We start from the raw sequence: 288,358 nt of genomic DNA, 5'->3' as shown, positions 1-288,358 counted from the left end.
TTGAACTTTTTAAGAAATGATCCCGAATTTTTTGTGTGGATATCGAAACGTTTATACGAAGTATGAAAACAATTGGAGACAGCTAACGTTCTTATCGGAGAGTCGACTGGATTTTAATCACCGTGTACATAGATTTTTAGTAATATTTTAGTTTCTGTTATATTCATTTTACGCGATTCTTAGTAATATTTCGTTTGTTTCGATTTTATGCGATTCAAAAATGTTTTACGAAGCATCGAAACAAGTCAAAGGAATTGATGCTATTGTTTAGTGAGCACGCTGCATTTTGAACACCCTGTAAATCAATCTCTAAATTTCAATTGTTTTGACACTGGAATAAATGTTGAGATAATTAGAGACACCGAAGTAAAAATTCAAATTGAATTTCGTGCTAAGAATACAGGAAAAAGTTCGTATGTTTTAGTTGTTAAGTACAGGTCGTTTCAAAATTATCTTGCACACTAAACGTTTCGGAAATTGTATCCTACAAAATTGTTTTCCACTTGTTATACAGCTATAATCTTGAGGCTGTTACAATTTCAAGAAATCCTGGACATTCAGCGTTCAGTGGACAGGGCGTTCCAAAAATTCAACAATAAATCGAGTCAGTTAAAAATCCTCAACAATCTATAGTATCCAAATGATATTTTCATCAACGAGTCGTACAAAAATTGGATCACCCTATACATTGCCTCTTCGCAAAATTACCGCAATTATCATATACAGAAAGTAAGAAACTGTCGGCATTTAAATGAATTTTACACAACGCACGCGTTTTATTATTGCGTTTAAATCGCTAGACCATATATAGCGTGTTCCAAAACGAAACGCTAAATGTTTAGAATAATGGTTCACACAGGGAATCGTGGCAACTTGAAATTACGATATAGATGGAAGTAATAATTATGTTTATGAGTTACACGAAAATTGAACCACCCTGTATATCATCTCCTTACAAACCTGGCAACTTTTTCGTACGCAGAAAGCGGGCAACTGTCGAGATATCTTTAAATTTTACGCAATCTATATGTTTTATTATTTCGTATAAATCCCTAAACCATACATAGGGTGTTCCAAAACGAAACGCTAAATGTTTAGAATAATGGTTCACACACAGGGAATCGTGGCAACTTGAAATTACAATATAGATGGAAGTAATAATTATGTTCATGAGTTACACGAAAATTGAACCACCCTGTATATCATCTCCTTACAAACCTGGCAACTTTTTCGTACGCAGAAAGCGGGCAACTGTCGAGATATCTTTAAATTTTACGCAATGTATATGTTTTATTATTTCGTATAAATCGGTAGACCATACATAGGGTGTTCCAAAACGAAACGCTAAATGTTTAGAATAATGGTTCACGCAGGAAATCGTGGTAACTTGAAATTACGATATAGATGGAAATAATAATTATGTTCATGAGTTACACGAAAATTGAACCACCCTGTATATCATCTCCTTACAAACCTGGCAACTTTTTCGTACGCAGAAAGCGGGCAACTGTCGAGATATCTTTAAATTTTACGCAATGTATATGTTTTATTATTTCGTATAAATCCCTAAACCATACATAGGGTGTTCCAAAACGAAACGCTAAATGTTTAGAATAATGGTTCACACAGGAAATCGTGGTAACTTGAAATTACGATATAGATGGAAGTAATAATTATGTTCATGAGTTACACGAAAATTGAACCACCCTGTATATCATCTCCTTACAAACCTGGCAACTTTTTCGTACGCAGAAAGCGGGCAACTGCCGCGATATCTTTCAATTTTACGCAATGCGCATGTTTTACGATTTCGTATGAATCGGTAGTCGTATACAGGGTGTTCCAGAAGTGAATATTAAACGTTCGGAAAAACAATTGAAACGATCGCGTACGTGAAAATATTTTCGTTCGCAGGTCGTAACGACGTTGAATCAGTTCGTGCGGCATTTTCCGGCGAAATAAACGTGGTTTCGGCGTGGTTTCGTGAGAAACAGTCGCGAACGACGTGTTCGGTCCACCGGGGGGGATCATGATCGGCGCATTCGCTTTGAGTAATGCGCGGACCCGAGGCTCGGGCCGCTGTCGCGACGTTTTCGTCTTCTTTCCATGCCGTCACTCCATTATCTTTGCCCGTCTATCTGCCACGCCGGGCTCCACCTTTCTCCTCTCTTCTCCTAATCAGGCATCGCGGCTATATTTATACTGCCGAAGCATGGAAAGGTTCACGGAGGTTACGAGCCAACGGAGAGAGACGCAACAGATTACATATTCAATGATCCCTCTTTCCTCGCGAGTCCGAGCAACTGTTGGCTCAGGTGATTAAGGAGATTATCACGCTTTTCCACGTTTTCCCGTTTCACGTCGCGCGTCGGCCGTCTAAATATAATTCCTGCTTTCAGAATTTCCTCGAACAAAACTAATGGAACTGCCGGATGCGATCTTTTTTTGCTACATTCCAAGTACAGCTTTCAGACGTTTAAGAACATTTTTCTGTGCACTCGGTCGCGGGTTTTTTCCGAAGTTATGCTAATTTAAATGGTACGACTAAATGAGGAATTAAACAGACACCTAAATTACGGTACATTAGGACGGCTTGGGATTTTTTGTAACGTAACTAACGGAGTTGCGGAGGTAAAACTTTTTTGCTCTACTTATACATCTTTCAGGAATTTGAGGAAATTTTTGTGCGCGGATATCATGATTTTTTTCGAAGTTATGCTAATTTAAACGGACGATTAAATGAGAAATTAAACAGACGCCTAAATTACGGTACATTAGGACGGCTTGGGATTTTTTGTAACGAAACTGACGGAGTTGCGGAGGTAAAACTTTTTTGCTCTACTTATACATCTTTCAGGAATTTGAGGAAATTTTTGTGCGCAGATATCATGATTTTTTTCGAAGTTATGCTAATTTAAACGGACGATTAAATGAGAAATTAAACAGACGCCTAAATTACGGTACATTAGGACGGCTTGGGATTTTTTGTAACGAAACTAACGGAGTTGCGGAGGTAAAACTTTTTTGCTCTACTTATACATCTTTCAGGAATTTGAGAAAATTTTTGTACGCAGGTATCATAATTTTTTTTGAAGTTAGCTTAATTTAAACGGAACGATTAAATGAGAAATTAAACAGAAACCTAGCTTACGGTACATTAGGACGGCTTGGAATTTTTTGTAACGAAACTAAGTGAGTTGTCAGGGTCAAACTTTTTTTGCTGTATTTATACATCTTTGAGGAATCCAAGTAAATTTTTCTATGCAGATATCACGATTGCTTCCAAAGTTACGGCAGCTTAGGAAGTACATTTAACGAAAACTTAAATGGTCAGCTGTGATATCTGAGGACAATTTGGAATTTTTTCAGACGAAAATAATAAACGTATCGAGATCAAATTATTTCGATATATTTTTTAATCATTAGAGAACGTAAAAACGATTTCTGTAAGCAAGCATAGTGATTCTTTCCATAGTTATGACGCTTTGAACAGAACATGTTACGAAAGATAAAATAGACTTTAATAAAACTGATTTTTATAAACAAAAATTATACTATAATTAATCTCATCCCCATTCAAAATTAACTGTAATCTAAATTTATATTAAAAATCTGATAGGACTTAATTTTCTATTAAGAATTTATTACAATTCAAATTTATAATAAAAATCGATTACAATTCAAATTTATAATATAAATCTAAAACAATTCGAATTAATAACAAAAATCGATTACAATTCAAATTTATAATAATAATCGATTACAATTCAAGTTTATGATAAAAATCCATTAGAATTGAATATCATATTGAAAGTTTATTATAATTAATTTTTGTATTTTTACTCTCGTTTCAACAAAGCCCACAAATTTTTGTGCGAAAAAAAAGTAAGAATTCCATTTGTTGTATGCAATCGAGTACATTCGTGCGAAACCGGAGAGTTTTTATTCTTTAAAAAGAAGTTCGAATTATTTAAATTAATAGAGATGAAAGGTGAAGTTCATTTTTTCCGGTTTCGTGTGTGCGTAGCCGATACACCTGACGGAAGCAATAAAGTGGTTTGTGGATGCCGAAACAAGGCAGTTTCGATAGGAAAGTTTTCTACTAGTATAGGCCGACGCTGTCTGACCGCATGACCGCAGCCGTTGCATAGTTCGAAGGCCAATAGGGAAGTGGGAAGCGTGGACTACTCTCTGGAAACGCTTGTGAATCAATTTTAACACCTAAGAGATTCGACGAGAAATCCACTCGACATTGAAAAATATTTACAATTCCTACTTAAACGTTGACATATTTTTCAAACAAACGCGGCTTCCCGAAAATGTTTTACGCTCTGGCTTCGATAACCTCTGAAATATCAAAAAACGTAATGTATTCCCATCCCTCTTTTAAGGGCTGCTTTCATCCCTTCACGACTGCCAATAAAAATAGTGCCGCTTAAAATATTCTCCGACGTTCCAGAAACGTGGAAGAGATTTAAATGGGACGAAATTTTTGATGGAATACATTTTTAAACAATTATTTGTCTATGTAAATCGTGCAGTTACATGATAAATATTTTACAGTGAAGTTTGTTTAGTGAACGAGACAATTTTATAATGTTGCAATGTATTCAACGAACGAGACAATTTTAAAACCTTGCATTCGATTTAACAAATACAAAATTTCAGAAACACATGTTTGTTTAATGTCTGTCAACAAGCAAAAAGTTTCTGGGAACATGTTTCTTTAACGACAACATTTTATTTAACACAGAACGATCGTAAGAATATGTTTGTTAAAATTTCTACATTACGTTTTAAAAGTAAGGAAGCTTATAAATACATATTTTCGTAACGTCCACGTTGTATTTAACAAATAAGTTTTACAAACAGATACGCGTTTAATGTCTACAATTAATTTGACAAGTAAAAAATTACAACACCTGCGTTTGTGTAATGTCAACAATTTACTTACCAAAAAAGTTTATAACCACACGTTTGTTCTACATCAATGTCGCGTTAAATGCGCATTGCTTTATTAAGCAATTATTATATAAATACGTAATATAGTATATATTCAGGGTGTTTCAAAATCATGCTTCCTGAGGTCATCCGGTGTAACTTTTTCCTTTACGGAAATTTTCTCCGAGGCATCGTTCACGAGTTATTAACGGAAAACGGTGACCAATGAGAGACGAGCTCGGCTGGCGGGAGGCGGCCCAGCTAACGAGCGCACAAAGTCCAGTTCCGCTCATTGGCTCGGCCTTCTCGCGCCAGCAGATCTCGCCTCTCATTGGTCACTGTTTTTCGTTGATAACTCGTAAACGAAGCTGCGGATTGCACTTTCGCTAAGGAAAAAGTTATTTCAAATGACCTCAGGAACCCCTCATTTCCCAGAAATACCATAATTTTGGGGTATCATGTATAATAAAACCCTGCTTAAAATAATTATATAATTGTATATATTTTTTATACTTTATGTATTATATATTTTATATTTTGTATTGTATATTGTAATAATAAATTGTATATATATACAATTATATTATTATTAAGCAATTTAATCCACTTAAATATCGTTCGAACAACGCGTAGAAACGATCCCGGGCGAATCGTTGCAATAAAATTCACCGTTCGAATATTGAAAGTCAAAATAGCAACGATAACATGAAAGCGGCATAATCAAAGGCGAAAGAGGGTTGCGGACTGGGAGTAATGGTGGCTAGGCGAGAGAATCGCTGAATAATTTTCCAAGCTTTCGCTGGTGGATGACAATAAGTATGCGGACGTGTGGCTTGCAAGCACGTCGACAGTCGTACGTATTGATTTAGTCGGATTTGTATGCGTACGAGAAGAGAGAGAGAGAGAGAGAGAGAGAATGAGAGAGAGAGAGATGGTGGGAGAGAGAGGGAGGGAGAGCTTTGTGCGGAGACACCGCTCGATAACCACCCCTTTTACACTGGCTTTGGCCTTTGCCAGCCGACTTACATTCCTCTCGTCGTTTGCCGGCGTCGTTAAAGGATCCTCCCGGACTCCGTAAAACTGTCTTCCCCGTTACGGCCCCGTGAGCAATTAGAAGTTCAACGATGATCATGGCTCGAGCCAGTCTTCTCGAGAGGCTTACCATAACTTCGCTGAATAGCAGTTTGCTTCAACTCTGTTTTAAATATTTCTTTTTCTACTCGCGCTACGCGCCGTTCAATCCGTCCGCTTTATCCGGCCGACGTTCGATAAAATACCATCGAGGTACCTGAATTTACTATCGGGCTTCGTTGATGCAATTAAGACTTTTTTAAACGTATTTTTTCTGCTCGCATTATTAAGCATCCATTATCCATTCACTGCTGCTAACCGAGCAGAAGATTCATGAAAATTACTATCAAGGTGCCTGAATTTCGTATCTGGCTGCGTCGATGCGATCAAGACATTTTTTAAAAATATTTTTGTTTCTCAGAATACGAAGAATACAATTCGTTCACTATCAAGCAATGCATTTTTTTCAAATAACTATCAAGGTGCCTGAATTTAGTACCAGCCTTCGTCAATGCGATCAAGACATTTTTTAAAAATATTCTTGTTTCCCAGGTTACAAAGAAAACAATTTATTTTTTCACTTTCATGCAATGCATTTTTTCGAATAACTATCAAGGTGCCCGAATTTAGTACCTGGCTTCGTCAATGGGATCAAGACATTTTAAAAAAATATTTTTGTTACTCAAAATATAAAGGATACAGTTCGTTTACTATCAAGCAATACATTTTTTCAAATAACTATTAAGGTGCCTGGATATAGTACCTGGCTTTGTAAATGCAATCGAGACTTTTTAATTAGGTACGATTAAATCCAAGTACAGTTAAGATCAGGTACGATTAAATCCTCTGATACTATTAACATTAGGTACTATTAAATTTAGGTACCACAAGATTTATAATAGTTTTGCAACCTTGAAGCACCTAGGCTGATCGCTCGCCTGCCATTCAACTGTTGAGATACAATTTGGCTACCCTTGATTTAAATAATCGAGTATCACGCCTGGGGAATAATGCACGTAGACGCCACTCGGGTACCGTAAGCTCAGTTAATACTTCATGGTTGTTACGAACGCGTAATTAGATAACACTAGATGAGCCAGAATTTCGCGGTGTCTGTATCTGGCTCACCTTATCTACTCGCTTCAGTAACTACAGTACTAGCTCAGTCTTCCCGAACGCTGTAAAAGTAACTAGGCACTTCGAGATGTCTGATAATGGCTCGCCTATTCTACTTCCAGCATAGGAACATACAAACCCAATTAACTCGGAAACGAATCCCCGTAGAAGAAAGTTACGTTCCACGTGTTTCCTTCGCGATCCCTCAAGGAATCCGAATTCTATCGAGACTGTTTATTCAAATTCAACAATAATCGTAACGTTCAACAAATTCGTGGGAACTTAACCAAGACATCAGGCGGTCAACGATTATCGCCAATAATATTTCCTAAAATATGAAACATATTTACGTCAATTATAAAAAATAATATTAAATATAATATTAAAAATAATTCGTTTGAGAAACGATAATAAATAATTTCTAGAGTTTATTACTGGTGACACACTAATTTGTCACCAGTTCTCAAAATTCAGTTTTGTCGCAACATATTTGAACAAAGAAAATTTGACTACAATAATTATTTATACAAAATTATAGTAAAACAAAAATTGTGCACAAAAATTATTCCTTTATTTTCAGAGAAATTTCTCGTATCTGTTGAAAATAGGACATAAGTTTGTACGACGAGTATAATGGAAAAAAATTAACATGAGTTTATAATTATTTTATAATTGTATTAGCGACAGTTGTTAATGTCTCGAAAAGTTTCCCCGAAATTGTTAAATTTTAAAACATTTCCAGTAGAATTTGACGGTTCACTCGACGCTCCCTCGATCAATGTACACTCGATTTTGCGCAAATTTGTTGCACTGATCAATAAAAAAAATCGTCGAACGAATGGGAGTTCGGTGTTTGTTCCCGTTCGATCGTCGATGTTCCGGCGATCGGCGTTGCGCGAGCGTCGAAAATAGGTCTCGAACCGAAGGACGGGAGAGGTAAACAGAGTCCCTCTCCCGAGGTTCCCTCCGATGGAAACACGGCGAATCAAACGGGACCGCGTCGCGGCGCGGCGCGTCCCGTCGCGTCGCTTCGCGCGTAGCCGGGGCGAATTTGCAACGAGGTTGGTAAGCCCGGCCAGCTGTGGCCCAGCTTGCTTGCATCGGGTCGATCAATAAACGCGGCCGACGGTAGAGCAGTTGGCCGCGTCCTAGGCGTCGCGACGCCCCGCGGGCCCGGTCTAAATTTCGGCCACTGCACCGGTGCCACTGTGTCGCCAGTCGCTTTTGCTTCTCGCTCGCTTCTCCTGTCCCTTTCTGGCGCACGCCGCTACGAAACCCGGACGCGGCCGCTCTCGCTGCTCCACGACGCGACGCGGGGCGTCGCGACGCCACGCTCGACCGACTTTGCTACCGGGAATCCTGGAATCGCGACGCCGAATGTCATCGCGTCTCCCCGCTGCTGCGTTGCGTTCTCCCCTGATTCGACGCGATTTCTCGGAATTTTTTGGGAATTCCTTTTTTCGGACCAAAAACGATGGACACACGATTTTGGAAATCTTTTTGGCAGGCTCGTCGATCGTTTAGAAATACGATAGGAATTTTGTAATGTTTCGTGGAATGGTGCGTCGTTCGAATAATTTGGTGTCGCAGCAGAGAGCAATGAAAGTCGATGTCTGTAGATGGCTCACCTTTTCTACTTGCTGCAGAATATCGGTTAAGGCGTCGTCAATTTTGTGAAAACAATCTGGTACATCGTCGGATCGGGTACTATTCAGGTACTAGTCAGGTTTTATTCAGATATTATTCAGGCACTCAATGTATTATTCAGGTGCTATTCTCAGGTACTAATCAGACACCGGGTGTTTTATTTAGGCACTATTAATGTATCATTCAGGTACTGTTCGGGTACTATTTAGGCATTATTCAGGCACTATTCGGGTACTGATCAGGCACTATTCGGACATTATTCAGGTACTATTAAGGTATTGTTCAGATACTCATCATGTATTATCCTTATATTTACTTAAGAAGCCAGTCTCTGGGTGAAATAATCAGGTATTGAAGCAGAAAATAAGGGACAATAGTAAGCATCGAATGTAGTGACAGTATTCGGACAATGTCAGATAGAATGGTATTGTACCAGTGTCTGTCCATCACTCGCTCTTTCCACTTGCCCGAGGAATCAGTTCTACCTAAATGCTGCCCAAATCATTCTTGTCTTGGCAAGAGTGACACATTGGGGTTAAGGTTCATTTATTTTAACGATTGTCACAGTTATGCGACTATCGATGATGAGAATTATGAACAGAAAAATTTCAATATAAAGTTTGATATTTTTTGAAAACATGGAAATAATTGAGTGCGTTACTTCGAACGAAACATCCTGTATACATTAATAGTTTAATCTAAGTTGTATCGGTTAGAAAGTCAGGTTAATAAAGTAGATAAATTGCATGGAAAACAAATTAGAAACATTGATGACTTATCGGTACTTTGGTCACGATAGCTGGTACAAATAGCTTCTCCAAATATCGGTAATTAGAACATGCACAATCGTTTCTATTTTTCATTCATTTTGTATCGAATTTCATTGCTTCGTCGTTTTGAAAATATTGAATTGTATACTTGAACGACAACCACGATATGAAATGCAAGAAGAAGTTAATCTTCCATTTTAAACTTCAGCCGAAAATACATACACGGATGAGCGGAAAATGCTGCTCAATGCGTCGGTAAGTGGGACCCTTACCCTAGAACGTGTCAGGTGGAAATTTGACCTGCGTCGACCGTCGGTTCGTAGCGGCCGAGGGGTTAACATTGACCGAGGTCCTCTAAAAGGCGCGTCGACGCCACTGTCGGCGCTGTAGTCTGCGGCGCGGGGCGGGTCGGCCGCGCTGTCCTGGCGCCGGCCGATTGGCCGGGCCGCGCCGCGGCCGGCGGTGGGGGGCCGAGGGAAACTGGCGCGGAACGGTGGGGGTCGGGCTCGTTGGTGAGTGCAGGCCGGCGCGATAGCCCAGAGCGGGAACGAGGCAGGCTCTATCGATCGTTAAGTCTGTAGACCGTCTGCCTCTGGACAAGATCATAATATACGCCGATGGGGAAAGGACGGGGGCAGAAAAAAAGGGGACGCGACCGCCGCGACGGCGAAAGGGGCGGGGGTGGAACCGTGAACTCGTTCGTTCGCCGCCGAGTTGAAGGACGATCGCTGGCTGCGCCTCCCTTCCTCTCGCAGACGATCGCGGCTAATAGGAAGCCTCGGACCCTCGAACTTTCTGTCCTAATGCCATTCTTACTGGAAAGGTCAGCACTCGACGCCCTGCAACTTGTTTCCGAGCTACCGGGATTTACAGCCGCGGGGCCGACCACCGTCTACGCGCTTTCCTATTCGCTTTGAATCTCATTTCAAACTCGGGTAAAAAAGAAAAGGATAGCTCGGCTATCGATTCGAAAGTTTCTCCTCGGCCGACCGGCAATTTTCGATGCACACACACGCGCGCGCGCGCACACACACAGACCTCGTAAAATATTTCTTCATGCAAATACAAATTGATAAGGGTATCTGTTGTATGTTTTTCCGCCGCATGTCTCGCCTCCTTCTGCGGTGAATAATTAACGCGGCTAGAGCGATAACGACTTACGAAAATACGCGGATCTACGACGGGATCTGTGCAAACAAGTCTGTACGGTTTGGCGACGATAAGTCTTTTAATAGGATCGAAAAATATTCTCGGGTCGCGCTTCGACGAACCTCGATGAACTTTGCCGGTTAGTAATTATAATTTTAATCGTAACGGTGCACAAAAATACGTGAACGTACTTCGGATGTATAAGCGTAGGTCTGTCAAATTTCGTGTAGGTAAGTCGTGCTGTTCGGCATCAAACATTCCAGAATTAAACGGTCCCGCGTATGGACGATGCTAATTTTTAACTAGGTTTTTGAAATTCATTTTTATTGTAATATATTGAACAAATTGAATGTTGCTAGGATCTGTAGAATACAAAATAGCTGAACCTATATTTCCTATGGCAAATTTTCACTTTCTAGTATCGGTTTCATTAAATTAAATGACTTTGATATTCAGTGAATTTCTCGAGTTAATATTCGCCACTTAGCGTGTTAATAATTATTATTAGTTTAATCGTAATAATACACAAAAATACACGAATGTGCTTCAGATGTATGCAAACAAGCCTGCAAAGTGTCGTCAATGTACATCTTTTAATTCGACGAAAAAAAAAATGCTAATTGAGAACGGTACCGAACAGAGTGTTCCGTTTCAAACTTCGATGATAGTAAACTTTAACGATTTATTACAATTACAATTTTAGTGACATCAACGTACAAAAATTCACGAATCTACTTCAAATCCATGCAAACCAGTCTGTAAATTTTTGTAACGATAAGTCACGCCGTTCGTCCAGAAGAAATTCCCGAATCACGTGGTCCCATAACGAGCGTTCCATTTCAAGCTTCGATGACAATTAGTTTCATCGGTTCAGATTAATGAGAATATCAATGATATCGGTATAAGAATATACACGAATATACTTCAGGCGTATGCAAACAGGTCCGTAAAGTTTCATAAAGATACACCTTTCATTCCGTCCGAAAGAAATTGCTAAATTAAACGATTCCGAAACGAATGTCTCGTTTCGAACTTCCGAGACGATTACCCTCATTGCTTGACGATTACTTCAACTTTAGTAATAACAACGTACAAAAAGTATGCGACTATATTTCGAATCTATCCAACCAAGTTTGTAAAATTTCGTAAAGACGAGTCTGTTCATTGGACCAGAAAAGAAATCACCAAATTAAACGATCCTGTGGCAACGTGTTCCATTTCAAGCTTCGGTGAACTTCGTCGGTGAATAATAATTACGATCTACGCGACAGCAACGTAGAAAAATTCGCGGACACAGCCGGGACATGTGAAAACCAATTGATGAAGAAGTGTCAACGATTTCGCTGACCCGGTGTGCGAACGAGAAAATAATTCACGGAGCACGTTCTCGCGGAGAGAACTTCGGTTCGACGTGGTTCGGACGGGCGTTGTATTATGTTCGCCCCTGTAAGTGGACACTGGGAACGGCCGAAGATGCGTTCTGAGGCGAAATAAGAGCCCGGGACCCCACTGGACGCCGCGGGCATCGGCGGAAAGGTCGCGAACCGCGCGGTCGATCGCATATTTTTAAGAGCGTCCGTATCTTTCGGTACGCCGGGGGACACGTAAATACGCTTACGTCAGACGACAGCTTCTGGGTAAGCCGGCCCGTGATCGCGTGAATTGTTCAGCAACCCGTGAAACAGCGGATTTTTATTTTTGGCTTGTTAAAGGGACGCGCGAGCCGCCTGCATATTGACGGGAGATGACGTCAACCGTGGGAAGATCAAACGCCGGGCTCTCGCATTCAACAGCCTCGACGCTTATTCCCGCCGTTAAGCAGCTGTAACCAATTAGAACGCGAACACCCGGCCATTGTTCGGCGAATGTCCGAATCGCCGGCACAGAAATTCGGATTACCGACACGATTTACGTAGGCTTCTCATTTCTCGCGAATTAATCCGCCGTTCCCAAAATTTCCTGTTTTCGAACATTCTTTGCTATTTATAACAGTTGTTCGCTTTCGAAATATATTTTCGCGCGATACACCGGCTGGAAAGAAGCGGAACTCCGTCTCCAAAATATTGCAAGCTAACAATATTGCACAATTTTGTCACCGGTGCTACTAAGAAAATAATATTGAAAATTGACGTTCGCGAATCATAAATTGCAGCCAACGATTATATTTAATATGGGGAATGGAAAGAGTGTGTAAAGTGAGGTTTATTGCATTCACAATTAATTTTAACATTCACAATTACTTTTGGCATTTATGTAATTAATTTTAGTATTTATATCATTTATTTTAGCATTCGTAATCAATTTTAGGGCTTATATAATTAATTTTAGCATTTATATAATTAATTTTGGCATTTATATAATTAATTTTAATATTTATAAATTAATTTTACCATTTATATAATTCATTTTAGCATTCACAATTAACTTCAACATTCACAATTATTTTTGGCATATACACAATTAATTTTACTTCAAAATAATTTAATAGTTTCTTTTAATTAACTGCCATGTTCGTGAATCATTGCAGCAGTTCAATCGATATCGCGATCGTTTTCCAATTATACGAGAATTTTTCCAATTTTCCGTGGCCGGTTAAAAGTGTTCATTTCTCGCGGGTGTTGTCTGAATTATATTGGACGATTAGATCGGCGTCGTGACGTCACGAGAGGCACGGCCACGGTCGTAAAACGAGACAGGAGAATTCGTCGGTCGTAGTCCGGCGTGATTTTACGAGAACGTTTGATTCGCGGCGAGTGTTATCGACCGCGCGATAACAGCAGCCGCCGCACGATAAGGTGTCAATGTCACGATTCCGCGAATTCATCGGAGCGCTGTGCTTCCGTGACTGTGTGCTGCAGCGGAGCCGAGGATTTCCTCGAGTAACTTCGTGAATTCTCGAAAACGAAAACAGACAAAAAATCAACTAAAGAAATTAAATTAATCGATTGAAATATCGTAACTCGTAGTGATTTTAATTAGAACTTTGTTTAACTGGAATTTTTTAATGGATCTTTCAAAATCGTAGATCTGCGGTGGGAGATCCCTTAAAAAATTATTTAAAGCGATCCACACGAAACTAATTGGATTATTATAATGTAACAACTTCTTCTGAGATTGTTATTTAAGAGAAAATTTGGAAGCTCTTTTCGGATACGATTAATTTTAACATTAATACCTAATTTTAGCATATCTATAATCAGTTTTAGCATTTACAATTAATTTTAGCATTTATATAATTTATTTTACATTTATAGTTAATTTTAGTATTTATATAATTAATTTTAGCATTTACAATCAACTTTAGCATATATAATTAATTTTAGTATTTATATAATTTATTTTAGCATCCATAATCAATTTTAGCATTTATATAATTCATTTTTAACATATATATAATTAATTTTAATATTTATATAATTTATTTTAGCATTCATAATCAATTTTAGCATTTATATAATTAATTTTAGCATTCACGATTACTTTTAGCATTTACGTAATCAATTTTAACATTCGCAATTAATTGTAGCATATTTAAAAATAATTTAATAGCTTTTTTTAAATTAATTACCATGTTCGTGAATAATTGCAGTAGTTCAATCGTTATCTCGATCTTTCTCCAAATTTATGCTACACAAAAATAAATTACCAAACGGATATATAAACAGAATTTTATTATTTCGAACGATCCGAATTATCAATTTTTGCACACGTGCTGCCTCAGGTAGAAACGGACAACCGCGATCGGACACGTTTATAATATCTAGCACAGGCTCGGTTACTGTACAATGTTAAAATTAAATTTCGTTCCTTAGATCCTGAAACTAGAAAAAACTCATTTTAAATTCTTTTATTAAATTAATGTATTTTTAAACAATTCTGTCGATTGATAAATTGAACGTTAAGTGAAAATCAAGTGTAAAGCGAGCAACAATTTAATAGCACATTTCAGTTAAAGAATATATAAATCCTCTATTAATTTATTAATCTGATGTATGCCATAAACACAATTATATCATTTAATAAATTAAATGTTAAATAAAACCGAGGCCGCGAATGGAAAAATATTTAATAACTCGTTTCAATCGAATAATATGTTAATTTTCAATTAATTTGTTAAATCAACACGTGCTTTAAATAATTTCTTTGATTTATATATTTAATGTTAACTAAAAATCCAGCCTCGAATGAAAAGGAAAATGTAATAGCTCGTTTCAGTTGAACGATATATAAATTTCGATTATGTTTCATCGAATTGCCTGTTTTAAACAATTCTATCGCTAATTGAATTAAGCGTTAACCAAAAATCAAGCTTTCCTGGCGGTTGGTGTCTGTTGATCGATGTTAGATATATTTTCAACAGGTTTATCGAACCAATGTGTGTATTTTAAACAATTGTGTCGACGGAACGATCGGTAAAAATTGAAATCGGACGATGAGATAACGTACAGCGGTAGATACAGTCTCAGAGCATAACGAGATAAAGATAAAAAGAAGGTGGAGTGGTATTACATATTTCGTATCGTTCAAAGGAAAACGACACGATGGGTCGATGGCTCTCGATGCACGTGGTTGTTTACCGATTTATCCGGCCTCTCTCGACGCTGCTTCGACGGTAGAAATTTTTATTTCAGGCTTATTCCATTATTTTTCGAAATCGCCTTCGAAATCTAAAACAGTTTCCAATCTTATGGAAATGTTTTGAACACCCTATACAATTCTAAAAATAAATTATTTTATATATTTACATTCATATTTTATATTTTATATTTATATATTTATATATTATTTATATATTATATTTTATTATATTATTTATTATTATATTATATATTATTATATATTATTGTTATATTATATTTATATATTATTTACATTCATATTTTATATTTATATTTTATATTTATATTTTATATTTATATTTTATATCTAAATAATCATTTAACAAACAATTCTGCAAAGGATATCATCTAAAACAAATTGAAAAATTAGAATCTTCTATTTGGCAGTGTGTAATTACGTTAACATTAAGAATAATTATTTACATAGCACAAAATGGGTCGATAATTTCCGCCAAACAATTTACAATTTCATTGAACAAACTCCATCAGAATTTATTAGAAGAATGATTAATTTTTGGTATGGTTTACTTATCAATTACTTAATGTTACTTATTATTTATTAACAATTTCTTATCAATTGTTTGTAAACGGCAAATGATTTTTCTGAGAAGTAAACTGAGTTGTTAATTAATATTACGTAATTCGTATTACGTCAGATTAGGTTCGAATGCTTCGATCAAGCGTAAAAGTGAATCTTGAAGCAACTCTCGCAGCTAGACGCAAGGGTATCCGGGATCCCCGAAGGGCTTCGTTCGTCCAAACCTAATTATTCTCCTCCTCACCTCTTGCCCTTTGCGTAACTGCCATAAATATACATCTCGTCGAATCCATCAATGTTTGTGGAAGACACCTGTTATGTCATGACAAATAAGTGCACACGAACATTTGTTACATTACTCGAGCATATTTTCATTGTTACAACTTTGGACTTACGCATTCGTATCTATAATATTTATTATTATTCAAATCTTGCCCTAACTGCCGTGAACCTAATCTAAATAGAAAATTGTATTTAAAGACGCAATCGTTGCACAGGCATCATTACAAAATCTCAAGGGTGATCTATTTAATTACAATTTATTTAATTACGTCCGAAAGCAAGCCAGAGGCACAGCAATTGGTCACCTCTCAAAACTAAACAAAATAAAAGAATAAAAAATAAGCAATAAGAAAAAAAAACTAGAGGCACAGTAATTGGATCACTCCTTAGTAACCGGCTCCACTACCCTAGAACATATTAAATCTTTTTATCCAAAACTAGACAACAGAATACAAGAATGTAATATGTCCTACTCGATAAACATCAAATTAATTATGCCGGAAAGCAAACAAATCTAACCTCTCAGTAATCGGCTCCACTACCCAAGGACACATCAAATTTTATTATTAAAAAATAAACAAAATAAAAGAATCAAAAATATGTAATGTGTCACACTCGATAAATATCGAGCTAATTGTACCGATAAACAAACCAAAAAGGCATAGCGATTGGTCGCCCCACAGTAACTGGCTCCGTTATCTCAGGACGCATTAAATTTTATCATTAAAAAATAAACGAAATAAATGAATACAAAATATGTCTTACTCGATAAATATCGAGCTAATTGTACCGGAAAACAAACCAAAAAGGCACAGCAATCGGTCACCCCACAGTAACCGGCTCCACTACCCTATCAGCCGAACCAGCCCTCTTCCTTACACCGTGGGCCTCACTGCATTTCGAGAGCGACCCGAGGCTCGCGACTACGGAGCAACCATCGGGAGTTTTACTCCGAGATGGACACCCGCCTTAAAGGTGTCAGAGATCCCCGCCGGGGCTTCGTCCCGACGAAACCCGGCGACCCAGCCTCGGCACACACTCATACAGTCGCGGCCGTGACATTGACCCTGGCATTGATCTGAACGCGACACCACGCTCTTGCCTCCTGTGTCACAGTCTCTCTCTCTCTCTCTCTCTCTCTCTCTTGCTCTCTGTTAGCCTCTCGCTCTCTTTCGTTCTCTATTGCACTCTCGCGCGCTCTCTCGCTCTCTGTCAGCCTCTAACTCTCTCACTCTCGTTCTCTGTTGGTCTCGCGTTCTCTCTCGCTCTCTCGCGCTCTCTGTTAGTCTCTCTCTGTGCGTACGCAGTTGCGGTCCCGTTTCGAACCGTAGGCCCGACGCGACGCTCGGGTGACGAGGGAAGAGAGCACAACCTCGAGCGCGTGCAGTTGCGGAGAGGAGAGGAGAGGAGAGAGGAGCGGCGCGCGGAGCCGGCGACCTTGAAGCGACCCCAACCAAGGTCGCAGACGCAGACGCCCCTTCCTTCTCGCGTTCCTCGATTTCCCTCCACCAGCCTCTCCAGAAGACCGCGCCCTCTCGTCCTGTTTGCTGCCCCCCACCCACCCCCTCCCCCTGCCGCACGCTCCTACCGGCGATCCCTGTCGACCCCTGGCCCCTGGCCCTGCCATCGAGACCAGAAGCTCTCTTCCTTATCGTCCCCCTTTGCTCCACCCCCTCGGCCTCCCCCGACCAACGTTCCCGCGTTTTTCTCCGGGAACTTTCCTCCTGGCCAGCTGCGGCACGCTAGATTCTCCGGGCTCGTTCGCGGCGCGACCAGCTCGGATCGTCCTGCGAATCAGCTGGAGGCCTCCTATGCTGCCGTGCCCGCGGGTTGCCTAGCTTCGGGGTTGCGCGGGGTCCCCGCGGCTTCGGCTGGAAACCGAGCGACGTTCAAGAATATTGGTCGATTAACACGTTCCGTGCCGAGCTTTTTTTACTCGAATCTTCACACTTTGATATTTTACTAAAACTTGATGTATTACGTGCAATTATTAATTCTCGTACACATAACAACGTAACAAAAACTTATCAACGCCCATTCTTGCGGTGGACATTGATTCTCCGGTTCTAAATTTCTTGTAAACAATTTGTTCAGTTCACTAAGTAAACATGCAAGCGTGTACCATCGATGGTACACGTGGCACGGAACGTGTTAACCAGTCGGCTCGAATGCGATTGTTTTTAAGCAAGAATGTACTGTTCCACATTGTGTACTTGAATTTTTCCGTGGAACATGAGTAGAACATACACAGGCTAATATGGAACGTAATTTATTCCAGCTGTTTACTTTAGGTTATGTTCCATGTTAGGTATATGCTCGCGTTTTATGCTACTTTATTCGCGTTACATTTGATTCTGGTTAACCAGTTAGCTGTGTCTGACGAGTAGACTCGTCGTGGAAACGTACTTTGTGTGTCTCCATTGGCTGTTTGAATTGTAATTTTAGTGAAAACAAAAGTATATCGAATTCCAAGGTGTTCAGAATGTTTTGAGGCCAGGCCAGAATAGAACAAGCAAATAAAAAGTGTGAATAATTCTATGAATAATTCACGATATTGGTGTTCGATGTCGCACGAAATCTATCTTGCCCGAGTAAATCATCATGTTCTATTCCGATTTTCTATATTATGTTAATATATAATTAATATATATATTAAATATTATATTATATATTATATATTAATTATTAATAATAATATAATTAATATATATTAAATATTATATTATATATTATGTATTAATTATTAATAATAATATAATTAATATACATTAAATATTATATTATATATTATATATTAATTATTAATAATAATATAATTAATATATATTGAATATTATATTATATATTATATATTAATTATTGATAATAATATAATTAATATACATTAAATATTATATTATATATTATATATTATATGTTAATTATTAATAATAATATAATTACAATATAAATAATTTTCTATTACAAAACCGTATTTTGGCCAGCTAGATCGTCGAAACGTCCCATTGTGCGACGACGTTCGAGCGGCCATAAGTTTCGTTAATATTCGAATAGTCGGGCCCGATCATTGGCGCAGAATTTTTGTGAATGAAGCGCCGGTCCGCGGCGGAAATAACACACCCCCGCAGACCGCGGGGTATTTTTAGGTTCCCACGAAAAATTCGGTTATTTGCGCGTCTGTTTTCGCGGGGACCACGTGCCCGTTTCGCGTCTCGTTCCAGCTCACCGGCGGGCATCGTCGCGGCTCTATTCGCTTCCTTTCACGACGGTTCGTTTCTCGTTCTCCTTTCAGACGGCTCGCTCCTGTCACGCCCCGCATCCTTTCTCGCCCGAGGTTTTTTCCGTCGCGGCACGTTTCGCTCGGCCCGATGCCGGCGCATAGTTGGAACAGTTCGCGCCGCGAATAACAACATTAGGCTGCACCGGCTTCGCCGCATGCCGGAGAAAAATGGTGCACCGACCGGCCGATCGACCCAAATATCGCGGATATATTTCGGCAAATTTCATTTATGCTTTGCTCTTCCGCCGGCTCGTTTCGCGATTCAGGTGTTACTCTGCGCGTTGGTCGCCGGCCTAAACCTAAGAGCCCCCAGAATTCCACAGCGTTTCTATAGAATATTGAAAAATTTCTCTGAAGTCTGGCAGCATTTGCGGAATCCCGAGCTTCTTCGAAATTCCCTAGAATATCCCTAAGAAAAGTAACTTTTACGTTTTTACCGTCATTTAAACAAAAACGAAAAGAAATTGTATTTGCATATTTCTATTTTCTATTGTTTCCACTGTAAGAATATGCAATTACGATCTTTTGTTAAGCTTTTGTTTAAATATTACTAAAATATCAATCAATTAATATGTTACTTAAACATCGGTTAAGTAAAATTTATTTTGAGTTTACAGTTATCAAATTATGTAGTATATATTCTATGATTTGAATATGTCATACTTTATATATAATTTGAATATATTATATATTGTATAATTTTAATATATTGTATATTATATAACTTGAATATAGTATAGATTATATAATTTTAATATAGTATATATTATATATGTAATAATTAATTATATAGGTATTATGTAGTTTGAATATATTACATGTTGTATAATTTGAATAATTATAGACACAAAATAACTGAATAAAAATTGGACTATATTTGCATATTACTATAGTCGAAATAATATAAAATAGAAATACGTAAATATAATGTGTTATATATATATTGAGATTATTTATAAATATCGCTAAAATATCTCTCTCTCTCTCTCTCTCAGTCAGTTAAAATATCACCTAAATATAAATCTATAAAAACATCGCATAAACACAGATATACGAATATTGTTTTTTCCTTTGTTTTATTATTTTCTGGTTTCAAAATATCACTAAAAATGACAAGCTACTTGTACACAAGTCCACAATTATTTGCATCACTGTATTCTCGTCCTCCATCAGCTTTTCCTAACAGGGACACCAAAGTGGTCACGGTGGTTGCAAAAGGGTTGAACAAGAGATTTAAAGCGCCTGCGAGCTTCGTAGCTGTTCCGTCGAAAAGCATGCTTGCGTCACCGGAGCGAGAGGCCAATAAAATTCCAGGCCGAGTACCGTAAGAAAGAGACCGGGCAGGTGTGGGTGAGGGGCGCGAAGGGAACCGAAGGGCGTCGAAGGGAGTCGCCTGGAGAGGCACAGGAGGGAGTTGGAGGTCCTTAAGAGGAGACGGGGTTGTTAGCCGACGGCTTCGGACGTCGTCGTCGCCGTGGCGGCCCACGCGTCAGACCTCCCGCGAGGTTCTCAACGTTGTTTACATAAATCATCGGAAACGGTCTGGTTCGGCGCGGCACGCCGGTTCCACCAGAGCAACCAGTGCTTTTATCTGTCTGTCTCCGTCTCGCTATTTCTTTAAATCTCTCTCCTCTGGTCTTCTCTCTCTCTCTCTCTCTATTTCTCCGTCTCTCCTTATTTCTTTCTCCGTTTATTTCTTTCACTCTCTATTTGTCCGTCTCTCCTTACTTCTTTCTCTGTTTATTTCTTTCACTCTCTATTTATCCGTCTCTCCTTATTTCTTTCTCTCTTTATTTCTTTCACTCTCTATTTCTCTCTCTATCTCTGTCACTCTATTTCTCTCTCCCTACCCTCTCTCTTAATTTTTCCCTTTCTCTATTTCTCTCTGCCTCTCTCTCTCTCTCTTTCTATCTCTACTAATTTTTCTCTGTCTTAATTTCTCTCTCTCTCTCTCTCTCTCTCTCTTAATTTCTCTCTCTATCTTAACTTCTCTCTCTTTTAATTTCTCTCCCTCTTAATTTCTCTCTCTCTCTCCTCTTAATTTCTCTCTCTCTCTCTCTCTCTATTTCTCTTTTTAAATTTCTCTCTCCCTATCTTTCTCTCTTAATTTCTCTCTCTCTCTCTCTCTCTCTCTCTCTATTTCTCTTTTTAAATTTCTCTCTCCCTATCTTTCTCTCTTAATTTCTCTCTCTCTCTCTCTCTCTCTCCTCTTAATTTCTCTCTCTCTCTTTCTATTTCTCTTTCTAAATTTCTCTCTCCCTATCTTTCTCTCTTAATTTCTCTCTCTCTATCTCTCTCTATCTCTATTTCTGTCTTCCTCTCCCTTTCTCTTAATTTCTCTCTCTCTCTCTCTCTCTCTCTCTCTCTCTCTCTCTCTCTCTGTGTGTGTGTGTGTGTGTGTGTGTGTGTGTGTGTGTGTGTGTGTACATATCCCTCTGCATCTCCCTCTCAATGTCTCTCTTTCTATCTCTTCCTCTCTATTTGTCTCTCCCTATCTCTCTCTCTCTCTCTCTTTCTATCTCCCTCAACTTCTCTCTCTCTCTCTCTCTCTCTCTCTCTCTCGGCCGGCATCTCCGACCGTCCTACCGTCCTTCAGCCGATCCAACGACCCCGCCTCGAATAAACTCGACTGACTGCGAATAAAGCGCGCCGACGCTTCGCATGCACTGTTAAGGGTGGAACCCGGTTTCCAAACTTGAAATTTTCGATTTCTTTTGTTTGTTCGCATAAATCGATAATAGGCTAAGAGTGTATCAATTACTGTGCTCTCCCCCCTGGTTACTGTGCCCCCACAGTAATTTTACATATAATTAAAAACAACAGTATTAAACTAAGCAAACTAATAACTCGAGCAAAAACTGTTGCGTATATTTTGTTAAATATTTCGTGTAGTTTATACATTCCCCTTGTTTTAAGGGAGACGATTATAAGTGAACAAAAAATCTATTTACTTTGTCGTGAACTTCGGACGTCACTTTAATTGGCATAGTGATTGATACACTTACCCTAATACTGGTCAAAAATATGACTATGAAGCGTTTAAGCGAAATTCGAAGTATTTTGGTTGAGCTAGCTTAATATTTTTAGTTTTTTAGTTAGCTTAATATTTAAGCGCCGTCGACGAATTAAAACATTCATAAAAATATTAAATTGTATCGGTTTCTCCGTATAAATAAGTTGATTTAATACCGTGATTTTATACCACATTTTCCGTAATTTTGTTGGTTCAGCGTCGACAGAATTTCATGCAGAATCAGAAAAATTCTCGTTTTTCTGATTCAGAGAACAATTGAATCCGCTGGTTCGTACGCGAAATAACAGTTCCAGCAGCGCGGCGCTTTGAAGATGGACAATTATAACAACATTAGGAGATCTTATTGTTAATAAAAAAATTTCTTTGCACTGTTCAAACGTTCGATAACGTCTCCTGAAAATGTTGTAAAAGTTCAGTTTACAGTCGTCGAGAAAAGAATCCTTGAAATTCACTCAGATTTCGGCGTCCTGAACCAGGTTCCTCCCTTAACCCTTTCGCTACGGCGGTTCAGTCCGCCGTAGCGCCACTCCTGAACGGAACCACCCGCCGAAATTGTGCACATTGCGCGTGGATAGTGTATTTGGGAAGAAAAGGGATTTTTCTTTAAAACAATATAGTTATAATTTCTGCATAAGGTATAAAGTTATTTAATAGGTAAAAAAAGTTTCATTAACAATGGAAAAAGTGAAGAAATAATATATAATATACAGTAATAAAATAAAACATAATATTCATAATACAAAACATAATGCATAATAATTAGTCCTAAAGTTAGTACTTTCGATTTTCTATCCCTTTATGACATGTAACACAATAATAATGGGAAATGCAGGTAGAACAAATATAACTTGAATGGTGTGTCGTTTATTTCGGACTGTCGTTTGTTTGTTTCGTCAAAAGATTCACGCAATAGTAACAAGAGGCGATTTTACCAGCATGTCGGATATATCCGACGTTCGTCCCCAGAGGGCGATCATGTGTATGTCGGATATATCCGGCGTTCGGCTCCGCGAGTGTTCATATGGATGACGGATATATCCGTCGTTCGGAGCGAAAGGGTTAAGGACGCGCGCGCGTGCGCGCGCGCCACATATACAATGTGAGTACGCCGACACGCAGACCGGACGGACGACGCCCGGGTTAACGGGGCAACGCTAACTATGACACCGAAAATCGGAAAGGAACGGGCACATCGCTCGAGAAGGGGTGAACCTGGAGTTTTGAGTACTGGAGCGGACTGGCTGGGTCACGGGTGACCCAATTCGAAGTTTTGTTCAGGAAGCGGAGAACTTGTGTTTCGGCGTAGGAGTGCACAGTAGCGAATCGATTCGTTTGCTGTGCAAATCGCTTTCGGAAAAGAAAGATAAAAATTCTATTTTATTCATGTTTCTCGTAGTTGATTGTGCATTTTTGCACGTGTTTTTTTATTCAGGAAAGTGAATTAACATTTTAATGGAGAAGTTGAAAAATGTGCGAGTTACTGTAATCATACTGTATGTGTTCGACTTTCTTCGTATTTTGTTTAAATACGACAATTCTATGTAGTTTTTATAATTGTATATACTACATAATATATTTCGTATAAAAAATATATACTATATACTATATTTCGTATAAAAAATATATACTATGTAATATATTTCATATAAAAAATATATACTATGTAATATATTTCGTATAAAATATAGACTATACTTCGTATAAAAAATATATACTACATAATATATTTCGTATAACAAATATATACTATATAATATATTTCGTATAAAATATATGATTTAATAAAAAATATCAAAGTGTATACCCTGCTTAACCAGTTCGTCTTCGACGCTGTTTTGGACGAGTATACTCGTCATGAATAAACGTCAACGTTTTGCGTTATGACGAGTATACTCGTCAAGGTAAATGCATAAAAAATCTATAAAAAAAATGTCTGCTACATCAGAATCAAAAATTTGGATTTACATTGACGCGTATGATAAAAGCTGATGAAATCAAAAGATAGAATTTACTCTGACGCGTGATGAAAATGAACGAAATCAAAAGGCCAAATTACACCGACGACGACGCGTTCAGTAAAAGTTAAAAATCGCGAAATGCAACGTCCTCGATTGCACGGGAGAAAGCACGGAACAAGATACTTTCGCCGCATTGTCAGTGAAAATGAAATTCGATTAAAAACTATGATAAATTAGTACGCGAGTTCGAAGTTACGTCGAACATGAATACACTACTACAACGTGATAGTATCAACCAAATAGGATCAGAAATAGTAGGCAAACTAATAAAACGGACGTCGAAATTAGTCCAAGAAGTAATTAAAATACGCGGTGGATATATCGAGAAATAGAAAATTTAATTTTCTTTTATAAGATTTTCTGTTTATTTTTATTGTAATGTACAAAATGTACAGATATATGTACTTGTTACAATTTCGTACAATTAACTGTGAAATTAATTGAAGAGATTATAACAATTTTCAATCGGTTTCCCAAATTTATTTAATTGTCTGTGAGTGTCCTAATACTCTTGGAGGGGGGTGTACTTCTTTAAATATAGTATATGGGACATAAATACTACTACAACGTGTGTACAACCAAATAGGATCAAAAATAGTGACCAGACTGATAAAACGGACGTCGAAATTAGTTCAAGTTGTAATTAAAAAACGCGGTGGATACATCGAGGAAAAGAAAATTTAATTTTCTTTTATAAGATTTTCTGTTTATTTTTATTGCAATGTACAAAATGTACAGATATATGTACTTGTTACAATTTCGTACAATTAACTGTGAAATTAATTGAAGAGACTATAACAATTTCCTATCGGTTTCCCAAATTTATTTAATTTCCTGTGAGTGTCCTAATACTCCTGGAGGGGGGTGTACTCCTTTAAATATAGTATATGGAACATAAATACTACTACAACGTGTGTACAACCAAATAGGATCAAAAATAGTGACCAGACTGATAAAACGGACGTCGAAATTAGTCCAAGAAGTAATTAAAAAACGCGGTGGATACATCGAGGAAAAGAAAATTTAATTTTCTTTTATAAGATTCTGCTTTTATTTTTATTGCAATGTACAAAATATATAAATATATCTACTTGTTACGATTTCGTACAATTAACTGTGAAATTAATTGAAGAGATTATAACAATTTCCTATCGGTTTCCCAAATTTATTTAATTTCCTGTGAGTGTCCTAATACTCCTGGAGGGGAGTGTATTTCTTGCATTTAAGTATACAGTAATGGACGCTCGGATTATGCACAAAAATTTACAATTTGGGAAGAGAAAATACGATTATTCGAGCCTCGAGGCTCGTCTTTATAGTTGTTGACAATCGGTAACTATAAATAGCGGTTTAATGTCGCCTACACTTCACTTTTTAGGACACGTCGGATACGACCCGTCCCGCGATAATGTCGCAGGCTTTGAAAAATTCATATTCCCGATCAGTTTCGACGGATCAGTGTTATATCCAAGTTCGTAAGGGTGGGTATCTCCGAGGAAGGGTGTGTAGAGCGCGAGCTGTGCGGAAGGAACGCAAGGGCGGGCAAGTTTCGGGGTTTTGCGCGTCTGTTGTCATAGAAACGGGTGTGCCTGGCCCGTCGAGCAACTCGGCAACCATCCCCGAGCTCCATCGCTATGCCACGTGGACGTCGGAACGGGGAATCCTCTCGTACACCAGCGCAGAATCCCCTAGTATCGACACTCCGCCAAGGACCCGCAGTTGATCTAATCCTAGGGAACCTAAGGAGATCCGAAAATCATCTAGGAAACATTCAGGAGAAGTCTAGGAACGTTTTAGAAAAGGCTATGGGAATTCTAGGAACATATGGAGAAGTTAAGAAAATGGTGCTGGAGAGAAAAGAAAAAAGAGTGGAATTCCTGGGTATAATTATAGAGTTCAAGTAACTTTTATATTTTTTGTGATATTTGAACAGGAAGTTAACAAAATATCACGTTTGTCTATTTCTGTATATTAGAAGTAATATCATATTTGATTATCTCTATGATTTATTATTATTAATATAGAAATATAGAAATCTCTCTCTCTCTCTCTCTCTCTCTCTCTGAGATTTTGTTAAGTATATTTTTATATTATAAACAATGTCACATTTGTATTGTATTGTATTTGTAATACTTCGATATTAAAAATATGATATTTCTATATTAGAAGTAATATGATATTTATATACTTCTATATTAGAAATATATATATAATATTATGTGTGTTTGTATATTTCTATATTAGAAGTAATATCATATTTGTATACTTGTATATTACAAATAATATCACATTTGTATATTTCTATATTAGAAATAATATCATATTTGTACACTTTTATATTAGAAATAATATAATATTTGTATACTTCTATATTAGAAATAATATCATATTTGTATACTTCTATATTAGAAATAATATTATATTTGTATACTTCTATATTAGAAATAATACCATATATGAATATTTTGATATTAAAAATAATATCATGTTTGTATATTTCTATATTAGAAGTAATATCATATTTATATCCTTCTATATTAGAAATAATATCATATTTGTATATTTCTATATTAGAAATAATATCATATTTGTATACTTCTATATTAGAACTAATATCATATTTGTATATTTCTATATTAGAAATGATAAGAAATAGAAATATACAAATATGACATTACTTTTAATATAAAAATATATAAACATATATTATTTCTAATATAAAAATCTACAAATATGATGTTATTTTTAGAATACAAATATACAATAATGATATTATTTCTACTGTTGAAATATACAGATGCGATATTTTATTAAATTTTTGTTTATGTATCACTAAAAATTTAAAAATTACTTTCAGTCTGTAATTATTCACATCAGTGTAGAATAGGATAAATCAAAGTATGTTAGAAATAATAAAAGATAGAGAAGTATACAAATATGATGTTAGTTCTAGTATACAAAAACGACAAGTATATTATTTCTAATATAGAAATATACAGATATGATATTATTTCTAATATAGAAATATGCAGGTATGAGATTTTGTTAAGTTTCCATCTAAATATCAGTAATTTTGTTGAATTTTCGTTTAGATATCAATAACGATGTAAAAATTACTATTAATACATTTTTAAAAAATCCAGAAAACGCCAGCTAAAAACTAGTAAATCTTTCAGGTCCTGATACGAAAAGAAGGTATGGTAGGATTCCTAGGGAATTCTAGGAAGTTCTATAATTACACTGAAAAACCTCGATGCTCGCCTCGACGAAATCTATACATTGAATATTACTTGAAAACTGCACAATTTATTTGAACAAAGTCCGAAAATTTGTTCAACCGTGAAATGAAATTATTTCTAACAAGAAAGGATTTCCCAGCGAGAGCGAACTATTAATGACGAATGCTCGTGCATCGCAGGGTTCGTAATTCGTGAAAACGTTTTCTCGTTTAATCCAAGGAGCAGACGAATCTGGATTAAAGAAGATCGTTGCGTGAGACGCGTATGCGCCACGAAACGCATTCGGCTGGAAGCCGGCCGACGAACGGCGACGGTGCTGTTGTTTGCCGAAGCGAGCGAGCAAAATAACGATTTCTAATCTCTGTTGACTTTCCTCTCGAGACCCACGGCGACGCTCGCAGTGATAAGGCCTCGGCGCTTCTTCGCGCGACTCCAATTGTTCCGATGCTGTTCCCCGAGTTGCATTCGCTGTGAAAAAAATCTGGGAACGGTCGAAGGCTAGCATTCTCGGACCGTCGAAACTGGACTGGAGCGAATTGAAAGAAGAAACGACGCGTGATCACAGTGATCGAACTAGTGTTCCTTTTCGAAGAACGTGTCGAGAAATTTTTTTATTGATTTCTCTTCTTTTTTATAAGCTTTCAAGCCTCAGGCGAGGGCCAGATGAAATCATAAACTTTAAATAGTAATTCATTTCGAGTTATTTAAACATTTATGTTACATGTTTTTAAGAATGATAAGATACATGCACACGCATACATTGACGAGCTATACAGGGTGTCCCAAAAATGTCTCGCATTCCAGAAATGAGGGGTTCCTGAGGTCATTTGAAATAACTTTTTCCTTAGCGAAAATGCAATCCGCGGCTTTGTTTGCGAGTTATTAAAGAAAAACAGTGGCCAATGAGAGGCGCGATCGGCTGGCGCCAGACGGCCGAACCAATGAGCGGAACTGGGCTTCGCGCGCTCGTTGACTGCACCGCCCCGCGTCAACTGAGCTGGCCTCTTATTGGTCAGCGTTTTTCATTAATAACTCTTAAACGAAGCCGCGGATTGCATTTTCGCTAAGGGAAAAATTACTTCAAATGATCTCAGGAATCGCCCCTTTCCCAGTGTTAACATAATTATCGAACACCCTGTATTTGGAGCGAGAGGCACCCAAAAACGTTGGAAAGTCTCATTTCATTATCAAAAGAATCTATGCAGATAGTTAATTGAACGTTTCGATCACAATATGGTAGTCCAATTCTTTTTCATTTCAATAAATTATTAACACGGCTATGCGAATTCAAAGAGACAATACCATGTTATGAATTGATAGTATGAATAACATTTTTTAAATTGAACTGTTTGCAGTCGAAAATAAGTATACCAGACACGTATTTGAACTGTACATCTAATTTTGATAGTGACAATTTTCGTCGACCTATGCATACGTTATTCGCTATGTTTATATTCGCTCTGCGTTTTAAAGACATTACGAAGTGAATTTTTAATTAAATAACAAAATTAATTGTATTCGGTAAAGTTCGGTAATGTAATTGGTGACATTGTGCCACGGGAAATTCTTTACTTTAACATGCAAATAGAATTAGCCTGCCTATAATTATAGAATTAGCCTATTTATAATTATTGCCTTTCCTCAAAGAATGGACATTCGAAATTGACATTTTCCATGAGTTGCTGATTGATTTCACACTTGCACATTCGATATATCCACATTTCATAATTGTATGTCTGTTTAGAAATGCTTTCCAAAAATAGATTCTGCAACTGATTCCATGTTAATAACACCACAATGAACGTACAAAACGTTATTGTAAAAAATCAAATAAAAATGTTCGACATATAATATTAATACAATTTTCGTTCGCAAAATGTCTTCGACAGTTTCCGGATACTTTTTGCGCTACAGCGGGACGTTCGAAAATTCCGGGAAATGGGCGAAAATTTTAGCGAAAGTCGAAGCGAGACTGAGACGAGACGGAGAGGAGGCGAGGGAACAAGAGCCGCTGCGGCTACCTTGCCCGGTCGAGAAATAGATCGAGCTCTCCTTTACGAGCAGTGGAATCGATCTCGTTCGAGTCAATCTAGGAGAGCAAGGACACCGGCTTCGCTATCGATGCCACGGTGTACACGGTGTGCGCATCGGATCATCATCGTTTCTCCGCTCTCGATTATTCGCGTCGCGTCGGCTTAACCGGGAGACACGCTAACACAATTGCGCGCGGCTGCCGAGCTGCGTGCCGGCCGACCGTTCCGTGCGATTGTTCTGCAAAGAACCGTTCAGCATCGGCTAATTGATCTGCTCAAGTGCCGGCCGACCGATCTGTGACCCCAACTTTCGGTTTACGTAACCTCGGATCGCCGCGTAAACGTCGAAAGCGCGTTCAGCCGATTTTCGGGGATACGGATTTCCGTTCGCCGGGCGTTCCATTTCGGAATCCCCTGGGATCGTTTCAGAATCCTCTAGAATACCCTAGAATATCCTGGAATACCCTAGAATTTTGATAATATTCCTTAACATTCCCCAGACTTCATAAAAATTACATTCACTCTTCGACTTAGAATTCACTAACATCTCCTAGAATTCAGAAATCTCCTAGAAAATCACCAGAATTCCCTAGAATTGCCCAGAATTTTCAGGGGGCTTCCTAGGATTCCCTAGACTTACTGTAGGGTCACGTGGGTGCCGTTCTAAAATTCTTTAGGACTCGCTACAATTCCCTAAAATTTTCACGCATCTTCCCAGGATTCCCTGGACTTACATAAAATCACATGGAAATTTTTCTAAAGTCTTCTAGGACTTCTTAGAATCCCTTGAATTTTCAGGGGGCTTCCTAGGATTCCCTAGATTTACATAGAATGGCATGGAAAATTTTCCATAGTTCCCTAGAGCTCGCTAGAATTTCCTAACCTTTCAGGGGGCTTTCCAGGATTCCCTAGACTTGCATAGAATCGCACGGACATCTTTCTAAAATTCTCTAGGACTCGCTAGAATTCCCTAAAATTTTCACGCATCTTCCCAGGATTCCCTGGACTTACATAAAATCACATGGAAATTTTTCTAAAGTCTTCTAGGACTTCTTAGAATTCCCTAGAATTTTCAGGGGGCTTCCTAGGATTCCCTAGATTTACATAGAATGGTATGGAGAATTTTCCATAGTTCCCTAGAGCTCGCTAGAATTTCCTAGCCTTTCAGGGGGCTTTCCAGGATTCCCTAGACTTGCATAGAATCGCACGGACATCTTTCTAAAATTCTCTAGGACTCGCTAGAATTCCCTAAAATTTTCACGCATCTTCCCAGGATTCCCTGGACTTACATAAAATCACATGGAAATTTTTCTAAAGTCTTCTAGGACTTCTTAGAATTCCCTAGAATTTTCAGGGGGCTTCCTAGGATTCCCTACATTTACATAGAATGGCATGGAAAATTTTCCATAGTTCCCTAGAGCTCGCTAGAATTTCCTAGCCTTTCAGGGGGCTTTCCAGGATTCCCTAGACTTGCATAGAATCGCACGGACATCTTTCTAAAATTCTCTAGGACTCGCTAGAATTCCCTAAAATTTTCACGCATCTTCCCAGGATTCTCTGGACTTACATAAAATCACATGGAAATTTTTCTAAAGTCTTCTAGGACTTCTTAGAATTCCCTAGAATTTTCAGGGGGCTTCTTAGGATTCCCTAGATTTACATAGAATGGCATGGAAAATTTTCCATAGTTCCCTAGAGCTCGCTAGAATTTCCTAGCCTTTCAGGGGGCTTTCCAGGATTCCCTAGACTTGCATAGAATCGCACGGACATCTTTCTAAAATTCTCTAGGACTCGCTAGAATTCCCTAGAATTTTCGCGACCCTCGCGAGTCCTTCTCTGGAATCAGCAGACAATCCGAAAATCATTTTCTAAAATCTATATATTGCATATCTAATTTAAATATTTAAAATCTCCTTACGACTTCCTAGCATTCCTCAGATTTTCCCAGCATTTCCCATGCAGCCTATCATATTCCAAGTATTCCCGGAACGGACCGGACCGTTGAAAAATCGTCCGTCGGTTTCGATGTTCGTGTTGTTACGTCGGAAGGATCGTTCAGCGTTGTCTACGTTCCCCTAAAAATTTCAGAGAGGAACGAGCCGAAGCAATCCATTAGCGACCGTCCGGCAACTTTTCCAACGTTTCGTGTTCCCGGCAGCCGGCACGAGACGCGTCGCCTCCCTAGAAATTAGGAGAAAGCTGGAAACCCGTTCGGGACAATCGTTCGCGGCAGCTGGCCGCGCGCGCGGCTCGACGTTGCGGCTCGCGCCCCGGCGTATTTTTGGCGGCGACCGATTTCCGCGAATGGCGTGCATCACCTGGCGCGTATTTTCGCGCGGCACGGCACGGGCGCGGTGACATTGCGTCGTTTTTAGCGCGAGGACGTTAGACTCCGACGAGCGAGACCGGCCGGTGCGTGTTGTCCGCGTCCCGGCGCGCCGCGGCGGCACGCTATTGATAACGACGACCGGTACTCAAAGGTCGTCGAGAGTAACCCTCGAACGACGGACCCTCTTCACGTGTATGTAAATGTAACTTGATATGCTCAGGATCATTTATAATTTGATTCCGCAATTTTTGTGACACGTATTTTTTAATATACATTTAATATACATATTATATTATATTTTATTACATATATATCTATTTATTTATTTTACGTATGCATATATATACATATATATATTATAGCTGACGGACAATTCGAGAGAATCTACTGTATTTCCTTGAGGTTTTTTATATTCCTATAAAACGGTTAATATATTTTTCTATATTTCCATGCAATTTATGCAAAATTATATATATTAATATTATATATATAATGTCTCGTAATCCGGAAATGGCGGGTTCCTCGGATCATTTGAAGCAACTGTTTCCTTTACAAAAATTTTCTCCGAGGCACCGTTAACGGGTTATTAATGGAAAACAGTGACCAATAAGAATCGAGTACGGCTGACGCGAGGCGGCCCAGCCAACCAGCGCACGAAGCCTAGTTCCGCTCATTGGCTCGATCGCCTCGCGCCAGCCGAGCTCGCCTCTTATTGGTCACGGTTTTTCGTTAATAACTCGTTAACGGTGCCTCGGAGGAAATTTTTGTAAAAGAAAAAGTTGCTTCAAATGACGCAAGGAACCCGCCACTTTGTATATGTTATATATTATATTATATTGTATTGTATTGTATTATATTGTAATATATTATATTATAGATAGATAGATAGATAGATAGATCGTCGGAAGGGTCTGAAAAATGTATCTAAAAAACGTAACTATGAAATCAAATTGTAACTGTAAATAAAACTGTACGTAAAAACGTAATTATAAAAACGACTCGCGAGGCTCGAATAATCGTATCACCTATTCCGAAATTGTCCATTTTCGTTCCCAAGCTGACGGACAATTCGAGAGAATCTACTGTATTTCCTCGGGGATTTTTATATTCCTATAAAACGGTTTCACGATTTTCCGGATAACGTTTCGGCGAACTCTGCCAAGGAACACATTGTCCATCATACTTTTCAGCTCCGGGAGATTGTCCGCAGCCCAGCCGAGCAGCCAGCCAAAGGATGAAGATGCGTTGCGTTAAGTGGCCGGCGCATCGCGATATCCGCGTTAACCCCCGCAATCAGCCGGTGCCACGGTTTAACCCCTAGCCGACCAGCTTGGGACCCCGGGACCTGAAATTGTTACGTTGTTGCGTCGAAACACAACACGTGTCCGAGCCGGTTGCCCATTCGTGGTCGAAAAAGGCCGCGAGCCGGCCGGATTTTTCCACGGCCCCGGGTCTGATTATCGGTCCCCGAGATTTTCTTTTTTCCGTTTGATTCGATAAGCTGTGATTACGAAACGCGAGAGCCCGGCCACTCCGGGGCCGATTGAATTGTTAGACTTCTCTATCCCCGCTCGAACCTTGTTATTTCCTGGTTTTGAACCGGCGCGCGGTGCCTCCCTCGCAATTTCCTTTTTTAATTCCCTGTGTCCTTAATTGGCACGCCCGTTCCCCATTGTTCGATGGCGCTCGTTCATTTCGCGAGGGATAGGTCCGGGTTGGGTCCGTGGCCGGACCATCTCGGACGGCCGGCCGGCGCGGCGTGGCCGTCGATAAAGGATAGGTTGCTTTGGGTTAGCTTTCATCAACTCGGGTCGCTCCTAATTAAGCAATGGATGCTTGTCTTCGGTTGGCCGGCCTGCGCCGGTCCGGGGGACTTCCAATAGATTTGATCTAGATAAATGCTGGAAGAGAACAACGAGATTGTTCTGCCGCGGGATCCTCGGGGTCGGCTCGAAAATATAAATCTTCAACGGTTTTGATTTACAGTGTAATCGCCGGGCTAAACGCTTCCTCGAGGTCGGACCCCGGAGACGGCCTGAACACACCTTGAAGAGCATCTTGGTAAATACTCTGGAAAATATCTTGATGAATAGCTCGGTGAAAATATTGGATCGCATCATGAAGAACTCGCCGAAGTACACCTTGAAGAACACCTTCGAGGACACCCTGAAGAGCATCTTGAAGAGATCTATTGAGAACACTTCGAAGAACATCCTGAGAAACACGTCGACGAAAATCGTGAGAATCTTCTTGAAGAACGTCTTGAAGAACGCCTTGAAGAACACCATGGAGAACATCTTGAAGAACACCCTGAAAAAAACCCATCATCGAACAACACCTTGAAGAGCATTTTGAGAAACGCTCCGAAGTATACCTCGAATAATAACCATGAAGACTGTCTACGCTCGAGCTGTCCAATTGAACTAAACTAAAGAAACTAAGTTCATTTAGAAAGTTAGTTAGCTTTTAATCGCGTTCGTGGCTATAATCGAACGAATTTCGTGCGAGCAGCGGGCTCGGCGTGCGCCGTTGTTCCATGCACACTCGAACGCACGCTGAAATCGTTTACGAACAGGCGAACGAGCATGCGTGACCTTGCCGAGACATTGCACCGGCATAAACAGGCCGCGCGTGTGCACTCTCTCTCTCTCTCTCTCTCTCTCTCTCTCTCTCTCTCTCTCGTAGGCGTATTTTATAAATCCGCTCTATTGGTACCCTTTAAAGCAGCCCGGGGTCTCGTTAAATCAAACGTGACACGAGACGGGGACCGTAACGAGCCTGCGCAAACAATGAGCGGCCGCGGTTAAAAATACCGGGCGACCGCTAGTTTCTTGACTTGAATGGAAAGGAAGGGGTTTTATTTACGAGCGGCAACATTGTAGCCAGATGGCGGCCCCCTATGCGAGCACGCATACGAGAGAACACGGCGCACAATATCGCCGGGTACCACCAGAGGTCTTGTTGAACTTAATCTTTGACGTTTCTTGCTAGAGTCCGATTGGCTCCGGTTGGGGAAGGTCAGTGTTAGGTTAGCGTACAAGCATGCTCTTGGCAACTAAAACTAGTTTAAGTATAGAACCGTCTGTGCCGGGATTTGAAAAATATCTTCGCGATGATCTGGAATCTATTTAAAGGCTGTTTTTCGATTCATGGATGCTACGGATGCTGCGCGGTCGAGTATTTTTATTCAGAAGCTGACTGACCTAACCTGTCGAGGCTACCTCTGCGTGGCTCTCGCCTTGGAGAACACCCCGAAGAGCATCCTGATGACCATCCTGAAGAACATCCTGAAGAACATTCTGAAAAAGATTCTGAAGTATACAGTGAATAACACCCTCAAGATCACCCTGAAGAGCACTCTGAAGAGCACTCTGAAGAGCACCCTGAAGAACACCCAGAAGAACACTCTGAAGAGCATCCCGAAGAACAACCTAAAGAGCACCCTGAAGAACACCCTGAAGAGCACCCTGAAGAGTACCACGAACACCATCCTGAAGAACACCCGGAAGACTTTTTCCATTCGAGATATTTAATTAACTAGACCTCCAACAGAGTCTTTGATGAAGATTTTGTGAGTGCTCGTTTCTCAAGGTCTTCAGGATCCATGAAAATTGCTTTCGAGGATTGTCAACGAATAGATTTGATAAAATATAGCTACCCTGCTGAATACTTTGCCGAACCTGAAGAACACCTTAAAGGATACCCTGAAGAATGTTAGGTAAAATTTTTAAATCACGACCTAATCCGTGCAAAATTCAGACGCACGGTAAATTCTATTCATTGTCCCTCAGCTTGTGAACAAAATTGGACAATTTCGGTAACGAGTCGCGAGGCTCGAATAATCGTATCTGCTCTTCCAAAATCATCCACTTTTGTTTACAAGCTGAGGGACAATTAGAGAGAATTTACTGTAGTCAGCGATGTCCTAGTTCTGTGGAAAGTTTCTGTTCCACCCGTGATCAATAACGAAGATTCCGGTGCTCGAGTAACTCTGTGCAAACATTGAATTTACTCGGAACAGAGATCTGCGAGTGGATCACCATCTGACACGTGAGAATATCAGTGTCATCCGAGCCTCCGGCTACCGGCGATGTTAACGAGTCGTTGGTATCGGTTTTCCAAAAGGACAATCGCACCCGAATGCTTCAACAGTACGTCGATTTTTAAACATACACGTATGCTGCGATCTTCCTCTCCGCTTGTTACAATAAATGTTTACACGATAGAAATTCTTCGTGCCACTTGAGAGAGCCCAGTAGAATAGGACAGTCTCGGGCAGACTCTTCCTATCGAAGTTGTCTACGATGATGGCACCAGTTACCGTCGAGTACACAATTACTGCGTCTTTAGTTTATTTATAAGCACAATTAATTATATATTTATCTAATAAATCATATTAAATTCTTTCATTTAAAAAAAATTATATATTAATTATATTAATTAATTATATATTAAGAATACTATATTGTATTAATTGAGAAGTGAAAATATAAAATTTTATTATAGCAGTCGCCTCTGATGTGAACTATTAAACGACTCATTATAATAATTACATTTGTTTTATATAAAATAAAGTTGATCGAAGTGCGTTAAATATTAAATTTTTATTGTGCAATTATCGAGATTAAGTATTCGGGGAGGCACACACAGTAACTGGGTCACGGTAACTCATTTCTTTTACATCATTGGTACACAGTAACTGGCGCCAGAACATTTTTCTTTCTTTCTCCAAAATGTTGAAAGAAAGTTCGACGTTTGTTTCATGAGAGGATTTATGTCAGTAGAAGTGTCTTTACCGAGCCCTAAATGTGACCATCGTGTATTTTATAACAACGCCAAAACTGACCTTATTTATTTATTTTATCATTTATTTATTATTTATATCATAATATACGCTTTTATAAAGAAGCGTCCCTAAAAATTGCTGCTACAAATATTTACATAATAAAAAGAACTGTAAAAGCAAACTTTAATTTTATATAAAAAAGAATATAATATTATAATAAGTTATTTATAAGAGCTCGCATCGGAGATGACTGGTACAATAAAATTTAGTAATTCTAGTGTCAAAAATTGACATTTAAGTGCTTAAAAGCAAACTTTAATTTTACATAAAAAAGAATATAATATTATAATAAGTTATTTACAAAAGCTCGCATCGGAGATGACTGCCACAATAAAATCTGGTAATCCTAGTGTCAAAAATTGACATTTAAGTGCTTTAAAGCAAACTTTAATTTTACATAAAAAAGAATATAATATTATAATAAGTTATTTATAAAAGCTCGCATCGGAGATGACTGCCACAATAAAATCTGGTAATTCTAGTGTCAAAAATTGACATTTAAGTGCTTAAAAGCAAACTTTAATTTTACATAAAAAAGAATATAATATTATAATAAGTTATTTATAAAAGCTCGCATCGGAGATGACTGCCACAATAAAATCTGGTATTTCTAGTGTCAAAAATTGACATTTAAGTGCTTAAAAGCAAACTTTAATTTTACATAAAAAAGAATATAATATTATAATAAGTTATTTACAAAAGCTCGCATCGGAGATGACTGCCACAATAAAATCTGGTAATCCTAGTGTCAAAAATTGACATTTAAGTGCTTAAAAGCAAACTTTAATTTTACATAAAAAAGAATATAATATTATAATAAGTTATTTATAAAAGCTCGCATCGGAGATGACTGCCACAATAAAATCTGGTATTTCTAGTGTCAAAAATTGACATTTAAGTGCTTAAAAGCAAACTTTAATTTTACATAAAAAAGAATATAATATTATAATAAGTTATTTACAAAAGCTCGCATCGGAGATGACTGCCACAATAAAATCTGATAATCCTAGTGTCAAAAATTGACATTTATGTGCTTAAAAGAACGTCGATTAACTTGCTACAGTTTAGCGAGAACTCCCGGAGACTGGCAACGGGGCAACAATGATAGTATCCCTGCCCTAATCGCAGGAAATCCAGCTGCAAGAAAACCACCGTTTCGGCGGTTATCCCGAAGACGATCCGGGTCGTCCGTGGGCAGGACGAGAGCACTGGCGATCGAGTGTACAGGTAATGGCCGAGAGCGCGGCGCTCTGGCGAGCATCGTAAAGTGGGAGCAAGAGCACCGGGGTTCAAGAACACCCGCTACCACTCCTTGATCAATACCAGCGGGATGTTCCATGTCCTACCGCGAGTTCGAAACGCAGTGCGGCACACACGCACGCAGCCCGACGCCCGGCGTCGGACCATCCTGTGCCATGAAACACGAGCCTGCAACGAGCCACCTTGTCCTCGAATTAATTCGTACCTCGGGAAACGGAGCCCGCTGCGAGCCGCGCCGAGCTCCTCTAATGTATTCGCCGGGTCCTAGAAGTCCGCCCCGAAGATCCGCCACGGGACTTCTAACGTTCGTTCTCTTAATTGGCAAAGCCGAGCCTTCGATTCCTATCGAATCCGCAGATACCGATCTCCGATGGCTATCGGACATTCCTGGCCGGGCGTCTCCGCTTCATAGATTCTCAGGATACTTACCCGGCTCCTGAATACTTCCCCGCTGAGCTTAGCTGCACCCCCGAGAAACGTCTTGAAGAGCCCTTTTTTAGTCGGACTAGTTAATTAACGGAGATCCTGCCTGGTTGGCGCATGGAGATCGCGACGCTTCGTTAGGATCTTCGGGGTCCGAATATGAACCTCGAGAGATTTCGCGGAGGCGCGCGTTCTTTTAAGGAGACGACGAATGCTTTTGTTCTCGGATCTGGGACACCTTGAAGAACGCCTTGAAGAACATCTTGACGAATAGCTTGAAGACTTCAACTGTATTTTTCTCAGACTAAAACTTGACGAATGTCTCGAAGAATGACCTGAAGGAGGCCCTGAAGAATGCCTTGAAGACGGTCTACTTTCGAGCTGTTTCATTAGCATCCATCAGGATCTTCAGGGTCTGAATATGAACTTCGAGGAATTTCGCGGAGGCGCGTGTTCTTTTAGAGAGATGTCGAATACTTTTATTCTTGAATCTGGAACACCCTGAAGAATGTCTTGAAGAACATTACGAAGAACATCTTGACGAATAGCTTGAAGACTTTAATTGTATTTTTCTCAGACTAAAACTTGACGAATGTCTCGAAGAATAACCTGAAGGAGGCCCTGAAGAATACCTTGAAGACGGTCTACTTTCGAGCTGTTTCATTAGCACCCATCAGGATCTTCAGGGTCTGAATATGAACTTCGAGAAATTTTGCGGAGGCGCGTGTTCTTTTAGAGAGATGTCGAATACTTTTATTCTTGAATCTGGAACACCCTGAAGAATGTCTTGAAGAACATTACGAAGAACATCTTGACGAATGTCTCGAAGAATAACCTGAAGGAGGCCCTGAAGAATACCTTGAAGACGGTCTACTTTCGAGCTGTTTCATTAGCACTCATCAGGATCGTCAAGGTCTGAATATGAACTTCGAGATGTCGAATACTTTTATTCTTGAATCTGGAACACCCTGAAGAATGTCTTGTAGAACATTACGAAGAACATCTTGACGAATAGCTTGAAGATTTTAACTGTATTTTTCTAAGCCTAAAACTTGACAAGTGTCTCAAAAAATAACCTGAAGGAGACCCTGAAGAATAACTTGAAGACGGTCTACTTTCAAGCTGTTTGATTAGAGGAGCACCCATCAGGATCCCTCTTCATCGATCGACAGCTTGTTAAACATTTTCTTGAGTTTAGACTTTGAAGAACATGCTGAAGATATTCTCCATCCGGCTGTTTAATTAGTGGATTATCTGACAAAATCTCTTCTCGTCAATTAACAGCTATGTTTAGATTTTAAAGAACACCCTGAAAGAGACGCCTTGAAAAGTTCCTGAGAACATTCTCCATCGAGCTGTGTAATTAGCGAATCATCTAACAATAGCTCTCTTCGTGAATCAATAACTTTCCGAGTATCTTTCCTGAGTTTAAAGAACACGAAGAACACTACGAACGAACACTTTGAAGAGTTTCTGAAGATATGTTCCATGAAGCTACTTACTTGATGGAACACCTAACAAGATTCGTCATTCAATAGCTAAGCGTAGATCTTGAAGAACACCTTGAAGAGTCCCTGAAGACATTCTCCATCAAGCTATTTAATTAGTAGATCACCTAACAGTATCTCACTTGGTCGATTGATAGATCGCTGAATATTTTCCTTAGTTAAGACCCTGAAGAACGCCCTGAAGAACACTTCGAAGAGCGCGCCGAAGTCTTCTTCGTGCACTCGAGCAATTTAATTAGCGAAGCCTGTAACAGGGTCTTTGACGGAGGAAACTCCGCGAGAGTCTGCGGGGCCTGGTGAATATGGATCCCAGGTGATCCTCTCCGTCGATCAGCCAGTGGCGCAGAAGCACGACGAAACTCTTTGACGCTGGGATTTGCAATGCAGATTGCAGGCATAATCCTTTTCGATCCGCGCGGATGGGAACAGGAGGATCGGCGAGATCGTGGTTCGCTGATTGCGAGGCATAGAGCGATTCGCAGAAACGACGGGAGTTAGCATGTGCGGTTTGGCAAAAGGGAAACCGGAATTATTGTCCTGCTTGAGAATTCTAAACAGCTCGGGCCGCCACGGCGCGGTGCGGTGCGGAGCGCGGCGAACACAGGAACAGGTTCCTTTTGCGAATTTCGAGTGCCCGGGGCCCCTCTCGGTGACGCATGACGGTTCTTGACTGCGACGCTTCTCGACTGCCACCGAGTCATCAACTCTGCCCTGCTCGCGAGAGACACGCGAGCCATCTCAAAATACAGTTAAATTCTCCCGCGTTGTCCCTGTTAGAGGTCTACTCGCGTTGTCCCCTTGCTAGTCCTACGCCTATGCGAGTTATTCCCACGCCTATGCTAATATTCGTCGGAGCCAGTCAAGCGTATGACGATATTCTCAGAATAACAACTTATGATACAATGATACAACTTGTTTCATTTGGACACTTTTTTAACGTATTGCTAACAGTTTTCTGATTAAAATAAACAATTATATGATAATACGATGATAATACTTTTTTCATTTTAGCATTTTAAAACTGAATTTCTCTTTTAACATACTGCTGGCAATTTTCTGATTAAAATAAATAACTATATAATAATACAATAATAGAACTTTTTTAATTTTAACATTTTAAATCTGATTTTCTCTTTTAACATACTGCTGATGGTTTTCTGATTAAAATAAACAATTTTGTAATAATACAATAATAGAAATCTTTTAATTTTAACATTTTCAAACTGATTTTCTCTTTTAACATACTGCTGATGGTTTTCTGATTAAAATAAACAATTTTGTAATAATACAATAATAGAAATCTTTTAATTTTAACATTTTCAAACTGATTTTCTCTTTTAACATACTGATGACAGTTTTCTGATTAAAATAAACAATTATACGATAATACAATAATAGAACTTGTTTAATTTAAACATTTTAAAACTGAATTTCTTTTTAACATACTGCTGATAGTTTCCCGATTAAAATGAGTCCAAACGTGATATAGTTTGGAACAGATATAATTTCGATTACATTTATTTATTTAATACTTATTTAGTGTAATTCATTTAATTCCATTATGCTCGAATGTAAACAGTTCCTTCATTCTCTCCGTTGAACGTAGCCTCGTTTTCTCACATTGTCAGCCGAATGTGGGCTCGTTTCTCGCATTGTCCGTCAAACGTAGGTTGGTTCTCTCACATTGTCAGCCGAATGTAGGCTCGTTCTCTCACATTGTCCATCGAACGTAGGCTTGTTTTCTCGCATTTTCCCTCGAGTAGTATAACATCACTGATATTTTCTTTGACGTTGCCTTTATTATTTCATACATAATTAAGAATCGATTCTTCCAACGCGTTCTTTGTTATAATTGTTTGCGTAATGAAATAAAATAAGTTACTTGCATAATGAATGAATGTGCTCTGAAGCATGTCGTGTTTGGTCTCATTTTAATCGGCAGAATCTCGCCGATACGTTAAACAGAATTTCGTGCATAAAAAATTAGAAATGAAAGAGTTGAGGCAAACCTTTTTTATCCTAGCATTATTGTGAATTTTTATCGATGTACCAATGTTCCATGTTTCGTTCCCTCTCTCTCTCTCTCTCTCTCTCTCTCTCTCTCTCTCTCTCTCTCATAAGGAGTCAGTAACTAAAAAAATAAGGGGCACGAAGAATCGTGTCCAAGTGTCCGCAGATTTTCAATTTCGGGATTAGCCGCGAGGCTCGAAGAATAATGTCTGGTCTTTCCAAGTTGTTCATCTTCGATTCGAAGCTGGGGGACAATTTGAGAGAATTTACGGCATCCTCGACGCGTTCGGCTCAATGGGAGGAGAAATGAATTTCATTTGCAGCCCCCTTGTCTTGCAAACGACTGGTTGCAAATGACCGGGCCGGTCACCGTCCACGTAGCATATGGTGCCCGATGACTTGGCGGATGAGTGCACAGAATTCGCCGAACGGAAAAAGAAAATCAAATAAATCTACATGCGCGTCTGGCTCTTGACGTATTACGCTAATTGGATCCCCGCGTACGATAGCGTTCGTGCCGCGCGCGTACGCCGACCCAAGAATTATTGATGATGTGCTAAGGGACCTTCGCGATACATTAACGTTGATAAGTCCCGGGATTTGCTGGCCTTTCGCTAGTCCATTAATCACTATGAAAAGAAACAATGCGCCGACGAACGCGCCGCGAGATGCACAGACGACTGTGCCGGGCTCTCGGCCGACCCAGTGCGATATCGTTGCGCTCCGACCGATCGATGGACGATCGGAAAAGATCAACGCACAGCAGAAATCCTAGGAACACTCGACGAAGCCGGTGAACTCGGAACGCGGTCGCACGTTCCGTTCCACGCAACGTTATCTGTCGTCGGATACAATCGGTTCGTCGGTAAATAGAATTTTTCTGGGGAATCCGATGTTTTTTTTTTCCTTTAAACTTGTAGATAGAGCACTCGAAGGGGTAATCTTATCAACGGCTTATCTGGCTCGCGTCTTTCATTTGTCTCGCCCTATGAGCGTAGTCTGCGAGTAACCGTTTCTCGAATCATAATATTTCCTCGCTTCGATGACTAAGTCGAGATCATCGAACCAGTTACATAATCATTTACTTTCAATTGCTCAACAATTGATGCTTAAAAGTTTCATGTTAAATGTATGGTCAATTGAGTATGAAATGCATGGTTTACTCTGTAATTTTGCTATGATATTTGTGCTTACTTTATTCTATCATTTTACTACAAAATCTATACATATAATAATTTTTCTATAATTTTACTACAAAATCTATCCAGAATTTATTCTATAATTTTACTACAAGATCTATGCATACTTTATTCTATAATTTTTCTATAAAATCTATGTATATTTTATTGTATAATTTTACTATATAATTTATCCATATTTATTGTATAATTTTACTACAAAATCGTAGGAAGTTCAAATAAATCCAATCTTGTCATTGTTATAAAACAACATACATTAGTCGCGTTAATCAACATCTTTAAAACCCTCCGTTGGTGTAATTTTCATTTAAATTTTCACTACGATATTTATGTGCAAGGATTTTATTAAAATATTCATTTTTGGTCAAATGACCGATCAATCAATTTCCCTTATAATTTTTTCTAGAATACCTGGAATTCTCTATAGCCCTCTAGGATTCCCCGAACATTATGTCAAAAACATTGTGTTAGGTCTAGGACCTTTTCGTATTCCCTAGATTTCCCTACATCTGCTGAGACGTCGCCATATTTTCCTAACAGTCACTCGACTTCTCCAAAATCACTAGAATATTCTGGAGATTTTCATGACATTCCAAATCGTATAAGAATTTTCCTAGACTATTTTAAAATTTCCCTAGAGTCTTTCTGCATTCTTCATACATCCTCAATATTTCCTATGGACTGTTGACAACATCTGACATCTCCCAGCATTCCCTAGATTTTCCTACACATGCTGGGGCTTCCCCGTAATTCCCTAACTGTGTTTAGATCCCTCCAGAGACACTAGAATTTTCTAGTGATTTTCACGATAGTTCCTCGAACTTCCTAGTTCATTCTAAAATTTTCCTAGGATCTATCTGCATTCCCCAGATATTCCCAGTATTTCTTAAGAACCCCAGCATTTCTTGAGACGTATCGAAATCGTTCAAACTGTTGACAAATCATGTGACATTTCTGAGACCAGAATCTCCTTAACATCTCCTAACATTCCCTAGATTTCCCTACACATTCTGGGGCTTCCCTGTAATTCCCTAACTGTCCCTAGGTCCCTTCATAATCACTAGACTTTTCTGGTAATTTTCACGATAGTTCCACGAATTTCCTAGTTCATTCTAAAATTTTCCTAGGATCTATCTGCATTCCCTAGATATCCCCAATATATCTTAGGGACCCCAGCATTTCCTGAGTTGTACCCGAATCGTCCAAACAGCTGACAAATTATTTGACATTTCTCAGGCCAGAATCTCCTTAACATCTCCCAACATTCCCTAGATTTCCCTACACATTCTGGGGCTTCCCTGTAATTCCCTAACTGTCCCTAGGTCCCTTCATAATCACTAGACTTTTCTGGTAATTTTCACGATAGTTCCACGAATTTCCTAGTTCATTCTAAAATTTTCCTAGGATCTATCTGCATTCCCTAGATATCCCCAATATTTCTTAGGGACCCCAGCATTTCCTGAGTTGTACCCGAATCGTCCAAACAGCTGACAAATTATTTGACATTTCTCAGGCCAGAATTTCCCTTAACATCTTCCAGCATTCCCTAGATTTCCCTACACCTGCTGGGGCTTCCCCGTAATTCCCTAAATATCCCTAGATCCCTTCAGAGTCCCTAGACTTTTCTGATGATTTTCACGATAATTCCTAGAGCTTCCCTAGGAGCTAGGACCTATCTGCACTCCCTAGATATCCCCAATATTTCCTAGGGACGCTAGCATTTCCGGGGCCCCTTCTAGATCATTCGGTAACATCGAAAAATCTCCCGTCTCGCGGCGCATCCTTCGAATGTTTTAGCATTCTAGAATTTAGCGACGAGCAAGTCGCGACCATTTAAACACGTACCCGGCGCGGTTAGGGGATCTTGTCGCTGGTGTCCGGGGGACGCGGCGGGGCAGGGGAGGGCCCAACGTATAGGAGAGCGCGTGTATGTCAGAGGACCAAAGGTGGATGCACATTCCCCGAGCGTATTATAATTGCACTCGAGGCTGAGACTCGAATGCCATTAAACCAGTCACGATCGCTTGGCCTTGGACTGCAGTTGCACACATATTGTCCCCTCTCCTCCCGATCCTCTTTCACTCTCTTTCTCCGGCAGAGGCGGCCGGCGACGGCCGCGGCGTGGAATCGTTGCTCGTCCTCCTCCTCCTCCTCCTCCTTCTTCTTCTTCTTCGCCTCCTCCTCCTCCTCCTCCTCATCCTCCTCCTCCTCCACCTCGTCTTCATCTTCGTCCTCGTCTTGATCGCGCGGAATCGCGTCTTTCTCGTCGGCTGGGCCCCCCCTTATCCTTCAACGTCTCTTTTTCGTTGGCCCGCCGATTATAAATAAGTCCGTCGACGCCGTCGGAATCGGGGAAACGGACAGAAACGCGCGCACAAGAGGGAAAGAGAGAGAAAGAGAGAGAGAGAGAGCACGACCGGTTCGCGGCCGAATATTCGCCGCGGATCGATGTCGATCCTCGCGATACAATCCTCCTGCTCTGCGGTCGACCGGCCGTTGCGTAAAACCGTTCACCTTGCGGCGGTTCTTCTCTAACGCGAACGCCTCCGTCAACCAATCGCCGACAGGATAAACTGTCATCTCGCTCGCGAGTCTGATATTATTTCGACAAGGAGAATTTAAGGCTCGCATCGATAACCGGGTGTTTTACGGCGCATTCGTCTGAGAATATTTTTTTTCTCCTCGGTAAAATATTTCAGTGTCAGGCTGGATCGTTATTTGGCACATTTCCTATCAATGTCTTTCGCGAGTGTACAATCTTGTCGTCAGAGTTTTGTTGCGCGTTCGTTCGATAACCGGTGTACGCTTTTTCACATTTTCTCATGGAAATAGTTTACGCTCCCGGCAAAATATTCTGCTGGAAAAGGTTACAGCATAGAACAATTTTGGATACAAAATTGGTCAGCTTTGACCGATGATTACACCCGGAGAAATCATCGCAGGTCGATGACTTTTATTTTTAATTAAATCTTGAAAGCTCTATTTTATGATGATGTTTCTGGATTTTAAGTTCGACGCATTCAGTTCGGTAATTGCTTCGTTATTCGAGCTGCGTTCTTAATATTTTGTTATTTAAAAATTGTCCTAATAAAATATAATGATATAATCAGACATAATCGAAGAGAACTTTTAATTAACTTTTGTTCAACTCGTTTCACAATGGGGACTTTCATCTTTGCGGTGAGATGATATATTATCACGGTTAGAGTAAGAGAAATCGCTTGTCACTTGTTGATGACATATTTAAAAAATATGTAAATCAAAGTTTTCCTGGAAAGAATTAATTAAACGAATTTAAATAATTATTTCGCTCTTCTGTAATATATATATTTGATTTATATATTTTCTAAATATGTCATAAAACATTTCATATGTGTATAATTTATTTGTATTTATTATATATATATATAATAATAATAATATAATATAATAATTATATATATTATATAATTATATACATATGAAATGTTTTATGACATATTTAGAAAATATATATACATATATATATATATATAATATTGTGTGGAGACACAATTTAGTAGTAATTATTAATTTACGAGTAATATTCTTTACTAAGTAGTGTAGTAATAGTAATAATATATAGTGTAGTAATATATATATAAATTATATTTATATATATAATAATAAATATAGTAATATAGTAATAGTAATATATATAGTATAGTATTATTTAATATATTATATATTATATAATGTAATATTATTATAAATAATTATACTATAATAATATATATATATATATATATATATATATATATTTTATGTCTACATTTTATATATCCTGTTTTTTGTTAAACGGTTTTCTTTGGTACAGCCTAACACTCTTAGTATACTGCACATGAAAATCGTTACAGTGGTGTTTGAAATTAATCTGTGCAAATTCAAAGTGACGTCATGTGATCACGTTAGGTTTTAACAGGTAATAACAACGTGAAGTAAACATTTAACAATTTCCCAAGCGTCGTCATTGGCGTTGTCTTCCTCGCATGACGAAACGTTTCGTCATACCCGGTTAGCAGGTTAAGAATAGATCGCGATCTATTGAATTTTCAATAGCTAGAACTATTGGTACATGGTCGTCGGCATTTCAGAAAGCAGAGAACACTTTTGCTCTAAGTCTGAGATCGGTGCATAAGAAATGTCGGATTTTTTTCGCCACCCTGCTCACGTTATGTTGCTCTTCGCGACATAACCTCTTCGACAGTATTAACACGCATTGGCAGCGGCATATTTTGCCGTAAAATATTCTTCCAATATTCTGTATTCTTGTCATTTATTTTGAGTTTCGTGTGAGTATGAATTCGGCGGTTGTTCGTGTTAGTTTTTCTGTGTAAATTTGGAAATAAATAAGAAATAAATAAGAAATAATCTCTGCATTTTTAAAATACTTGGCAAATAAAGATAGCGTTAACCCTCGGATAGCGGACGCCGGGTCCGTTTGGACCCAGAGCTACAAATATTCTATCTAAATTCTAATTCCGTGGCAGTCGTATGTAATATTATTAATTATTAATATTCAAAATAATAAAAGGATTAACTTTGGTCTTAACAAAGAAACTTCAATAATATATAGTAATGAAAATTGAGCCTAAAGATTTGAATGGATCCTGCCGCGGCTGCAATAATTGCTCAAAAATGTTCAGTCGCCCAAATATTAAAATCTCCACCGCCGAAATTTATTTAACACTAGATTTGCGGAACCCGTCAAACTGACGGGACACTAATTTTTTAATTTACGATTATTCATATCGTAAAGATACATTTATGAGTTATTTATTCAATTTATATGTTACAAACGGTGTATTACATACAAATATTATTTTTGTGTATTATTTATTATTTATACATACATTATTTTATGTGTTACAAAGTGTTACAATAACACTTGTTCAAAATCAGAATAAATGTCTTTTTGTTACTTTTATAAACTAATATAAAAAAGAGCTGTTCTTTGTGCTCCGCAAATTTAAAAGACCGGAACTTCTTCAAAAAAGTGACATTTATACATTGAAAACTCGTTGGAAAGAGCGCATCGGAGCAAACGGTTCGTATTTCGACGAAATAAAAATCTCTGAAAAAGAGACGCGAAGTTTTTGCAATCCATATAAAAAAAAAACCCGACGTTTCGTATGCGCCGAGACCGATGATGGTCAACGAGAATGGAAAGCAGTTTCGAACTGCGTCAGAGAATCGAGCGAGCTCTCGAACCGAAGCGAGCCGATCTCAAAGAAAATTAAACAAAGCGTAGTAGGATGAAACCGAATGAAATGTAGGTTATGCCAACTTCGGTTCGGCCGTCGTACGCGATAATAACGTGAATAGGTCTGTCTTTGTGTGTGTGTGCGCGCGCGCGCGTGTGTCAGGTGGAATCGCAGCTCGAAATCGCCGGAAGAACTGTCGAACGGCGATTCGGAGCCGCTCGGATTCGCGACGATTTGCATAACTCTCCCATTCGTCCGGAGAAATGGTAATGCCGTCGGGAGCAATCGCGCCCTGCATAGAAAGAAAGTGAAATTTACGGTGCACTCGCGATCACCTTAACACCCACCTCCACGCGCGATACTCGCCGATGCACGCTCGCCGATTTCCTACGGCGGTCCCAGTCAATTTGCTCCCGTTCGCGTACGCCGTCGCGTCCGCGAATAAAGGATCTACTGGAAATCTAGGGGAATTGCCGGGCTTAGGCTAACATCGCACCGATGGACGCTGCCAAATGCTGGCCGATTACTGTCACGAGGGAACGGCGTCGCGGAGCTTCGCTGTTCCTTCCAATCCTGCGATTCAATTTAACGCTTTAATGGCTCCGTCAAAAACATGAGGACTTTCATAAAATTCAAGAATTTTATTCAATAGAATTTTATTCGGTTTAATTTTATTCGATTGAACTTTATTCAATTGAGTTTTACTCAGTTGAATTTTATTCGGCTGAATTTTATTCAGTTCAATTTTATTTCAGTTCAATTTTATTCAGTTCAATTTTACTCAGTTAAACTTTATTCAATTGAATTTTATTCAGTTCAATTTTATTTAGTTCAATTTTATTTCAGTTCAATTTTATTCAGTTCAATTTTAGTCAGTTAAACTTTATTCAATTGAATTTTATTCAGTTCAATTTTATTCAGTTCAATTTTATTTAGTTCAATTTTATTCAGTTGAACTTTATTCAATTGAATTTTATTCAGTTCAATTTTATTCAATTCAATTTTACTTAGTTGAACTTTATTCAATTGAATTTTATTCAGTTGAATTTTATTTAGTTCAATTTTATTTCAGTTCAATTTTATTCAGTTAAACTTTATTCAATTGAATTTTATTCAGTTCAATTTTATTTCAGTACAATTTTATTCAGTTCAATTTTATTCAGTTCAGTTTTATTTCAGTACAATTTTATTCAGTTCAATTTTACTCAGTTAAACTTTATTCAATTGAATTTTATTTCAGTTCAATTTTATTTAGTTCAATTTTACTCAGTTGAACTTTATTCAATTGAATTTTATTCAGTTCAATTTTATTCAATTAAATTTTATTCAGTTCAAGTTTATTTGATTAAATTTTATTCAATTGAATTTTATTCGGTTGAATCTTATCCGAAATCAAAATTCTGAAGAAAAGTTATTTGACAGCGAGTACTTTTCAACATTTCTATCACTTACGAATTACATCGTAATTCGTAATTTTTATTCAATTACATCATAATCCGTAATGAATACAATTCAATTGCCTCGTAAGTCATAATTAATGCAATCTAATTACATCGTAATTGGTAATGTTAATTATTTCATTGTAATTCATAATTTTAATTCGATTAGATCGTAATTCGTGATTAATGTTATAGAATTACTTAGTAGTTTGTGATTAATGAAATTGAATTATTTAGTAATTCGAAATTTCCATTCACTTACATCGTAATTAATGTAATTGAATTACTTAATAATTCGTAATTTTAATTCATTTACATCGAAATCCATAATTGATGTAATTGAATTACTTAGAAATTTGTTCCCCTATCGAATTACGAATCACACTATAATTTAATCGAACGGAGATCTGAATTCCTTGGGCAATTCAATTGGAATTCTGCAGAGCTTTGTCGAGAAGGATTCGTCCCATTCAAATATCGAGATGTACAGATGAAAAATTACGCTGGAAAGTGAAATTTTTGGAAGCTTGCGAACGGTGACGCGTAATTGCCGGTCCGCAGGTTGCTCGTCACTGATCTAAACGGGAAAACGTCGCACAAAGTGTCGGGCACAGGTTCTTTTTTCGCGGTCGGCTGGCCACCGCCGCGCCGCTCGAAGCGCGCGACTCGGCCGCTCGGAATAATGGAAGTGCATCGTTTTCGCGCGGCTCGACTGAGTCATCGGCGTGTAGGAAGTAAGGGCATCAGTTCGTTAGGATTCCTTACATGTCACTGGGTTACTATACTCGCATTCCGCGCATAGAACGGAAGTCCTCGCGTATGAAAGAAAACCGCTTCGGAATCTCGGACCGCGCCGCGCCGCACCGCGCGCCGAAGGGCTTCCATCGTTCTGAATTAATTCCCCGCCGCGTTACCATTCATCAGCATCGCCACGACCGCGGAAATAGCTACAGGTTCCGACCTGTCGACGTCGACAGTCAACAAGATATTTTATGGACCAGAATTAGAAACGTTAGCCAGCCGAGTTCGATCTTTCGTACGTCTTCGCTACGGCGGCCTGCCACGAACAACACATAATGGCCACGACGGAAATACTTGCGCCAATTAACGAGGCAGACTCCGCGCTTCGAAACGATATATCACGGAAGTATATTTGTGCAACCATCGATTCCGAAATGGCCGCCGAAGTTTGTGCTAACGAAATAGTCAGAAATATAGGAAATTCTCATTATCGTCGATCGTTTTTGCGAAAACCAAAACGAAACGAAATTTTCTCGAATAGCTAAATGATTCGTCTTGGTAAATATTGTATGAAAACGTCGCGATTTTTCGTTTTTCTTTATTGCACAAGGCGAGAAATATAATCGATGCACGAAGATCCGCTGGCTTCTCGTTGCACGTACTCGCTTTAGCAATTCTTTATGAACAATTTAAAGCAGTAACAACGAAACTGTCTAGACGAATCAATAGAGAGAAAGCTGCGCTTTAAAATGACATATCGCATAAGCATATTGAAACCACAGTTTCTTCGAAAATGGCCGCCCAGGTTCACCATAATGAATTGCTCTAAAACAAAGTTGATTTTTAATTTGATCAATTATTTCGCGAAAATCAAAACAAACGAAATTTTTCTTGACTGACTAAACGATTGTTATCGGTAAATATTGCACAAAAACGTCGCAATTTTTCGTTTATCTTTATTGCACAAGACGAGAAATGTAATCGATGCACAAAGATCCGCTGGCATCTCGTTATCGATCGCTTAACACACATCCGCTTCGGCAGATTTTTATAAACAATTTAAAACAATAGCAACGAAACTGTCTACACGCGTGAATAGAGAGGAAGTCGCGCTTTAAAATGACATATCGCATAAGCATATTCGAACTACAGTTTCTTCGAAAATGGCCGCCGAAGTTCACTATGTCGAACTGCTGTAAAACAATGTTGATCTTCAATTGGATCGATTATTTTGCAAGAACTATGTAGATCAGCGGTGCGATTTCGCCGCGACGGGTAGTGTTATGCAACAGGAGAGCTTCCCGTGATCGCTTCCCGGAAGTGGTAACGAGGATTCCCGGAGGATAATTGAGGAGCGACGGTGGCCAGATCGACCGCCAAGGTCGCTTTCCGTTGTTTTCTCGCCTAGTTTTCGGTGGAACAGGTGGACGACGGGCCGTGTGCGTAGCCAAGGTCTTGATAATAGGCTCCGAATGTCGGACTGATGCAGCAGATTTTTTCTGCGGGGCATCTGGAGTCCTCCGGGCAAGATATCCGGCACATCTTGCTCCCTTTTAATCAAGAACCGCTCGTTCCACCGTTGCTCTCGCAGCAGGCTCTTTTGAAATTTAGATCGGCCCGGTAAACTTGCGAATCTCGCCTTGAACGACAAACAAAGAGATGCTTGGATGCCCAACGATACTTGCATCATCGTAATTTTAACAGTCGCCAAACTTCTGCAATATTTCGTCGCGATTTTTAACATCGAAAACGTGAACTCGAGACTGCATCCATGGTAAAATGCGGTTTTTCATCTTTCTTTGAAATCTATTTTTCTGGTCAAACTGTAACGCGTTTTACAGTCACGTTTACTTGGTTCGTTTACATATGTTTAGATAACATTTAGAAATTATTTGGGTTCAATGGAATTAAAAATGGCGGCATTGGTTACTTGGAAACATACATATATGAATTTTAAGAAAATAGTCTAGATTTTAAGGAAATGGACAACGATTGCGGCCATGTTGTTTACCTGAAATGAAAAAGATTCTTAACGTTAATCGATTTTTTCAAAGATTTAAACTAGAATATTCACATTCTCAAATCGGATTGTTTCAATGATTTATTAAAAAAGTAACTAATAGAGACAACGAAACAAAGTGTACACCAGATTGTAGAGTATTTCTCGAGCATTCGTTGCAGTAATTTTTAAACATTTACGGCCATTGGATTTATTGCTGTATTGTGTAATATTCCGATGGTTTTATTTTTGCAACGAACGCTGCATGGATCCTTCATTTTTCTTTGCGAACATTTCCATAATTGGATCAGGCGATCTAAATCATTTTGCGCCATCAAAGCGATTAGTTTGTAAAATTGTGGCTGAAACGTTGTTTCCAAAAATTGCAATTGATTGAAATGATAAATAAATTAAAAACTGATGTGTACTCGACTCTTTTATCCGAGCCTGTAACGATGATTTCATCGAAAACTATTAACGTGTCAACCGATCAAAATATCAGTTTTCCGCGCGAAACATCATTTTTCAATTTTCCTCCCATCCCAACGGTTTCGGAGGCTGCACGGACACTTTTTACAGCAACTGTAGCGATTGCTCGTGATGAATGTAATAGTTCGAGAGCGTGCCTGCAAGCCTGTCGGAACTGCGCTTCGATATCTTGAGCGGACGATTTTTGATTATACAGTAGATTCTCCTTAATTGACGCTCAGATTGTGCACAAAAATGGACAATTCGGGAAAAGGAGATACGATTATTCGAGCCTCGCGACTCGTTCTTATAGTTGTTGACGATTGACAACTAGAAAAGCGAGCCGCGGGACTCGAATAATCGTATCTCCTCCTCCCAAGTTGTCCATTTTCGTTCCCAAGCCGAGGGACAATACGAGAGAAATTACTATAACGCAACCAGAAATCCTGTTGCATTCAATAAAATATGTTATTGTACTTAGAAACTGAAGCTGTATGTTATGGAACATCAAGAAGTCCCTAGCTGAAAGTTACTAGACAAGCTTTTATACGAAATAGTTGTTACCCAGAATTTATTTCGTATTCCATAAAATATGCCATTTTTACAGTTCGTTTTTGTAGTTGCCGATTGTCAACAATTATAAAAACGAGTCGCAAGGCTCGAATAATCGTATCTCCTCTTTCCAAATTGTCCAATTTTGTGCACAATCTAGGCGTCGATTAGAGAGAATTTATTGTACAACGTGATCGAATTGCAATATAAATGAACGGAGATCTAAATTACGAATTACAATGTGATCGAATTATAATATAATTGATTTACAGTAAATTCTTCCTAATTGATGCTCGGCTTGGAAACAAAAGTGGACAATTTGGGAAGAGAAGGTATGATTATTCCAACCTTGTGGCTTGTTTTTATAGTTTTTGACAATCGGTAACTGTAAAAACGTAGCTGCAAGGCTCGAATAATCGCTTCTCCGCTTTCCGAATTGTCCACTTTTGTGCACAATCTGAGCGTCAATTAGGAAGAATTTACTGTCTAGTATCACCGCAATCTAGATTTCCGATATAAAGCAGGCTCTTCACCTCTGCTGCGTAGAACTCGCGACTCTTATGGCAGACATAATTCTCGTCGCGAGTGTTCTCCAACGAATCAGAACTCTCGATGATCTACTTGAAAGGTTAATTGCTTCAAATCATGAAACCGAGGAATCAAAGATCGTGGAAAGAACAAGTGCAGTCCAGCATCATCGTTCCAAAGTGTCTTCTCGATCATTTTTCCATAGAAACATATACAGCGATCCATAATTGTTTTTTTATTATTCGAACCGTTGTTTGTTTCTTTAATTCGTAGTAAATACTAACAGTTCGTTCATATTTTAATTCCTTCGTAATTGTTTAAACGAAGCTTTTTATTCATCGTAGATATTGTTAGCATTTTACTTTATCTGTTTTCACACTTGTTTATCACGTCTTTCGTATTTCTCTTGTGAAGCAAGTACGATAACAGTCACGGCAGAAAAAAAACGACATTTAATATTTTAATTATAAACTATTCTTATTTGTACATTCGATATATTTATATTCATATTTTAATCATTCTTGCTTGATTTATACATTTAACACATTATCGACATTTAAGTTTTCGAGCTGGAATTTGTATTACCGCTTGTGTACAGAGTGTTGGAGCGAATTTGGTATGAAGTTTTCACTGCAATAATTGTTTCCTGGGAAAGAGAACATTCTTTTTTAAATTATCAACAAGATTAATTGGCACAGAACTCGAATCGGCGTGAAAAATACTATCGAAATGCGAATTTTCCGAATTCTATCTGAAAAATTACTGGCAGTTGATTCTTTTCTTTCATTCAGTTGTTCATTGCTCATAGCATTGTTTAAATTTTCGACGTAGATTCAGCTATTTGCAATTTCTCAGAACAATTTCTTCGTCACTGTCCGATAATCGAATCCACCTAACATCCCAAAAAAGTTCGGATCGCTTGTGCCAACTATAAAAAAGTTATTGCATGTTAAAAGATTTTACGAAAACCTGTCCGAGCCACCGTAGACGTTCGAATAAATATGTTCGCGTGCGTAGCAAGTTCTCATCGCGTCTTTCCTTTTAAAAAAATAACTTAACGAAGAACGATGGAAAGCAGCTTGCTTGAACTCCGCGGAGAATAAAATATCGCGTTTGTCTACGTCATCGCTAAAATAGAAGGTACGTAATAAGGTACCGAAGCTTCCAAATTATTACTTTTTCACTTTACTGCGAACGGAACGCGCTCGAGCCGCCGCGTTCGAGCTAGAGCGGGATAGAGGTTGTCAGTCAGCGGGACGGCGAGGGGGGGGGGGGTGTAGGAAGGGTTATGGAGAGGGGAGCGAGAGGACAGAGGGAGCTGGAGAGGCGAGTAGAACGCAACGGGCCGTGATGGCGGGAGCGGGGTGGGGCGAGACGCGGGCCGGGAAGAGAGGAGAAAGAGAGGAGAGCAAAAGGAGGGATCACGGAGGCGAACATGGAGATGCATACAACTGAGGACGAGCGTGCGGCGGCATCGGGGGGTCGGCGGGGAGGGGGACGGCTGGTAGCATAACGTCGTCCTTAGCTCTCGGACGGTCCGGCCTTGAGACGCAGCGACGCTCAATGCGGGTATAGCGTCGTCCCCTGCACCGGAAACTGCAATTCCATGAGTCTAGGCGAGAGAGATTACTAGCGCGACGCCTGCGAAACCGATTTTCTTCGGGCTTCGATCGGTCCTAGTGACATTTTTCTAGACCGTGAACCTTGCAGAAGGATTTTCGGGTGTCTTTCGAACGAGGCAGAGTCGCGAGCACCGTTATTTTCACGATGCAGAAGAATATTTCTAGGTTTGACACACGTGTTTTGAATTCCTCTGAGACATTTTGGGAAATATCTAGGGATTTTGTCGAGTTTCTGAGATATTTATCTAGATCCTAATAAGCCTGGTCATCATTTTAGTCGGATACGATAACGTATTATGGCTATGGGAAGATCTAGTAATACTTGCAAATTCTAGTGATATTTGAGAGTGTGAAATCATTAGTTTGGTGAGGTAGATGAACATTTTTATGTCTAACACTGTTTTTGGATTGTAGTGATGTTTTTGAAATATGTCGAGAGAAACTTTTAGAATGTCTATTTAGGGGATAGTTTTAGTCAAATGTCATTATTCACTATGTTACGACTCATAGTAATTTTTTAGAAGACCTGCCCCCGAACATGAGGATTTTTCAAAGTTTTAATAAAATGGGTGAACTTAGATTTTGTTAGTTTTGCGAAAGAAAAGAAAATTTTGACAAAGTTGCTGGCCTTAATGACTTTTTAGAAATCCGCCCCCCTCCTCTATATGAACATTTTAAAAAAATTTTACAAAATAAGAAACCAGAGGTTTTGTCGGTTCCGAGACGAAAAACAAAATGTTGACGAAGTTACAAGTCCTAGATTGACCCTTCGGACCATCAGCCCTCTGTATGGCGATTTTTTAAAGTTTTAAAAAAAATGTGGAAACCGAGGTATCGTTACTTCGATAACGAGAAAAAAAGTTTTGGCAATGTCGATCATCCTAGTGAGTTTTTAGGCGACCGACCCTCTATATACAGTAAATTCTCCCTAATTGATGCACAGATTGTGCACAAAAATGGACAATTTGGAAAGAGGAGATACGATTATTCGAGCCTTGCGACTCATTTTTATAATTACTGACAATCGGCAACTACAAAAACGAATTATAAAAATGGCATATTTTAATTCATATTTTGTATTTATATTTTGTAACAACTATTTTGAATAAAAGCGTGTCTAGTAACTTTCAGCTAGGGACTTCTTGACGATCCATAACATTCAGCTTCAATTTCTAAGTACAATAACATATTTTACTGAATGCAACAGAATTTCTGGTTGCAGTTATAGTAATTTCTCTCGTATTGTCCCTCGGCTTGGAAACGAAAATGGACAACTTGGGAGGAGGAGATACGATTATTCGAGTCCCGCGGCTCGCTTTTCTAATTGTCAATCGTCAACAACTATAAGAACGAGTCGCGAGGCTCGAATAATCGTATCTCCTCTTCCCGAATTGTCCATTTTTGTGCACAATCTGAGCGTCAATTAGGGAGAATCTACTGTATAATCAAAAATCGTCCGCTCAAGATATCGAAGCGCAGTTCCGACAGGCTTGCAGGCACGCTCTCGAACTATTACATTCATCACGAGCAATCGCTACAGTTGCTGTAAAAAGTGTCCGTATAGCCTTCGAAATCATTGGGATGGTAGAAAAATTGAAAAATGATGTTTCGCGCGAAAAACTGATATTTTGATCGGTTGACACGTTAACAGTGTTCGATGAAATCATCGTTACAGGCTCGGATAAAAGAGTCGAGCACACATCAGTTTTTAATTTATTTATCATTTCAATCAATTGCAATTTTTGGAAACAACGTTTCAGCCATAATTTTACAAACTAATCGCTTTGACGTCGCAAAACAATATAAATCGCCTGATCCAATTACGGAAAAGTTCGCAAAGAAAATTTAAAGGAACCATACGGCGTTCGTCGCAAAAATACGATATCTTTCACCGTCGGCTGAGCGATGTCGGACGGAAATTTCGGGATTGGAAATTAAAAATAGGTCTCGGCCGGTGCATCGACACATCCTGTGGCACTAGGCCAGCCGGATCCGATGGAACCTCGGCCGCGGCGGGCCCGTTTTCAAAGAGTTCCAGCCGTTTTTTGCGATTCAACGAGGGCGTCGTGTGTAACATCCACCGATGAATTTTTATTAAAGTCCCGTTTCGCGCGGCACCGCGCGGCGCGGCGCGGCGCGGCACGGCGATCGATCGAGCGGGCTCGCGGCACTTCTGTTTGCCGGCGGTCATGCTATTGCAGAGTTGAACGATTGATAAGGGTTTCGGGACAGATAAGCAATATCGCCGAGACGCATCTGCCATTCATTTTCCCAGGTATTCGGCGGCGAAAGCACTCGTCTCATTCATGAAATCCCGTTCAATTTGACCGTGCCGATCCGCCCCCGAATTCGTCCGTTTCAAACACCCTCTCGCGTTCAACCTAATCGAATAAAATCCACAGTTCGCGATTTCGCTCGACAAAGGGCCGCAGGTTAGGGTCGATACTCCGACCTGCCGCAACGAGGCTCGGAGCGGCGGCGGGAGCGCGTCGCGAACCGTCTCGCAAAATAATCGAACGGGGGAAAAAAACTGTTGTTTGCCGGTGCATCGCTCGAAACCTTCCGCGGTTGCGTCTCTCGGCGCGGCGAGCTATTTTCGCGTAGCTCGTAGGTAAATTTAGTGCGGGCAGACCAGTTTCTCGGCATAGTAACGCCGTGCGCCGTTGATTTTTCTTCTTTACGGCATGCGAACTCACACGTCAGGATGGCCGAGCGGTCTAAGGCGCTGCGTTCAGGTCGCAGTCCACTCTGTGGGCGTGGGTTCGAATCCCACTTCTGACAAACGTACTTTTTTTTTTCTGCCGTCCCCTCGCAATCTGCTATCTCGGGCCGCGACGCGTCACTGATCCAATCTGCATAGCTCGATCGATCTTGCTCAACGATAAACCACTTTTTTTCCCCTCCCCGGTGTCTGCACTCGCCAATGACCTAAATCAAGGTTATGTAACGCGGGAGACTATAGTCTCTTCCTCCGCGCGCCGAGCATCTCTTCGCAAAATACTGTTCTGCAGAAACATCGATCTGCGTTTCCACGAATTGTTTGTAACACGAGATCCTCGTGGTATTCTCGAATGTTTCACGATCGCGGAGATCGGGATAAATGATAATCGCGAGGAACGATGCATTTATTAATAAGTTGTTAATTATGATTGATTAATATTAATTTTGATTTAATTGTAATTAATAAGTTAATTAGTTGTGTCATGTATAATGAACGAATAAAATGTTGACATTTACATAGGTTACTTGCGGACTGTGAAGATGAAGTTAATTTATTCGCGTTGTTGTGTTTATTTATTACCGGCAGGAGGACCGACTGAAGAAGAGCAACTAAGAAATTCTAACAATTTTTGTTAAAACATTTACAAAAATATTTTCAATGAAATCTATGTAACAAGTCTTTATCGCAATTTAAATGTGTAATAAAAATTGAATCGAGATTAAAAAAAGATTCTATTATAATCAAAGTTTATTAACATTTTAATATCATGTGAAATAATCTCGTCGCTGTTCGACGTGTCTGATTGACAAAAGCATCGTTCGAATCTTGACCGGTGATGGATTCGGTTTAAGCGTTCGGCGAAAAATAGAAATTATTTTAATTTGACTTTCCGACCGATCGGTCATAACCTTGTCTCGTCCCACCTAACCTAACTTCTTGAAATCTGAAAATTTTTAGAAAGATCGCGAGAAGTGTACTTGGCAATTGTTGCCTTCGGAACGTTTATTTTCAAGAGCATGATAAATGAAACAGTCTCGCTACTGACTACTGATCGTTTATAACAATTATTGTTTCTGCGCTCATTGCCAATAAGAAACTGGCAATTAGAGTTTTTGACTAAATTTGTCGAATTTACTGCAGCGCATAATAAAAAATATAAAATGCTCCACAACTGCGTGGCTTATTTCTGCGATTATACGATATAATTTATTATCAATTATTATTATTTTAATTAGACATGTTACATATTCGAGTTATATTCATAGTCATCTTAAAATGCACACTCTGTTTCTATAATTATATTTATTCACTTTTCCATGAAATTTTGGTTATAGCACCATTTATACTTATGTATTATACAATTTTATGCTATTTGTTTGTTAACTTTGTATATACATATATGGTTTCTATGCACAGCAATGTGCACAAAGGCAATAACCCTGTAAGGGCTTCCTAGCTTAAGCTATTATATTTAAATAAAAATATATATTATATAAAAATGAAATTATTACATATTAAATAAAAATATATATTACATAAAAATAAAATTATTAAATATTACACATAAAAGTACATATTGTATAAAAATAAGATTATATAAAAATATGTATATTATATATTTAAATTAAAATAAAACAGAAAGTTTATTACAAAAGCTACGAAATTTTAGTTCCTATGTACACGCTAAAATCTCGTTCAACCAAACTAGACTCTCCTCGATCTTTATTATTTCGATCTCCGTTTATTCCAAGCGATAAAAATGAAGAGTGCCACGATTAAATAAATAAACCTTCGACTTATCACCTCAATTAATGACTTTATCATCAACAATTTCTCGAAAACAAAAAGAGAAACAAACTACCGATTCAAAATTCGGATAATCAAAGTTCTACCGTATTAAAAAAACAAAAACAAAAGAAAAGCGTGAAAAATCGAAAACAATAATCTTGCATCGATCCCGTCGATCACGAATTTATCGCGAGAATCGGTTTCCCACGAATCGACCGAACAAATCGACTGTTTAAAGAGCAACCTAGAACACGTCTCTATCCCCGGGGCCGGGTTGTCGGGACGGATTCGCGTAGTTCCGACGGCCAGCATCCGACGAATCTTCATTCCAGCGGTTCCCCCCGGTCGTAAATTCGGTCGTTCGGCGTTACGATTTTCGAGACGGAGAGGCTCGCGAGAAGAGGCGGCAGGCAAGTGTACCGATTCCGCGCGACGCGTTCGCGTTTTATGCTCGCGCATTCCTGTGCCATTTCTCACTGGACTTCACCGCGGTGTCCGACGTGTGCATGTGCATGTGCATGTGCACGCGGCTCTACATGCATGCACGTGTACGCGGGCGCAGCGGGGCTCCGAAGGATGAGGATGAGGTTGCCGGGCTGGCGGTGGTGGCGGTGTTGATGGCGATGGTGGTGGTGGTGGTAACCTTGGTTAGAGCGTAGATGAGAATAGGGGTAAAGTAAGGCGATAGGATAGGCGAAGCGCGAGAGCGTGTTGCCGTGCCGAGAGCCGCGATACAGTTTTATGCAACACCTTATCCGGCCGCCGTTCGGAGCGTGATCTTAACCCCGACACTGTTGCGTTAGGTCTGGCACAGCTGGCCATCTAGAATAAAATAGCCTGGACGGATCCATTGTTCGCGACCGATCGAAATCGTCGCGGAAAATTTCCATGAAAATCGTCCGGCGACCCCGCTAATTGCCGCAACCGGAAGCAATCGCGGCGGCAGGACCGCTCGGTTGTCAAAATAACTTAACGGGGTCCGCATTAAAGTTTAAAGGCAAACGCGGCTGGCACACATACACACCATGGCCGTTGATTCTCCGTGCTCTCCCCTATGCTGCGCGTAACCTTGAGAGTCGTTCAAGCGACGGCCATCTTGCCGAGATGCACTTTTGTTTTTCACTTGTCCAAGACTCGCCGGTCTCGCTGCTCTCTCTCTCTCTCCCTCTCCCTCTCTCTCTCTCTCTCTCTCTCTCTCTCTCTCTCTCTTTCGAGCGCTCGGCTCGCTCTCTTTCGATCCTCCTCGCCGCTCCACTGCTCGCCTCCTCGTCCCTCTTCCGGCCGATCCAGCGCGCGTCTCGCTCGCCATTCTTTCTGCCTCGCACACTTCTGCCCCCGCCCGCCCCGTCGCGCCGCTCATCGCTCGCTCGACTCCTCTTCCAGCGTGCTCGAACATCGCGGCGAGCTGCGCTGGTGTTCTCCATCCGTTCGTCCTACATGCCTCCTACCACAGATTGCCGAGAGAATGCAACCAACCTTCCACAGCTTCTCGCCCTCGTCTCCTCTTCCTCTCGTTCCCGTATCCTCCTTCTTCTTCGTCGTCGTCGTCGTCTCCTCTCGCAGCGCCGCTGCCCGAGCGCGCTTACCGCTTATTTATACCCTAACGACGACGCTGGTTCGCGAAAATTCTCGCGCGGCGATCGACGAAGAGGCGAAACGGGGGCCCCGGGCTCCGGTTTTCCGACGGGAAATCGCGTCGACCGACCGCCTTTTTAGACGGCCGCCACCGTCGAGCAGCCCCGCGCTGCTCCAGTGGCCCAATTTTCAAGGTAGGTCAGTCACGTGGGCCGCGCTACCAACAAGAATCACACGCGTCCGTCCCACCTGGCGACCAACGGCCGCCGCTTTCGATCGGGACACGACGCGCGACTCGCCTCGCTGCGACGGAAACGGGGCACAGCTTAGGCGAATTTTTGCCACGAGAAAGCACTCGCCGGGCGGCCGCATTCGAAACTTGTCGGATGTCGATGTGGCACTTGGTCCGACACGAAGATGAGTGCCGTTCGGACGACGTTTTGGAGTGAAATTTCATTCGGACGGAATTTTGTTCGAAGCGTTTGTTCGGATTTTTGGGTAACAAGGAGTTACATTCTGTTGGTTCCGTAGTAGGAATGATAGGAATGAATTAGTCTTCTTTCGATTTTCTGTCATTTGACACAATAAAACTGCGGCACTTGGTCCGATATGGAGACGTGTGCCGTTCGAGCCACGTTTTGGAGTGAAATTTCATTCGGACGGAATTTTGTTCGAAGCGTCTGTTCGGATTTTTGGGTAACAAGAAGTTACATTTTATTGGTTCCGTAATAGGAATGATAGGAATGAATTAGTCTTCTTTCGATTCTCTGTCATTTGACAGAATAAAACTGTGGCCCTTGGTCCGATTTGGAGACGTGTGCCATTCGAGCCATGTTTTGGAGTGAAATTTTATTCGGACGGAATTTTGTTGGAAGCGTCTGTTCGGATTTTTGGGTAACAAGGAGTTACATTCTGTTGGTTCTGTAGTAGGAATGATAGGAATGAATTAGTCTTCTTTCGATTTTCTGTCATTTGACAGAATAAAACTGTGGCACTTGGTCCGATTTGGAGACGTGTACCGTTCGAGCCACGTTTTGGAGTGAAATTTCATTCGGACGGAATTTTGTTGGAAGCGTCTGTTCGGATTTTTGGGTAACAAGGAGTTACATTTTGTTGGTTCCGTAGTAGAAATGATAGGAATGAATTAGTCTTCTTTCGATTCTCTGTCATTTGACAGAATAAAACTGTGGCCCTTGGTCCGATTTGGAGACGTGTGCCGTTCGAGCCACGTTTTGGAGTGAAATTTCATTCGGACGGAATTTTGTTGGAAGCGTCTGTTCGGATTTTTGGGTAACAAGGAGTTACATTTTGTTGGTTCCGTAGTAGGAATGATAGGAATGAATTAGTCTTCTTTTGATTCTCTGTCATTTGACACTATAAAATTGATCTCGTTTTAGAATAATATCGTTTTTTGCGGTGTATTGTCAAATATGGCATATAGTAAACTCTCTGTAATTATATACAAAAATGCACATTTCTGGAAGCGGAGATACAATTATTCGAGCTTCGCGACTCGCATGGATCCTTTATTTATCTTTATAAACTTTTTCACAGTTAGGCCAGGCGATCCAAATCGTTTTGCGACGTCAAAGCGATTAGTTTACAAAATTATGGCTGAAACGTTGTTTCCAAAAATTGCAATTGATTGAAAGGATAAATAAATTAAAAATTGATGTGTGCTCGACTCTTTTATCCGAGCCTGTAACGATGATTTCATCGAAAACTATTAACGTGTATCAGTTTTTCGCGCGAAACATCATTTTTCAATTTTTCTCCCATCCCAACGGTTTCGGAGGCTGCACGGACACTTTTTACAGCAACTGTAGCGATTGCTCGTGATGAATGTAATAGTTCGAGAGCGTGCCTGCAAGCCTGTCGGAACTGCGCTTCGATATCTTGAGCGGACGATTTTTGATTATACAGTAGATTCTCCCTAATTGACGCTCAGATTGTGCACAAAAATGGACAATTCGGGAAGAGGAGATACGATTATTCGAGCCTCGCGACTCGTTCTTATAGTTGTTGACGATTGACAACTAGAAAAGCGACGCGGGACTCGAATAATCGTATCTCCTCCTCCCAAGTTGTCCATTTTCGTTCCCAAGCCGAGGGACAATACGAGAGAAATTACTATAACTGCAACCAAAAATCCTGTTGCATTCATTAAAATATGTTATTGTACTTAGAAACTGAAGTTGGATGTTATGGAACATCAAGAAGTCCCTAGCTGAAAGTTACTAGACAAGCTAGGGGGTGGGGTGGATTTCTAAAAAGTCATTAATGCCGGCAACTTTGTCAAAATCTTCTTTAAATAATTCAATTATACGTTGATATCTTTTTTGTGCAACTACGAATTTTCTCATAAGTGAAATATGTATATATATAAACAACGCAAAATATCGAACAAAATATGCGCAACAGTTTTCGCGTTAGTTACTGTGCCTTTGAAAAGATGAAAAGTTAATTCCCGTGTGTCGGTTACCGAGCCTTACCTGCTCACTGTTTGCAATCTATACTAACAGTTTATCATAGCAGTTTATTTTGTTTCGGAAAGCATCGTTCCCGTATTTTTTGTTCGCCTTTATTTGCAACGTGTTTCGTCACGATCGAGGCAAAAGCACATCGGATCTTACGTCAGAGATTCAAAATATCAGTCTTCGCATTTCACAGGTCTTGAGATCAAAATCGATTGAAAAATTCCGATGTATTGGATCGAATCATGTTCATTTTAAACGTAAGTAAATTTACTGTGAGGGCACAGTAACCAGTGGGAGCACAGTAACTGACTCGCTTACTCTATTAGCATAAAAACTGACAATTGTTCAGTGCTTTTACAGCGACGAAACGCACCTAGATGAAAAGCTAGTGTTCGCGGAACTGGTCAAATTTTCGACAATTCGCCCAATTCTAGCGGAATCCGCGAGCGCGATGTTCGCGGCGTGAAATTACGAAATCCGGCGAAAAGTATCCTTGACCTTGGAACCTCTTGAATAGAGGGACCTTGGGGGAACGATTCGATCGTCGAAACGAAATTGCTCGAAACGAATGGCTCGAGTCGGGTCACCGTGCACGCACACGCACACATACACGCACACATACACACACCTGTCCTCATAATTAATTTAACGCGTTACCGGCCGGAGGTCACGACGTCGCCGAGCGTGGTCAGTGATTTTTTTTCACGGAAACGTCAGCGCGGTGCGTTTACCTCGCGTCCAGGGGAATTATATTCAGCGCGGCGCAAGTCGCCGGCTGGCATCCGCGATATTCAGCCAGCTTCGGTAGCTCTCTCTCGGGCTATTGAGTCACTCGCTATAAATTAATAAAGGCTTCGCTTGTTTTGACGGTGAGCCGCGATGGTTATTGACCAGCAAAGCAATGAACTCGGCCGCCGACGGTGTGTCGCGCGCGCGTTTTCTGAACTCCGCCGTTTCTCTTTCGGACTGACTCATTTTCGTGAACGCGATCCGAGAACCGGGGAACGCGCGGCCGACGCGACGGCGTGCGTCAAACGATGCATTATCGAGGCGACGATATTTACTTTGGCAGCATTGTACTCTCTCTCTCGCCTTTGCCCGATCCGTTAAAATAACCTTGCGACTGGTCCAACGGTGTAAGCAACAAGCGACACCTCCGGTCGACGATTTAGTCGTTGGTTCGTTACCCTGTTCATCAAAATACGTGTATTTCACTCGCGAGTGTCCTCCGGTCACGTTTCGCTCGTGAAAACGCGTATTAGATTTCAATGGGACTGCCGACGATCGACGCTACTTTCACCGGTCAAGAGGCTTTGTTTTTTTTTCTTTTTTAATTAAAACAAGCTATTTAAGAGAAGACGCGTTTTTATACATTTTCATATTTTATGAGCGGAATATTGATTACCCGGCGCACTTTATAAATACGAAATTGAATTTTGCGACTCGTTACACTCTTGACAGTCTTTTAACAATAGATTCACGGATTAGATTGATAAAATTTAAATATTAGGAAAAGATTTACAAATTAGACTTACAAAAGTAACATTAAGACATTTATTCTGATTTCTAACAGAAACAGTAACATTTGCCGTAACATATAAATTGAATAAATAAGTCATAAATGTATCTCTACGATACGAATAATCGTAAATTAAAAAATTAGTGACCCGTCGTTTCGACGGGTTCCCTAAATCTAGTGTGAACGACATCTGATAGTCGCCACTCGAGTGTAAAGCGTTAACTTAATTTTTATCAAAATAAGATACATTAAATTTCTCTTATTCTCCCGTTTCGATTATTTGTTTAATAGAAAAGTTCGATACGTCTTACTCGATAAATATAAATCGCATTAAAACAAATCAAGCGATTGGTCCCCCCACCCGCCAGTAACCGGTGCCACTAGCCTAGTTACGCGGCACAGAAACTGCGTTGGGTTCTCGCGGAAGATCGCGGGTATCGATAAAGTTAATCGATTCGGTGTAACACCGGAGTTGTTTACTGTGCCGCGTGTAATTCTGTACCACAACATTGTACCGAAATGACGGCAAAAACGAGGCTGATAGCATATGTGACCCCTGATGGCGGGCGGCCGAGGATCGAGGAGGTTCTTCGCGTGTCCACGGTTCCCATGCATCCATCGGCCCGCGGCGCGCGGCAGTTTCACTGGCGCGCGCAGTCCGGACGAAAAAGAAAGTGGGGTTCGGTTGGACACGAGGAGTCGGATCGGGTCGCGTCGGGTCGGCTCGCGGCGAGTCGAGTCGAGTCGAGTCGAGTCGCGTCGTATCGCGTCGAGTCGTGTCGAGTCGAGTCGAGTCGGGTTGCGCGGCGGCGGTCGGGTGTTTTCGCATCGGGAGCCGAGGAGGTCCGAAATTCGTGGTTGTCGCGGCTGTTGTCTGCTCGGGGCAGTGGCTCGCCGGTGGCGCCGCGGTCGAGGACGACGGCTGCTCGGGGAATCACGCGGCCGGCGCATAAGCGGCGTCGAGCGCCGCAGTCGCGCTCTTGCACTCTCAGCGGTGAGCGGAGTCCGTAACCGTGCGTAATCGCCTTCGAAAACGTCTTTTGGTCTGTTTCGTTCGCCCGTTTTGCCTGCCGCTGCGATTAGTCGGCCTCGGTGGCTCTCGTCATCGATTCCTTGCGGTCGTGTCGGTCGGACAGACGACGCGGAGCTGGATAACAGCCGGAGGTGTTCGAGGTTCGGATATACACACACACGTACACACAAATACACGCGCACACTCGCCACACACACAGAGAACACACGCATACACGGTCGAACTGAAAAACGAACCAAATCGTAATCGTGCATCCACGGTGTCTGTCTATCGTCGCCGAGGGGAAACAGAGTGGGAGAGAGTGAGCGAGCGAGAGAGAGAGAGAGAGCGTGCGCGTGTGAGAGCGAGAGAGAGTGAGTGCGGTTAGCGTGCGAGAGGGAGAGAGAGAGAGAGAGCGAGAGAGATTCGACTGGCGACGTGGGGAACGAGGATCGACGAAAACGACGGAGACCAACGACGACGGGTCGCCCCGTGGTTTCGCGAGGCGAGGCCGGCCGAACGAGCGAACCGGTGCCAGAGGATTTTCGTGATCGTTCCTCTCCTACATCGTTTCGCGTGGTGCATGCCCCGGAGAGATAGACGACCCCGGGGATCAAGCACACAGTTGCCGAGGGATTTCATTGAACAGCAGTGACGTGCGGGTACACGTGTTATACCTTGTGCAAGTGTTTTCGAACGGGCCACCAGCCTAGAAAGGACCAACGTGTCGGACCACGCCGGCCCACCAGGATTTCACGGTGTCTACCTCGTCGTTATGTGAGTACCTTTCGTTTTCTTCGAACTTCGCCGATCCCTTTCGTTGGCGACGCGTTGCCTACGACGGGCCAATTTCAAACCGCGCCGGTACCTTTCCTCTCGCAGCGGGCATCTTGCCCAGTGTGTGCGGTGATTATTCGGTGGCGGGAAAATTTTTTTGGAAAACTTCGCGTTGATCGTGTTTCCAATTTTCTCGCATTATTATTATTATTATTATTATTCCACCTCGGCACGAGTTCTCGTCGTTCTCGCGGTCTTTCAAGAAACTCGCCCCGCTCGGAGGTAAAACGACCGACGATAAGCTCGCTGATCTCTCGATTCGCTGCCGTCGGTTTTTCTAACCGGTTCCGTTTCACTGACCCGTGAATCGGTCTTCTCGCATCGGATTAATTCAAATTAATGCTGTATCACGAGCGTCGGCTGTGGCCGTTTTCGACGGTAACGATGACAGCGTGCAAAAAAAGAAGCGTTCGAGAAGTGTCGCTCCTGCTTAGCTCTCTTTGTTTCCCACCGTGTTTCTCGCGGTTTTTTGACCGAGCGCGCGGTCTTTTTCCCGCGGCACCGAAGCGGCGCGACGGTTTATGGGACACCGAGTTTTGTTTACATCTGTCCTCTCTCGGGGCGAAGTGTGAGGTAGGTTCGTGAACGAATGTGCGCGCCGAGGTCGCATCGGGGACCGGAGTAGGTCGGCCTCGTCGCCGGTCTGGCTTTTTCAAGGAAAAAGACCGTTTCTACTGCGACCGTCGACGGTCCGAATTGTACGGTGCCGTGCAAGTTAACGTAACCTGCGCGCAATGTTTATTCCACGCGGTGCACGCGACAATTGCGAATCGGTATCGCATCGCGAGAAAAGAGTTGCCAGTTAACCGTAAACGGATTTTTATTACGCGCAAGTGTACGCGAATATATCGCGGATCGACGAGTAACCTTCGCAGAATTTTTGTTTCGCGTTGATATACGAAAATCGCCAGCCAGCGAATAAGTTGCACCGCGAAAGAGTTGCAAGTCGACGCAATCTCTCGATGGCGTTTTTATATTTCACACGAATTTAACCAGCTAATAAGCAGCTTGAACTATTAGTAATTCGTAGTTTATTAATTTAATTTAATTTGATTATTAGTAATTCGTAGTTTTTTTTTATTAATTTAATTTAATTTGATTATCAGTAATTCGTAGTTTATTAATTTAATTTAATTTAATTATCAGTAATTCGGCGAAGCAATATAAAGCGATACGTAATGGCGCTTTGCGCGTCGAACGCCGATATCGTGATTCTTTTTTTTCGATCTTATTTTTATAACAATGTAAACACCTTCGTGCAAGAATTGGCCTAGAAATATTCCAAATATCTTGAAATTTGAGAATACGTTTTTGTATCCATTCAAATTACAATTTAAATAGCCGATGGTCGCTACTTTTTATGCACGACGAGTATACTCGTCGCGACACAAAATACTGCCACTTCTCCATGGCGAGTAGTGACATAAAATACTACCGCTTCTACACGACGAGTATACTCGTCGAACACAGCTAACTGGTTAAATCGCGCGTCTCTGCGAGATTTTTTACAGTTTCAACTTAAATGGGATTATTCATATAATTATTCACATTTCTATTTCTATATTATTTTGTTCTATCCTGGCCTGGCCTCGAAATATTCTAAACATCTTGAAATTTCATATGTTTTTGCTTTCACTAAAATCACAATTTAAATAGCCAATGGTCGCTACTTTTCGCACACGACGAGTATACTCGTCATGACGCAAAATACTGCCACTATTCCACGACGAGTATATACGTCATGACGCAAAATACTGCCACTATTCCACGACGAGTATATACGTCATGACTCAAAATGCTGTCACTAATTCACGACGAGTGTACACGTCATGACGCAAAATACTGCCAGTTCTCCATGACGAGTATACTCGTCGAACACAGCTAATCGGTGAAAAAAGATTCGAAACGCGCGAGTATCGATCTTTACGTAAGCCAATGTGTGCATATATCGTTCGCAAACTCGTCTATTTCAGCGTTCGTAGGCGCTGCAACCTTGTTACACCACCGGCGATCGATCATTGTTCGATCGTGCCAGATTTCGAACGAGCGATTTCGAAACGTACGCCCGTCGGAAGTTCGCCGCTGGGTCTAGGTCCTGGTCCTTTTTTCGCGAGAAATTCAAGATGGCGGTGAACGTGATTGTTAGCACAGTGTTTCTCTCGGTCCCGATTCACCGATAGCGGGACGCTGTTTCTATTCCGCTCGGAGTGGACGCGTGATTAATTAATGTGACAGTTCGATAACATCTATCCAGAATGCAACCGAGTGCAAGCATAATTAATCATCTTGTTCCCGTGTTTTAAATCGATCCTCCCGATCTTTTAATGTGTTTAGAGGATTTATCGGCCGAGGTTACAGCCGTGTTTACATAACGGAGAATTTTCTGGTAACTTTTTCCAAACGCAATTAGTCCACCGTAAACCTTCTCTGTTGGTAGTCGGCTTGGACGTTACCAATTACTGTGCGTTCCTTCTCTCTCTCTCTCTCTCTCTCTCTCTCTCTCTCTCTCTCTCTCTCCTTTTACGCAGCGGTTATTGTTTACTTTCTATTCTCGACTTTCTTCATTTTTACGTCACTCTCGACACCGTTCGACCGCGAACAGAACTCGAATATAAACAGCGCCCGTTTCTAAAACTAAAAATCCCTAGGCCGACGCGCGCTTTCTGTCACACCGTCGTCGCTTGTTTCAACGGCGGAGTCGACTTCCCGGTGTCCGCGAAGACAGTGTCAACGTACAATTCCCGCCAAAACCTAGGCCAACGTAAAGCGCGACGCACAGCGACGTGCCACGGTATTCGTGGGCCCCGGGTCACCTGTGAAACGATTTCTAATTTTTCTTTTTCTTTCGTTATCATTTTCCATGGATTTCGAACGGTCCGTGCGGCGGTCTGAAATATTTCGCAATCGGTAACCACCGGCGGCGTTGCTTAAGATGTCGCCGCGGGCGATATCTAGGGACTTCACGACCCCGTTTCTTTGTCCCGGTGGGCGCGGATATCGTTTGTTTTGTTCCGAATCCGAGGCGATCTTTTTCGCGATCGGCTGGAGCTGGGGTGGCCAAAGCGACGACTTACTATCGAGTAACTTTCTTAATCGCCTGCTTGTCTGATATGATATATATTATTATATATTATATTATATATTATTATATATTATATACATTATATATTATATTATATATTATTATATATATATATTATTAAACTTATTTTTGGCTTTAAATTATTACTTTTCTCATGATCACTTAACACATACGATATTGGTAGATCGCCACCTATAATTTAAAAAAAACAGGTCGCCCGCTTGTCTGATATTATATATATTATTATATATTATATACATTATATTATATTATATTATATATTATTATATATATATATATTATTAAACTTATTTTTGGTTTTAAATTACTACTTTTCTCATGATCATTTAACACATACGATATTGGTAGATCGCCACCTATAATTAAAAAAAGACAGGTCGCCCGCTTGTCTGATATTATATATTATATTATTATTATTATATTATTATATATATTGTTACATTATATATTATATTATTATTATTATATTATTATGTATATTGTTATATTATATATAATATTATACATTATTATATATTATTATATATACTATTAAACTTATTTTTGACTTTAAATTACTACTTTTCTCATGATCACTTAACAAACACGCTATTGGTAGACCGCCCCCTATAATCTTTAAAAAATCAGGTGGCCCGTAGCGATGAAACATTTGGCAACCCCTGGGCCAGAGGTAGAGGCAGGAACGAGCCGCGCGACGAGTCGTCGCGGCAGAAGTGTCCGTCGGGACGAGAGTCCGTTCCGATTACAAATTCAAATTTAACGACTGGCCGCCGCTTGGAAATTTAAATCTTCGGATATCGCTGCTGATTGAAACGAATCCGGCCGGGCTCTCCGGATTGGAAACGGTTGTGTTCGACGTCTGCCGGTCGGATATGCCCTCCATAATGCCGCGCAGCCGGTTCGCCGTTTCTCAGGCGACTTTTTTGTTTTTGTTTTCCTAATTACGCATCCCTCGGTGCCGTCCAAGATCCGATGGAAAAACGGTGATCCTCTTAGGATCAAGCGACAAACATTATCTCGATTTTCATTAAGACGTCCGAATCTCGCGTCGCATCTGGAATTGATAGTTAATAATCGTAGATCAGCCCCGGCGGAGTTCTTCCAGTACGAAGAAACGCCGTAGCTAAGCCGGCCGTCGGAATAATTATCCTAGTAATTATTGTCCTTGACTATGGATGGCTTGATTAACTTTTTCTCCCGGGGATCGTTAATCGTCGGTGTCTTGCATAGATCGTGGGTAAGAAACGCATCGATAAGTGACGGAGTCGGCCGGACACGGTGGATCAGCTTTCTTTCCGCCGTTTTTTTACATTTCTGACGAGCGTGTAAACCGATGCAGCAACCGCGTTCGTAGAATCCCCGGATCTACCTACCGGGGGGATTACGAACCGTGGCTACACAGTAATTAACACGGTAGCGTCGTTAATTGTGTTTACAAATTGTTCAACGTTTGTTTACAATTGTTCTCCATTCCGTTTATAATTTATCGCGCGCCCTCCCCTCTCCCCATCCAGCGATCCGTTTACACGAGCGCGAAGTAATTGTTCTCCGCAGAACAGGAAGGATCGCGGGTATGTTAATCGTCGTACACCTAATCGTTAATCGCCGTGAAAAGAGCCTTAGGGGACGTTGGAAAAGTATTGTTCATTTTCTTCGGTTAACGCATGAACGCGCGGACTGCCAGGATCGCTCACGCGTTTCGGGCAGATTAGCATGCGCTTCGGTAGATTTTGATCTCGGGCAACGGATTTATTGGCTTTGGAACGCCTAGGGACAAATCTGTACAATGTTAATATAATTAATAGTATTAATATGATTAATTATTAGTATGATTAATTATTAGTATTAATATGATTAATTATTAGTATTAATATGATTAATTATTAGTATTAATATGATTAATTATTAGTATTTAATAATTAGTTCTCAAGAATATCGATTTTTCTAATGTTCCTGTTTATTTATTCGTTCTTTCTCGAGTATAGTGCTCCTCGTATTTTTCCCTGGATAATTCCGTTTTCTGCGTTTTCACGCAGATCTGGTGGAAAAATGTAGCGTCTACGGGAATATTTGCGAAACCTCCATGCATTTCTTTTTTTCGTATTTCTAGAAAGATATAAACTTGCGAGATCGTCTTTCAGAATTGTTCCGATTCTCTGTTTCCAAATATTCCCTAGAAACTACTAGATATCGTTGGACGATGCACACGTTTCAATAGCGCCTAGGGGAAAACCCGAAAAAACAGCGAATGATTTTTTCCTTTATCCACAAAAATGCAAACTTCAAGATTATCTTTTTTTACAAATAATTTTGATCGATTCTCTGTTCTAAAAAATTCCCTAGAAACGATTAGATAATACACGTATCTCTAAGTATTATCAGAGAAAAAATCCACAGAAACATGAAACAGCTTTTTTTTTACATCAATCTGTCAAGATTCCTTTCACCAATTTCTTCTACTTCCTTTCTTCTTTCCAAAAATCCCCTAGAAACGACTAAATAATACACGTGTCTAAATATAACCAGAGAAAAAATCCACAGAAACATGAAACAGCTTTTTTTTACATCAATCTGTCAAGATTCCTTTCTCCAATTACTTTCACCGATCCTCAGTTTTCGAAAATTCCCTAGAAATTCCTAGATATTATTATACGATGCCACGTGTCTCAGAATTACCCTCCCCCCCCCAAATTCAGCAGGTTTCCCAATTTAACGAAACAAGACGCTCCGAAACAGAATTACCGTTGAGATCAACGACACGCGGTTCCCATATAAGAGAAAATCCCTAGGAAAGATGAACGTTCGTTCGCTGGTGATTTCTTTCATTTTGCTCGCGAGTCTTAAAACCGCTCAGGAGAAAGATTTGTTGCGTCGGTCGAACCGCCGTCGCGGTTTTATCCGATGCTACATCGATAGCGCTCGATAAGGGGAGAGAGAGAGAGAGAGAGAGAGAGAGAGAGAGAGAGAGGGAGAGAGAGCGGGAGAGAGAGAGTGTGTGTGTGAAAGTGAGGGAGAGAGAGAGAGAGGGAGAGAGAGAGAGAGCGGGAGAGAGAGAGTGTGTGTGTGAAAGTGAGGGAGAGAGAGAGAGTGTGCGTGAGAGGGAGAAAGGGAGAGAAGGAAAGAGTGAGTGTGAGAGAGAGAGAGAGAGAGCGGCTCTCCTGCTTCTCCGCAGGGACCGATAACGGCGTGCATTATCACAGTGCACATCCACGGCCTCCAATGTCGTGTCGCGGCACAAGAATGGGCCGAGATAAGCGGCCATGGCTCGCGCGTTTTACCGTGCCGACAACTTTTCTGTCGTCGTCGCCGTCGTCGTTGTGGTCGCCGCCGTTCGCCGCGTTTGTATTACGTAACCGCTCGCTGACTCGAACAAGAAAAAAAGGAAACGGAACAGCCTTCGGCAGCCGCGATTTCGCTCGCTGAAAATCTCGATCCTCGGGGCTCCTTAATTTCGCCGGGGACTTCCTGCGAGACATTTAAGCGTAGCCTACTTTTAGGAAAGTTGATTGCTCTTGTTGCTTCGCTACTCCGCCGTGTTCTCGTTCCTTGAGATTTTCTTCGGGAATTATAATACGGCGGAATCTTTCGAATTAATCGTGCGGTATCGCTTTCTTTTTTATTTTATAACGTGTTGGTCGAAATTGTAGTCTCTTATCTGAAGTGTACGAAATTATTTTTCAAATACGTTTCTCAAAATTGTAATTCTTTTATGTTATGAATTGTACGTAATTATTATCAAAAATGCATTTCTCAAAATCGCTATCTTTTAGGTAAATCATACAAAATTGTCGGCAAAAATATGTTTAACAAAATTAACGCTCGGTCAAGTCTATATTGCTATGAATGTATAATTAATTGTATAAAATGAGTATGTTTTAAAACAAAATTTTAATAGAGAATGTACGATTCTTTTTAAACAAATGAATTTTAGAATAATATTCATTGAAACAGCTGTAAAAAGACAGATATAAAACCAGAGATTGTTTATAGATTGTTTATTTGATAGCAATTTTTGTTAGCATACACAAAGCAAATTCTAAAAAGATCGTCAAATAAATTACTCCCATTAAATAACATTCTCATTCATATGAAATTTTTGACATTTATGTTTCTTACTTCTTTTGAATGTTTTAGACATTCATAAAAATGTCTTAATTCATAAAAATGGCTTAATTCTTAGAATTGTCTTAATTTATAAAAATATCTTAATTCATAAAAATGTCTTAATTCATAAAAATGGCTTAATTCTTAAAATTGTCTTAATTTATAAAAATATCTTAATTCATAAAAATGTCTTAATTCATAAAATTGTCTTAATTTATAAAAATATCTTAATTCATAGAAATGTCTTAATTCATAAAATTGTCTTAATTCATGAAATTGCCTTAATTTATAAATCGTACGATCTACAAACATTATACAATTCTATGAACTATAAAAATAAATTCACGAATCGAAACGAACATCGATGAGAACATTCGCACGCGTCGGTTGAGAACCACTGAGTCCTACTACGAAAGTTCCATGACGAAGATTTGCAGCGACGGAAGAGTGCATCGTACGTACTCTAGGGACATTTTCTCGGCGGCGGGGGAGGGGCTCGGGGCGGGTCGAGAGCCGCGAGAGGGGGCAGGCCATCGAGTCGGAAAGTTGCGCGGCGATAATTCAAAGTCGGGCAATGTTTGTCCAACTCGAAACTAGGCCAAGTCTAATTCGGCGCGGTTTCGCGAAACGCGAAATTCCGAATGTAAATGGAATCGGAATAATGGCCCGACGCGCGCGTCGACCGTAACGCGGCCATTTTTACTGCTCTTTTTTCCCTTCTTCTTTTTTCTATTTTTCATTCGCCGTGCCGGGAACAATGGGTCTCTAATGCATCGCGAGATTCGGCGAGAAACAAACGTAAGAAACGGACGAATTTGCGAATCGTCCCCCCGTATTTGCGATACACGCGGCACGTTACGGGCTTCTGCCAATTGAATCAATTGACTGGGGAAGTACTTGTTACCGCGTATTCGAATTACGCCCACGCAGAAATCATTTCACCGCGGTTGTACCCCTCCTTCAGGGGTCTCGAAGTCGCGCAGTGTGGTCGGTCCATTGGAGAAAAGTCGAAAATTCGAGGTGCGACGTCTAAGACATGTGTCGTGAAATATTGATGAGAAAACGGAGCTTCGAAATCGTTCACAATTTTTGCAGATTGTACAAATTATTTGGTGAAATCTTCACTCGAAGTTTAACGCAAGAAATCAACGCGTCAATTTATTAATTTTCCATTCGCAGAATACTTGTTACTTTAATTTGGTTTTTTTATGCTGAATTCCGTATCTTCGAAACGAATTTTGGACGAATAACGATAAATATATAATAAATAATAACGGTGATAATAGTATAATAACGAATAACATAATATATTTTTAAAATTGCTCATATTAAATATTTATCAATTTTAGCGAGACTTTAAAGAAAAAGTATATATTATATATTAATATAATTATATGTAATATAATATATTAAATTTGTATATTAACGAGAAATGAGTATGTTTAAAATGAAAAGAAAAACCAATAAATGCAGTTTTATTAAGAAAACTAAATAATCTTGTTAAAAAGCGTTTAAATAATTCTTTCATTAAATAAAATGTTTATCAATGTTTTTTTATTACTGTTATTTCTTGTCATATGGCCGGTGAGTAACCTTTGTTTGAACAATTTCCCGAGAAAAAATTCTCACGTTGTTCAAGTTATTATTTCTTTTTCAATTCTCGATAATCTCGACGTTACACGCATTAGCGATAAACTCGCGAGAAGATAGTTCATTTACGATGAAAACGTGTGGCAACGGTTTGAAACAGTTCGGACCAATTAAAACGATCGAACGAGCATCGACGCGCCATTATTAACTGGTTAAAATTATCGAAGGCGAAGCAATCGATGCAAAATATGTTAATTCCGCGCGAAGATCCGCAGTCTAGCGATTACGCGATAACAAATCGCACTTCGAAAGAATCGATAGGAAACCTGTTATTCAATCAGAGATTATTATTTAAAAAATTGTACCGTAAATAAGCTCGTGGATTTTGTCACGAGGTAATCGTGCTCGCGTCCGGAATTGTCGCAATTTTCACAGCGCGCCTCGTGAAGTCTGCGTTACCGATTCTTTTCGCGCGCAAAAATAAAGAAAAAAACGAAACAAAAAGATGAAGCGAAATGTCAGTTGACGCGCCCGAAAAAGCGTTTCGATTTGTCACAAAGAGACGCTCCTGTTCTTTTCCGACCCGCGAAAGTTGACGAGAAAGCAACGTGCTACGAAAAAAGAAGGTCTTGTATCTGTTCGGCAAAATGGTACGGAAACGTTCAAAGAGGCTTCGTCATAGAAGGAAAAATTAGTTTGGACGTCGACAGTCGTCTTTACCACGCACGCCTGAAGTCTCCTCGGTGTCGAGAGACTTCGAGAAAAAAAAAGGATTGAAATAAGCTGGATCTGAAAGGAGGACGGGCGACTGGCAAAAACTTGCCGCAGAAAATTACGAGTGCTCTTGTCGGTCGGTGTTTCGTCAAATTGTCAGGATTGTTCTTGCACCTGTTTACTCTCTCTCTCTCTCTCTCTCTCTCTCTCCTCTCTCTTTCTTTCCGCGTGCAACTGTGTACACGGCTGTGGAAAATATTTAGTCAACGGTGTTTACTCTTCGCGAAACACTGAGAGAGGAAGAGAGAGAGAGAGAGAGGGAGAGAGCAAGAGAGAGGGGGAGGGAGAAGGGTAAGAGTGTTTCAGCGAAGACTCTGGCGTTTGTCGGTGCAGGTTCATCGTTCGCTTTAGAAATGACTTCTTTGTTGCTCCGTTGTAACAAAAGATTCGCTCAACTTGCAATTCGTACAGAGAAAAAATCCACAGAATTTCAAATTCCGACAACAGTTTCCCTAAATTTCGGCGTGCAATTCATTCACTAACCTTACGAAAGTTTGACGAACAATTTTACAAGCGCCGCTAAAAATCGCTGCATCATTTTCCAAAAGAACGTTTGCATTATCAAATTTCTTCGTATTTAAAAAACTGTGAAAAGCGTAACTGATAAGCTCAAGACTGAATTTCGTATGCTTAAAATGCAATGAGCGATACAAAAAGGGAATACCGCAACTCGGAAGAATTATTTTGGATTTATAGTTAAAATTGCTTCGCGTGCAAATGATTGAAATACTTAAAAAATATTATAATTATTGAACTCAACTTCCAAACCACGCACTACTAAATTTACTTGAAATTTATTGGAATATTTGATTGCAGAATCGTCGTAAAATTTGCGATAGCGTTTGAATTTCCCGCTGATAATTCTCTCTCTCTCACTCTCTCTCTCTCTCTCGAGATCAATACGCCGATTGTCTTTACGTTCCGTCTCGATGCCATCTCGACATTTGAATGTTCGCGAATCATTTCGTTCGATGTTGCATGACCGACCGAAGTCGCCGTGCTCTCTGCATTACCGACCCCCTTCTTATTGGCTGAATCCGTGCTATAGGGTATTCCCCCTTCTGGGACGGTGAAACCCTTCTCGTACAGAAATGCATTTTTAACCAGGCCATCGAGGCATTTGCTTGCTAGCAGATCTCTGCCGAACGGATTACAGAGCCCGCTCGTCGAGATCCTTTTAAAACGCGACGGACGTTCCAGCCACGGCTTAAAGCCTCGGGAATTACCGGGCCTAGGGGAAATACGCGGCTAGGGAGTTTCTACGAGCTGTACTATAGTCGCAGATTATTATTAGTTGTTCGAACTAGGATTCGCGAACAGTATTATTGGCGAAATTTCCAGCAGAATCTCGTTTCAAATCTAGAGATTTCTTGGGCCTAGGGAATTCTTTCAGGTTGCGTTTTAATCCCAAATTATTACTAAAGTTTCGATTTATGAAAAGGATTATGGGCGAAATATTCGATGGAATCTGGTTACAAATCTAGAGATTTCCAGGGCCTAAGGTAAACTTGTCTCACGACTAGGGAATTTTTTTAGACAATGTTTTAATTCTAAGTTATTGTTACTGCTTCGATTTATGCAGAAAATTATAGTCGAGATTTTCAGTGGAATCTGGTTACAAATCTAGAGATTTCCAGGGTCTAAGGTAAACTTGTCTCACGACTAGGGAATTTTTTTAGACAATGTTTTAATTCCAAGTTATTATTAACGTTTCGATTTATGCAGAAAATTGTAGGTGAGATTTTCAGTGGAATCTGGTTACAAATCTAGAGATTTTCAGAGCCTACGGTAAACATGTGCCATGGCTAGGGTATTTTTTCAGGTTGCCTTTTAATCCCAAATCATTTCTAAAGTTTCGATTTATGAAAAAGATTATGGGCGAAATATTCGATGGAATCTGGTTACAAATCTAGAGATTTCCAGGGCCTAAGGGAAACTTGTCTCATAACTAGGGAACTTTCCAGGCACTGTTTTAATTTCAAATTATTATTAACATTTTGATTTATCAAGAAGATTATTCGTAATTGTCAGTAGAATCTGGTTACAAATCTAACGATTTCCTGGGTCTAGAGAGATTGTTATTAGATTGTTATTAACGCTTCGAATTTGAATTTATAAAAGAAAGATGGACGAAATTATCACGATAATCTCGTGAAAGATCTAGGGAATTACCACATGCAGTGAAAATCCATGGTTAGGGAGTTCTTCCGAGCTATTCTCCGATTTCCGATGATTATCGTGGCTTCGAATTGGAATTTACAGAAGAAATATAGGAGAAAAACGACTGGAACCCAATTCTCGAAATGACTGGAGATTCGTGAAAGAAGTCGCCTCGAACATGAATTTATGAAAATAACGATGGACGAGATTGTCCCGAGAATATCTCGAGTAAGGAAACAAAGAGTCGATGGTCGAGTCAAGTTGAACGCGGCGCGTTTCTCGGACGGTAAAATGGTCGAGTGGAAACAAAACTGTTCGGGATTGTTTGAACAGACCGTGATTATTTTCACTGGCCGGAGAGGTGAGACACGGTTGGCCTCGTGTAAATTTAATTCCCTGCTTGCAACATCGTCCTCTCATGGCCGGGTCAACGGTACCCGATCGAAAGCAACGCTGTAATTTTAAGCGTTCCCCGCATCCGAGACAATTAACAGGACTCGTTAACAATTTAAGCGACACCCTAGTGAACAAAGTAAACCGTGCAGTAAATTCTCTGAAATGGTCCCTCGGCTTGGAAACAGAAATGGACAATTTGGGAAGAGGGCAATCATGAAAACGAGCCGCGAACCTCGAACAATCGTACCCACTCTTCCCAAGTTGTCAATTTTCGTTTCCCGGCTGAGGGACAATTGCGGAGAATTTACTGTATTTCTATATCTCTCTTATGTCCAAATCTCCGACACTAAACTATCAATACTGTATGGTAATCGCGTTAAAATATATAAATAAAACCTCAAAATCTTTAATTTAAAATCTTAATTTATTAATTCTTATGAAATTCCGTAGCGGTATAATGATTTTTATTTCAATCCAACTGTTGGTATAGTACAATTACTGCGCACCTATACTAACCACTCTTAAAATTACATTTTGCATTATTTTCAAAATTATAAACGACATCATTGATTGCATCCCCTCCCCTCTTTATTGGGCTTTATAAACTTTAATATTAACCCACGTGCAATGCACAGCAATTCGTTATTCAGAGTGGATGCTTATAAGACTGACCTTAGGTTTTTTGACAATATTACGAGAATTCGTAATTACATTAATTCAGTAACCGTGGACATTGATTTATTTTCTGGCTCCACCAATAAATGTGGGCAATCAGCTCTCAAAATCACCAATGTAACCTAATCGAAGCTAGCACTTTATTGTAAACGAGTACTCGAATCAGATGTTCGTTATTTTAGTTTTGTAAGTACGATTATTATTTTCTTAACTAATTATATGGTACAATAGGGCTCTATGCCTGCCCAATAAATAAATAAATAGTAAAATAAATATACAATGACATATATTAGATAAAATTATAATATAAAAATATCAAAGAAAGCTTCGCAGTGCAAAGGGTTAACAAATGGCAGTGTTTGGACCATTTGCTCCAGTCAAGCATATCGCGTTAATGCGATCACCCTGATTGCCAGAGAACGATTTCATTGTTCAAAAAGATTACAGGAGTTTTTGTGCGTCCCACGAAGAAGCCGCACAACGAAGCAGCAAAATCTCTCTTCGGATTCGTTTTTCGATAAATCCGGTGGCCGGCGTTTCGGTTCGCGCGAAGGTCCGAGGATGTTCTTTTCGGTGGAACGGATTATTTGTGTGCACACATGAGAGGAAACATGGCGGTCGCAGGGTGGCCGAACACGATAAAATTAAATGTTCGCCGCGCGGCGCGGCGCGGCGTGACCCGGTCCGGCCCGCTACTGATCGACCGGAAAGCATCCGGCCGGGCAAGATGCACGCCGCGCGGTGCATTCTGATTGCGTCACGCGCCGAAAAATAGGCACGCGTCCCAATTTTCACGGGAGAGTGTTTTGACCGGCAGTTTCTCGGTAAACGCGCGCGGTTACGGAGGGATCGTCGCCCCTCTCCCCACCTTTAATTCGCCCGTTTTTCAACCGGCGGACCGTCGTCCCGCCGTGAAATCGAGCCAAACACCTCTTATAAGGTAAAAGGCGCCTGTTACGAAACGCCTCTCAGGCGGAACAAAATGATCGTCTCGATTTTATAAGAAACGAAAATTGTTGTATATTTAGGCTACCGTTCGATAGATTGACGTTTCTAGATAACGTAATGGATTTTGGAATATTTATTTAACCAGTTAGCCGTGGCGCGATCATTGCGGTGGGTTGTTCAAATTCGAAATACCTTCCCGCCTTTTTTCGTTTCAGTCGGTTTTCTCTCTTAAATAATATCGGCACTGAAAGAAATTAAAAGCAGGACAGTCGACGAATTATTATTCTTCGAATTATTATTATCATTCTTCGTACTATCGTTGTCAGAAATTGATTGTTTCTCATTCGACATCCTTTATTAAACAATTTTAGTTGCTTGTATTACAATTGAATTTACCTTTTAGAAATTAATTAGAAGTTAATTGACATTTTAGAACGTCTCCAGTTTAGCATCCACTTCTCCATGACGAGTATACTCGCCGAACACAGTTAACTGATTAATACGAATCAAATCAAATGCGAATAAAGTAGTGTGAAACGCGAGTATATACCTAACATGGAACATAACCTAAAATAAATAGCCGGAATAAATAATATCCCATATTAGGCAATGTTCTACGCATGTTCCATGAATCGGGACAGCGAAATAATTGAAGTACCCAATTTGGAACAGTGTATTCGTGCTTAGAAACCGTAATCGAATAAACATTTTCTTTTACAGCTGATTGTTGCGTAACAATATTTGCGCGGGTAAATTTATAAAGAGCAATGTTTAAAAATAGGGGCAGAATTTTTATAACCGCCCTCACGCGCTTTGTCCGGTTTTCCTAAAATAAATAGCCGGAATATATAATATCCCATATTAGGCAATGTTCTACGCATGTTCCATGAATCGGGACAGCGAAATAATTGAAGTACCCAATTTGGAACAGTGTATTCGTGCTTAGAAACCGTAATCGAATAAACATTTTCTTTTACAGCTGATTGTTGCGTAACTATATTTGCGCGGGTAAATTTATAAAGAGCAATGTTTAAAAATAGGGGCAGAATTTTTATAACCGCTCTCACGCGCTTTGTCCGGTTTTCGTATCGCGTCGCTTGTGCTACCGTATTTCAAGAAAGCGTCAGAGTACAGCGGTGTTTCGTAATAGGTGCTTGTACCTTGATCGAGCGACGACGAGGCGAACCGGAAATCCCGATCCGTTTTCGTCCACGAACCGCCGTAGCAACGTCGATAATAGTATCAGGTAATTCTTCTCCGGGATGCTTTTCAGTTCCTCGGAGACGCGACCGTTCCTTGAACGCCGATTAGGGTTACGGTTAATAATAGCGCTCGATATCCGCTCACCCTTGCACACCTGCTGCTCCGTTTTCGGTCGTTTACTTTCATTTTTAGCCTATGATCGTTGACGCTCCGCTCGCTCCCATTTTACGCTTATTATCGGCACCGGCGTCTAGGGAATTCGCAGACTTTTTCAACTTCCAGGAGAAGCACACTTTTTGCCCGCTTTCGAACTGGATTATAGTTCATCGAATCCAGGAGAGATTCTACGCTGTGGTTAGCTAGATAATGGGACCTTTTAGAAACTTTGAGCTAGGGACTTTTTGATTACCCAATAACGTCCTGGTTCGGTGTTTAAGAAAATGACGTATTTTATGGAATGAAAGAGGAATTCTGGGTTGCAGCTCGCGTTTTCAATGAAAGATTATCTAGTAACTTCTAGCTAGGGATTTTTCGACGATCCATGACATCCAAATTAAATTTTTAAGTAAACAGTATATTTTATAGAATGCAAAAGGAATTCTCGGTTACAGCTATTTTGATTAAAAATTTGCCTAGTAGCTTTTAGCTAGGGATTTTTCGACGATCCATGCCATCCAAGTTCGGTTTCTAATTAAATGACATATTTTATGGAGTGCAAAAGGAAATTCCAGGTTACACCTATTTTGATTAAAAAATCGTCTAGTAACTTTTAGCTAGGGACTTTTCGACGATCCATGCTATCCAAATTCAATTTCTAAGCAAATGATATATTTTACGGAATACAAAAGAAATTTTTGGTTACATCTATTTTGATTAAAAGATTGTCTAGTAACTTTTAACTAAGGATTTATTGACCTTCCGTGGATGCATAATTTATGGCCAATTTCTAAATAATCGACGTGTTTTAGCAAATACATCAGAGATTCTCGATTGTAGCTACACAAATGAAAAAGCCGTCTAGTAACTTTGGAACTGTTGATACCCGCGACTCTCCGCCATTTCTCCAGTAGCGTAACACCAACCGATTAAGTCAACTAGGAAGTAAAAATTCTACCAGGAACGGGGGAAACCGACGCTATAGTTCCCGCTACTCCGGCTAATCTAGTGACCCCCAGGGAACGTGTCAGCCAGAAATACCTGGCAGCCAGCCGACACTTGCGTAAGCACACCGCCGGACAAATAGTTATTGACCTTTATTGCGGCTAGGGTCTCGGAAGAGCGACGATAATGATTCTTTTCTAGACGACAGTCTGCGAGCTGGACTCTGGCAATTCCCCTAGAAAATTCGCCGAACTCACGGCCACACTAGTGTCCGAAATACAGTAATTTCTCTCGCATTGTCCGTCGGCTCGGGAACGAAAGTGGACAATTTGGGAAGAGGAGACACGATTATTCGATTCTTTATAGTTACTTACAATTAGGAAACTATGAAAACGAGTCGCAGTGGTCGCATAATCGTATCTTCTTTTCCAAAATTGTCCATTTTTGTTTAGAAATTGAGGGACAATTGGAGAGAATTTACTGTAATTTAATTATATTGTAATTCGATCACATTGTAACTTGTAATTCAGATCTCCGTTCATTTATATTGCAATTCGATCACATTGTACAATAAATTCTTTCTAATCGACGCCTAGATTGTGCACAAAAGTGGACAATTTGGAAAGAGGAGATACGATTATTCGAGCCCTGCGACTCGTTTTTATAATTGTTGACAATCGGCAACTACAAGAACGAACTATAAAAATGGCATATTTTATGGAATACGAAATAAATTCTAGGTAACAACTATTTTGAATAAAAGCTTGTCTGATGTTATGGAATATATAATAATATGATAATATGGAATATATAATAATGTTATTGAATGTCAAGAACTCCCTAGCTAAAAGTTACTAGACATTCTCGAGGTAACCGTAAACTATTGGGTTGGCAACTAAGTAATTGCCGATTTGTTCAATGAAATAAAAAATTGTTTTTTACTTGGAACGAAGTTTAATCTGTAATGTATTTTTCATTTTGTTCGATGACCTTTTGCCATCTCTCCGACAACTTGAAAATTCCACGCTCGTAGAAAGTCTGATCCTTTTCGGCCAAAAACTGAGTTAAGTGAGATTTTACAGCGTCATCATCGTTAAAAGTTTTACCACGAAGGGAGTTGTCCAGGGATCGAAATAAGTGGTAATCCGATGGCGCGAGATCAGGGCTATATGGTGGGGGTAACATCAATTCCCAAGCAATATCCATCAATTTTTGCCGAGTGGACAAAGACGTGTGCGACCTAGCATTGTCCTGCTGGAAAATGAGACCTTTACGATCGACCAATTCTGGTCGCTTTTCCTTGACCGCTGCATTCAATTTGTCCAGTTGCTAACATTCACGGATAATAAAAAATAACATAATAATAATAATAATAATTTTATAATATAACATTTACGGATATCATAAAAATGGGAGTGAGAGACATCTATAACTGAAATCGGCAATTACTTAGTTGCCAACCCAATAGAATTCCTTTTGCATTCCATAAAATATATGCCATTTATTTAGAAACCGAACCTGGATGTCGTGGACCGTTGAAAAGTCCCTAGCTCAAAGTTACTAGACAATCTTCTCGTCGAAGTAGCTGCAGAATTCCTCTGGTATTCGATAAAAGGGACAATTTCGGCGAGTTTACTGTATCCTCCTAGGAAAAATCATACCGCGGTGTTTCCCCAAGTCTTTCGAACGATTATTTTCTCTCTGTTGTGCGAAGGTTTTTTTCACGTACCTTGAGTTCCACTCGAATTCCTCCAGGGAAGATTCTCCGCAAGATCCAAAGTGTACTTTCATTTCCACCGTTAGAAAATTCATACTCCGGGCTTGAAATTCCCCGGCTTCCCTCAGGAACTCTTTCAGTCTAAAAAGACGCAATCCTCGGACTCTAAAAGCAGACTCGTTCTACCACTTTTCATCATGCCAAGCCCGACGCGCATCGTTCTCATTCATCCTTGAAACGGTCCACGGCTTCCGCCGCGCAGCCTTTGCGCTACCCTACTCCAGTTTCAATCCTTTCGAACTCGATTCTGGCCTCGCTTCACGGTGTCACCGATGTTTGCCACTTTGCGACTCGAGGCACCGCGATCGGATTCGCCAGAATCGCTTTCGAGTTCGAGTTACGTTCGATCCTGCCGCACCACCGACACCGGCTCGCGCCGAGTTTCGTTCAATTATATTGAAAGAGCGATACCATAAATGAAGCTTCTTCTTCGACGGATCAGAGCTGGAATTTCTGACCTCGCGGTGCCCGGGTCGTAAGTGACCCGCGCCTGCAGTTTCTCTTCCGAAAGGCGGACGAAAGTATTTTTCTGGCATTGAACTGCGTAAATGAACGGCGCAGCTTTTTAGAGACATTCAGATTTCCAATCTCGCGATGCCTGGGTCGGTTGTGATCCACGCATGCATTATCTCTTTCGGAACGTATCGGTTTCGTAATGACTTTCGAATATGAAACCGAGAAAATGAATCGCAGCTTTCGGAGAACGTAGAGTTTCTAAGTTCGCGGTTGACCCGGGTCAGGTGTGACCCACGCTTAGATCTCCATTCCGCAACGGTGTACAGAGTTTCTCCGTCGTTTAATCGAGAGAATGAATCGGGTTTACGGAGATATTAGGATTTTCGTTGTAGCGGTGGCCGGGTCGTTCGTGACCCGTGCCAGAATTTTTCATTCGGACGAAAGTCTGGGTCGAAGCATCGAGACAGAGAGAGAGAGAGAGAGAGAGAGAGAGAGAGAGAGAGAGAGAGAAGAGAAGGGCTTTGTCAAGGGTGAGATGACGAATATCCCGGAAACCGAATTAAATTTTCCATTTGTCATTGATGAACGAGATATTCGAGGCTCGGCGTAACGATGTTCGCGTCGAATCGATTCTACCGTTTCGAACAATGTTACTGTCAGCCGGATACGGTAATAAATCATTGCTAAGACGATCATCCATCGATCGGTCCTAATTGCCCGGGAGAGAGATCGGTAACGAGAGCCCGGTCTCCGCGACTGTTCGGTACGCTAATGAGATTTACCGATGACATTAGTCGCTCGCAGCCCGGCGACCGTGTGCCACTGAAGAATTTACTATTGCGCTGACTAATTCAGCCGGCGCGGCGCTGCGTTTGCACGCGAATCCGAAGTTTTGACCGGCCCGGCCCGGCCCGGCACGTCACGGCACGTCCCGAAAAGCGTGTCGAATCCCTCCCGGCAAACGTGAATGTCTTCATCGAGTTACCGGCTTGGCGCTAAACCAGACCTCGGGACAGTTTTATTTACCGATGCAGAATGTGCGAACGTTTACCAGCCACCCGACCAGTTAAAGACGGTCTCTAAAGAGGTTACACGAACGGCGGCGGCGCTCGCTTGACCGAGAAAATCTCTCGTGGTTTTACGACCACGGGAAACGACGTTCGCGATTTAAATTCGTCGAATAAATTTCCGAACAGTTCCTGCGAAGTTTCTCTTTAGATTCGCTTTTATCGGGTCGCTTCGAAAATTACGTGTTAACTTAGACATTTTACGGGCACCTCGGTGCTTCTTATTTTCGCTCGGAAATTGTTTTCGGGAACAGCTTTTAGACACTGTCGCCTGCAGACAATGTTTTAACAATGTTCTTTGGTCGATGACGTTTTTAAAAATTGTCCGATTTGTTTGGAGTCTTCGTATTTGTTGCGATGCTTCAAGATCGGCCGTTTTTTTAACACTTTTGCGATTGTTATTTCTTACGCGACATTTTTTAGTGAGCCACTTTCAACTCTAACTTACGCACAGAAAGAGCGTCAGTGAGATTTTTTTATTGACACATTAAAGGCGGGAGTCGTAGTACTACGATTTATCTCGACTTCTCATAAATATGTACTTTAAAACATTTTTTGTAATTAGCGTTTAGTTCTTTTTTAATATTTCTTTTAGTTTTAAGAGTTTAAATAAACTTTTTGAAGTCTAAATTTTTTTATGATTACACAAAATATCGCCCGCTCTAGGACGAAAAACGAGGCGGGGCGGTCGCCGCGTTACCTAGCATACTTTCGTCAAGATCCCCCGCCTTTAATGTGTTAATAACGTTTTTAAAAATCAGTAAATTTGTTTAGGATCCTTTTCATTTCTATTGTGTTTGAAATTGCGAGTAGAGCGTCGGATATTTTTGAACACTTTTATGGCTGTTATTTTTTACTCGACATTTTTTAGTGAGCCACTTCCGACCCTAACTTACGCACAGAAAAAGCGTCAGTGAGATTCTTTCATTAATAACGTTTTTAAAAATCAGTAAATTTGTTTAGGATCCTTTTTATTTCTACTGTGTTTGAAATTGCGAGTAAGACGTCGGATATTTTTTAACACTTCTATGGTCGTTATTTTTTACTCGACATTTTTTAGTGAGCCACTTTCGACCCTAACTTACGCACAGAAAAAGCGTCAGTGAGATTCTTTCATTAATAACGTTTTTAAAAATCAGTAAATTTGTTTAGGATCCTTTTTATTTCTACTGTGTTTGAAATTGCGAGTAGAACGTCAGATATTTTTTAACACTTCTATGGTCGTTATTTTTTACTCGACATTTTTTAATAAGTCACTTTCAACCCTAACTTACATACGGAAAAAATGCCAGTAAGATGCTTTCATGATTAACATTTTTAAGAATTATTGAAATTGTTTAATATTCTGGAACTTGTGAAATTTCGAGTAGAACTTCGGAAATTTTGTAACACTTCTATAATCGTTAATCATGCTCGACAAATTTATTTAGGTTACATTCGATCGTGATCTACAAACAGAAAAAGTTTCAACGGCGTCCGTTTGGTAACAACATTTTGAAAAATGATCAAAGATACCCGCAGATCGTGGAACACAAAATCGTGTAAAATTGAGCCAACAAAGTGAAATAATGTTAACTGTTAATATTCATCGATGAATTATCATTCCAACAATTCTATTACAAGATAAACCGCCGTATTCCGTTTTACACAATAGCAAAATACGTTCTTGGATATTGGCAACAGTTTCAGCAAAAATCGCTTGGAGGTTTATTTCGCGCAGCATAATAAAAGATACCTGTGCGAAATAATCGTATCCGTAGGAGATATTTTATCTACGTTCGTAGCTGCTGCTCGCTCACAGTACATGTATTGTTCAGACAACGGTCGCGTTAGGCTCGTACCGTCGCTACGAATCGGCCGATCCGCCGTTCCGTTTCCATTCAGCCGGAACGTTTCGCTGGATCTGTCGGCGGAATATAAATTCTGCTCCAGTGGCACCATGAATATCAGAGCTGATCGGCACATCAGCTGACTGCGCGCCGCGTCAAGGCTGCCGGAGAGATCAAATGAATAATGTACCCCTTTCAGCCAGCTGCATAACACATCTCGGCTCATTTTTAACACTCGTTTGATAATAATGGATCGCGCGATCAGCCACGCTGCTACGGGGCATTTCAGCGCGACTCGGTCGTTCCGAGAACAACGCGAGAATATTCGCCGCGGTATTAATTAATCGTGGAGTTTTATTATTTCGGCCGAGGAACACCGGATCCGCCATTGTTAGACGGATGGCCGGCTCCCGGTTTGTTCCGCGATTCTGAAAACTGCTGAAGATGCTAAAAATCGATAGGGTTCCGAGAGTTAGGCGTCGGAACAGCATGCACCCAAGACAGTTCCAGTGCATTTTATATCTTGAAATACATCTTGGAGGTGCAGATGTAAGCTGAGTAGCATTCTTTATGGCCCAGGATAGTGTGGAAATTAACTGTGCTTTAAAGTTTCATTTGAAAGCGCTATATTTCAAGGTCTCGAAATTTCTGTTCGGGCGAACACACCCCGGATGGTATCGGTACGATCTGATTTGAAAAATCATTGTGGAGATACAATTTAGTAGTAATTATTAATTTACGAGTAATATTCTTTACTAAGTAGTGTAGTAATAGTAATAGTATATAGTGTAGAGAGTAATATATATATAAATTATATTTATATATATAATAATAAATATAGTAATATAGTAATAGTAATATATACAGTATTACTATTATTATTAAATTGTTATATTATATATTATATTATATTATTATATTATATATATAATATAATAATACAATATAATATATATAGTATAGTATTATTTAATATATTATATTATATAATGTAATATTATCATAGTATAATTATATATATTAATATATATATATATATATATATATATATATATATATATATATATATATATATGTAATTATATTATAATTATTATAGTATAGTAATAGTAATATTGTTTATGGCCACGACATTATAAAAATCAGTAATAGCCAACAATTTTAAGTTGAAGTACTATAATCTATGATTATGTCAACGTTATGTCATAACTGAAGCAGGACTAATACGTTTCAAACAGTATCAGTGCAGTTTATCATAAAAAAATCATAATAGAACTACAGTAATAATCAGAGAAATATTCTGCAATGTTCAAGACAAATATAAATATCAGTCATACCAAAAAATTTCAGCTACAAGTACTGTAATTTATGGTTTCAGAGACTGTCCGGTGCTGGACTAATACGTTTCAGACAGTATCAGTGCAATTTATCATAAAAAATCATAATAGAACTAGAGGAATATAGCCTGAGTAATATTTTGCAATGTGTTCAAGACAATATAAATATCACTCGTACCAAAAATTTTCACCTACATGCACTACAATTTAAGGTTTTCGAGTCTGTCATGTGCTGGACTAATACGTTTCGGGCAGTATCAGTGAATTCTAACCTCAAAAATCGTTATACGCACACCGAAATTACCCGAATAACATTTTTCATGTCTGGATTGTGTACCAATACGTTTCAAACGGTATGAGTGTATTGTAACATGAAAAATCATTATAGAAACACAGAAATAGTCCAAACGACGTTCTTTATGGTCTAAAATAATATAAAAATCAGTTGTACTCCAAGATTTCAATTAAAAGTATTACATTTTAACGATTCAGAGTCTGTATGCTATTGTACGAATACGTTTCAAACGGTATCAGCGTATTCTAACCTCAAAAATCATCACAAAGACACGCGAGTAGACTGATTAATATTCTTTACGGCTGAAATGATATAAACAGCAGTTTAGTTCCGAACTAACGCGCCCAAGACAGTGTCACCGCGTCCCAATGCGAATATCGTGGAAACATGAAAAATAGACGAAAGTTTCAATCGTAAAGCAACAGCATCGCTAAACCAAACTCGCAAACTACCGAATTTCCTGCAGTAGAAAGAGTGAGAGCGAGAGAGAGAGAGAGAGAGAGAGTAAGAGAGAGAGAGAGAGTAAGAGAGAGAGAGAGAGTAAGAGAGAGAGAGAGAGAGAGTAAGAGAGAGAGAGAGAGAGTAAGAGAGAGAGAGAGAGAGAGAGAGAGAAATCGAGAGAAAGAGAGAAACAGAGAAATAGAGTGAGAGCGAAAGGGAGAAAGAGAAATAGAGAGAGGGAGGGAGAGAGAGAGTAAGAGAGAGAGAGAGAGAGAGAGAGAGAGTAAGAGAGAGAGGGAGTAAGAGAGAGAGAGAGAGAGAGTAAGAGAGAGAGAGAGTAAGAGAGAGAGAGAGAGTAAGAGAGAGAGAGAGAGTAAGAGAGAGAGAGAGAGAAACAGAGAGAAATAGAGTGGGAGCGAAAGGGAGAAAGAGAAATAGAGAGAGAGAGTAAGAGAGAGAGAGAGTAAGAGAGAGAGAGAGTAAGAGAGAGAGAGTAAGAGAGAGAGAGAGAGTAAGAGAGAGAGAGAGTAAGAGAGAGAGAGTAAGAGAGAGAGAGAGAGAAACAGAGAGAAATAGAGTGGGAGCGAAAGGGAGAAAGAGAAATAGAGAGAGGGAGGGAGAGAGAGAGTAAGAGAGAGAGAGAGAGAGAGAGAGAGTAAGAGAGAGAGAGAGTGAGAGAGAGAGAGAGTAAGATAGAGAGAGAGAGAGTAAGATAGAGAGAGAGAGTAAGAGAGAGAGAGAGAGAAATCGAGAGAAAGAGAGAAACAGAGAGAAATAGAGTGAGAGCGAAAGGGAGAAAGAGAAATAGAGAGAGGGAGGGAGAGAGAGAGTAAGAGAGAGAGAGAGAGAGTAAGAGAGAGAGAGAGAGAGAGAGAGAGAGAGAGAGAGAGAGAGAGAGTGTCGAGTCTCAGAGCAATACGCGGCGACAGTCGAAGCCCGAAAAGAAAGCGAGAGGGACATCGAGGCGGGCCGGACCACGGCTCTCGGGTTTCAAAACACCGGGCCACACGCGTAGCCGACGACCGTGTATTCCTGGACCTAGCCAATGGCGATCTAGTTGAGCCTAGGGTCTAGTTCCGGAGCGGCGGGAGCGAGATTAGCTTCGCGGAGAGGACGAAGCGGGTCAGATGCGTCTCCGCGAGGTCACCGAGAGCGAGCGAGCGCGCGTAGAAAAAGGAACCGCACGCGCAGCATGAACGTCGAAGAATTCGTCCTTGCTGTGGCACAGCACGAGAGTTAGCGGAGTCTGTAGAGGTCGCCGGATCGATCGCAGTTGATCCAAATGGTCATAGACAGGCCGGAGATAGCGATGATCCATGCGCCGCGCCGGTGTCGTAGGACTAGCAATGTAGGATCGCCGGCGGTAACAACTGCGGAGCTGCAGCCAGTGCAGTCGTCGGCAGACGGGCTAACTTGGCATGACGTCACCTCAGCCAGCGTATCATTTTTAGCCCACATACACAGACGCAACTCGCCTCTGTTCCTCCTCGACACGCCGCGCGGCTCGTGCGGCCGGCCGGCCGGCCGTCCGTCCGTCCGGCTGTCCGTCTCTGCGTGCACGCGAACGCGAGGCCAGCGACGAGTGCACAGGCACACATCCACAGGGCCGACACACTCTGCGCAGTGCGAGTGACCGAGTCCGCGGTATAGGCGAAACCAGCGACAGCCTCGAGCGACTCGCGAGTCGGCGAACAAATATTCGGAATCACGTTTTCGAGTATTCGAAGTTCCTAATTTTCGTGTGAACGATGTCGTACAACGGGAAAACTGGTTTTTTCAATTTCTCTTTTTGTTGATATGCTTGTTTTTCATCGTCGTACCACCGACGAACGGTTCAACGTTTTAAATTGTGCAGCTGTTGAAATATTTATCTTCAACATTGTACAGATGGTAGCGAAATTTTAATCGTTTCGATTTTGTAGCTATTTGTTTATTTTTGTAGACATTTATTCTTAACGTTGTATCGCTGGTTAAAATGTTAATCTTTCGAATTGAAAGAGTAATTGAAAGAGTAATCGAAAACAATAATCAAATTGAAACAGTAATTTGCAATATTTGATTTCTGATGAATATTTTAGCCTTTTCAATTTCACGTTTGTTCTCAACATTGTAGCACCAATTAAAATTTAACTTTTCAAATATTGTAGTTATTAAAATATTAATTGAAACCCCTTTATTTTAACGAGAGTTCGTACCATTTTTGTAATACACGAGAAACCAACATCTTCTTACTGTAGTATTGTTCGAAGATTGTTTAATCGCAATTATTTGTAATTTTTTACACTCGTTTGATCGAAATTTGATCTTCTCGAATAGCAAAACCTCTCATTTCACTCAAATTTTCCAATGATATAATAGTCAGTGTATTTAGCAGCGTTTTTGTTGTTGGTAGTTGTTCCAATAGAAGTTGAAAGTTTTTCCAACATTAGAATATAATTTTAGAACATTCACTTCAGTTTAAAAATGGACAAACCATCTTCTCTTGACTTCAAAAAGAAAATTTGTAATTTTAACGAACTTATTATAAGCACAGAGGGATTTTTTGATATTTTAATTACACGACGGTAATTTGATTGTACTGTGCCTTTTAAGTTGACAATGAATGAAGAGTCGAAAATCGTGTTTCCATGTTAGAACTGTTTCTGTTCGCGAGTCGCTCGAGTACATCGCTCCGAATCCCAGTGTCGCACGGATGCTTTTACAGGCGATAGTACATCCCGGGATTGCATTATGGACGCTTTCCCTTGGCACTACTGACCGAGCTGAAAACATTGCTCCCACCATACCGAGAGTTCTTCGGCACGACAAACTCTAACACCGATAGTGGTTCTCAATCTGGGGCTCAATGTTTACTCAGCCATTTCTACGCTTTGATTTCTATGGACACAGCTTCAGCAAATTCTCATAAACATTTCCTTAAAAATGTTATGTTCTCTTGCTGCAAATATGAACATTCAATAATTAAAAATTGTACTTTGACATTGTGTATTTGAAGTTTCTCCTTTTTATGGTACAATGAGGAAAAGTAATTTTATGAATTTCTTTATTGAAGTATTCGTTTTCAACATTCTGGGTTTGGCAAAACTTTTAATAGTTTAAATTATGTGGCTATTAAAATATTAATTCTCAATATCGTACAGCAGGTAAAAGTTTGGATGTTTTAAATTTTGCAGTTAATTAAATATTTATCCTCAACATTGCATCACTAATTAAAATTTTAACCTTTTTAATATTGTAACTATTCAAATATTAGTTGACAATATTTCACATGACTGAAAATCTAGATAGTGAAATTTAAGAAATGTTTCAAGTGCACCTATTAAAACTTTGAAGTGTTCTCATTTGAATTCAGTGCTTCTCAAGAGGAATCCTCTACAATTTTTATTTGAAAATAGATTTAATCACATATTTAATTGAATTTCAAACTTTACACTGTCATACTTCGAATCCAGTGGTTCTTAACGAAAATCCTGATTTATGCAAAAATCTGACTCAATTTCTTTTTCAAATTTAGCACCCTTATGTCTTACTTCAGCGGTGCTCAATGAAAATTTTCATCTTGTACATTTCACACTCTGACATTTTAAATCTAGCGGTTCTCAAAAAGATCCTCGATCTTGAATTGGAGCAAGGTGTAATTACAATTGAATCTTGACGTACTTACACCGCAACTGCAGTGGTTCTCATCGCAAAATGTATGATCATGACAATTCAATTTTTCAACTTGACGTTCTTATTCCATGACTCAGTGGTTCTCAAAACACTTCTAAATTTTAAAAGGATTTTAATTTGTAACCTGACTCGATTAAATTTGAATCTTTACAAAGTATAGCTTGAATCCAGTGGTTCCCAAAGAAAATCTATAATCATGGCAGTTAAATTGTTCAACTAAACGCTCTCATATCTTGAGTTCAGTGGTTCTCAAAAGAGAACTTCTTTGCAAAGTGTACCCAAAATTCAGTGGTTCTCAAAGAAAATTAACAATCATGACAACTAAATCAATCCATTGGCTCTCAAACGTAATCTGTAATCAAATTTGTCGATTCGACGTTCTCGTATCTCGGGTTCAGTGGTTCTCAACCAAAGTCTCCGATGCAGAACCGAAACGCAATGCAAATAATTCTTGCTAATGATAATTTCCGACGCTGATAGCACTGTTTCATTCGAAATGACCGGTCTCCGGCTGGGCGGTGTTCGTTCGCACAGCGATCGAAACTCTCGAGAACGCTTCCAGACCGGAGTGGAATATAATAACCGCAGATTGGCGGACTATCGCCAGATCCGATCGTTAAATTACCGCGATTCGGTGAGTCATGAATCCGAAAATCGACTCGGCTGTTCCAGTTAAACAACGTGGATTATTAACGCGGCATTCGCGTGAGATAAGCGAGGCTAACCTTTACACTCGTGACTCGCGTGGCCGCGGGAACATCTAGCAGAGACTAATGCCAATATCGATCCTTGCACCTCTGCCACCTTCTCCGCCACCTGCGAACTTGTCGGGGCAATTTCTTTCGTTTTTGTTCTTTTTTTTTTCAATGGCCGACGCGTGCCACCGGCAATTTCTCTCTTCGATTCCGCGACTGCTTTGAATGTCGACGAATGACCCGACGGTTGCGATTATTTTCCCGCACGGAAACCGCGGAAACACAGAAAATCGAAACTTCGCCGGTTCGTTTGCCAGTCTTTGAGGAATGCGTGCGAATCTTTTTTCGCACCGAAACGATTATACCGCTCGACGTTATGGCAGTTTTACTAGAGCTGCTTACGTAGAAAATTCCTGAAAAGTTCAGAAATTCATAGGTCACGTTGGAGAATTTTTTATCAAAGTAGTTAGCGAAGTTGCGAAATTTCAGCTTCGCGGGTTTGTCTGTAAATCTATGGCAAATTTACAGGAATTTTTTTGCACCGAAACAATGATGGTGGTCGAATTTATGGTAGTTCTGCTGGAGCTGCTTGTGTAGAAAATTCTTGAAGAATATGGTCGAATTGTTGAAAAAATATGCAGAATTCTTTTCAACAAGATTTTTATTTAATTTGTTTAACTTATTTAGCATCAATGGGTCAGGTGTACTTCTAATTTCTCTACGACCGTTCAAGATAATAATAATAATAACAACAATAATAATTGTAAATATAATAGAATAATAATAATTGTAATTATAAGAGAATAATAATAATAGTAATTATAATAGAATAATAATAATAATAGTAATAATGATATAATAATAATAACAATAGTAATAATAGCAAAATGATAATAGTAATAATAATATAATAATAATAAAAATAAAAGTAAAAATTAAAACAAAAAAAATTTTTAAAGACACAAAATTAAAGATTTGTGAATACATTTGGCACATCGTACGAAATTTGCAGGAATTTTGTCGCATCGAGATAATGATAGCGTCTAAAGTTATGACAATTTTACTCGAGCCCCGTCTGGAAAATTGCTGAGAAACGAGGTCTGCGTTCAGAATTTGTTTTACACAAAATCGTTGGCGATACGAAAGTTGAACTCTGCGGCTTTATTTGTCAACGTTTGGAGGCCACGCAGGAATTTTTTCATATGAATAGAGTGTAAGACGTGCCCGTGGTTTCTAGCGAACGGCAGCCGGGAATGTGCATCGCTAGCAGCGCGAACGAGCGACGGGGACAATAGCTGAGGATGCATTTTTGTCAGACGCGTGCATGGTGAATCCCTAATAGGCTATGGGAGTGGTCTCGTTCGACAAATCGCCGTAAACGTGCGCCAACGTTCACGCTTTCTCCGGACTCGCCTCTGGAACACCTGTTACCATAACCGCGCGATTCCTCATAAGCGACTCAGATCATCGAATAATTCGAGTCCGATCAATTTTTATCGGAACGTCGGCCCAAAAGCTACAATCGTCACTTCAGAAAACTGTTTCACGATCTTTAAAAGCATACTGAAAGAGGGCCGAACGAAAGAACTATTAAATGCCAAATTTAGAACAAATGAGCCGTTTATTTTGAGAATGGCATAAGTCACTTTGTTTTTAAGTCGATATATTTAAGGGTTTGCGTTTGAACACGTTTAAAAATATGGATGCTAACTTTCGAGAAGATTTACTTGTATTTGTTATCTCAGGATACTGATATTTTTCTCAGTATAAATAATTTCGTATAAACATGAAAAAATCACCACTTTTCATTACGGTAAAGTGACTTATGCCACTTTCAAAATAAACGGCTCAAATATTTGTCTTCGACACTTTGTTTCAAATAAAATTGGTTAAAGCTTGCAACGATGTTTCTCAATGTTCGTGGAATACGGACGAATTTGTTTCCGTGGAAGCAACAATGAAAATTGTTGACTAACCGAAATTATTATTTAACTGTATAGTAAATATAGTTGTTATAGTTGAGCTTTTTTTCTTATTTATCGCATTAAGGGTTCTATCTTGTTGTAAATAAAATGAAACCCCTCCGGTCAATATTAATAGACCGTGGTTGTTTATACGTTTATAGCCTTATGTGCATATTCAAGAGAAAATAGATAAATGGGGAGCCACGTAGGATCTTCTTTTTCTTTGCATTATTTTTAACGCCCCGATGTTATTAATAAGAACTGCGAGAGAGGATATTCCTCTGAAATATTCAGAGTATGCCGGCAAGTTTCTCACGATTTCTTTGAGCAGATTGACACTAATTTATATTTAAGTAGAATCAGACTGCAATGCACGGACGCACGTGTTTCAAAGAATTTTCTAATAGTAAAATATTATTCGCTATTGTTGTCAGTAGCAGTAATTATTATGTTTAGCAGTGATAGTAATTATTATTATTAGCAGCAGTAGTAACTATTGTTATTATTATTATTACTAGTAGTAATAATTTTTATAATTAATTCTAGTAGCAGAAATTATTCTAATTAGTTGTGCTAATAGAAATTATTATAATTAATTGTAGTAGTGATAATTATTATAATTGGTTATACGATAGTAGTAATAATAATTATTATTAACAGCAGGAATAAATATTATTATTACTAGTACTACTGGTTGTAGTAATTATTATAATTAGTTGTGGTAATAGAAATTATTCTAATTAGTTGTAGTAGTGGTAATTATTATAATCAGTTGTGATAGTAGTAATTATTATAATTAGTTGTGATAGTAGTAATTATTATAATTAGTTGTGGCAGTAGTAATTATTATTATTATTAACAGCAGAAATAAACATTATTATTAGTGGTAGTAGTATTAATAGTAATCATTATTTTGAACATACGGTGGCTTGCACAATTATAGACTCAAAGTAACTTTTACATTTTCACTGATATTTAAAGAAAAACCCAAAATGAATTACATTTGTATATTTCTATTTTCTATTATTTCTCATATAAAAATACGCAAATACGTTATTTCGTTAAGTTTTTGTTTAAATACCGCTGAAAATGTAAAAGTTACGTTGTGTCTACAATTATGCACATCACTGTATGAGGAAAAGGTGAAAGTAGAATGAGCCACTCGAGTGCAGACAAAGAAAATTTCACATTCAATCGATTTCCAATTTTGCCTACCATACCTGTCCACTGTTTTATCACTTTTATGTCAGACAATTGTTTGCCACTCTGAATTCTATGCACAAGTAGAATAAGATATTCGTGCACAGACATAAGATTAACCCGAGAAAGATAACCTACGTCGCAGAGGCGCCTGCGAAGACTGTTGATTTTTGTTAATTTTTCATAGAGGTCTAGTGATTTAAGTTTAAAATTACTTAAAATATAAAAAAATATAATATAAATGCATTTTATTTTTACAATAATGCCAAACCTTTAAAATGACTAGATTAACTTAAATAAATATCCATTGTTAGTATAAAATTGACGCCTTAGAAAAGCATGCGCCTCTGAAGCGTATGGTTATCTTTTTACGTACGTTGTCATATGGTTATCTTTCTAGGGTTAAAGTAGATTTTACTTTTTCTGCGAATTCTTGTCGTGCGGAATTATTTTCTACAAATTCATTATGCTATATTAGAAGCTGATTCGATTTGCGTTGCAAGTAGAATATACCGTACGTGCAAAGACAATTCACAAGATTTAGAACTTTTCCCTGGAAGCCCTTCTCAAACTGGAACGTCTACGTATTAGTAGTGTAGATTCAGTAAAATCACGCCGTTGCATTTTCAACGATTCTATACCGGGTGGCCTGAGAAGCAAGGATTATTTTTCAAGCACGATAAAAAAGAATGTTTTTTTTTCTACAAGTTCGTGTTAGCTGCCACGCTTGAGCTGTCATAACTTCTGACAGCATTGTTTTTTTTTCATACATTTAGAAAATTCTGCATGTTCTCCAAACAATGAAAAGCAGCTCCAAAAGTTCTGAATAATTTTTGTTGAATAATTTCGCTGAAAAAAAAGAGTTCTTAATTACTGTATCGTTTCTCACAAGTTCATGTTAGGTGTCACATTAAACATATCGTAACTTTTTATAGTATCGTTGTTTCTACAATAAAAAAATTCATGTACATTCCACAAAGATAGACAAACAAAATCCTACAAACTTTATCCTCCGTATGTTTATTAACATCGCTTTAAAAAATGCTTGATCATTGCATGGTTTATAGACGGTTTCTTATAAAGTGCTCCATTGCAATAGCCATAACTTTCGAAGCCATCGTTATTTCCGTATAAAAAAATTCACGCATATTCCTGAAAGTTCGACAAACCACTCCACGAACACAAACTTTCACGTGTTTATTAATATCGCTTAAAAAAAAATCCTTGGCTATAGCCCGGTTTATCGGCAGTCCCCTATGAAGTGCTTTGTTAGAGCTGCCATAATTTCTTACAGCAACGTTATTTCTGTATCAAAAAATTTGTACGTACCTGTAAAAGATTGACGAACAATCCCGCAAACTTCGGACATTTACAGGGTTACTAGTTTTCTGTGCGAAAAAGAAATTCCTGCGAGCCTCTTGTCCCGTGCGGTGGCAACTTGTGCTCGGAAAGGGAAAATGGTGGGAGCCGCGTACACATACGATTAACGGGCCACGATCGATAATGTATTCCGCTCGAAAATAAACTGACCTATACCAACACCGATGTTACCACTTCCGCCGAGTGACCCCTCGTGTCTCGATAAATATTTACGCGGCTGCGAACTCGGCACGCAGTCGAGTGACTTTCGATCTATGGATCGCGAACATTTCTTCTCTGGGATTCGCCGTTTAACCCGTTCACACGAACCAGTCGCCGAGCCACAATTTTTCCTATATATTTCACTGGTAAACAAAACACTTGTTTTAACAAATTTACTATCTTTCGAATGTATATTTTACTCGTATTTTGTTCTCGTTTACTATCTCGTTTCTCAAAATATTTAAAACATGGTTCAATTGAAATGTCAAAAGTGTTTTAACAATGTCAGATTGTAGCTTGAACTTTAAACAATGAAACGTGGAAAATGATATATAGGTATTTGTTTTTGTTTCTTTAGGGCATTATTCGAATAATATTTTAAATAAATACTTTGAATACAATTTTATTCGTTAAATATTTTGGATAGATTCTTTGAATAATATATCAAATAAATTCTTCGAATAAAATTTTATTCGAGGAAATATTTGAGTAAAATTTCATTCGAAATTAACCCTAGAAAGATAACCATATGACAACGTACGTAAAAGATAACCATACGCTTCAGAGGCGCATGCTTTTCTAAGGCGTCAATTTTATACTAACAATGAATATTTATTTAAGTTAATCTAGTCATTTTAAAGGTTTGGCATTATTGTAAAAATAAAATGCATTTATATTATATTTTTTTATATTTTAAGTAATTTTAAACTTAAATCACTAGACCTCTATAAAAAATTAACAAAAATCAACAGTCTTCGCAGGCGCCTCTGCGACGTAGGTTATCTTTCTCGGGTTAATGAAATGAGCCAAAATTGTTGAAAAGGACTCTTGACTCATTTTCTTCACATTATTTCAGTAAATATTTCGAACGACATTTCGAATAAAATTTTCTTTGAAATATTCGTAGAATTTATGAATAATATATCTCGTATAAAATGTTATTCGTTTCTCAAATATTTCTCGTATAAAATCGTATTCGAAGGATTTATTCGAAATATTTTTCGTATAAAATTGCATTCGAAGAATTGATTGGGATAAAATTTTATTCGAACAATGTCCGACTCTGTAATAATCGATGAAACGTCGTGAATTTTTGGACACCCGTTAGAATCACGCTTTCTCGTCGAACAGTTTCCAGTGAGTCTCGGTAGAATGGAAATTTTTAAAGGCTCTCCGCGCTGGCGATTAGTGAAACGTAACAAAACAAAAACATTAAAAATACCTGGCGGAGCCATTAATGTAAGTAACGACTTCCCATTTGCATAATTGAATTTCCGTGCACATATCCGCTGTCTAGTAATTATGCTCCTAATTTGTTCCCGACTGGGCTTGATGTCTCTTTTAAATGGCCCCTGTGTTACACGCTAAGAAATTTACCGAGCAATTAACTATTCAACAAATTAAGAAAATTCGCCGAAGTGGTTTTCCACGTATGTTAATTACGCTTCGACTGTTACCGCTGTAACTTCCGACAGCATTGCTATTCCTGCATACAACAATTTGCGTATGTTCCTGATAATTGAACAAACGATCTCATTAAGTGTGACCTTCTTTATGTTTATTGGTTTCACTATGAAAACTTCTCAACTATGGCGTTGATTTTCGACACGTTCCGACGAGGCGCTGCGGTTAGAGTTGCTATAACTTTTGACAACGTCGCTATACTTATTTGACAAAATTCGTGCACGGTCCTGAAAGATTGACAAACAACATCACAAAGTGTAACTATCGTATATTAATTACTTTTACTGTGAAAAATTATGAATCATCGCGAGGTTTTTCGACAGGTTTCGACGAGGTGCTGTGTTAGAGCTGCCATAACTTTTGATAGAATCGCTATATTCACTTGAAAAAATTCGTGCATGGTCCTGAAATATTGACAAACTACGCCGTAAAGTGTAACATTTTTTATCTCAACTAGTTTCGCTATGAAAAATTATGATTTGTCGCATTGTTTTTCTACAGTTTTTTACGAGGTACTATGTTAGAGCTGCCATAACTTTTGATAGCATTACTGTACGTCCATGAAAAAATTCATGCACGTTCCTGAAAGATTGACAAGCGACATCGCAAAATGTAACTTTTTTATCTCAACTAGTTTCAGTATGAAAAATTATGAATCATCGCGAGGTGATTCGACAGTTCTCTATATGCGATGCTTCGTTAGCGCTGTCATAGCCATCGATTGCATCACTATACTTCCACGAAAAAAATCCGCGCAAGCTCCTCAAAGGACGAACAAACGATCGAAAAAGGTTTGACTGCTGTACGTGAAGTGGTTTCGCAGAAAAATATTCAGTGCCAGCGCCGGTCACTGAACGCTTTTTTCACTTGCCGCGAGTGGCTCGGTTTTCGAGGTTGCGTTTTTTCCGTTTGCGAAGCTTTCACGGGGCCCGTTTTTACGTGGACAATGAGAGCGTGCACGATTACGGGGAGGTAAAAGGGTCGCGATGCCAATGACACGGTCGCGAAAGAGGATCTCTGCGAGCGAAAATAGAAAAAAAAAGGAAAAAGGAAAAAAAAGAGGAACGACAAGAGGAAAAAAGTGGAAAAAGATAGTAATTTGCAGGCAGTGAACGGGAGCGTAATAGCGCTCAGCCTTGACCATGGTTGGTCGCACGAAAGCGAACCTGTTTACTTGCTCCAGAAAATATCCGACGAACTTTCTAGCTTCGTTCGTTTTCGTTCGCGTACACACAAACTCGGAAAACGATTCGGTTCATTTGTTCTTGCAAATGAGTCTCTCGGTGGAGATGCCATAACTCGCAACGGCGCCATTGTTTCCTTAAGCAAAAATTCGTGCATATACCTCGAAGACTGACTAACAACTCCAGAAACTTTCAATAAATCCACGTTTAATAATTTCATTCGAAAAAATTCTTAACCGTTCAGAATAATCGTTCTCCGATAGCTCCCTGCAAGGTGCTTCGTTAGAGCTGCCATAACTTTCGACGTTATCGTTCTTTCTGCATAAAAAAATTTCACCGTGCACCTCGAACATTTATAAATAATTGTAGATATTTTAATTTTCGTATGTTTATTGACATCGCTTGAGAAAAATCGTAAGTATAGCGCGGTTTATCGGTAGTTTCCTGTAAAGCGCTCTGCTAGAGCTGCCATAACTTTTTATAGCATCATTGTGTCTGCGTGAAAAAATTTGCGTACATTCTTAAAAGATTTACGAACAATCCCACACAGTTTAACGTTTCTATGTTTGTTAACTTCACGGAGAAAAATTTCTTAACCATAGCATGGGGTTTATCGACCGTATTTTATGAGGTGCTTTGTTAGAGTCGCCGTAACTTCTAACGGCGTCGTTATTTGCACAGTATAAAAAATCGTGTGTAGTCTTTAAACATTGACAAAGAAACTCTTGAAGTTTGATTTCCGTTGGTTTATCCATTCTGTTTCAGACAGTTCTCAACCATCGCATTGATTTTCGGTAGTTTTACATTATGTAGGCGTTGTCTTAGAGCTGCCATAACTTCCAGTAGCATGATCAATTTGTTATTAAAAAATTCCTGTTCGCTTTTCAAAGATTGACAAACAACCTCACAAGCTGTAATTATTGTTCATTCGCTAGTTTCACTTAAAAAAATTCTCAATCACCGTTGCGTTTCTCGATAGTTTCTTATGACGTGTTTTCTTCAACCTGCCACAACTTCTATTAGTATGATCCTTTTCTTATAAAAAAAATCCTGTGTACTCCTCAAAGATCGACAGAAAATCCTACAAACTGTAATTATTGTTCGTTTACTAGATTCTCTTTAAAAAATGTTCAATCACCAATCCGTTTTTCGATAGTTTTCTGTTACGTGTTTTCTTCGAATTGCCATAGCTTCTATTAGCATGATCATTTCCCTATAAAAAAAATCCTGCGTACTCCTCAAAGATTGACAAATAACCCCACAAACTGTAATTATATTGTTCGTTTATTAGATTCTCTTTAAAAAAATTCCCAACCACCGTTGCGTTTCTCGATAGTTTCCTACGACGTGTTCTCTTAGAGCTGCCATAACTTCCAACAGCATGATCGATTCGCCATGAAAAAAATTCATGTGCACTCCGTAAACATGTACAAACGATACTGGGAACTGAGAGTTTCGCACGTTTGCAAATACGTGTTCAGAAAAATCGTATCTCGCGAGGTGAAATGGAGACACCGACAGAGAGTGACGTCTAGCGAAAAGTGGACGAACAGGCGGCCATTTTAATGTTGCACGGGACGTTGAAGAGCGAGCGTGTATTAAGTGGAGGCACGGTATTATGGCAGCGCCGAGTGCCGGGAAACGCAACACCGCTATTTTGCAACATCGGCACCGCCTCGAACCAGACGAAGCAGGCTTTGGTGTTGCGATACCCGGGGCTCGGTGTACCGATACACGGCCGAGACCGCCGGTCGAAACAAAAAAACAATGAGCTCCCGGCCGCCACAACACACAACAGGACGCGCAGCCACCCACACCAGCGACAAAGGACACGCCGACAGCATGGCGGCGTGGAAGCCGGTCGTCCGTGTGCCTGAACCAGACAAGGTCATTCATAAGTAGCTCAAGTTCAACTAATAGTATTGTATTACGATACCTGGCGGCCCTCTTCCTTCCGCCATCTTTCTCCCTCTATCTCTGTCCCGCGGTCTCCCCTAGTCCCCCTCGTAGCTGTCTCGCTTCGTTCACATCGCCGAACAATGTCCGGCGAGAATTAATTGTCGTTCGATCGTCCGTGTTTACTCTGGATTCATTGTTTGTTAATACATCGGAAGTTGGTGCATCGCGTTCTTCGATGCATCGTGGCTAGAAGTTAGTTCGCTCGTCGTCTAGGATACCAATATGGCCGCCATTTTGAGTCGAACGTGAAAGGATTTACCTGGGATATAGGTTATGTCGAGCTTCGACCTTGGATCAACGCTTTTAGTGGCGGCAAGTTGATGTTACGAATTTTGTAAAAAAGTAGTAATTGTTATTATTGTATTATTAAGTAGTGTGATTATTAAATTGTATTATTAAATAGTGTTATTAATAGTAATTTGTCAAGGAGCACACTGGGAAATAGCAGGTTCGTTTATTAAAAATTTTAAGAAAATTAAGTTTTGTCAAATTTCGGCGGTATAAGGCTTAATTGTTAGTCGGAGATTGAGAATTTTAATTTGAGATAGTAATCTAAAATAGCAGTATATATGGCCGTCATTTTAAATTGAATACGAAACATCGTATTTATTTAGTAAATAAATTACATTGGTCTTCGATTTTGGATTAATCATTTTAGTGCAGGTCGATGTAATCTGGCAAGGTTTTAAAAGAATTTTGTCAAAAAAGGAAATAGTAATTACAAAATTTGTAGCTGAGCACACTGAGAAATAGCAGTTTCGTTTATTAAAAATTTTAAGAGAATTAACTTTTGTCAAATTTGGCCGGCGACGATATGTCTCTATCGGGCGCTATAAGACTTAATTGTTGCTCAGAACTTGAGAATTTTTAGTTAACCCATTCACGACCGAAGGAAACATTTTTCTCCATTTTATTAAAATTGGTGATTGTATTGGTATTGGTTATTTTTTGGTACAAAACGCAATTTGTCAGCACACAACATGCAAAAAGCGGAAAAAGTGAAAGGATGTGCAAATTGTGCTGAACGCCGCATAGAAAATAGAATACAAAATATATGTACTATGTGCAATGTTCATCTTTGCTTCACAATCAAAAGAAATTGCTTCGCAGAATATCATAATTAGCACATCATTTTGTATAGTAATTTTATTCCGTAATTTTGCATTATTTTAGTTAACGTTTTGTTATAATAAACCAATAAATAAAAGACATTGCACAATAAGCCTAACCATAATTTGTGTTACCTTTATAGTCCATTGGGAAAAATGTTTTCCATGAAATTCCAAAAAAATTACGCATTGTTATGTATTATATGTTTTTTTACGATTTTTATTTGCTTTACGTCTAAACAAACTAAAATAAACAGTTGTATACTAATATTTACTCTTAACAAGCTTATGGTTCTCAAGGGTTAAGATAGTAATCCAAGATACCAATATGGCGGTCATTTGAAGTCAAAGGTGAAAAGTCGAATTTATTTGGAAAATAGGTTTACACAAATGTTCGACGTTTCAGAAATCGAGAGTTTGTAACTTACGACAGTAGCCTGGAGTCCCGTTATGTCCGCCATTTAAAATTAAACGTGAAAAATTCGATGAACTTAGGATACAGCATTTATGTTTGGCATTTGATCGATTAGTGCATAGTCGGTGCTTGAGAGTTTGGAAATTGAGACAGTATTCCGGGACAGTATTACGGACGTCATTTCAAATTGAATCTGAAGAATGGAATTTGCCTGGGAAATAGATTACGTTCATGCGCGAAATTTGATTAATGTTAGAGATTGAGAATTTTAAATTACAATGCCAATCTGGAATGCCAATATGACCGTCATTTTATGTTGAATGTGGAAGATCGAATGCATTTAAAAAATAAGTTGCATTTCTGTTTTTTTTCTGGATTAATTGTTGATCAGAGCTTGAGAGTATGTAAGTTTCAATAGTAATCTAGGACACCAATATGGCCGCCATTTTACGTTGGATATGAAAAATCGAATTGATTTAATGTTAATCCGAGTTTGAGAGTTTAAGTTACCATAGTAATCTAATGTTATACTATATCTACCATAGTAATATTATAATATTATTAATATAATAATTACTCTATTAATAATTAATATAGTAATATTATTAATATAATAATTACTATATTAATAATTAATATAGTAATATTAATAATATAATAATTACTATATTAATAATTAATATAGTAATATTAATAATATAATAATTACTATATTAATAATTAATATAGTAATATTAATAATATAATAATTACTATATTAATAATTAATATAGTAATATTAATAATATAATAATTACTATATTAATAATTAATATAGTAATATTAATAATATAATAATTACTATATTAATAATTAATATAGTAATATTAATAATATAATAATTACTATATTAATAATTAATATAGTAATATTAATAATATAATAATTACTATATTAATAATTAATATAGTAATATTAATAATATAATAATATATAAATATAATATATATTAATAATTTGTTATATATTTTATTATATATAATATAATATAATATTATATTTATATATAATAAAATATATATAATATAATAGTAATAAAATTTCCACAACTCGATAAGCAACAAAAGATCAAATCAATTCGACAAATATAAAACAGTGGAATATTTATTCAGTGCTCGAATGAATGAATTTCCGTTTGAAAATATATCACAAGCTTGGTTTACAGTTTCCACGTTAAAGTAACATATTCTAGAACACCAATATGGCCGCCATAACGTCTCACAACTCGAGGTTATCATATCTGAACGATAAAAGCGTAAATCAATTCGACAAACATAAACTAGCAGAATATTTATTCAGTATTTAAACAAATTAATCATATCTGGACCATAAAAAGATATCGCAGGTTTCAAAGTTTCAATGTTAAAATGATGTCCCACTTCCCAAAATGCCAACATGGCTGCCATTAATGACTCCACAGTTCATCATTTCTCTACATAATACCAAACGACTTAACTATTAAACAGTCAAACAAATTACATACATATTTTTAATGAAACTGATCGAAACGATTGATCATAATTATAATTAATTGATTATAATTCGATCAATGCCCACGCGTTAAAGCGAATAATTTCTAGGTTAGATTGTAGACGAACACCGCAACCTCTCATCGAACAAATAGAAACATAAAATTATCAAAATTCTACAAACAATATCAAAACACTGTCTCTCGAATCCTAATTTCCTCAATTTTTGAACAAAGAATTTATCTTAAAAAATGTCGGTTCTTGGACTGCGAAAAAATGTCTTTCTCGTTCATCGTGGCTGCGCCGTATTTTGCGGAACGAGACTCGACATAATCTCGTAAAAAACCTTGACATAACCTCGAGCGGTCGACCATGAAAATTCCGCTAAATTCCTGCCGGTCGGATCAGTTTTGCTGATAAATTCGCGCCTGCGGCGAAGGGGGGAGGGAGTGGGGGTAGAACAATTTTTCCCGTAGATTTTCTCACGATTCCCCGGTGGACACCGCTTGCATTTAGATCGAATCTCGTAGGATCTACGGGACGGGGCGAGTCCGGATAAACGGGCTGCCTGAAATTATTGCGGAAGATCGGCGGGGAGATCGCGGAGTCGCGAAAGCTCGCGCGAACGGATGCCCCTATAGAGAGGCGGCAGCCGAATATCGCCGCCGGTAATTCACCGCACCGGCGCGAATAAATTACTAGCGGCTTTATTAAAACCCCCTAGGATCGAACGCGACCCCCGATACGATCGATACCGGCTGAATCGCGAGTCTCAGCCGCTACCTGCGCGTCCCATTGTTCTGCCATTCGAGCCGCGATTTTAGTCATTCAGAATGATTCCTCCGTTCGGGAGGTTCATTCTACGGGCCGTTCCAAAATTTGGGGGCGCGGTTTCGATGTTCGTGGCGCCATGTATTCGGCCATCTGACTTGTCTTAACCCCTTAAACTCGCCAACCCCGCTTCGCCCGAATCCCTGGTACTAAATATAGCAAAATGTAGCCTGGTACTAAAATGAAGCAAAATGAAACGAAATGGAATAAAATGAATCAAAATTAAACGAAAGAAAATAAAATGAAATAAAATGAAATAAAATGAAATAAAATGGAAGAAAATTAATTAAAATGAAACAAAATGAAATAAAATGGAACAAAAGAAAACGAAATGAAATAAAATGGAATAAAATGAATCAAAATAAATCAAAATGAAACAAAATGAAATAAAATGAAACAAAAGAAAACAAAATGAAATAAAATGGAATAAAATGAATCAAAATAAATCAAAATGAAACAAACGAAAACAAAATGAAACAAAATGAAATAAAATGGAATAAAATGGAATAAAATGAATCAAAATAAATCAAAATGAAACAAACGAAAACAAAATGAAACAAAATGAAATAAAATGAAACAAAAGAAAACAAAATGAAATAAAATGAATCAAAATAATACAAACGTAAACAAAAGAAAACAAAATGAAATAAAATGAATCAAAATAATACAAACGTAAACAAAATAAAATAAAATAAAGCAAAATGAAACAAAACGAAGCAAAATAAAACAAAAACTATACACGGTGTCTTAAAATACGGAAACAGAGCTTTCGTACAGTATAAAACCTCGTGTTCCCATGAACTCCATGAATTCTGGCGAGCAGAACCGAGCCAAAACGGCGGCCGGAGTCGCTCTAAACGTCGGAAACCTCTAAAAGCAGTGAGCTCGATGTCGACAGATTTCATTGAAGGAACATAATCTACTGCACAAAGGCTTCTCGGTGTCCACAATGTAATCGCGGTGTGGAAAGAGAGTGGCCCGGTGCGGCAGCGTCGGCGGAGATTCCATTCCATCAGCCTGGTTTAATTTCGCGTTGACGTAGGTCCAGGGCCGCCATTGTTTCCCGTTTAACGGCGCGGCGCGGTTCGACTCGGCTCGCCTCGGCTCTGCTCGGCACGGCGCGCGCGCGCGCGTTCGCATGCGTGGTGACTCGGATGCGAGCGGTTTTGACGCGCGCAGAGAGCGTCCCTTTGTCGGGTCCGACCGCGTCTCCTCTCTTAGAAAGCAGAAACTGGCCACGCAGAAACAGACGTTGGACGCGCGCAGACGTAGACTGAGGGGTGAAATGAAAAACACCGTGAAACCCTCTCTCTCGCCGGGTCGGCACGCACCGGCGCGGCGCGGCGCGGAGTGGCGCGGCGTTTTTCCTCTGACGCGTTCAGGGCCGTCGAGCACGAAAACCGAGCCCCCGTTTACCTTTTGCCCGCGCACGATCGGGGCCACCGACGCCGATCTATAGGGTGTTTACCCTTCTATTTATGGGCTGGCTCTCGAACGAGCCCCACGCGTACCCAATAATTATCGCCGTTTATCACGGCGCGACGACTTCTGTCGCGGCCCGTCCCGCCGACAGCTCTATTTCACTCGAGGAAATTCGATTTATGCTCGTTCCCGCGTCTACCGCCAGCTGGCAGCGTTTTTATTGGACGCCCGGTACAGCGCGCAGTGGTCTGGTACACAATTTCTCGCTAATTTTACAACTTTCATGTTCGAACGTTTGTCTTCCTTCTGGGAAGCGTTTTTGCTGGATCTCGCATTTTTCCGCGCGTAATTCGGCAGTGCGTTCTACGAGTAATAATGAAATTAAAATGTTATGTAACGAAAATCCGCAAACGCGCGTGCACCACCAGTAGCACATGCTTAGATGTTTATTGAATACGCTAACAAAATAGTTTATTACAAATTTAGGACGAAAGAATTAATTTCCACCACAAGAATTGGTTTAGGTTTGTTGCATTGTTATAGATGCGATAATTAATAATTACATGTAATATATCAAGTTTTTGCCAAAATATCAAATGGGCAGAGTGAAAATTGTCCAAATTGTCCAAATTGTCCATTTTCGTTTACAAGCTGAGGGACAAATGGGGAGAGATTACTATATCTCTATTTCAAAGTTCGCGAAAATTGGTTTTTGACACTTTCGATTAATAACCATCAGAAATCTGCAGATTTTTACATTCTTCAACAACTGTAGCTTGACTCTGCGTTAATCGATTTCGATGTTAAAAGTATCGGTATTTTTACGTATTTCTATCGAAAATTATCTTTACTGTTTTTATTAATTTATTACATTTTTGTATTGGAAGAGATTCTTACATTAGTCTTTAATGGCGACTAACAGTTGCAGAAATTTAACCGTTAATTGCAGTGGTTAAATTAATTACTCGATGGTTAAATTAATTACCCGATGATTAAATTAATTACTCGGTGGTTAAATTAATTACTCGGCGGTGTCAAATGAATTTAATTTCACAACAAAATGGTAAAACGTAAATTCGATAATTAAATTAATTGATCACAGTTCGTTGCGATATCGCAGACTGAAAATAAGGATTTCTAGGTTAGGATAACAATCTTGGTTTCTATACGTAAATAACTCTTATACAAAAACAATAAACTATCACGATCAGTGAACAAATCAATCACAAGATCGTAAAACATTAATTCGATAATTAAATCAATTCATTATAGTTCGTTGAGGTATCATAGACTTCGGTTAGAACTTTCTAGGTTAGAACGGCAATCAGTGCCACCAATATGGCCGCCGCCGGAATCTCCTCACCTCGACGTTTCTACATCGAAATGCTAAACCATTGCATCGATATAAAGATCAAAAAATAATTCAGTTAAGCAGAATTAAATTGAAGATCTCGCTCAGAGTTTTCGCTCAGCCTGTACCCCGAAGCAATGTATTACAAAGTTTCCAATAGAAGCCGAGCCCGTCGGGTTTGATGGTGGCTCGTAAAGTGCGCCATATACGGCGAAGACCGATTTAGAAGGTCGTGCTTTGTCGATTTGCTCGGCGCAGTTCGATGTTTGCGCTATGAGTCCAGTTTATCGCCGAGTCTGAACGTCTCGAGCCCCACGCTGACTTTGACGGAAGGTCTTTAAAAATCCTAAATAAAACACACAAGGGCGGGGAACAGTCTTCCTCAGCCAGCTGCATCTCTGTTTACACGATCGCGCGATTTCTTTCAGGCGGGGCTCGAATTCAACTGTAATTTAACCGTACGCTTTTACAAGTAGACGTTACTCGGTAAACTTTTAACCTCTGAATTATTATACTTCTTTTTCTGTTTCAAGTCAGCTTTTATATTGACAGTTCATTCTGTTATAAAAGCTCAATTTTAACGATTATTTTGTATTTGATTGGTTAACATTCTGAAGAAATGTTTATTAAGTGGCTTATATGAATTATTCTTATAATATATTTATATATAAAATAATAATACACGATATATAACACGATATAATATACAAACTAATAATATATCATATGTAATATAATATATATAAACTAATAATATATAATATATAATATAATATATAAAATATTATTTTTAACAGATATTTTAAAGTAAAATATTAAAGTTTACGATATTTGTCAATCTACTTAACATTACTTAACGCACTGAAAACAGAATAAACGTAGATGGATAAGCGATTAATTTGCTAGGAACAAACAAAATAAAACAAAATGAAATAAAGTAAAACAAAATAAAACAAAGTAGTACAAAAGAAATCGAAGTAAGATAAAATAAAACAAAATAAAACGAAATAAAACAAAAACTATACAGGGTGTCTCAAAATATGCAAACCTACCTATGAGGCAGTACAAAAATTCGTGTAGTCAACGAACATGAATTCTGACAAGTACATATCGTCTATCTACGTATAAATAGAGGAAATACGTAGAGCAGAATAGTTGAAAATTAAACAAATAACCGACAGGAAATTTGAACAGTTTCATCGAAGCCCTGCCATAGAGGGACGGAGGCACGCACTCCGTGACTCAGTCCGAGGAAAATAGATTTTTGTTTGTTTGCGAGAGTTTGTTGCTGAATATTTTTATATTCGGCCACGGGTACCTATATATTTATAGAACTGTACCTCGCGATCCCTGACACGCTGGTCTCGCTTGGTAAAAGCTGCCCGACAGGTTTTTCCATGCGTTCTGCAGCGGACGCCGCTGAATAATGCTGTTGCGCAAGCCGCACGGTGACTGCGACCGTTTTTTGGGCACCGTTGCTGCAGGGAATCGCGGATTTCACTTTGGCGTCGTTAAAAATAAAATAGAAAGAATTACAAACGAAAGTGGAAATATAAAAAAAAAATTCTTCGTTATTCGTCGTAAATTATTCTATCTATTTAGTCGAATCATTCTCTGTTCGAGAAATCCTTCATTCGAATAATTCGAAAAAGTCTTTGTACGAATAATTCGAAAAATTCTTTATTCGAATAATTCGAAAAAGTGACGTGGAAATAATGAATCGATAAGCTGTGAACATAAACAGTTTATATTCTGTCATTTTTATTCAAATCACTTATTTTCCGTGTGAACTTCTGCACGAATAAATCCCTTATTCGAATGAAATCTTATTCCAACGAATTTTTATCTCGATAAATTTGTATTCGATTGAATATTTTATTCGTTAGTATGGAATAAAATCTTATTCAAATGAACTTTCGTCTAGATACATTTTTATTCGATCGAATATTTAGATTTTCAAATTGAATATTTATTCGATCGAATATTTTATTCGATAGCGTCGAATACAATTTCATTCGGATAAATTTCTATCTAGATAAATTGTTCTTTCGATTGAATCTTTATCCGATAGCGTCGAATAAAATCTTATTCGTTAGTCTTTGAATAAAATTTCGATAATAAAATTTTGCCCAACTCTGCGTGACAATAATTCCAATCTCTTTGTCTAAAGTAATTAGGACACACGTCCTGTTTACGCTGAAAACTCTGCCTGGTAATAAATCATTATTGCGGAGGAACTAAATAGATTATTATTACGAAGAAACTTTGCGAATGATTGACGCGAACGAGAACGCTATAGCGAACTCTCGCAGAGTAATGTCAGGAGCAAGGCTGGGCGGGAAATTCGGTTATTTAAACGAGCAACTGTTGCCGTTTATAAATTCTCGGAGTTTGTCGCGTGTTTCCACGATGTCGTGGATCGTCTGCGAAACAAAGAGAGAGATAGAGATAGAGAGAGAGAGAGAGAGAGAGAGAGAGAGAGAGAGAAAGGGAAAGAGAGAGGAAGAGAGAGTGTCTCAGGCGTGCCAGCTCGGCCTCGTGTATTCGTGGAAATGAATTTTCTGGCTGCGAGGAGAGAAATGGCACTCGCATTCGTCGCGATCCGCACGGCCGTTCCGTTTCGAAAGATATTACGTCTGCGCCTCGTTTTCTTCGCCGGCGGATCGCGAAAATGGCGGAAATTCACCGGGGCCGTGCGCCGTATGCAATTTTCACCATTCTGAGACGGGTCTTGGTTAATTCCATCAAGAGATACCTACTCTTCCTCTGCGCATAGCCGACCGGGAACAATAGGCTGCGTTCAGAATTCTTTGCGGATTCTTTACGCACACGTATAATTCATTTGTGTATCGCTCTCTTTGCACTCGGAGGTCCCCTTTTTATCCATTAGGTAACCATTAGCTTGCTAAACTTGGTGCAAAATAAAAGATTGCAAGAGATATGAGCCACGCGCAATTTTGATTCTTTTTTAAATAATTTTAATCTTTTGTAATATTAGAAAGATTTTAACCTGAAATCTAAAATAGTTCTTCCGACCTATAGTATTTGAACTGTATACAGGGAGTCCCGAAATTATGTTATTCCCTGGAAATTAGAGGTCCCTGAGGTCATGCGAAGTAACTTTTCCCTTAGCGAAAATGCAATCCGCGGCTTCGTTTACGAGTTATTAACGATAAACGGTGGCCAATGAGAGGCGAGATCAGGTGGCGCGAGGCGGCCGAGCCAATGGGCGGGCGAAGCTCAGGTCCGCTCATTGGCAGTCTAGGTCAGGAACGCTTCGGAACGCAACATTGGGCTCCGCCTCCTGACTATCGCCGCAACGTCCCGCTCCTCGCTTTGCCGCCGTCGGCTTACCGCCACAGCGTCTCGCTCCCCGCGACACACAGTCGATGGAAGCAACGCGGGGAGCGAGACGCTGCGGCGGTAGTCAGGAGGCGGAGCCTAATGTTGCGTTCCGTAGCATTCCGAGCACTGGTTTAGACGTTACTTTCGAGGTTATGACTTTCGTTTCGTCGAGTCTGCATCGATAGAATCTTATGCCAAATTCTATTGGAATAGTTTCATTTCAGTCAAATATATTGATTTATCGGGGAAATTAATAGCACGAAGCTAGCTAATTTGAAGTAAGATTAAGTTTGCATGTTAGAACGCAAAGAATGCTTGCGTTTCCGTAGCACTGTGGTCCGGGAATTCGTATCTGTGGCTAAAATTATTTCTGGGCGATTGTTCGAGGACGAATCCAACGAATACAATTATTGTATATTTTCGATTGTCTATTATTATTAACTTCATTGACTTGTCTTAAAATTAATAGATAAAATAAGGAAAAATAAGTCAATAAAATGAGATAAAAAATAAAATAAGACAAAATAAATGAAATAAGATAAAATAAATAAAGTAAGATAAGATAAATAAAATAAGATAAAATAAATAAAATAACGTAAGCTAAATGAAATAAGATAAAATGAATGAAATAAGATAAGATAAATAAAATAAGGTAAACTAAACAAAATAAGGTAAAATCAAATAAATAAAGTATCATAAGCTAAATAAAATAAGATAAAATAAATAAAATAAGACAAAATAAGTAAAATAACATAAACTAAATAAAATAAAATAAAATAAATGAGATAACGTAAACTAAATAAAATACAATAACTTATACAACGAATTTAAAGAATATTATAAAATTATACCATTACTTTCGATGATACTTGCCTCGTGATACTTGGCGTCAGAATGTCGGCCACTTAATATTTCACGCGCAGGTATCTCGTGGTTCAATGTTCTCGAAGTCTATGTTCATTATACTCGTTGGATTGGTCTTCCGATGCTCTACAAGAATATCGGCAACGATATGTACAGGGTGTCGTATGAGAAAGCGTCGCGAACGAAACTATCGAACCTTCGAACGCGGGTATATTCGCGTGGATGGTGCGAATCTAAGAGCGTGCCCGATTTTTCTGGTTCCAGATGGTGGTGGTGGTTGATCGTCGAGGGGAGGCGGGCGGCTACAGTGCCGAGGGCGATGCGGTTAGCAAGCGGGGTGGCTCGAGGAGGTGATAACGACTTCTGACCTTCCGTGAGAGACCCTACCGTGGCGGAGACGAGGGCCTTGCCATCGATCGTCAAGTGAAAGGCTCACCATTCAGAGGAAAACGAGCAGGAGAAGGCGGAAGAAGAAGAAGAAGAAGAGGAAGAAGAAGAGGAACAAGACGAAGAGGAAGACGACGAAGAAGAGGAAGAGAAAGAGAAAAAGAAGAGGAAGAAGAGAGATAGAGAGAGAGTGAAAGAAAACGAGAGAGAAAGAGAGAGAGCGAGAGAGAGCAGGATAGAGGCGAGCAACTGAAGGTGAACGGTCCGCTGAGGTGGGGCTAGAAAGAGAAAGAGAGAAAGAGAGAGAGAGAGAGAGAGAGAGAGCGAAGATTAGAACGGAACGAAGAATAAGAAGAAGTGGACCGGACGGAACCTTGAAGAGAGCACAGTCCCTTTCCCCCTTTGGCGTTCGCCAGGAGACGAAGATATCCCGGTGTGTGTCGCGGGAAACGTTTTAAAAACTTCTACCTTGAGAACATATACCTCGTACGAACAAGTACCTTCAAACTTAAACCTCTTTTTCGCAGCGCAATAGTGCCTAGACTCCTCCGAAAGAACGTAACTACAAATCTAATAAGCTAAGGGAATGAGAATAACGATAAAGTAATAACACAAAATATTATTATTATTATGATTATTATTATTATTAATAATAACAACGTTATATAAATAAATATATAAATAAATAAATAAATATATATAGAAATATTATACATACTCGAAACAGAAAGAGAGCGAGAGAGAAAGAGAAAGAGAGAGAGACAAGAGGGAGAGAGAGGAGACAGTTTATGAGATATCTATAGTCACGAAGAGACAGAGTTTATTATATGCGCGTCGTCTGACTCTCTCTATATGTTCGCGGCCACTTATCTGTACGGTCCGCGTACACGATAGAAGCCCCGATCATTCTCAAGCATTTCAACAAGCCGGAGGAGAGGATCTCTATCCGAAGATAGAGAGAGAAAGAGAGAGAGAGAGAAAGAGAGATTTCCTTGGAAAGGAAAATCTCCTTGTTGATAAAACGGTACCTCAAGCCCCGCCCTTTTTTTGTTCTTTTGAACCCACCCGTCATCCGGAACACACCCGCACCACCCCGTTTCAATCGGCTCCACGAACCAGGACAGCGAAGTACCTGCAGACACAGATATATTTATAGCAATTAATATTAACGATAATTTATGCGCGACCCGACACACCGCGGCCGGGGATCGCGGCTACGACAACCGGTGTTCTACAACGCCACCGGCGAACGGCGAGGAGAGTGATTAACATTTGCGTACGCACGCGCGAGAGAGTATTCGTCGATCGAGTGCATCGCGAAGAGAGAAGAGGAGAGAACGGAAGTGCCGAACGCTTGATAATTCTAGGCGACGGACGGTTGGGACGCACTTTCTGCCTCGTGGCTCGTCTACTCGCCGGTGCCCTTGTTCCACAGACACCAGGTATGTAAACGTTCTCTTCGTTTTCGAACGAATTCTTCGCGTACCCGCGGCACCAACGATCGTGATCGTACCCCGGGTCAATATTGACCCGCCACCGCCGATCCGGGATTACACGTTTCACGTCCGGTAGAAGCGTAATCGAATATGAAAGAAAGTTGACACTTTGGGTCGGAGTTGACCCGCCCGGTGTAAATCGGTGATCAGCCATTTCGTATCCGGCGGAAACACTATCGAATGCCGGAACAATTTTTGCGAACACGTCGACTGTCGGATATCGGCAACTTAATTAATAATAATGATAATAATAATAATAATAATAATAATAATAATAATAATTCTGGCAACTTCAATTTTATCATAGCGATCGCTGCTCTATAAAAATGTCTGAAGCTGGCCGAAGAACGACGGTGTCTCCACGTGAGACAGTTAACATTAATAACTATAATTTTAATTTGTTAGAGTTATTCCATTATATTTTCACGTGTCAGAGGTCCCAAAATCGAACGGAGAGAGCGCGCGAAGAAATAGCTCCCAATTGAACCGGAAGTTCTAAATCGACCGTCGTCAAAAATAGACAACTTGGGAAGAAGAGATACGATCATTTCATATAGTATCTTTTATAGTTTTTATAGTTCTTGGCAATCGGCGATTGTTAAAAACGAATTTAATTCCTCCCAAAATGTCCATTTTTCGTTTACAAGCTGAGGGACAATTGGAGAGAATTTACTGTACTCAGCCGCCGATGGAAGTTGCGGACGTTTCGTTCGATCCGCGATCCGGAAAGAGGAAACTTTTACCGCGCGGGATATCTGGCCGGACGGATCTTTATTCTCGCGCGGTAATTAGCACGTTCGGTGGACGAAAAGCGGGAACAGGCGAGAGCAGTCCAGTCGCACGCTCGCTCGCGAGTGAAAGGTGGCCGACACCTCTTTTCGCGGCGCCATTATCGGCCCCGTCGATCTTCGTTCGCCGGAAATTATCTATACGGAATTCTTTTACGATCGTTGCTCGACATTCGGCCGCATCGGGCCCCCGTTCGCTTTCACCTCGGACGCGATGTTTCGGGCAAAAATTGATATACAGGGTGTCCCGTAATTATGTTGACACCCGGAAAGGGGTGATTCCTGAGATTATTTGAAGTAACTTTTTCCTTAGCGAAAATTCAACCCGCGGCTTTGTTTATGAGTTATTAAGGAAAAACAGAGACCAATGAGAGTCGAGATCGGCTGGCGCGAGGTGGCCGAGCCAATCAGTGGAACTGGGCTTCGTGCGCTCATTGGCTCGGCCGCCTCGCGTCAGCCGAGCTGGCCTCTCATTGGTCACTGTTTTTCGTTGATAACTCGTAAGCGATGCCGCGGACTGCATTTTGGCTAAGGGAAAAGTTGTTTCAAATGACCTCAGGAATCGCCGGGTGTTAACATTATTATGGGACACTCTGTATGGTGTCTTGGGTAGATGTCCCGATTACTGCCACCTTGAGCTCGTCGCGTAACTTTAATTAATTACTTCAGGAATTATTACACCTAAAAATGATACTTTTTACTTGATAAATATCCTGTGTGAACCGCTAATTAATTAAAAATGTAGAAGTTAATTATGGTAACTCTTATAACTCTCATTTAAAAAATCGTCGTGACCCAATAACTGTCAGTCGAATAAAAACGAGGAGTAGATAATTGTGTATAAATAGAAATTTTAATCAAACAAATTTCAAAAAAGGCACAGATTCAAGCCGGAGGCACAGATCAAGGTTATGTCTACTGAATGTAACGTGGCAGATGCGCATGTATGACGGTAATGTGGACAGAACAAAAGAACATTATCCCCAATGCTGCCGCCGCTAATTACCATAAACTAAATATAAAATTTCCCCGTTTTTACTCGTTTATATTATTAAAATGACTTTTAAATATCTTAGTAGTTTTAATTTATTGCAGAAAGTACGAGTTGAATTGCAAAATTACCACTCTTTTTGCACTACGTTCTTTGCCATGTTCTCTTTTTAACCTGGTCACATTTTTTGTACGCTAATGGTAAATTCGCTTCTTAATATAAATATTTATGTTATACTATTATATAATAGATTAACATAAATATTTATATTAAGAAGCGAATTTGCCATTAGCGTTTTATAATAAAATTTTATATTCATTATATATTATATTTATATTCATTATATATTATATTTATATTTATTTTATATTATATTTATATTATATTATTATATTATATTTATATTCATTATATATTATATTTATATTTATTTTATATTATATTTATATTATATTATTATATTATATTTATATTATTACTATTATATAATGAATATAAAATTTTATTATAAATATAAAATATAATATAAATATAAATATAAATATTTATGAATATAAAATTGAGTTCAAGTTTACCGTTAAAATTATTTCGCGCAATATTTCACCGATAAATAAAATAATTAAATTGACAGCGACACTGACAGTAATTGGGCCATCTACCCTATCTTCCAAAGTATTTCGTTTCCGCTCTACCGCGCTTCTACTCTATTATTTCCGCGAATTGATTTTCGCGAATCGATCGTTCGTAAAAAGGCGGACAGGCCTGCAGCAGCGCGATTAGGCGTCGAGCTACGTCAAAGTTGCTCGAGCTGCGGTAGGTGATCGCGGTTTTTTTCATCATCGTGGCGAGCTAACGGATACCTTGGCGAGTCGTTTCGATCGTTGCCAGCATAGAGTCATTGTCCGGCATTTACGTGACGAATTTCCCGTGCTGGTCGTCTTCGCGGGTGTCGTTCTGTCGTCCACGGCTACGCTATTCGCATTTAAACAGCTTTCTAAGAAGCTCGGGCCCGACTAGCTGACGACATCGACTCGTCTGTCGATTTTGCTGGTCGTTCCAGCGGCTCGGGGTCGATCTATCCTCCCTCCGAAAACTACGAATCTTCAAGCGGCCTTCGCAATTATACGCGACGACTTCAAGCCTCGTTTCTTTATTCGGTGACAAGTGAAGTGGTCCCTCGATTTTTTTCGGAAAAATCGATTTTTTAAATAGTTCGTATCTTCTCATGCAATACAGAATTCGACGAATAAACTTTCGTTGAAATAGTAGATAAATATGGAAATAGCACTTTCAAATTACTATTTCGAAACAAGTTTATTTACCATTTGATATTACACGAGAAAATACGAATATTTATAGTTCATTTCCTATTTCCAAAATCTAGGCTCCGGATAAGACCGAGTCAAAAATTTGCTATTTTCTATAAAACTGAAATTAGCATGAGAAGAATCTATTCCATATTTTTCGCGCAGCTTTTTACCTCGTGAAATATCCAAAAACCTCGGCGAAACCTTCGAATAATGCAACAGACGCTGCTAGAAATCTCTCTGCATACAAAATTTCACGAGAATCGTCGCCTCTGTGATTTCAAGGTCGCTTCTTGGAAAATAAGCGTTCTTTAGTTTGTCGCCGTCAGTTTTATTTCCGCTTTTACGACTTAACGCGAAGTCCTTGCTAGATCTCTCTAACCGTTCGCCAAGGCAAACGCCGAGTGAGTTTCCCTTTGTGTGTTTGTGCGCCGGTCGCGCTAATCTCGACGCGCTCCGGGCGATAGCGATTTTTCGCATCGGCATATTGTGCAAACTGAAATTGTTTTCAGCTCCGGATAGGGAGACCCGATCGTGTTAGATACGACACCGAGGATCGTGGCCGGGCAAACAACGCGACCGAAGGAAAAGAGCGTTCGATTTTACAGTTAGCGAAAGCTCGTTGGGATTCCCGACGTTGGCCGCTCACACGTGCTTCGATTACCTCGTGCCAGTCCCATGGAACTGCGATCGTGATTTCGAGCCAGCTCCCTCGGCCGGTCGCTCGCGACACCGATTATGGTACGGCGAAATATCAATTTCCAATCGGCAATTAACCGCGCCGAGATTCCGGCACGAACGCCTTCTAATTCGCCGACTAACGAGTCTCGAATATCTAGGAATTTACGGCACGGTAAACACGGTTTCTTCGAGTCTACAATGAGGTTTCGGTTCTGGTAATAATTATCTGGAATTCGTTAGTCCACGCCCCTTTTCGTAAGTTCCGCCCAAGGAGGCTTATCACAGTTTATTTACTTGAAATTGTTTTTAAACCCACTCGGTTTGCTATAATTATTTGGAAGTTCCTGAACTGTTACGTTGAATCTTAACGAGATCAGTGACACGCCCAGTACAAGCCACGCCCAGTATAAGTCGCGCCCCGACGCGTCAAATCATAAGGTACCATAAGCACTAAATATCATTTGTTTCGATATTCCTAAATTTTTCAATATTGTTTAACCTCGTTTGTCATTTTCTTATAAACTATTAGTCGTAATTACAGGCTCCACCCACAAATTCTCGAACCAATAAGAGCTGCATAAAGAGTTTAGATCATCGGTCTCCTCCCATTTTAGGAATTTCTACAGACGTGAACATCGTGCATCACTGTCATTTGTCCTTTCATGATTTTTTCAATGGACTGTCCGATTAAATGTTTACAGTTTCAGGCCACACCTCCAACTTATGGACCAATGAGAGCCTCTAGGAGGTGACCAAGTCAAGTCCACCAGTCTCTAGATGTTTTACAAATTTCTACGATCAACTTGATACACATTGTTGTTTCGACTTTTTATGAATTGTTAGTTACAAGTAACAGGCCACGCCCCTAAATTAAACTTATAAATCATATATGGTGTCTAGGTCACGGTCAGCAGTTTTCAATTGTGTTTAAAAATTTCTAGAGGTTTGAGTATGGTTTAAATTGTTGTTTCAGCATCTGAAAAAACTGTTAGAGACAATCTTGGGACACGCCCCTAAGTTCTCGGACCAATAAGAGGTCGTATAAGGACACGCCCACCAGTCTTGAACAGTTTTTCGAAATGATAAAATTTTTTAACACAATCTACATTGCTGTTTTGGCTTCTTATAAACTGTGAGTAACAACATTAGAACACGCCCCTAAGTCATCGGACCAATAGGAGACGGTCTAAGGACACACCTACCAGTCTCGAACAGTTCCTCGAATTTCTAAAATTTTGAATACAATTTACAATATTGTTTTGGCTTCTGACGAACTGAGTCACGACGTCGGACCACGCCCTTAAATTCTGAGACCAATAAGAGACCGTATAAGGACACGCCCACCAGTCTCGAACAGTTTTTCGAAATCCTAAAATTTAGAACACTGTCTACGATATTGTTTTGGTTTCTGACGAACAGTTAGTCGCAACACCGGGCCACGCCCTTAAATCCTGGAACCAATGAATGACCAATGAATGACCGTCACACCTATCACAATTGCCGCCACTTCTTCAAATTCCCACAGATTTGAAGTGTCTCGTAACATTGTTGTTCGGACTTTTGACGAATTATCGATGAGGGTCAGCGTCAGTTCGGAGCCACGAGGGTCGTAACGGTGACGCGGGGACGCAAGTACGCTCGCAGGAGCGTGCCAGCGTGCCAGCGTGCCCGGTTACGACACTTGTTTTGTGACCTGGATATCTCCGTTGCTCCACTCTATACCCACTACCTCGTATACCCAGTTGTCCCCCCGAGTCCCTTTCCCCAGGCCACTGTCACCCCTGCTCCCGCTGCGGCGGCTCGGCCGAGAGCCGTCGATGCCATTCGAATATCTGGTTCACCGTGCCTCTCGACCACATGCCGCGCCGACCACTGCGTGTCACCCCTCGTGATTCACCCCTCTACGACCGGTGAATTCTCTTACTTGTTCCCGGAACACCCTGCGACCTCGTCCGTGACCTTACCCTAAGCCGGCGTCGAAGCTAGGTGGACCGGAGACGTCTTTTTTCTAATCGCGATCCTCTCGCCGCCTCGGGACTTCGTTCCCTTGCGGCACCAATTTGCCACAATTCGAACCTAATCCCGACACTTTCAAATTCAATTTTGCACCCGTAGCGATTCTTTAAATCCGAAAATTGCGCCAACTTTTGCCAATTTGACCTCGTCAGAAAATGCGTTTCTTTCCCAACCGCGATCGCGGTTTCTTTCATCGTTGTCAATTTCGCGGATGACGCGGAAATATCTTCTCATTAGCAAATGGGTATGTACTGTCGTTCGTTAAATCCCATGGAGCCGCAGATATGCCCAAAGAGAGAAGAGACCGACGCCAAAGAGCCCGCGGTGCGCGTCGGCGAGCAAAAACAATGGCGCGAAATGGTAAAACCGCGGCAGCGGATGATGAATCATTGTTCCACGAATTCGTCATGGGAACGTTATGCAAAGGTTAAGGAACGAGGCGGTGACACGGTGGACGAAGCTTGCCGGTGGTTTTGGTTTGCCTGGGACGAGATACAGAACGCCAAACATGGTATTGTCGGCGCGGCGATTTCTGATGGCGGCCGATTCGCGAGCCTTTTACGGCGCCGCGATCGTCTGAACCACGCCGGATCACGAAAAAATGGTTTGCGGCACACCGAAACGTTGTAACCGGACGTCATATCATAATTGACTTTGATAGTCAAGCTGATGCCTGACACCACGATTAAAACATGACATCGGGACATTGCAGACTGCCATTATCACCTAACATTCTAGCCGAACACCATGATTTGTTATTGTTGCATATCAACACGATATAACATTGTAGCCTGACATTTTGTAACATGTAACATTGTAGCAAAAATTATTCTAGCCAAACACTATGTTACACTATTGTATCATATCAGCACGATATGGCATTTTAGCCTAAATGTTGCAAGCTAACATTGTAGTGAAACAGGACGATGTAACATTGTAGCAAAAATCATTCTAGTCAAACACCATGTTACGCTATTGTACCATATCAGCACGATATAACATTCTAGACTAAAATCACAAGCTAACATTGCAGTGAAACAGGACGATGTAACATTGTAGCAAAAATCATTCTAGCCAAACACCATGTTACACTATTATATCATACCAGCGCGATATAACATTATATCGTAACGTCACAAGCTAACATTGTAGCGAAACAGGACGGTGTAACATTGTAGCAAAAATTATTCTAGCCAAACACCATGTTACACTATTGTATCATATCAGCACGATATAACATTCTAGCATAACGTCACAAGCTAACATTGTAGTGAAACAGGACGATGTAACATTCTAGCAAAAATCATTCTAGCCAAACACCATGTTACACTATTGTATCATATCAACACGATATGGCATTCTAGCCTAAATGTTGCAAGCTAACATTGTAGTGAAACAGGACGATATAACATTGTAGCAAAAATCATTCTAGCCAAACACCACGTTACGCTATTGTACCATATCAGCACGATATAACATTATATCCTAACGTCACAAGCTAATATTGTAGTGAAACAGGACGATGTAACATTCTAGCAAAAATCATTCTAGCCAAACACCATGTTACACTATTGTACCATATCAGCGCGATATGACATTCTAGCCTAACGTCGCAAGCTAACATTGTAGTGAAATGCCATTTTAAAAATGGCATTTACAAGTTGTCATCACGCTGGCAAGAAGGGATAAGTAACGATGGAAAGTATATTCTACAATAAATATTATTAAACGTATGAAAATTGTGTTATATTTCAATTAAAAAACGGACAGAACTTTCCGGTAGATCTAATATAATGTTGCTTAGCACAACAGAAATGAACTTTTACGTTGCATCACAAGGTGATATTGTAGCTGAACAGGTAGCCTAGCATTGTAGCTTCGCCCTCGACATAACATTATAGCAATGCACTGCAGCAGGGCATTGTAGTTAAATAATACAGCACAATACTATTGCTTTGTGTTGCAGCATAATATTGCAGCAATGTACTGCACCAGGACTACAGCATTATAATGGACATAACACTGTAGCTATATCGAACACGATAACACACCCTTGTACCGCAGTATAATATTCCATAGTAACTCCCTTGCACGTTATGCCACGACATAAGGTTACAGCTATAAACTGCAACATAACCTTGTAGTATCGTCATAACATTGTAGCATTATACTGTAAATAAGAGCAAGTATCATTGCGCTGCAACTTGATATTGTAACCGTATATCGCAACATGACATCGTAGCCGTGTACTGCAACACGACATCGTAGTCCGATTTTGCAACATTATACGACAAACTGACATCGCGATATAACATTGTAGCATAACATACCGACCTGCCATTGCAACCAAATATTACAACACGAATATGTCAAATCCGTTGATACTCTAACACTCTCTTAGACACTGTTTGCTTAAAAAAGTCTGTTCGAACAAAGATCGAAACCATAAAAGGCGACGGAGCTCCTCCACCGTCAACAGCAGCCTCGCGCTACCCTATCTAGACCCAGATACTGATCACTGGTGTTCGCCGTTCACCCCTGTTGATGGAAACGCCGCGAGAAGTAATTGTCGAAAGGAGGGCGTCCCGAGAGCTCCGATATCCGGGGATCCATCGGGGGACATCAGAATCGGCGGATGACCCAGTGGCACAATCGATTCCGTTTCCGGTCGATTAAAAAACCCGGCGCGCAGCCGGGCAGCGTGTCCGCGCACAGCTCGGCTAGCAGAGACTCGCGCACACGCGCGCAGACCCGATCTTTTCACCGGTGTGAGATTTGTAAAGCGTGGAAGCAGCCGGCGGACGAGCTCCGGCTCTCCAGCGAGATCCATTGTGCGACTTGTAATCTGCGTTAGGCCGAGGAATCCGCTCCGGCAGCCAATGATGCCACCAGAAAGAAAGAAAGACAAGAGGCTGGGCGCGGACAAGGGTGTACGATAAAAAGCCAGAGAGAGAGAGAGAGAGAGAGAGAGAGAGAGAGACAGGCTGGCTGGGGTAGGTTGAGAAACGAGAGGGGGTGGGCGGGTGCCCGGGAGAAGCCGACGAGTGTTGAGACTGTATTGATTTCCATTCCGGGCTGTCTGGCTGTAGTCTAGTCCATATCCGGTATTCTTCGTGTTCTTGTGTCCCAACGGCACGTGTACCACCGGATTTCGACCGGACGCTGACGAGCTAACTGTCAGGAGTATCCGATGACAGTGCTGGAGGAGTTTCTGCATCCAGACGGCCGCGCGGACTGCCTTCATGTCACAGCTTCCGCTGTGGACGTCTGTTAGGAATCGCGTCGCCGAGATTTCTGTTGACGTGAACAGGTCCTCGATTCATTAGCTGGCTTAGAGTACTTTGAAAATGATATCGTTGCTATCCAACATTCTCAGCGTTGTATTGCAGCCTGACATTAAAAAATGACATTGTGGCGCGACATCGTTGCACACCACACCAGCCAGATATCGCAACGATACATTGAAGTCTAGCATTGGAGCAGAATATTTTAATGCACCATCTCGAAATAATGTTTTGGTGTAACGTCACAACATTGTATGGTAACCAGACATCGCAAAGTAACGTGGCAGCAGAGTATTATTAAATTATACTGTTGTCTGACATCGTAGAATGACACTGTACTTTGACATCGCGATATTGTGCTATAGTTTAATGTCGCAATGTCAATATTGTAGACTAACATTGTGATGTCACATGGTGGCCAAATGTTGTAACATTACACAGGAATCTCGACGTCACAGCAACATATACCCAACCCAACGTTATATTGCAACATTCTAATTTAACGTCACAAAATAACATTGTAATCTAATATCACACCATTTTACTGTAACCTGACATCACCGCATAACATTGTAGTCAAACATTGTAACATTACACTGGTATACATGCTACATCATTGCAATACAGACAGACATCACAACACAAAATGGTAGCCTAACACTATATTATGATAATATAGTCAGACATCACAACGTCACATTGCAGCCAGACACTACAATATTGTAGCATAATGCTACCATCGTTACACTATGAAGTGACATCATAGCACAGCATTGTTGCACATAGTTTAATACTACGTCATGAACACTATATTATGATAGTATATTCTAACACTACATTATTATAATGTAGACTGGCATTACAATACAATATTGTAGCATAATTCTACATCATTACACTATGAACTGATATCGCAACACAGCATTCTAGTCTAACACTACATCATTATAATACCGACTGACATCACAACACAAAATTATATATTAATATGATAATATAGTCTGACATCACGACGTCACATTGCAGCCAGACACTACAATATTGTAGCATAATGCTACATCGTTACACTATGAAGTGACATCATAGCACAGCATTGTTCACATAGTTTAATACTACGTCATGAACACTATATTATGATAGTATATTCTGACACTACATTGTAGTCAGACACTACATTATTATAATGTAGACTGGCATTACAATACAATATTGTAGCATAATTCTACATCATTACACTATGAACTGATATCGCAACACAGCATTCTAGTCTAACACTACATCATTATAATACCGACTGACATCACAACACAAAATTGTGGCTTAACACTATATTATGACAATACAGTCTGACATCACGTCACATTGTAGCCAGACACTACAATAGTGTAGATTAATGCTACATCATTACACTATAAACTGACGTCACAACACAGCATTGCTGTATATAGTCCAATACTACGCCATGATCACTATATTATGATAATATATTCTGACACCACATTGTAGCTAAACACCATGTCATTATAATGTAGGCTGGCATTACATTGCAATATTATAGCATAAATAAATATGACATCACAACACAGCATTGTAGTCTTAACACTACATTATTATAATACAGACTGACATCACAACACAAAATTGTGGCTTAAATACTGTATTGTAATAATATAGTCTGACATTATGTTACATTGTAGCCTAATGCTACATTACATGTAGCGTTATTACACTATGAATTGACACTATAACGCAGCATTGTAGACCAACACTACATCATTATAATACAGACTGACATCACGACACAAAATTATGGTTTAACACTATATTATAACAATATAGTCAGACATCACAACACACCATTGTAGTCTAACACCACATCATTGCACTACAGATTGACATCACAATAAAAAATTATAGCTTAGCACTATATTATGGTAGCATAACATCACAATATGATATCTAAAGTCTAACATCACAGCACTGTACCTTAATATCACCGGATAACATTATATATTAACGTCACGATACAGTATTATATCCTCCAAACATATCGAAATAACATTCTAACTTAACACAAGCACATAACATTGTCCAAACTGGATGTCCGACCAGATCGACCGAACATCACGATCTGACGTCAACACTGCGCCGTATATTTTTGCAAGCGATCTATATCAGCTTAGCGTTGATCTACCATGAAATCATCCGAGCAACGACGAAAGACGAAGCTAAAGCGACAGAGTCTGAACTTTTCTGCACGACTTGATAGTCGACGGGCTCTTAATTACGCGCCTGGATCGTGTCCCTAATTGCGTCGCGGTGAAAGTCAACATGTACCACACGTAAACTCCATCCTCCCTCCTCTTCGTCGACGTTTCTCGTTTCGTCTCCCTCCGGCCGTCGCCGTCGCCGACGCCGTCGTCGTCGGGCCCACGTGAATTCTGGTTTGGTGGACAACCGGTTCCTTTTCACGAACGCCAGGCGTTCTCTCGCTCGGTGCTGAGTAAGTCCTTGTAATTAATGGCGACGTCTCCGGCAAAAGGACGACTCCTCCGAGATCCTCTGGCGGGCTGTTACGGAGGTCGTGGGACTGATTGCCTGACGAGTATCGGGTGCGCGGTGACGTTCCCGCGTCATTTCGAAAATCGCCAATAATTTTTAACGGTGCACGTTTTATCGGCGTATGCACATACGATCTAGAGAGCCGGTTCTCGATTGATAAGGTCAGCCGGATGAGTCCGCAGAATTGGGCCCTAATTGTCGATCTAACGGCGACCAAGATTTCAGAGACCGGACTCGGAATCTGTACTTTATAATAACATCGAATCTTAAGATTAATCTAACAGCGACCAAGATTTCAGAGACCGGAATCTGTACTTTATAATAACATCGAATCGTAAAATTAGTTTATCGGAGTTCCGTGGTTCTCATTCGATGAATATCGCATTGGACAGAATCGGAATCCAGTGGTAATCATTCACCTAAATGATTAATAGCATATAGGTTATGTTTGAATCAACGTCTGGCATAGTAGCCGACAGGAAGCAGTGGTTCTCATGCGTTCATTCAAACGATCGGGAGAATATAGGTTAGCTCTTAAGTATCAATGTTTATAAATAATTTATCTACGTAAAAGTCAGTGGTACTCTTGAGATTATCCAGTTTGTATCTGTGTAAAGTAGTGATCAGTGGTTCTCATCGGATTATCCAGTTTGTCTTAACGTCTACCAGGAATCGATAGTTCTCATTAGATTATTTAGCTTGTATCAACATCTGCTAGGTATCAGTGGTTCTCATCTAACTCGATTAATTTGTATTAGAAGATTCAGTGGTTCTCATCAGATTATTCAGCTTAGCTAATTGGCAGAAAAAAATCAGCGGTTCCCATCAAATTATTTAGCTTGCTTCTACACCAGTGGTTTTCATCGAACTTGATTAAACTTTACAGCAATTAGAAGAAGGCAGTGGTTCTCATGGGATTATCCAGCTGTCTCATCATCTATCAAGAATCGACGGTTCTCATTACATTTGTTTAGCTTGTCTCAACATCTACTAGATATCAGTGGTTCTCATCCAAACCAGCTGATTTATATTTGCAATTAGAACGAGTCAGTGGTTTTCATCGGATCATCTACGTTGTCTTGCAGAAATCAGTGGTCCTAGTCGGATTACCCAGCTTGTCTTAGTATCTATCAAGTGTCAGTGGTTCTCATCCGGCTTGGTCGATCCGTATCGAAATTACAACAAATCGGTGATTCTCATGAGATCGTCTAAATTGTTTTAGCGTCCGCTAGGGATCAGTGGTTCTCATTCGACAGGTTCGCGCATCCAGTTGTGTAAACAGCGGTTCTCACTCGACGGTTTTACGGATCTAGCTAGAAACGGTGATTCCCGCTTGGGAAAATAATGCTCCAGGTTCTCGGGATAATTTCAGGGAAGGCCAGATAAGTGTCCCGGCGACGTCCAGGTTGCTCTAGAAGTTGCTAGGCTCTAAATGCCGGCGTGGAGGGGCCTGGCCAGCGAACCACCGGCGGTTGAAAGGGGCTCGAACAACGCCGGCACGAACAACGACTCCCCCAAGCACAATGAGACGCGTTTCTAAGTGGAGCATGCATGGCGAACAACGAAGGAACGACAGCGTGCATGCCGGTGTGTGTGTTCTGGCAGCGATATAGTCGCGGGTGTATTGATTTCAGGGCATAAATAGACCGCGGTCTCTATTATTCAAAACGCGATCTACCCGAGCGCCATCCTCCGCTGGAAAATCATACCGGCAGAGACTCCCTCTGCCCGTCGCCCTCCCTATTTTTACACTTCCTACCCGTCCTCGCAATCGCGTCTGACCAATTCCGGCTTTTCCACTCGATCCGGCTCTTTCACCGAAATTCTATCGACCGGCGCTCGATATTTTCTACCGAGCCGCTCGCGACACGACCGTCCACCGTTTCATTGTAATCGCCCCGTTGTTTCGGTCTCATTTATTCACCGCCGTTGCGATTGCGATCCTCAAGATCGGTGCTCAACACGCAATTATGACGATAATGACGGATATCACGGTATAATGTCGCAGCTTAACGTCGCGACGTAACATTGTGGCATAACCTCGCGACGTAACATTGTTGCATAACATCAAAATGTAACATTCCAGTCTGGCAACGCGAGATAATATCGTAGAGTTCGTTTTTGTTTATTATATTATTATTATTATTATTATTATTATTATTATTACTATTATTATTATTATTACTATTATTACTATTATTATTATTACTATTATATTATAACGTTGTAGCGTATTATAATACTACAACATTGCAGGGTAATACAATAGTATAACATTGTAGTGCAATACAATAGTACATCATTGTAGCGCAATATAATATATTGTAGTATAATACAATAGTATACCATTGTAGCTAAATACAACAGTATAACATTGCAGCCAACGCCACAATGCACCATTGTAGCACATCAGCACGATATAAGATTGTAGACTGGCATTACAACCCAACATTGTAGCCTTATATTACAACATATTATTGTAGCCTTATTTTGCAACATAACATCACCGTCATTTCATTTATAATTCACTATTTTCAGTTACGCTTTTCTTAGTAGACCACTGTCTAATGTTCCAGTTTCTAATTTCTAATTCGAGCAGCAGGTAAACGATTAAGCTGGTATAGTTTTACTTCGAACGTTTTCACTTATTTATTTGTAAATGCTGCAGTTTAACTGGCTGCTGCCAATTTTATGTCATATATTTTTAACTGGGAGAATCAATCTTGAAACTAAATTATACCTGGAGATAAACGATATCGAGAGTAACAATCTTGAGGACGTGTTGTAATTAGAATTAAACGAATAATATTCATTATAAACGTTTCAGAAAATTATAAATTAATTTTATGATACATTGTATACATTAAATTACAAATCAAAAATAAATTATATTATTTTATACAATAATCGTTTTAATTTTTGAAAAATTATTTTTCATTAAAGTGCATGAACTGTTTCGATTAAATAAAAATGTACAGATAATTATGATTCGCTGGAAATATTAAGTAGATACGAATGCTTATAAAGTGAAAGTTGGTAGCAACATTTTTCAACAAATAATATTGAATAAGTGAAAATGTCGGTTGTGCATCTGCTCATTTATTTCGTAATATGTCGTTGCACTTTCCTCGATGCAGCTCTTGTTGTCGTTGTCTGACTAACGCAGCGCATTCTACTTACCGCTACCGGATTTTCTAGAACGGCGGGTTTCGTTCGAACCGCTATTTCCGGCCGATTGTTTAGAGAACGTTGGCACACGCCCGAGTATTTTCCGCTCACCCTGAACTTGTCTGACTCGCGCGGCCGTTTCTACTTATTTTCGACGGACTTTTGCAAGAACGCTGACACCGCCCGCGATTGTTGTTCCCCCCCGTTGTTTCCCTTGACCCGATGCGCCACGCGTGCTGCTCGCTTGTTTTCGTAACTTTCCTCGCCAAAATCCTCTTTTCCCTCCCCGTCGCCCTCTCTTACCCGGCGATTTATCTATTTGTCGGTCTCGTCTGACCGGCGTTGCCGCTTCTACTTATTGCGAAAGTTTCGCCCTGGAAATCCTTGCGTCGCACCGTTCCAGATTTTGCAGATATTGCGAAAATTCGGAGAATCGTTTCTACTTTAATTAAATTGCTTTTCGTTCTAGACGAGTCGAATTAATATTCGAGCGGCGGGTCTTTTTGGAAAACATGTAACTGAGTATGTTTGATCACATTAAATCATAGTGAGTGATTTTATTTATCAATTTGTTTCGACATATTTTTGGAGATACTCATGAGACCTGCGAATGCATTTTATTGCATTCTTACAATTATTAAAATTGTTAAGAAATAAAAACACAATTACAATATCATTATTTGTTTCACGTTTGCAACGCTTGAATTGTAGTATTGTTTCAAATAATGCTATCAATTTCTGTACATTTTTCAAGTAATTCTTTAGAGTTCTTCAATTCGTTCAAATAATTCCTTTGATTTCTTCAATTATTTCAAATCATTCTTTCGATTTGTTCAATTAGTTCAAATAATTATTTAAATTTCTACAATTATTTCAAATAATTCTTTCAATTTCTACAATTATTTCAAATAATTCTTTCACTTTCTACGATTAATTCAAATAATTCTTTCAATTTCTTCAATTAGTTCAAATAATTCTTTCAATTTCTTCAATTAGTTCAAATAAATCCTTTCGATTTCTTCAATTATTTCAAATCATTCTTTCGATTTCTTCAATTATTTCAAATAATTCTTTAAATTTCTACAATTATTTCAAATAATTCTTTAAATTTCTACAATTACTTCAAATAATTCTTTCAATTTCTACTATTATTTCAAATAATTCTTTCAATTTCTACGATTAATTCAAATAATTCTTTCAATTTCTACAATTATTTCAAATAATTCTTTCACTTTCTGCGATTAATTCAAATAATTCTTTCAATTTCTTCAGTTATTTCAAATAATCCTTTCAATTTCTTCAATTAGTTCAAATAAATCCTTTCGATTTCTTCAATTATTTCATATAATTCTTTCAATTTCTTCAATTATTTCAAGTTCAAATAATTTTCAATTATTTCCATTTTTTGCAGTTATTAGTAAAAATAAACGTATACAAATTACACGTATTAGACAATAATAAATGAAACTGCATAACAATTTTCCACTTGCGTAACAAATTTCCTTTTGACTTTTCTCCTTTTGATTTCGTCTAGGAAAAGCGACGGCGCGTTCCTTCGCGCGCACGGTGCGGGCTCAACATTAATTTAACTCCGTTTTACCTTGGCTTTTACACGACCCTTGCCACTCCCACCTTTCTCCGGACCCCTCGCGCTGATCCCCGTCTTTATTGCAGCGTTACAACGATCCTTGAAACACAATCGCCTCTCCTCCGGCACACTTCGGATTTCCGCGACACCAAGCGGCTCGTCTTCGCCTAATCGTTAGTTCCGATCCGGCTGGTTTCGTATTTCCGAACAGTGAACACGTGATTCTCGTATCCCCCTAGCTTTATTGTCCCTCGAGACCTCGATCATCCCGGCCGGAACACGCCTAAACGACTTACGATACTCTAAATCGTAGCGATATCTGAAACGCGATTTTACTTTCTTGGATTTCTTGAGAATATTTCTATTCCCTGTCTGGAGAAAAAAATGTCGTTAATGCTAAATCATTTACGGTAATTAACTGAGGACTTCGCCCTTTGAAATGAATTTAGGTACGTTGTTGTGCGATCATTTTGGACAAAGTTATAGCAATTTGAAGATCGAGAATTTTTACTGGTAAAAATTTTATGTCCCATCGAATATTGAGCCGCCGGTGTAATGCGCGAACAGAGTTTTAATGAAAAGCAACTTAGTGATAATTAAGTGGATACTTTACTCTTTAAAATGAGTTAAGGTACACTCTTGTACGATCATTTTTGTCGAGGTTATAACGTTTTGAAGATCGAACAGTGTTCTAAGGAAAGTATTGCATTTAAAATTTAATCCTGTACCACCATTTATGAAACTGTCAATATAATGAAGAAGCAAACTCTCAATGAAAAAACAACATAGGTGTGGTAAAGAGCGGACTTCGCGCTTTGAAATAAGCCTAGATACGTCGATGTACGATTACCTTCGGCAAAGTTACAACAGTTCAAACATCATAAAGTTTTCTTTGGAGATCTCATTTTGAATTCTTCATGCGTGCCTCTCAAATATTCAACTGTCAAAATAATGAACAAACAAAATTCTGAATGGAATAACAACTTATGGATAATTAAATGGATACTTCACCCTTTGAATCGAGCATAGGTGCGCTCTTATTTGGTCATTCTTGACGAAGATACAACAGTTTGAAGAACGAAATGTTTTTCGAGACAAGTATTGCTTTCCAAATTGTTATCCTAATCTACCAAATATGACAGTGTCAGTATAACGATTACATTAAATCAGGATACCTGCTTCGTTTGGGTCCGTTTCGTCCTCGTTGATCGATAAATTGCAGCGTGTAACCGAAGTCGCGTTGAATCCGTTCGCCAGCACCGATATTACCGATTAGAGGCGGGAGCCAAGACCATACCGGTGATTAGGTTCTTTCCCTTTCGATCATTTCCTCGAACATGCTGCCCGAGCCGGGCTGACCTATTGGGGCGTGTGAAACAACCTAAACGCTTGATATTCAGCCGACGAACGATATCGGGTTCCCCGAAGTCGTCCGAACCGCACCCACGCACGCGAAACTCCCCATTTAAACGAGTATTCGATGCAAATCAACTTTCCGATCATTATAGCTCGATTCTACGTGAAAAACGGAATAGAAACTGCGGAATCTCATTTTCTCGTACGAGCCGCCATTTTGGAGATAAACTGCTTCGAAAATTGTTCTAAAGTATCTCGCCGAAAAATCGAAAAGTGTGCTTTCTAATTTCCTGAAAGCGTTTTTTTTTTTATAGATAGAGCTTTCTATAGGGAAAATGCATTGCACATTTTCTTTGCAGTTTTGGACCAAGAGTTACCCTATTTTGTTTAAATTGAGGTTAAGCTTTGGTTAGGTTAACGATCACCTTGTAAAAATTATCAAAGTATTTCATGTATTTCTGTTTTATATTGTTTGCCAGGTGTTCGATCAATTAAATTTGTTTTCCTATACCTGTTAACACCTCTCTCTCTCTCTCTCTCTCTCTCTCTCTCTCTCTCTCTCTCTCTCTCTCTCTCTCTGTTAATACCTGTTAATGACTAATTATATTGAGGATATCAATTTAAGTAGAATGAGTCTTCATGGATAAATATAGCAGGAATTTTTAAAAAAACCACAATCTATACAAATTATACGTTCGACTACAACTATTAGTAAGCAAATATTAATTAATTCTGAAATTATTTTCAGGGTCTGCATCTAAGTAGAATAGGCCATTATGCACAGACGAAACAGAAATTCCAGCGAACCTAAATAAACCGCAAATTTTATATCGTTTCTCCATTAAAACGTAACAGCAAAAATAACTATTAATAGTAACTTCTTCTTAGAGTTCTCGTGCAAATAGAATAAGCCATTGTGCACAGATAAAAAAATAGAATGTGTTATTAAAAAATTATATTTTATCCTAGTCGCATCTTTCATCAAAAGTAATAAAACCGTTAATGAAGTACTCAGTGTACTGCAAAATTGTTTTAAAGATAGTAAGTCAAGTAAAATAAGTCTTCACGGACACGGGTGTAAAATGGATTGCATTTTTAAATTATACATTCATCATTCATTTATCTATCCAAATTATACATTCCATTAAAAATATTAATAATTACATGCTAATTCACTCCAGAATTATTTTCGAAATATTTGCTTAAGTAGAATATTCTACTATGCACAGGCAATATAAAAACTCAAGAAAATCTAAAGAAGTCATAATTTTTAAATCGTACTTCCATTAAAACATAACAGTAAGTAAACATGCAGTAAATTGACACTGCATTATCGGTATTATTTTAATTTTAATTAATGCAATGTTTGCTGCGTCTGTCTACCAACGACTAATTCTACTTCCACGAATACTCTAAAAACATTTCGCTGGTAATTTTAGTATCGCTAGTAAATGATACTGTATTATTAATATTCTTATTTTCGGATAAGTAACGTAACTAGGTGAAGCGTAATTTTCGAATTGTTAATTATTAATTACGATTAAATTACTCGTGCAAGTGGAATGACTCATAATGCACAGACAAAACTGAGATTGAATCAAATCAAAATAAGTTACAATTTTCAAATGTGGTACCTCCATTAAAACATAACAGAAAAAAATAATTACCAATAGTTAACATACTTTCAGTAAAATAAGTGGAATCGATCATTATGGACAGTCAAACCAAAATAAGTCCCAATTAGTAACCGGAATTTCCGCTTGAACCATATCGAAAATAATTACCCGTTCTGCCAGCGCGCGCGAGTAGAATCGGTCGTCATGGTCAGACGCAGTTAAAATTGAACAAATCATAAAAACAGTGATATTCATTATTCAGCGGAAAGTGAGAGGGATATAAATAACGAAGAAGCGGTCGGCCGGTTATATCGACTCGATTGCGGGATCATTTTCGAAACGGTCCGTCCAAGTAGAATCGGACGCCATGGCCAGACACACCATTACCGAGTCCCCATAAGGGCAAACGGGGCGGTAAAAAAAACGTTAATTATCGGAACAATCACATTCGTTTGACCACATTCTACGGGATCGAAACCTGTTTCTGCGAGACTCGGCGCGAGTCCGCGGTTAAACGCGCGCGCGGTGAATTTCTTCGTTACAGACCGACTCTCGTACCTGCCATTACCGCGTACGGGCACCGTAACCCGTTGCCAGCAAGTTTACAAGGCTCAATAGCGTAATTACGATGGAGTATCGTTCGCGTGCTTTACCACGGACACGATATTAGCATAATATTCTATAAAGCGGATCGGCTGAGAAATGGGGAGGGAGGGATCGTCGACGATGCATCCTAGAACATTAAATCGTAATTACGGATCGTTTCGGTCCACTTCGAAATTTCATTAGCTACGAGCGGGGAAAATTTTGCCGAAAAAAATGTTAAACATACGTTTTAATGGGAAAGCATAGGGTTAATAGGTATTACTTACCCGGCGGATTATCCATAAATAGCTTTTTATTCATGCTTATTTTCGTTGTTACGTTTTTTTTATGGAAATATAATTCAGTAATTACGACTGCTTCCTCGGCATTGAGGGAATTTTTGCTCTGTCTGTACATAATGGCGTGTTCTCTGCTTCGGTGAACACTGTAAAAATAAGTTATCATTAATATTTACTTTTTTATGTATTTTAATGGAAACCGAGACCTTAAAACATTTTTACTTATTCAGGTTTAATGAAAACTCGACTCTCTCTGTACATAATGGCACAGTCTATTTGGGTGAATACTATTAAAATAAGTTCTTATTAATAGTTACATTTTTTATGTATTTTAATGGAAACGAGGCTTTAAACATTTTTACTTATTCAGGTTTAATGAAAACTCGGCTCTCTCTCTCTCTCTCTCTCTCTCTCTCTCTCTCCCTCTCTGTACATAATGGTACAGTCTATTTGGGTGAATACTATTAAAATAAGATCTCTTATTAATAGTTACATTTTTTATGTATTTTAATGGAAACCGAGACCTTAAAACATTTTTACTTATTCAGGTTTAATGAAAACTCGACTCTCTCTGTACATAATAGCACAGTCTCTATTTGGGTGAATACTATTAAAATAAGTTCTTATTAATAGTTACATTTTTTATGTATTTTAATGGAAACGAGGCTTTAAACATTTTTACTTATTCAGGTTTAATGAAAACTCGACTCAATCTGTACATGATGGCATATTCTACTTGAGCGAGTACTGTAAAAATAAGTTATCAATAGTTTTTTATATATATATTCTAATGTGTGTGTGTGTGCAAACGCGACTTTAAACATTTTTACTCATTTAAGTTTAATGAAAACTCGGCTCTGTCTGTACATACTGGCATATTCTACTTGGACGAGTATTGTGAAAATAATTCTGACATGAATTAATATGTATTTATTAATACACGTGCTTTTTAGTGGAACGTATAATTTGCGTCGATTGCAATTCTGTTTATTAACAATGCAGTTTCTACCACGTCTGTCTACAAAGACTCATTCTACTTGAATTTAATATTTTGTTAATAATTTTGCAGTGAAGTTACATTTGATTGTCAATAATTCTCATTACTTTTAGTGAAAAGTATTATCAAGAAAAAAATATGATCTTTTAATAATTAATAGAGTTTCTGTTTTGTCTGTTTATAACGGTTGATTCTGCTCAGCGAACACTCTGAAAAATTAATTTAGTAGTGAATTGATATGCAACGTTGTCTGGAAACAATGCAGGTGTGTATTAGCGTATAGTTTATTAATATTCATGGTTTTTAGTGGAACATGTACTTTGTACAGATAACGATTGTTTCTATTAACAATGCTGCCCCTACTGTCTGTCAACGGAGACTCATTCTACTTGTACCGATACCATTAAAATAATATTGCAGTGCACTGACGCTTGATTATCAATGTTCGTATTATTTTAATTAATGGAATTTTTGCTGTGTCTGTCTACGAACGACTAATTCTACTTCCACGAATACTTTAAAACTATTTCGCTAGTAAATCTACAATTATCTACCGATTGACACTGAATTATTAATATTATTATTTTCGGATATGATGTACAACCAGGTGAAACGTAATTTTCGAATTATTAATTATTAATTACAATTGAATTACGGCTGCCGGTACGACTAGGTTGAAAATACTTGGGCAACCGAAGGAAACAATTGCAGCAGTGAACGATCGCTTTCCCCCAATTATGCACGGAATAACGAGTTTCGTGTCTGACAGCTATATCTGATTCTACTGGCTGCAACAATGTGGAAAGTATTTAGTGATAAAACATAATGAATGGTTTCGCGATAAAGTGGCTTGCATAATGAACGAACCGTAAACGGTTCACGAAAGTATACTGTTCGAATGAATTATACAGAACACGGATTCGCATAATGAATGTAAATCGTTTATCCTTGTCGATCATAATATTATTATGTATGATAATCCCTGAAGGTTCTTATCTTTCTTCTCAGACCGTTCTACGGACTTTTTAATCTCAGCATACCTAATCGCCATCATTTAATTAACATGCTCATGTTAGGGTAATACATTGTGGCACTACTTCAACATTTTCATATCGTTCAGAACTATAATAAAGTTGGCAATGCTACCAGCTAACTGATTTCGTGGAAACATAAATATTACGCGATGATCTCTAATAACCTAAGAGCTCTAACCTAAGAACTCTAATAATCTTAAACGGTAAATCAAAGGAAAAAAAAATTACACGAGGACGCGCAACGTAATGCGAATTGCGACTTTGTGCAATTTTCTTTTTTTACGTCATACGTATTTTTGTTCCGTGATATGCAGTGTTATTTTCGATGGAATTGCAAGCAAAATAATGCTCTCCGAAAAATGTCGGCAGGAAATTCGAAACAATGATGTTACGTATTTCTAGTGAAATATGACCGGACGTTGTCAGACAATCTATAACTCGTCCCAGTGGAATCAGTTCTAACGTGTCAGACGACGGGGACACGAAATATAACAAGGCGAAGGCAGTCGCTTGGTTAAACAGATCAACTGTCGTCGCTCGCTGAGAAAATTCTATTCCAGCATCCAACATCATTCAATTATTTTCTAATTTTATTCATTTATTTATTCGCTTTATATATATTTATATTTATTCATTCTTTCACTCTTCAGTCTTCACTTGGTAAATCATTTTGCAACAATTTATGTTCTAGTTATTCTATTATACTGTACTTTGTAACAAATTTCGTAAATCATTTTGCAACAATTTATGCTTCATTTATTTTGTCATACTATACTTTGTACTTCATTGGCTAAATTATTTTGCAGCAACTAACGTTTCATTTATTCTTTTTACTGCATTTCATAATTCTTTTGGTAAATCATCCTGCAACGATTTTTTAAAAATTTATTTTGTTATGCTGTAATTTCCACTTCATTCGCTAAATTATTTTATAGCAACTAACTATTTACTTATTCTTTGCATTGCATTTTGTATTTCTTTTGGTGAATCCTTTTGTAACAATTTATTTTCCATTTGTTCATTATACTTCAGTTCCAATCATTTAGTCGCCACTTATTATTTCTATACTTGATTTTACGCTTCACACGGTAAATAATTTCATAGCCATCTATTCGCCAGTATTAACTGCAAAATAAATGATTAACACCAACTTGGTATATTGGCAACATAAATTACGTTATTATCAGACGAAGCGTAAACTGCAAAATAAGCTGCACCGTCGTTTAAGCTAATTTAAATTGAGAAATAAATTAGAATTTTGTTAAACGAGCCGTACGTTACAAAATACATTATTATATTGTCTAGCAAAGTGTAAATTATAATTTAATTAAAAACAATGGGAACCATTTTGTCGAATACAATGTAGATTACAAAATGAAACACGATGCCGCTGTGGAAATACCATAAATCCTAAAATGGCAGACAATTCTGTTCACCGCAATATAAATTCGAACATTGTCCAAAACGGTATAAAAAGTGAACTACAATTTCGCTTAACACAATGCAAATTAAAAAGCGAAACACATTTTTGTGCAAACCACGAAGCGAGCTACAGCTTCGTTAAATACAATGTAGATTAAAAATGCAAATACAATTTTATTGGACGGCGTATAAATTATGAAAAAATGATCGTCTTGCTAGACGACTATTATGTTGCAAAATGGATTGCAACATCGTCGGTAGACGTGCACGTAACGAACCGAGTTGCAAGCTTGTTGGACAGAGTACAAATTCGACTCGATTGTCGCAAGAATGATGAATTCAATCCAGTCTGCGAGCCCGGCGTGAAAAAGCGAGTGGATCGAGTTGCTTGGCCGCGATCTATCGATCCGAAGCGGCACGCGTGGGACAGTCGTACGTCTTGTGAACCTGCTGGCATAGAGATCCGTTGACTTCGCGAGGCGGTGCGCGCCGTTTACGGGCATGCAGCAGCTAGAACCAGTCCCTGATTCTCTTTCGTCTCGCGAAAGCGCGAGTGGATCGTGCCACAGCAGCGAGACCGTGTTATCGATCGGCTCTGTTAAGAAGCCCGGCTTCGAGAGCGTTTTTCAAGCACTTCCGCTCCAACAGCGTCGCGAGCTCTTCGTCAAAGAGAGACGGAAAGAATAAGTGAGAAAGAGAAAAGAGTGTGTGTATGTGTGTGAGAGAGAGAAAGAGAGAGAGAGAGAGCAGATAGGAGAGCTCGTCCCCAAAATCTCATCAACTAATTGCATAGCCTCTCCAACGGTTGCATGATAATTTCCGAGCAGTCGGTTTTTTCTCATACCGCGAGCCACGCTAATTGGATCGATTCCTTCGTGAAACGCGAGATGCCTCGAGTAACCCTTCCCCGTGCTCGGTGACGCATAAATTTTCACTGAAGATTATTGTACTTGCATGGAACTGGGTTGTTGGCGGAGCTACTTGGGACCACGATGCACCGAGATTGTTCATCGCAGCACTTGAATTTTATCGGCGCGGAGGATTTCTGTTTTCTTGCCGAATCGCCTTGTTAGCGGATCGTCGCTTATCCAAAAGTTGACGATGGATTCCGAAAGTGATGAAACTTGAGATCAGAGTTTCTCATTCGAGGACTACGAAAACTAATTGTATCGTATGCTATTCTAACACTCGAGGATGTTAACTTATCCAATGCTATCCAAAAGCTTTACAATGTTGAGAAGAAATTTATCTAAAGTTTGTTCCATGAGATTAAAAAGAATAGTAGCTTAAAGTTAGCTGCGCAAGATTAAGAAGAAGAATATCCAAAAGTTAGTGTTACAATTCTGAGGAGTAACTTATCCAAAAGAAAGCTTCACAACTTCGCAAGCGTAAAAAAACAACTTATCCAAAAGGTAGCTTTACAAGCTTGGAAAGGAATTTAACCAAATGTTGATTTTACGTTATTGGAAAGTACTTCATCCAAAAGTTGGCTTTACGTTATTAGAAAGAAGTTTATCCAAAAGTTTGGTCCACATGATTAAAAAGCAGCTTATCCTAAAGTTAGCTGTACAAGATTAAAAAAAAGAATATCCAAAAGTTAGTGTTACAATCCAGAGAAGCAACTTATCCAAGAGAAAGCTTCACAAGGGTAAAAACCAATTTATCCAAAAGCTAGCTTTACAAGCCTGGAAAGAAATTTAACCAAAAATTGACTTTACATTATTGGAAAGTAGTTTATCCAAAAGTTGACTTTACATTATTGGAAAGAAGTTTATCCAAAAGTTTGTTCCACATGATTAAAAAGCAGCTTATCCTAAAATTAGCTGTGCAAGATTAAAAAGAAGAATATCCAAAAGTTAGTGTTACAATCCAGAGAAGCAACTTATCCAAGAGAAAGCTTCATAAGGGTAAAAAGCAATTTATCCAAAAGCTAGCTTTACAAACCTGGAAAGAAATTTAACCAAAAATTGACTTTACATTATTGGAAAGTAGTTTATCCAAAAGTTGGCTTTACATTATTGGAAAGAAGTTTATCCAAAAGTTTGTTCCACATGATTAAAAAGCAGCTTATCCTACAGTTAGCTGTGCAAGATTAAAAAGAAGAATATCCAAAAGTTAGTGTTACAATCCTGAAGAACAACTTATCCAAATGGTAGCTTTACAACGTTAAAAGAAAACCATTTATGCAAAAGCTAGCTTCACGACGTCAATATACAACTTATCCAAAAGTTGACTTAACCAAACTTAACCAAAAGCTAGCTTTTCAATTTTGGAAAGAAAATCCAAAAGTTAACTTTACAGCACTGAAAAGAAATTTATCCAAAAATTGGCTTTACATTATTGGAAAGAAGTTTATCCAAATGTTGTTACAAAATTAAAAGTTAACTCGACAAAATCGAAGAGCGATTTATCCAATACGTTGCAATGCTACTCAGCAGCTCATCGAAAAGCTGTTTCTGCAAGAAATAACTGAAACTTATCCAAAGGCGAACATTAAGAGACCTAACAGATCACACAAAGGGAACACTTCGATTCTTTACAGCAACTTATCCAAACCAATAATTAGAAAACTTGAAAGGAACTTTATCATTGCAAATCTCAACAGCAGCTTATCAAAATCAATCATTGGAAGACCTAACCCTGACCTATCTAAATTAATTAGGTATGCTGGGTACACCGTGGCAGTTATGCGTGCACGACATGTTATTTTGTACCGATTACTAACGTCGGTAACATGGTTACATTGTATTTGAATTACATGGTATTTCAATTACACTCACGATCAAAATAATTGGTAATTGAATTAATCAAGAGGTTTGAATTACCATGTAGTTGAATTAAAATCTAGTTCAATGACAATGTACTTCAATTAAAATGTAATTCAATTACAATGTAGTCAAATTACAATGTATTTAAATTATAATGTATTTAAATTACGATGTAATTGAATTACAACGTAGTTGAATTAAAATGTAGTTCAATTGTAACGTACTTCAATTACAATGTAGTCAAATTACAATGTATTTAAATTATAATGTATTTAAATTACAATGTAATTGAATTACAATGTAGTTGAATTAAAATGTAGTTAAATTATAACGTAGATGAATTTCAGTGAAGTTGAATCACAGTGTAGTTGAATAACAATGTAATTGAAGTACAAGTGTAGTTGAATAACAATGTAATTGAAGTACAAGTGTAGTTGAATTACAAATGTAGTTACATTACAATGTAGTTGAATTACAATGTAGTTAAATTACAATGTAATTGAATTGCAATGTGATTGAATTACAATGCAGTTAAATTACAATGTAATCGAATCACAATGTAGTTAAATTACAATGTAATTGAATTGCAATGTGATTGAATTACAATGCAGTTAAATTACAATGTAATCGAATCACAATGTAGTTAAATTACAATGTACTTGAGTTACAAAGTAGTTGTGAATCACCATATCATTTAAATACAATGTAATTCAATTAGCACAATTCTGTCACACAATCGCCCAAGTTCAAAGAAATTTCACTGCAGTCACTGTAACATCCAGAGTGCACCCATCCATTCGCAAAATCATCGATCTTCGACCCACGGATAACATTGCAAGCAATCGCGCCAAAAGTGAAATTAACCGATCTTCCCGACCACGCGCGCGAGATCCTAAACAAAGCGCGAGCAACGACGACCTCGAACACTAATGAAAGAGGTCGATCGACCGAAAGGGCGCAGTAGGCTGCGTAATAATCCCAAGGAAAATGCCAGCGTCTCGGTTGCGCGCCGATTCTCCGATCGAAAATGTTACGGTGCGCGCGCGCGCGCGCGACCTGTTCGAGCCGCAATTATCGCGAACGAATAATTCGCGGCGGCTCGAGGAGGGAGAGGGGTCGGTTGATAATCGCCGAAAACGACACGGCAACGGCGGCCGACGTCGGATCGACGCGCGATTAACCGAAAACGAGGAGTCCGGAGCGCGCCGTGACCTTTCCAACCGGGATTACGGCGAACGTTCCTCGCGTTTGGCCGTCACGAACCGGCAAGAAGAGAACCCGGAGAGGCCGGCTATCGATCCCGGAGCCCTCGCCCCTCGCCCCGTTTTCCTCGCGGATCGCAGTCTCCCGCGGAATGTACACGTGGATTGAAAAGGGAGACCCAGTTCCAACGGCGCTCCATCCCGCGTCTCTATTATTCAGACGGCGAAACGAAAGCAAAATCGCGGGACAGGCCGACGACGCATCTGTGCGTCTTTGATGCGAGCGTAGTTTCGCGTACAGTCTATGAACGAAGTGTTCGTACACCTTTCAAGACGGAATATGTTCTTTTTTTCATTGCACCGAGCGATCCAAATTTTCTTGGGATGCTAGACAATAGCTAAAAAGTTGTTTTAACAAAGTGCAATCATAGACAAATTTCGTCTACTTTTTCATCCGAATTTCGTCGAAATCGATTCATCTCGGTACGAGCTCGGTTTGCCCTGATTTTTTGCCAATATATGTGAGAAGGCTGCAGTTTTTGAAATCTTCTAACGCTTGCAACTTGAAATTTTTTATTGTTTTGATCTCGTTCGTTATTACAAGCAGTAGCAAAATTTTAAAAAAGCATCCTATTTGTGATGTAGTAGATCGGTCTCCTCACCGTCTAAAAAAAATCTATCCGGTTTTGGTAAAGTTTTATTCCGTTTTAAAAAGTGTACGAGAATCCGCAGCTTTTTCCTTTTAATTCATCAGCCCGGCTCTTTAACCCTTTGCACTCGAGTGGTGACTCTGAGGCAGCACTGAAATTTGTTATATCACGTTCTAAGAGAATTTTTACATTAACGAAGTTTAGATTTTAAAAAATTGTTAAAAGCGTAACCGTTGTGTAAGTCGCAAGACTGAATTTCGCATGCGTAAAATGCGCTTTGTCATGTAAAATGAAAATACTATAAATCGGAAAAATTATTTTAGATTTACAGATAAAATAGCTTCGAGTGCAGATGGTTAAATGTTCGCACGTTCTCCCTAAAACGCAGCGAACATCGTAGTTTCCAAGGCATATCGTGGCCATTCATTAATCCTCGAATGTTCAGCTCGATACCTGTCTCGTTTTATCGTGAATTTCGATCGAATGCGAGCGCCGCACGCTCTGGAACAATAAAGTAACAACCTTTCCCGTGTAATACGACGGGATCGTTCGCCTTGTATCGATCGCCGCGGCAATTTGTCAGGGCCAATTTCGTCCGAATCAAAGTACCTGCACGTAATTGCACAGCGTGTGCCTCCTGGAACGCGCAATAAGACGTCGAATGCAGGCCAAGGTAGCGGGTCACAATTTACCGGGCGTAAATTTCAAAGGCGATAGCGTTACTTGCACGGACACTCGCCGACGAATTACACGGTTCCTTAGCTTCGGTTACGTCAGCCTCGCTCCGTTGGACAGACCTTTCCCCGTGCGCGGCCGAGTCGTCGTTCTCCCCTGCGTCCTTAATCAACCGTGTGTACACGGATCCCGCAGAAAATTGCAACTTTCCGTTCGTCTACCCACGTCGGACCGACGGTCGGTCATGTTCGACCCGTGCCTGCACTCGCATCGACTACGAAAGGCGCGAATAATTCATCGCATTACGTTTTCCGTGGGCTGCGCTCTTCGATTCCGCCAATGATTGCAAGATAACGCTTGTTCACTCGCGTCGGACCGATGGCGGGTCACTTCTGACCCGTCTTTGTACTCGATGGATTACAAAAATCATGAATAATTAATTGCGCTACGTTTCCGTGGGCTGTGCACTTTGATTCTGTTAAAGATTGCAAGATAACGTTTGTTCACTCGCGTCGGACCGATGGCGGGTCACTTCTGACCCGTCTTTGTACTCGATGGATTACAAAAATCATGAATAATTAATTGCGCTACGTTTCCGTGGGCTGTGCTCTTTGATTCTGCTAAAGATTGCAAGATAACGTTTGTTCACTCGCGTTGAACCGATGGCGGGTCACTCGTGACCCGTCCTTGTGTTCCATCGACTCCAAAAATGACGAATAATTCATCGCATTACGCTTTCCGTGGGCTGTGCTCTTCGATTCCGCCAAAGATTCCAAGATAACGTTTGTTCACTCGCGTCGGACCGATGGCGGGTCACTTCTGACCCGTCTTTGTACTCGATGGATTACAAAAATCATGAATAATTAATTGCGCTACGTTTCCGTGGGCTGTGCTCTTTGATTTTGCTAAAGATTGCAAGATAACGTTTGTTCACTCGCGTTGGGCCGATGGCGGGTCACTTCTGACCCATCTTTGTACTTGATGAATTACAAAAATCATGAATAATTAATTGCGCTACGTTCTCCGTGGGCTGTGCTCTTCGATTCCGCCAAAGATTGCAAGATAACGTTTGTTCACTCGCGTTGAACCGATGGCGGGTCACTCGTGACCCGTCCTTGTGTTCCATCGTCTCCAAAAAAGACGAATAATTTATCGCATTACGCTTTCCGTGGGCCATGCTTTCCGATTTCACTGAAGATTGCAAGATAACGTTTGTTCACTTGTATTGGACTGATGGCGGGTCACTTGTGACCCGTCCTCGTGTTCCATCGTCTCCAAAAATGACGAATAATTTATCGCATTACGCTTTCCGTGGGCCATGCTTTCCGATTTCACTGAAGATTGCAAGATTACTTTTATTCACTCGCGTCGGACCAATGGCGGGTCACTTCTGACCCGTCTTTGTACTCGATAGACTGTAAAAATCACGAATAATTTATCGCATTACGCTTTCCTTGGGCCGTGCTCTTCGATTTCGCTAAAGATTGCAAAATAACATTTATTTACTCGCGTCGGACCAATGGCGGGTCACTTCTGACCCGTCTTTGTACTCGATGTACCCCCAAAAGCGCAAACCAACACAGCCACCAAAATAGAAAGTCATAAACTTCTTCGCAAACTTTTATCGAATCGGATTCGCAAGTAAAGTTACAATTGGCGGGTCACTTTTGACCCGTCCTTGTATTCGATCGACTCATAAAACCATTAGTAACGCAGTGCAACACAGTTTTGTTTTGTAATGTGCACTTCGATTCCGTTGAAAATTGCCGTTTTGTATTTAGCTACACGCCTTGTATCAGCGTGCAACCGTTGATGGGTCATGTTTGACCCGTTCTTGTATTCGATCGACTTCGAATTCCGTGTAGAATTCGTCACAAGTAAGACACAATAATCGTTAATTAAATAATAATAATTGGTAATTGAGATCCAAGTATGGAGACCATAGAAATGGAAAATTGAAACAACGTCTTGAGGCAGTCGCTACGAAGTTCTGGCATCGCTCGGGATCGATCAGAGCCGCGATCGAGAGTACGTCGGTGGTTCGTTGGCGATCGCGGAACGGTCCGCGCCAGATATCCCGAATTCCCGAGCCCGTGGAATTCTCGGGTCGGTTGCGTAAAATCGCGGACGTCGAATAAAATGGAAATGAAAGTGAAAGCGCGGTGATCCGCGTCGCCTCGTGGAAACGAGCCACTCGAAATAACAAGGCGCAGAGCGGCGGAGAGGGAACAAAGAGGCTAAAGATCAGCCGCGGGACACAAGTCTGTTGATTTATGTACCGATCGAGCCGGATGATTTATCGATCGTGCCGGGAAAACGCGTTGCCGCGCCATTTGCTTGGAAACGCGTCGCGAACGCTTCTAACCCTGAGGCGGAAATGCGAAAACGATCTCGAGACGACGTGTTAACCAGTCGGTTGTTTCCGACGGGACATGCTCGCCGCTGAGAAACGGTAATATTTTCTGTTACGACGAGTATACTCGTCGCGCGTATAAACTTTGCTGTTTACGTTGCAATTTTTGTGAGAACGGAGGTATAGTCGTTGATTTTAGGAGGAAAAAAAAACAAGCAAGTAAAATAAATATAAATAATAATTATGAGAATAAAAAATAATACAATAATATATAATTGTAATATATAATATACTATATAATATATAATAGTAATAATAAACTCAACATCGTTTACTTTTTGCGAAACGATTATAACTTGTTGGTTGTTGTCACTAATTTATAATAAGTTATAATATAATCCAATAATTTGTAATTTAGTTATTACAACTGATTTGTAAAATAATTAGACAAAAAATAATTAACGATTGTAACTCGTTGGTTATTGTATCTAATTTAAAGTCATTTATAATGACTAACAAGTTGTAATCGTTAATAATTAATCGAATTACTGTTTGCCTAATATAACTTTGCTTTTTCGTAAATAATTTATAATAATTTATGATAATTATAATGTATTATAAAATTATTATAATAATTTATAGTAACTATAATAATAACTTATAATAATTTATACTAACTATAATAATAACTTATAGTAATTTATAATAATTATAATAACAACTATAACTATAACAATATAATAACTATTATAACAACTATAACTATAACAATATAATAACTATTATAACAACTATAACTATAACAATATAATAACTATAATAACAACTATAACTATAACAATATAATAACTATAATAACAACTATAACTATAAAAATATAATAACTGTAATAACAACTATAACTATAACAATATAATAAGTATAATAACAACTATACCTATAACAATATAGTAACTATAATAACAACTATAACTATAACAATATAATAACTATAATAACAACTATAACTATAAAAATATAATAACTATAATAACAACTATAACTATAACAATATAATAACTATAATAACAACTATAACTATAACAATATAATAACTTTAATAACATCTATAACTATAAAAATATAATAACTATAAGAACAATAGCAGTAAATTATACTAATTTTTAAAAATTATAATAACTATGATGGCAATTTATCATAACTAAAGCGCGTCATAAATCGTTAATCGTCGATCATATTACTTTTTGCTTAATTATTACAAATCGTACAATTATCAACAAAAATAAAGCATCGAAGATGCGCAGAAATTCGTTGAAATTCTGTGAACGAGCACGATGTTCGTTTCGAATATTTCTCCGGATGGTGATGAAGGGTTGTAGAAATGGCGTAATCACGTGGTCAGCTGGTTGGCGATCGTTCGTGGAGCCCCAGCCCCCGCAGAAACGGACGGCGATCGTGGTCTGTAAAGGAAAAGACACGGCACGTAGCTCTGGTAATCCGATATCCAGGCTCCTGCGAGAGGTGGCAAGGTCCTTTTAAGGGTAACCAGGTCACCCTCGGCCTCTCTCCTCCCTCCTGCCTCCCTTCTTCGTCGTCTTCTTCTGCTTCAGCTGCTTCCACAGCCGGGAATTTCCCGCAAACTTCCCGGTCACGTTCCACGGCTTCTTCGGTGCATTCCGCCGGCGGAATTGGGTGCAGAAACGCGGGTACCGCCGTCACGATATTCCCTCGTCAACCGGCTACCCTTTCACGACTAGAGAAATTATCCCCGATGACATTGAGATTTCGTTTGCAGCCGCGATCGCCGCCGGAAGTTCCCGCAATCCGGCAGCCCCGAAAACTTGTTTCAAGCCAAACTTCGATTGTAATCGTTATTCCTGCGTAGGAGAGGGTCAAGCCGGAGTCGTGCTATTTCAATTACGTAATTTAATTGCATTGTGTCTCGATTACATCGTAATTCATTACATTCATTCATTCGTTACATTGTCAGTCAATACATCGTGATTCTATTAAGTAATACAGAGCTTAAAGTTAATTCGATTGGTAATTATTTTGATCGTGAGTGTGATTGAAATGCAATGTAATTAAAATAGGATGTAATTGAAATGGAATGTAACTGAACTACATTGTAATTGATGTACATTATAATTGATATAGAATGGAATTGAAGTACGATGAAATTGAAATACAATGGAATTGGAGTACAATGTAATTTTAAATTCATCGTAATTGAAGTAAAATGTAATTTTAAATACATCGCAATTGAAGTAAAATGTAATTCAAATACGCCGCAATTTAAATACAATGTAATTGAAGTATAATGTGAGTGAAGTAAGTAAGTGAAATACAATGTGACTGAAATACAATGTAATTTAAATACAATATAATGAAATACAATGTAATTTAAATATAATGTAATTGAAGTACAATGCAATTGAAATACATTATAATTTTTAAATATAATATAATTGAAATACATCGTAATTAAGATATAATGTAATTAATGTACAATGGAATTTAAATGCAATGTAATTCAAATACGTCGAAATTTAAATACAATGTAATTTAAATACATCATAATTCAAGTACAATGTAATTGAAATACATTGTAATTTAAATAAAATGTAATTTAAATATAATGTGACTGGAATACAACGTAATTTAAATACAATGTAATGAAGTACAATGCAATTGAAATACATTGTAATTTAAATACAATGCAATTGAAATACATTGTAATTTAAATACAATGCAATTGAAATACATTGTAATTTAAATACAATGCAATTGAAATACATTGTAATTTAAATACAATGCAATTGAAATACATTGTAATTTAAATACAATGCAATTGAAATACATTGTAATTTAAATACAATGTAATTCAAGTACAACGTAATTGAAATACAATGTAAATAACAAACGAACAAATGAAATGAACAATCAAATACAATGTAAAACACTGTAAAAGGTAACAGGCACTTGTCGATGCAATATTCATTTTATAAACGAAATTTTTCTATATTATAAGAGAAAATATCTTGTATCAATTTATAAAAGAGTCCTATAAAAATTAAAATAGGAGAAATTAATCTGTTAAAATATTTAAAAAATCACTTTATATTCTATCATTATTATTCAAATCGATTGTTTACCGAATCGACTCTCATACGAATGAATACTTGTTCGATTAACTTCTAATTCCAATAAAATCTTAATGGAATAAATTCTTATTCGGATCGATTGTTATCTAGACAAATTCGAACGAAATCTTATTAAAATAAATTCTTATTCGGATCAATATCGTTATCTATATATAAATTATTATTCGAACGGATATTTATTCCACACTGTCAAGTAAAATTGTATTCGCTAATCTTCGTCTCTCCTATCCGTCATGCGAATACATTTCTTCCCAACTCCGTCTCTCGAAAGACCGTTCAATTAATTCTACGAATTTCACTTCGATGCGTCGATTACTCTCGCCTCGAAAAATTCTCGGAACGGCGAAAGCGTTTCGCTCTCCGTGACAAATTATTCTCGAGCCGTCCGTCCGTTCGTTCGGAGAGACACGAGGACAACTATGGGCCATTTCGATCGTCCGAAGAGGAACATCTGCTTCGAGAAGATCAAAATACGTCCGAGTGCCGGCCGCGTAACTTCAGCCTGAGACAATGCCGAGTGTTGGCGGAAAGACAGTGGAAGCGTACCTACATTATTCCCGTTGTATTTCACGCGCGTCGCGACGCGAGGCTCGGAAAGGGATCAGCACTCACGGTTTTGGCAACGGACCATCGCCGCATCCAGGATTCCTTACGACCCATATTTCTTGCGCTAAGACCGACCGGAACGGCCCAGGAAATGCTCCGTTGGCTGCCGAAACACGAGCTCCAATCGACGGCCAAAATCGCCCCGACAGTTTTCCGCAAACCGGTCGAAACGCTTGTCCCCGTTTGCTTTCTGAAATCAGCTGCCGTGTCGCTTCGAAACGAACTGCCACATTACTTGGTACATTCGTACAATCGATATTCAAAGTAGGTCGAATTCGCGAAAACTTTCTCTCCATTGTTCTCCAATTTACTCGCAAAGTACTCCACGATTTGCGACTGCGTCGCACGTGACTTGGATTTTTATGCTTCGAGGCTCTCGATGTCTTCCAAGTCATTGAATTAAAGAATCGGATCGATCACGAGGGTGCTGGAAAATTTGTAAAAATTGTTTGCCAATTGTTCATCAATTTATTTGCAAGCTACTTTACGATTTACAGTTGCGCTCTGTTTACCTTCGATTTTCAAACTATCACGATTTTAAAAGTTACATGCATTGATTTCTAAAGTCAAACGAATCTTGGATACCCGGTAGAATTTTAAAAAATTGTCACCCAATTGTTCTCCGACTTATTTGATAGACATTCTACGATTTATAGTTGCATTCTGTTTGCGTAGAATTTTCAAACTTCGTCGATGTTTATCGCCTTGCTACATTAATTTCCACAGCCACCTAAATTTCTGATAAATACAGAAGAATTTTTAAAAATTGCCTCCCAATTGTTCTCCAATTTATTTGCCAGCTTTCTTACGACTTACACTTACTTCGTTTAACCTGTGCAATTCTTAATCGTCTCAATACATTAATTACCAAAGTCAACCGAATTTCGAGAATCGAAGAGAATTTTCAAAAATTGTATTCCAATTGTTCTCCAATTTATTTGCCAGCTTTTTTACGAATTGCACTTGCTTCGTGTTTACCTTGAATTTTTAATCTGTGCAATTCTTAATCGTCTCAATACATTAATTACCAAAGTCAACCGAATTTCGAGAATCGAGGATAATTTTTCAAAAAATATTTCCCAATTGTTCTCCAATTTATTTACCAGCTTCCTTACGACTTACACTTGCTTCGTATTTACCTTGAATTTTTAACCTGTGCAATTCTTAATCGTCTCTATATATTAATTACTAAAGTCGGCCGAATTTCGAGAATCGAGAAGAATTTTTTAAAAATTGTCTCCCTCCAATTTATTTACCAGCTTCCTTACGACTTGTACTTGCTTCGTATTTACCTTGAACTTGTACCCTGTGCAATTTTGTATCGTCTCAATACATTAATTACCAAAGTCAACCGAATTTCGAGAATTGAAGAGAATTTTTCAAAAATTATTTCCCAATTGCTCTTCAATTTATTTACCAGCTTCCTTACGACTTACACTTGCTTTGTATTTACCTTGAATTTTTAATCTGTGCAATTCTGAATCGTCTCATTATATTAATTTCCAAAGTCAACCGAATTTCGTGAATCGAGAAGAATTTTTCAAAAATTGGTCTCCCAATTGTTCTCCAATTTATTTGTCAGCTTCCTTACGACTGTGTTTACCTTGAATTTTAAACCTGTGCAATTCTTAATCGTCTCAATATATCAATTACCAAAGTCGGCCGAATTTCGAGAATCGAGGATAATTTTTCAAAAATTGTGTCCTAATAATTCTCCAATTTATTTACCAGCTTCCTTACGACTTGCACTTTCTTCGTGCTTATCTTGGATTTTTAACCTGTGCAATTCTTAATCGTCCCAATACATTAATTACCAAAGTTAACCGAATTTCGAGAATCGAAGAGAATTTTTCAAAAATTGGTCTCCCAATTGTTCTCCAATTTATTTGTCAGCTTCCTTACGACTATGTTTAGCTCGAATTTTAAACCTGTGCAATTCTTAATCGTCTCAATACATTAATTACCAAAGTCGGCCGAATTTCGAGAATCGAGGATAATTTTCCAAAAATTGTGTCCTAATAGTTCTCCAATTTATTTCCAAGCTCTCGTACGATCGACAGTTGAAAATAATTTATGCCACAGGGGGAACAAATTCCCGAAGCACTGCGCGTCGACGAGAGTCGGAGGACAAAGGGCCCGTCGGAAGACGGCAAGGCTCGATAACGGTGTATCGACCGGTCGCATACTTCTGCTGGCTATTGTTCCCGCTAGTTCCTCGGCCTTGCATTATCGCTGGCAACTTCGGCTAAGCCTATTTATAGGCGATCGCTGCCTGAAAGTCGGCGTCGACACCGAAATACAAGATCCGCGGGTGCATCGGACAGTGTCTTCGGCCTCCTCCGAGATCGATCGGCGGCTGCCAACTGCCAAGGGCTCGGTGCTAACACCACTGACACGGTATCGCGTTTGCTTCCGGTTTGCCAACCCTCTCCCGACATTTTCGAACGCTTCTTAGGTAACCTGGCCGACTGGCAACGTTCCTCGTGCTCGCTCCTCTTCGGCCTCTCCGTGACCTTGATCTTCGTAACTTGGGTGTCTTGCGATATCCTTGATTCGCGCGTCGGTTCAGCACGGAATTTTCAGTTGAGAAACGATTTGGTACTCTGCCTTTCTTCGCGTGCATTGTAGAAATAGGTACAGTGTGCTTTTTTTTTAAGTTGAGAATGGTTTGAGGCTTTGAATAGGCAGTTAATTTTAAGTTAATTGAGGTTTATGAGGTGATTGATGCAGTTGAGGCATTATTTAGTACCCTGCCTCTCTGCATGTCCACTGTAGAAACAAATTCTACATTGTACAATGTGCTTTTCTTAGTGAAGAATGTTCCGAGGCATTGGACAGACAGTGAATTTTAAGTTGATTGTGGTTCATGAGGTGTTTGAAGCAGTTGAGACATCATTTGCTACCCTGCCTCTCTATATGTTCATTGTATTATAGAAATAGATTTTGCACTGTACAGTGTGCTTTTCTTAGTGGAGAATGGTTCAAGCCATTAGAGAGGCAGTGAATTTTAGGTTGATTGATGTTTATGAGACGATTGAAGCAGTTGAGACATCATTTGCTACCCTGCCTCTCTACATGTTCATTGTAGAAATAGATTTTGCACTGTACAGTGTGCTTTTCTTAGTGGAGAATGGTTTAAGTCATTAGAGAGGCAGTGAATTTTAGGTTGATTGATGTTCATGAGACGATTGAAGCAGTTTAGACATTATTTAGTACAATAATATTACTATTACTATACTATTACTATAATATATATTATACTATTATACTATATATACTATTATACTATTATACTATATATGTACTATTACTATAATATTACTATATACTATTTTGTAGAAACAGATTTTGCATTGTACAATGTGCTTTTTTTTAAGTGGAGAATAGTTTAAGACATTAGATAGGCAGTAAATTTTAAGTTGATTGTGGTTCATGAGGTGTTTGAAGCAGTTGAGACATTATTTGCTACTCTGCCTCTTTACATGTTCATTGTAGAAATAGATTTCGTACTATACAGTGTGCTTTTCTTAGCGGAGAATTGTTTAAGGCTTTGGATAATCAGTGAATTTTAAGTTGATTAAGGTTCGCATGGTGTTTGAAGCAAGTGAGGCATTATTTAGTATCTTGCCTCTCTACATGTCCATTGCAGAAACAGATTTTGCATTGTACAATGTGCTTTTTTGAAAGTGGAGAATAGTTTAAGACATTGGATAGGCAGTGAATTTTAAGTTGATTGAGATTCACATGGTGTTTGAAGCAGTTGAGATATTATTTGGTATCTGCCTCTCTACATGCCCATTGTAGGAACAGAGTCTGCATTGAAAAATGTGCATTCCTTAGTTCAGAATAGTTCAGGAGTTTAGATAATCAGTGAATTTTTAATTTTTTGAAGTTCATGAGGCGTTTGAAGCAGTTCAGACATTATTTGCTACCCTGCCTCTCTACATGTCCATTGAAAAAAAAAACAGATTTTGCGTTGTACAATATGCTTCTCTTTGTGAAGAATGATTTAAAAATTATTGGATAATCAGTGAATTTTAAGTTGATTGAGATTCACATGGTGTTTGAACCAGTTGCATTATTTAGTACACTGCCTATCTACATGTCCCTTTTTAGAAACAGAATTTCCATTGTACACTGTGCTTTCTTTAATTCAGAATAGTTTAAGACGTTGAATAAATTAGTGAATTTGAAACTGCTGTATCATCAATGAAAAAATATTCGCTACATTTTAACACATAAACAATGCAACAACTTCTCTCTAAATCTCGCATGTTGCTAGGTAAACATAATCAAAGACATATTAATCATCAATTCATACATAAAACGTTTCTATTCCTATACGTTTTTAATCCGAGGACACGGAAATTGGGACAGGCACAGAAATTGGGACATCTACCCTATAAAAGTGTACCGTATAAACATCTACCCTATAAAAATCCACCCTTTTCCTATATCTCAACGCTTGAGGGTGGTGCACCGCCTTAATTAAAGTACGAGCGTCGTTTTATTTGAAATACGTGCGATTCCAGCTGCGTTATCAGCGACTTGTCCTCGTCGTTTTCGCTTCTCTCTCTCTCTCTCTCTCTCTCTCTCTCTCTCTCCGCTCGCAGTGACGTAGCTTTTCTCCTTGGTTCTCACCGATGTCGTTTAACAATGCAGGCCCGTCTGCTCGGATACAACCTCACCATTGTCCCCACGACAGTTTCAGACACGCGAGAGAAAGAACGATGGTGGGGGGCATGGTGGGGATACGGGAGAAGTCAGGACGAAAGTCGTACCTTGTATGATATCCCGACGAGATACCGGGGAGCGAGCGCGTCTGCCTTGACTCCGCGAGCATAATGCTGACATTCAGGCACACGGACACACTATGGAGAACGTTCCGGTTCTCTTGGTTTTCGCGGGACGCTCCTCCTTTTATTTTTCCCGTCCGTTCGCCGGGTTCCTCTTCGTCGTCTTGTCCGTCTATTCGGCGGTCTGAAGGTCGATGCAAGATTTAGGTTTGTCTTTCGGAATTCTACGTTTTTTCACGAGAATGTTTAGTTATAAATATTCTCCAATTGTTCCTCAGCTTGTAAACAATAATGGACAATTTGGGAAGAGGCTTTCTCTTTTGGGAAGAGAGATTATTCGAGCTTTGTGACACCCGTTTTGAACGGTCGCCGATTGTCGGCAGCTACAGGGTGTCCCAAAATTATTGTACAAACGGAAATGAGAGGTTCCTGAGGCGATTCGAAGTAACTTTTTCCTTAGCGAAAATGCAATCCGCGGCTTCCTTCTCGAGTTATTAACGAAAAACAGTGACCAATGAGAGACCAGTTTGGCTCGGCCGCCTCACGTCAACTGATCTCGTCTCTTATTGGTCAGTGTTTTTCGTTAATAACTCGTAAACGAAGCCGCGGATTGCATTTTCGCTAAGGAAAAAGTTACTTCAAATGATCTCAGGAATCCCTCATTTCCCGGAAATACCATAATTTTGGGACGCCCTTGTATAAAGGGAGTTAACAATTCGGAGTGAAGTTAACAATTCGAAAGTAAACGTAATGAGTTTGAAATTAATTCGAACCTTATTTTATTGAGAAATCTAGTTCAGTTAGTTACTTATTTACTTTTTGATTAGGTGTCCTAGAGTACGGTATTCCTTTTTTCTCAACGTACTTAAGAAGCAACTTTGTGTATTAACTGTTCCGTATTTTTACTGTGTTCCAGGTGAGTGCCGAATCAACTTCCATCGAATCACTTTTTCTGGCCAATCAAGCAACCGTAAGTCCGATAAATCATAGCACATTATCACCAGACTGTGAAGTTTCATGCGAAACAAGAGTTTGCTAATTTATACGAAAACTGTAATAAGTAGACCGCCGATATTTATGCAGAACAAACATTTCGCGCGTCGATTGCTACGAACGAGAACTTCATAGACATTCGTTTCTCTTTTGAATGATTTAATATAATAATAATATAATAATAATATGATTAATTAAATAATATAAACAATATAATATAACATAATATTATATGTTTTGTGTCTGATTTATTCATTTCTATCATAAATCCATAAAATCCGCAGTTCAGTAACGAGTGAAAGACTGTTGCAATTTTAATATTTATAACTAGCGCTACCAGACTTTCATGCAAAATAAAGATTGTCCACACTGATTCCAAACTGCAGAAACACTACATACATAATTTTCTTTTTTCTTAATCGTTTTTCAATCGGTTGCCAATAGAATCATACAATACCGATTCATTGTAATCTACTATCTTCAAACCATGTTTCTACTACGTTGCATACGATGCAATTATTATGCAATCACAGATGCATAAAAATCTGCGATTTTCTTGCAACAGGCAGGACAGCAACAAATTTCACAGTTTAATTTTTAAAGACAGAAAATAATAGAGAATCGTCGTTGAGGTAAGAAAAATAAAAGTTAGAATAAATAGAAAGAGAGCACGAATAAAAAAAAATGAGGATCGTGTAAAAGTAGCAAATCCTGACTCGATAAGCAGTGAACACTTTGTGTCGCAAAAGGGTCGAGAAAAATTCCAAAAAACTTCGAACCATTTCGAGAACGAAACTGTTACCGGAATTTCCTTCCGAGGTGAGAGCAAAGCGGGTTTTCCAGTGGTCTATTAACAAGTTCGACGATGCCCCGTGGAAGTCGCGAACGGCGTCGCCCGCCATTATTTAATCCCATTTCCAATTTCTTCGCCGACTGCTCCCACCAGCCATTACGCTAACAAAAGAGCCACTCCCGGACACGAATAAGCTCTAAATCCGGCAAGAAAACGAGCAGAACAGCTGTAACCGGTAACAATGGGAATTCCTCGCGAGGATTAAGCCGCCGATTCACGGTTGACCTTTCCCGAGGACTTCCCGAAACGTTCGATCGTCTCAGTTCTTGTTGATTCGCGCTGATTCGAGTCATCGTAGGGTGTAGGTGCAGCAAATTCTCTCTAATTGACGCTTGTACGCAAAAATGGGCAATTTGGGAACAGGAGATACGATTATTTGAGCCTCGCAGTTCGTTTCTATAGTTGTTGAGAATCGGTAACTATAAAAACGAACTATAAAAATGGCATGTTTTATTGAATACGAAATAAATTCTGGGTAACAACTATTTCGAATAAAAGCTTGTCTAGCAACTTTTAGCTAGCGTCTTCTTGACGATCCATAACATTCAGCTTCAATTTCTAAGTACAATAACATATTTTATTGAATGCAACAGGATTTCTGGTTGCAGTTATAGTAATTTCTCTCGTATTGTCCCTCGGCTTGGGAACAAAAATGGACAATTTGGGAAGAGGAGATACGATTATTCGAGCCCTGCGGCTCGTTCTTATAGATACCGATTGTCAACTACTATAAAAACGATGCGAGGCTCGAATATTCGTATCTCCTCTCCCCAAATTGTCCATTTTCGTGCGCAATCTGAGCGTCAATTAGGGAGAATTTATTATATATTTATTTCCAAATAATTCCACGAACGCCCGCAGCTTTGAAATCGGAATTAAGGAAACCCAACGCGAAATGGAAGAATTACTTATTCAACAAGCGAGAAAGCATGGGTTGGGTCTCATTCATTTTTATTTCTTTTATTTTTATGTTATCTTTTGTTTTATGTGCTCCACAACGAAGATTGCAAAATGGAAGCGAAGGAAAACTTTTCGATTTGTACGAAGTTGAAACATTTGTTTAGTACTCATGGTGCAGTCAATTCTCTCCGAATGTCCCCCAGCTTGTAAACAAAAGATGGACAATTTGGGAATAATCGTATCTTTTCTTCCCAAATTGTTCATATTTTTGTGCACAATTTAATTACAAACAATTAGAGAGAATTTATTGTATCCTGTATGTAGCACTTGTTGTAAAATACAGTAAATTCTTCCCAATTGTAATTATAATAGAAGAGGAAAATGCTCTGTTTTATACATCCTTTATGAAGGTTGTGTTGTTGCAAATATTAATGTATTTAAAATGCGATCAGCGTTGAGTGATATTTCTATTTCCTCAGCTAGAAGACGATCTTATTGAACTACATGTATTTTTTCAAGACAATTTCTAAGAATTTTAATCTTGATAGAAACGAAATAACGCACAGTAATTGGTACGCGCGTGTTAATAAGTACCTTTATCCTAGATCCGAGACGGATTAGAGAAGCCGGAAAGAAAAAAAGAGATGGAGAGAGAGAGAGAGAGAAATATGGAGAGAGATGAAGAGAGAGATATAGAGAGAGAAAGAGGGTGAGAGAGAGAGAGAGAGAGAGAAAGATGGAGAGAGATGAAGAGAGAGATATAGAGAGAGAAAGAGGGTGAGAGAGAGAGAGAGAAAGATGGAGAAAGAGAGAGAGAAAGATGGAGAGAGATGAAGAGAGAGATATAGAGAGAGAAAGATGGAGGGAGATGAAGAGAGAGATATAGAGAGAGAAAGATGGAGAGAGATGAAGAGAGAGATATAGAGAGAGAAAGATGGAGAGAGATGAAGAGAGAGATATAGAGAGAGAAAGAGAGTGAGAGAGAGAAAGAGAGTGAGAGAGAGAAAGATGGAGAGAGATGAAGAGAGAGATATAGAGAGAGAAAGAGAGTGAGAGAGAGAGAAAGAGAGTGAGAGAGAGAAAGAGAGTGAGAGAGAGAGAAAGAGAGTGAGAGTGAGAGAGAAAGAGAGTGAGAGAGAGAGAGAGTGAGAGAAAGAGAGTGAGAGAGAGAGAGAGATGGACAGGGAGAGGGAGCTAGGTTTTTCCTCGAACGCCCACATCCTTTATCAGAATGCGTTCTCGGCTGAGATCACCGATCCTGCGGGCCGGGTTCAAGGCCGATTACGTTGGCTCCGGTTGGCGCACTTTCGCTCGCGCGCGCCAGAGAGCATAGATTCCAGCCCGGCGTCGCAGATTTTTCTTATCTGGCCCTCTCCCGGCCTCCGCCTGGCTCTCTCGATCCTCTCACGGCCGACGACATTCCTTCGGGATCAAAACCGTGGCAGGCCACTACCAAACCCAGACCCGCAGTCCCAGCAGTTGTCTTCTATTTTTCAAGCTACAACCGGTCGCTTTTGATCCACGACGCTTCGCCCGAGTCCTCCGTAGGACAATGTACCTGCGGCGATTTTAAAGGGCGAAATTTCCGTCTTCCATCTGTTCTGGTTACTTTATCCTAGAATTTGTTGGTCGTTGGTAGCTGCAGTGTTAGCGAAAATGGCACCTTTTCACCATTTTTCAACTTTGCACGAGTCCGAGGGGTTTGTAAAATTTTTCTCGCAGGCGAAACTAGTACCGTTTTGATGAATATGGTCTCCTCTCTTCAACGAGCTGAGAAAAGTCCGTTTACAATTTTTGTTTGCCATTTTATGACAGCTTGAATGAGAAGGATGTCGCAGACTCTTGATGCACCAAATTCTAAGCAACGTTATTGCAATATCCAAGATACTGTAACTTAGACAAAAAGAATCGTAGGTCGATGGTCTTAGACTCATTATAAAGAGCGAAATTTTTTCTTTCAACCTGTTCTAAGTTATTTTGTCCTAGAATTTTTGGATGATTGGTAGATGTAAGACTAGCGGAAATGGCACTTTTTCGCCATTTTTCAACCTTGCACGAGTCTGAGGGGTTTGTAAAATTTTTCTCGCAGGCGAAAATTGTACCGTTTTGATGAATATGGTCTCCTCTCTTCAACGAGCTCAAAGAAGTCTGCCTACGAGTTTTGGTTGCCATTTTATGGCATTTTGAATGGAGAGAGTACCGGAAACATCAGCCTCTTGGGGCATCAAATGCTAAGCAACGTTACAGCAATATTCAAGACGATGTAACTTTCATTAAAAAGATCGTAGAAAAATGTGCCTGGTCTCATTTTAAAGGGTGAAATTTCCGCTTTTAATTTAGTTCAACTACCTTGTCCTAGATTTTTTATATCGTTTACACTTATGCGCCAAATTGGTCATCATTTTGGTCATTTCTCATCATTTTTTAACTTCGCGCGACTCTGGAGGGTACAAAACATTTTTTTCGCGAATCAAATTATAGTAATTTTAAAGAACAATGTCTCCCCTTTCCAACGAGCTTAAAAAACTTCATTTACGATTCTTTCTTTCCATTCTGTGGCAGTTTGAATGACAAGAGTACCAATGTATCGCTCGATACTAAGCAACAACGTTGCACACATTTAAGATGCTGTAACTTTGTTAACAAAAATCGTAGGACAATGCGCCTGGTCTCATTTTAAAGGGTGAAATTTCCGCTTTTAACGTACGTAAACATAAATGCAAAGTCGTACGATTTAAACATTTCTTATAATTTTTATTCCGGGTAAAAAATGTCTATCTGATGCGGCAGCTTGGTTTTTCGAGTTCTGTGATCTCACGGAACCACTTTTTTCTCTCTCTGATCCTCTTATCTGTTGATTCGGATCGGTTCCCGGATCGACGCGGAACGAACCGCATCGTTATCCCGACGCCGGTCTTTATCAACGCCACCGGATTCAAACAGTCGCGACGGGGAACGCAATTAGCCGCGATGAAACGGGACCTTTGACGTGCCGCCGCCTTTAATCGATCATTTAGCGGGCTTAATGTCGTTTCCAACGGGCCTGACCGAGTTTGCCGGCGACGATCAGCTCCGGCCCTCCTCTTCCTATCCTGATTCATCTTCACTTTTTCCTGCATTTTTTCGTGCACATACACACACACACGTCTGTATGCTGTTTTAATGTTTCCCGTCGAAGGTTTGAATGAGACTCCTGAGACATCCGCTGAAAAGGGATGATACTTTGTAGATCTTGATAGGAACGAATGGAATTTTCAGCGGAATGGGAACGAAGTTTGAATGGGATTATGTTACTCAGAACTTTTTCGAAGACGGGATTACGAAAATTTGAGTAGACTCTGAGCAAATTTTCAGACAAATTGAACGTAGATATTTGTATAGAAACTTCATTGAAATTTGAGTAAACCTTGAGTCATATTTGCGAAATAAAGTTGATGTTTTCAGTGGTATTTTCATCGTGGCTTGAGTAGAATTTTAGTGGAAATTTGAGTGGATATCGTGCAAGATTATTATCAAGATTTATGCAGACTTTGAATACGATTTCAGACATAGTTTGAAACATAAGCAAATTATAAGTGTGATTTGCGCAAACTACGAATGAAATTCGAATTATGATTTGAGTATATTTTGAGTAAAATTTCAATTTATATTTGCATAGAATCTATATTGAAATTTGAGTAAACGTAGAGAAATTTGAGTAACCTTTGACTACGATTTCCAACATAGTTCAGTAAAATCATAGCAAATGTTTGAGTGGATATTGATCAAAAATATTAAACAAACTTGAATAAATATTCAACATGATTTTCCTCATAGTTTTAGTGAAACTTGAGTAAATTTTAAATGAAATTTAAGTAGACTCTAAGTAGTGCTTGAGGAAACCATGAGTAGAATTTTAATAAAAATTTGAGTAACCATTGAGTTTGCAATTTAAAATTGCAATTTATATTTTATAAAGAATCTATTCAAATTGACTTTGAGTGAATCTCAAATAATACATTCACAGTAATTTGAGCAACCTTTCAATACAATTTCTTCCACCACGGTTTGAGTAAAATTCGGAGAAACTGTCAGTAAACTTCTCATAAAAGTTTGAGTAACCTTTCGGTACAATTTGCACCACGGTTTGAGTAAAATTTGAGCTAACATTGAGTAGAAATCTACAAAAGAAATTAGAGTAACCAGTGAGTATATTTTCAATAAAATCTCGATCTATATTTTCATAAAACCTAAACTCAAATTTGAGTAAACCTTGAGTAGTATTTTCACACAAAATTTGAGCAACCTTCGAGTACAATTTCCACCATCGTTTGAGTAAAATTTTAACAATGTTTTGAGTAATTCTAGCTGTGAGTAGACTTCTCATAAAAGTTGAGTAACCTTTCGGTACAATTTCCATCAGAGTTTGAGTAAACTTTGAGCTAACAATGAGTAGAAATCTAAAAAAAAATTGGAGTAACCAGTGAGTATATTTTCAGTAAAATCTCAATCTATATTTTCGTAAAACCTATACTCAAATTTGAGTAAACCTTGAGTAATATTTTCACACAAAATTTGAGCAACCTTCGAGTACAATTTCCACCATCGTTTGAGTAAAATTTTAACAATGTTTTGAGTAATTCTAACTGTGAGTAGACTTCTCATAAAAGTTGAGTAACCTTTCGGTACAATTTCCACCAAAGTTTGAGTAAACTTTGAGCTAACATTGAGTAGAAATCTAAAAAAAATTGGAGTAACCAGTGAGTATATTTTCAATAAAATCTCAATCTATATCTTCGTGAAACCTATGCTCAAATTTGAGTAAACCTTGAGTAATATTTTCACACAAAATTTGAGCAAACCTCGAGTACAATTTCCACCATCGTTTGAGTAAAATTTTAACAATGTTTTGAGTAATTCTAACTGTGAGTAGACTTCTCATAAAAGTTGAGTAACTTTTCGGTACAATTTCCATCAAAGTTTGAGTAAACTTTGAGCTAACAATGAGTAGAAATCTAAAAAAAATTGGAGTAACCAGTGAGTATATTTTCAATAAAATCTCAATCTATATCTTCGTGAAACCTATACTCAAATTTGAGTAAACCTTGACAAAATTTGTGTGAGTAAACCTCACACAAAATTTGGGCAACCTTCGAGTACAATGTCTACCACCGTTCGAGTAAAATCTTGACAATATTTCGAGTCAATTTCCATCGAGAATATTGTCGTACATATCGATTAAATTACGAGTAAAAGTTGGAACGAGGAGAGGAAACTCGTGTCAGGATTTCCACAGAAATCGCATAGAAACGCGGACCGAGTGAAATATACGGCTCGCGGATTGGCAATAAAGTGGGAAACGATGGAAGGTGAATGAGAGGAGGAATTCCCATCATCGTGGATGGATCCGTGGCAATGGGAAAGGGTTCAGCGGCGCAGCCTTGCAACGACGGCGCAATTCCGGGAAGGAGTTGGCTCGCGAGAACGAGGACACACAGCGCGAGAAGTTTGCGTGGGTCGGGGCATAATCGTGCAAGTTTACACGCATCTACGCGACACCGTCTGGTTTATTGCGGCGGCGCGTCGGGGGACATCAAACGCGCGCGTTACGCCCGCACGGTTGTTTACAGTGCGTTTGAACCGACTCGCGAGTCTGCTGCTCTCTTCTTCCCAACTTAGACCGTGCACAGTCGGTGCACACAGTATTTGTACACCTTTCAAACAATTGCTATAAAAATGTTCTCAAACAATGCAATCCGTTAACAGGATAAAAGAATTAAAAAGTAACGTTTTCTCAATTTTTTATCCGAGCCTACAAAATTCTTTTTTTCAAATAAAATAATTTAGACTGACTAAAGTCAATTCTATTTCATTTCTGCATGTTTGTAGTGGTATTTTGCAAGTTTGTATGGAAACAAATCCTTGGCCGTAATGCTAAATAAATAGAAACTAAATTAAATTAAATTAAATTTTAAAGTGTGCCATCTTTTTGTCCCGCAGTGTACAGGGTGACTCATGCACACCATCAAATAACTTAAAAGATATTTGTTGTACGAAAAAATGTTTCAGATAGAAGTTACATGGTTTACAGGGGTGCGTATAATACTTTAATCAGTTTCATGTTATATTGCTTTTTTATTAAGATACGAAGGTCACCTTCAATTTTTGAAATAGTATGGTATATATTTTTTCCTGAATTCGGATAAAGCGTCGAATTTTACAGACAAAAGTGTAATACCAAGTAGGGTCTGAAATAGACCCGGCAATTTTTACGGACGTTTTTATGCATTATGGTACGGGTCACGATCAACCCGACCGTCGGCAGGCCCGTGAACAAGCATTGGAACACTTTTCGTCCGTCGTTCAATCAGTATGGATTTTTCGCGTGGACGTGAGAGGGAAACCCTCGGTTCGCCATTGTGCAGAGTAAGCCAGTTAACTCGTCCCCTTTCTGCACGATAATCCGGGGTCCCGAGCCGGCGAGCGAGCTTTAACGCAATGCCATTTTATACCGAGCAGTCATTAATATCGCGGACCTTGCTTTCACTCGTGGCCGTCTCGCTTCTTGCTCGTCATTTTTCGGCGAGGCTTGGCTCGCAAAACGCTTCATCGCGTGTCGACTTTGCACCACAGGGCGAGGGTCCCAATTACCGAGGTTGTCCGGAATACCGTCACTTTTATTTATTTTATCGTATCGTTGCTCTAATTCGATACTGAGATGTGTCTAAATAATGAACAGTAAAGAGAAAGGCGTTCAAAGTTTTATTTTCTCAATAATAATTATGTTCTTGAAAATAATGGAATATCATTTTCAATAAATTCTGTACTAGTGTATACTGAAAAAATAAAATGTAATAAAATAAAGTAAAATAAAATGAGATAAAATAAAACAAAATAAAGTAAAATAAAATAAAATAATAATTATGTTCTTGAAAATAATGGAATATTATTTTCAATAAATTCTGTACTAGTGTATATTGAAAAAATAAAATATAATAAAATGAAGTAAAATAAAATGAGATAAAATAAAACAAAATAAAGTAAAATAAAATAAAATAAAGTAAAATAAAATAAAATAAAGTAAAGTAAAGTAAAATAAAGTAAAATAAAATAAAATAAGATTAAAATAAAGTAAAATAAAGTAAGATAAAATAAAATAAAGTAAAATAAAGTAAAATAAAATAAAGTAAAATAAAGTAAAATAAAATAAAATAAAATAAAGTAAAATAAAATAAAGTAAAATAAAATAAAGTAAGATAAAATAAAATAAGATTAAAATAAAATAAATATAATCAAAATAAAATCTACATAAACGTAGATATTTTAATATCTGAATATTTCTACGCACGAAGAACGTAGAAATGGAACAGTGAGATATAATGATTTATGTCAGATAATACTATCTGTTATTGAATTAGAACACAGCGATACGACAATCGCAATCATATGACAAAGAATTGCAGACTATTTGTAGAAAACAAACATTTTCAATTTTAACATTAATTAACCGACACGGCGAAATCATCGACGATATTTTCGTCGGCACTCGTTTCACCGAGCATTGACTTTTATGTTTACCTGCCGATGGTGGTCGTTCGGTACGATTGGCAGGTAAACATAAAGTCAATGTCGGTGAAAGGAGTGTCGATGGAAACATTCACGGTGATTTCACCGTGTCGGATAATTAATATCGTCGGCGAAATCGATGTCGGTCGAACGGCGTGGGTTCGGGCATAGTCGGTGAAACGATCGCCGGTGATTCGTTGGAAACCCGTTTTTCTCGATGAATTAGCATCGTCGGCGGCTGTCCGTAATATTCCTGGAAAATCTGGCGGCGAGGCCGCGTCGGTGGCCGGCGAAGGTTAAGAAAGTAACTTTCTTATCGGTTCGGAAAGGTTCGCTGGGCAACCATAAACATCGCCGGCGATACTTCGGACGGAGTTATTGAGCTCGTTAGGGCAAAGCCGCATTAAAGAAGCGAATTTGCGACCGGTCGGACACGGTTTATCGATTCCACGGGGGCTACCGTCAAAACGAGCCTTCTTCATCGCTACCGAAGACCTTTTCCGGAGCGATAATTAAAATGATAGCGTACTTAAATCCTCGGACGACGGCCGGTGGCCTGGTCAATTCTGACCCCAACCGCTATTTCACGTTCACCATGAGATGGGCACGTACGTTAGGTTTACTAATTGCGTGTGCGTAAATATAATTATTACGGACGAGTAAAAAGTACGGTTTTATGCGTGCAAATTCGAAGGAAACATTTATGGATTATTGTATTGAACACGCAAGGCTTTGCGTTCTTTAATTGCATGCATATTACAAGCATGTTTTTTTGCAATTGTTGGAAACATTGGTATACTTGTTTTGATTTCCCACACAAATAAAACGTCCAATTCGTGCGGTTGTTGTTTTTATTATATATGTAGAGTAATATATGTAATATATATAATATATTATGCATATAAAAAATATATATAATATATATAATAATATATAACGTATCTATAACAATATATAACATACGTAAAAAATAACTGCATGAACTAGGTGTTTTATTTATAATGGGTGTATGTATTGTATTATCTATAACTATAATACAATAACTATAATAATAAAAGTGATAATTATAATACAACTATAAAAACTGAGAAATTACGAACAGACAAAACAAAGAAGAACTATCAAAACTGAATATACTAAAACTATATGAAATAAAAAGTTATGAAAGAATAATATAAAAGGAAATTATCAAAACTATAATACACTAAAACTATGCCAAATAATAAGTTATGAAAAAAATAATGTAAAAGGTAATTATCAAAACTATAATACACTAAAACTATGCCGAATAAAAAGTTATGAAGAAGATAATATAAAAGGAAATTATAAAAACAATAATACACTAAAACTATGCCAAATAAAAAATTATGAAGAATATAACATAAAAAGAAATTATCAAAACAATAATACACTAAAACTATGCCAAATAAAAAATTATGAAGAATATAATATAAAAGGAAATTATCAGAACTATAATACCCTAAAACTATGCCAAATACAAAATTATGAAAAAGATAATATAAAAGGAAATTATCAAAACTATAATACCCTAAAGCTATACCAAATAAAAAATTATGGAAAAGATAATATAAAAGGAAATTATAAAAACTATAATACATTAAAACTATACCAAATAAAATCATTAATCGGATTGCTTTTCGCCCAACACCGAATTAGACCCAGCCATCTTCAAACGATGATTAATACTTCCATTCAGTCGCTGCATAGCGAGTTACATTTTCAATAAATTATTCAAACGATTCGGCATGCTATCCATTCCGATACGAGAGGCATTCTGATTGGACGCGACAGAAAATATTTAATAAAGCAGAGATTCCACGGAATCGCCTGGAATTCAGCCGGGATGACTACGATTGAAATTTTTTTTTCCTCGATCGGCGGAGCACGCGCTCGCGAAGAAGATCGAGCCGGCGGGCTTTGCAGACACCGAAAATGTTTTCGGAACAAGCGCTATTTTCAGGAGCGCAACCGGCACCGCCGCGTTCTGACACGTCTGCCACTCGTAAATTAATTTCCATCGTTCTTCGAGAGTTGCCGCCGCCATCTTGGTGCCGATAAAACGCGAGGAGATCCCGCCAAGAATTTCTGTCGTGTCGTGGATCGCAATGGAACGAACGGAACCATCGAAACGCCATTTTATCGTCCATCCTTCCATCTCAATTTACACGGTATTCAGACCGGTTTCGTTGCGCATGCATTTAATTTGATAATTACTAAACGGATTTCACTGTGCAACTGATCCGGGTAGTGCGAATTGAAGATCGGGTCACGAGTGACCGAATCAGTTACTAGGTACAAATTAATAGTTTAGTCACAATTGACTCGACCGTCATGTCAAATTGACTCGGTTGTCGAATCAAACAGTAGGTACAAATTATAGGATATGGCACAAATTTCCCGGCTGTGAAATCAAATGGGTCGTAGTTGACCCGACTGTTCAATCGACTAATCGGTAAAGATGAATAATAATAATAATAGTAATACTTACTGATAATAATTAATTCATAATAATAATACTATAATAATAATACTATAATAATAATACTATATAATATATAATTATAATATAAATATCTTGATTATAATAATAGCAATATTAATCATATTTATTGATATACATATACAAACAGGGAAAACCCTTTTGTTAGGAAAAGTTTAAGGAGATTTGGAAACAATAGAAAGATAGAAAAGAAGGAAATAATATCGTGAAAGAGGTAAAAAAGTAAAAATAATAATTATAATGATAATGACAGCGGGTCGCAATTGACCCGTCCGGTGAATGAAAAACTAGGTAAAAATTAAGAAATGCTTGCTTAATGGAGCAATTGTTCAATAATTTTTCGATCGATCTTTCGGAAGTGTTTTACGACGCTGTTTCAATTTGGCATAAGCGGGCGTTCGCCGGTACGGAAATGTTCATCAGTGTTCGCGATAGTTTCGCCTTTGAGAGACTCGTTTCGCTTCGAGAATAAATCGAGGAGAACGTTGTGCAGTCTCTCTTCTCATTTTGGAATAGCTTCGCCGATGGAACGAGATACCGAGACGCCACTTTCGCAACGCAGTTGCATCGGAAGATGCATCCTGCGCGCGCTATTTCGAGACACGAAGACCCAGTTGCATCTCGCGTCCCTCGGCAACGGAACCGGCGAACCTTCCCGAAGAAATCCGATATCGAATCTTTATCGGGCATTCGGCCGCAGACGGTACGGCACACGCCTATTCAAATCTCCCGCGCTTCCCGATTCCAACAGGTTATCGAATCTGTTCGATACTCCCTGAAACAGCCTCCGCGAAGCAAGTTTTATTTTCGCGACTGGCAGACGCGTGAATTTGAAATTATCGTTGCTTCAACAGAAATAATAAATACTCTTTCAACTAATACTTTCTTTGTTTTAATCGCAAATTTTATTTCGCGGTAGAAAAAGTATTGCACATGGCGGCCATTTTGTAAATGTTCGCGAAAGTGGTTTTCATATAATAATTTTTGTTTCTGCGACCGGTAAACACACAAACTTGAAATTTTACTGACTTCGTCGTGAAAGTGCGCTCTTTTCACCACTATTTTTCATTCGATCGCAATATCATTGTAACAATACCAAAAAATTGCAAATGAATTAATAAAATATCTAGATATTTGCAGACTTCGACATTTTCTCCGGTAACAGATTTTATAAAATAATTTTTATTTCTGCGACCGGTAAATATACAAACTTGATATTTTACTGATTTCGTCGTGAAAGTGCGCCCTTTTCACCACTATTTTTCTTTCGATCGCAATATCATTGTAACAATACAAAAAAATTGCAAATGGATTAATAAAATATCTAGATATTTACAGACTTGGACGTTTTCCCCGGTAACAGATTTTATAAAATAATATTTATTTCTGCGACCGGTAAACATACAAACTTGATATTTTACTGACTTCATCGCGAAAGTGCGCTATTTCCACCACTATTTTTCTTTCGATCGCAAAATCATTGTAACAATACGGAAAAATTACAAATGAATGAACGAAATAGCTAGATATCCACTCACTTAAACATTCTCCCCAGGAACAGATTTCATAAAATAATTTTTATTTCTGCAACGGGTGAACGTACAAACTTGAAATTTTATTGTTTCCGTCGTGAAAGTGCGCTCTTTCCACCACTATTTTTCTTTCGATCGTAAAATCATTGTAGCAATAGCAAAAAATTGCAAACGAATCGGGTAGTTGAATGTACTCGCTCAAAATTTCTGTTCGAAATCAGCGTTCGCAAAGCAATTTTTATCTTCGCAGCCGGTAAAGATAGAGACTCGAAATTTGACTATTTCCATCAGAAAAGATCGCTCTTCAAGCCACGATTTTTATTCCGATTCCAAAATTATTGTGACAACAATCAAATAATTGCAATGCTGCCCATTGTCGGCCCTAACCAAGGCTGAACACGCGAAGCAAAAGAATTCTCACGCGACACTCCGGTTCGAGTATCCTTGGCCGTGATCTACGAGTGGACCAATGATGTCGCGTCATCGAGTTATTTTAATATCAAAGACACTATTAATAGCGCGCGACCCGATAGAGCTCGTAGAAGAATGCTGTTTGCAGGTCAGCGAAGAACATCGGAGGAGCGTAGCTCGGTCTCTCATGAATTCGAGGCTCTGTTGTCCCATTCTCCTTCGTTCCTCCTTACGTTCAGCCCGCCATTCAATCCTCCAGCTGGAATCCTCCAGGCCCCCAGCTCACCTAATCGCTTATTCCATTGCCTCGAACCCGTCCTACTCTAGAAATCATTTTCAAGGATCAGTATAAATGTTGTGCATAGGATACGTTGTCATAGTACAGGCTCGCACAATTTGTAGATATACGTAGAAAAAGCGTACAAAATTTCATGAATTGCAGATCAATTTTGCGTGGGCCCAAAAGATTGCCGAAACGTTGGGCCCAAAATTAAAGAAGGAAAAAGTATCTGAAACAAAATGTAACGGGTCGCAAAAAATGTTTGCGCGTGGGCGAAAGTCTTGAGAGCTTGCAAATAAATTCAGTATAGGCCCAAAAGAATTGCTTATGGGCCTTAAAACAATAGCGCACACGAACATTTAGGAATTTAAAGAACGATGGGATGTCTAAAATAAAATGTGGTGAGTTGAAGAAATTGTTTACGCTTGTACAAAAATTTTAGGTGCTTCTAGATAAACTCTGTGGGGGCCCAGAAAAATTGTTTATGGCTCTCGAAGCAATAGCTCACACAAAAAGAAGATTTATCTTTATAAAAGATCTTCTAAAATAATATCTCTGGTAGGTTGCGCAAATTATTTGCACGCGTGCGAAAGTCTTGAGAACTTTCAGATAAATTCTGTACGGGCCCCGAAAAATTGCATTTGGGCCTGAGAAAAATTTGAGGATATAGTAAATGAAAGGTGTCTAAAATATAATTTTGAGGGATCGCAGAATTTATTTGGGCCCGTGCAACAATTCCAGGAGCTTTCACATTAATTCTGTGTGGGCCCCGAAATATTGTTTATGAGACTGAGAAAAATTTGAGGATCTAGAGAATGTAAAGCGTCTAAGATAAAATCGTGAGAGGTCGAAAAAATTGTTTGGGTCCGTTCAGAAATTCCAGATGCTTCTAGATCATTCTACGTGGATCCAGAAATATTGATTTTGGGCCTGACAAAAATTCGAGGATCCAGAAAATGAATATCATCGAAAATAAAATCGCAAGCGTTCACAAAAATTGTTTGGGACCGTTCAAAAATTCCAGAAGCTTCTAGATCATTCTGCATGGACCCAGAAGTATTGATTTTGGGCCTGACAAAAATTCGAGAATCTAGAAAATGAAGAGCACCAAAAATTAAAATTGCGAGTGTTCGCAAAAATTGTTTGGACCTGTGTGAAAGTTATTTGGGCCCGCGCAAAAGATCCAGAAGCTTCTAGATCATTCTAGGTGGGCCCAGAAATATTGATTTTGGGCCTGACAAAAATTCGAGGATCCAGAAAATGAATATCATCGAAAATAAAATCGCAAGCGTTCACAAAAATTGTTTGGGACCGTTCAAAAATTCCAGAAGCTTCAAGATCATTCTGCATGGGCCCAGAAGTATTGATTTTGGACCTGACAAAAATTCGAGAATCTAGAAAATGAAGAGCACCAAAAATTAAAATTGCGAGTGTTCGCAAAAATTGTTTGGACCTGTGTGAAAGTTATTTGGGCCCGCGCAAAAATTCCGGAAGCTTCTAGATCATTCTACGTGGACCCAGAAGTATTGATTTTGGGCCTGACAAAAATTCGAGGATCCAGAAAATGAAAATCACCGAAAATAAAATTGCGAGCATTCGCAAAAACTGTTTGGGTCAATGTAAAAATTATTTGGGCCCGTGTAGAAGTTATTTGGGCCCGCACAAAAATTGTTCAGGCCCTTGTAAAAATTCCAGTAGCTGTCACAGAAATTTCGTGACCGATAAAAAGAAAGGAGATTTCTCCTTGGTCCTCGGTGCGTCGTTGGGCCCTATTCCCGTAATCGCTTAGCAACATTCGTTATCTGGCGGCGCGGCGTGCTGCAACTCCACGCAGCCGTTGCTCCTCAGCCGGATCCTCACCGGCCGTCGCGAAAGCGGCTGCGGATACGTGCTCGCGCGACTTGGCATTCAGCCTTGTTCTATGAACTAGGTCGAGTCGCGCGCGATGCATCGACAGAGAGAGTGTTCTCCTCTCTCGTGGCCCCGCTTGTCTCCGTTCCACCTCCTCCTCACGACGTGCTCTCGCCCTCTGTCGCCGACCGTTCCTCCACCTCCGTCGTCTGTTTCTCACTTTTCAATCTAATCGCCGCGTTCGTTACCCCCTCGCACACTGAACTCATTTTTAACGGCGTTCCGTTCGTTTTAATCCACCCTGCCGGACGCTATTTCATTTTCGTTCTTTCGCATTGTTCGTGCCATTTCATTTTTATCGACGTTGTTGCCTTTCTTTCAGTTCCTGTATTCGAATTTATTGTCTTAAACGAGTTTATTCATTCGTTTCGCGAAGTTCTATTCTCTGGTTGATCTCGCTGTTCGGGCCATTTCATTTCAGCGACGCCATTTTCTGCTGTTTCGTTGAATGTACGACGTACTATTTTTAATCGAGGTCCTTTCGTGATATTTGATTTCATGTTACGCGTTCATCGGAGCCGTTTCTTCGGTGCCATTTTATTTCGTGCTGTTTTATCGTATGTACGGTATACTATTTTTAATTGTGATATTTTTTCGTAATAATTCACTCTATATTTTACCTCGTCGGTGTAATTTTATTCAACCCTGGGATTTATTATTTATTTTTTTATTTTCATAGCCAGAACTACGTTTCCACTATCGCGATAGTCACAACCGTGTTATTTAATTTATTATGTTTAATTATTTCATAACGTTCACGTAATCATTTTTATAATGCGTATTCTTCAATTTATACAGCATGATGGTTACAACGCAATATTTCGAATTTTATCCCCTTCGCGATATTTTATTTTTAACTTTATCGGCGCCATCTAGTTTCGTTCGAGTCATTCGATTTTAATCTTCTAAATTGTTCTGTATAATATGCAATATTCTTTGCTTTACTTCCTCGCACAAATTTTCCCTCTTTCGTGCTATATATATTTGTGCTATATATATATTTTACGATACTGAGAATACGGAAAATTGATTTATCGCATTCAAATTGACCAATTTATTTCAGTGAGAAATACATCACAGAGGATCGAAATGAAAAGTGAAACGGTAATCGACAAATATATATATAGCAGAAATAATATATATATAAATAGTATATATATATATATAATATATATAAATAATATATATATTTATATATTTATATTTATATTTATATATTTATTATTTATTTATATATATTATATATATATATATATACTATTTATATATATTATTTCTGCTATATATATATTTGTCGATTACCGTTTCACTTTTCATTTCGATCCTCTGTGATGTAAATATTTCTCACTGAAATAAATTGGTCAATTTGATTGCGATAAATCAATTTTCCGTATTCTGAGTATCGTAAAATAGTCAAGGGTCATTATTGACCCGATCGTGGACTCGTGCGGTACCACAAATTGTGTCGAAACCTGGCGGTCGAATGAAAAATTACTAAAAAATTGAAGAATGAGTCGCCGCGGTTTCGTTACAAGAAATTTAATAGTGAGTCACAATTGACTCGGACATCGATTTAAATATTATTAACCACTTTTAATAGACTCATTTATCGATTTAAACATTATAAGAAATTGAAGAGTGGATCACAATTAACTCAGTCATCGATTTAAATATCAGTAAAAAGTCAAAATGCGCCCATTCATCGATTTAAACGTTTGAAGAAATTGAAAAATGTGTCACAATTGACCTAACCATCGATTTAAATATCAATAAAAAGTCAAAATGCACCCATTCATCGACTTAAACGTTAGAAGAAATTGAAAAATGGATCACAATTAACCCAGCTATCGATTTAAATATTAGTAAAAAATTCAAATGGACGCGTTCATCGATTCCAACATTATGAGAAATCGAAGAACGGGTCACAATTAACCCGGCCATCAATTTAAATATCAGTAAAAAATTCAAACGGACGCATTTATCGATTCCAACATTCTGAGAAATTGAAAAATGAGTCACATACCCAGTCATTTATTCGACTGGCACATCAAAAACTGCCGTATGCTCTAAAAATTGCAATTTGCGATCAAATTGTTTTTTATTTCTATCTAATTACACTGCGCTAGATGAAAGATTCAGTTGCTATTCTAGCATTTTTCATGCCTCTTTTTGCCGCCGTTTCTTCCCGGTCGAAACGACTTCCGCCGTTTGCTCCTTTTTCCCGCGCGTTGCCGGCCAGTTGGCACGTGTTGCACTCTAGTCGCCATTGATTTTTCTTGCCTCCTTTTTCCGTCCTGCAAACCGTTTGTTTGACGTCGGTCTCTACCCCTTTCATACCCAGTTTTCTCTTCCGTTCATTCTCTTGTTCTTTCTGTTGTCTCGTTTCTTTTCTCTCTCTCTCTCTCTTTTTTTCTTGTAGGACCGTCGTTACCGTGTTGTCACGATCCACCGTTCCGCCTCTGTGTTTTCTGTTCCCTGCTCACCGGTTGTCCGCTCGTTCTCGCCAACCTTCCCGACGAAACCCTCCGAAAACATTCTGCAATGTTTTTTCGGAGGCCATCCAATTATACGCTTCTTCTTTACGCTTCTGCTTTACGATCCGTTTCTTTTACGAGATTTTCACGATCTATCGACAATTGTCATCCGTCGCTGCGATATTCTCGGCCGTAGACGAATTTTGTCACATCGAATCAATGGCGACTGAACTTATTAATGTTTAAAGGCAACGAGTGAGTCAAATACAAAATACTAGACAGATCAATGTTGAGTGCACACCTAAATAATGAAGTTTAAAGAAAAAAAGGCATTTAAAGTTTTCTTTTCCCAGTAATAGTAATTCCCAGTAGTAGTAATTCTGTTTTATTATATTTATTTGTATTTATTTTATTCTCTTCGATATAAATTAGTACAAAATTCATTGAAGATAATATTTCATTATTTTCGAAAACCAAACTATTACTGGGAAAAGAAAAAAAAATATATAATAATAATAATAATAATAATAATAATAATAATATATAAATATAGATATTTCAATATCTTTTAATGTGTAGTTCGTAGAAAAAATTATTTAAGCCTGTCAATGTAAAATTTCCAACTAGTGATAATTATTAAAGAAAGCGATTTCTCTCTCTCTCTCTCTCACTCTCTCTCTCTAAATGACTCCTACTTTTTGCAAGAAATCAAAAAGCTTTCATTTTGTATAAAATTTATACGTATGCAATATGAAGCCTTAGAAAGTATTTTAATTTAAAAATATTATTATTTTTATAAATACATATAAAAATATATGATACATTATACTCTTCCGAATTTGTTAACAACGTTTCGAATAAAATTTTATTCGAACAACATCTCGTACAAAACTTTATTCGAATAACAATTTCAATAAACTTCTTTTCAAATAAATTAATCGAATGAAATCTTATCCAACTAACGTTTCGAATAAATTCTCGAAATAAAGGATTCGGATGATGTTTCGAATAAATTCTTCAAACAAAATCGTATTCCTTATTCGAATAAAACATGTCCAACTCCGCAACGAGTACTATAACATTTCACGTCGATACAGATCAATTTCAACAAACAAACGCCGTATAAAATCGACTGCATGACAATGCGACTTATAAATGTCAATGTTCTAACATTCGCGTCATATCGCATCGCAATGAAAAATAAAAGCTGCAGGCGTTCGCGTCCACGAACACGCTAAACCATGAGGGAAGAAATAATGTTGAAGTTAAAAGTTCACTGAATAACTCATATTTATTAACGTCAACGCTCTTCCTTTTTCACGTTCGCCAGCAGCCCCCGCGAAATCCAACCACCGTGGCGTCCCTGACTTCCCACCGCCTTCCATGCATCGGCTCGCAACGCCATCCAGCTCATTTTCGCTCACGCATTTCGATATTCGCCTTTTCATCGCGCCACAGACGTATTCGTCGGCGTCCACGGCGTCGGCGTCGGCGTCGTCTCTGCCCTAGTTGCAACGCGCATGCACGCTCGTGCAGCCGCGGAATAAGCGAGAAATCGATTTCGCACTCGGTCCCGAGCCCACCTACCCCCCCGGTTCCACCCCTCGCGGGCCTAGGCTCCTCGCATCGCGAGGCAAATGACTACGCTTTTCCATGGCCGCGGCGCGCACTGCACCGTCCAATCGACGGAATCCGAAAAATCAGCTTCCTATTTCGAGTCGCTTAACACTTTATCGTCCGGTCGTGGTTGAGGCTGCCACTCAGTAAGGAGTGGCTTAGTCGCGCGCGCATTTGCTCCCAGTACCGGCTAAATTTTCGCTATTCATTGTGTTGTGCTTATTCCTTTAAAAATAATAATAAATAATAATAATAATTATAATTATAATTCATAAGGATATGGGGAGGTCAGCATACAGGAGGTCAGCTACTAACAAAACAGTAAAGAAGCGAAAATCGTCGATAGCTAAAAGTCGATTAATAGGCTATCGGTCGATAAGCATTGGCAATCGAAATCCGATTAATAGGCTAGCGATCGATAAACATTGGCAATCGAAAAGCCGATAAATAGGCTAGCGGTCGATAAAGTGTTAAGGTAGAAACGTACTCGCGTCGTCGTCTCGCGTGAAATCATGCGACGCTGGAGGAGTAGGAGACAGCGTATTTTTACTGTTTCGAATCTGTTCGGAACGGATCAGAATCGCGTCACGTTGATTCGTACATTGTCACGCGCGAACGGATTTCACGTTATTCCAGAAATTGTGTTTCACGTGACATTACAGTAAATTCTCCCTAATTGACGCTCAGATTTCTATAGATCTCAAGATCTCATTCAGATCTCCCTAATTCGCGCTCAGATTGCGCACCAAGATGGACGCTTTGGGAAGAGAGGATACGATTATTCGAGCCTTGCGACTCGTTCTTATAGTTACCGATTGTTAACAACTATAAAAATAAGCCGCGAGGCTCGAATAATCGCATCTCCTCTTCACAAATTGTCCATTTTTGTGCGCAATCTGAGCGTCAATTAGAGAGAATTTACTGTATATTTGTTTCGAAATAATTCCACGAACGCCCGCAGCTTTGAAATCTGAATTAAGGAAACCCAACGCGAAATGGAAGAATTACTTATTCAACAAGCGAGAAAGCATGGGTTGGGTCTCATTCATTTGTATTTCTTTTATTTTTATATTATCCTTTGTTTCACGTGCTCCACAACGAAGATTGCAAAGAGGAAGCGAAGGAAAACTTTTCGATTTGTACGAAGTTGAAACATTTGTTCAGTACTCATGGTGCAGTCAATTCTCTCCAAATGTCCCTCGATTATCCAATTTGGGAGTAATCGGATCTCCTTTTCCCAAATTTTCCGTTTTTGTTTACGAGCTGAGGGACAATCGAAGAGATTTTACTGTATTTTCCTATGCGACACGATCGCTGCGAATCTTCTCTGGCACTTCCGCGAAATTAACGAAACAAATTTCCGACGAAAGTTACTCGGTATTTGGCAAACAATATATTCAGTTAATGAAAGTCTGCACAAAAGTTTTGAATCGGTAACAAATACTGCAATTTTTTTTATGAGATCGTACAATCCTTTTTATGAGACCATACAATTTTTCTTATATAATCGTACAATTTACTTGGTGTGGGAACGTACAATTTTTTAAATGAAATCACACAATTTTAAATCGTACAATTTTTTTGTATGTGAATATACAATTTTCTTTAATGATATCACACAATTTCTTAAAGTGAAATCACAGAATTTTGTATAGAAATCATACAATTTTTTTGTATGTGAGTATACAATTTTCTTTAATGATATCACACAATTTCTTAAAGCGAAATCACAGAATTTTGTATAGAAATCATACAATTTTTTTGTATGAGAATATATAATTTCCTTTAACGATATGACACAATTTCCTAAAATGAAATCACGGAATTTTCTATAGAAATCATACAATTTTTCTTATGAAATCATATAATTTTTTTGTATGAGAATATAGATTATTCTTGAACGAAATCGCACAATTTTTTAAAATGATATCACACAATTTTTCCTGCAAATCATACAATTTTCTTTCATGCAAATCTATGAATCTTGGTATTCTATTTGAAAAATTATTGAGACCGTTAGATGGAAAATTGTTTAGTGTAAAATTAAAAAATTATGATTTTCGTTTCGAACGTCTATACGAACGGCGCATTGCGCGGCACTCGTCGCGTCGATTTTCCAGCCGGAAAATCGCACGAGACATGTTTTTCTGCCATCGCAATTTTCCACGATTTTTACCCGGGACGCGACGCGGCGCGAGATGGTTAGGCGAAAGCCGCCATGATGCTAATGGCTGTCGCGGGGAGGATGCTGAATCCACGGCAGGGACAATGGTAGCCGGAAGATGATGAATTTTCAGGCCATTTCACGAGCTGCTGTGCTGATTTGTTGGGTCTTGTTTGCTGGAGGTGTGGGATTTTCCAGATGTTTCCGGTTTCTCTGGTCGCCCTGTCGTTTAGCAACGTTGCCACGTGGTCTGGATAGGGTTATAGGAAGATTTTGAAGCGATGAGATTGGAAGATACTTTGGTGGCAGTCGATCGTTTATATTTGTTTCCTGTTGCTTCACATTTTATTAGTTTAGTACAAAAGTATAAAAATAGTACAAAAGTATCAAGTACAAATTGTATAAAAATGGTATAAAAATAGCACAAAAATAGTAGAAAAATAGGACAAAGATATAGTACAAAAATATAAAGATTAAATAGTATAAAGATACTACAAAAATATGAAGTAAAAATAGTACAAAAATAGTAGAAAAATAGAACAAAGATATAGTACAAAAATATAAAGATTAAATAGCATAAAGATAGTACAAAAATATGAAGTAAAAATAGCATAAGAATAGTAGAAAAATATGAAGTAAAAATAGCATAAGAATAGTAGAAAAATATGAAGCAAAAATAGAATAAAAATAGTAGAAAAATATGAAGCAAAAATAGAATAAAAATAGTAGAAATATATGAAGTAAAAATAGAATAAAAATAGTAGAAAAATATGAAGTAAAAATAGGATAGAAATAGTAGAAAAGCAGGAGAAAAATATGAAGTAAAAATAGGATAAAAATAGTAGAAAAGCAGGAGAAAAATATGAAGTAAAAATAGGATAAAAATAGTAGAAAAATAGTAAAAAAATATGAAATAAAAATAGTACGCAAGTAGTGACTGGAGATGGTATAAAAATACTAAAATAAACTTACAAAAATACCAACAAAAAATAATGTAAAAATTGTGTCAACAAAGTAACAGCGACCAATACCTGGACAAAAGTTCGCAATCACATATGACAAAACCGAATCGCTGACAATGCTAGAAATTCGAAAAATCTGTCGTAGACGTATGACGAATGGAAATAGCAAATAATTGCACAGCAATTTTGGCATTTTCCATCGGGGCTGATGGACCGAGCCGCAGGTTTTCCATTGTAGAGGCTCCACTGTGAAACAAGGGTACTGGTGTCGGAAACTTTCTTTTTAGTTTCGGCTCGTCGGAGTTGATGGCGGTTGTCGGGAACATCGGAGACATCGATCGAGGCTCTCTCTCTTTCTCTCTTCCCTCTTCTCTCTTGTTTTCTCGCTGTCTCCTCATTCTCTCTCTCTCTCTCTCTCTCTTCCCTCTTCTCTCTCGTTTTCTCGTTGACTTCTCACTCTCTCTCTCTCTCTTTCCCCTCTTCTCTCTCGTTTTCTCGTTGACTTCTCATTCTCTCTCTCTCTCTCTCTCTCTCTTCCCTCTTTTCTCTCGTTCTCTTGCTGTCTTCTCTCTCTCTTCTCTCTCTCATTCTCTCTTTCTCGAGGTTTAAAAGGAAGTCCGTGCGCTACAGGCTGACTTCGCTCGATAGACTCGGCCAGAGACAAAGCGAAGATCCCGAGTCAGCAGACCGAGTCGCGAGTCTTCTCGATGATACCGAGGGAACATCGCTCAGCAGTTTCCCTCAAACTCTTCTCCCGCCTTTCTCGACCATCCTTCTTCCGTTTCGCTTGCGTTTTTTCAACTTCCCGAAGAACTTTGAGGTAGCGGAGCCGTTTACTGCGGTGCAGCCAATTATCGCGCAAATTAATTGAAGCAACGTTCGGTTTGTTCAGTGTACTACAATAGAAATGAATTACGAAATCTAGGTAAAAATAAACGTCACTTTAATCGTTCGAATAACATCGATGCAACGTATCGACACTCCGAAATTCTTTTAGTCTTCTTATCGTTTCAAAATACAAATAACCATTGTTTTCGTAGATGCACAAAATCCACAGTACAATAACGACAGTCATCGTTAGACTGGAGAACTTTATGCGAAATAAAAATTATTTGCGTCAATATACACATGTTCGTTGGAAAAGTGGTACTTCGTCGCATAATAATTTTAATAAAGTGTGTAAGATAATTATAACAAATATGCTGTGATAAGGATTTTAAGATTAGGTTACGTTGAATTCGGATTTTATCATGTAATTAATTATTCATGATTTCCTTAAAGCATTAGAAACTGTTGTAACGCATTGGCATGCTACTGAATTTTTTTTGTAATTTTTGCACGGGTGCACTATTTTATAAACAACGCCATTATTATTGTCGATTTCAAACACTGAAATTGCTTGACAATCGTATCCGCTATTTCAACATTTCGAACATTTTCTGAGCCAGTGGTACACGTTGACAGTGGCAGAAAATAGTTAAATCGTATTTTCAGATAGAAAACTAAATTAGCATCAACAACAGACTTTATAATAACATTCAGAGCGATTATACGCATTGTGATAGAATTTTCACCAGGACGAGATCTAGTTCTCTAATTACGATGTAACTTCCACGAGACATTTACATTTAATATTTACGATGTTTCTAATTAGTTTGCATTCGCATTAGTACGCGAAGTGAAGTTTAACAATAATGTAAAACAATTACTTTGTCCGCCGCTTAATTGAAGTAGAAAGTCCGTGCCATGAATAATCCATTGCACGCATCGTTTCCTTATTGCCAGACTGAAATGTTCGTTCTCCCAATAACGAGGAAATAGTTTCGAACAAATTGCACTCGGCTGCTATTGTTGGTTTTGAAGAAACAGCGCTCGAGGAAAGTATTATTAGTTTTATAGAAATTAGGCTCGACGAGAATATTGTCGGTTTTCAAGATATTGCGACCAACCAAAAGAATTCAATTGAAGAAACCAATTCAAATTGAATTTGAAGAAATTACGCAGAACAAAGATATTGTTAGCCTCAAACGAATTGCACCCAGAAGGAACATTGTTAGTTTTTAACTAATACTTCTATCTAATAAGAATATTTTTAGTTTCAAGCAAATTGCACTGAGCAAAAATATGATTAGTTTCAAATAAATTACGTCCAAAAAAAATAATATTAGTCTCAAACAAATTACACCCAGTAAATGCATGGTTAGTTTTAAATAGATTACGTCTAATAAGAATATTATTAGTCTTAAAGAAAATTGCACCAAACAAAGATATATGTAATTAGTTTCAAATAAATTACGTCCAAGATAAATAATATTAGTCTCAAATAAATTACACCCACTAAATACACTGTTAGTTTTAAATAAATTACGTCTAACAAAAATACTTTCAGTCTTTAAAAAATTGCACCGAACAGAGATAAATGAATTACGCCTAACAAAAATATTGTTAATCTTACAAAAATTGCACCGAGCAAAGATATAATTACAATTTTAAATAAATAACGCCCAACAGAAATATTATTAGTCTAAAAAAGAATTGCACTCACCAAAAATATAATTGGTTCTAAGTAAATAACGCCCAACGAAAATATTATTAGTCTAAAAAAAAATTGCACCTAGCAAAGATATAATTAGTTTTAAATAAATAACGCCCAACGAAACCGTGATTAGTCTTAAAAGAATTGCACCCAACAAAACTATTGTTTCGTCGGTTTAAATGATTACAGTACGCGAAGGAAACTCCATCGATACGTCATCTTCTCGCGGTTGCCATTTTCCGCGATAATATTTCCGGTGTTAATTAATTAATTAGCAGGACCATTTATAAAGCCAAGTGTCAAGTTGAGCTTTAACGAATGCGAACCGCGCGTCCCGTGAACAAGACACGGTTTCCATAAACAATTCTTCAACCATTCTCCCGTCCGCGACGTTTTCAATTAGCCCGGGATCTCCTATCTCCCGAGATGATTTCTCGTTTCAGTAATAACTGCTCCAGATGATTGCTATCTGTCCGCGTCGAAAAGAATGGGTCATTACCATCCGGCGATTCCGCTCAGACGAAAAAAAAGCCTCTCTTCCTGAAACAATTAGCCAGATAAAAATAGAACAGTGGGAACGCGAGCCTGAAATACACTGTCGCGGCCGAGAAAATCGACTTTAGGAATAGATATTACGAATTTATGGATCTCTTCGTGGTGCAGCCCGTTCCGCTACGGTAATAGAAATCATTCTTATTCATTGAAACGAGGAAATTCTTAATCACCGCTGCGACAAAATGGCGGACGTTAGCGCCGCTCACAAAAAGGAAACTAATGTTCCAACGTTCGAAAAATTAGGAATTTATAGATTTTCACGGCGAAGCGTATTCCGTCAGAGCAATAGAAACAATATTATAAACTTCTATTCGACTATAAACTTGTGTTAATTTAAATGGTGGATCGTACGATTTTCGAAATACTATTGTCATTCCGCAAATAACAACTGTAAGACAATTCTACTTAATTGGTTTTGAAGCTTGAAACTTCTACTTTCGCTCTACATTGTTCTTTTTTCTTAAAAATTTCTCTTTTTCTTCTTTAAAGATTTTCTTGCACGACATGCTCGAGGGAAAACTGAAGGTCCCATTGGTATCGGAAATGGCACAAATTGATACGTCTCTAAAAACATTGACAAATTTCTTTCCCGGCTAAAACTGCAATGGATTTAAAGTTTGAAATCTCCCCTTTAAAACCACGCCTCAAAACTTGTTCCACGATTTTTTCTCACACTTTTACGGAACGGTGAATACAACCCTGCAGTACTTCCGTGTGAGTTACAGCAACGTTGCCTTGACGGTACACTAAGCCTTTCAAAGCTCGACAAAACAGTTTGAAAATATCGTATGTCAAGTTCTAGGCAGTCATTGTGAAGAGGAAACTTCAAGCTTTAAAATGTATTCGCGTTTATCGTCGCCCGATGTTTTATTTTAAAGTTATAATAGTCTCAACATCTGTTTTGGTTTTTTGAATACGTTTTAATGTTTTCAAATAGCTTCACATGATCTTTTAGTTGACTTTTGTTTGTTTTCAGTTTCTTTTACACGTTTTTCAATACTTATATAGCATTCGTACAATGCGACGATACGTACAGTCGTAATATTTGTTTCGTCATGTTTAAAGTTATTCGCACTATGTTAAAATACCACAAATAAATAAATAAGCACGTTGTGAATCCATTGAATGATAAATATAATGTTTCGAATAATTTATTAATAATGTTGATTTAACTATATAATTATTTTTATTTCTTTATAATTATCTTTATTTGTTCACAATTATTTTTATTTCTTTATAATTATCTTTATTTGTTCACAATTATTTTTATTTCTTTATAATTATCTTTATTTGTTCACAATTATTTTTATTTCTTTATAATTATCTTTATTTGTTCACAATTATTTTTATTTCTTTATAATTATCTTTATTTGTTCACAATTATTTTTATTTCTTTATAATTATCTTTATTTGTTCACAATTATTTTTATTTCTTTATAATTATCTTTATTTGTTCACAATTATTTTTATTTCTTTATAATTATATATTTTAAGTTAAAGTATTATAAATGAGTTAGTAGGTGCATTTTAGACACGTTATGTGAGAAAATATGATTTTGGCCAGCGAAATCGGCGGATCTGAAATGCAAAGCGCGGAATTTTCTAATTCCGAGTCCCACGGTCGTTCGCGATTTCGATTCGCGAATCCGCGGCTAATTACCTCGGAAGCAGCCGCCACGAAAAGGAGAAAAAAATGCTTTTCTATTGAATGAAAATTTGCTCGCCGCATTCTTTTCGCACGGCTCCTCTCTCTCTTTCTGTCTCATTCTCTCTCTCTCTCTCTCTCTCTCTCTCTCTCTCTCTCTCTTTCTTTCTCTCACTGTCTCTATCTCCTCGCTCTCCTTTCGTTATCTGTTCTTCCCGCGATAATAGAAGTCTTTTCACGCCTCTTCTTGAACCGATAATATTCCGCCGCACAGTGGGCTGGAAACCCGTTTATCCGAAATAATTTCCAGTATTATTTCATCGGTATTACAGGTCACAGTATCCTAGGTCATTGAATTCGTCTCATCGCCAACTATAATATCGTGAAATCAAACATATACATTGATATTTAAAAAATCGAAATGACTTCAATTATTTATAACAAAAATGTTCTTTCTGATATCTTATACATTAAAATTTGTAGAGAAGCGAATACTGATGAGATTTCGTTGGAACCATTTTATTATCAGATCATCGGAAATGTATGAAAAATAAACTGGAAGTTTCAGTTCGACCGTAGCCGCATCAAAATAAACGTAGAATTGAAAATAACAGGAAACAACAGCTGAACAATTTACGTGTCGACATATCGAAGGTCTGAGCTTCCACGAAAAACAAATCCGGGAGCTAGCAATTTTTGAGCATTTTTTTTTCAAACTCTGCTCAAAGTTTACATTGCACCCAACTTTATATTCTTTATATTCAACATTATATTATATTGATTGAAAGGTGCTTATGTCACTATTAAATGACTGAAACATTTCCTTTGTCACGCATATGAAAATACAACACGAGTATCTATTTAAATGTTGTATAAGGAATAATTATTGCATTTATTGTATTTATTATTAATTATTGTATTTATTGTATTTGTTAGTAATTATTGTATTTGTTGTATTTATTATTAATTATTGTATTTATTGTATTTATTATTAATTATTGTATTTGTTGTATTTATTATTAATTATTTGTTGAATTATATTATCCATTTTTTTTAATTATTTTTATTTGAATTATATTATTATACTACTTGAATTTATTATTAATTATTATATTTATCGAATTAAATGCATCATATTCTCGTATAAAATGTGATGAAAATGTCGTCAAACAGAAGCTGTAAATTCTACAAATATCACACCAATGTGTTACAATTTTAAATAACCGTAGTCAAATGCAAAACTCTTTCATTGCAATTCCAATTTCATAGATTTTCCACTTAAAGTGCTCCATCTGCTTTGAAAATGATCAGAAAGATCCAATATTTTGAATGTCGGGGTTTCAAAGGGTCCTCGCGTTTGTGCGAGTCAAAGAATTTTTGTCGAGGGTTCAAAAATTGAGTTTCTGCAAAAACCATCGGCCATCCAGAGCACCGTGGATCGTCCAGTATACACCAAGGCCAGCATGGTCGCTCTCGATTTGAAATTCTAAGTAATAAGTTCCCGCAGCCTTGATTCCGAATGGATCGGAAACGCGGTTGCGTTTCTTTCGATGATCGCGGTGCTCTGTCCAGCCGTCGTCGTTCGATCGCAAGTGGGTCAGCAGACTGGCGAACGCGTTAACTACGATCGTGGAAGCGTCACGCCGCTCATTTCGAACAATGTCGATCCCTATCGATCCCTGAAAACTGTATCGTCGCCTGTCTGGGGAAAAGCGGCCGCGACCCAGTTCCTTCGGGCGACTTCACGGCCGCGTGCAATCGAAGTCACTCGACTTCGGGCTAGACCGAAGTCAGACGACGATAGTCGTTCGAAAGCGGAAACTTCGCTCTTTCAAACCGAGGCGGGTTGAATGTTCTACGATTTTTTTGCTCGGTGGCGCGACCGTTGAGATAGCGACGATTTCTCGGGGAATGATTCGGTGATTTTGTCGAGCTTCGCGGAGCGGTGCGTTTGTTCTGTGATCGATTATTTGCGGGGAGATTGGGTAGAGACAGTGGAAAATGTTCATTTATATGCATTTTGATCGAATCTAGTTACGTGGTAGTCGAGATGGATGATTGAGAGATCTTCTGTTTGCTATCTTTGATATCACTAAATTATTGATTCGGACATCCAAAGACTTGAAATCGCAACGAAATTCTCCAGACTTCTAATCATATGCAACGGGAACCCGAAGAAGATGAACGCAGCAACAATTTTCAGACCTTGATTTTCTCGCTAAATGATGGGAATAATCCTAAGAAGGCGGGCTCGCGTGTCCCTTGACACACGCAACACCATGTCCCCCATTGTCCCATTGTGTCGCCAGCTGGAAGTTCATCGTGGAAAGTGGCAGGAGAACCGAATCGTATCCACATAAAATTTTATTTGAAATGTTCTTCATATTCAAATAAAATTTTATTCGTTGAATTTATTCGAAATATTTCTAGAATAAAATTGTATTCGTTGAATTCATTCGAAATATTTCTAGAATAAAGAATTTTATTCGTTGAATTCATTCGAAATATTTCTAGAATAAAGAATTTTATTCGTTGAATTCATTCGAAATATTTCTAAAATAAAAAATCTTATTCGTTAAATTTATTCGAAATTGTATTCCTTGAATTTATTCGAAATATTTCTGGAATAAAATTTCTAAAATTTTATATTTCTAGAATTCATTCGAAATATTTCTAGAATAAAAAATCTTATTCGTCAAATTTATTCGAAATTGTATTCCTTGAATTTATTCGAAATATTTCTGGAATAAAATTTCTAAAATTTTATATTTCTAGAATTCATTCGAAATATTTCTAGAATAAAAAATCTTATTCGTTAAATTTATTCGAAATATTTCTAAAATACAATTTTATTCGTTGAATTCATTCGAAGTATTTCCCTGATAAAATTCTATTCGAAATATTTATTTATATGATTTTACCGAATCAAATTTTATTCGATGAATTTATTCGAAATATTTCTAGAATAAAGAATTTTATTCGTTGAATTCATTCGAAATATTTCTAAAATAAAAAATCTTATTCGTTAAATTTATTCGAAATTGTATTCCTTGAATTTATTCGAAATATTTCTGGAATAAAATTTCTAAAATTTTATATTTCTAGAATTCATTCGAAATATTTCTAGAATAAAAAATCTTATTCGTCAAATTTATTCGAAATTGTATTCCTTGAATTTATTCGAAATATTTCTGGAATAAAATTTCTAAAATTTTATATTTCTAGAATTCATTCGAAATATTTCTAGAATAAAAAATCTTATTCGTTAAATTTATTCGAAATATTTCTAAAATACAATTTTATTCGTTGAATTCATTCGAAGTATTTCCCTGATAAAATTCTATTCGAAATATTTATTTATATGATTTTACCGAATCAAATTTTATTCGATGAATTTATTCGAAATATTTCTAGAATAAAGAATTTTATTCGTTGAATTCATTCGAAATATTTCTAAAATAAAAAATCTTATTCGTTAAATTTATTCGAAATTGTATTCCTTGAATTTATTCGAAATATTTCTGGAATAAAATTTCTAAAATTTTATATTTCTAGAATTCATTCGAAATATTTCTAGAATAAAAAATCTTATTCGTCAAATTTATTCGAAATTGTATTCCTTGAATTTATTCGAAATATTTCTGGAATAAAATTTCTAAAATTTTATATTTCTAGAATTCATTCGAAATATTTCTAGAATAAAAAATCTTATTCGTTAAATTTATTCGAAATATTTCTAAAATAAAATTTGATTCGTTGAATTCATTCGAAGTATTTCCCTGATAAAATTCTATTCGAAATATTTATTTATATGATTTTACCGAATCAAATTTTATTCGACGAATTTATTCGAAATATTATACGAATCAAATTTCATTCGAAAAATTTATTCGCAATATCACTCGAACAAAAATTTTATTCACAATATTACACGAATAATATTTTATTCGAGTATGTAATTTCGAATTCTGGCACTCTCAGATGCACTCGAGTTTGGTGCATCGGATGCCGGCGAATTGAAATTCCGCTGCGGTCCGCCAGAGAGAGAGAGAAAAAGAGAAACAAAGGGGTTCCTCGGCTTCTCGGCGACTGGCCGGCCGTGACAATTACATAATGACCGTCGTCGTAACGTCGAGGAGGTGGCGGCGAGACGATAATCTCGGCCTCGTTGCCTGGAATATCGGGGTCAACGATAGTCAGGATCATCGATAGCTACTGGTGCACTGGAAAAATCGAGTCCGGTCTGTCCGAGCACCGATGAATCTTGCATCCAGGTCAGATCGACCAGACACATTCGTCGAACGGGCCTCGATGGTGGAGCACACTTGTTGAACCCTAGCAAACACTCTATCTGGTAGAGAGACTGCCAGGAGTTAGGCACTTTTCAGGTACGATCGGTTCAGTGGATGTATATGGTAAGGGCTAGTGTGAGGCAGTGTTCTGCATTGTTGGAATAAAATTTTTTAAAATTTGAATAAGAGTAACGAATAGATAAATAATCATCAATTATCCAAATCGAATAATTGGTAAATTATTATTCGGTTATTTTACTGTTCGAGTTATTAATTATTCGAGTTATTCATTGTGCATTTGCATCATTTTTATTCTTATTTTACCTTGGCCGTTGACTATATTTACTTATTAATATTTATTACAAAATTGTAATATAATTATAATAAAATTGTAATATAATTATAATAAAATTGTAATATAATTATAATAAAATTGTAATATTTATTATTATTTATTACAAAATTATGGCATACAGAAATCTCGGATAAAAATTGACCAACTTCGAGCGACGATATCTCCGCGAGAAATCATCGTAGCATGATGACTTTTTTTCTAAATTAAAGCTTGAAACCTCTACTTTGAGACAATATTTCTGAATTTTAAGTTTGATGCATCCTCGCCACTGTAACCCTTTAAACACGAGGCCACGTTTATCGTATTCAAAGTACGAAGTTTGACGAAATGTATGGATTTCGTAAAATTATTTTCGGATTTGTTTTTACATAAAAATTGTGCGCATCGATTGCAAGAGATAAGTACGCGAGATATACATTTAATTCTCTTCTTAATAACTCGAAATTATTTGAATTTCCTCACAATTTTAAACTGCTCCTTATAAACGCCTAAAATCCGCAGTCCAGTTGTTACAAAAATTGAAAAAAATGGCTGACCCTCTGCCCACTGTGCCCGGTGTCACGGCGAGCAAGAATGGAGAGCACCGTAAATATTTTTTTTTAGCGAAACAGTAGCGTGAGTCAGAAATGACTTCGGCACAGGTGGCGCCGCGCTTCGGTAATCGGAGAGTTAAAGATTCAATGAAATTGCGATAGCAGAAAATTTCGGCCGACGATGTCCCAGGAAGTGCATAGGTGTTTTTTCGTTCCACCGTGCGGCGATCAGCCTCGCGGCGATTCCGCAGCCGTGAGGGAATCCGAGGTCTGGCCTCTCCGCGAGAGGATCTAACCGAGACCTAACACGGTCCAAGCCGGCAGGGGAAACTTGAGACGACGACGACTCCCGGTCGTGGTAGTGGCAGTGGTTGCGCGGCGGTGTCGGTGCCGCTCCGCAGGATCGATCTGATGGCCTAGTTACCAGGAGAGAGTGAGACTGGTCGGTGCGACGAGGACGCCTTCCTAGGCAGACGTGCATACAGGGTGGCCCGGAATTGGCGATCCGCCCGCGAAACGATTGAACCGATTAATTAAACACCGACTCGAACTGCCGAGAACTGTCCGCGCTATTTAGCCGCTTGTTTCGAACTTCGGCGTCGCTTTGCAACATTCCTAGCTGCGCGGCAGATTGACTGTCTTCGTTGCAAGCCTGCAGGACCTGCTAAGTGTTCGAGATAGGGGCACGGTCGTTTAGAAGTTTAATTTGATAGCCACTGGAGTCCGGAGTCGATAATTGATAGGTTTAGCTGCATAGTTGTTCGTTGGGTTTCAAGTAGAACACCCTATATAGTGGTTCGAAAGTTGTGGAAATGGATTCTACAGGAGGAACTGAATCGAAAATGTGGAATGAAATTTTGTCACAGGTAAACTCGTTTTCGAGAAAAATTGGTTCAAAGAGTTCGGAAATGTGTGTTCTATTGAGTTGGTATTGTATAGGGTGTTTTATCTTGAATTGTAATGTTAATTAGGTAGAGAACTAGAGATGATCGATTTTTAAATAAACATTGAGAAATTACATTCGCAGATTATAAATGAGAAATGACAAGTTATTTATGAGCTGAGGAAGATGATTAGGTTTTAAGTGGAACACCCTGTATAGCGATTCGAGAGTCATGAAAATTGATTCTACGTGAAAAACTGAATCGATAATGTAGAATGAATTCTTTCCGTACGGAGCTTCGTTCTCGAGAAAAACAAGTTCGAAGATTTCTACTGCATTATACAGCTATAGTTTGGTCACAACTTACTGTACCTATTAACAATACTCTTCAATCTTTGCGCCTAATTGTCTCGAAAACGGAGCTTCGCACGTAAAAATGTTATCCTACGTTTTCGATTCAGTTTTTCACGTACAATCAAACTGCATCACTTTGGACCGCTATACAGGGTGTTCCACCTAAAACAGTCCATCTGATTGTCCTTTTCGACGTTCACAAGACTGTAAAAGAATGTACGATTTTGCGTGAAAATTGGAAAATGACATTCCACGAACTACAGACCACAGATAATAAATGACAAGTCACACAAAGTGTTGAAGACTATAATTGTGTAATCTGTTTGAGATAGTACACTATGTATAGCAGCCCAAAAGTCGCGAAAATTAATTCTGCATAAAAAACTGAACAGAACATGTAGAATAAACTTTTCCCACACGAAGCTTCGTTCACGAGACAAACGATTTTAAAGATCTCAGTTTCATTAATCCAGCTATAGTATGGTCTCAACTTACTATACCTACGAGTACACTCCAATCTTTGCGGCCAGTTTCTTCGAAACCGGACCCTCGTACGAGAAAATGTTATCCCGCATTTTCGACTCAGTTTTTCACGTAGAATCGTCCAGCTGAAAATTGCAATCCTAGACAGAATCTGCCGCCCTGCAAATTGCACTTCCGCTCCACCCTGTAGAACGATGGCGGCCTTCATGGGTGCGCTCGCAGGCGTGGTGGTCGGACGGAGAGAGGCGGAATGAAAATGTTGCAGGGTGGACGGTGTTGATCGGAGGTTATAACCGGGATGCGAACCCTGGAGCGAGGACAGGCATTGACCTACATGTCCTCCCCGCTGTCGCCATCCTTGTTGGACCGTTTAATCCCTCTATCTTTACACACTGTTCCCCTAATTGCAGCCTATAGTCTCCGTCGAACATCCTCTTATTTTCTGCCTTGGGCGGAACAAAGGTGGGGTTAAGGCTGGCTTTAAAATAGATGAGGTTAGGCGCGGACTGGGCAGGGCTCATTGCTTGGTTAGGTTAGGTATGTGGCGCAGGAAATCTAAGAAGGCGGATTTCGATGGAACTGGTGCGATGGACGGTTCTTGGAGAAATGATCCGCCCAGATATTTTTTTTTAAACGACTATCGTTCACTTTGGAGGGCTCTAAACGGTCCTCGAAGGTAGGGGTTGGTAACAGAGTTAGGGGTTGAAGACAACGATCGGAGGTTTTCTGCGATATCTCGGGAACCAGAGGGTGTAGAACAATAAACTTTTTTTTGAACTTCGCGTTTTTCAATGGAGAATTTAACGTGATCGGAAAATTTTAAGAATTTCTTTATATAATAAAATATTATACTGTAGTAGTATTAAAAACTTCTTTTGCTATTATTCGTACTGACTGTATGGATGATCCTGGGTGAGCCAAAATTATTGAGCTGATTATTTAATAACTTTTTCAACAATTCAGAACTTTCTTCTTTTAGATATATAATAACTATTTAAAAATTTTTTAAATTTGCTTAAAGATCTGATAACTTTTCTTTTTATAAATTCATTTTCCACACGTATCATACAGTAGTGATGAAAATTTAAAATAATTATTACGTATTATATATTATTAATTGTTATTACATATTATATAGTATATTATTAATTGTTATTATATATTATATAATATATTATTAATAGTTATTACATATTATATAATATATTATTAATAGTTATTACATGTCATATGATATAATATTAATTGTTATTACATATTATATGAAATATTATAAATAGTTATTACATATTATATGATATATTATTGATAACTATTAAATATTATATAATACATCGTTATTACTTATTACATATCACAATAATATTTTATTAATAATTATTACATATTATATATTATTTTATTACATCATAAAACGGTTTCGAAATATTGCAACCCCTTTTATCACACCAGTAACTCTATTAATTTTGCAGTAATTAAAACTAAGTGTCACCAGTTGAAACTGGCGCAAGACCACACCCAATGTCTCTCGACCCGGTATAAATCTCGCCAAAAATTTTGGCACTCTCCGTTATTCGAACCGATCTTCTAGCCAAAGAATTCTCCCAGCGTTATCCAGTCTCGCGATTCGCTCGAACAGTTCCGCCGCGTCGTTCGAAGATCCTAAACGGAACGGCTCGGGCTTCAAGGGCGTCGTTCGCCTCTCCTGCATCCTCGAGCGGTTCCTGCCGGGTTCACGGCTCGTCCGGAGGGGGCTGGGGGTTGCTGGGAGGGATTTGTTGCTCGGAGGTCGCAGCCGGGATCCGCATCCTAGAGCTAGGCCAGGCATTGACCTAGATGTCCCGCTTCTGCGAAGTTTTACCGCGGAGCTCGATATTCTCTCCTGTCCTCGGGGCGTGGACGACCAACCACCGTTCACCTATCTTCGCTTATTATCGCGCCCATTGTTCCATTCAAATTCCATTTGCATTATTTAACGCTATTTTTACCGAGCTCTTCTTCTCTCTCTGCGCGACTGTTTTTACCGAATTTATTTTATGACTCGGGCTGCGGATTTTGCGTCGCGTCGGCATTGGAAGATGCGGTGAAATTGTTGACGTGTTAACAATTGATAAAAACAATGTTTATTTTGCGCAGAGACTCGCGAGTTCTTTTTTTTATAATCGTTGGATTGCGGATTTTATGCGTTTACGGGAAAAATGGATTGATGGAAGATGAAAGATTGAAAAAAACAATGAACGTTTCAACTTTTTAGAATTGTTTAAAAGAGATAAAATATCGCTTGTGGCTCTTGCGTTTTATAATTAATGGGGACCACTTTCATTTTGCAGTTTATAAACGGTTTTCATGCGTTTATGAAAAAAATGGATTGGCGAAAGATAAACTTACTAAAATTGTTTAAAATAAAAAAAATATTGACTGACGATTCCTATTCTGAATAAGGATCCACTGTTTGTTAATAATCATTAGACTGTGAATTTTAATGTACTTATGACAAGAATGAGTTCAGATTGTGTTAGTTTTAATTCTTTAAAATTATTAATCATGGACATCAACGTCTCCTGTATCGTGCAACTAATGCAGACAATTTTTATTTTACATAAGAATGCGCAGTTTAATCATTATTTCACGAAAAAGTCAAAAAGTTATTAAATAAGGAAAGTTATTTTGAAACTAAAATTAAAAAAAATGTCTTTCCATCTCTTTGGTAAAAATAGTGTCAAATTAAAGGTTTTAAAGTTGTCTTTCGACCTCTTTGATAAAAATACTGTTCAATTAAAAGAAAACAATTTTGGAAGGTGCCTTCCGACAAATTTTATGAAAACAGTTTTACGTAAAGGAGTCAACCTAAATTTGCAGATTTTAAAAAGTCGACGATGTTTAAATTGTTAAATTTTCAGAGAAAATAATCGTATAACGATGAACTTGGAACCGTTTTAAAGCTTGTAACTTCTACTTTCAAAATCTCTCTTCGGACTTTTTGAAACCATGGTTTTATATGAAATTTCGGATGGAAAACTGAAAGCATCTTTTTATCTTGGAAATTCTACAGATTCAAACTGCTCTGCATCGTCGATGTTTAAATAATGGTCGTATAACAATATACCAGAAGTCGTTCAAAAGCTTGAAATCTTGACTTTCAAAATCCCTCTCTCTATTGTATGTAACATTATTTCCTATGAAATGGCACAGATAGAAAACTGAACACCCATTTTGATTGAAAAATTCTACAAAAATTCAAACGTGTCTCTAGATCGTCGATATCTACACTATTACAATATCGAAACAAATAATCTTATAACAATGAACATAGAGTAATTTTAACGCTTAAAATCCCTACTTTCACACGTCATCATTCACTTTTTTCAAAAACAATTTTCCGTAACAGAGCAGATGCGAACTCGAGGACTCAATTTTTCTCAAAAACGCCGCAAATTCGAACGTCTCTAAAAACATGAAAAAGAATACATTGTTGCTAAAATTACAATAGATTTGAAGATCGAAGCTTCCTCTTTAGAACGACACCCTAAAACTTAAAGTACGATTTTTTCTAGCCATTTTATCAAACATAAATCGGATCTAAGTTCGGTCGCGAAAAATCTCCATGTTTTTTATATTATTCGTGAAAACACGATTTTTGACTGTATTGCAAAAATTATAGTGCATTGTGTTTATATTTTTCAAAGCTCGAAATCAATTTTTGTGCTTATCGGAAAACTTATCGTTCGATTTTCAATAATAAGTTGATATCGTTCGATTTCGACTGTTGAAATATACGAGTTCCGATGATGAGTGTGCAAAGGGAATTGAAAAGTGAACCGAAACCCCTGCCGAGACAGAAATGTAGAAATTCAGAATGGTTTTTCCGTGGGAAGCGGCGCACTCTCGAGGAAACCTGGAAACCTGGGGCGGTCGGCGGAGAAGAGGATTGTCTGGCGGGGGCGGTTTATTGATCGGCCCTGGGTATCAACGACTCGGTTAGTTGTCCAGCTTGCCGGGAAAAATTCTGCTCAACCCAATTCTACTTTAAACAACACTTAACAAACGCTTATACGAACTACGATACATTATAATTCGTTGTCCTTGCAGTTCTGGTAATTGCCTCACATTTTTATATTATTTTCATTATTAGCGCTACATTAAATGCTGTAGCCAGGCTGCGGATTTTTAGGTATAAAATTGCCTGTGTTAATTGCAAGAATCGGAAGCTAAATTGCAGTTTATTTCTTCCGTCGATTACTTTTATAACCTTATTATTCGGTCGTTCGAGAAGTTGTTTCGTTTCTCAAAAAAATTTCGTTTTGCAAGGCTGTTGAGGGAGCACTTGATTCAACATTATAGATTAATATACATTATAAGTTTATTGATTTTGAATTCTAGATTATAGATTATAGAATTATAGATTATAGAATAAAAAATATTTAGATATAAATTATAGCAGAAGAGAGAGAGAGAGAGAGAGAGAGAGAGAGAGATCGAAGCTACCAGAAAAATGTCAAAAAGCTTTCTTCTTCTTACTCTAAATATTTAAAAATCATCTTTCAATTTCTCGTGAAAGAGCGAAACAACTTTCTGAACGAGTCAACAACAAGTTATAACAAAAACAGCATTTTTCTCATATTTTTACTGTTTCACATTTCACCCGTTCAATTCTATGAAATCAGTTGTTTGAGATTTATAAGTAAATTCATAGAAAAATATATGATTTATAAGTAAACTTACAGAAAAATTAAAACTTATGTACTTATAATAAATTTATATATAAATTTGAAATTGATCAATGAAATCACAGAAGTTCATAAGAAAATTGAAAATTATATACATATACAAGAATTTATGATAGATTAAAAAATTATACATTAATTTATGATAAAAATTATAAGATATAAAATTATTTAAAAAAATACAAGGTTTAAATTTATAAGAGAATTAAAAAACTATTTAAAACCAAAATATCAAACTGTCCGAACAGTGAAAAATTTCGAAGCACGCCGAGCAAAAAACTGAAATTGGCGAAACGTCGATCATCGACGGTACCAAAATGGCGACCGGGCTCGTCGACGTCGCGTCGCTGATTCCGCGACGTGTCAATCGGCGACACTGTCAATCGTCGATGCCGCCGCCGTCGGAAATTCCCGTCGCTGTTTACGCTTAGCCACGAATTTTGGCCGCTAATGCGACAAAAACCGCGCCTCCACCCCTCGCCCCCTTCACCCACGGCTACCTGTTGATACAGAATTTTCCGTCGGAAAACATCGCGGAACCGCATGTCGGCTGTCATCGGACCGCGTTAGGTAAATTCGCTGGTAATTCAGCCGCGTTCGATAGGCGATTCCCGCGATTCGACGCGCACGTCCGCGGCTGACGACGCGAATTCAATATCCGCAATAATATCCGGCTCGGGGCTGTCCATGGTGTTTTCGCTGTCCGGTCTCGCGGTGACAAAGAAAGCAGACGCTACATTGGATTTCGAAGGGAAATGTCCTGCCGCGAATACCACGCCGTCGCGCGCTCTGGTCTTGGCAAACAATAATTTCTGGCCAAAATTCAATTTTTCAAGCCGGGACATGCTAAATAGAAATGTTTATTTCGAATGAAATATTTTAAGTTTATATTATAAAATATAATCTTTGAAATACCTATTAAGAAAATAAGTAGATAAAAGAAAAGGGAAAATATTTATTCCAATGAAGTATTGTAGGTAAATTATTGTGAAATATATATTTGACATACTTATTAAGGAAATAAGTAGGCAAATTAATAAAGAAAATATTTATTTCATGAACTATTTCTGTTTCATATTATAAAATATATATTTTAGATATTTATTAAGAAAAAATAAGTAGATAAATTGATAAATAAAATATTTATTTCATGAAGTATTATATTCCTGGTTCATATTATAAAATATATATTTTAAATATTTATTAAGAATAGGTAAATTAATAAAGAAAATATTTATTTCATGAAGTATTTCTGATTCATATTATAAAATATATATTTTAAATATTTATTAAGAAAATAAGTAGATAAATTAATAAAGAAAATATTTATTTCATGAAGTATTTCCGGTTCATATTATAAAATATATATTTTAAATATTTATTAAGAAAATAAGTAGATAAATTAATAAAGAAAATATTTATTTCATGAAGTATTTCTGGTTCATATTATAAAATATATATTTGACATACTTATTAAAAAAATAAGTAGATAAATTAATAAAGAAAATATTTATTTCGATAATTTATTTCAAGTTTATATCATTAAATATATATTTTAAATACTTATTAAGGAAATAAATAAGTAAATTAATAAAGCAAATATTTATTTCAATAAAGTATTTGAGGTCCACACTATAAAATATGTATTTTAAATACTTACCATATACTTGTAAAATCAATTAATTACAACTACTACAAATGACTACTTCAAATGAAGCATACGTAACACGGTTGAGAGAAACAATATATTTAAATATTTGTATTCCTTGGTTGAAAGATCTTCACGCGGATCTGTTAACAGATCCACTCCACTTTGATTTTATGGGAATCTTCGGTTCCGCGCGCGACATCGGCCACCGACCGTCGCAAAAATTATGCGAGCAGCGGTTTCTCGGGCAGTTAGGGGTCGAACGATGGTAATTCTGTTTTCTAACCAGTAGAATTTGTTAAGCGTAAGCGAAGGGAGACGCGAGGGGTCGAAAGTTGCTCGCGCGATGCGAGAAAGTTGGCCTTTAAAAATTCAGCTCGCGGACCCCATGTGGCCCCGAGCAGGGCCCGAGCAGGCCCCGCTCGATTCATGGGGCTGTTGCGCCATGCAAATTCGATGGAACCGCAACGGGGCGAGCCTCGTGGGACAAGATCGTGAACGGGGGTAGTAACTTCCGAGAAGTTCGGGGTTGGAAACGTTGCGCGGCGAGGCGGAGCGGGGGCACGGACGAAAGCGGTGCGAGAGCTGCCAGCGGAATATCGATCCGACTGGCGTCTACATCCCTTCCCCGGTGCCTCTGCAACCCATGGGGGTCCTGAGTAGGGAGAGAGAGCATAACCTTCGACACTAACCCTGACCCACCCCACGGCAGTCGCCCGCCGGGCTCGCCTCTCTTCCCTTTTGCGACGCTATTTCTCGTCCTGGACTCGCTTCTGCCGCGGTATACGGGCTGGACGACGCGACCTCGCCACCATGAGCAGTACAGATCATGTTACAGTCAATTATGGTACTTTGCAGACTCGATCACGATCAAGATTAACCAGAGCTGCGGACAGTTTCGAATAATTTGACGTGAAACAGTGAACGTTGAAGTATTTGCATTAGCGACTAGTATTTGGAAATTAGTATTTTATTTAATGCTATTATTGTAATACTAGTTCAATATTAATTTCGTATTATACATTTCCTAAAATTTGTTCATTTCAAAGTCTTCGTCCTAACTAATTTCATATTGCAATTTCTCTAAAAACAGATACATTGAATATTGCCCGAATTAATTTCATATTATAAATTCTCTAAAATTAGTTCATTTGTTAGTCCTCATCTTAAATAATTTCATATTGCAATTTCTCTAAAAACAGATAGATTGAATATTGCCCGAATTAATTTCATATTATGAATTCTCTAAAATCAGTTCATTTGTTAGTCCTCATCTTAAATAATTTTATATTGCAATTTCTCTAAAAACAGCGTAATTGAATAGTGCCCCAATTAATTTCATATTATGAATACTCTAAAATCCGTTCATTTAAAAGTTCTCGTCCTAAATAATTTTATATTGCAATTTCTCTAAAAACAGCACAATTGCATAGTGCCCCAATTAATTTCATATTATGAATTCTCTAAAATCAGTTCATTTATTAGTCCGCATCCTAAATAATTTTATATTGCAAATCCTCTAAAAAAAGTCCAATTGGATTTATCCCAATTTTAATTTCACATTACAAATTTTCGAAAATTCGTTCATTTAAAAGTCCTCATTCTAAACAATTTTATATTGAAAATTCTATAAAAACAGTCCAATTGGACATTATAAAAAATCATTTCAATTAAAAGTCATCACCATAAACAATTTTATATTGTAAATTCTCTAAAAATAGCTCAATTGCGAGCTATCCAAAGTTATTTATTTATTATTCATCCAAAGTTATTTATTTATTATTGTTTCGATAAATTGAAATTTCAAAAAACAAACAGTCCAATTGGAATTTGTCCTAATTAATCTCATATTATAAATTTTCTAAAATCTGTTGCTTATGAAAGTCCTCATCCTAAGCAATTTTATATTGCAAATTCTCTAAAAACAGTCGAATCGAACATCGTCCCAAACAATTTTTATGAAAAGTCGTCATCCTAAACAATATTATATTGCAAATTCTCTGAAAACGGTGCACTTTGAACATCATTCTAATTAATTTGATGTTATAAATTTCGATAGACCGCATTCGTCCGGCATCGAAATTCATCCGGCCAAGTCAATTAAAAATCTGGTTCTTTTCGGCGCGGTGATTTAGCCTTGAGAAAATTTCGAGGTCCGTACTCGAAAGCCGCGCGTCAGCAGGAGGCCCAGAATCCTTTTATCCCGTGGATCGATCTATCGATCCCCATGCGCGGCTCAATCGAGACCGTGCCGCTGAAAACGGCGATTTATTAATCACCGGCCGGGGCTCCGTTGTCATCTCGAACACGCACGGCCGACTTCTGACAATGGCGGCCGTGTGTCATCGACAGAACCAGCGCAGAACCTAATCGATTATTAAACTCGTGAGACGCGTGCAATCTTAACCCCCGTTTACGCCTATATGTATATATGTATATTTATACCTATTACATATATACATATAATATATACCTATATGTATACTTATATTTATATGCAGATTGTTTCGCAACTGATGTCTAGGTTATTTGTTTGTTATATTTATTGTCGTTTCGGCGAACCAAAATTTCAAATTTGAAATCTTTAAACGTATTTGAATGCCCACAACAGTTTATGCAACATAAATAACAATTGCATTTGTTTCTTTTTCAAATATAAAACCTATAATAGCGATAAAAGCACCCCAGAAAAGGCAACAAAAATTATTTATATATTATTGTTTCGATAAATTGAGATTTCCAAAAATTATAACAGCTGCAATTTTGTTTTTTCAAACAGAAAACATATCCTGGGAATGAAAATTGTATGTATATTGCACTACTACAATGACAATTTAGGAAACTGTACACACAAAATTATTTATTTATTGTTATTTCAGTAAATTATAATTTCAAAAAATTTGAATCCTTTGAACGAATTTGTGTGCTCAAAACGATTTATGTCACACAGATAACAATTGTAATTTTTTTTCAAATAGAAAACATATCCTGGGGATGAAAACACCCTATAAAAAGTAACCTAACTTGTATCTTGCACTGATGCAGTGATTTAGAAATTTAATAATTTGGGGAATTGTAGATACAAAATACAGGAAGCAGAGTTGGTATAAAATTTGCTATTAGTGTCGTTTACAGTCTGTCACGCGGATGGGAGATTTTCGAGAAAATCGTTCGGTGAGATTTGATTTCGAAACGCAACACAAAGGAGGCTGGAGCGGATAAGCGAGAGTACGAGTATGGACGCATCGTAGGCACCCAGTCGTAATAATAGAACGGTAAAATTCATTCAACCGCTCGCTTTATCAAATCGAAGGGGGTGGGAGGTCTATTTCTGGTGTCAGTAGCTTGGGATGAATGAAATAGCGTTTTCGCGATAGCCACTTCCGGCCTGGAAGGTCAGCAGCGTTGCACTACTTCCTCATCTTGCTCACCAAACGATTGTTTCACCGATTGTTTCACCCACTTGTTATTTCAAATCTCGCAATATTCACGCTGCGCAACCGACCAGTGTCGTAGAATTATATCGTCTGAATTTTTCTTTTCATTTCATTTATTTAATGTCGTATTTGCCTAATAGCAATTATCTCACCACTTGTGAGATAACATTTCAACATATGAGATAACATTTCACACAGTGTAATATATACAATAGTTTTTCGTATTACATTTTCACATTATTTTTTTTAATTTAGGTTTCTTAAGTCACTATATAATTTCGCTAAACAATTCGGTATTTTCTAAGTATGACACAACTTTTACTGTTTGTTCGTAGTTCTCCAAACATTCTTTGATCGTATTGGGCATTTTTACTTTATTTCTTATATTGTTGTACAGTGGTCATTCTATTAGGATGTGCTGCAATATTACAGTGATAAGCTCAGTGTTACAGTTGTTACAAAATAGTTTATCTGTTTTAGAGAGTATGTACTTATGGGTTATTTTAGTATACCCAATTCTTAATCGAGATTGTACAATTTGCCTCCTCCTTGTTAAATATACTTTCTCTAAGTTCATGTAGGAGAGAGAGAGAGAGAGAGAGAGAGAGAGAGAGAGAGAGAGGATTTTGAATGTATCCATTCCAGGTTCCACTTATGCCAAATACTTCTTGTTGGGATTTCAGTGTGTTAGGATTTCTGTTTTCAGTTTCTGATCTATCGCCAGAATTGAAAATCGGAAAATTTCACGTTTCACTGTACATCGCAAATAAAACACCAAAACGGTTCAATATCGTTTCTTAAGCGTGCAGTTGCTCCAGAAAATCTCGATGCGCTTCTAGTTTTGTCTCCTCTGGTACTTCGTTTCGTTGATTTCTCGATTTCTTTTTTGCCAATTTGTTTCTTTTCAGCTACTTTATTTCTTTTTCGCTACTTTGTTTCCTTCTAGATATACGATTTCTTTTTCGCCACTTTTAGCCACCCGATTTCTTCTTCGCTAGTTTGTTGCTTTTTGGACACTCGATTCCTCTGCGAATTAATCTTTTCTCAGCTACTTTGTTACTTCTGCCACTTTGTTAGTTTTTGCTACTATGTTTCTTCTCAGCTATTTTATACATCTTTGTTATACTTTGTTTGCATTCAGCGATCTCTTTTTGTTTTACCTACTTTGTTCTGTTTTAGCTACTTTGTTTCGTTTTAACTACTTTGCTCCATTTCAGCTACTTAATTTCTTTTGCCACATGGATTCCCTTAAGTGATTTCGTTTATTTTCCTTACTCCGTTCAATTGCTACTTGGTTTCCCTTTCGTGACATCAGTTCCTTTCAGATACTTGTTCATTGCTCGGTTTCATGTAAGCTACTTCGTTTCGTTGACTTCTTGATATCTTTTTCGCCAATTTGTTTTCTTTTCAGCTACTTTGTTTCCTTTTAGATATTCGATTTCTTTTTCGCCACTTTGTTACCTTTTAGCTACCTGATTTCTTTCTCGTTAGTCTGTCGCCTTTTGGGCACTCGTTTTCTCTTCCGCGAATCAATTTTTTCTCAGCCACTTCGTTACATCTGCCACATTGTTACTTTTTGCTACTATGTTTCTTCTCAGCTATTTTATACCCCTTTGTTATTTTGTTTGGGTTGAGCGATCTCGTCTCGTTTTAGCTACTTTGTTCCGTTCCAGCTACTTTGTTCCACTTTAGCTACTTAATTTCTTCTGCCACATGGTTTCCCTTGAGTTATTTCGTTTATTTTCCTTACTCCGTTCAATTGCTACTTGATTTCCCTTTCGTGACATCAGTTCCTTTCAGATACTTGTTCATTGCTCGGTTTCATGTAAGCTACTTCGTTTCGTTGACTTCTTGATATCTTTTTCGCCAATTTGTTTTCTTTTCAGCTACTTCGTTTCCTTTTAGATATTCGATTTCTTTTTCGCCACTTTGTTACCCTTTAGCTACCTGATTTCTTTCTCGTTAGTCTGTCGCCTTTTCGGCACTCGTTTTCTCTTCCGCGAATCAATTTTTTCTCAGCCACTTCGTTACATCTGCCACATTGTTAGTTTTTGCTACCATGTTTCTTCTCAACTATTTTATACCCCTTTGTTATTTTGTTTAGGTTGAGCGATCTCGTCTCGTTTTAGCTACTTTGTTCCGTTCCAGCTACTTTGTTCCACTTTAGCTACTTAATTTCTTCTGCCACATGCTTTCCCTTAAGTTATTTCGTTTATTTTCCTTGCTTCGTTCGATCGCTGCTTAGTTTCCCTTTCGTGCCTTCCCGATAATCCGTTCATTGTTTGCTACTTCGTTTTTAAGCTGTTCGGTTTCGTTCGAGCTACTTTGTTTCTCTTAAGTCACGTTGTTTCTTTCTCACGACGTGGGCTCATCTAATTAACAGACCATTGCCTGTTGTTTCTTTTCATCTACCATGTTTCCAGTCACGTCGTCGTCCACCACTTTGTTTCTCTTCGCTCGATTACTCCGCGATTAAAATCTAAAACATTTCATCGACATTTGGACGACACTGCAATCCCCCAACAATTCCCTGAAGTCCGGTGCTCCGACAATGTCGCAGGAGAATTTTCGAAATTTCTCCAGCCGGTTTCGTCGATCGGCTGGCATTTTCTCACATTCGGCAACAATGTCCGCGGAATTCCCGCGTTCCTTTCGACGAGCAGGCCAGATCTCCCATCGGCGTGTTCCATGCGATTGCATTGTGCCGGCGAGTCCCACATTAGATTGAATTCGTTCTCCGCGGCGCATTACCGCCGCCATTGACTGTCTAAACCAAAACCGCATAGCGGCGATTCCTCCGCTCCGCGCCGGCTTTCGTCCGCTTTTTCTCCAGGCGAGCGCGGCGAAAGAATGCCGGCGAGATTCAGCCGTGCTTTCTTCCGGCGCCTATCTTTTTGCTCGATCGCATCGGCCGTCATGTATCGCAACAAGCTCCGGGCCGGCAACGCGTAACACCTAGCCGATCCACGGATTCCTGGCTTCCAACGGGTTCGCGCGGTGCTCGACGTACCGGAATCCCCGCGTTTTTCGTCGGAACGCGTCGAGATTCAGCTGAAACTGCGATCGGAAAGCCATGTTCTGCGGCCTCCGCGCTTTTCGCGATTAATTGCGAAATTGTAGCTCGTGTCCGCGGGGCTAAAATTGCTGAACATGGTCGCGTCCCCAGGGTAAGTGCGGGTATTACCGCGGACGCACCAAATACTGCGGTTATTTTATAAAAGCAATCAAAGCTAACATTTTACGGTGTGTGGAATCCTCTGAAAATGAATCTCATAATTTTTTACACGTTTAATAGTGATTGTTTATGACATACAAGCACGTATGAACGATTGATGACGTTGAAACTCGTTGTTTCTTATTATACTTAGTTATATACTTCGAGAGAATAAAAAACTGAAAAATAAAAATTACACGAATCGACAAATTAAATTGATTACTGTTTTCTATCCTAAATAATATTTTTAATCTAGTTCAATTAAATCGTTCATCATTCTAAATAACTTTATATCGTAAATTCTATGAAATTAGTATAATCGAAAATTCCAACCGGAAAAATTTGCATTAAAAATTTCCTAAAATCAAGTCAATCGAAAATAATCCCAAATAAATGCAATCGCAAGCGATTCTCCATAAAAACTATGTTTGAAAATCTGTCCAGTTGCCAGTTATTCCCAATAAATTTTCCGGTGTAAATTCTGCGCGTCAAAAAATACGGGACACCCTGTACATCGATTCGGCCAACTTCGATCGACGCGCTAATTTATTCGGACCTCTCCGAAATATTACACACCGATAAAACTCTGCTCGCCGTGTCGTAGCGGGGCAGGAATTCGCGACCGCGGAGCCCGGTGTTATAAACAAAAGAAGTTTTCGGGCCGACGGGAGGGGGATAGAGCGGGGGGTCCGGTGCAGAATCCGCGTCGACCCGTTCATTGTCAGTGTTCTTTTTGGGGCCGGCAGCGCCGGAGCTCTGCGTAGAAAGTCGCGGGCCCGGGCGGGTCGGGTCGGGCCTCGTTGTCCCACCATAACGGACCGTTTCAAGGCCCGACGTGACTGATGGGAGGGGGGGAGACCCGTGTCGCAGTTTCGGCAACTGCGTCTCACGCGACGCGGCCGTTTCGCGAAGTTCTGCAAACACCGCGGCGGTGCTTTCTCTCTCTTTCTCCCGTTCTCTTCGTTTCTTTGCCGCGATTCTCGTTGCTCTCGCCCTTTGCACATCGTCGAGAACAATTCCTCTGATTCGTTAGACACCGTATTCGGTGACCGTTGCCGGTAAGTGGCGCGTGGACTTTTTGATTCTCGGCCATGCCGTGCCCCGGAGATACCTTTGTCTCTGTTAGTTAGTATTGTTAATAGTTAACAGTACACAGTACTGTTAAATAGTACTATTACTATTGCTATTACCATTGTTTTAGCGGCTCAGGTTTGCTGGATTTGGTGACAGTGAGAGTGAAAGGATTTTTGATTGGCAACTGTTATTGTGTTCTCCCGTTGTTGTGTGTGTGCAATTTTCGGAGTATCCTTGAGTTGAAGGAGCAAGGAGATTCTAGGTTCGTTATTGCGTCTTCCTATTTTATTAATTTTCCTTTATGTATGTTTAAGTCGAAGGATTTATCAGACTGGGTAAACCGTGAGAAAAAGTAAACAATCGTTTCACAGTGCTCTTCCTTGGTCCATTATAGTGTCCTCTCATTTTATCAACTTTTTCGAAGTTATTGTTATTTTTCGTTATTGCGAAATAATAATATAAAATATAATTTTGCCAATTCTTTGTATGTATGTTCAAGTTAAAGGATTTATCAGACTGGATTAAATGTATGCAATGATTTTATTAATGTCCTTTCTCGATTCATGTTATAGTGTTCTTTTATTTTATTAATTTTTTTGTTGAGTATGTTCAAGTTCAAACGGGACTGGGTCATCAGACTAGGTGAAACGTGTGCAAAAATAAACAATGGTGTCAAATTTATCAATTCTTTTGAAATGCGTTTATATTAGATGATTCACCAGAATAGATGAAATGTATGCAAAGATAAACAGTAGTTTTACCATGTTCTTGCTTGATGATTCATTATAGTGTCCTCTTATTTTATCAATTTTTTTTTTAGTGCATTCAAGTTAAAGGATTCGTCAGATTAAATGTGTTCAAAACTAAACAATGGTTTCATAGTGTTCTTCCTTGGTCCACTATAGTGTGCTCTCAGCTTATTAATTTTTTAACAGCGTGTTTAAGTTGAAGGATTTGTCAAACTAAGTTAAATGTATGCAACGATAAACAATGGTGTTATAATGTTCTTGCTTGATTCATTGTAGTGTCGTCATATTTTATCAATTTTTTTTTAGTATTTTTAAGTTAAAAGATTCATCAGATTAGGTTAAATGTGTGAAAAGGAAAACAATAATTTCATAGTGTTCTTTCTAAATTCATGATTTTGTATCTTCTAATTCTATAAATTTTTTTGGAGTAAATATTTTTATTATAATATATTTGTATATATAATATATTTTTTGTTAAATATTAAAGGATTCGTCAAATTACATTAACCGTTTGTAAAGATGAGAAATAGTTTGGTAACTAGACTGTTGATTTTTTTGCAAAATAAAAATTGTCTACATTAATTGAAAAATGCAAGGAACTACATAGATATTTGTTGCTTTTATTAATCATTTTAATGAGTTGACGATAATACAATTGTTTTTCCAAATTGTTGAACTGTATTTAATGTTTGACATTCAATCTATCAATTGTTAGCCTAATTGCATAAAATTCGCAATCTACTAAGAACGTTCTGTCTAGGTTTGATATTGTGTTCTCTCGTCTCCTCAGTTTTTTGGCGAATAATTCAGTGAAAGAGTTAATCGGATTAGGTCAAGTGAATGCAAACATAAGCAATAGTTTGCACGATTTCTCATTTTCTCAGTCTCGTTAGATTATATGTAAGTTGAAGGATTAATTAGATCAGGTCAAGCTCGTGCAAACATAAGCAATAAATCCGACGATGTTCCATCTAGGTTCGTTATTGTCTTCTCTCATTTTCTCAATTTTCTAAATATATTTCAATCGAAGGATCAATCACTTTGGAAGTTGTTAAAGTACGTTTCTTGTAACATTAACTTAAGTTAACTTAAGTTTCTTTAATTTTAATGAGATGAAAAAATATCGAACTGAAACATTATTTGGTTTGAAAAAAAGCAATTTACAAGAAAAATTAGTGGATCAACTGCAACACAGAAACGACATTTAAGGAACTATACAATATTGTTGCGTTATTTGCAATTTGTTAAAATTATTAAGGAAACAAATAAATATCTATGCAGATTATAAGCTATTTCAAATTGGTACGGACAATTTTTATTTTGCATAAAAATCCGCAGTCTAATTATGATGAACAAACAGCTTGCACTTTTCAACCAAACAATTCGACATTTTTTCACGTTATTAAAAACAAGTAAAATATCTAAACTGATCATATTATTTATTTAATTATTGTTTCACCCTGTATGGCGACTTGAAATCATTTCTTTTTCTAGAATACAATTTGCAAAGTTTGAGAATCGCTATAATTCTCAAGCTTTAGGTCACTATTTAAGCGACTATTTTGACGACTATTTAGGCGACTATTTAGACGACTATTTAGGTGACTATTTAGGCGACTATTTAGGCGACTATATCGCTATAATTCTCAAGCCTTAGGTGACTATTTAAGCGACTATTTTGGCGACTATTTTGGCGACTATTTAGGCGACTATTTAGGCGACTATTTGGACGACTATTTGGACGACTATTTAGGCGACCATTTAGATGACCATTTAGGTGACTATTTAGTTGACCATGTAGTTGACGATTTAGGTAACCATTCAGGCGATTATAATATAAGACATTTAAACAACTTAGTTGATCATTTAGCCGACTACTTAATTGACCATTTAGTTAACCATTTTGATGACCATTTTAGTGATCATGTAGTATAGTATATCATATAGTATACTAAGAGGTTTCTAGTGTCTCAAAGTATTCCGCTACGTTTCTGTGAGTGAAAAATTGTAAAAAGTGTGGTTCTACACATCGAAGACATTTTCGCTTGCTAGCCACCCTTTGGTCACCCTTTGGTCACCCTTTGGCCACAAGGTTGCTATAAGTTTCTATAATATATTTACATACATACGAAGCGCTGAACCAACAGAAATGATGTCAACATGGCAACGGCCAAATCCGGAGAAATGCGTTGCTACTTTCGTCCGTCGCTCTTAGCCTCGTTTGACAAACGACGAGTGAATTGGCGCCCATCTTTTACGTAACTAACAGCCACTTTCACTGGCTGTCGCCGATAAAAACGCGTCCTACAATAGCCGAGCATCCTATCAATTTGCAATTGCATTGTTTCAGCCGGCTTCTCTTTGAAACGTCACTTCTACCTAGTTGCGAGCCGGTACTTTCTCAACTACTTAATTTGCACGTTGAGTAGGTCCGGGGAATCGTGTCGGACGGACTCTTTAACCTACGCGACCATACTTGGCTCCCGCAGTTTAGATCCGACGACGGTGGGACGGGAAATCCGCTGAAAATAAAATACGTTGGCGTGAAAATTCACATCAAGATTTATCACGGTTTACTAAAATTCGTTAGATTTTATTTCAATATGTTAGACTTCGTTAAACAGTTCTTGAAAATTCATTAAAATCCATTGGAATTTATCACAGTTCTTGAAAATTCGTTAAAATCCATTACAATTTATCACAGTTCTTGAAAATTCGTTAAAATCCATTAGAATTTATCAAAATTCTTGAAAATTTATTAAAATCCATTAAAATTTATCCAAATTTCTGAAAATTCATTCAAATCCATTAAAATTTATCAAAATTCTTGAAAATTCATTACAAATCATTAGAATTTATCAAAGTTCTTGAAAATTCATTACAAACCATTAGAATTTATCAAGTACTTGGAAATTCATTACAAACCATTAGAATTTATCAAAATTCTTGAAAATTCGTTCAAATCCGTCAGAATTTATCAAAAGTCTTGAAAATACATTAAAATCCATTAGAATTTACCAAAATTCATCAGAATTTACCAAAATTCATCAGAATTCATCAAAATTCATCAAAGATATTGAAACTTCATTAAAATTCTTGAAAATTCATCAAAAGTGATAAAAAAATCATGAATATTTTGTAAAAATCTTTCAAAACTCATTGATACGCTTTAAAATTTATCGAAATTCATAAAAATTCAACAAAAATTATGACAACGCATAAAAATCATCAAAAATTATGACGATGCATAAAAATTCGTTAAAAATTTTATAAAAACCATTCAAAACTCGTAAAAATTTTTCAAACCATAAAAATTCATAAACGTACCTTAAAATTCGTAAAAACTCATAACAAGTCATGAAATAATTTCGTAGTAAACAACCTAAATTGTCAGCAAAACAGCGGCTTTCAGGCTTTTATGGCAAAAATTTCACCGATTCACTATTCATTTCACCGATTGAAATTATTTAACCGCTTCGCTGCCATGAACGTGTTATGCTACTGCGACACCGATACTGTACGTGTAAGGTCACAGAGACGAGATATCTCGCGACGTAATGCCGCTTGTGCGACGCCACGGACGTGTTATCCCGCGACGCAATACCGTTCGTGCGGTTCCGCGGACGAGTAAACACGTGCTCCTCTTTTTGCCCCGTCTGCGTCGATTCAGCTTGCTTCTATGTTGCGCTCTAATGGAACCAAACTTTTTCGGATTACTGCTCTCTCAATCTAATAACGAAGCACGCGTGTTTACTCGTCCGTGACGCCGCGCGAACGGTATTGCGTCGCGGGATAACGCGTCCGTGGCATCACAGAAGCGGCATTACGTCGCGAGATACGGTAAATTCTCTCTAATTGACACTGAGATTGCGCACAAAAATGGGCAATTTGAGTCCAGTTGGGTGAGTTGAATAGTTACCGATTGTCAACGACTATAAAAACGAGTCGCAAGGCTCGAATAATCGTATCTCCTCTTCCCAAACCCGAGGTCAATTAAGGGAGGACAATCCGTGCGTCAATTAGGGAGAATTTAGAGTATCTCGTTTATGACGATATACAAACGGTATCGGCGTCACGACATAACACGTCAGAGAGAGAGAGAGAGAGAGAGAGAGAGAGAGAGAGAACGAATCGCTTAAGGAATAAACAAAATTGCATTCAGCTCCTGCTGTAAACGTAATCATTTTTATCTCGCATAAAGAATAAAGATCCTCGGTCCGGTTTTCACCCGAAGCCTCTATTTATAAATAATTCTTTGCAATCGACCCGGACCGGTACAGATCGACGAAGAAAAAGTCAGAAAATTACGTAGAAGTCGAGACACGACGTTCGCGATCGAAGCGAATTAACGGTGGAACGACGGTATATCGTTTCTGCGGTCGCAAACAGCGCCTCGATCTTCGAATCCGCGTGTCGTAGGAACGTAGGAACTTTTATTAGCGCGTGTTTCTGCCGACCGAAAGTTTCGATCCCGGTTAACTCCCGTTTCATCGGTGTCGTTGCTGTACGGCCGACCGTTGAAGCGTGTCATTACTCGAGATTTCTCCAGGCGGACGGAAATTGCGTGCCGCCGCGGCGCGTCGACCCGCAGTTTCGTCTCGTTTTCTGTCCCCTCGGTGCATAGAAGTTCCACGAAAAAACCATTCCAAAAGACAATCGAAACCACCGAGAGCCATCGCTCGTCGTTATTCCCAGCGATCAGGGAGATCTACAAGGTGTCCCCGTTGTTTTCGCGGATATAAAAACTGTGTCAGCGCAACTTCGCTTAATTCAGAGCTAAGGATATTACGATTCGTGTTATTTTTTTGATGAAGACGAATCAAGACGAATTCGGCGACCCCTGACACTGTGACCTTTAGGCGACCTCTAAAAAATAGGGATTAATGTGCGAAAAATAGCGATGATCTTCTGTACTTGAAAAAGAAATTACCTTGGGGGAGAAGAAACACGAATCATAATATTCTTTGCTTTGAGCTAAACAAAGTTTCCCTGACACATATTTTTGTATCAGCAAAGATAACGGAGATATTTCAATGTGTGTGATAAAATGAACACCCTATATATACCCTATACGAGTAAACGTACATTTTTGTAATAACGAAAGAAAAGCTTAACTTACGTTGACCGAGAATCGTCAGTGGAATTAGATGAACAGTTTGTTTTAAATCTAGTCAACATTGGCTGCAAATGTGTCAATTTTATCGCTATCATGGTTAACGAATTTCAAACCAGGTCAATCGAATTAAATCTCGTCGAGTACTGCGAGATTCTAAAGGGCAGGGCTGACCTAGAAAAACAGGATGAATAGTTAAAGTTAACAAGATTTACATAATCTATCGAACTTGATTTTCCTGTTATCAAGATCTAAGAGCAAAAATAAATTTCGACGTACAGAAAATAAAAATTGTCACGTTCTATTAAGGATATTGTTACGATCGAATTCCCGTGATGGATTGAAGCAACATTTTCCTTAGCGAAAATGTCCTACGACGCTCCGTTAACGAGTTATCAACGAAAAACACGGACCAATCGGAGATCGAGTACAGCCGGCGGGCCGCCCCTGCTGCAGCGAGTTCGACGCGGCAGTGGCCGCGGGGGCGGAGCGTCGGCCGTACTCGCCGTCCGATTGGTCCGCGTTTTCCGTTGATAACTCGTCAACGGCGCCTCGGAGACTGTTCCCGCAAAGGAGAAAGTTTCCCGAAATCGCGTGAGGAATCCGGCTAGACGTACCGGCAGTTGTTAGACACCGTGTAGATCGATGCGACGCTGCCGATAGCGCTTATCAAGATCATTGAAATCGTGCATTGAACCGCCTAATCTCTATCAACAAGCTAGATATCCCGTGAACCAACCGCTATCTCGTTTTCCAGATACCTCAAGTCGTAAGAGGAGAGAGAGACCGGGGATCGCGAAGAGAGAATCGTCTGCAAGCGGAGGTTCGAGGCGGTGTCAAGATGCGGTAGACGAGGCCGGGAGTGGAGCGAGCAACTGGTCCAGGACACTCGGTGATCTCTGGCTGCGAATCTCAGATCAGGAGGAGCTGGAGCGGCTCTGCGGGCCGTTGAGCTTGAAGCGGCGCGACCTTGGTTGCTGTTGGAAGAAGCTCGAGCCGGGGGGGAGCCGAGTAATAGCTAGCCGAAGCTTCGAGAAAAGCTCTGGTTAGCTGGCAGGGCGCACGCGGGAGAGCTAAGAGGAAGAGGGTGATCAGAGGTTAGCAGAGGAGCCGTCACGGTGGCGAGCTTAGTGAGCGGGAACGTAGCGGTGCGTTACGATGAGGCGTCGGAAGTGGTTAACACCGGGGGTGTCGTGTTGGCAGCCACTCCCAGGCTAGACGCAGCGGACCCAGCCACGTCCAGCATGGACACCAGCGACTCCAGCATGGACACGACCAACGGCACGATCGCATCCGTGGTGGCTGGAGCCGCGTCCTTGACGCTGGCCAAGGCCGAGTCGCCGGAACACCTGGCCGGCACATCGACGATGCCGTCGTCGGTCTTCGGACCGGTTACCGCCGCGGCCAGACTGTTCGCCGGCATAGCCAGCAGCAATAAAACGAAACGACCCGACGACTGGCTGTCCACCAACAGTCCCGGATCACCGTCCGGCCCGCTCCAGAGCCAGCACGTGGTATACACCACGCCTCAGCAACAACTCACCGAGACGCCCGCGCAGCAGCAACAGCAACAGCAGCAACCGCCGCTCGCGCACTCGAGCCCTCTGGCGCACCAACAGCAAACGCAACAGCAACCGACCAGCAGCAACGGCTACGCCAGCCCCATGAGCACCAGCAGCTACGATCCCTACAGTCCCAACAGTAAGATAGGTAAGTGCGCTACTTTCGTTCGGTGTACGCTGTCGCAAGGATATACGATCGGGCAAGACTGGCAGCGATCGGTAGAATTGTTCGTGTTGCAGCGGAGTCGACGTTCAATTTTATAGGAAATTTGACGAGACCGAATTTAAATGATGGGAGACGAAAAGATCCTCTCGAGGCTGTTCGTACTGCGGATACTAGGTTTCGATAATACTCGTTAAAAGTTTTTTTGGTACTAAATAATATTTAGCTACACTCTTTGATGATCGCCAAATTGTTTAAAATTTATCGATACACAAGAATATCATTTTTTAAATTTTTTATTTCAGTCACCGGCGACTGACTTTATTAAGGACACCCTGTATATCTGTTTCGATTTTCTTGAAGAGCGTCGAGAGACGAGTCGAACAAGTATAATGATCATAGTGTTTCGATCGTTCAATCTCGAGATACTTGTGTCTGAATGTGCAAGTAGTCAATCTTTCAGACACGAGTATCCAAAGATTAGAAAATCGAAAAGGTGTAGTGATTGTACTCGTTGGACTCGTCTTCTCTTGCTCTACGATTATAACCACAGAAAATAATGGTTCTCCGTAAAGATAGTACCGACGATCTTGAAATCTCGTAAATAAACGACCTTGGGGAGAAATCGTTCTCACCATTTTACGGGGCCCTTGAAACTATGCAACTTCGTTCCGGACATTTTCTCTGTAAAACTATAACTAACAGAGATGTATCCGCATGATAAAATGGAGATGATTATGAAAATCAGTGTTTCGAGCGATTTAGAGTGGTCGGGTCCGAGCGAGCGAAATAGGTAAAGAGGAAAGCGATAAAGCCGGTAATAAAACTAATGAAAACGGTGGAGTACGTGAAAGAACGCGGCCAATTAGAAATTCAGCGCGCGATCGCGTTTCTTTCTACCGGTCGCACCGTCCCGTCGGCGAGAAAAAGAGAGTGGAACGTCGACGAGTAACCGGACGTGACGTCACCGGCCACGTTCTCCTCTCACGCGACCCCCCTCCGCCCGCTCCCTTTGTCTCTCGTGTCCACTTCCGTCAATGCAAGTGATTGCTTGCACTACTGCCATACTGCACCGCTCTCGCGTGACGCATCGATACGAAAGCACGTTTTAATCGGCGAACAAAATCTCTTAGCCCCGCCACAGTCGCGTCTGATTATTAAAAAAGAAATGCAATCTCGAAATCTCGAAAAACGAATATACATTAAACATTAAAATGGTTCAGCGCGATTCGAAGCACGAACGACTCGCGGATTTTTTCATGGTGCAACGATTTCGTAGAAAGTTTTCATTTTTTTTCTTTTACACATTAATTGTTCGGCAAACATTCAATCAACGATTAACGATTATGTTTCTACTTCAATTGTTTATTGCAACTAACAATTAAATTTGTTTTAATCGCCAATCGCGATCGACGATTGAAATATTGTTGTTACTCGCTTATTCTAATTAGCGATTAAATTTCTTTGAATTGTTAGTCTATAATGTAATAATATAATAATGTAATATAAACATGATAAAGACAATTCTTACGAATTGTATAAAAATTGGGCTTGCGTTAATATTCGAGATATTTTTTACAGTCAATTTATTTATGATGCAAAATTGACTGTTATTTACGTTAACATTAAACAAAGTATACACAAGTTAACCTGTTAAACGAAGAAAGCTATTCTTAATACTTATTTATTTCTGTTAAAAGCCATTACTGGCAATTTTCGAGAACTGTGCCCCACTTTATCAATTAAGTGGCACAATTGTCTGCCATGGGATCATTAGACTGCTTTAATTAATCGACTTGGAATTATCGAATTTCTCGTACCACGTCGGCACGAGCCAAATAAATTGTAACTCGACCACCGGGGACGGGAATAACGTGGAAACAAGGCCTCGAAACACGCCGGCTGTCGAAACGCGTGCATTATGATAATACTAGGAACTTTTCCCGGGCTTTATCTTCCCGTGCCCATTCTAGGCATGCGGGTTCAATCGACGGCTCGCACACAAAACACCCATATCGCGCCAAAAACCGCTTGGAACTCGTTCGATGGCGGAATCTGTTTCGCAATTGATGGATGCCTTGGACGTGGGAAACGGAGTTGGGCTTTATTCGAATTGTTTCCAATTGTTTTAAATTGCTTCGAATTGTTCCGAATTAGTTCGAATTCTTCCGAATGGTTTCGAATTGCTTCGAATTCTTTCGAATTGTTCTGAATTCTTTCGAATTGTTCCAAATTCTTTCGAATTGTTCCGAATTCTTTCGAATTGCTTCGAATTGTCTCGAATTTTTCAAATACTTTCAAATTCTTTCGAATTGCTTCGAATTATTCCGAATGGTTTCGAATTGTGTCGAATTGCTTCGAATTCTTTTCAATTTCTCCGATTTCTTTCGGATTGCTTCAAATTATCTCGAATTACTTCGAATTGCTTCGAATTGTTTCGAATTGTTCCGAATTCTTTCAAATTGTTCCGAATTCTTTCGAATTGCTTCGAATTGTCTCGAATTTTTCGAATACTTTCAAATTCTTTCGAATTGCTTCGAATTATTCCGAATGGTTTCGAATTGTGTCGAATTGCTTCGAATTCTTTTCAATTTCTCCGATATCTTTCGGATTGCTTCAAATTATCTCGAATTTCTTCGAATTGCTTCGAATTCTTTCGAATTGTTCCCAATTTTTTTAACTTGTTTCCAATTATTTCGAATTGTTTGGAATAAATGTTTGCTTAAGATAATTAACCGAATGAATACTTCTCAGTCGGATATTTTATTCGAAGAACAATTATTCATTATTCGTCATAGATAGAATAATTTATAATAAATAGATGGAATCATTTATTTATTCCTGATATTTATGAATAAATAGACGGAATCATTTATTTATCCTTAATATTTATGAATAAATATATGGAATCATTTATATATCTTTAATATTTATGAATAAATATATGGAATCATTTATTCCTAACATTTATGAATAAATAGATGGAATCATTTATTTATATTCCTAACATTTATAATAAATAGACATAATCATTTATTTATCCCTAATATTTATGATAAATAGACAGAGTTATTTATTTATTCCTAATATTTGTGAATAAATATATAGAATTATTTATTTCTCAAAAGATTAAGAACAAATAAGTGCTCTAGCACAGCTGCGAACGAAATCGTAGTTCGAGGATTTAAGGAACTGAACGGGGAGGAATTTGTCCGTAGGATTAGCAGAGTGTCACGAAAATTGCTATGCGTGCCGTGTGTCAGAAGGGTTCAAGGTCTGCCAATGTGACAGTGCGACGTATGAAAGTCGAAGAATTCGCACCTGTAGGGCGAGCACGCGATTCGCGAAAGCAGAAGAGAGAATCGTGGCCGAGTAAAAAAAAGAAGACTGATTCGAGAGACAAGCGACGTCGACGACGACGACGACGACGACGTCGAGTACGTCTGGAAAAGGAGTAAAAACGGGATAGTAGCATCGGGTCGCATCAGGAAAGTTATTAGCGTCGCCAATCGATAGTTTCGACCAATACAGCAATGGTAGCCCGCGCCCGTGTGAGCACACACGTGACACGCGGGGGAGAGGAATGTGTGTTGGGTGTGTGCACCCTACGCGACGTGAACGAGTCAATTAATGCGTGCCGCCGAGCGGAAAAACATAACACTAATTTTGAAATCGTTCGGCGTTAATTCGCTCGCCGCCGTGAACAGGAAATAAATTAGACAGAATTAGACCATCATTTTTCCTAAAGTGGCACGACGAACGAATTTGTTTCTGGTGTACGCGCAGCGTATTGTGCCACGATGCACAATTTAATATTGGTGTGATATAAATGAACGTATTCTGATGTGCAATATATTTCATTTAGTAGCCTGTTAGTTCAAAAATTTGTTCTTCATAATGTAGCATATGTATTTAAATATGTTATATTACACGATATTATTGGGTAATATGACAAGTTATGATCATGTAGTAAATAATTGTTATTGTTAAATATTTTACAGTTTTATATGTGTGTTGTATACAATATATTATAAATGTATCCTTTCATAATATTTTGTGTAATACATAGTTAAATACTATATATGATATATTTTTAAATTATAGTCCACATTGAACGTTTTATCATTATATATTGTAATATCTCCTTAATATGCAATATACATAACTTTATATTGTTATATATATATATATATATATATATATATATATATATATATATAATAATAATAATAATAATAATAATAATAGAATTATATGTATAATAATATGTGTATAATGTTCAATATAGACTATATCACAGTACATTATAATACAATGCTCAATATAGACAATATTATACAGAGTATATTACAATATATTATAATATAATGTATAGAAGAGGTTGTATTATGTAGGCTATATTGCATAGAGTATATTATAATACATTATCACGGTATATTACAATATATGATTCTATGGTAATATATTTAACATTATCTTATAATATATTCTAATATAATCTACATTATATAATTTATATTACGTTGTCTATTATAATATAGTCTATCACATGGTTTCTATTCTATATAATATAACTATCTTGTTATGTTACAATACATTGTGATGTAATCTTTGTGATATAGTCTATAGTGAGCATTGTATTATAATGTGTTGTGATGCAGTCTGTGTTGAACATTATACATATAATTATAATATATTGTATTACAATATCTCAGTAATATAGTCAATGTTGAGCATCGTATTATAATGTATTGTGATATAGTCTATTTATTAGATACAGTATAGTATATTGAACATACTACATTATCTTATAACGTGAAGTAATATAGTCTGTGCAGTACTACAGTCTATGCAATATTGTATATATTAAACATTATACAATTATAATTGTATATTGTCATATAGTCAGCATATTATAGCAAATATTGCATTACAATAATATTGTAATATAGTCTCTATTCAACATGTCAGTACATTGTAATATAGTCAATGAAATATAGTCTGCATTAAAGATTATATCATAATATATTGTAATATAGTCTCTGCAATATAAGCCTATATTTAACATTGCATTATAATATACCGTTATATCAGCCTATAATTAACATTGCATTATAATATATTGCAACATTAGTGCATGTAATAACAATCAATATTAACTATTACATTATGAGATTTATTTATAATATATATAATAATATTTACGTAATATATATAATATATTACATATATTACGTAAATAAATCTCATCAACACACAGAAGCATGTAAACGGTGAAAAAGCCAGGAAAACGAGCGAAACGAAAACGATACGATCCGAAAAATTCGTCAACCACGGAACGCGAGAATTTTACGGGAAAAAAAGATGAAAAAATCGTTATTTTGCTCGTTGAATTTTTGCTGGCCGAGTAGTTCCGGCGGAGCACAGCGTTGTTTCCCCTTTTTTTTCCACGGCCCCGGCGCGTCTGAGAACGCATCGTGGATTTTCCGACGGTAATAGCGGGTGGTGGTGCTGTGTGTGAATTGCAGCAGGATGCAGATACGGCCTTGAGTGGCGGCACACGAACGTGTGCGTGCCCGATGCACACGGTTCGCGTGACCGGCTGAACTCGTACACACCGGCACGACGATGCACGCGTTCCGCGCGCGCGCGCGCGCGTATTTGCGTACGTGTGCGTGGCTCTCGCGCGGTGCACTCTGTGCAACGATCCCCACGCCACACGCACGAGCGTTAACACACACCGCTAGACCCAGAGCCTGTAGCGTACACGGCGCGGCAGCACGGCTCATAATTGCTCGAACAGCCTCGACATTACACGGGGATCAGCCCGTTGACGAAAGCATCGGAAATTGTGGCTTTTCAGTATTTTCGTTTTTCGACGACGACGCACGAAATCCGGGGAAAAACGAATCTCATCGGTACGTCTACGAATTAATTTTGAAAATTCTCGCATCCGAGATTCGCGAAGAAAAAAAATTTTAGAAAATTCTCAGACATGCTTGTCGACGTCAGCGATGTGTCAGATTATTTTCCAAATGATGAAGATGATCCACCCTTAGATTTCACTTCTTTGACCTATTAACTGCTAAATTTTTATTTTTTAATTTTTGACGGAAAATGTTATGCATATGCACGAAAAGCTGTGTAACAATGTAATTATATTCAAATTATGCTTCGTTGTTGAAGTATTTTTTTTTTAAAGTCCCAAGTCCCCAGTTTATTGTATGAAAAACGAAAGACTGAGTAACACATAGTTACTATGACCTCTAAATTACATATTTATGTATGGTACTTAATTATAATATAAAAACCAAAGCAAAAGTATCGTGTTTCAAATATGATAATTTTGTTGTGTTCAACTTACAGATGATTTCCAAATTTGTTCACTTGTTGAGAAGAAACGAAACACAAAGTACACACTGTCTGCTATAAACAATATTGACTGATATGTATAAAATGACATTAAACAGTCAAACGCATCTGATATACAAGATGTGTTAAAATTATGATATTTCCAGGAAATGAAGGATTCCCGAGGTCATTTGTAGCAACTTTTTCCTTAGCGAAAATGTTCTACGAGGCTTCGTTTACGAGTTATTAACGAAAAACACTGACCAATCAGAGGCGAGCGCAAGACAGTCGAGCCAATCAGCGGAACTGGACTTCAACCGCTCGTTGGCTCGGCCGCCTCCCGCCGACCGGGCTCGCCTTTCATTGGTCAGTGTTTATCGTTAATAACTCGTGAACGAAGCCTCGTAGAAAATTTTTGTAAAGGAAAAAGTTGCTTCAAATAATCTCAAGAACCCCTCATTTCCCGGAAGTACCATAATTTTGGGACACCATTCTTCTTCGCGCCAAGTGGTGTACGTAAAATTCCAAAATCCCCAAACGTGAATCGTGACAGTTAACGAGTCAAGGAACCCACTTATTTCAACGCACGTTCAGCCGATCGTTGAACGACATATTTTACGCTGGAACGTGTAAACAATTCTCGAACGTTTCATCGTGCTCCAGTGAACTCGTTGGAATCGTTACGAAAAGGATTGAATATTTATGCGGTTCGTGCCGTTCGCAATTAGCGAGGATAATTTTTATTTTGCATGAGGTCCCGCCGTCTAATTATCGCACAACATCGGGACCGCAAAAAGACGAGAAATCGAAGACGTCTAAATTGTGTTATCGATCGCGCGCAATATACAATTAGCGGGACGACACGGATAATTTATTCGTCGAATGAACTTCGCGCGGCCGGGTTTTCCGCGCGAGAAGAAACCCGCCGATGGCCAATTAAATGGTCCAGCGCGCGTGTGCGTGCGTGCCGGCCCGAGCCGGAATAATAATTATGCATTACATGGATACATATATATGTATACATATATATGTGGGCCAGCGAGCGCGGCGCGTGGGAGGAACCTGACATATTGTCATTAACCTCGTCGCATCATCTCTGTTTCACGCGGCGGACGCACGACGCGCGACGGGCAAGTTCGTGCGACCAGAGTGCATTTACGTAACTGTTGCGTTAATCCGCCGAGCGAATCGATATCACGCGACAGCCAACGTCGAGTATCAATGCACCGGTGGCCGTCCCTCCCCCGTTCTATTTCGGATCCGACTAATTTTTCCCCATTTCTCTCGCCATTCAACTGGACTGCGATCGAGCCTGCTTTCGCTGTGCCCGCCTCGCTAATTGTCCGTGCAACCTGGACCAGATGAAAAACGGACGCTCGATTTTTCGTAATCAATTTTCTCGCACAGCATTGTTTTTCCTCGGAACACCGGTGTGCTTCTCTAATTGTCCGCACGGAATGCTGGTGTGCTTCGATAATTGTCCGCGCGGAATATTGAGGCTGCAATGCCGGCGCATTTTTAGTCGGCCATGGCGGTGTTTTTTAACAGGTCGACGATAGTTGTACGTTATATATATATATATATATATATATATATATAATTTAGTTATTTAAAAATTCATTGTGATTTTCATTGTGATTATATATAATTAATAATAAATAATAATTATAATATAATAAATAATAATTATAATATAATTAATAATAATTATAATATAAAATAAATATTTTAGTTATTTAAAAATTCATTGTGATTTTCGGCAGGCCTGAAAATTCGGCAGGTTTGCAATGTTTCAATGTAAATTTATGTATAGTTTTTGATTTTGAGATATTTACTGAAATAATAGCTGGCAGTAATTAACAGCAGGGTTAAGGGTTAATTGTCTATGGAGAATAGTGTTCGCTTCATTTTAATTGTCCGCGGGGAATATAGTTGCAAGGAGTATAATTGTATACAGGGTGTCCTAAAATTATTATGTATATTTTGTTATTATTAATTATTTAATATTGTCCGTGGGCAACTATACATGATGTCCCAAAATTATGGTACTTCCGGGAAATGAGGAGTTCCTGGGGTCATTTGAAGCAACTTTTTCCTTAGCGAAAATGCAATCCTCGGCTTCGTTTACGAGTTATTAACGAAAAACGGTGACCAATGAGAGACAAGATTAGCTGGCGCGAGGCGATCGAACCAACGCGCGGACCAAGCCCAGTTGCGGTCCATTGGCTCGGCCGCTTCGCACCAGCTGGATCTCGCCTCTCATTGGTCAGTGTTTTTCGTTAATAACTCGTAAACAAAGCCTCGTAGAACATTTTCGCTAAGGAAAAAGTTGCTTCAAATGACCTCAGAAATCTCTCATTTTCCGGTGGTACCGTAATCTTGGGACCCCAGGTATAGTACTCCCTATAGTTGTCCATGGAGAATATTGTCTCGCTAGTTGTCTAAACGCTGTTTTATCTCTAATTGTTCATCGAGAATATTAGTGCCTCGTTAGTTGTTCATCGAGAATATTGACGTCTTCTTGTAATTGTTGATAAAGAATACTGACGTCTCCTTAATTAGTAGACTGTGGATATTTATGCAAAATAACAAATTGTGTGCATCAACTGCAAGAAATGGAAACTAAATCGCAAGTTCGTTCATTTCTTAATCATTTTGGTAGCTCAAAACATTTTTAAATTCTTTTAAAAAATGGACAATTTGCGAAGAGGTGATACGATTATTCGTCTCGTTTTTATAATTGTTAATAATCGGTAAATATGATAATAAGCCGCGGGGCTCAAATAATCGCGTCTCCTCTTCCGAAATTGCCCATTTTCGTGCGCAATTTGAGCGCGAATTAAGGAAAAATTACTGCACCGGTGTTTCCTTAATTTATAATTAAGACAAATAATTGCCTATGGATAATTCCAGTGCCCCGCTAATCGTTCACGGAGAAAATTCTAGTGTCAAGCTAAATGTTCCACGAAAATACCGACGCTTCCTGCGATTGTCCATAAAGGATGATCGCTCGACTTATCAATTTCGTCTCGTGTTATCGATGGAACAGCGGTGCCTCTCTAATTGTCCATTTAACGAGCCTCCGCGGCGACGAGACAGAGAAACGCGGTATTTTTCCAATATTCTCTATACCACACTGTTTCAAAAACTTTATCTTTCCTGTAACCACTTCGACGCCCAATTGTCCCCCGACAGCGAATATCGACGACAAACGCAGAAACGGTTGTGCGCGCCTGCGGCAGCATGATTTCCCAAACACGAATCGACGCGGATGGCATCGCCTTGCCAAGATCGATGTTTCTGCCATTATTTCGTACGTTTGCAACACGCACACACACATGCACACGCGCTCGCGGCTGCCGGGATTGTCGTATGCAAATCAATGTTTGAAGTTGACGCTGTTTCGTGTACGCCGTATGAAGCATCGTTGCGGGCCGGGCCGGGTCGGGTCTGGTCGGAACGTTATCATCCGCGCATTATCATATTTCATCACCGAAGACCACGGTTTTATTCGACGTTGTAACATCGAATCCTATAATTATTCTCCCGACAGAATTACTATCTTCGACGAATCAATAGCCGATTCCGGCCAGATAATAGTGATCAAGGGATCACGGACACGACACCGTTTGCACAGTATCACGAATTAATTGGTATCGTCCATCGAATCAGCCTGTTATTAACCAGACATGCGGCGCACAATGGCGGAACCGGTGAGTTAGCGGAATTGCAGTTTAATTAGCGAAACGATTCCGAGGAAAGGGACGGTCTAGCCCAGACGCGGGCGCAGGGTAATGCCTAACCCAGACACGGGCGCAGGGTAATGCCTAACCCAGACCGACAGAGAGCTGGTTATTGATTTTTTACAACGCGACGGTAGAGTTCGGTAGCTACCAAGAGACAGCAACGAGAGAGAGAGAGAGAGAGAGAGAGAGAGAGAGAGAGAGAGATCTGGACAAAGGCGAGATTAGAGTCGTTCACAGTCGTCGGACAACTTGTTCGCCAAACTCGTCAAACTTGTTTTTAGGTCTGCGAAGACCTAACCGCGGTTTAAGGTCGGAACCACCTCTGAGCGGATATTAAAAGTCACGGGACCGAGAACGCGCGGATAGAGAACGAGAATTTCGATGCGAACGTCGTTGCATCGCGGAAAGAAAATCTCTATTTTTCCGCTCCCGTTTTTCCGTTCCATCGGTTCACTGTTCTCTTCGGATCATAAACGGCACGCTGCGCGCCGCCATTTCATCGGTCTACTTAGGCTGATTCGAAGGTTAACACGTTCCGTGCCACGTGTACCATCGATGGTACACGCTTGCATGTTTACTTAGTGAACTGAACAAATTGTTTACAAGAAATTTAGAACCGAAGAATCAATTTCCACCGCAAGAATGGGCGTTGATAAGTTTTTGTTCCGTTGTTATGTGTACGAGAATTAATAATTGCACGTAATACATCAAGTTTTAGTAAAATATCAAAGTGTGAAGATTCGAGTAAAAAAAGCTCGGCACGGAACGTGTTAACGCGACGCTCCTTCCTGCGAAGATATTCCGTCGTACCTTTATCGGATACGCGAGCCTAAAGGCAGGTGTCCATCTGACGGTAAAACTCTCGACAGTTGCTCTATAGTTTCGTACACGCGGGACCCGCAAGGCCCCCTTCCCCGCGTCTTGCTTAGTTGTGTGCGGAGTCTCGAGACTCGAGTCACTAGGACCTGTCAGATAACTATAGTAAATTCTCCCGAATTGACGCGCAGATTTTGCACAAAAACGGACAATTTAGGAAGAGGAGATACGATTACTCTCAAATTGACCATTTTTTTATTTAGAAGCTTGCGTCTCGTTTTTATAGTTACCGAGTGTCGACAACTATAAAAACGTGTTAGGGAATAACAAATTAATAGATAATAAGGGAGATAATAATATCGATATGCGAACAATATGAAACATTCACTAAACATTGACTCCACAGCAGACAAGACGCGGACAGGGGTAAAGGGCCTGACGAATCCCAAATATACTAAAATCCCAAAAATATCTCGCAATCCGTAAATGGGGATTCCTCAGATCATTCTAAGCAACTTTTTCCTTAGCGAAAATGCAATCCGCGGCTGCGTTTACGAGTTATTAACGAATAAGTACTGACCAATAAGAGGCGAGCTCGGCCGTCTGGCGCCAGCCGAGCCAATGAGCGGAATTGGGCTGTCTCGCGCCAGCAGAGCTCGCCTCTCATTGGCCAGAGTTTTTCGTTAATAACTCGTAAACAAAGCCGCGGATTGCATTTTCGCTAAGGAAAAAATTACTTCCAAAGAACTTCAAGAATCTTCCATTTCCGGATTACGAGACATTTTTGGGACACCCTATAGAGCAACTGTCGAGAATTTTACTCTCGGATGGCCTTTAACCCGCCTTTAACCCGAAAATCTACCTCGGTCTTTACGAGACAACAGTACACCGAGGTCGGAACCTCAAGGACAGCAACTCGGAAGTGTCGACCTCGACCTAATTCCGCTTGTCCGCGTAAACGCGCCGCGAACTTGGTACCCTCATCGGCCCGGAACCTTTGTAGGTTCGGTCGGACTCGGTTGCTGACCGACGACCTACTTGCCCGGAAGCGTGAAACATACTGTAGGACCACCATAATCGAGCTGGGATCATGAGAAAATTATGGTTCGCGAAGGCTCGAAAAGGATTTGAACGCTGTGCTCGAGAGACGACCCTCGATTGTAGCGACACTGAATAAAAAATAACCTTTAGATTGGGACAGTTAGGTCTAGAATAGGTTTAGGTTAGGTTTAGATTAGGTTTGGATTAGGTTTAGGTTAGATTTAGGTTCGATTTAGATTAGTTTTAGGTTAGCTTGAGGTTGAGGTTTAAGTTAGAATTAAGCTTAGGTTGAGGTTTAGGTTAGAATTAAGTTTAGGTTGAGGTTTAGGTTAGAATTAAGTTTAGGTTAGGTTTAGATTAGGTTCAGTTTAGATTTAGGTTCGATTTAGATTAGTTTTAGGTTAGCTTGAGGTTGAGGTTTAAGTTAGGATTAAGTTTAGGTTGAGGTTTAAGTTAGAATTAAGTTTAGGTTGAGGTTTAAGTTAGAATCAAGTTCAGATTAGGGTCAGAATTAGGTTTAGGTTGAGGTTAGGGTTAGGTTAGAGTTAAGTTACGATTAGGTTTAGATTAGCGTTAGATTTAGGTTTAGATTAGGGTTAGATTTAGGTTATGTCAAGGTTATTTGTCACTGTTGGGGTTAGCTTAGATTCAGTTTAGGTAAAGTTTAGGCGAGGTTTAGGTTAGGTCTCGAAGGCGTCGAGGCAGACGATCGTCCGTTGTAATCATCGATGGACGAGGAATGCGCGCCGTCGTAGAATCGCCCCCAACGCCGTGAAACATGCGTCTCGATGTGCAACGTGACCGAGGATAGCGCAGAGACGTTCTATATTTACCGCGGTTCGGTTATCAGCCGCTTATCAGCCGAGACAGGCGACGGAGGCGACTCCGCTCGGCAAACATTGCAGCTCCCCGGCCTCTTTCTCTCCTCTTCGCCCTCTGTGCACCGGCACGCATATTTTTATCCTGCTCTCGCGCGCTTACGTAATCGTTTACGTTTTCTTATTTCTCGCGTGAAAGCGAAACTCGCCGGAGGTTTCCCGTCCGCGTTTCGCGGCAGTCTGTGTTACGGTTACGTTTTAGGTTAGGAATCGTCCGCGAGCGCGCAGCCTCCGCCTCCGCCGACACGATCCGTCTCTTTTCCCGCGGAGAGAGAGAGAGAGAGAGAGAGAGAGAGAGAGAGAGAAAGACGGAGCTGTTCCGACGAAATTTCGTTCGGAGAAACGGCGATAATGTGCGCTCTCTCTGAAAAAAATTGATAGGCCGGTTATCGTTGGCCGAGTAGCGAGAGGCGTTGATGTAGGTCGTCGGTACGTAATCAGTCAGTCGCTCCGCTTATCAGGGACGCTATCGGCGTATCATCTGTGCGGGACGTGCCTGACCCACATCGCAAGGTTTCTCGCGCGACCGCTCGAAATTGCGAGAATTTTTTCCGGATGAGTCATGCCCGTGCTTTTCCTTCTCCTCCTTCTCCTCCTCCTCCTCCTGCTCCTCCTCTACGCGCGGCTCTCATCCGTGTAAGTCCGGGCTACGTGCTAGGCCCACAAGAGCTAAACTTAGCCACGAGTACCTCCGCCGCTGCGTTTTCCACCCAGGTAGCTCTAAGGCGAAGTCCGCGCGCGGCTGTTGCTAGCTGGGCTTCGATAAAACTTCCTACTGCGAACCGCAGCTGTTGGCAGGCCTGCCGGCCGGTCGCTTCGTCTAAACTACGGGATAGCCAAGATCTAGAGGCCTCGTGTCGGGTAGCCAACTTATAAATCAGATCCAGTTAGGTGGCTCCACCCTATCCGATCGTCGTTCCTAACCTCCAGGAAAGACTGGTTTATGATCGACGAACACGATGGATTTTCTAGCGAGGCGTCGATGAAACCAGGTGGCCGTAGCCGTGGGCCGACCTTCGAGCGACTTTGTCGAAACTTCCGGTAGCCAAGTTCCTGAAACGGTACGCGGCAGGTTGCGAATCTATAGACCAGGCCCGGTCCGGTTAACCGTAGAACGATCGCACGAAATTTGTAAATTGTCTCTTTGATTTGTCAAAATTTTAATTTGTCGATCTGACAAATTAAAAGGTGAATAAATAGTAAAACATCGAGGTCTTCCTTATCTTGCTAACTCGTGCCGCGCTAGACATGGATCTAACTGTGCAATTATCTTTTCTTAAAGTGTTCAAACAAGGATATAAAAATAATATTTTGAAAATAATATATATAATAATATGTAATATATTATATATATTATATTATATTATATTATATTATATTATATTATATTATATTATATTATATTATATTATATTATATTATATTATATTATATTATATTATATTATATTATATTATATTATATTATATTATATTATATATATTATATTATATTATATATATTATATTATATTATATTATATTATATTATATTATATTATATTATATTATATTATATTATATTATATTATATTATATTATATTATATTATATTATATTATATTATATTATATTATATTATATTATATTATATTATATTATATTATATTATATTGTATTATATTACATTATATATTACATTATAAATTATATATATATAATATATTATAATATATATAATAATATATATATATAAAAATGATATTTTGAAAATAATAAATAATATTTTAATCGTTAAGATTTTATTCCGAGTCGCCGCAATGTCACTTGCGCCGATAACTATAGAAGGGAGTCGTTCCATGGTCAGCTTCCCGCCAAAACTTCTCGCGAAGTGGCGCTCTCGTTTAGACACCTAACCTCTACCGGAGACCGTATTATGATCAATGACAGCGTCGGATTTTTGCGAGCGGCGCGCTCGCCGGTCGTTCCCCGATGCGGATACGAGTCCCGGCAATCAGTTTGCAGGGAACTTGGCCTATCGCGTCCTAGCAGTGGCCACTTCCGGAAGCGACCGGGCCTCGCGTGTTTCCACGTAAACACACTTGGAAACCGGCCGATGGGGGTGGAGGAGGCTTGGCCGTCGAGCCGGGGCGTTTCATTCTTCAAGATATCGATCGGCTCGCAACGGTGATTTACAACGATAATGGTGGTCCCGTGACCGATGGTTGTTCCCAAGCCCGCCGACCATAAGTTAGGATCAACGATAACGCGGAAGCCTGGCCTTGACGGCTTGTGCTCGGCGCACCTGGGGAAATAACAGCGGACGATGCAAATTTCGGAATGGCGGCGGCAGGAGGAATCGGCCGAAGTCGATGACCAATCGGGGGCCGGCTAATTTAGGTCGCGCGCGGTATCGGTCGCGCTTCTTTCGAGGTGCGGGTACCAGGACGTGGTTCGCCTATACGTTGCCTTTTTCCCTTGTCGCGATTCGCCTTATCGTTGCCAGATAAAGAGTTCTCCCTACTCTTCAGGTAACTCGGACTGCACGTTGCACTTTCGTTATTTGCGAATTCCGGTTTATCTGGATTTGTCACGCGTCGATCTCGCGTCTGTCCCGCTGTCTATGGTTCAAGCGAACCTTGGTTCGCGCTGCCAAAGTCGAGAGAAATTTGCTCTGGATGGCCAAAGATTTGTTGCGATACGGATGGCTGAAAGTTCTAGCTGAACTCTATAGTTCGGATAGCTTACCGTCGGGTCGAATCGCACTCCGGCTGGCGAAGTTGTATTCGCATCGGATTTCGGTCGTGTCTTGATTAATCGCCTCGGTTCGAGTCGAGGTTAGTCTCACCGGTGACAGGTAACGAGGCGGGCCAAGTTTTAGACAAACTCTGCTGCTTCAGAGTTTGTCAATCGTTCGACGGCGCTTCTAACTTTTCGACGACTTAATCGACCGGCGATAATATGTATTAGGGTGCCCCATAAGTTCTTTCCGCGCCACACGCTATGGGTGAATCTAACTGGCTGTGTTTATATAAACACGCAGGCTTACCTCTTGGCTGTTTAGGGTATCGGTTTCAGTCGTCCCAGAGCTCTTTTAGAGTACGTTTCGTTGGTGACAAAGTTCCTTATAAAATTTTTTCTACGCCGTTCAATATGGATAGCCGAAAGAAGCATTCGCGGCATGTTATGCTTCATTGCTTTCAAAAAAGTGATAGGGCAAAGAACACTGCAAACGAGATTTGTACCGTTTACGGTGATGGTTCTACGACTATTAGGACAGTCCGCGATTGGTTTAAGAGATTTAGAGCTGGCAATTATGATTTGAAAGATGAAGACCGCAGCGGTCGTCCAACAACGACGGATGCGGACCTTATCAAAGATATGCTCGCTGAAAATCCGCGATATAGTGCGCGCGAGATAGCGGATGCCACTAACATACCCAGGACAACGGTACATAAGCATTCAATCAAGATGGGATATGCGAATCGATTCGAAGTTCCACACCGTCAAATTTTCATCACGACAACGCCAAACCGCATGTTGCGTTGGTCGTAAGACAAAAATTATTGCAGTTCGATTGAGACGTTCTATCTCATCCTCGGTACTCCCCAGACATTGCTCCATCCGATTATTACTTGTACTTCTCGTGAAAAAATTCTCTCCGTGAAAAACGGTTTAAATTCGTGAGCGAAATGAAAACGCACCTTGATCAATATTTTGCAAATAAGCCTCAACGATCTTGGAAAGACGGCATAATGAGGCTTCCTGAAAGATGGAAGAAGGTAATAGAGCAGAACGGTTCATATATAACTCGATAAATCAACTTTAAACAACAAATATCGTGTAATCATTTCGCAGCAGAAAAAAAGGAAAGAACTTATAGGACAGCCTAATATTTCGGGGAGTATAAACAATGGTAGCGCGAGGCTCGATGGAGCAGGTGGCGCCATCTCCCAGCGAACTCTTCGAAGAAAATGGTGTCTTGCGACGACGGGAGACGGCGCCACGATTACCGTTCGCGGACCTCGAGATCGAGCGATGCCGTGAAATTGCTGAACGTGCACGAAATTGTGATTCATAGCAGCTGATAAGGTGCAACGACTGCACATCGGTCATCTTTAAAGAACACATCCACGATTCCAGGTAAAATATTCCCCGCACATAACATTTGCATGTCATTTCTCGAGCAACGATCAACGGCCTCTGATTATCGATCGGAGAGTTTCTAACCTAACGGGATGGATCGACGAAGTGGACGACCTCTGAAATTGCAAAATTCGCGAACGCTCGAATTCGAATGTTGTCGCGAAACGGCAGGGTTTCGAGAGTTCGTCGAAAAATAAGAAACGAAAGAACGGAGAATTTCAGCGAACGGCGGGCAAAAAAAAGACACATTTCGCGCGAAAAATGAGGTTATCGATAACGTGTATTTTTCAAGTGCCGCCTTATCGGTCATCGATTTCGTGCAGAGTCAATGACTGATAATTCCGCTTGTTACCTTACAATTACATATATTGTTACTTATTATAACTTATCGCTGGTAATGATACCCGAGCGATACCGAAATGAATTACGTAAAAATATAGCGAACTACGGTAAAGTAGTTTCAAAGTGGCTCGGAGTGAAACTCGGACGTTTAACATTTACGTGCTTCGCGAATCGATTCGTAACGTCAGGGAGAGATTTGAACGAAATATCAAATTTTGTTCGATAAATGCTGTTCGAATTCGATATGAATTTACGACGAACGAAATCGGCGTGTATTTACATTAAACTCGAAAAAGTGGATGATTTGAAAGCGTTGCAAATTAATCTCAAACTAAACGTCAAACGATTGCTCATATTTTTAATATTTGCATGCTGGGAATCCTGAATGTTTTTACTACCGTATTACAAATGTCACGTAAATATTGGAATCGAAAAATTGAAATAAAATTTCGCAAGACATAACGGCTCCTAATTCAAAATATTGAGTTGGCAACTAAGTAATTGCAGATTTCAGTTATAGATGTCTCTCACTCCCATTTTTATGATATCCGTAAATGTTATATTATAAAATTATTATTATTATTATTATGTTATTTTGTATTATCCGTGAATGTTAGCAACTGGACAAATTGAATGCAGCGGTCAAGGAAAAGCGACCAGAATTGGTCGATCGTAAAGGTCTCATTTTCCAGCAGGACAATGCTAGGCCGCACGCGTTTTTGTCCACTCGGCAAAAATTGATGGATATTGGTTGGGAATTGATGTTACACCCACTATATAGCCCTGATCTCGCGCCATCGGATTACCATTTATTTCGATTCCTGGACAACTCCCTTCTTGGTAAAACTTTTAATGACGATGACGCTGTAAAATCTCACTTAACTCAGTTTTTGGCCTAAAAGAATCAGACTTTCTACGAGCGTGGAATTTTCAAGTTGTCGGAGAGATGGCAAAAGGTCGTCGAACAAAATGGAAAATACATTACAGACTAAACTTCATCCCAAGTAAAAAAAATTTTTGATTTCATTGAACAAATCGGCAATTACTTACATTAAAAATATAAAAATTAATTAAATTAGTTGTAATAACTGAATACCTCGAAAAACAGCACTGTCCGATTTTTATACTTTGAGACTACCAAGATTTTTCAAACCTCCGCTGTTTACAAGTTAAAGCATATAAATTTTCATCTTGTTAAATTCCAATGAATTCGAATCAAACTTAACGATATCACATTACAAATTATACTGTAAACAATGAAAAATAAATTAAATAAATTATATTTTGCGTAAAAATCGCTTCGTAAGCCGGTGCAGAAAATTCACTTAACAATTGCGAAACAAAATCGTTGCATTCTCGAAGCGATTCGATGAAAATAATTCCACAAATCGGTCGGAATATTTCGGACGAAAAAAGAGAAACGCGCTCGATTCGAGATTAATTCTCGTATTCTTTCTTTCCTTTTTCTTTTTGTTGCGAATGCTCGAGCAACTTTAATGGTTCGGAATGAGAAGATGCGTCCTCGGTTTACGAGGACAGGAGAACGCTAGCGAGGAATGGCGTTTACTTGGCGCACTCGCTCGACCAGTTTTTACAGTCCGCTTTGGTCCGCTTCGGGGATTCAGCGGGGCAGCTCGGCTAAGCAACGCCGAACGTATAGAAAGTCAATTTTTCTATCGGGTGACTCCGCGGTCCCGTCGAAAGTCTCACTTCGACGACGATATTCCGAGATCGGAGCTCGTGAAATATCAATTCGATCGGCGAAATTTTGCGATTATCAACGACGGATAAGACGCCATCTCTGGATGGCTTCTTAAACCAGCACCCAGCATCCCGTGACAACAGAAGATGGCGCCACGATGTCTTTTCGCGGGTTTTCGAAATCCGACGATGTATCGTAAAATTGCAAAACGTGCACGGTATCGTGATTCATGGTTGTCGGAGTGCAACGACTGCGTGTATTAGTCACTCTTAAAGTATGCAAACGCGATATTAGGGAAAATATCAACGCACATAACATTTGCATGTCATTTCTTCTTTTTTTTCTTTTTTTTCCAACGATCAACGCCCTCGGCTATCTTTCGACCGAGCGAAAACAGTTCGTAAAATCGCTGCTTCGTAAACACATACGAGCGGTCGACCTCAATTAATTCCGAAATCAAATTAAATCAAGTCGAACCCGTAGCTGGCGAACTGACAAATTTCGAATATGTCGAAATTCTTCGAACGCGCGAACGACGCGAGGAACGATGGAGACACGTACGCGAGGAGAAGATTCGCTCTGCTTTTTCCGATCGTGTGTCTAATGGTTTTGGTATGGGACGAGAGGCGTCCTCGGTTCACGAGGACAGGAGAACGCTAGCGAGGAATGGCGTTTACTTGGCGCACTCGCTCGACCAGTTTTTACCGTCCACGGGTGGACTCATTGGCGGATTCAGTGGCAGCATCACCATACCGCACTTTCGTTCCTCCGCGATTCTCGAAGGGTTTCTCCCCTTCGGAGAACGAACAACGGGACGCTGTTTCAATACGCCTTAGAATCGAGGTCGCGCCGGTCTTTGCAGCAGTCCGTTCTCTTCGCCTTACCGCGCGATCATCCTTCGGACGGCCAGGAAACGTGGCCGATCGACGCCTGGAATTTTTCTCGCGTTTCGCGAGAAAAATCGTCTCCGACGATCGACGAGCATCCACGCGCGGTTTCGTAACAACCGCGGCTAACGCACCGATCGACGATTGCGCAACGACTTCGACTAAACCGGCCGTAAATTCATCAAACGTCGGTTTATAGCTCGGTCTTCGAAGGTCCGCGCGATCCGAGCGTCCGTCCTACGCCGCTTTTGTCGCGCGCCGGCTCTCCCGAAGAGACGCGCGAAACGGAAAGTTTCTCTCGAACGCCGGCCGTGGAAGGGGGACGTCTCCAGTTTCGACAATGGCCCCCCGGTTGCGCAACCAGCGACGACGCTCGTTACGAAATTCGTACGCGATCGTGGAATCGGTCCACACGGTGGAGATCCGGATGCTAATGGCGTCGATTATACGTATACAGTTGCGCGCAACCGTGTTTCCCTGTGTCCCGCGACTCGCGCCGGGACTCGCCGCACGATCGCCTAAGTCCTTGAGCGCTTCCGCCTCCTCTTTTTTTTCTCTCCGGCTTCGTCCCTCTGACATTCACCGTTGCGAATTCGCCTCGCTGCGAAATCAACTCCGCCTGGACTCGAGCGACGTTTCTGCTGCCGGTCACGGCGAACTGGTCTGTAGTCTGCTCGACGAGCTGCTCCGTAGGGGGCCGTTTCAGCGTTCCTCGTCGTTTTGGTCGATACGGCCATTTTTACCATTTCGGTGATTTTTGTTGTTGTTTACTATTTTAGCTGGTTTTATCGGTTGGGCCGTTATCGTAATTTGTGGCATTTTTAACAGTTGGGTCATTGGTTTTGTCATTTTGGTTGTAATTGCAATTTTACCATTTGGGCCACAATTTTTGCCATTTTAGCTCTTACTATAATTTTATACCTATTCAGTCATTTTTGTCGTTATTATCATATTTACTGGTTTCGTCATTTTCAATATGGTAGCCGTTTTCATCATTTGGGCCATTATTGTCATTTTTGTCATCTTTAACACTTGGGACATTATCTTTCCCATTTTTGCTATTATTGCAATTTTATCATTTGGGCCATTATTTTTCTTATTTTGGTTGTTATTGCAATTTTACCATTTGGGTCATTATTTTTGTGATTTTCGTTGTTATTGTAATTTTATACCTTTCCTGCCATTTTTGTCATATTTACTGGCTTCGTAATTTTCACTATCGTACCCGTTTTTTGCAATTTTACCATTTGGGCGATTATTTTGGCCGTTTTCGCTGTTATTGCAATGTTACCATTTGGGCAATTGTTTTTTTCATTTTGGCTGTTATTGCAATTTTATCATTTGAGCGATTATTTTTGCAATTTTCGCTGTTATTGTAATTTTATACCATTTCGGCCATTTTTATCATTTTTGTCATATTTAATGGTTTCGTCATTTTCACTATTATAGCCGTTTTCATCATTTGGACCGTTATCGTAATTTTTGCCATTTCTAACACTTGGGCCATTTACTTTCTCATTTTCGCTGTTATTGCAATTTTACCATTTGGATCATTATTTTTGCTGTTATTGTAATCTTATACCATTTCGGCCATTTTTGTCGTATTTAATGATTTCATCATTTTCACTATTGTAGCCGTTTTCATCATTTGGATCGTTATCGTAATTTTTGCTATTTCTAATATTTAAGTCATTATTTTTCCCATTTTCGCTGTTATTGCGATTTTACCATTTGGTCTATTATTTTTGTCGTTTTTGCTGTTATTGCAATTTTGCCATTTCGGTCATTATCTTTCCCATTCTCGGGGTTGTTGTAATTTTATACCATTTCGGCCATTTTTGTCATCTTTTTCATATTTAATGGTTTCACAATTTTCACTATTGTAGCCGTTTTCATCATTTGGGCCATTATTGTAATTTTTGCCATTTCTTACATTTAGGTCATTATCTTTTCCATTTTCGCTGTTATTACGATTTTACCATTTGGACCATTATTTCTGTAATTTTTGCTGTTATCGCAATGTTACCATTTGGGCCATTATCTCTCCCATTTCCGTCGTTATTTTAATTTTATACCATTTGTACCATTTTTATTATCTTCCCCAGTTCAGCAATTTCCATCACATTCTTACCATTTTACTCATTCTAACCATTCGAGTGTTATCTGATCAATCTCTACCGTTTCGGTCATTTCTCTAATTTTCCCCCAATTTTGGCCATTCTTCAACGAAATCGACCCTCCGTCCCAAAAATCTCGGATGCCCGCGGCAACCGTTTCATGAAAGCCGATTCAGGATTAAACGTCCCCGACAAGTGGCACGGGTTCAGCCACTCCATAAAATGCTACTTCTTCACCGGATGCCCTTCCCCTCTACCGCAACTAAGTCTGGACACGCGAAGGCCTCGGCAGCGACTTCCGAACCGCGATTCCAGGCGTAACAGTATCCTCGAAAACGACGGCGGACGCGGTAGAAGCAACAGCAGGCAGCAGCAGCAGCATCGTTGCACTCGATGTCATCAGCGGTGCACAAGCGCGCCACGTAACTGCGTCAGGGTAGACGATTCTGGTTGGCAACTCGAATGGAGAGGGCCTGCCAGGCCAGTCGGATCGGCGGAAAAGGAGGAACGAGGTTGCAGCTAGAGGAGAAGGTTGAGGTCTGAGTTCGAGGCCAGCTTCCTCACTTTCCCACACTCGCGCGACCACCGAGCGCCGCGCCGCGCCGCGTCGCGCCGCTCCGCGCCGGGGCTCTCTGCGCTGTTACGTGGCTCGCGTAATCCGCGACCAAGCTCTCTGTGTACCCACTCGCAGGCTCACCTACATTCCTGATTCCGAAGGCTCTCCGCGGCCGTGAGCACACCTACACCTGTGCCCGGGACTATGCAGAATCCGTCACGTTCTCTCTCGCTGCTACCGAACGCAGCGAATCGTTACCTGAGAGGCGGCGACACGGTGGCAACTTTGTACCGTCGCAATTGCGGTTTTAACATTCGGACCATTGTTTTTCCCGTTTTCTCTGTTATCGTAATTTTATAGCATTTTGACCATTTTTTGCAATTTTTGCTGTTATTGCAATTTTACTATTTGGGGGCTATTGTTTTTGTCATTTTCGCTGTTGTTGTGATTTTAGCATTTGGACTATTATTTTTGCCATTTTCGCTGTTATTGTAATTTTATACCATTTCGGCCATTTTTGTCATATTTACTGGTTTCGTCATTTTCACTATTTTTTTGTACCTGTTTTCATCATTTGGGTTATTATTGTAATTTTTGTCACTTCTAACACTTGGACCATTATCTTTCCCAATTTCGCTGTTATTGCAATTTTAACATTTGGACTATTATTTTTGTCATTTTGACTGTTATCGCAATTTTACCATTTGGGCCATAGTTTTTGCCATTTTCATTGTTATTGTACTTTTATTCCATTTTGGCCACTTTTGTCATCTTTGCTATATGTACTATTTTCGTCATTTTTACTGTTTTCTTATTATTTATTTTTTAGCCATTCTCATTATTTAGGCCATTATCTTTACCATTTTCGCTACTAATTTTATCATTTGCTTTTTAATTTATGTATATTTATTACCGTTATTGTAATTTTACACCATTTGGGCCATTTTTATCATTTTTACCAGTTTGGCCATTTTTGTCATTCTTACCATTTTACACATTTTTATTAGTTGAGTTGTCTGAGCAATTTTTACCATTTTTGTCGTTTTTCTAATTTTTATCATTTTGGCCATTCTTCGGTTACCTTACGAATAGCGGAGAAAAGTCGCTTCCAAAAAATATTCTCGTGATGCATAATTTATTCGCTGGTAGTCAATTAAACGTGTGGCTTATTATTTACTATAATATTATTATATTACATTATTGTTTATATAGCATTATTCAATGATTCTTCAAAACATGTTTCTGAAGATATTTCTTGCAGACGTAATAGCCTTTTTTATTATTCCTATTGTTGTTATTATTAATTATATGCCTTTTTTATTATCCTTTTTATTCAAATAAACGATTTAAACACTCTGCATACAAGTGCGTGCAAGTCTCCGAGATCTACAAAACGCATTTTTTACACTTTCGTAATAGGCTCAAATATAAAAGTTAAAAAACGAGAGATTGTTATCTTCTTTTATCATTCCAAGCAGTCGCAAAATTAAAAAAAAAAAAAGTATTCTGGTTATGATCCAGCAGACTGGTCCCTCCATCATCTGAAAAGGAATTCAAACCTTCTAGTGACCAGTCCTAAAAATATTATCGCGTCTTCACACTTTATCGTCCGGTCGTGGTTGAGGCTGCCACTCAGTAAGGACTGGCTTAGTCGCGCGCGCATTTGCTCCCAGTACCGGCTAAATTTTCGCTATTCATTGTGTTGTGCTTATTCCTTTAAAAATAATAATAAATAATAATAATAATTATAATTATAATTCATAAGGATATGGGGAGGTCAGCATACAGGAGGTCAGCTACTAACAAAACAGTAAAGAAGCGAAAACCGTCGATAGCTAAAAGTCGATTAATAGGCTATCGGTCGATAAGCATTGGCAATCGAAATCCGATTAATAGGCTAGCGATCGATAAACATTGGCAATCGAAAAGCCGATAAATAGGCTAGCGGTCGATAAAGTGTTAAGGTAGAAACGTACTCGCGTCGTCGTCTCGCGTGAAATCATGCGACGCTAGAGGAGTAGGAGACAGCGTATTTTTACTGTTTCGAATCTGTTCGGAACGGATCAGAATCGCGTCACGTTGATTCGTACATTGTCACGCGCGAACGGATTTCACGTTATTCCAGAAATTGTGTTTCACGTGACATTACAGTAAATTCTCCCTAATTGACGCTCAGATTTCTATAGATCTCAAGATCTCATTCAGATCTCCCTAATTCGCGCTCAGATTGCGCACCAAGATGGACGCTTTGGGAAGAGGGGATACGATTATTCGAGCCTTGCGACTCGTTCTTATAGTTACCGATTGTTAACAACTATAAAAATAAGCCGCGAGGCTCGAATAATCGCATCTCCTCTTCACAAATTGTCCATCTTGGTGCGCAATCTGAGCGAATGTAAATGGGCGTTGCTGGAGGTGCGCAAAGTTCTCTGTCGCCAACTTTTCCCGGATCGTTGTGCTCTCCGACTGGAAAAGTCGCATCTGGTTTCGCTGGCTCGTAACGGTGGAGAACGCGCGTGAGAAATCGGCCGCGGAGCAGAGAAACGGGCCGGTTTCGATCCAGCGTGCACCGAAGATTCCCGGTGGATAAGTGTCGTGGGGCCCGCGATATACCGTAGCTCGGTAGACTGCGATTTTCTTGGCAGCGCGGCGGAGCCGCATTCCACGTTGGTCGTGTGAAAACGTGGTTATTACCACCGGCATAACAACAACAACAACAACAACAAGGACAACGAAAAAATGATGCAGATCGAACCGCTCGAAAGCGGCGAAGCTTCCAGCGAAATCACGCTTCAAGAACGTTTCCCGGCCCGATGTCTGGCGAATGTTGGTGAACGGTCACGTGGCTTCGGGTAAAAGCACCTATTATGGAACGCTTTTCAGGACGCATGAAATTATCATTGGACCGCGCATCGTTATGCAAAATAAAAAATTGTTTTCATGAAATTGTTCTCTTCTTTCGGTGATTCTAGTAAGTTGAGATATGATCCTAACTCTGACCTAATCTGACCTGTTATGGAACGCTTTTCAGGATGCATAAAACTAGTACTGCACCGCGGATATTTATGCAAAATAAAAATTGCTTTCATTAAATTGTTCTCTTCTTTCGGTGATTCTAGTAAGTTGAGATATGATCCTAACTCTGACCTAATTTGACCTGTTATGGAACGCTTTTCAGGATGCATAAAACTAGTATTGGACCGCGAATATTTATGCAAAATAAAAAATTGTTTCCATTAAATATGTTCTCTTCTTTCGGTGATTCTAGTAAGTTGAGATATGATCCTAACCCTGACCTAATCTGACCTATTATGGAACGCTTTTCAGGATGCATAAAACTAGTATTGGACCGCGGATATTTATGCAAAATAAAAATTGTTTTCATTAAATTGTTCTCTTCTTTCGGTGATTCTAGTAAGTTGAGATATGATCCTAGCTCTGACCTAATCTGACCTGTTATGGAACGCTTTTCAGGATGCGTAAAACTAGTATTGGACCGCGGATATTTATGCAAAATAAAAATTGTTTCCATTAATTAAGAGAAACAGAGGTTCGATGAAAATGTATTGCTTTTTTCGTTGATTCTAGTAAGTTGAGATCTAACCCTAACCCTGACCTAACTTGACTTACTATGGAACGCTTTTCAGGACGCATAAAATTATCATTGATCCGCGGATCTTTATGCAAATTGAAAATTGTTTCCATTGATTAAGAGAAGAATAGGTTCCATGAAAATGTATTGCTTTTTTCGATGATTCTAATAGGTTGAAATCTAACCCTAACCCTGACCTAACCTGCCTTATTATGGATGCTTTTCAGGATGCATAAAATTATCACTGATCCGCGGATCTTTATGCAAGATAAAAATTATTCGTCGTTGTATAATTTTAGTGTAATTTTAAAAACAAGTATAATTTTATTGTGGAAAAATTTATAATTTTTTATGTAATGATAATTACCCATTCAGCATGTGTTCCATCTATGGTAGCACTCCCCTACCTAATATATATATATATTCACAGTATGTTCTTGCTTAAAAACACCCCTGTCCGAATGAACATTTCTTTTACTTCTAATTGTTACATAACAATATTTGCACGAGTGAATTTACGAAGAACGATGTTCAGAAATATTGTTAGAATTTTTTACATTCCCTTTCATATGCTCTGTCTATTTTTGAATTGCATCGTTTGTGCTACTGTTTCAAGAAGGAGTCTGAATTCAGCGGTGTTTCTTAATAGGTACCTTGTCGTGGTTTGCACTCTTCGCAAATATTTTCGTCCGGATGCGATCGATTTCGCCGAAGAACCTCTCGAACGTGCATCGAGACGCGAGCATTCGCCGGGTAATTTTATACCTCGCGAATTTCGCTAAAATCGGGGTGTGTTGTTACGCTCTCGGATGACATCACCGGACGGTAAATCAGCGATTCATCTGGAAACACGAGAACCGCCGCGCCGTGACGCCGTTGCTCGGATCGCGAGTCCGCTTAGGACGAAATCCTGCTGCTGGTCAACGGTCAATGTCGGCGGAAGGAACGAGAAATCGCCGGGGACAATGTTCCGATCCAAGGACACCGAGTCTTTGCACGAGAAAGGATAGACAAGTGCGAAAATGGAGGCACAAGCGTGATTCAGAAAACTAATCGGCTGAACTTGGACGTTCCGATTAATCCCTCGGTCGTTCGCGAAGTGATGTTCGTCTGGCCTTTGGTGATCGTTCGGAAAATCGTTTCGTTCTTTCACGAGAAGACTTGCGGAATTAAAATTTGATTTATTACAATCATACAAAATTACAGTTTTGACGACTACATATTTTTAATTCAACTGCGAAATTATTCTCGTAATGAAGAAGTTATTTAGAGTAAACGTCCTTCCCAAATCCGCTTGCACAAAACAATTTTTATTTCGGAAACCGATGGACTTACAAACTTGAAATTTTCTTCATTACGATCGTAAAAGACCACTCTTTTCTCTACTATTTTTATTTCAAGTGGAAAATTATTTCTGTAGTAGAGAAAAATTTCAAATTACTTGAATAGACAAGTATATCAATTTATTTAGAGCAAACGTCCTTCCCAAAAACCGCTTCCACAAAACAATTTTTATTTTCGAAACCAATGGACTTACAAACTTAAAATTTTGTTTATTACGATCGTAAAAGACCACTCTTTTTTCTACTATTTTTATTTCAAGCCGAAAATTATTTCTGTAGTAGATACAAATTGCAAATTACTTGAATAGACAAGTACATCAATTTATTTAGAGCAAACGTCCTTCCCAAAAACCGCTTCCACAAAACAATTTTTATTTCGGAAACCGATGGACTTACAAACTTGAAATTTTCTTCATTACGATCGTAAAAGACCACTCTTTTCTCTACTATTTTTATTTCAAGTGGAAAATTATTTCTGTAGTAGAGAAAAATTGCAAATTACTTGAATAGACAAGTATATCAATTTATTTAGAGCAAACGTCCTTCCCAAAAACCGCTTCCACAAAACAATTTTTATTTTCGAAACCAATGGACTTACAAACTTGAAATTTTGTTTATTACGATCGTAAAAGACCACTCTTTTTTCTACTATTTTTATTTCAAGCCGAAAATTATTTCTGTAGTAGAGAAAAATTGCAAATTACTTGAATAGACAAATATATCAATTTATTTAGAGCAAACGTCCTTCCCAAAAACCGCTTCCACAAAACAATTTTTATTTTCGAAACCAATGGACTTACAAACTTGAAATTTTGTTTATTACGATCGTAAAAGATCACTCTTTTTTCTACTATTTTTATTTCAAGTGGAAAATTATTTCTGTAGTAGAGAAAAATTGCAAATTATTTGAATAGACAAGTACATCAATTTATATAGAGCAAACGTCGTTCCCAAAATCCGCTTCCATAAAACAATTTTTATTTCCGAAACCGATGGACTTACAAACTTCTAATTTTATTTATTACGATCTTAAAAGATCACTCTTTTTTTCTACTATTTTTATTTCAACTGCAAAATTATTTCTGTAGTAGAGAAAAATTGCAAATTACTTGAATAGACAAGTACATCGATCTGTTCAGAGCAAACGTTCTTCCTAAAAACAGACTCCACGAAACAATTTTTATTTCCGTAACCAGTCAACTTACAAATTTCGAACTAGATCTATTACAACAACAAAAGATAGCGCTTTTCACCAATATTTTTCTTTTAACGGTAGAGTCAATTTACCACAAAATTAAATGGATACAATGTAAAACAGTAAAAATATAAGAAAAATGTTGTTTTACTGTAACTTATTATTGCGTCAATTTTTGAATAGTTAGAATAAAAAATACAAATCTTTTTGAAATTTTTCCGGCATCTTTGAAGTCGTATACTCGTAAAAGTCCCGTTTCTTATCGGCACAATACTGAATCAAGCGTTTAACTCCCTTACGAAACGAAATTTTTTGTAAAACGAAACAACTCCCTGTACGGCCCAATATATGCAAAATTCGTTAAAATCGCGCTTGTCGCAATGATGCATCTGCAACGACGCTTTTATATTAATTAGGTGTATTTTTTCTCTTGGTAATGAACGGCTCGCAGCCATGGGAACGTTTAGGATGATCCATTCAGCTGAGGAATTCTTGGAAAAGTTGCGGAATACCAATTCCAAGAGTATGTTCGCGTTAATTTCACGTCTGCCTGTGTTCACAAGTAGTTGCGAACTCCCAAGGAACCGCTGGCTGGTAAGGCCGCTTCAGAAAAACGCAATTAGCTGCTCTTGTACCGCGACCACACGCTGCTCTCTGTTCGCTGTTACACGCCGGGCTCGCTCGCGACAGTGAACCGATTCGTGGGAATAGAAGCGGAGGCCGCTTTCAAGACGCGGGTTCCCCCTCGGCCAGGTATTTCCGGAATGGGGGTCGTGAACACCCAGCGGCAGAGGTGTTAAATTGTCCTTCAGGCGACGTACAGCACTTCTTTTTAGCTAGTCCAAGCCTGATCATCGAGTTCCCGTGAATTCTGGGCCAATCAAGAAACAAAGAAAAAACGTGATCTTCGAGAATTTTTTTTCCGAAAACTGGTCAACATTTCGCAATCAAACTTCTTGCATCCGAAAGAACATAATCTGGACCAACTACCATTATTTTTTTTATTACGAAATGTCAACAACTGTCGGAAAGATGGCCGCGCAACTCGTAGTTCCCTTTTTTTCGAGAATCTACTCCATTTTTGGGAGTTTCCAATTTTTTACAACTGGAAATTTCGAAGGAAAAAATCTGAAAAAATTCTGCAACGCGTATCTGTGTAATTTCAACGTACCAGATTTTTTGCACGCGAGAAAAATCGACGAGTAATTTTTTAGTTCCTGCACACCATTTTCTGATCGATCGGGTAGTCAAACAAGCGTGCTTTTCGCGAATTTTTTTCTCGGTAACTGGTAAAAATTTTGCAATCGAATATATCTCGTCTGAAACAGCGTAAACCGGACCAGCTACCATAATTTTAACATCGGAAAATATTGCAAACTGCAAGAAATATGGCTGCGCAACCTGAAGTTCCTTCATCTCACAATCTATCCCACGTTTTTCACACTTTTCACTTTTTTACAACTAAAATGTTCGGAGCAAAAATCTAAAAAAATTCTATAACGTACATCTGTACGGCTACGATAGCCCAGATTTTTTTCAGAATATTCGCATTTGATTTTCTCCCGTAGCTAGCGAAGTTGACTGTTCCAAAGGGTTGCAAGTTCGCAAAGGGCACACGCGTCTCCGATAAGCGATCGACTGATCGATGAATAATTTAATCACCAGCACCGGCTACTGATTCGTTCACGTGCGGATACGTCCGCGGAATCAAATGAAATCCCACGGTCCGATTTACCGGCAGAAAGACTAATTCCGTTCGTTTATTATCGCGCGGTTATTAATATCGCGTGCGGTGCACCTTGATCGTGTACTCTTTGATGTTTATAATAAACCGGGGAACCGTTTCGAGCCGCGGTTGCACGGTTCTATTGACGCCATTGCCGTGTCAATCGAGTCATCAACCCGACCGGTCAAGTGTAAAGGCCAGCCGTGACGCGAATCACCGATTCCAGACGCGCCCCGCAAAAGGTTGCAGGGTGCATAATGCAGCATCTGCGTCAATAGGGTCCGCGTTTGACGAAAGCGAGTCCTGAAGACTCTTAAAAATGTCAGCAGTCAAGGTACTCCGCATTATTTACAGAGCAACCTCTGACTCACGCGACGACAAACATTGTTGCAAACGAGACTCCGTCGAGAGATGCTTGTTTCTCTCAGATGCGAGAAATGCTTTGCGCGTTAACTACGGGTGACAGAAATCAAGTTTCTTTTTTTTTGCTAATCTTACTTAACCAGTTAGTTGCGGCGTCTCTTTCTCAGAGCGCGCACCTATATGTGTCGCGAGAATCGAGCGATGACGAGTACACTCGTCATGACACAAAATACCGTCACTTCTCCATGACGAGTATGCTCGTCAAACACAGCTAACTGGTCAATATAATTAAAAGATTTCTTTTTTAATTTTGAAATTAAATTTTGATTTAAATTTTAATTCAAAAATTTTACTTCAATAAAATCTTACTTGACCCCGGTCAGCTGTTTCTGACGTGTATACTCGTCATGCCAGTCGTAAAATTAAAAAATAAAACAACTTAATTTTATTTAATAATTATAATTATAATTCACAGCCACTGCGACAGTTAACTGGTGAAAATCCACAATCGAAGTCCATGTACCTGATACAACGTTCACGATTAGATACTTTTATCGCATTTTTCTTGTAAACCACATGTTGTGAATGAAGAAAAATGTTGAAAAACAGGAGTTGTTCGGTACGAAGAGGAGCATGCACGGCAACGATTAATCTTCTTCTATTTTTCTTTTTATCAAAATGTTTATTAATCGTTTGTTATTATTAATATTTATTAATCGTTCGTTAATCGTCAATTACATATTTCCATTGATTGTAATTAACAACATTTCGAAGATTTCTTGCGTTTAGAATCGACATTTATTTCTGAACCCTTGCACATTAATATTTTTTTTATTTTGTGTTTAAATAGTCTTTCGAATGGCATGATTAAATATTGCACATCATGGTTGAGAATCTCAAGGTGACAGTAAACTAATTGTAAAACAGTAAACTAATTGTTGCCATGTATGCTCCTCTTTACACCGAGCAACATTAGTTTGAAACATTTTTTTTTGTGCAACGTGTAGCTCACAAGGAAAACTAAGGTGAAATAGTTACACGACTCACCCTGTATACAGGTAAATGCATAAAATTCACATTCTAGCTTCTCTCCGGTGGAACAGCATAAGATTAACACGATTAAGATCTCTGTTTCGCGAAATAAAAATGTTCTGCATCAACCGGGAGTTGTAGAAACGAAGTTCCTTTCTATTAGAATTTTAATAATAGATCGAGAATGGTGCATCAACATTCTCTAATTATGTCATAAATACATAAAATACACGTTCTAGCCGCTCTCCGATGGAACAATATAGAATTAACGATCAGAATCTCGGTATTGCAGAAACGAAACTGTTCTACATCAACTGCAATCAGTACAAATGAAATTCCTTCCCATTGCAATGCTAATAACAGATCGAGAATAGCGCATTAACATTCGCTGTAATTATGTCACTAATGCGTATCCTTTTTTTATCATGTAGCAATTAAACATTTTTAAAATCAGATACATTTTTAAAGCCAAGATTATGGATGGGAATATTATACTAACGCAGAATAGTATACTTTGAACATTAATTTTTAAGATATTTTTATCGAGAAATGTTTGTTAACTCTTTTCAGTTTCTTTTTTATTCAAAACATTTGTGTTTTCTGTCATAAAATACTAAAATGTGATATTAACCCAATGATGTAAGGAAGATTTATGTAATTTAAGATTAGTGTATATTATTATATGAACTCACAATGAATAAAAAACTGTATTTATAAGATTAATACCAATGTTACTCTATTTTGTTGCACGCATCGAGATAAGCATGAAAATTTAATAGAAACAAGACACAAATTTGTTTCAGTTGCTCAATTACTTTAAATAAAAAAATATATGTAAGAAGTTGATCAATATTATCGTTTTTCTGTAATTTATACCAATTTTATGAGTACAATAATTTATTCTTTTGTTTTGGAAAGCGCATCATTTTTAGATCTTTTTCATCTTTATATTGCAACGTGTTTCCTAAGCCTTTGTACAATGTCAAGACAAAAACACACGAAACCATTATCGGAAATTGAAAAAGTTACGTTTCGGCATTTTTACAGATCTTAAGAAGTTCAAATTTTGATTCGATCATGAAAATTGCAGATCAAATTTTGATGAAAAAAGTTCAGTATCTTTAATTTAATAACATCGTTTTTAAGTATGAGTAAAATTATTGCGAAGGCACAGTAACCGGGAGGGGGGCACAGTAATTGATACGTTTACCCTATGCCGTTTAACACAAGATTTACGGAACCCGTCAAAATGACGGCTCACTAATTTTTTAATTTACGATTATTCATATTGTAAATATGAATATGAGTTATATATATGAGTTATTTATATATATTATTTATGTATATGTTATTTACGGCAAACGTTACAATAACACTTGGTAAAAATCAGAATAAATATCTTATCGTTACATTTATAAGAAACAGCTGTTTTTTGTGCTCCGCAAATCTAATGTTAATTTCGTAGTCGCCTTGTCCTGAACAAACGTGTCCCATTCATGGTAGTGCCTCCCCTGCGTGGAGTTCGAGGATGGCTCGGGCCTCGTCCGAAGTAAAACGGTGAAACGGCGCGTCTATAAGCGGAATCGGGAGCAAAAATACAGTGGGCTGGATTTAGAAAGTGCCCCGAAGAGCCATCGGAAATTGCCTTTGAGTAGCATTAGCCGCGCTAATAGTTCCAGCGGAGCGTGGTCCTTTCGCTGTCGTCACGGCTCGGGTATTAACGTGTTGCTTTCGTCACCGGTGCCCTATTTTCCCCTATTTCCCGCCGCGTCGCGCGCCGCGGAAACTGCGAACTGTCGTGAAGTATGCAACCTTGACCCGATCCGGCGCGATCTCGCGCCGGCACGCGTCACGGTTGGCCTTTACGCGTGACGTGTTAGGTCAGTGATGCTTCTAATGTCCCAGTACTTCGCCCCTTTCTTCGCCCCCTTTCCGATACCCGCTGGAACTGCCGGCACAGCCATCAATCTCTATAGACTCGGCCGGTGCTCTACACCGGGCCACGGTAGAGCCAGTTGTCCCACTGGGAGATTGGGTCAGTGGGCCTCTCGTGGGCGGGGCTTCGAGCGACTCCTGGGTCAGGGAGATCGTTTGCATCGCGGAATCTAGGCGATTCGGCATTATATTGAACTTTGTTTTCGGTTGCCGGCGATCTGTTGACAGGCGTGTTATACGGAATGGAAATTATTGCGGCGGGATATTACTGGGTCAGCTTGTTGGAATTGCGGGCGTGACTTATTGGAACACGCAGAACAGCGATCGGGTATTCGAGAATTCTAGTCGTTTGCATATCTAATTCAAATTGTATTTTGCTTTAGGATATATCGGTTCTTTGTTCGCGTACATTCTCTCTGAGATTAATTGGAGGTTGTGGTAGGAAGGTTGGTTTGATGCTCGGCTCAGGGGCGTGGCCTAATGGGACTCTTAGATCAGTGGTCATCGATATTGAACATTTTAGTTACTTCAGTTCAAATAAAGTTGAACTTTGTTTGAGGATATTGGAACTTTATTGGCGTAAATACTTTAACATCATTTGGAAGTTATGGTAGTAAGGTTACTTAGTTGCTGAACTCGTGGGCGTGGCCTAATGGCACTCCTAGACCAGTCGGCATCAATATTGAAAATTTTAGTTATTTCAGTTCAAATGAAATCGAACTTTGCTTTAGGATATTGGTACGTTATTGACGTAAATATTTCAAAATCAATTGGAAGTTATGGTAGTAAGGCTATTTAGATGCTGGACTCGTGGGCGTGGCCTAATGGAACTCCTAGATCAGTGGTCATCAATACTGAAAATTTTACTTATTTCAGTTCAAGTGAAATTGAAGTTTGCTTTAGGATATTGATACTTTTTTTATTGGCATAAACACTTCAAAAATCAATTGGAAGTTATGGTAGAAAGGCTACTTAGATGCTGGACTCGTGGGCGTGGCCTAATTGGACTCCTAGACCAATGATCATGAATATATATTTAAGAATTTCAGTCGTTTGGATCCAATTGTAGTGAACTTTGTTTTAGGATATTGGTCTTTTATTGACATAAATACTTCAAAATCAATTGGAAGTTATGCTAATAAGGCTAATTAGATGTTAGACTTGTGGGCGTGGCTTAATGGCTCCCACCACCGACATTATACTCCATAGAATTGTAGCCATTTCCATTAAATTTAAATGAAATTTCGTTTCGAAAAATTCATTACATCCTGACGTAAATCTTGTAAAATGAATTAGCAATTAATTGAATGAACTATTAGGTTATATTACTGATTTCGATAAATCAGAGAATTCTGAGATATCAATAAATTTTAGTAACTTCAATGATTGTAAATATGTACTATGATTGTAAACAATCGTATAAATTAATTTATGTTCGAAATTGTGACAAGCATAGCGCAATAATTGTTTTCAGCGCGCTTAGGGCCAACGACCATGACCTGACCTGACCCAATCACTCTTGACCGTCATTCCCTTCTATCTCCCGTCGAACGCGCAGGTCAGCATTACTTTTCTACGATCAGCTCTTCCTGTCGTGTCTGCGATAATCGAACTCGGCAAACTTTCCTTCCGATGTTATCAATGTTTTTACAGTGGACGACGCGCTCGCTCGGATATTTTTCGCATTGCGGGAAAGCAATTTGCACATATTGCAAAATTCGAAAATATACTTCTACGGATGTTCAGTTGACAAAACAATCTGCGGAAACAACTGTCGCATCGGGGAATTGGAGAAATGATACGAAAATTCTTGGAATAGGTTCTTAAAAATAAATTCGTGGAAAGGACTTCAATGTTTCTGAAATCATATTGAAGTCTGCAGAATAAATTGGAAGGACAATTTCTAATTTTTTAAAATACATTCAGGAAAATAAATTGGAAGAACAATTTTTAATTTTTTAAAATGCATCCAGGAAAATAAATTTAAAGCATGTACAATAAATTCGAGAAACGATTCTAATGTTTCTAAAACAATATCGAAGTCTGCAAAATAAATTCGAAGAACAATTTTTAATTTTTTAAGATACATTCAGGAAAATAAATTGGAAGAACAATTTTTAATTTTTTAAAATGCATCCAGGAAAATAAATTTAAAGCATGTACAATAAATTCGAGAAACGATTCTAATGTTTCTAAAACAATATCGAAGTCTGCAAAATAAATTCGAAGAACAATTTTTAATTTTTTAAGATACATTCAGGAAAATAAATTGGAAGAACAATTTTTAATTTTTTAAAATGCATCCAGGAAAATAAATTTAAAGCATGTACAATAAATTCGAGAAACGATTCTAATGTTTCTAAAACAATATCGAAGTCTGCAAAATAAATTCGAAGAACAATTTTTAATTTTTTAAGATACATTCAGGAAAATAAATTGGAAGAACAATTTTTAATTTTTTAAAATGCATCCAGGAAAATAAATTTAATGCATGTACAATAAATTGGAGAAACGATTCTAATGTTTCTAAAACAATATCGAAGTCTGCCAAATAAATTCGAAGAACAATTTTTAAGTTCTTAAAATACATTCAGGAAAAGTAAATTTCAAGCCTGTGCAATAAATTGAAGAAACGATTCTAATGTTTCTAAAATCATGTTCAAGTTTACAAAATAAATTCGACGAACAATCTCTCTCTTTAATTCTTTAAAATACATTCAGAAAAATAAATTTCAAGCCTGTACAATAAATTGCATTTTAAACGGACTTTAATCTACGAAAAAAATTACAAAACGACTCCATAGAAACAAATGCAAAATTTTCAACGCAAATCGAGGCAGCAGCGAACAAATCCTGAAATCGATAAACAATCCGACGAACGACAGGGGCGCGTGCGAAACGTACGTTTCGTAGCAAAATGAACGCGTGGACGGAACAAAATGGCGGCGGGACTCTGCGAGAACAGACCGGGCATCTGCAGGAAAATCGAATGGATCGTTCTGGGTAGGAAACGAGCTAACGAAGCGGGTCCTCATAAGGAAACAATCATCGAATCGTTGGAAATCGTCGTCGGCGAGCGATCAGAGAAAGCCGTTGCGGTTTTTTCCAGCACGGGAAAACACAGCCGAGGGGAAAACAGAGGCTTCGTTTCCGGGAAACGAACCGATGACTAACAGAATTATTATGCCACCGTCATTACCGTAGAGACGCCGTTCAATCTCCTCCTTGAAACGAAACGGTCCACGATGGACCTGAATGGCGGCGGCCGATCGACGTCGGCCATCATTTTATTCGAACGCGCCGGGGTCCCTTGTTATTGTCGTGGCCGGTATAATAATGTCTTGTTCGACGATAATTATTTATCGGGTGTGATATAATAATCGCGAAAGGATACCTCGCTAAAAATAACGCCGGGTGGCGGCCGCGGTCGTGTCTCGTGCGCCTGTTATTAAGCCTCGATAAAAATGGGCGGGAAAAATGTCGAAGGATGGGGGGGGGGGGGGTGACTTTGATGTGCGAAAATTGAAAATATATTTATCGCGTCGCGCGTCATCGTCTGACGACCTTTCAATTTTTCTTTTTGATGGAAACTCGTCAACAACTTCCACACGTCATTGTCCTTCTCCGCCTGAAAACTCAACCCTTGGTTGAAAAGGGGGATTTTTTTATGCGTGACGTTATCACACGTTCGAAAGCTTGTTGGGAGATTAACAGAATCAAGGAACGTGGATATATTTTAGAATCTGTTCGATTCAGATTTTGTGGGATGGAAATGATCTTTTTTGTGTTTTGGTCGAAATTTTCACGTGTTTGTGGAATGCAGAATTTATTTTTGGAACGTTGCGTATCACGGCAAATTTGTAATAAGTTTTGCTACATGTTTTGATCAAATTTATTATACATTTTATTTTACCAAGATTATTGTATGGAACACTGAATTTGTAACACTTTTTGTGATATTTTGGTCGAATTTATTACATGTTCGTGAATTATAGAACTTATTTTAGCAACATTATATGAAACATTAAATTTTTATTAAGTTTTTATCAAACTTACGATATTTTCGTAGAGTTTGGAATTTATTTTACAAACAATATAAAGACCATGAAATTTGTCCTACTTTTTTCTACATTTTTGTCAAATTTATTAAGTACTTGTGATACATTGAGTTTGTTTATGTACATCGCAAAGTTTGTACTAATTTCTGCAGTATCTTAATCAATTTTATCTTATATTCGTGAACGATGAAATTTATTTTCTTAAAACTCTGTGGAACATACAATTTCCATTAACTTTTTCTATATTTCGACCGAATAAAAACGCATGCTGCTCAAGTGGCAGTTTTCCAAAATTGTTTTCGGAAATAAATACCGGTTTTTGCAACGCCAAATTTGGCGCACTCGTCGACTAGCATTCCAAGATTGTGCTGAATTCTTTTCAAAGAGGATCCACCGGATTGTCGGAATTTTTCGGAAAATTGTCGCGCGATTCGCGGAGTGCCCCCGTTACGCCATTGTATTTTCGGAGTGCCACGTCAGTTGCAGATTGCATAGGCCGCGGGATCGAGTGAATTCATCATCGTACGTCGTCGCAGCTCGCGGCATCATCTTCGGCGCCCACATTCGACCTTCGAGCCAGCCGTGCAGAATTTATTCTCCGGTTGTGCTCACATTGGCGTAGAACGTCGTTTTTCTTTTTCCCTCTTCTTCCGTTTGACGATGATCGATGGACCGGTTTTTCTGTAACATTTCCACAGGATATGCTCCTACGCGATTTCGACGAAGTTCGCGGTGGAATATATCTTGGACCGGAAATGGAACGCGAACTCGACAAGCTAAGTGAAATAATTATAATTATGAGAGTTTGGTGTCGTGCGTAGGTGGGACTGATTAAAACGACAGTGTTAACGAATTGGGGTGACGTGGATCAAGGACATTGAGAATCGCGAGATTTAAGATTTCAAGGTGTGGATAAAGGCATTGTTGAATTCTAAAATTGCTGAATGTAACAACGTAATTAAGATATGGTTAACCTAACAGAACCTGGCGTTGGTGGCATTGCCAGTCCCGATAACGTTATGATTAATATTTTCTTGGCTCTGATAGGCTCAATTACAGCTGATATAGCCCAGCTTAATCTTCATTCTATTAGATCTAATATATGAAGGTTTTGTTGTGATTTATCGGACATAATTCGGATTTCGTTAAGATTTATCAGAGTTGATCAAGATACAGTTGTGATTTATCAGACATTATCAAGATTTGTTTGTTGACCCAATTGTGATCTAACTTATCTGATTGAGAACTTATCTATTAGACCTTATCCAAGCTCAATTCAAACTCAGTTGTGATCTATGATATCTAATCCAGGCCAAATTGTGATCTATTAGACCTTATCCAGACCAAATTGTGATTTATTAAACCTTATCCAGACCAAATTATGATCTAATTAGATCTTATCCAAGCTCAATTGTGATCAGGCCTAATTCAGATCCAATTGTGATCTATCATTAATTCAGATCAAATTGTGATCTATTAGACCTTATCCAGACCAAATTGTGATTTATTAAACCTTATCCAGACCAAATTATGATCTAATTAGATCTTATCCAAGCTCAATTGTGATCAGGCCTAATTCAGATCCAATTGTGATCTATCATATTAATTCAGGACAAATTGTGATCTATTAGACCTTATCCAGACCAAATTGTGATTTATTAAACCTTATCCAGACCAAAATGTGATCTATTAGACCTTATCCAAGCCCAATTATGATCAAGTCTAATTCAGATCCAATTGTGATCTATCACATCCAATCCAGGCCAAATTGTGATCTATTAGACCTTATCCAGACCAAATTGTGATTTATTAAACCTTATCCAGACCAAAATGTGATCTATCAGACCTTATCCAGGCCCAATTGTGATCAGGCCTAATTCAGATCCAGTTGTGATCTACCATATCTAATCCAGGTCAAATTGTGATCTATTAGATCTTATACAGGTCAAATTGTGACCTATTAGACCTTATCCAGACTAAATTGTGATTTATTAAACCTTATCCAGACCAAAATGTGATCTCTTAGACCTTATCCAAGCCCAATTGTGATCAGGCCTAATTCAGACCCGATTGTGATCTATCATATCTAATTCAGGCCAAATTGTGGTCTATTAGACCTTATCCAGACCAAATTGTGATCTGTTAGACCTTATTCAAGCCCAAATATGATCAGGCCTAATTGAGATCTAATTGTAATCTATCGTATTTAGCCAAGACTAAACTGTGCTGTAATTGTCCTCATCCAGTCTCAATTGTGACTTGTAACCTCTAATTGTAATTTGTCAGTTCCAATCCAGACCTAATTATGACTTTCCATCTGTCAGATTTAATTGTAATTTATCAGACGTAGTTCTGGTCTAGTTTTACTCATTCAAGTCTAATGCACACTTGATTACAATCTGACAAACTTAGTTGTGATATATCAGAACCAATCCCTTGTTGTGATTTCTTGATCTACTTGTAATCTGCTTGCCTAATCATGATCCAGCTAAACTTGATCCAGCTGTGATCTAGTGAACATAATTAGATCCAGTTGTAATCTCTATTAGATTGTATCAGATTTAATTGTGATGAATCAGACTTCACCAAGCTCTGATCCTCAGAACATTGTGACTTGTCAGATCTCGTACAACCCTAGTGATGGTCTGTGCAATTTTCATCTAGACGTAATTGTGGACTGTCACGTTTCATTACAAATCTAGTTGTGATCTATCCAGACGCGATTGTGATGTGCCAGAGGCTATACAGATCTAATTCACATCTATCAGACTTTATGCAAACCTAGTTGTGATTTATCGGACCTTACGAAATCTGGTTATTATCTGACAGATCTAACTGTCCTGGATCCAGAGAGTTACGATCCATCGCATTTAATTAAATTAACTTCTCGAATTCTAATCGTCTGCGAAATTGATGGGTGATAACCTCGTGAAAACAGTTTATAGGTGATGTCAGACGTCACACGGTGAACAGGACAAGTTATTCTGGGTTTAGGGTTAGGTTTAATAACAAGAGAGAGACTGTATCTCGTTGAACCTCGCCCTTTGCACTACGGTACACAAGCCTTCTCTGTATGACGTCCTTACCTTATACGTACTTACCACGGTTTTCTTCGTTTGTCTATGCAGATATTTTTACAACGCCTTGCAGTTATACATAGCAGCCCGGTAAATGGATTATTACAATGACATCGTAACTCATGGAGCAATTGATGGAAGGGGTGCGCGATTGCAATGTAAATTTTAGATTTCCTCTTTTATTCATTAAGAGAAGCTATATTTCATTATGTATTATATATGTATTATATTTGTATTATATTATATATGTATTATATTTCATTATGCAGGCTATATTTCACATGTTTTATTTAATATTACAGTTAGTATTGCAATGTTATGATATTATATATGTTATATATTATTATATTACAGTATAGCAGTATTACAATATTACAATATAACAATATTGCAATATTACAATATTACAACATTACAATATTGCAGCATTGCAAAATTACGACATTACAATATTGTAGTATTACAATATTACTATATTATAATGTTGCAATATTGTAGTATTATAATATTACGATATTACAATATAACACTATTACAATATTAAAATATTATAACATTACAATATTGCAATATTACTATATTATAACATTACAATATTGCAATATTACTATATTACAACTTTACAGCATTGTCGTATTGCTAATTTGCAACATTACAATATTGCAGTATTGCAAAATTACAACATTAGAATATTACTATGTTATACTACTGCAATATTACAATTTTACAATACAGCACTATTACGATATTAAAATATTATAATACTACAACATTATAATATTATACTATTGCAATATTACAATATTGCAGTATTACAGTATTACAAATTTGCAACATTACAATGTTACAATATTGTAGTATTGCACAATTACAACATTACAATATCGCAATATTACTATATTACGACATTACAATATTTCAGTATTACAATATTACAATATTAAACATTGCAGTATTGTAAATTTGCAACGTTGCAGTGTTACAGTATTACAATATTACTATTAAATATGTATATTATAATACGTATACATTTAATGGACCTACAATTAAATAGTCATGCCAAATTCTATAATCAACAGAAACGAAATTGCGAACAATTACGAAAACATTAGTAAAGTTAAGAAATACTGATACACGTTATTTTCGACTTATCTAAATAATTAAGAGAGGAAGCACATTTTCAGTTGATCTCTGTTTGTCATAGTCAACTTGAAGTACTTTCGAGTTTTGCATAGGAATGTTCAGTGATGAGGGGTAAAGTTTGGCAGAATAGTAACTGCAGAGAGAGAGAGAGAGAGAGAGATCCAGGAACAGCAGGTCAGAGCAACAGCTCGGCTGGTGCATTGTCGGCGTGGTGCACTACTGTGCACCCGGCTTAACGAGCAACGTCATCCTGTCGATCGGCGATCAGGGTCGCGTATTAGCATGCTCGGGTGTGCCTTCCGCGCCCACTCTCGGCCTTGAGCGTTCTCCGTGAGAAACCGAGAGGGATGAGGAGAGCAGCGACTAGAGGGAGAGGAAGAGAGAGAGAAAGAGAGAGAGAGAGAGAGATGTCAAGGAAGGAATGCTAAACGCGGAATGCAGGTCGTGCCGCGCGAATCTTTCCTATCTCGGCCGCGTGCTCTCTAGACACACGGTGGCCTACCAAATTGACCAAACACCGTCCGAAAAAATGATTTTCCTAAAGTAAAATTTTTTCATGAAGCTCGATGATGTGTGAAGATGCTTTGGAACAATTTGCAACTGGTTGACGAGAAAACTAGAAAATGTTGGAAGTGCATAGTGAGAATTTTTACATGCGAATGATGAAAAGTGCCAGTTATGAGCACGCGAAATGAATGAGCTTTTTTTGCCAGTAAGGAAAATTTCGTCATGAAAATGATGAAGATTTTCTCAGCGATGAAAGTATCACGTGATAATCGTGCGAGTTTTTCACCGAAAAATAAAATTTCATATGGAAACGATGGAGATTTTTTTCATCCAGAAATTAAAATTTCATGTGAAATTGGTACACAGCTTTCTATCAGAAATTTTAAATTTCGCATGAGAACGACGAGCTTTTTGACGTTGGCGTGAATTTTGCGCGAAAATGGCGGAGCCTTTTATCAGTAATGAAAATTTCACGTGAACATGATACCAGACTTTCACCGGAAATTAATATTTCATATGAAAATGATACAGCTTTCTAGCAAAAGTAAAAATTCCGTATAAAAATGACACAGCTTGCTAACATAATTAAAATTTCGTATGAAAATGATACAGCATTTTGTCAGTGTTAAAAAATTTATATTCAAGTGATACTGGTTTTTAACAGTAATGAAAATTTTTATATGAAAATGATACAATCTTTTTACCAATAATGAAAATTCTATATGAAAATGCTTTCTACCAGAAATTAAAATTTCATATGAAAATGATACTGCATTTTGTCAATATTAAATCATTTATATTCAAGTGATACTGGTTTTTAACACTATTGAAATTTTTATATGGAAATGATGCAGGTTTTTGCCAGTAATGAAAATTTCTTATGGAAGTGATACAGCTTTCTACCAGAAATTAAAATTTTATATATGAAAATGATAAAGCATGTTGTCAGTATTATAAAATATTTATATTCAAATGATACAGGTTTTTAACAGCATCGAAAATTTTATATGAAAATGATACAGGTTTTTAACAGTAATGAAAATTTCATATGAAAATTTCAAAGCTGTTTTGTTTACCTGTAATGAGAATATCACATGAAAATGCCAGCCTTTTACCACCAATGATAATTTCACCAGTAATACAAATGTCGCATGAAAATAACAGAGCATTAATTACAAGTATTAAAAATTTCACATGAAAGTTTCTACAATAATTCTTGAAATATATTTTGTTAACATTACTACGTAAAGTTATAGTACTCAAGTTTATAATATAATAATAACGAAAACAACAAGTTTCGCTTGCAAAACTATTTCATAATTTTAACAATGAAAAACATTTTAACAATGAAGATAAACAACGAATAAATACTCATATCATAAAAGAATATATTTCTATAGATTTAGGTCAGTTCTACGTGTACAGATCGTCTCATTAAAATCGATTATGGTTGCTGCGATTACGATTGCTTTAAAGCAGCACCGAAACTGTTTTAAAAATGATAAAAATCGCCCGGAAACACGAAACTTCGAACTGTCACAACTTCGTTAAAAATAATCGTACTGCCATAAACCTAAGCTCGATTTGAAGTTCGAAGTTTTTGCAATCAGAATCCGCAGTTCATTTTCCGTTCAAGTATTTTCGCGCGGTACAACAAATTTAAAACCGAAGACCCCTTGTCGAAAATTTTACAAATTCCACCATCTCTGAAATTATTGGAACATTTCTAAAATGATTAGAACGTTCCTAAAATGTTTATTGCGGCTGAAAATACTCTAGATTTGAAGGTCGAAAGCTCCGGAGTACAAAGCTACCTCGAAACTAGGCTCCATCTTTGTCTCTCAATTTTTCCTCTAAAGTCTTCGAGCGTTTCAGTTAGACGCTGGTAGATTGAGACCACGTTTTCGTTCCGACGAAGGTCGCTGAAAACGTTGGAAAATTTCGTCCGCGACTGTATTCACATTTTCCAGTGCACGCTGGCGCGAAGCAGACGATTGTTAGGGAAGATCCTAACGGTCGAACGACAGATGGAAAACTTTCGAAAGTAGAAAATCGTTGTTACCTTACCAGATTTTGCGGTTCTGGGTTGAACGACACCCGGAAATTTCGCTTTGTGGCCGCGAAGAAGAGAGAAAACAGGAGGAAACGAGAGAAAGAGGGACACGGTCGCCGAAAGAGCCCCCGTATACCTGCATAAGAATGGACAGCCGTGACACATTCCACAGGAGATTAGATTTAACTCGCTGGCCCTCCGCAGTACCGAAAATGCGCACAGTTCGATGAAACGATCCTTTCTGTGCCGCCACTTTTCTTCTTTGTGCAGTCGTCTGGTACCCGACAAATTTCTACAATTTATTTCGTTCAGTCGTCCGCATCATTTTGTTCACGATCGGCTATTGTCATTGAATATTTATATATAGTTCGCATAATTTAAATTATTAAATTTACATTTAAATTTAAATTATTAGGTAAAATTAATTTAAATTGTTTCGTTTACGATTTGCTACGCGGCCCCGTTACATGTTGTTAGCAACAATTGCTGAGCATATTATCAATTTCGAACAGTTCGTGAACTTTTATTGACCCCATCGTGTATTGTTAAACGTTTCATCATTTTTTATTTATTATATTATTGTATATATGTATATATGCATACATATATAATATTACATATTATTATTAATAATAATATTAATATTATATATATTATATAATATTAATTAATATTAATTATTATTATTAATAATTAATTAAATTATTAATAATAATATTAATATTATATATATTATATAATATTAATTAATATTATAATATATAATATTAATATTATTATTAGCAATAATATGTAATATTATATATATAATTATTATTATTATTTTATTATAAGATTATTCGAGCCTTGCACCCCCCGTTTTCATAGTTGCTAATAATCGGCAACTATAAAAACGAGCCACGAGCTTTGAATATCTCCTCTTCACAAATTGTCCATTTTTGTTTACAAGCTGATTGACAATCGAGGAGAATTTACTGTATTTTACATAATTTCATCCGTGATTCGATACCTATTAACATTAATTACAATAGGCAATTCCGCCGTCCGTGCAATTTATTTGATGTACTCCATTTACGGCCGACATAATTTATCGTTAAACATTTTACAGAAGAGCTTCGTCAGTGATTTCGTACTAATTATCATCAGATAATGCGGCCAATTCCACAGGCCATGCGATTTGATTTTAAATATTTCCTGTACATTTACTATCCGCATAATTAAATACTTAGCGTAATTTCATCGATGATTTGCTGTCAATTATAATATTATATATTGTAGATAATTTCACTGTTCGCATAAATTTATTGTCAACTATTTTACATAGCTTCGTTGATGATTTGTTGTCCATTATCATTAAATATTCTAGGTAACTGCAAAGTCCAAAAGATTTATTTTAAATATTGTGTTTACTGTCCACACAATTTATTGTTAACTATTTTACATAGTTTTATTCATGACATTCTACCAATTGTCATTAAATATTCGAGGTAACTGCACCGTTCATACAATTTATTTTTAAATATTTCATTTATTATAAAGCCATCATTTATTGTTAAACATTTTGGACAGTTTCGTTGACGATTTTCTCTCCATTATAATTATGTATTACAGATAATCGCACTGTCCACATATTTTATTTAATTATTTTACATAGCTTCGTTGATGATTTGTTGTCCATTATCATTAAATATTCAAGGTAACTGCAAAGTCCAAAAGATTTATTTTAAATAATTCATTCACCGTCCACATAATTTATTGTTCACTATTTTACATAGTTTGATGGATGACTCGCTGTCAATTTTGATTAAATTCCCAGAAGAATGTGCAGCTTCATCTTACAATTAGCTTCAATAGAGCCAGTCAAAGTCGATTTAAAAGAAGGACGCCCGCGTGCCGGTGAAAAAGTCAACGAAAACGAAGGGGAGCAGTTCGTAAAGAAAAGTCTCTACCTGATGCAGGTCGAGGTTGAAAAAGGGAAATCAAAGTGAAATCGAAGAAGGGATAGATCAGCGACCTGAAAGTGTCAGGGCCTGGTTTAGATCCACGCTTCCGTGATGAATACACCTTGGAAACTCTACCCCTCGTCAATTGAGTTTTACCTGGTGCACGTGGCACACAGGTGTATAACAGGAAAAAGTAACGAAAACAAACGACGAGGTGGCAACAACGTCGAAAAGTTTTCGGAAATCGATATTGTCAGAAGTCATCGAAAAGTAACCGAAACAAACATGATTGCAGGAAAGTCGACATTTTTTAAAAATCCTTTTATCCAAAATTATCACAATGTTGCAAATAAAACGAGATAGCAAAATAAAAATGTTCATGAATTGATTTAATTTAAAATTACTACAAAATAAACAAAATAATACAAATTGCAGAAAAGTGAACATTGTTGTTAAGGGTTTATTTAATCTAAATTCATGGCAAAGCAGCAAACCCGAAAAGAGAAGTAAGATGAAGAAATTTCAATAATTGATTTCATTTAAAAACACTACATTGTAACGAAACAAAATATATTGCAGGAAAATAAAGTTATTTAAGAGGTCGTTTAATTGAAAATAATCACAATGTTGCAATCAAAACGAGATAGCTGCAAAATGAAAATGTTCATGCACTGATTTAATTTAAAATGATCACAAAATAAGTAAAATAATACAAATTGAAGAAAAGTAAACATTGTTAGGGATTTATTTAATCTAAAATCGTCGTAAAGTGGCAAATCAAAAAAGAGAAGCAAGTTGAAACAATTTTCAAGAATTGATTTCATCCAAAATCACCACGAAGTGACGAAGCAGAATAGATTGCAGAAAAATAAAATTATTTAAGAGATCATTTAATTTAAAATAATCGCAATGTTGCAAACAAAACGAGATAGCTGCAAAATAAAAACGTTGATGCACTGATTTATTTTAAAATGACCACAAAATAAACAAAATAATACAAATTGCAGGAAAGTAAACATTGTTTTTTAAGGGTTTATTTAATTTAAAATCATAGCAAAATAGCAAACCAAACAAGAGAAGCAAGATACACAAATTTTCAAGAATTGATTTCATCCAAAATCACCACGAAGTGACGAAGCAGAATAGATTGCAGAAAAATAAAATTATTTAAGAGATCATTTAATTTAAAATAATCGCAATGTTGCAAACAAAACGAGATAGCTGCAAAATAAAAACGTTGATGCACTGATTTATTTTAAAATGACCACAAAATAAACAAAATAATACAAATTGCAGGAAAGTAAACATTGTTTTTTAAGGGTTTATTTAATTTAAAATCATAGCAAAATAGCAAACCAAACAAGAGAAGCAAGATACACAAATTTTCAAGAATTGATTTCATCCAAAATCACCACGAAGTGACGAAGCAGAATAGATTGCAGAAACATAAAATTATTTAAGAGATCATTTAATTTAAAATAATCGCAATGTTGCAATCAAAATGAGATAGCTGCAAAATGAAAACGTTGATGCACTGATTTATTTTAAAATGACCACAAAATAAACAAAATAATACAAATTGCAGAAAAGTAAACATTTAAGGTCGAGGGTTTATTTCATTTAAAATCATAGCAAAATAGCAAACCAAACAAGAGAAGCAAGATACACAAATTTTCAAGAATTGATTTCATCCAAAATCACCACGAAGCAACGAAACAGAATAGATTGCAGGAAAATGAAATTATTTAAGAAATCGTTTAATCTAAAATCGTCACAAAGTAGCAAACAAAAAGCCAACCATAGAATAGAAAACGTTCGTGAATTGTTCTCACCAAAAATTACCACAAAATAACAAAGCAATACAAATTGCGAGGAAATAAAATTTGTCGTGGTTTCGTTGAATTTAACATTTTCACAAGATAGCAAATAAAACAGGGTAGCTACAAGATGAAGCTGTTCGACGGTTGACTTCATCTTAAGTCACCGCATACACAAAATCGCAGCAACAGCACAATTTTCCACGGTGAATCTAAGATCAGCCGAAAGTAGCAAGCTAGAAAATACAAGCTAGAAAATAAAAATATTCAATCGTCCATGTCGTCCTATCTCGCTAGAAGATAAGAAAACGAAACGAGGTCGCAGTGTAGTCATAACAATTGCAAATGTCCGAGATCGAGGTGATTGCCCACCTGACAAAGAAAGAAGGAAATCAGTGCGAAGTTGCAATGTAATAACGACAATCGCAAATATTCAAGAGGTGATTTTATATTCAACAAAAAAAAAGGAAGTTGCGAAACTCTGTCGAAAGGTATGCTCAAGGGATAAAATCCAACGTTCAACCGCGCTAACATACAGCACAAGAAAACGTCTCGAAACTTAAAAAAACAAATAATTAAAAATCTTCAATGGGGAGGGGGAGATAGTACCACCTGAAAATAATAAAAAAAAATCTCAGACTATTTCTCCACCATCCTCCTTGGCCTTCAAAATATCCCAAAAATGCTTTTCACTTTGAACCATAGAACGGCGCTCGGTGTTCTGTAAACGGGTCACTCTTGACCCGGCCACCGGACAACGTCACAGAACGGTGCCAGGTTCGATTCGACGAATCGATTGTACCTGTTCCTTCTCCAGTTGGCAGCTGCGTGTTCTCAGAAACGCGAGAGGAGAGACAACAGCTCGCAAGGGGCGACAGGGGAGGGGGGTTAGGCGATTTTGTTCGACAAATCCCTCCCTCCCCTGTTCGACCCGTGCGAGTCCAGTCCGACCCGTTCCCGCAATCAGTACATTTTGTTATGGTAATACAGCCGCGAGGTTTCACAAAAGTCGAGAGAGGCCTGCGCTCGCAATTTCTTTTCGCGAACGGAGCCACGTGCAAACCCGTGAGAAGCTTGTCCCACGTGCGTCTCGAGTTACTATAATTTCCTCATCGCTAACGGCCGCTGTCACGTTCGCGTGACCACGCCTGAAAATCAAAATCCTTATTTCTGATATCCTACTAGTTTCGTGTTGAACGTGTTCGCTTCAAGGTGGACGATTGTACTTTTTGATTGAATTAATTTACAGTACGATATATGTATATTCATTAATAAACTATTAAATTATACGTGTATTTTATTTTGTTTTATTATTGGTATAATGTATGTTTAGTATATTAGTTGACCCTATTGTAGACCCTATTATTTTTTTCATGGAATATATTTATGGAGTATATTATTTAAGCAATCTGTACCTGTATCTGTTGTTAATAATTATTAAAAATTTGATACTATTTTCTTGTTATTAGTGCCACTATTACAATAAATATTGTAACAGTGAGTTATTATTTATTCACTATTAGTTTTAATGTTGCCTATTAATAGACAACATATTGACAATATAATAGGCAATATTAATATTAATAGTGAATAAATAATAACTCGCTGTTACAATATTTATTGCAATAGTGACACTAATAACAACAAAATAGTATAATAGCATAGTAATAATTACATAATATTCACTATATCAATTTCACATTTAACAACATCACTATTAATAACAAGTCGCTATTACGACAATTAATTATTAATTAAACTATCTTTCTTGTCGACTAAAAATTTGTTTAAATTGCGATAGTTATTAAAAAGATGAGTGAACAATTTTTCGAAATTCCGTTGCTAAAACGAGTTGTTTCGAATTAGTTTCAAAAAATTGGAAATAAATCTTGTGTCGCGTTGCGAGCATGAAATTTCGCGGCGACGTGGTAGGGGGGCCGTGACAGCGTCGATTAGGCGAGCGGCTGTGCGTTGAAGGAACAACAGGTGGCCGAGAGCGTAATTCTCGAGTTCGCCTCTGCAAATAAATTCCACTTCTTTAATACAAGCCGAGGATGCATCGTCGCCGCGATTGAATTAAACGTCTAATTGACCCGGCGTTTTCGTTTCGTTTGATTTAGCCGGGACACAATTTCGATCCGAGCACCTCTATAAATTTTAATTAAGGATCGATCAACGTCGCCGACGATAAATCACATCGAAAGCGGGAATATAAGGCTCGCGCGCGTTCAATTAATCTTGATCCTCGCGACGACTTAATTAATTCCACGCCGATTTCCGTGGTAGATAAGCCCGATGAGATAAAAAAAACTCTTCGATAAATGTTAATCGATTTCGTTCGTTTTCCTGTTTCAGGTGAGTGCTGACATTTCTCTGAGAATGGCGCTGTGAAAATGGGTGAGTTGTCCCGAGCGGTCTTATCGATTCTTTTTTTCTGTTTTTTTTTTTCCAAAAATTCGTGTCGGTAGTCTTGTTACATCTTTGTACGAAATTCGAATCTTAATTGTACGCGCGAATGGAAGGCTGAGATGCAAAAATGTCATTGCGACGATTTCCGACGGTTTCGCAACATTCGCCGACGTAGCAAACGAAACTCGAGCTTCCGTTATCGAAAAACAATTGTCTGCTCGCGTTTTATTGCTTGCTGGGAATCTCTGTTGCAACATGAATTGCAACAATGTCCCCGCGTACAAACGCGGTAAACAAGTCTCGAATGGAACATATTTTCGACTGCCACGTGCGCGATTTCGATCGCAGCAAAATTTGGACGTTGCCAAACTGTTCGAGACCGCGTGTTATTTGTACGACCCGCAAATCGTACAATGCTACGGAGGGGTTAACGCGATTAGGACCGATGACGCAGCGGTGGCGTCACGCGAGCGTTATGTCTTTATACAAGCTCTGGAAAAATTGGAAAAAATATTCCGGCAATGTAAGTGCATGTTGAAACTCTCGTGCTATCTTTAATTTCTCTGGATACAATTCTGATAAAGTAAAAATTGATTTATAGCACGCGTTGTCGAGAGAATTCGTGACTTCGTAACAATACTGAAATTAAAATATCTCCTTAACTATTGCGTTTACGATATTAATAGGTTAATAGTTTTTTGTAGAGAATATCAAGCTTCATCGATTCATATAAAAAGAAATGTATGATCCTGTTTGAAAAACGGGTCCACTATTTTTTGAAATTATACGATATTTTAAATTGATTACAAAATGGTTAAATTTTACTTTACGGGTCCAGAAATTTTGTACTTTTTTATGCATATTCCCGTAGATTTTGACGCGAAAATTTCAAAAAATCGGGTCCCAAGATGCGCAAACCATCGGTTCAAAAGTTATACGTCACATTGATGCGCACTCCGTCCGGAGACGAAGTTCCATTGGTGGCGCCGCTATATGGCAGTACAAATATCAAAGAAATTCCTCAGAGCCATTAGATTGCAACAGAATCATGGACGAGTAGCCATTTTGGCAACATAATTCGAATGCTGCATATTTTATCGGGCCAATCTTTACTTTAAAGGTTAAGGTTAGTTTGCCGCAACTTTGAACGCGTATAACTTTTGAACCAACGGTTTGTGCACCTTGGGACTGAAATTTTTGGAATTTTCGCGACAGAATCTACGGGAATACGTGTAAAAGAGCGAAAAATCTCTGGACCCGTAAAGTAAAGTTTAACGATCTTTTCATTCCAAGTAACAGCAAAATTAAGAAAAAAAGTATTTCAGTCATTGTACTGCGACATTTAATGACTCTAACATTTACAAAGAAAAAAGTTCGAGTCATTTCGACCAGTTTTAGAAAAGTTGTACCGTTTTAAAAGGTGTGCGAACACTTTTGCTCCTCGCTGTACGAGCGGCGAGAGGCGCGTTAATAGATCGAGAGCGTAGAAATCGGCGAACGAGATCAGCCGGGAAAATGAACATGCTGGGCGGAAAAAAAAACGAGCGAGAACGAGAGCAAGAACTATGGCGGAGCGAGGGTGGCGACGAGGAGCGACGAAAACAGACAGAGAGGAGCCTTGATGCGTGGCGGAGACCTCGCGGTGCTCAACGAAGCTTCACGCGGCTCTGTAATCATGTCCGGTTTCCTCTGCGCGGCCGGCCGACATCAGAGACACCGACGCGCCGCGATTAGGAGCGCAGATTGCCGAAGGGGCAGGCGCGGGGGAGGCGGCAGAAAAAGAGATAATGCGACGCGAAACCATTTTACGCGATGCCGAGCGAGCCGCGCGCGTCCGATCCGAGCCGGAGAAAATACGGCCCCGGCGACGATCCGGCGGATCCACGTCGATCTTATCGATCCTTCGAACTGTCCGTTGCTCGCACACCCTCCCTCTGTAACGTCTTCTCGCGCCTCGTAAGCCTCCTCCGCGGACTTTTAATCGATGCAACACGGTCGAAGAAGCTGCATCGTTCTTTGCGATCTCCGCGAATTTTCTTTTGACGAGATCGACGGAGCTGCGGATTTTAAAATTTGCAGGGTCGTTAGTAGAACTTTGAGGAAGGCGCGGGATTTTTTTTGTAAGCGCATTGCGACTTTTGGAAAAGTTACGGCGCTTTTTGTGGGGCAGATTATTATCGAAGAGGCTTTTCGGGGTGGTTGCAGGAGGAAGGTTGATGATTTCTTGCGACTGATGTACGCATTGCAGCGAAGTCGGACTTTCTGGGTTTGTTTGTCGATCTTCAGAGAATTTATGCTAATTATTGTGTGCATTGATGCTAATCCTGCACAAAGTTGCAGTGATTTTGTAATGGTACTGCGAATGAACTGTTTTATTGTTGATAGCAAATTTTCGGAATTTTCTCGAGCAGAAATAATAAAAACGTCGCGATTGAACTTTGCGGATTTGTTTGTCGATCTTCAGAGAATGTATACTAATTTTTGCGTAGATTAATTCGCGTGCTATACAAAATTGCAGCGGTTCCATGGAGCCACTGAATTAGACCTGTTTGCTGCCAATGGCAGATTTTGAGAATTCTTTCAAGAAAAAATAATTCACAGATCGCGCTTAAACTTTACAGATTTGTTTGTCGATCTTCAGAGAATGTATACTAATTTTTGCGTAGATTAATTCGCGTGCTATACAAAGTTGCAGCGGTTCCATGGGAAGATAGTACGAATAAATAATATTATCGTCGAAGGTCGATTTTCGGAATTTTCTCAAGCAGGCACAATTAATGTATCAAGATTGAACTTGGTGAATCTGTTTATTAATAATCAGAGAATTTACGCTAATTTTTGTGTACATTAATACCAATTCTGTAAAAAGTTGCAGCGGTTTTACAGAAACCGTTTTTATTTCCTGCCGCGAATGCCAGATTTTGGCAATTCTCTCCAGAAAAAGAAAAATTATCTACGTGCCGGGATTAAACTTTGTGGGCTCGTGTGCCGATGTTCGTTGAACGCGCATGATTTTTGTTCGTGCTCGGAAATAATGGCGGCATCGAGGAGGAGAAATTACGTTCGCCGGGAGACGGTCGGTCTGTCGCATGTCGGTTCCGCGCGCAGAAAAAAGAAGCAGCCGGTTTCACTGGGAAGCGATTTGTTCAAGGCCATCCGATGCATGTGCAACCGATCGACTCACGTTTTCTTTTGTCACCGAGCTTGCCAGCCTCTCGGCCCGGCCGCGGCGCGGCCTCTTCCACGGAATTACTCACTCGACCGGTATTTTTACCAGTCATTGCTGCTAGTCCAGCGCCGATCCGCGGTTTCCATTCCATGTTCCGATTCTCTGCAGCTTCGCCGCACGATTTCCTGCGGGCTCAGCCGACGGCCTACAACAGTCTTAAAATCACTGAACGTTGCTATCAAAATTCGTCATTAGAAACATTTAACACTAAATATAGCAAGTTCTAAAAATAATCAGTTTACGCTATTTTATAAAAATTGACATAGTCCAATTTATTTAAATTTAACACGATTTATTTTACAATTGTCGATTATTGCAATTTCATCAAGATATTTGATTATATTATGTTACATTATTTATATTTAATTATATTATCTTATTTATTTGGAGTAATATTATATTATTTAAATTGAATTATATTATGTTCAATTATTTATTTGCAGTTATATCTTATTAGATTGTTTATTTGCAATTATATCACATTACACATTATTTAAATATAATTATATTATGTTCAATTACTTATTTGCAATTATATTTTATTACATTATTTACTTGCAAAATTATATCTTATTACTTTATTTATTTGCAATTATATTATATGACATTATTTATGTTTAATTACAATTTTTATCACATTATTTCACTTTAATTATGTTATGTTCAATTATTTATTTGCAATTATATTTTATTACATTATTCACTTGCAATTATACGAATTATACACATATGTCAATAATTTCAATAATCGGTAAATTCAGTTCCAAACTTCAATTAAAAAGATTGAGTCAATTATTAATTTCATGGATTTCGAGTTGAAAAATTGATTAAAATAATATTGATTAAAATAATAATATTGGAAAAATGAAGAATCTGTTCGATGGAGAATATGCACAGTCGACATTGCAATTTTTAGAGATTTTTGGCAGCGCGGAGCTCGCCGGTTTGGTAACGAACGCGTCTGCTGCCGCGCATTCTTTTGTGTTGTGAAACACAATACGTAATTGCGGAGGCACGAGGATGTGGCAGCTACAGGCGGTCGGTCAGGGTCTTGTGTACTGCGAACAGATGTCATTCTCTTCTTACGTTTCCTTTTCGGCGCACGTTTCGATTTACTTTTGTACCTCGTCGATCATCGTGACCGAAAAAACATTTTCGAGGAACGAGAACGTGTTCGATGACGATCGATCGTTTATTTTTTGATCTCGGTGTGGGCCAGAAATTTATAAAAAAATTGGGATACGAAAACAGCGAAAAGATGAACAGAAACTAAAAACTGTTTGTGAACTCTAGTTTCATCTTATTAAAATGATTAAAAAAGGAAAGAAAATTGTACTTGATTCGTTCGCCCTGCAAATCGATGCAGAACATTTTTATTAATTTTTTTATAATTTTTATTAATTTTACGAATTTATTGCACGCAGAAATTTCAGATTTCTACGCAGGAAATTTCGAAGAGCTCAGAATTGAGATAATTCGCGACTATTACATTTCTTTTGTTTATCTTCAGTTATACCATTACCACGAGGTTCTAACAAATTGTAAAAGTTGAGCCGTCTATTAAATCAAGTGTTATAAAATGATTAAAAATTCTCAAGATTTCAATTACGTTCGATATATATTTATGGTGAATTATGTTCAATTAAATTAATCGTATTCCTTTCATTTGGTTGTCACCATCGTAACGTTCGAATAACTCCTGAAAGACGGATCATCTATCAGATCATGTAGTGTAATATTATAAGAACATTTTCAAGGCTTAAATTACATCCTACGTCTTTATGCTCAATTATAGTCAATTAGACCACTCAGTTATATCGATTCGAGACATTCCAGAATGATAATTGCTACTACCGTTACATCCTCTTTCTGCAATCAACCAAACCACCCCCATATAAACCTCCAACAAACTCCAATAAGATCACTCGATTATAACTTGCTAAAGCAATAAAAGTTGCGGAGAGTGAAACCAATAATCGTGCATTTTTGTTGCCACTATTGCAAAAGTCTAAGAAATTCCAAAAAGTTCGTAAAACCCTTGAGTCGTCCCTATAGAAAATTGTCTCCTGTGTTAGCATCCCTACAGAGTTCTGAGAAGTTACGACACGTACAAAATTCTAAAAAGTTACCAGTCCTATATTACTACTACATATTCGACTTATTATGATTGTTAAAAGAGGGAAGATATCTTCTTCGAATTTACATTTCATACAATCAGCATAGATAATATTTATTTTGCATAAAGATCCGCAATCTACTGATTACAAATGCTTTCTATTATTAGTGGTTCAAATTGCATAATTTTCTGCAGTCTATAGAATTTGTTTTCACGACGCTTTTTCTTATTACGCTATAAAACTGGATTATTAGGAGCATGCACATTGCTGTGGATACTAACAATACATTATAATTATTGTACGATTTACAATAATGTACAGTACGCTACATATTTTTATGTTTATAATTAGAAGTTAGGACTACCGTTAAGTTGCAAATCATCATTTAATCATCATTTAACCACCTAAACATCTCCTCTAATTCCTGGGTTACAATATAGTAAATTTCCCCTAATTGACGCTCAGATTGTACACAAAAATGGGACAGTTTGGGAAGAGAAGATACGATTATTCGAGCCTTGCAGCTTGTTTTTATACTTGTTGACAATTGGTAACTATAAAAGGCGCAATGCTCGAATAATTTCCTCTCCCCAAATTGTCCATTTTTGTTCACAAGTTGAAGGATAATTAGGGTGAATTTATTGTATTTCAAAGCATACGAAATTCCGAGATGTTTCCAATCGAGCAAAATTCGAAAAATGTTTCCAAAACAAGATCTCTCCTATAGAAGATTACAAAAAAGTTACCACTTCTATTTAAGATTCAGAAAATTGTCATTCATACAGGGCTTCAAAAAATTGTCATCTACACAAAAATTCATACTCTCATAAAATTCTATAAAATACCAAAAAGTTTCCACTTTTACAGCATTTTAACAAGTCATTACTTTTATATGATTCTAAATAAATTACCACCCTTATTAGGTTTTAAACATTTCTTATATATACAAGATACCAAAAAATACTCATCCATATAAGGTCCCAAAAAGTTGTGATCTTCACAATCTAAAAAGGAAATATCATCCCTATAATATTCTAGAAAGTTGACATCTCTATAAAGTAGCAACAAATCCCTACTGCTTCTATAAAATTTCAGTAGATTCTCAACACGACAAGGTTTACAATATGTGTATTACCACCCCTATTAAGTGTCGTCAAATTACTATTGCTTGAAATTCTCAATGAGTTACCATCCTCTCGAAGTTCAAAGACTTTCCAACTTCCCAAGTTTTGAAATGGTTATTAAGCAAATTACTGGCCCTATAAAATTTCAGAAGATGGTCACCCTTGTAAGGTTCAAAGACTTCCCACCCCTACAATCTTCTAAATAATTAATATCTTCGTAATTAGAAGAAAAGAATAATTATCCCTATAAATTTTAAGAAAGTGGCCACCCTTTTAAAGTTTAAAGACATCTCACCCTTACAATCTACTAAGTAATTAACATCCCTCCCCCCGTGTTATAAGAAAATCCCTGTCAAATTCCAAAAAGTAACCACCCTTCCAAGGTTCCACCCCTCCAATTGTTCAAATAATTACTATTCCCTTAGTTGGAAAAAACTATTAGCCCCATAGAATGCTTAAAAAGTTATCATCTTTCCAAGATTCAAAGACTATTATCCCTATCTTATAGTCATATAAAATCCTCAAAAAATTACCATTCTTTTAAATTTCCCAGCCCTGCAAGCTTCTAAATAGTTATTAACTCTGTGGTTTGAAAAAAACTGCCACCCCTATAAAATTCTCAAAAAACTTACCATCCCTGTAATTACGAAGAAAGAATTACCAGTACTGTAAAATTCCCGAAACCACCCTTCTAAGGTTCAAAGCATTCCCACTTCTATAATCTTCTAAGGGATCAGCATTCTCATAATTTCAAGAAATGTCTATCCCAAATATGAAATCACATTCCTAGAGATCCAGCAACCCCAAAATTCCAACATTCTCAAATTGCCAAAATTTCAATCTCACTAAATTTCGATCAACCCTAAACTTCCAACATTCCCAAATTCCCACCAACCTCAAAATTTCAACGTTCCCTAATTTCCAGCTACCCCAAAATTCCAACATTCCCAAATTGCCACCAACCCCAAAATTCCAACATTCCCAAATTGCCACCGACCCCAAATTGTCACCGACCCCAAATTATCACCAACCCCAAGATTGCAACATTCCCAAATTGCCACCAACCCCATAATTCCAACCTCACTAAATTTCGATCAACCCTAAAATTCCAACGTTCTCAAATTTCCACCGACCCGAAAATTCCTCCCACCCACCTGACTCCACCACAAACCGCATCAAACCCCATGGGGCCCCATAAAAACGTATCTTTGTTCCCTGAAGGTAAAGCAGACAAAGGACTAGTCGAATCGAGACCAAAAAAGTCAGTCATCCCCGCGAGGCCCCTCCGATCCCATAGATCAGTAGCTGGTGTCGAATTCGGTGTTCGAAAGTATCGCACGGGGGATGAAAACGGAGAAGGCCGGTCTCCGGCGTAGAGTATCGCCAGCCTTGAACTTGAACCCGAAACGCGGCAGTATGCCGGTCATCCCCGGCTCGGTTTCTAGGTTGATCCGGGTCAGGTGTTGTCCCTCCACGGGCCTTCGAATCGAGGTTAGGGCTGGATCCCTCCCTCTCTCTCTCTCTCTCCTTCTCTGTCGCACTCTCTCCCGACCCGGTCCCTGTACCTGTGCGATCCTTGGATAGATCGGCGCACGCGCCCCTCCCTGCGAAGCGACCAACAGCTGCCGCGTGTTCTCCGCTTCCTTCTCCCTTGGCTGAACCGACCCTCGTCCAACTTCTCACCCTGTGACCTTGGCCCGGGACTCTCTCTCTCTCACTCACACACACACTCTTCAGGTGCCTCTCACCCCAGAGCCACCGCCGGCCTAGGAGGAACCGAGAAGGACGCCTTTGTCTCCGGGATTCGGGACGAGCTTCTCTCCTCGCAACGGGTCAGGGATGTCGGGATCCCCTGTAGCTTCCTTTTAGCGAGCGGCGCGCACGTGCTCCGGCACGATTGGCTGGTTATCGAGCTGGCTCATGGGACTCCGTAGTACTGGCTACCGCTGGAAATTGCCGAGGAACTTACTTCGATCCTTGAATTTCCAATCTGCCGTCGATCCGATGGGTTTGCGGTCATGATTACGGTTTTTCGTTGCCTGCGGCATGTTCCGCGGCGTTAAATGAACTTTCCGATAGGGACTTCTTGTTTGATCATGTTCCAGGGCCTTTTGTTAGATCGCAGGAATTTTATCTAGGTCAATGATTCATTTTGTATCGAATGATTTGTTTCGAATCACATGTTTGTCTGGAGGCTTTTTCGCGACTTTGGCCGAAGTTTCTGCTAGGGATTTTTTGTCTTGTTATACTTGGAGTCTTTTGTGATATTAGACAAATTTTATCTAGGGCAACGTTTCGTTCTGTATTGCTAAATTTGTTTTGAGTAACGAGTTTGTCGATGGTGCTAGGGGTTTCTCGTTTTTTGGTACACTGAAGACTTTTTTGCGACCTTGGATGAAGTTACTGCTAGGGACTTTCTGATTTTATCTAGGTCAATGTTTGATTTTTTGTTGCCACATATGCCCTGAATAGAAAGTTTATCGATGATGATGATAATAATAATAATGATGATGATGATGATGATGATGATGATGCAGTTTGATCAGAAGGTCTGATACAGCTTGAGCAGATTGGAAGAAATATTTTTTCCAGAAATTCTTGTCTTTTGGTACCCTAAGAGGCCATTTTTGGTTTTGAAAATATTGTATGTTAAATTTAAATCTGTATATTGTGAACTACATTGTCAGTAGGAAGTTTATTAATGATGCTGGAGATGCAATTTGATCAGAAGGTCTGATGCAGTTTGAGCAGGTTTGAAGAAATATTTCTTCCAGATATTCTTGTCTTTTAGTACCCTAAGAGGCCATTTTTGGTTTTGAAAATATTGTGTGTTGTGTATATTATATTTAAATCTGTATATTGCAAACTACATTGCCAGTAAGAAATTTATCGATGATGCTGGAGATGCAGTTCGATCGAAAGGTCTGTTGCAGTTTGAGCACACAGGTTTAAAGAAATACATTTTCCAGAAACTTTCGTTTTTTCATACCTGAGAAGATCTTTTCGAAAAAAATGTTGTCTACGCTTGAGTCTGTATTGTAAAATATATTTTCAATGGAAAGTTTGTGTATGATGACCGGGGATGCAGTTTGATAGGGTCTGATGCAGTTGAAGCAGGTTTGATGCAATTGAAGCAGGTTTGATACAGTTGAAGCAGGTTTGAATGCATACTCGCGAACTTACATTCACCCATTTTATTCTCACCAGGGGTGAAACACGACAATATTTGTCGGTTATCATGACAAAAGCCAAAGGTCGTGCAAACCGGTCCAAACTGCATCTTGACATCTCAAACAGTTCTCTTTTTCAATTAAATCTCCGATCTGTTGCATGCAGTCGTACCGGTTTATTCAGCTACAATTTCGTTACCGGTATGAATAAAATTTAGCGGCATGAATACCTCACACGTAACGAAACCATGAGTCTGTTTGTACAAACCAGGTTCACCAAAGGATTGTCAACGACAATTCTTTTTCAATAACCATATGAAAGCATTGTGCAAGTTCGAACGTTCTATGAAAAAGTAACTACAACGTTCTTTAATTAAATTACGCTGGTATGAGGACGCAGTTTGAACTGGTTTGCGCGTACGCCCTCTCAATTCTATCGTTCTATTTATTTATACAGTTTTTACAATACAATTTTACAATACAAAAATTTTTATACAAAAATTGTGTCGTTATATTTATACACTATAAATCACTGTATACGTATATTATATTCTGAAACCTAAAGGACGTTTTTCCTATTTAATTAATAAATAATAGTAGTAACAGTGAATATATCAAACATTTTTAAACCTCTTCAAACATCGTTCATCGATCTCGAACACCACTTTCTTGACAAAACCATCGAACTATGCTTCTGGTAACTGTTGTAGAGATTAATTGATAGACTGCGGATTTTGTGCATTTATGATAAAAATGACTGAATAACATACCAGAGTGTAAACACTAATAAATACTAAACATATTAGAACAATTTAAGAACATCGCTATCTTCTTCTCAATTTATTAATAGTGTTGGTTGATATTATTATTATTCATATTGTTGTCAGTATTATTTATTTATGTAATTTATTAATGTTATGTATTAATGTAACCGATTAATACAATTTATTAATATAATTGATTAATACAACTGATTAATTTAATTTATTGATGTAATTGATTAATGTAATTTATTGATATAATTGAATAATATTATTTATTAATATAACTGATTTATATGTATAATCTATTAATATAATTGATTAATATAACTGATTAATTTAATTTATTGATATAACTGATTAACTTCATTTATTGATATAACTGATTAATATTATTTATTAATATAACTGATTCATATAATTCATTAATATAATTTATTAACATTATCTACAATTCAGCTAAAACGTTTTTATTTTGCACAAAGATCCGCAGTCTAGAAGAAACAGAGACTACAACAAACAAAGCAAGAGATTGAACTACACGTTTCCAAATATAAACAATAAGATATTCACTATTTAATGCAATACTTATTATTCGCATAACCTCACTTCGCTCGCCGGCAACCGGCGCAGCGCGCCGAGCTGCTTTCGGATGTCAGAGCCTGCGAACACCTATGCGCGTATCGCCGACAGCAACATTAAACAGCACAGCGAGATAACGAGAAAAGTATCGCCAGCGCTGGTTCGATTAGGCGAACAAAGCTGAAGTTCCAGGTGGCGGGCGTTGTCCGCGAAAATTGAATCACGGTTATATCACGGATCGTGGAACGATATTTACGTGGCAAGAGCGCGAGGGGGGGGGGGAGAGTACGTTGCCACGAAAAATCGGAAATATTCGTGCCGAACAGGCGTCTAAAAATATCGCGCGGCGGGTATTAATTTACTCGGCCGTCACGTTGCCGGAACGGTCGCGGAAATGCGAGTGAGCGAGTTAGTGGAGTGAGGGAGAGGGAGAGAGAGGGGAGAAGGGAGAGAGAGAGAGAGAGAGAGAGAGAGACGGAGAACGTTGGGTTTTAGCTGATTGCCGACCTGCATCGTCTATCGGCCGCGTTCGCACGTGTGCAAACGGAAGAAATGCGAATGAACCTCGCACAGTTTGCTGAAAAATGACTCACCGGCAGCAGCCTCTTTCCAGAAATACACGGATCCGCTTGCCAATAGCCATCTTTTCCCGATGATCCAACGCGGACCCGCCAGTGTCAAGCACCTGCGCTTTGTTGTGCAACGGAAAATTTCGCGCACACCTGCGCGCACCCGTTCCGTTGGATTAGCTTGCCAATATTAATCGAACATTTCAACGAACAGAGAGAGAATGCTTAGCCAAATTGATTAGGACGATTCTTGTTCGACAATTTTTTTCGTTTATTTAGAACGTCACATTTTATCTCGATTCAGCTTCGTTAACGCGTAAAATATTATTTGAATAATAATATAATAATATTTCTACTATTATAATAATAAAATAATATCATTTCTATTATTATAATAATAAAATAATAATATTTCTATTATTATAATAATAAAACATTAATATTACTATTATCATAATAATAAAATAATAATAATATTTCTATTATTATTATATTATTATTATATTATTATTATATTATTATTAAAATAGTATAATATTTTACGGGTTAACAAAACTGAATCGAAATAAAATGTCGCGTTCTAAATAAACGAAAAAATTGTCGAATAAAAATCGTACAAATGTATAAAATGTATATAAAAAATGTTTAATATAACAAATAGAAATAATATTACTGTTTTATTATTTTATATTATTTTATTTGTTATATTAAACATTTTGTATATGTACGTTGATTAGATAGAACGTTTTTGTTGCTAATCGCAGCGTACGAAGATTGTTTATACATTTGTCACGTCGACAATTTTTGGTAACGATTAAATCGTAGTATCGTAATATTGAAAATTTGATTATGCGTTTGCCACGTTTCAAATGTTGTTTATTTGGATTCGTTGCTTCTAAAATATTTTTATATACGTAGTTTTACATTCTGAATTGTATATTTAACGTTCATTACGTTGAACATTTTTGGTACTATTTCAAAACGTTTGCAAATTGTTTATACATTTATTACATTCAAAACTTCATTGTTCGCGTGTTTGACATTTTCTATTGCACGAATTGTACGTAAAATTTTATTCTACATTAATATTATATTTCAATCTTTATTATGCATTAATTATATTTCAAATTTTATTATACACGAATTGTATTTCAGATTTTATTACACATCAATCGTATCTAAAATTTTGTTACACACTAAATAAATTAAAAATTTCAGTGTCTACTTATGCAATTTTATAATGCATTAATTACATTAAGTATATTTCGATTCATTAACTATATTTAAAACTTCAAAATACATTAATTAATTTATAAATTTCCATATACGTTAATTATATTACAAAATTTCGAATATATCAATTGTGTTTCAGATTTTATTACACATTAATCGTATTTAAAATTGTATTATACATAAAATTACGTTAAAAACTTCATTGTACACGTATGAAATTTGATGATACATTAGTCGCATTGAAAATGTTGCGAAAATTGTATTTAACATTTTTCGATACGTTAATAATATCTCCGACCGTATTACATATTAATCGTGTTTTTATAATTGTATTATACATTAATTACGTTTGTAAACTGTACACATTCGAACGTGTACGTTTAAGAATTGTTTAGCCGTTTTATTTCCGCGGGGCATGGAACATTTTAATATTTCTACTCGAGACAATTTTTTTTCTCGAAAAGTCTCCGCCGCGGCGCGGGATTTGCGCGCAACTTTTACCGCGAAATAATTAAGCGTCGAGTACTGCCGCGAAAGCGAGGAGGAGAGTGCTCGGAGCTATTATAAAATAACCTGTTGCTACGGAAAAACTGGAACCAGGCCCGAAAGCCACCGCGGCGTAATTGTACAAAGGGGGCCGACTGAAGTTCTCCCGTCTGGTATCTGGTTTTTTTGCGATTTTAGAATGGACTCGCTACGGTGCGCGCCGTGGAAGAGAACTGCGAGCCAGACGAAGGATTACTGGGTGTGTCTCCTCTGTTACTCATTTATTCTCATCGTAACTGATTCCGTTACGTCATCGTGAATTATTAATCCGATCGATACCGTGTGTCGGCGATCGCTCGTACTTACAGTAACGCCTCATTAGTAGTCCGTTCCTGATTTATTCATTTATTCTCTTCTCGATAGTCGATGGATCTTGTGAAATTTTATGAGATGGTTCGTGGACGTTGTTCTACCATCGAGACAATACTGCACTTGATTTTCTGCCTCGCTAGTAGTCCATTAGGTGGACTTGATTATCAGCTAATTGTTTTGATGGATTTTGTGAAATTTCTTCAGGTGATTTGAGGACATTGCTCTAGTATCGTAGTTGTACTGCACTTGATTTTCTGCCTCACTAGTAGTCCATTAAGCGGACTTAATTATCAGCTAATTGTTTTGATGGATTTTGTGAAATTTCTTCAGGTGATTTGAGGACATTGCTCTAGTATCGTAATTGTACTGCACTTGATTTTCTGCCTCACTAGTAGTCCATTAGGTGGACTTGATTATCAGCTAATTGTTTTGATGGATTTTGTGAAATTTCTTCAGGTGATTTGAGGACATTGCTCTAGTATCGTAGTTGTACTGTACTTGATTTTCTGCCGCACTAGTAGTCCATTAAGCGGACTTAATTATCAGCTAATTGTTTTGATGGATTTTGTGAAATTTCTTCAGGTGATTTGAGGACATTGCTCTAGTATCGAGATTGTACTGTACTCGATTTTTGCCTCGCTAGTAGTCCATTAAGCGGACTTAATTATCAGCTAATTGTTTTGATGGATTTTGTGAAATTTCTTCAGGTGATTTGAGGACATTGCTCTAGTATCGTAGTTGTACTGCACTTGATTTTCTGCCTCGCTAGTAGTCCATTAGGCGGACTTGATTATCAGCTAATTGTTTTGATGGATTTTGTGAAATTTCTTCAGGTGATTTGAGGACATTGCTCTAGTATCGTAGTTGTACTGCACTTGATTTTCTGCCTCACTAGTAGTCCATTAAGCGGACTTGATTATCAGCTAATTGTTTTGATGGATTTTGTGAAATTTCTTCAGGTGATTTGAGGACGTTGCTCTAGTATCGAGATTGTACTGTACTCGATTTTTGCCTCGCTAGTAGTCCATTAAGCGGACTTAATTATCAGCTAATTGTTTTGATAGATCCTGTGAAATTTTTTCAGGTGATTTGAGGACATTGCTATAGTATCGAGGTTGTACTATACTCGATTTCTGTCTCACTAGTAGTCCATTAAGCGGACTTAATTATCAGCTAATTGTTTTGATAGATTTTGTGAAATTTTTTCAGATGATTTCAGGACGTTGCTTTTATATTGAGGCTGTACTGTATTTGATTTTCTGCCTCGCTAGTAGTCCATTAGGCGGACTTAATTATCAGCTAATTGTTTTGATAGATTTTGTGAACTTTCTTCAGGTGATTTGAGGACGTTGCTCTAGTATCGAGGCAGTATTGTACTTGATTTCCTGCCCCGCTATTAGTCCATTTGGATTTATTTATTATCTAATTATTTTGATGGATTTTGTGAACTTTTTTACGATAATTTGAGGACGTTGCTCTAGTATCGAGGCTGTACTGTACTTGATTTTGTGCCTCGTTAATAGTCCACGCATTAGATTTAATTATTAGCTAATTATTTCTTAGCTCAGTGGTCAAGCTTTCCTAAGAATTTTGCTCAGATCCCAATGATCCACTATCGAGGCAGTACTGTATTTAATTTTATGCTTCGTTGCCAGTCCATTAGTTGTATTTATTTATAAACTGATTATTTTTTGGCGCGATAGCCGAGGTTTTCTACGAATTTTGTACGAGTTCAACGGTCCACTATCGAGGCGGTACTGTACTGGAAATTGTGCTTCGCCAGTAGTCCATCGCTTAGACCTAATTATTAGTCGATTATCTTTTATTTCGTCGGTCAAGATTTTGCGAGAACTTTGTTCGCACAGCACTGATCAACTATCGAGGCAATACTGTAGTAGAAACAATATCGACAGTAGCTAAAAACTTCGATATTTAATTAAAAAAGAACTAATTGAGATATCGAGATGCAGTTTGCGCAGGATTGTAGAGGAACTTCCCCACTATTTTTCACCATAACACCAGCTCGCTAAAATTGTCAGAAAATTCCCAGTTTTCCCTGGATTCGAAACACCGCTTGGCGAAACAATTTTCCTGAAAAATCTGTCTCCCAGAATAACGACCGCTGTCGGAGCCCCGCCGAAAACAATATTAGCGTCAGTTAGAAGTAACGAAACTCGAGGAACTCGCCTGCGATCCTGCAACGATCGCGTTCCGCCGACTGCGACCGTTATTTTCGAATAAACTGTTGAAAACGACCTAGATCCCGGAAAGCGTTATCGCGACGAATGAATAATGGCGTGGTGGAAGCGCGGTTCGGTCGCGAGATGCCCGATCGGATTGAACGATTAGATCGTCGAATGGTAATTAGCAAAGGTGGCGGCGCAGAAAAGAAAGAAACGCGTAGTTCCCACGCTTCGGGAATCGAACGCGGGGATACGCGAGGTGAAAACACGCCGCGCCGCGTCGCGTCGCAACGCTGCCGGTGATTGTGCAATGGCAAAGGGGTGACCGAGTGTCAAGAGCACGGGAGACGGTGTTTTTGCCGTCGCGTACGTATGAATATAGATATTAGACGCGGAGGCCTCGTTAGCAGCATTATCGGTGACTAACGATTACGACCACCAAGGCCTACGCCTTCTGCCATGCATCAGCAGTTCACCGCTGCTGCCTTCCCGGGCCTCCCACCGTTGACATTCGACGCGTTTCTCAGATTATATCAATGACTGCGCTCTACGTCCACCCATTCCGACGTCTTCCTGCTCCGGCTGACGCACGGCGCGGCGATTGTATTTGCATTGAAAAATGAAAAAGTCGATTTGCAAAATTTTTTATCAAAACTTGGCCAACTTTGACCGACGATAACTCCGCGGAAAATCATCGTAGGATGATGACTTTTGTTTTTAAATTATAGCTCGAAACCTTTACTTTGAAGTAATAATTTTTTAACTTAAGTTTGATGCACCATCGCCGCTGCAACTCTTTAAATACAAGACCATGTTTGTCGTATTGAAAATTGCCAAGTTTGACGAAATGCACGGACTTTGTGAAATTTTTTTCGAAGATGCCGTTTGCTGCCGAACGAAGATTGATCCTTCTCCTTTAATTAAAAAAAAAAGAAACTTGGCTGCGATTTTTTGTCACGAGGTTACAGCACTTTGAAGTAACCCTTGCATTTTTGGCATTTCATCGAACTCGGTAATTTTCGATGGGACGAACATGATCTCGCATTTGAAGGGTTACAGTGGTGAGGGTGCATCGAACTTAGGATCAGGGTTAGATCAGAATGTTCCTTGAACATTGATAAATAAGATCGGAAGATTTCAAGGTGTGACTGTTCGAACCGTTTCTTCGAGAATAAAGGGTCTGTCAGTACGAAAGCTGCTAAAACTTTTCTTTTTACGTAGGCTCCTGTGCTAATTGTTCCGCAGCTCTGCACAAAAGCATTGTTTCCGTGTCGAAAAATTCCTGAACGTTCTTTGAACATTGCTGTACAAGTCCAGGAAATTTCAAATTGATTCGTCTGCCCGTTTCTTTTAGAAAAATCCGAGGTCGTGTAGCGTGGGCGGACAATGGAGCTCTCCGTAAATGAGACTTGTGAGTCAATTTCGCTATAACAGTGAACAAAATGGTTATCCTGCGTTAACTAAAATTGAAAACGTTCCTTGGACATTGATGAACAAGATCGGAAAATTTCAGGTTGCCTTGCCGACCCGTTTTTTTTCGAGAAGAATTCATTAAGATCGTAAAGCGTGGGCGAACGATAAAGTTCTTAAATGAAACTTTTAAGTCGATGCTGTTATAACTTCGAACAAAATCAATATCTGGCGTCGACAAAAATCAGGAACAATTTTTAAACGTTGGTAAACAAGATGAAGAAATTTCAAATCGATTGCCGTATCCGTTTCTTGAACAGAAATTATAATTAACATCCCTTTGCTTTTCACGGAAACAGAGGACGAACCCTCCCTGTGTCGATTACTCCGTAAGTCGACACACAGTCATTGTTCCAAAAAATTTCTACACGTTCTTTGAACACTGCTGTACAAGCTCAGAAAACTTTCAAATGGATAATCCGACGCGTCTTTTCAAGAAAACTCCGTGGAGGTCGTAAAGCGTGGGCGAGAGATGAAGTTCTTTCTAAACGAGGCTTGTAACCCAATTTCGCAATAACTTCGCAGAAAATCGTTATTTCTGCATCGAATAAATTTCGAAACCCTCTTTCAAGATCGATAAACAAGATCGGATGTTATCGCGTTGATCGTCCGATCTGTTTGTTCGAGAAAAACCGTCTCGCGTCGTAAAGAATGTGCGAAAAATTCAGTTCGTCCTAAATGGAGCTTGTGACCCAATTTCGCTGTAACCTTGAACAAAATCGTTATTCTGCGTTAAGAAAAATTGGAAACCATCTTCGACCATTGAGAAACAAGATCGGAAATCATCGATTTGATTATCGCATCCGTTCGCCCGAGAAAAATTCGCGAATGTCGCAAAGCGTGGGCGAGAAACGAAGATCTTGATAAAAACGGAGCTTGTAACCCAATTTATAACAAACTTTGAACAAAAAATCGTTATTCTTGACGCGAAAGAAATATAATACGTTCTACAAACATTGACGAACAAGATCAGGAATCTTCGAGTTGATTACCTGATACGCGTTCGCTCAAAAAACATTGGCTAAGGTCGTAAAACGTGGGCGAGGAACGAGGCTGCCGGTAAATGACGCTTCTAAGTCAATTTCGCCACAACTTTACGGAAAATCATGAACTCCAGCGCTAACAAAATTCCGGAGCGTCCTCGGGCGATTGACAAACGAGATAAAAAAACGATTTCAAATTGTTTCCCCCGGCCGTTTGACTTTCGCATCCTCTTTGATCATCGATACGTCAGCCGAAGATACGTTCGCCTGATTGATTCGGCCCTTTCGCGTCAGATACATTCGCCAAAATCAAAAAGCGCGGGCGTAGAGCGATTCTCCATGAAAAACTGCAGAGAAAACGTTAAACAAAGTTTGACACACGACCACGCGATTCCGCGTGCAAAACCAACACAACTCGCACCCACGCACGTGCGCACCGGGTCGGCTTCAACAATGATTCTCTCGAAAACGAAGCCCCGCACGAAAATTATGCTAGACGCAATTTTTCCGTCTATTTTCACAGCGAATCGAATGAGCTACGTCGCAAGCAGAAATTTCGAAACGCGGGCTGGAAAACGATGAATTTTCTCGTACCAAAGACTGCTGACTTTTCCACAATTTTCGAAGGATTTCTTCGCGTTTCGTCCAGTCCTCGCCTATTTCGTCTAGTTTGCGAGTGTCGCGACTGGTCCGCACGTGTTCCAGAAAGAATACTTCGCTGTGTGCGTGCAAAGCGCAGCAGGCATAGCGTGCGTGCGTTGTTAATAATGAAGCGAAGACCGTCGTTGTCGGCGCGTTGCGTGCTGCGTGGGGCGACGCGAGGCTCGCCCGACGTAAGGTAAAATCGATGACGTAAAATCAGCGCTGTGCCGGCTCGTAAACAGTGGCACGAGGTCACCGTGATTAAGGCTCGCTCGTGAACGACGCTAAACGATCCGGCGAGGCCGCGGAATCGTTGCTGCGGTGCCCGTTTCCTCGTTGCCCGGCCGCAAAACCCGAGATCTTTGACCACCGTGTTCCGCGTGTATCACCGACCTCTCTTATTTTTCGAACCGGTTCCCCGCGCGACCGCACCATCCAACGAAAATTGCATATCTGCGTTTCGAATCTACGGTCATCCTCGTTATCAATCTTTCCCAAATCGATCTCTATCGATTTTCCAATCGATTTTACGATTTTCCGACAATTTCACCATTCTGCGCCAATGCGATCTGTTCGTTCGTTTATTTACTTAGCATCGACGGGTCAGATGGTCTTTTAATTTCTTTACAAAAATTCAAGACAATAATAATATTAATAATAGTAATAATAATAGTAGTAATGATAAGTAGCAGATTTATAGTAACTACTATAAATATTTCAATATTATTATTATTATTAATTTGTACTAATAGGAGTACATACTTCATTGTTATTTGGTAATTTGTGCTAATAACAATAAATATTTCATTATTATTTTTAATTTGTACTAATAACAGCAAATATTTTATTATCAGTAGTATTTTATACTAATAATAAATATTTCCTTATAATTATTATTAATTTATATTGATATATATACTAATAAAATATAGTTATAATACACAAAACAAACCTAAACACACCATAGTATCTAATAATATAATAAAATTGTCTTTTAAAAATATTAAAATAATGATTATAATCGCTGCCACGCATAAAATTATTATTACAAATTACGATTCACCCTTGACACAAGAGGTGTCCAGATTCGAACGCAGCGGAACGTAACGTCTTACGCAAAACGCGCACCCCGGCCGCCGAGAATTGTACAATTTCCGTCCCGTTCGGAACAAATTCAGCCGCGGTCTCGCGTTCGCCGCTGCCGTAATCCACGGAAACTCCGTTCGTGTGCCCCTCGTTCACCATTCTAATTAACGCGTTTCACGTTTCCTGGTCATTAGCGTGGGAGTTTCAGCCGCCGAGCGAAATTGTTTTGTTTGTCCTTTGAAGGCGGGGACTGCGGGGGAATTCTTTCGAACGAGAAGAACAGCTCGGGCTATCGGCACGAAATTTTTATACGGATTGTTTCGAAGATTGTTCGCAGTAGAAACGCGCGGATTGTTCCTCTTTTTTTCCGTGCAAGAATAATGATCCGATCCGAAGTATACGGGCTTTGTGTGCGCGTCGACGGCGGTGCGCGTTTCCAGCGCTCGCCGGTGAATTCGATTTTCCTCGTTTTCTTTGGGGCCGGATGGAGCCCCCGCCGCGTCGGGAGCATCGAATTCATCGTGAAAAAACCGAGAGGAGAAGCAGATATTTATATTTTCGCCCGCAACGTGGCTCGTTCCCGTGCAAATCGATGACGAACGTGACGCGAGCCGCAACCGGCTTGGCGCTCGCCCCACATTCGGATTCGATTCGTCCGGAAACGAAGCGTCGCGGGGGTGTACTGTAATTTCTTCCGAAAATGCTGAATTTCGGGTTGCTGCTGCGTATTTCTCTGCGCCGGTCCCTACGCCTGTGCGATTTATTGCTACGTCAATGCTAAGGATCGACGGAGTCCCCCGAAGACAACACGAAATGGTCTGTTTAGGTACGAGTCAAGTAAGAAAAACCACGCAGCGGTACAAGGTACGTGGTAGGTACAGTAATTTACAACGATTTGGGAAGAGGAGAATACGGATTATTCTCGAGCCTTGCGGCTCGTTTTTGTAGTCACCGATTGTTACGCTATAAAAATCGTCCATTTTTGTTTAAAACCTGAAGCAAATTTACTGCATCGTCGCATCGTTTGATTTGGGTCTTAACTGCTTATTTTCAACGTTAGGTTTTTACGGAGTATAAAAAACAGCTGTTTTATAGCTGTTTATAAAAGTAACAATAAGAGGTTTATTCTGATTTTTAACAGGGGGTTATTGTAATATTTGCCGGAAGTAACGTATAAATTGAATAAATGAATAAATGCATCTTTACGATGTGAATAATCGTAAATTAAAGAATTAGTGGCCCGCCATTTTGACGGATTCCGTAAATCTAGTGTTAATAAGTACGTAATACTTATAGCAACGAGTAAAAGTCATATACTATAATAAGTACATAATACTTATAACAATAAATAAAAGTTATATACTTAACGCTAGATTTACGGAGCACAAAACACAGCTATTTTTATATTAGTTTATAAAAGTAACAATAAGACGTTTATTCTGATTTTTAACAGGGGATTATTGTAATATTTGCCATAAGTAACGTATAGATTGAATAAATGAATAAATGCATCTTTACGATGTGAATAATCGTAAATTAAAAAATTAGTGGCCCGCCATTTTGACGGATTCCGTAAATCTAGTGTTAATAAGTACGTAATACTTATAGCAATGAGTAAAAGTCATATACTATAATAAGTACATAATACTTATAACAATAAGTAAAAGTTATATACTTAACGCTAGATTTACGGAGCACAAAACACAGCTATTTTTATATTAGTTTATAAAAGTAACAATAAGACGTTTATTCTGATTTTTAACAGGGGATTATTGTAATATTTGCCATAAGTAACGTATAGATTGAATAAATGAATAAATGCATCTTTACGATGTGAATAATCGTAAATTAAAAAATTAGCGGCCCGCCATTTTGACGGATTCCGTAAATCTAGTGTTAATAAGTACGTAATACTTATAGCAACGAGTAAAAGTCATATACTATAATAAGTACATAATACTTATAACAATAAATAAAAGTTATATACTTAACGCTAGATTTACGGAGCACAAAACACAGCTATTTTTATATTAGTTTATAAAAGTAACAATAAGACGTTTATTCTGATTTTTAACAGGGGATTATTGTAATATTTGCCGGAAGTAACGTATAAATTGAATAAATGAATAAATGCATCTTTACGATGTGAATAATCGTAAATTAAAAAATTAGTGGCCCGCCATTTTGACGGATTCCGTAAATCTAGTGTTAATAAGTACGTAATACTTATAGCAATGAGTAAAAGTGATGTACTTAATGAGTACATAATACTTATAGCAATGAGTAAAAGTTATATACTTAATAACTAGATAATACTTAGAACAATGGGTAAAAGTTATGTACTTAATAAGTACATAATACTTAAAAAAAACGAGTAAAAGTCATATACTATAATAAGTACATAATACTTAAAACAACGAGTAAGAGTCATATACTATACTAAGTACTATAGTCATATACTATACTATAATAAGTACATAATACTTATAACAATAAGTAAAAGTTATATACTTAACGCTAGATTTACGGAGCGCAAAACACAGCTATTTTTATATTAGTTTATGAAAGTAGCAACAAGACGTTTATTCTGATTTTTAACAATCGTTATGGTAACATATAATATAAGTAACGTATAAATTGAATAAATTACTCATAAATATGTCTTTACGATATAAATGATCGTAAATTAAA

General features: G+C 38.6%; 1 protein-coding gene, 1 long non-coding RNA gene and 1 other non-coding gene across 3 annotated transcripts; 2 read left to right on the top strand and 1 right to left on the bottom strand.

Annotated features, from left to right (window-relative positions):
* Positions 1–49,963: 49,963 nt before the first annotated feature.
* Positions 49,964–59,208, bottom strand: LOC143259512 (uncharacterized). The gene is made up of 2 exons (XR_013033473.1): positions 58,580–59,208; positions 49,964–52,725 (listed from the first exon to the last, which is right to left on the bottom strand). It is a non-coding gene; the product is annotated as an uncharacterized LOC143259512 (long non-coding RNA).
* Positions 58,582–58,664, top strand: TRNAL-CAG (transfer RNA leucine (anticodon CAG)). The gene has a single exon. It is a non-coding gene; the product is annotated as a tRNA-Leu (tRNA).
* A 7,553-nt stretch (positions 59,209–66,761) lies between the features above and the next one.
* LOC117226447 (uncharacterized) lies at positions 66,762–265,632 on the top strand. The gene is made up of 4 exons (XM_076521761.1): positions 66,762–67,753; positions 115,898–117,462; positions 213,940–214,892; positions 265,607–265,632. Exons 3-4 carry the CDS (start codon positions 214,427–214,429, stop codon positions 265,615–265,617), a joined length of 477 nt encoding a protein of 158 aa, XP_076377876.1. The 5' UTR covers positions 66,762–67,753; positions 115,898–117,462; positions 213,940–214,426; the 3' UTR covers positions 265,618–265,632.
* The last annotated feature ends 22,726 nt before the right edge of the window (positions 265,633–288,358 follow it).

Source organism: Megalopta genalis, chromosome 5, assembly GCF_051020955.1.
Source record: "Megalopta genalis isolate 19385.01 chromosome 5, iyMegGena1_principal, whole genome shotgun sequence".
NCBI lineage: Eukaryota > Metazoa > Arthropoda > Insecta > Hymenoptera > Halictidae > Megalopta > Megalopta genalis.
Note: the sequence above shows the minus strand (reverse complement) of the source record. Positions and strands in the feature narration are given on the sequence as shown.

Bases quoted from the DNA above. Each gene is read 5' to 3' on its own strand.
- LOC117226447 (XM_076521761.1), top strand. From the start codon at position 214,427: ATGGACACCAGCGACTCCAGCATGGACACGACCAACGGCACGATCGCA.